Source organism: Budorcas taxicolor, chromosome 16 (assembly GCF_023091745.1).
Source record: "Budorcas taxicolor isolate Tak-1 chromosome 16, Takin1.1, whole genome shotgun sequence".
Classification (NCBI taxonomy): Eukaryota; Metazoa; Chordata; class Mammalia; order Artiodactyla; family Bovidae; genus Budorcas; species Budorcas taxicolor.
In genome coordinates, this window is record NC_068925.1 from 80,655,272 (window position 1) to 80,899,064 (window position 243,793).

The 243,793-nt window shown below is 53.4% G+C and overlaps 8 protein-coding genes across 10 annotated transcripts; 7 read left to right on the forward strand and 1 right to left on the reverse strand.

Annotated features, from left to right (window-relative positions):
- The first annotated feature begins 23,228 nt into the window (after nucleotides 1-23,228).
- Nucleotides 23,229-26,074, forward strand: LOC128061682 (alpha-1,3-mannosyl-glycoprotein 4-beta-N-acetylglucosaminyltransferase-like protein MGAT4E). Its single transcript, XM_052654061.1, has 3 exons — nucleotides 23,229-23,360; nucleotides 24,099-24,255; nucleotides 24,927-26,074. Exons 1-3 carry the CDS (start codon nucleotides 23,289-23,291, stop codon nucleotides 26,072-26,074), a joined length of 1,377 nt encoding a protein of 458 aa, XP_052510021.1. The 5' UTR covers nucleotides 23,229-23,288.
- Nucleotides 26,075-32,091: 6,017 nt separating this feature from the next.
- On the forward strand, nucleotides 32,092-37,301 carry LOC128061404 (NADH-cytochrome b5 reductase 1). The gene is made up of 9 exons (XM_052653711.1): nucleotides 32,092-32,174; nucleotides 32,480-32,629; nucleotides 32,743-32,815; nucleotides 33,306-33,412; nucleotides 33,633-33,762; nucleotides 34,399-34,482; nucleotides 35,569-35,654; nucleotides 36,110-36,209; nucleotides 36,511-37,301. Exons 1-9 carry the CDS (start codon nucleotides 32,160-32,162, stop codon nucleotides 36,681-36,683), a joined length of 918 nt encoding a protein of 305 aa, XP_052509671.1. The 5' UTR covers nucleotides 32,092-32,159; the 3' UTR covers nucleotides 36,684-37,301.
- A 4,901-nt stretch (nucleotides 37,302-42,202) lies between these two features.
- On the forward strand, nucleotides 42,203-55,454 carry ADIPOR1 (adiponectin receptor 1). Its single transcript, XM_052653452.1, has 8 exons — nucleotides 42,203-42,359; nucleotides 49,233-49,466; nucleotides 50,480-50,596; nucleotides 51,221-51,392; nucleotides 51,779-51,965; nucleotides 52,943-53,130; nucleotides 54,137-54,330; nucleotides 54,631-55,454. Exons 2-8 carry the CDS (start codon nucleotides 49,326-49,328, stop codon nucleotides 54,757-54,759), a joined length of 1,128 nt encoding a protein of 375 aa, XP_052509412.1. The 5' UTR covers nucleotides 42,203-42,359; nucleotides 49,233-49,325; the 3' UTR covers nucleotides 54,760-55,454.
- Nucleotides 55,455-60,371: 4,917 nt separating this feature from the next.
- KLHL12 (kelch like family member 12) lies at nucleotides 60,372-87,800 on the forward strand. 3 transcript variants are annotated; one of them, XM_052653759.1, is made up of 12 exons: nucleotides 60,372-60,450; nucleotides 62,215-62,448; nucleotides 65,374-65,527; nucleotides 66,513-66,730; nucleotides 70,928-71,077; nucleotides 71,987-72,101; nucleotides 83,263-83,369; nucleotides 84,143-84,338; nucleotides 84,763-84,921; nucleotides 85,233-85,331; nucleotides 85,981-86,167; nucleotides 86,521-87,800. In XM_052653759.1, exons 2-12 carry the CDS (start codon nucleotides 62,254-62,256, stop codon nucleotides 86,645-86,647), a joined length of 1,707 nt encoding a protein of 568 aa, XP_052509719.1. In that variant the 5' UTR covers nucleotides 60,372-60,450; nucleotides 62,215-62,253; the 3' UTR covers nucleotides 86,648-87,800. The 3 variants fall into 3 exon arrangements, with proteins under 3 accessions (XP_052509719.1, XP_052509720.1, XP_052509721.1); XM_052653760.1 differs by lacking the exon at nucleotides 60,372-60,450 and adding an exon at nucleotides 60,790-60,904; XM_052653761.1 differs by lacking the exons at nucleotides 60,372-60,450; nucleotides 62,215-62,448 and adding an exon at nucleotides 64,592-64,659.
- A 1,546-nt stretch (nucleotides 87,801-89,346) lies between these two features.
- On the forward strand, nucleotides 89,347-97,571 carry RABIF (RAB interacting factor). The gene is made up of 2 exons (XM_052653676.1): nucleotides 89,347-89,475; nucleotides 95,246-97,571. Exons 1-2 carry the CDS (start codon nucleotides 89,350-89,352, stop codon nucleotides 95,489-95,491), a joined length of 372 nt encoding a protein of 123 aa, XP_052509636.1. The 5' UTR covers nucleotides 89,347-89,349; the 3' UTR covers nucleotides 95,492-97,571.
- A 17,855-nt stretch (nucleotides 97,572-115,426) lies between these two features.
- Nucleotides 115,427-117,513, reverse strand: LOC128061177 (alpha-1,3-mannosyl-glycoprotein 4-beta-N-acetylglucosaminyltransferase-like protein MGAT4E). Its single transcript, XM_052653439.1, has 2 exons — nucleotides 117,393-117,513; nucleotides 115,427-116,565 (listed from the first exon to the last, which is right to left on the reverse strand). Exons 1-2 carry the CDS (start codon nucleotides 117,511-117,513, stop codon nucleotides 115,427-115,429), a joined length of 1,260 nt encoding a protein of 419 aa, XP_052509399.1.
- A 10,352-nt stretch (nucleotides 117,514-127,865) lies between these two features.
- On the forward strand, nucleotides 127,866-196,214 carry KDM5B (lysine demethylase 5B). The gene is made up of 27 exons (XM_052653522.1): nucleotides 127,866-128,054; nucleotides 155,682-155,759; nucleotides 157,072-157,194; nucleotides 157,978-158,148; nucleotides 163,605-163,739; nucleotides 165,493-165,589; nucleotides 166,714-166,823; nucleotides 168,435-168,593; nucleotides 169,042-169,161; nucleotides 170,848-171,006; nucleotides 171,442-171,623; nucleotides 172,728-172,890; nucleotides 175,592-175,711; nucleotides 176,550-176,744; nucleotides 179,387-179,568; nucleotides 179,696-179,820; nucleotides 180,738-180,888; nucleotides 181,006-181,120; nucleotides 181,544-181,899; nucleotides 182,883-183,021; nucleotides 185,230-185,409; nucleotides 186,051-186,209; nucleotides 190,749-191,234; nucleotides 192,585-192,696; nucleotides 193,332-193,486; nucleotides 194,564-194,884; nucleotides 195,330-196,214. Exons 1-27 carry the CDS (start codon nucleotides 127,866-127,868, stop codon nucleotides 195,465-195,467), a joined length of 4,620 nt encoding a protein of 1,539 aa, XP_052509482.1. The 3' UTR covers nucleotides 195,468-196,214.
- A 7,822-nt stretch (nucleotides 196,215-204,036) lies between these two features.
- LOC128061319 (basic proline-rich protein-like) lies at nucleotides 204,037-235,272 on the forward strand. Its single transcript, XM_052653592.1, has 9 exons — nucleotides 204,037-204,041; nucleotides 207,725-207,827; nucleotides 208,215-208,266; nucleotides 208,470-209,837; nucleotides 210,323-210,494; nucleotides 214,605-214,833; nucleotides 215,132-215,217; nucleotides 234,747-234,959; nucleotides 235,125-235,272. The coding sequence occupies exons 1-9, from the start codon at nucleotides 204,037-204,039 to the stop codon at nucleotides 235,270-235,272; spliced, it is 2,376 nt and encodes a 791-aa protein (XP_052509552.1).
- Nucleotides 235,273-243,793: the final 8,521 nt, after the last annotated feature.

Genomic DNA, 243,793 nt, shown 5'->3' on the forward strand with positions numbered 1-243,793 from the left:
AGCAGAGAGAGGAAGAGAAGGTTGGGGTGACCTGAGCCCCAACCCCACCTTGTTTACCTGCAGGGAGCCAGTCTGAGCCACACTCAGTCGACCTGAGCCCAGGTAAGGGAAATTCTGGGGTCCCAGGCGGAGGCCCCCCTGGAGCACTTTAGCAGTGACCCACGGGTGTGGCCTGAGGACCCTTGGCCTCAGCTGACCCAGCCCCACGGGGCGGCCTCGCGGTGGAGTCAGCATGTCCAGCCTCCAGCAAATAGGAGAAGCTGGTGGGCAGCCTGCTGTTGAAAGGAGATTCAGGATTGGGCCCGAGCAGCCCTCATCGCTGTTCACAGAATCTGAGACGCCCCCCACCCCTGCCCCAGTCAGCCCGACCCGCTGACGCAGCTTCGCAGAAGGTCCATCTTGTAAGTTTGGAACCGCGAGAGCGACCTCGCTCACTAGGTCTCAGGCTGGAATGCGCTTGTGGTTAAATGTGACCCTGAGCGTCTGCATTCCCACCAGCCCCCAGGGGATGCTCCCACCGCCATGTGTGGGCCACACCGTGCTGAATCCCTTCCCAGTCCAGGAAGGCTTCCTGGAGTTAGCAGACCAGCAGGAGAGGGGAGACGGGAGGGAAGACTCTGCAGAAAGCAGAGCTGGGGCTGCAGAGTAAGAGGCATGTGGGAGAGTCTGACAGTGAGATCGTCGGGGGACCAGCCTTGGAGCGGGCCAGGGTGGGAGGCGCAGACAGGCCCACGAGGCAGACCGGAGCAGGGCAGCCGGGCAAGGCTGCCCCGCTCCCGGGCCCACGGGGATGGTGACAGTGATTCAGGCACAAGGCTGGAGACCACGCCCGGGTGAGCCCCAGTTCCTCGGAAGAGGGCGTGCCTCCACGGCTGGGGGCTGCAGGGGGCAGGTGGGCTGACTCACGCCAGGCCCCTCTTCCCATGACCAGAGGTGCCAGGCGTGCCTAGGACGGGGAGGGTGGGAGGGGCCGGAGGGGCCCTCCCTGTGCCCTGAGCTGCTGGAGGGGAGCCTAAGCCGGGGGCGTGGGCACCCCAGAAGGAGGAGGACGGCGGACACGGTATTTGAGATGCCGGCAAACACTGCCAGGCTCGCAGATCCAAACAAGCTCCTTCCATTCTCACAACCACCAGGGGACTGCTCATGGCACCCCACCTACAGGCAAAGAAGTGGAGACACAGGAAGGTCACCGAGCAAGTTGGTGACAGAACTGGGATTAACCCGGGGCGCCTGGCTTCAGAGGCTGCTCCCCTAACAACAGGATGTGGGGCACAGGTGGCCCCCACCCCACCCCAGGTAACGGCCCAGCAGGTGCAGGGCTGGGTCTGGAGGCAGAAGCAAGTCTCACTGTCGGCTGGCAAAGCGGCCATTCTCCTTCCGGGGAAAGCTGCTTTCCTCCTGGTCCCCCGGAATCATCCATTCAGGGCCTGCAGCCCGGGCCCCTCCACAAGCTGAAAACCGTGCCTTTCCAGGACAGACTCCGCAGGGCGCCAAATAGCCAACTGCCCTGCCCCAGGGCCCCCGAGTTTCCATTCCCTTTTCCAGCGGCAAGACTCTCTGCCCTTTCGACGGGCCCTGGGGGATGGGTGGCCCGTCCAGTACCCAGCCTCGACTCCCTGGGAATAAACGGTCATTCATGTATTCAACAAACGGCTACTGAGCATGCCAGCCACGCTGTATGCTACATGCCCGCCTGCATGCCAGCCACGCTCTTGACGCTGGGGATTCAGATGGGAATTCAGCAAAAAAAGACAAATCCAGAATCTCTTAGCACTTATAGTGAACGGAGAGAGACAGACAGAAAGACAAGACGAACGGCGAGAACCCGGTGCGGAGAAGACAGCGCGGCAGGGGAGGCAGCTTCCGCACCCACGACCCCCCTCCCCAGGAGGTGAGGCTTCCCCGCCAAAGGAGAGTCTCATTTTCATCTCAACAAGGGCTACTACTGCACCCAGGGAGCCCCTGCCCTGCGGGCAGCGGGTTCTGATCAAGGCCCCACTCGGCCACTTTGGTTCAGCACAGTTGCATCTTACAACAGTCACATCTTAGTTACGAAGACTGCATCCTAGTCCTCCTCACACACCGGCCTCCCTTTCAAGTCCAGCGTGTACCTGGGTGTGTGTGTGCATGTGAGCATGTACCTGAGTGTGTGTGTGCATGTGAGCGTGTACCTGGGGGGTGTGCATGTGAGCATGTACCTGGGTGTGTGCATGTGTGTACCTGGGTGTGTGTGTGCATGTGGGCATGTACCTGGGTGTGTGTGTGTGCATGTGAGCGTGTACCTGGGGGGTGTGTGGGCATGTGGGCATGTACCTGTACCTGGGTGTGTATATGCATGTGAGCATGTATCTGGGTGTGTGTGTGCATGTGAGTGTGTACCTGGGTGTGTGTGTGCATGTGAGCATGTGCCTGGGTGTGTGTGTGCATGTGGGCATGTACCTGGGGGGTGTGTGTGCATGTGGGCATGTACCTGTACCTGGGTGTGTGTGTGCATGTGAGCATGTACCTGGGTGTGTGTGTGCATGTGAGCATGTACCTGGGTGTGTGTGTGCACATGTGAGCGTGTACTTGGGGGTGTGTGTGCATGTGGGTATGTACCTGTACCTGGGTGTGTGTATGCATGTGAGTGTGTACCTGGGTGTGTGTATGTGTGTACCTGGGTGTGTGTGTGCATGTGGGCATGTACCTGTACCTGGGTGTGTGTATGCATGTGAGCATGTACCTGGGTGTGTGTGTGCATGTGGGCATGTACCTGGGGGGTGTGCATGTGAGCGTGTACCTGGGTGTGTGTGGTATGTACCTGGGTGTGTGTGCACATGTGGATGTGTACCTGTACCTGGGGGTGTGTGTGTGTGCGCATGTGAGCATGTACCTGGGGGTGTGTGTGCATGTGAGCATGTACCTGGGTGTGTGTGTATGTGTGCATGTGAGCGTGTACCTGGGTGTGTGTGTGTGTGTGCATGTACCTGGGTGTGTGTGTGCATGTGAGCGTGTACTTGGGGGTGTGTGTGCATGTGAGCATGTACCTGGGGGGTTGTGTGTGTGTGCATGTGAGCGTGTACCTGGGTGTGTGTGTGTACATGTGAGTGTGTACCTAGGTGTGTGCATGTGCGTACCTCTGTCTGCATAGTAGTGTCTGTCTGTCCACTGGTTCAGTGTCTGTCTATATTCTCTCTCCCTGGTCTAGGAAGACCTTGAATGAATGAGCCTCATGGCGTCAACACTGAGCAGGGCAGCCTGGTGCTCACACTGAGACCATGTGAGTGAGGCAGGACTCAGCCTTTCTAGAGCAAAGTTGTTCTGTTTCTAGTTTCCTTGTTCTGGTTGATTCAGCACCTTGGCAACTAGCCAAGATAACACAGCTCTAATGCGCCGCTGTGGCGGTATTTTCCCTCCCCGTCAGTAGCTGATATTCGAATGGTCAAATTCCACCCCAGAGCCGCTGCCCGAGAATGCTCTTCTCCTCCGGCCACTCGCCATGGAGGGACGCTGGCCACACAGATGACCAGGCCCAGCGTGGATGAGATGAGGAAAGCAGCCACACAGCCGAGGGGCGAGGCTGATACTAACGTGAGCAAGCACAGTGGAGACCCCGAGCTGGCCAGCCCCACCCCAGCTGAGCGCCCGGGAGCTGCGGAAGTTGGCAACAGATAGACCTGAATGCTAGTCCACACATTCTCCTCCCATCAGGACGGCTCACACACTCTTTGCTTCATAGAATCAGAAATTATTCAAACATTTGTTGGCTAAAATACGGAAGCAATTTCTTTAAAATACGCTTTCCTTGGTCTCTATAAGACACCCAATTTGGTAAAACGTGTACTGTGCAAATAATTTAAATTCATAATCAAAGCAGCCAACGTCCTGCCTTGCCCAGCCTTGATGAGTCACCCAGCCTCTGTGAGCCTCAGCTCCAAGGGTAAAGGGACTTCACCTGCAGGTCCTAACTCGGAGTGGAACTGTGAGGCGCAAGTGCCCGGCCACAGGAAGGGCCTCAGGTGGGCCTAACGTCGCCTCCGGCATTGCAGAGCTGGCTTGGACGTTATGCCCACTGCTCGCCACCACCCTGGACTGTAGGTAGGAGATGTGAGGCCGGAGGGGTGACTGTGTCACGTTTAGAGGGAAAACCTGCTTGTTCCTAACTACCCAGCAGGAAAGGGCAACCCACTCTAGCAGTCTTGCTTCGAACATGCCACGGACGGAGCTTGGCAGGATACAGTCCATGGGGTGGCAGAGTCGGACACGACTGAGCGACTTCAGTCTTTTTCAACCACCGAGCAGAAATGAAGTGACCTCTCTGTTCACTCTCAGCAGGCTGCACCTCGAGGGCGGCTCCTCTGGGGACCCGCAGGGGAGGGGAGGGGAGGGGAGGGGAGGGGAGGGGAGGGGAGGGGAGGGTGAGGGGAGGGGAGGGGGGGAGGGGAGGGGAGGGGGGGAGGGGAGGGGAGGGGAGGGGGGAGGGGAGGGGAGGGGGGAGGGGAGGGGAGGGGAGGGGGGGGAGGGGAGGGGAGGGGGGGGAGGGGGGGGAGGGGAGGGGAGGGGGGGGAGGGGAGGGGAGGGGAGGGGGGAGGGGAGGGGAGGGGGGGAGGGGAGGGGAGGGGGGAGGGGAGGGGAGGGGGGAGGGGAGGGGAGGGGAGGGGGGGGAGGGGAGGGGAGGGGAGGGGGGGAGGGGAGGGGAGGGGGGGAGGGGAGGGGAGGGGGGAGGGGAGGGGAGGGGGGAGGGGAGGGGAGGGGAGGGGGGAGGGGAGGGGAGGGGGGAGGGGAGGGGAGGGGGGAGGGGAGGGGAGGGGAGGGGAGGGGAGGGGAGGGCGAGGAGCGGGGCAGGGGGAGCGGAGGGGAGGGAGAGGCTCTGGCGGGGGGACTCCCAGAGGACCAGCACCGCAGGGCGCCCCCGCCCAGCCCCGTTGTGCCCCCGGGGAGCGGCGCCCAGGCCCGGCGCTGCGGGGCGGCGGCGCCGGGAAGTGCGGGGGTGGGGCGGGCGCTCCGCGGGGAGCCGGGACGCGGCTTTCCGAGCCTTCAGTCCGAGCAGTTCAATTCCTGCGGGTGGCGGGGCGCTGAGACCTGGGGGGAGCCGGCGGTGGGCCGGGGGGCGGCGTCGGGAGGGCGGGCCCGACGCGTCTCGGAATCACGCGCCCGGAGCGCGGGGCCCCAGCGCGGGGCGAGGCCCGCCGGGGCGGCGCGGTGGGCGGGAGTGGGGGCTGCCCTGGAGCGGGGAGCCGAGACGGGGGCGCTCGCTCCGTCTGGCCGGACCGTGACGCGGGGTCTGGGGACTGTGGGGTCTCCCCACCCGCATGGGGCCGGACCCTGTGCCCGAGGCCCCGCGTGTGCTCTCACCTCCGTGCGGCTCGCTCCCTCCTGGACCCCCGCCGCTGGGCCGAGGGCGCTGCCGTCCCTTGCTCTCCTGTGTGGTCGCACTCACGTGAGGCCCGGCCTCTGAGCTGTGCCGCTCCGTGTCCTGCTGAGCCACCACCTGGCTGATGTCTCATCAACGTCATAGCGTAGCTCAGATCGAACCCACACGGCGGGCTGTCTGGGTCCTTCCAACCCAGCTCGGGGGACCCCAACTGCCTTCCCTGAGAACCGCCCCCGGGGCCCTGGGAAGGAGCCCCGATGGCCCCAGAGGTGAGGACAGTGCTCGGGCCCCGCGTTTGTAAGAAACTGGAGTCGAAATGGAGTCTCAGCCGTCGGAGGGGACATCCCTTCAAGAGTCTATTTTCAGTGAAATAAAGCACACGTCCCATCCCATCCCCATGGTCACCAACTGAAGTGCTGGATCCTGAAGGATCAGATTTGCCCACCTTCTCGGCACCCTCACCACCAGCCCTAGAACTCTGCTTCTTGTGAAACCAAATGCCACAGGCACGGAAGTCTCACCCCACGCCTGCCCACTGCGCCCAGCACCAATGCCCACTTTGGCCCCTGAGTTGTCAGTGTTTGCCAGCGGGTCGTTTTGGGAAAGCTGATCTCTGTCTGAAATCTGCCTGTGTGCATCTGAAGACGCTTCTCTCAGGGACACGGTGCTCGAGGCAGGCGGTGCAGCTACAGACAGCCGGTCCCGCCCAGCTGCCCGTTGGGCCCCTGTCCACCCTCCGGGAGGGACCTCACCCCGACCCCTGTCCCCCTCCGGGGCTCATCCTCACCTGCCTCACCCGTCCCCCTGGCACCCAGGGGTGTTGTTGTCTGAGTGAGGCTCCTCTGATGCCTGCACTCTGCCCCCTTCTCCCCGATGTTGGGGAGGGGCTGCTGGCTTGTGGCCTCTGCTTGGGTGGCAGGAAGGACCCTGCAGAGTGTGTGCTGTGACCCCAAGAGCAGGGGGCCCACGCAGGACATGGGGGCCCTGACAGGTGCTCAGGCTGACGTGGAACGCGCCCAGTCCCGCTCAGGAGGGCGCAGGGGCCTGGGACCCCAGGGGCCTGTCCGTCCTGGAGCTTGGAGGGCCCGTCCCCGGGTCCCCTTCTCCCTCTGTCCTGTCTTTGAATGCTGGAGAACGGCCCTTCCTGATCAGGGTCCACACCGTAGGCCTGGTCCTGTCGATGTTAGGATTCTTCCATTTAGGCGTCCTGGGATAGATCTAGGCTCTTCTAAGCCTAACGAAGGAACGGCTCGTGAGCGGTGGACATTTTCAGATGAAACTAGTATTCAGTGGCTGCCTCTTTCCCGCTCGGTTGTTGATTTCCATGAGTCATAATTTTCCTGGTGTCAGACCTGTTGTGGGGATTATGGAAGAGGCAACATTTAAATCTTCGCCATCTCTGTATTTGTAGCTTCAGTATCATGAATGAGCCCCAGTTCTCATGATTTGGGAAGAGTTATTGATTTCATGTATCAGGTAAAGGATTTGCAATGATGATAGGCAGTTAGGATTACGATGACGGCCGTAAACCTGTGTTCTGCCGTACTTTACGTTTCCCTAGGGAGGATCTTCAAGCGTAGGACATGCTGAAGGGCATCATCCTGTGTAACAGTTCTAGGTTAGGGGCGCAGGTTCCGCTCCGGAGACGGCTGGTTTGAACGCAAATGCTTCTCAAGTGACACGGGTGCTTAGCATGACTGCTGTCCGGAGATGAATGAGCCCGAAGACTGGAACATTCCTGCTGTTTGTGTATCAGGGTGGGCGGAGTGATGGAGTGGCTCCCTGAGAGGCCGAGAGAGCGCTGTGGAATAAAGTCACATTCACTACGGCAAATACACTTGTGAGGTGAATTTTTACTCCTGTTGAGTTAAGGGCGCAGCCTGAGGAGGTGGAAATCAGTGTAGGAAGCCTCCTAGGACAGTGAAGACGGGTCCCACGACCTCCCCGGAAGAGTCAGACGCGCCTGAGCGACTGCACAGCCACAGCAAAGGAAGCGTGCCCATCCGCAGTGTGGACCGTGGATCAGGTGAGGCTGAGCCCCGGAGGGGGACAGGGAACGGGGTGAGGTCCCTCCAGAGGGTGGACAGGGGCCCAACAGGCAGCTGGGCGGGACCGGCTGTCTGAAGCTGCACCGCCTTCCTCAAGCACCGTGTCCCTGAGAGAAGCATCTTCAGATGCACACAGGCAGATTTCAGACAGAGATCAGCTCTCCCAAAATGACCCGCTGGCAAGACAGTTCCTGTCAGCCCCCTCCTGTATGAAGGGAAAGAAAGCCTAGAGCCCCCGATGCAGTGGGCGTGCACGTAACATGACCTCCACGAGGGGCTTCCCTGGCGGCACAGTGGACAAGACTCTTCCTGCCAGGGCAGGGGATGCGGGTTCAATCCCTGATCCAGGGAGACTCTGCGAGCTGTGGAACAGCTCACCAGTGCACTTACTGGGCCTGCACTCTGCGGCCCTCGGCCTGAAACAGGAGACACCACCGCGGTCAGATGCCCAAGGACCACAGCTAGAGGGCAGGGATACGCTGCTACCCCCGCACAGCTTGTTCCCTGGGTCAGTGTTTTAGAACAATGGGTGATAAACCATTTTGACTGGTTGATCTAAATTTTAATCACTCAGAGCTGCGTTTATTCTAAAGGATTACCCTAACCAAAACTGACTTTTTAACAAAAAAACATTTTATTTTATATTGGAGTATAGCCAACTAAGTAAAGTAATGCTCAAAATTCTCCAAGCCATGCTTCAGCAATACGTGAACCGTGAACTTCCTGATGTTCAAGCTGGTTTTAGAAAAAGCAGAGGAACCAGAGATCAAATTGCCAACATCCGCTGGATCATCGAAAAAGTAAGAGCGTTCCAGAAAAACATCTATTTCTGCTTTATTGACTATGCCAAAGCCTTTGACTGTGTGGATCACAATAAACTGTGAAAAATTCTGAAAGGGATGAGAATACCAGACCACCTGACCTGCCTCTTGAGAAACCTATATGCAGGTCAGGAAGCAACAGTTAGAACTGGACATGGAACAACAGACTGGTTCCAAATAGGAAAAGGAGTACCTCAAGGCTGTATATTGTCACCCTGCTTATTTAACTTCTGTGCAGAGTACATCATGAGAAATGCTGGACTGGAAGAAGCACAAACTGGAATCAAGATTGCTGGGAGAAATATCAATAACCTCAGATATGCAGATGACACCACCCTTATGGCAGAAAGTGAAGAGGAGCTAAAAAGCCTCTTGATGAAAGTGAAAGTGGAGAGTGAAAAAGTTGGCTTAAAGCTCAACATTCAGAAAACGAAAATCATGGCATCTGGTCCCATCACTTCATGGGAAATAGACGGGGAAACAGTGGAAACAGTGTCAGACTTTTTTTGGGGGGGTTCCAAAATCACTGCAGATGGTGACTGCAGCCATGAAATTAAAAGACGCTTACTCCTTGGAAGAAAAGTTATGACCAACCTAGATAGCATATTGAAAAGCAGAGACATTACTTTGCCAACAAACGTCCGTCTAGTCAAGGCTATGGTTTTTCCAGTGGTCATGTATGGATGTGAGAGTTGGACTGTGAAGAAAGCTGAGTGCCGAAGAATTGATGCTTTTGAACTGTGGTGTTGGAGAAGACTCTTGAGAGTCCCTTGGACTGCAAGGAGATCCAACCAGTCCATCCTAAAGGAGATCAGCCCTGAGTGTTCACTGGAAGGACTGATGCTGAGGCTGAAACTCCAGTACTCTGGCCACCTCATGTGAAGAGTTGACTCATTGGAAAAGACTCATGCTGGGAGGGATTGGGGGCAGGAGGAGAAGGGGACAACAGAGGATGAGATGGCTGGATGGCATCACCGACTCGATGGACATGAGTTTGGGTGAACTCCAGGAGATGGTGATGGACAGGGAGGCCTGGTGTGCTGTGATTCATGGGGTCGAAAACAGTTGGACACGACTGAGCGACTGAACTGAACTGAGAACCGACTAACAGTGTAGTGGTTGTTTCAGGTGGACAGCAAAGGGACTCCGCCATGCATGCACTTGTGTCCATTTTCCCCAAATTCCTCTCCCATCCGGGCTGACGCAGAACATGGAAAACAGTTCCCTGTGTTATGCAGTAGGTCCTTGTTGGGTATCCATTTTAAATACAGCAGTGTGAGTAAAATTTACCTCTTGAAATTGGCTTCTTGAATGTCTGCGATCTCTTGAATTCTTTTTCGATGACCTCCCCTAGGACATGTCTTGAGGGGAGGTGATTTAGAGCCCCGCAGGTCTTGTGACTATTAAGAGCCCACCAGCACAGGTTTTTAAGGAAATGGCAACCCACTCCAGTGTTCTTGCCTTGAGAATCCCAGGGATGGCGGAAGCTGGTGGGCTGCCATCTATGGGCTCGCACAGAGTCAGACACGACTGAAGCGCCTTAGCAGCAGCAGTACAGGTTTTAAAGTTGTTGTTACAGTACACGGCCACATGATGGCACCTTTTCCCACTTTTTAATTTCTTTTTTGTCTTGGAGTAGAGTTGGTCAGCGGAGAAGGCAATGGCACTCCACTCCAGTACTCTTGCCTGGAAAATCCCATGGATGGAGGTCCTTGGTAGGCTGCAGTCCATGGGGTCGCTAAGAGTCGGACACAACTGAGCGACTTCACTTTCACTTTTCACTTTCATGCATTGGAGAAGGAAATGGCAACCCACTCCAGTGTTCTTGCCTAGAGAATCCCAGGGACGGGGGAGCCTGGTGGGCTGCCGTCTATGGGGTCGCACAGAGTTGGACACGCCTGAAGTGACTTAGCGGCGGCAGCAGCAGCAGCAGCAGCAGCAGAGCTGGTCAGATCTTGTGTTTGTTCCAGGTGTACAAGAACTTGACTAATTTATGTTTCGACACATATCTTTCCCTTTTCGGGTTCCTCTTCCCATATAGGTTATTACAGTGTGATCAGCAGAATTCCCGGCACTATTCAGTAGGTCCTTTTTGGTTCTCTATTTATATGCGTTAGTGAGTATGTTTTCCCTGGGGATGGTCTTGATCCTTGTCTCCTGTATGTCACCAACCTCCGTCCATAGTTCATCAGGCACTCTGTCTATCAGATCTAGTCCCTTAAATCTATTTCTCACTCCACTGTATAGTCATAAGGGATTTGATTTAGGTCATACCTGAATGGACCAGTCACGCTGAAGAAGCTGAACGATTCTATGAAGACTTACAAGACCTTTTAGAACTAACACCCCAAAAATATGTCCTTTTCATTACAGAGGACTGGAATGCAAAAGTAGGAAGTCAAGAAACACTGGGAGTAACAGGCAAATTTGGCCTTGGAGTATGGAATGAAGCAGGGCAAAGGCTAACAGAGTTTTGCCAAGAGAACGCACTGGTCATTGCAAACACCCTCTTCCAACAACACAAGAGAAGACTCTACACGTGGACATCACCAGATGGTCAACACCGAAATCTGATTATATTCTTTGCAGCCAAAGATGGAGAAGCTCCATACAGTCAGTGAAAACAAGACCAGGAGCTGACTGTGGCTCAGATCATGAACTCCTTATTGCGAAATTCAGACTTAAATTGAAGAAAGTGGAGAACAGAGATCATTCTGTCATTTTGAGATTGCATCCAAGTAATGCATTTCGGACTCTTTTGTTGACCATGATGGCTACTCCATTTCTTCTGAGGGATTCCTGCCCGCAGTAGTAGATATAATGGTCATCTGAGTTAAATTCACCCATTTCAGTCCATCTTAAGTTCGCTGATTCCTAGAATGTCGACGTTCACTCTTGCCATCTCCTGTTTGACCACTTCCAATTTGCCTTGATTCATGGACCTAACATTCCAGGTTCCTATGCAATATTGCTCTTTACAGCATCGGATCTTGCTTCTATCACCAGTCACATCCACAGCTGGGTATTGTTTTTGCTTTGGCTCCATCCCTTCATTCTTTCTGGAGTTATTTCTCCACTGATCTCCAGTAGCATATTGGGCACCTACTGACCTGGGGAGTACCTCTTTCAGTATCCTATCATTTTGCTTTTTCCTACTGTTCATGGGGTTCTCAAGGCAAGAATACTGAAGTGGCTTGCCATTCCCTTCTCCAGTGGACCACATTCTGTCAGACCTCTCCACCATGACCCGCCCGTCTTGGGTGGCCCCACGTGGCATGGCTTAGTTTCATTGAGTTAGACAAGGCTATGGCCTGTGGGATCAGACTGGCTGGTTCCAAATAGAAAAAGGAGTACATCAAGGCTATATATTGTCACCCTGCTTATTTAACTTATGTGCAGAGTACATCATGAGAAACGCTGGGCTGGAAGAAGCACAAGCTGGAATCAAGATTGCCGGGAGAAATATCAATAACCTCAGATATGCAGATGACACCACCCTTATGGCAGAAAGTGAAGAGGAACTAAAAAGCCTCTTGATGAAAGCGAAAGAGGAGAGTGAAAAAGTTGGCTTAAAGCTCAACATTCAGAAAACGAAGATCATGGCACCTGGTCCCATCACTTCATGGGAAATAGATGGGGAAACAGTGGAAACAGTGTCAGACTTTATTTTTGGGGGCTCCGAAATCACTGCAGATGGTGACTGCAGCCATGAAATTAAAAGACGCTTACTTCTTGGAAGGAAATTTATGACCAACCTAGATAGCATATTCAAAAGCAGAGACAGTACTTTGCCAACAAACGTCCATCTAGTCAAGACTATGGTTTTTCCAGTGATCATGTATGGATGTGAGAGTTGGACCATGAAGAAAGCTGAGCGCCAAAGAATTGATGCTTTTGAACTGTGATGTTGGAGAAGACTCTTGAGAGTTCCTTGGTCTGCAAGGCGATCCCAGTCTATCCTAAGGGAGATCAGTCCTGGGTGTTCATTGGAAAGACTGATGCTGAAGCTGAAACTCCAGTACTCTGGCCACCTCATGTGAAGAGTTGACTCATTGGAAAAGACCCTGATTCTGGGTGGGATTGGGGGCAGGAGGAGAAGGGGATGACAGAGGATGAGAGGCTGGATGGCATCACTGACTCGATGGACGTGAGTTTGAGTGAACTCCGGGAGTTGGTGATGGACAGGGAGGCCTGGCGTGCTGCACTTCATGGGGTTGCATAGAGTTGGACACGACTGAGCGACTGAACTGAACTGAACTGTGTATGTTCTAACACCAAAGTCTTAATTTATCCCACCCCCCGCAACTGTGCAGAAGGACAGATGAGTGGATAAAGAGCATGGGCACATATACACAATGCAATATCACTCAGCCCTCAAACAGGAGGAGATGACGCCACTTCCAGCCACAGGGAAGAGACTGGAGATGATCATGTAAGTGAAGTAAGACAGAGAAAGACAAATATCCTTGATGTCACTTCTCAGTGGAGCCTCAGTTCAGTTCAGTCACTCTGTCGTATCCAACTCTGCAACCCCATGAACCGCAGCACGCCAGGCCTCCCTGTCCATCACCAACTCCTAGAGCCTACTCAAACTCATGTCCATCGAGTCAGTGATGCCACCCAACCATCTCATCCTCTGTCGTCTGCCGGGAACCACCATGGGAGATCCCCCCCATGACAAGGTCGTGTGGAGGAGAACTGTTAGGCAAGGCTTCAGGACTCAAGGGGCTCCCTAGGCTTTCTCGAGCATCTACCCCAAAAGCAGAATCTGTCTGTTCTACTATTTCATGACTTTCACCAACTCCTCTGACATTAACAGTGGGCTATCCCTGACCACCTTTCTCTGGAAAAAGTTAACTTAGAGTTCCAGTTTACAGTCTCCTGCATATAAAAGGAGTATCTCAGCTCAAACCCCCTCTGTTAGCATTCTAGCTTGCTTGGCAGGTTTCCCCAGACTTTTACAACTATGCATGTGATTGTTTACAGCCCCCAAGTGTGAGAGGCATGGGAAGCCTAAAACATAGAGCCTTTCAAAGAGTTAAAAGTTATTAGGGTAGTGCTAGTGCTGGTGTAGGATTTCATTATTGGGCCAATGCTTGTTGCTAAGTTCCCGTATCTCTTATCCACTGTGCACCTGGGAGTGCATTAGTTAACATAGTTGGAAAGTGAGAAAAACAACTGTAGCCTCGAATTTAACCACATCAGACCTTTGAGCTAATTGGTTCTTTCTTGCAACTCACTGCACCTTTGCTCTGTGAGAAATGTAACTCTGTTTAGCATTTTCTGAGGCTGACATAGATTAGAAATATAGAGAAAAAACACTTCAAGGGAAAATAAGTTTTCTGGTTGAGCAGCCTTTATCAAAAGAGGGTCATAAAATGTCCACAGGCCTCCAAGGCCAGAAGATAATGTACACAACATTGTCTATGGGAAAGGTTTGCAGAAAAATCCTGGTTTCGATAAAGGCAAAACAGATGTAATGTTTGGGCCGACTCTGTATGACTGCGTCTTTCATTTCCCTCTATGTACAAGTAAAGGTATAAAAGACCCTTATGAAAATAAAAACAATGGGCCTCGCTCACCAAAGCAGCTTGGTCACCCCGTGTTTCTTTTTTCTCTCTCTTACTCTCTTTCTCAGGCTGATCCCTTGGAGCATGGAGGCTCCCTGCGTTCACTTATCTGCTCGTGTTTCTAAGACCTGAACGGGAAAACCTTCTGCGTCTTCACTCCCTCGGGAGACCGGGAGGGCCCCTGTGGCCTTCGTGAACAGGGAAAGCTCCTTGTCTCGGAGTGTTATTGGCTTTCTATGTAAACCAAGGAATATCAGCCTCTTTCTCTCCTCTATTTTCTTATCTACAACATTCTTTCCTAATCTCTCTCTAAATCATCCGCCGACGCTGCTTTTCCTTCGGGTTCCCCTGGATCCTGTGGGGGCTGGACCTCGGCAGTCGTCCCCTTTTTCCAAGGAGCAAGCGTCTTCATTTCATGGCTGCAGTCACCATCTGCAGTGATTTTGGAGCCCAAGGTGGGGTCTAAACACGTATATGAATGAACTCTACAAACGAAAAAGAGCCTCATAGAGTTAGAAAAGAAACTTACGGCTACCACAAAAGAAAGGTGGGAAGCCAGGAAGAATTAGCTGGTTCAGACTAACATATACACACTATTGTTTATAAAATAATCAAGGGCCTGCTGTATAGCAGAAGGAACACCACTCGACACTGGAATAATCTATATGGAAAAGAGCCTGAAGAAAGGGAAGTTATGACCAACCTAGACAGCATATTGAAAAGCAGAGACAGTACTTTGCCAACTAAGGTCCATCTAGTCAAGGCTGTGGTTTTTCCTGTGGTCATGTATGGATGTGAGAGTTGGACTGTGAAGAAAGCTGAGCACCGAAGAATTGATGCTTTTGAACTGTGGTGTTGGAGAAGACTCTTGAGAGTCCCTTGGACTGCAAGGAGAGCCAATCAGTCCATCCTAAAGGAGATCAACCCTGGGATTTCTTTGGAAGGAATGATGCTAAAGCTGAAACTCCAGTACTCTGGCCACCTCATGTGAAGAGTTGACTCATTGGAAAAGACTTTGATGCTGGGAGGGATTGGGGACAGGAGGAGAAGGGGATGACAGAGGATGAGATGGCTGGATGGCATCACGGACTCGATAGACATGAATCTGAGTGAACTCCAGGAGTTGGTAATGGAGGCCTGGCGTGCTGCGATTCATGGGGTTGCAAAGAGTTGGACACGACTGAGCGACTGAACTGAACTGACATCTAAACAAATCAAGTTGCTGTAGATCAAAAAGAAAAAAAAATCAAACTAGGACGTTGTAAATCACCTATAGACTTCAATTCCAAATATACTGAAAAAAGAAGACCAGAACACTGACTCTGTTCCCACAGGCCTTGGTGGCCTGAGCTGGGGTCACAGCCCCAGAGCTTGAGCAAGCTTGGTTCCCAAGGCTGGGGGCGCTGGGAGGGTGTGCCCACCCACGAGTGCCTCTGATGGCCCTGGAGGGCCTGCTCCCCAGCTTGAGCCCACAGTGTCCAGATCGGGGCATGCCCTCCTGAAGTGAAGCCAAGCGGCTGCACCCACACGGGGCTGGGGCCTGGGGGAGGAGCTCTGAGAGCTCCCTGGGCTCCTGGTCTAGGGGATGGGCGTCCCACCTCCAGCCTCCTCAGTTAGGGTCTCCCCACCCGTGATGCCAGCACCGACCCCATGGTGCTGTTGCAGGAAGTGGGATGTTCTAGGGGATAAAGGGACAGGGGGAAGAAGTCTTGAGACACAAGCTTTGGGGTTTTCTTCTGGCACATTCTGCTGGAACTGACAAGCAAGGAACGGGACCTTCCCCCCAGGCCCTAGTCACCTGAGTAACCAGCGTTGCGCCTGAAGCAATGCTGCCACCCCGTGGCCGTTGTCCATAACAACAACTTTGACACCAGTCTGCGGGCTAAATTGCTTAATCCTGTCTGACTCTTTGCGACCCGGTGGACCATAGCCCGCCAGGCTCCTCTGTCCACGGGATCCTCCAGGCAAGAATACTGGAGTGGGTGCCATGCCCTCCTCCAGGGGAGCTTCCCGGCCCAGGGATCGGACCCGCACCGCTTACGTCTCCTACATCGGCAGGTGGGTTCTTTACCGCTAGGGTCACCTGGGGAGCTCTGACCCCCGTCTGATGGGCTCCGAGTATTCTTGAGGGCCGCCGAGCGGGAACGGACTCCTGCCATTCTATGCTCGGAAACGTCCTAGCATAGGTCACGGAGCTGGGCCTGGGAACTAAATGGACACAGGGCAGGTACACGGGAGAGGAGCATTCACACTCATTTCCCACGGGTTTTATGTGACCCAGGGTGCCCTCCTGAGGAAATCAAGACCCAGAGAAGCGGCAAAACCTAAATGCTTTCCTGTTGGGTTGAGTGAAGAGGGGCGAATGTGCAGAAGGAACCGCAGACGTGGGGACGTGATGGAAGATGAGAATGTTGCTGAACCAAGTCTGTGTCTGCAGACTTCTCTCGTCCACTCTCTGCCCCTGACAGCAACGTCGTCACGCTCCTTCCAGCAGACGGAGGACATCTTCCATGGGGGTCTGGTTGGGGAGAGGTGTCCTCTCCTGCTTCCTGGAAGAAAGAGGGGAAGGCTCCGCACACCTCTGGCACCTGCTGCGTTGAGGGTGGGCTGGGGGGTTGTTCCGTTTTGCTGGTGTTTTTTAAAGTAGCTCAGGGACTTCCTTGGCGGTCCAGTGGCTGACTTCTGATGCGGGGGATGTGGCTTCGATCCCTGGTTGGGGGACGAAGATCCCACAGGCCGCAGGGCAGCTAAGCCCGAGCACCGCAGCAAGGGAGCCCTGAGCGCCCCCACTGCTGACCCGGTGCCCACTAGAGCACGTGCCCCGCAACAGGAGACACAGCCCAGTGTGGCCAGAGAGGCAGCATTCGGTTTCTTTATACCCAGGTCCTCTCTGCCTGCCGTCTCGCTTCCGACAGGAGGAGGGCAGCTTATTCTGACCTAATGAGGCCAAGCGGGCAGGGAAGGCAAGACGGCGGGGGACAGGGATGGGCCTGTTCTCTTCTCGTGTGTTGGGAAGGTGATTCTGCTCTTGCCAGAAGGATCTGATCTCTCCGTGAGTCACCCAGCAAGGTGTCTGCTGAGAGGGGGAAGAGCAAAGTCCCGGAGAAGGTTGATGGTGGAAGCTGGGTCTCCTGAGCAGTGGTCTTGGGGGAGGCACACCCCTGGTCTCGGGACCGCCGTGTCTATGGCCGGTTTGGGGGCAGGTCACTTTGAATGCACGGTGCTGCCGCTGGGCCGCCTTGGGGCACCGTGTCCAGCACTCCTGAGTGGCGCTGCTGTGCCCACGTAAGGCGGGGGTCACCAGGGGTGGCACCGTGCCAGGAAAGGGCACAGCGCTGAGTCACGGAGCTGAGGCAGCTCCGAGAGCCCGGCTCTCTGAGCTGGATGGGGTTGGAGACTGGCTGCAGATCTGCTTCTTGTCTGCTGGGGGCGGGGTGGCGGAGCGCCATTCTCAGCACCGAGAACGTGGACGGGAGGCGAAGCCCACCCTCGCAATCTTACCGCTGACGGGGCTGCACGCACCCCGCAGGCAGCCCAGCACGTGGTCAGCTCCCGGAGGCGCCCCACATGCCTGTCAGAGGGTGGCGTGAGCCCCACCCCTTCTTCCTTTGCTGGGGGCGGGGTCTCCTGGTCTGGGGCTGTGCCCTGTGGCACCCATGCCAGTGGACTCAACCCTCAGAGAGCGGTGCTGCCTGGGTGCCTCAGGCAGGCGAGCAAACTCAGGTGTGGACAGAGTGCCTGTTCCCGAGAAGACAGTCCGCTTGTCAGCAGGGAGGCGTCTGGCTGGTCTCCTGGGGAAGGATGCTCTTGGGTGTCTCTGCACGCGGTCCTGAGCGCAGGCTGCGCGTCCAGGAACAACAGGAGCAGAGTCAGCCTTAACGAGTCCTCATCCAGGTGGGGCTCCCTGTGGCCACTCAGCTCACACGTGTGCCGTGCTGGCACCACGGGGGTCTCCATCGCCCGCCCTGCTCGTCCCCCAGCCTCTCCTCCAGGACGGGTGTTCCCTGGCGGATGTGAACCTGCCACCTCTGCACACGTCCCCGGTCACCCAGCCACGTTCCTCTAGCCTGGACGCTGTCCCCACACTTCCAGGCTCTTGACCAGCCCGCCAGGGAGTACACTGGTGTCATGGGTCAGCAAGGACGTAACCCCGACCCGCTTCTATGCCAGCTGATGGCCTGGCACGTCCCCCCGGCATGTTCCCTCACCACTGTCTTTTGGAGCCACTGGTGAGTGAGGTCCCGGAGACACTGCGTCTGCATTTTGGTGGGCACACCTACAAATTTAGCCAGCCCACCGTAAGCCATGGCTGCTAATAGATACTACATGTATACCTACGGGAAGGGTTGAATTTTTTAAACTGACAAGCAGGTATCGCTGAAGAGCAACTGGAACTCCCGTGCAATGCCGGTGGATGTTTACAATGAGGCACCACTTTAGAAAAAGTTTAGCAGTTTCTTGTAACGTGAACAATACATCGTATGACAGTAGTTGCACTCCTGGGTGTTTATCTGAGAGAAATAAAAACACATCACACAAAAGCCTGAAAGGGAACGTCTTTAGCAGCTTCATCTGTGATTGCCAAAGGCTGGAAGCAGCCCAAACATCCAGCAAACTGTGACTGCAGAGGTGCTGCGGACCACACGCGCAGTAGAGAGTCTCTCAGCGGGAAGAAGAAGGAGGCGCCAGGCTCCGCGAAACATGATTCTCAGCAGCGTGAATGGGGAAGAGGCAGGCTCGAGGAGACAGACGGCGCGGCTCCACTGCCAGGACGCTCTGGGGGCAGAGAGCAGGAGCGTGGTCACCGTGGGCTAGAAGTGAGGAAAAGGGCTGGCTCCAAAGGCGCCCGGGGAGCTCTGGAGGCGATGGTGTTGCGCCAGGCCGCGGCCTGATTACAATGGTGACTGCGCAGCTGGCTGTGTGCGGTGAAAAGTTAGGGAACGCTACAAGGAAGAAGGTGGGTTTTACTGTATGTAAATCGTCTTAATTTACAAAAGGGATAAAGCACAGTGAGACCCCAACCCAGCCCTGCTGGAATGGCTCAGACTGAAGGACTGAAGTAGCGAGTGCTGCCAAGCAGGCAGCTGATGGGGATGCACAGGGGTGCGGCCACTCTGGGGAACAGCCCGGCCGTTTCTTAAGAAGTTAAACCTGCACCTACCCCACAGACCACCCATCGCACTCTTATTTACCCAGAAACTTGCCCGTTGATTTCTAGAGCAGCTTTATTCACTGTATTCAAACGCTAAAACAACTGAAATGCTCCTCAGAAATCATAGAAAGATAAACATAGGTAAATTCTAGAAAAGGCAGACCACAGTGATGGAAAACATATCAGCGGTCCTCCAGACCTGGGGGTGGGCTGGGGCCGGGGAAGTGGACATTGGCTGTGAAGGGCGCAGAGCGCCTCTCCAGGGACTGCCCTCCATCTCGATGGCAATGCGGCTCCACAGCTGCACACCCTTGCTAAAGTGCCGTGAGCCGGACGGCAAAAATGGTCTGTAAGGCATCCGTCAACAAAGCTGACCTAGAACAGGGGCGCGCAGAAACCGCTGTGGTTTGTCACAGAGATGGCACTGCACGTGGACGCCTGCTCGTCCACGCGGGAGAGCCAGCGGCACTGGGGCCCACGCAGGCTCCTGAACTGAACACACAGGACACCGGCATTGTGACCTCGCGGAGGGGGCGGGGCACGGCGTGCTGTCACGCAGGCTGCAGCAAAGGCAGACCAGCAGGACGGCACGGGCGCGGCTGCAGGCGGCGCCCCTCCTGGATTTTGCCGAGATGCCAAGGTAACTCAGAAGGCGCGGGGACGCGTTTTCCAAAACCAGTGTGAACAACTGGGTGTCCGTGCAAAGAAACGAACCTCAACCCCTGACTCACACCACACGCAAACGTGAACTGGAGACGAACACAGACCTGAAGTTAAAAACGAGCACTGTGTTCTGCACAGTGAAGGAAGCCATGGACGGATGAGAAGACGGGACGGCAGCCCCTCAACAGAAGGCGTTTATTTGCGGGATATTTATCTGACAAGGGGTTAATGTGTAAAATACGTAAGGGAGTCATTCAAGTCCACAGCAAAAAAACAATAATAACAACTCAATTAAAAATGGGCAAAGGACCTTTAGAGACATTTCTCAAAAGCAGGCATTGCGAATGGCCAACAGGTACATGGAAAGACTCTCTCTCAACATCATTAGTCATCCAGGGGCTCCAGCATTGCAGGCAGAGTCTGAGCTACCAGGGAAGCCCTCGTTAGTCATCAGGGAGATTCAAACCAAAACCCCAATGAGATATCCCCTCACTTCTATTAGGATTGCTTTTACTAATGATAATAATGAGTTTTGGCTAGGAATTGAGGGAAAGTAAACACTTGTACAGTGTTGATGGGAGCGTAAATTGGTACAGCCATTATGGGAGTTCCTCAACAATTAAAGATAGAGCTAACTTATGATTCAGCAATACTGTTTCTTGGTACTCATATATCCAAAGGAACTGAAATCAGGACCTCAAAAAGGCACCTGCACGGCCATGTCCATTGCAGCATTATTCAAGAAAGGAAGCAGCCTAAATGTCTACAGATAGAGGAACAGACAAAGAAAATGTGCTGCGTGAACACCGAAGGAAGAATTACACAGCCTTTTAAAAGCTGGAAATTCTGCCTTTTGTGACAACACGGAGGAACTTTGAGGACTTCGTGCTAAGTGAAATAAGCCAGACACAGGGAGATAACTGCTGCCTGGTCGCGTTTATATGTGGAACCTACAATAGTGAAACTCACAGAAGCAAAGAATAGAAATGTCAGTTGCCAGAACCTGGAAGAGGGGAAGAGGCAGGAGGTCTTATCAAAAGAAGCAAAGATGAATAGGCTTTGGGAGCTAAGGTACAGCAATGTAGCCATAGTCACCAATGCTGCGTGTTATACATGAGATTTGCTGCAAGAGCAGAGGAGAGTAGCCAAAAGAAGAGAAGAGAGAAGAGAGAAGAGAGAAGAGAGAAGAGAGAAGAGAGAAGGGAGAAGAGAGAAGGAGGGAAGAGGCAGCCATGTGAGGCAACTGTGGCAATCACTTCACAGCGAAAATCTGCATCAAAGCATCAAGTTGTGCACTTAATACACATAATTTTTATTTGTCAGCCATAACTCAATAAAGCTGGAGGGGAAAACCAAAACTGTAGAGCTTCTAGAAAGATTCATAAGAGAATATCTTTGCAACTCTAGTATGCAGTATTTCTTAAACAGGGTTTAAAAAGCAGTGACCATAGAAGAAAAAAAGTACGTTGAACATCAGAGTAATCCATGACTATTTAAGTTTTTAAAGTATTTTTATTCATTTATTTTGCCCGAACCATGAGGCACGTGGGACCTTAGTTCCTGGACCAGGGGTCGAGCCTGTGCCCCTGCGGTGGACGCAGTCTTAAGCACTGGATCGCCAGGGAAGTCCCTATACATAACTTTTTAATGAAAGGAAAAAAATTTTTTCTAGAGATTCTTTATAACCATCCTAACTTCAGAACAAAGCTTTTAATGGCTTTTGTTTGCTTGCTTTTTTGTTTTTTGATTCCCAGAGGAGAAAAGGGGCGGGGGAGGGGGAAAGCTTGGAAGAAGATTCAAAGAGGGGAAGAGAAGAGGGGAGAAAAGTCTTTAGTTCAAAAGGTTCTGTCCGGTTAGAAGACTACAGTTCTTAGGTAGGGGGGCTAGTCAAAACCACACTATTATGGATAAAGAAAGCGTGGTGGGCACACAGAGACACACACAAAGGAATGCCGTGTGGCCACGAAAAGAAGGAAATCCTGCCGTTTGCGACCAGGACAGAACCTGAGAGCACTCTATTAAATGAAATGAGTCAGACAGAGAAAGACAAACTTTGTTCGATCTCAGTGGTCTGTGAAATCTATAAATAAACAGCAGCCACAGAAACGATCAGATCTGTGGCTTACCAGAGATGGGGTGGGAGGGGGCGCTAGAGGAAGGTCATCAAAAGGCTCAAGCTTACAGGCACCAGATAAGTGGGTCCTGGCAATGTGATGGACAGCAAGGTGGCCGCAGTGATCGCTACTGTGGAGTATATTTGATGGCTGCTGAGGAAGTAAATCTTAAAAATTCTCATCATAAGGACATTTTTTTCCTTTTTTTTTCTTTCTGGTATCTGTATGAGGTGATGAATGTTAATTTATGGTGGTAATCATTTTGCAGTTTATATAAGTAAAGTTATTATTCTGTTTACCTTAAGCTGGGGAGGGAGAGAAGAAAGAACTGAAATATATTCTTAATAAAGAAAAAGGCCAGAGAAAGAGAAGAGAGGGGAACTTCAGAGGCCTGGGCAGTCCTGGGCCCGGGGGAGAACTGGAGCTTTGGGACCAACTTGTGATGCCTTAGAGACCCAGCATGCAGCCTGGGATGGAGGGCAGGATGGGAGCTCTCCGGTTGGGGAAGGGGTTCTTCAATACCCACCCCTCATCTACTGACTCAAACTGACAGTTAACTTCCAGACTCCTGGGCTTGAGACAAAACCCTGGAAAGCTGGCTTGCAGACTTGACCCTGGCCTCACCCAGAAGCAGGTACCGGCCACGAGGCTGGGGTGCTGGGCAGCCCCCATTCAAGGTGAACAAGGGTTGTCAAGCAGGGTCCCCCGGGAGGGATGCCCAGGTTCGGCCACTTCAGAAGAGCCCTCTGGGCCCCCGTCCTGCAGCATTAAAGGGTTTTCTCCTTGATCTCAGGGAAATCTCTGCTCTCTGATAAAACCTCAAAGCACCTTTTCTGTGAGACAAAAATCTCCATGGACAGAACACTCTAAACCCGGTCAAGACGTCACGTGATTAGGAATTTCCAGCCACTTAAGGTTTCCACCCTCTGACCAGCCAGGGATGGGAGAGAGACATGAACTAATCAGCTTCCCTCGGCCCCTCTGACTTGACTCAGAACCTCGTAATCTGTCAACCATAATCCCGGGAAGGAGCAGGCTCAGAAGGCAGTGAGAGCTGACAGAGGAGCCCCTGTCACTGGCCAGTCACACCCGGGCGGAAATGCCAGTTGAGTCTGAGGCCTGGGGAAGGCCTAATTAACGCCGAGCCCTGCCTGTCCTCTTGGCAACGCGTCCTTCGGGCGGGGTTGCCGCTCCAAGAGCAGATACAGGACAGACGTTGCTCCGGTCTCAGCTGGAAGCCCCAACGGAAGAGAAGAAGGGGAGAGGGCTGGACGCAACCAGCCCCCTTGGCCTCGGTATCTCCGGAGGCCATCAGCCTTGGCCTCGGCCTCCCGGGGGCCATCAGCCTTGGCCTCAGTATCTCCGGAGGCCATCAGCCTTGGCCTCGGCCTCCCAGGGGCAATCAGCAGGGGCAGGTCAGCAGGGCAGGAAGGCTTCTGGAGACTCCAGGAGAGGCGGGGAGGAAGCGGAGCTGGAGTGCGCCAGGCCCACACCTGCCTGTCTCCGCAGAGCTGCTCCCGCTCCCCGAACCGTGCACGGCTGCCTCTGCAAGTGCCTCGTGGTCGTCATGCCCCTGGTCCTCCTGGGCTCCTTCCTCCAAGAGAGGCTTGAAGAGCAGCTGACGTACAGTTTACTGGTGGTGAGTCCCCGTGAGTCCCCTCGGACCACGCGCCGGTCCTTCAGCGGGGAGTCTTCCCGGTTACGCAGACGCCCTAGCCTCACCGAGTGCGCTCTAAGGAGAAATCTCTGGAAGGATCAGGAGAGGGTCAGAGACAGGATCAGTACTGAGCCACCCTTGATACAAAGTTGGGGTAAAGGCGAGGAGGAAGGGAGGGTGTTCACGTGCGCAGGGGCCACCTGGGGGCCACATCCCTGAGCCCCGAAGGAACTCCCCAGCAGCGGGCACTGCTGCACCTGGAGGAAACCAAGTCCCACCCGGGCCACGCCCTAGCCTAGAGCCCACGCTGTTCTGGAAGGCCTCAGACCAGCCCGAGCTTAGTGTAGGGTGGGTGAAGGAAGGTGCTTCAGAGATGTGTGTGCGGTCAGAACTGGCCAAAACAGAGCTGAGCACAGGACCAGACACCAGCCTTCAGCGTCTGTCGCAGAGCCCAGCACGGGCTGAGCCGAGTTAAGTGACCTTTGCCAGCTCGAGGGTGGAGTAGTCAGACACGGGCCAGGTAGGGCCAGGTGAGTCTCCATGCTGCCTAAGCCAGGCCCTTCCCGTCCGCCTTCTGCACAAGCTCGGGGACCCCTAACCCTTTCAGAGAGCCTTGTGTGTGTCCATGATGAGGGGGGTACTGGTTGGCCGCATCCCAGGCTTGCCTGGCCTGGCTCTCAGGGGAAAGCCCAGGGCTGACGCTCACCTTACTCTGAGCAGGAGGAAAAGAAGAAAATTCTGTGGCAACTCAGCCATCAGCAAATCAGCTCCGAAGTCGAGAACCGTCTGCAGGCCTTCCGGGACATGGAGAAAGCCTCCCCGGGGCTTCAATGCGCCAAGTACAAGCTCCTGGCCGGGGCCCCTCCCCACGAAAAGAGTGAGTAGGCGCAAGGTGGTGGCCAGACGGGGAGACGGCAGACCAGGGCCCAGACCGGCCAGCAGGAGGAGGGCGGAGACGGAGGGCGCTCCAAGCCTGGGCCCGCCGCGGAGCGCGGGGCAGCCGTCTTTGCTCCGTGCCTGCCCGCGCCCGCGTGAGCGACAGGCTAAGAAGCACAGAGCAGCCTCTCAAGGACTGTCCATCAGGGAAACTCCCTCAGGACAGGCCCCTCGGGTAGGGGGACAGGTGGGAGAGAGCCTGGCCAGACGGGGAGGGGCAGAGATAGGGGCCCTGGGCTCCGCACTGCCAGGGCCCACGGGTCTACACAGTTCCCCGAAGAGCCTCCAACCCAGGTCTGGCAGACACACAGCCACTAGGATAACTCTGAGGTCAAGGCCAGCAAACATCCCGCTGGACCTGGCAGCCTTCTCCACCGAAGGGAGAACTGTCCTTCAAAGGACACCCCCCACGCCCCCCGCCCCCTGCCCCGGCCAACAGCCTTTCAAAACAGAGAGGGAAGCAAGCCGCATCCCTCTCCTGCCCAGCAGTCAGCTCTCCCTGGGAATGGAAGTGGGCAGTTGTCTCGGGCACCGGCCCTTAGGGCGGTCGTGGGGGGAGGCCTGGGACCTGCCCACCCTCGGGAGGTGCTAACCGCTGCTCCCCGCTCCCAGAGCTGCTGACGGTGGGCGTCTCCTCGGCACTGCATCCCCACGAGAGCCGCCTCCTGGACACCCTGCGGTCCCTGTTCCAGGCGTCCTCAGGCCCCGAGCTGGGCTGTGTCGTGGTGCTGGTGTCCCTGTCGGACTCCGACCCTGAACGGCTCAGCCAGACGGTGGCCAGCATCTCTGACCTCTTCCGAACACACATCGAGGCCCGGCAGCTGCTGGTGCTCCGGGGCCAGCTCGGCGGGCCCCCTCCCCTGGGGACCCTGAGGCCCGAGGACCACCCTTCGCCCTGCGAGGCCCTGTACTCCTCGCAGAAGGCCGACCACGCCCTCCTCATGAACTTCGCTGCCAACCTCTCCGAATACTTCCTGATGCTGGACGACCGGGTTCGCTGCAAGCCCAAGTTTATTTCCACCATCTACTGGACGCTGTCTGCTTGGAAGGAGCTGCCTTGGGTGACCCTGGAGTTCTCTAGCCTGAGCTTCGCGGGGAAGGTGTTCCACTCCAGCGACCTCCCCCGCCTAGCCTCCTTCCTCCTCGTCTTCCCCAGGGACACCCCCATGCACGTGCTTCTCTCTGAGTTCCCTCTTCTCCTGGCCCAGAACACGCCGATCCGCTTCGGCTCCTCAGTCTTCCACCACGTGGGCAACCTTTCCGAGCTGGAGAGCTCCTGCTTCCCTGCAGACAAGGAGAAGGTCTTTGGTGAGCCCGACAACCCCACAGCCAGTGTGCGCACAGACATGGTGATGCTGTCCAACAACATCCCGCAGTACGCCTACACCCTGAACAAGGAGAGCTTCGCCACCCTCAACCCCGTCCGAGGCAATTACCTGACGGTGATCCTGGAGAAGCCCCAGAAGGTCACCCGCGTCGAGGTGCTGACGGGCTCCGACAAAGACAGGAAGCACCAGCTGCAGCGAGGGCAGGTGGAGCTGGGCTATGGGCCCCTGGAGGACCTCCAGGGCTGTGCTCGCTACACCCTGCTCGGCCCCGTGGTGGAGGGACGCCTGGACCAGGTGGTGTCTTATGAAGAAGACTCCCTGGAGGCGCTGGGCTGCATCCGGCTGCTGGTGCTGGAGGCCCAGGAGTCCTGGCTTCTGATCAGGCAGATCAGAGTCTGGACCACGGAGTATGACGAGGAAGAGGAAGTGTAGACCGCGCTGCGGGGAACCGGGAAGGGTGGGGCTTGGAGATGGAATCGGCTCAGCTGGCAAGAAATAAAGCTAGAAACTGGTCAAGGCCTGTTCACTCTTGAGCTGGGTGAGCACGCGATTTGCTCTCCTGCCTGGGACACTGTTGAGAGTGATAGTGGAAGGAAGCAGTAGTGAAAGTGTACAGGTCAGCAGACACCACCGGCCTGCCCCAGGCAAGCTGAGAGGCACTGTCACCCCAACTCTCGACTTCCGTAGGCTGCATCAGAGAGTAGGTGCAGACCGATGAGGGCCACCAATGAGACCACACCCTTCTGGCTTCTGGGGTCCAGAGAGAGGGAGGGAGGCACCAGGAACTGCCTTGATTCTCATCCACACACAATTATAACATCCCAAGATCTTTCCAGGAAGAACCTGTCACTTCTCCACAGCCGTGACAGCACCATGACCATGGAGGGGCTGACAGCGGCTCACGTCCACACGCCTGTCTTGGTCAGTTCAGGCCGTTATGTTCCAGGGTTATAAACAACAGAACTTTACTTCTCATGTCCTGGAGGCTGGGAGTCCAAGGTCAACATGCCAGAATGTTCAGTGTCTGGGGAGAGCCCACCTCCTGGTTCACAGACACTGTCTCTCTGCTGTGTCCTCACACGTGCACCAAGGGGGCAGGGGGCTCTCTGACTTCCTTTATGAGGGCACTAATCCTATTCGAAAGGACCCCTCTCTCAAGCCCCATTCGCCTCCCAAAGGCTCCACCTCCTATTGCCATCCCCTTGAGGTTTAGGATCTCAAGGTATGAGTTCTGGCGTCGGGAGGACACACACACACCACAGGAAGACCCAAGCCTCTAAGGTGTCAAGGTTAAGACCTTGCTGGAGGAAAGCCTGCTCAGCCTGCTCAGCTGGGACTCAGGAACGGACGCGCCAAGTATTCATGACTCTGCTAGAACTGTGTTTACACACGTGCATTTTCCTAAGGAGAGGGCAATTTACTTTCACCAGAGAACTGAAATGTCCGTTATCTGCCTCATAAAGTTATGAATAGCTGAACCAGCAGCTATAACCTTCTAGAGGAAAGAAACAATATGTAACTTGGAAATCTTTCTATGCCCATCGAAAAATAAGGAGTCAGAATCACACATTCCTGCCTGTATCTATTTAGGAAATATTTGGGTACAGACTCAAGGTTAGTAGTATTAATATGAACCAAACTTGAGTGACACCGACAAAGAACTTAACGCAAACACCAATAATTAAAATTAAATGCAACATAGGTACCAGTTCTCTTTCATTTGATGAACAAAATTGATGAAGCCCAATAAAAACATAAATGAAAGGGTTTTGTAGGGTTTTGAGGGGGTTTTGAAATTTTTCCTGAAGTTAACTTTTTAAAAAATAGTGTTTGAATATAGCTAGTTGCCTCTCCCTGGGATATATTCAGCCACTTCACTAGAAACAGGATAACACCACGGAAGACCACGCATGCACATACGCTCAGTCGCTCAGTCGTGTCCGACTCTTTGCAACTGTGGACGGCAGCCCGCCAGGCTCTTCTGTCCATGGGACTCTCCAGGGAAGAATACTGGAATGGGTTGCCATTTCCTCTCCAGGGGATCTTCCCCACCCAAGGATCAAACCTGCATCTCCTGCATTGGCAGGCGGACTCTTTACCAGTGAGCTATACATCTAAAAAAGATTTTAAAAATACCGTGTTCCTTGTAATACGTGCTAACCAGTAAAATGAATTCAAAGTCTTTGGGTGAATTTCCATTTCAATTTTGATACGGCTTTTTTCAGCTGACAGAAACCCTTTTTGCATTAGCCTGGTAATTCTTCCTTACCTTGAAATCTTGCTGTCGCTTTCAATCAGATGCTGTATGTATTTGGTTCAGCTTTTCTAGTTTGTCTGAAATAAAAAGTTTCAAATTACCTGATTGCTATTATAAAAAAAAAAAACTTTTAAGTACGACTTGAAAAGAGCTTCAAGATACAACCATTAAATGAAAATACTCAGGCTTCATGACAATATTTTCAATACAGAATTTATTAATTTATGCAAAATATCTACACGTTTCTATTCAGTATAATCACAAATAAACTACCGAAGATTTTGCTACTGGCAGTTTGACTATGAACCCTTCCATTGAACAGGGCTTCCCTGGTGATCCAGTGGTTAGAAATCAGGGGACACAGGTTTGATCCGTGGTCCGGGAAGATCTCACATGCCTAGGAGCCACGAAGCCCGCGCAGCCTGGAGCCTGTGCCCCACATGGGGAGAGCACCACCACTAGCGGAGTCCTGCCCACTGCAACCAGAGGAAGCCTGAGCGCAGGCAGAGACCCAGCGCAGCCGGAAAGGAACAGATGCAGAAACTCTTCCAACAAAATGAAACAACTCAATATACGAGATGTAACACTTAAAAGCTGCTGTCATGTGTATTCAGTCCAGTTCACTCACTCAGTCGCGTCTGACTCTGTGACCCCACGGACCGCAGCACACCAGGCTTTCCTGTCCATCACCAACTCCCGGAGCTTGCTCAAACTCATGTCCATTGAGTTGGTGATTACTGGGATGAAAACAATACCTGAAATTCTCAGAGACCAAGTAATTAAACAAAAATGGGACTCCAGATAGGTAAACAACGACTTCAGCTGGTTTCGCCCTGAGGGAATCCAGTGTCTGTGATAGTAGGCGGAGTGGGGTGCAGGCAACGAGCAAAGGACAGGATCTCAAGGTGCGGGGGGCAATCAGCTAAGCCTCAGCACCAGGAGCCCATGTTCAACACGAAAAGCTGGAAACGCGCCGGAAAACTGACCAGGTGGCCGCTCAGCAAGTCCCAGACGACTGCAGAGACACTCCAAGGCCTCTGGCAGCACAGTTAGCTTCTAACCCACCTGGTTTCCAAATTAATGACAAAAAGAAAGATTTTTAAACCCATACTTTAAAAATAAACACATATTTCTAAATGATTCATACGCTAAAGGAAAATCATTATGGAAGCTAGAATACATTTACAGCTGAATCATAATGGAATTACTAATAGGAAAACTTGGGTCACGCAGTTAATCCTGTTCCAGAAGGAAACTGACAGTCTTACAGGAAGACAAGGGAGACTAATAAGTAAAATAAACGAGACTAAAAATTAAAGAGGTAAGCATCCATCATAAGAATTTAGTAAGAATAGAAGGAAAAAACAATGAAAATATAAGGCAGGATGTCTTCAATATGGGCCAAATTTAGCACCATATGAAGAAGCACCATGAAGAGAAAGAAAAGGCAAGCCACACAGTGGGAGTATTGTCAACATGTAACAGACAAAGAAGATCCACCCAGAAGTATATAAAGAACAAGTAGAGATCAGTGAGAAACAGACAGGCAACCCCATGGGCCGAAAACCTCAACAAGGAACCGTGCAAATGAGGAAGTGTTTCACAAGGAGGTCCTCTCACTTTTCCTCGAAGAACTGCAAATAAACATCAGAACGTCTGAGTTAAGAAGTACCGCACGTTGGAAAGAATGTACGAGGGTTGGTAAACTGCAGCCAACCTTTTGTTTGTGGACCAAACACAGCCCACGGACTGCTTCACCAACACAGCTGTATCGGAGCACGGCCATAATCACTTTTCTACACGCTGCCCGGGACTGCGGTCATGCTGCAAGGCCAGAGTTGGATAGCAGTGACGGATACTCTATAGTTCACAAAATCTAGAGCATTTACTGTCTGGCTCTTTAGACAAAGTGTTTGTCAGCCTCCAATGTAGAGAAGCAAGAATTCTCCTCTCTGCTAGTGGAAGGGCAAACCACCACAACTGCTTTAGAAGACTGTTTGCAGAATCCACTGCCTCTAACACCGAGCACCTAACGATGGGGCAATTCCGTTCCTGGGCACACACTCAACGGAGACCCAAGCGCCTGTGCCCCAGAAGACATGGAGGACAGTGCATATAGCAGCATCATTTGTGACGGCCCCAAATTGGAGGCCACCCAAATGGGCATCAGTAGTAGAACAGGTAGGTATTGATAAATTTGATCCAATCATACAACGGAACACTAATCAGCAATGAAAATGAATAAACTATGATCACAACAATACAGATAAATCTCACAAACACCACAGTGCAAAAAAGAAGTTAGATACAAAAGACCACATACTGTATGATCCCATTAATACAAATTCCTAAAGGGCCGCGAAACCAGCAGTCCCCCTGCCACGTCATTTGAGGCTGATAGCCAAGTCTTACCAACTACGGAAGCTTCTCCCACCAGTCACTTTGCTCAAAGGAGAAGCCCAGCAGAGTCACCTAAGAGGAAAATCAATGGGACACAGAGACAATCAGTGTCCTTCAGAGTCGCTGAAGGTATGAGGGCTTTCATGGAGAAGGGAGGTCGTATCAGGAGGAGGGAGTTAGGGAGCTCTTCTGAGCCTGGAGCTTCACCACCCATTGTCCAGTCTAGTGAAGGCGGTTCTGAGGGGCTGGATGGCGGGGGATGGGCGGGAATCGGGTGACTTATTTTGTGGGGAGCCTGGTGGTCAGTGCTCATCACCTGAGCTGGTGTCCTTTGGGTCACTTGGGAGTGTGTCTCTGTGTCTAGCTCCAGACTGGAGCGTCTGGCCGCCACTCCGCCCCCCTCCACCAGAACAGGTCTCTGAGTGCTTTTCTGTGGGGTCTGGAAGGGGTTGAGTACCAGTTTATCTGAGGGGTTCTGGTAATGCTGGATGAGGACCGACCATCTGTTTTTGTGAATAAAATTTCAGTAGAAAGCAGTTACTTTTATTCATTTGTGTATCATCTGTGGCTGCTTTCATGCTACAGCAGCAAAGTAGAAAAGTTGCTACACAGACTCTATGCCACCGAAATATTTACTGTCTGACCAAGCAGAAAAAGGGTGCCGACTCAGACCCACACAGAGGGAAGAGCATGTGAAGATACGGTGAGGAGACGGGCATCTGCAAGCAAGGGATCAAGCCTCGGGAGAAATCCAGGGCAAACGCCACTCCAGTTGGGAACTGCGCATTAGAGAGAATGGCCATCCTGGCCAACGTATGCTCCAGGCTGTCAGCATCTGTGTCTGACTCCTCCTGTCCCAGGCTACTCCTGCCAGCAGAGCTCAGCTGTAATCCCGAACCGAGCATCAGTACTGTCTGCTGAGTCACTGCAGCAACTGACGCCTGTTGAGAGCTTTGCTCTGTGACAGGCCACACGCTAAGTACATTACATGTCTCACTTGGGTCTCACATCAGCCTATGAACTAGACAGACAATAACACACATCCATCTGTAGACAGGAATCACAGAGAGGCTGAGTAAGCTGTCCAGGTTCTGATTCAGTTTCGTCTACCCCCAAAGCCAGGTCTTCGGCCCTGGAGGCAGGAGAACCCAGATCCCGGTAAGAAGCTTGTGCTCAGTTCTGTCCGACTCTTTTGTGGCCCCATGGACTGCAGTCCACCAGGTTCCTCTGTCCATGGAATCTTCCAGGCAAAAATACTGGAGTGGGTTGCCCTTTCCTCCTCCCAGGCATCCTCCTGGCCCAGGGATGGAACCCGCATCTCCTGCATTGGCAGGCGATTTTTGACCACTGAGCCACCTAGCAAGCTGGAGAATCTTGACCTGGACCCAAAGTGAGCTCCTGAATGAGCCTGATGGCCGGGTGCGAGCGAGCAAAACCAGTCACAGAAGCAGACGACGAAGTTGCCCCTGTCATTCCTGAGGAGACTCGGCCAGGCTGTGGATCCTCCGGTTGAAATTCTGCCTCTTGAGAAACCAAGGTGACTACACAACCCTTAGTTACTGGCAGGCCCTCCCGCTCTTCTTTGAGCCTGACTCTCGCTTTGAGCCTGTCTCTCGCTGAGCATCTGCACGCTTGAGATTCCCAGCTCCCGCAGGGTATGTGTCTACGTTTGACAGACACAGACCGACCGAAGGCTGGGGAGGAGGGGCTGGAGCGGCTCCTGGGTCTGGGGGAAAGGGGTGGAGCGCCGGTGGCCCCGCCCATCTGCCCCGCCCACCCCGCCCACCCCGCCCCCTCCCTCCTCGCGGCGCATTGTGGGATCCGGCGGCCGGCTGCGCAGCGAGCCCCGCGGTTCTCGTCATGGGGCTGCAGCCGGTAAGACCCTCGCTCTGTACCCCGCGCCGGGGGACTCCGTCCCCTTTGGGACCTGGCACTCAGGTCCGGACCAGGGGCTGTCGCCGCTGGCCCCGCCCAGCAGGGCTTCACGTCCTCCCCGGATGCCAGGGTCCCGGGGCCGCACGCTCGGGCTGGGGGCCCCACCCAGGCTGCCCCCGGGCCTCGGCTGGCCCCTGGGCCGGAGTCCGGGCTAGCCCTCCTGGGGCGCAGGTCGCCGGGGCCCGTCCCCGCCCGCGCCCTGGGCTCTTCCCCAGCGCGGCTGTCACTGCCCTCTCTGCCTGCAGAGCCCGGTCCTGCTGGCCTCCCTGGGCGTGGGGCTGCTGACGCTGGTCGGCGTGGCTCTGGGCGCCTACCTGGTGCGGAGGTCCCGCCGGCCGCCAGTCACGCTCCTGGACCCCAATGAGAAGTACCGGCTGCGACTGCTAGACAAGACTGTGAGTTATGGAGTAGGGGCGGGGCCGGAGCTCTGCTAGACCGTGGCTGGGGTGTCCGGGAGCCTTGGCCGCACCAGACCTGCCTGGTGAGACGCTTGTCATCTGTCCTCCAGACCGTGAACCACAACACCAAGAGGTTCCGCTTTGCCCTGCCCACGGCTCACCACGTTCTGGGGCTGCCTGTGGGTAAGAAGGGTGCCGTGGGCTCCTGTCCCTGGTGCCCTGACAGGGTGGCTCCCCTCCTGGGGTCTCCTGCACCGCATTCCTCCCTTCCACTGCCTTTGCGCTCTGTCCCCCTTTCCCCTCCAGGCTGCGTGGTGCCCTGGGCCACTCTGGGCGTGGCTTCGGTGCCCCCAGACATCTTCAGCACTCAACACTCCCCCTCCTTCCTGCAGGATTTGAGCAAATACTGCTCCTGAGCAAACTCTGCCCTTCTCCCCATTGCCCAGACCCTCAGCTCTCCAGTCAAGTCCTGGCAGTCGCTGATAAGAGTTTCTGCAGAGGGCAGCTTTTGAAGGGTCCAGCTAGGGCCTCAAAGGGTTGAATCCTCCCTGCCTGGTAGCTCACGGGGACCCCGGTAGGGAGCAAGATGCTTTCCTCCTCTCAGACCTCCCAGAGTGTTCTGAAAGGCAGCCGGATGCAGCCGGTCCACATGTAGCTCTCACGTGGTCCCCAGGCAAACATGTCTACCTCTCTGCCCGGATCGACGGCAGCCTGGCCATCAGGCCGTACACTCCCGTCACCAGCGATGAGGGCCAGGGCCACGTGGATCTTGTCATCAAGGTAAGAGGGTCAGAAGGAGCCCCCGGAGCCCTTATCCTCCTCCCTCTGAGCTTTGTAGAGACTTCCAAGACGTGTGGGGTAGGAGGCGGTGCATGTTCTTTGGTGGACGTGAGGACACAGCCCTGGTGTCATCCCTGCCCAGCTTCAGGAAGGTTCTGTCACCGGGGGACTCAGAAGCCAGGGACGTTCAAATAAAGTTCTTTCCGTTCTGTCTTATCAGGTCTATCTGAAGGGCGTGCACCCCAAATTTCCTGAGGGAGGGAAGATGTCTCAGTACCTGGATAGCCTGAAGATTGGGGACGTGGTGGAGTTTCGGGGGCCAAGTGGGCTGCTCACTTACGCGGGAAAAGGTAACGGCCCACCCCCGCACCTCTGGTGCCCGCGGACCTCTCTGTGGAGTGTGGCTCTGTGTGTGCGTGCACGGGGGTGAGGCCTGCTTGCCCCGCCTGTGGACACAGCCCCGGTGTTAGACACAGGCGTCTTCCGCAGCCCCATGTGCCCGAGGCCAGTCCCGCATCCGCACAGCTCAGCAGCCATGACAGCTGTGGGGATGGCCGACAAAGGCGCGCTGCTCCTGCTCCGCCTCAGAGACTCACTCTCAGGCCAAGCTGCAGAGAGCCAGGGCTGACGATGGCGTCTGCCCTTCCCATGGGAACAGCGGGTACATTAGGCATCCTGGGCGCTGCTCTGGGCCCCTGGGGAGGTAGCGTCCCACCTGGCCCCATGCCTGTCGCCCTCTCCAGGGAGCGACCCTCTGCGGGAACCAGCTAATGACTCTCTGTTGCTCATCACGTGGGACAGACAGTCCTGGCCTGATTGTCCCGCAAATGTCTCGTTGTCAGGGCTGGCCCAACACTGCCGCCCCAGGATCGGATTCCACAGCAGCTGCTGAGCTGGCCTGGGCCGTGTTTCCAACTCTGCATTTGTTTTCTTGCTTCGCTGAACTGACTTTGTTCTTTCTCCCATCTCTCCGCTTAACCTCTCAGGGAAGTTTAACATCCAGCCCAACAAAAAGGCTCCACCAGAAGCCCGCGTGGCCAGGAACCTGGGAATGATTGCCGGAGGCACAGGTGCATGGCCCCAGGGCTGCCCTCTCCCTCCCTCCATTGTGACCGTGTCCGTGACAGCTCCGGGTGCCCCTCAGAAGGTTTGGTAATCATGGCCAAACTGGGGGGTCCCCAGCAGTGCCTAGAGCCCCCTGGGTGCTGCAAAGCAAAATCGTAATCAGGTAGAAGCCCTCCCAGAATTTATTTTCAACTGACAGTATGAGGTGGGCTCTCCCAAGACCTCAAATTGAATGAATCTAATAAATCTGGGGTGAGAACAGAGAAGCCGCTAGGAATAGGACAGTGGAGAAGAAAGAAAACTCGCGTTGGACGTTTGCCTGCGGCAGACACTGTGCTCGTCTCTCTGTATGTGTCTGTGACGTAGGTATGAGCCTTCCCTTTTTAGGGATGAGAAAACGGAGGTTCGGAGAGGTTGAATGCTTTCCGCACATGGCTGGAGGCAGGGTCAGTGTGCAGCTCTGCCCAGTTCCAAAGCTCAGGCACTTAACCTGCAAGTCCAGGATTCTAGGACCCTCATCACGGAGTAGGTGCTTACAGTCATTTGGGATATCAAGCCCTACCCTCCAGCGGACTTCAGGAGAGTCCTGGATTGGTTCTTTAGAAGGATTTCAACATGAGGGCTTCCCTTATGGCTCAGCTGGTAAAGAATCTGCCTGCAATGTGGGAGACCTGGGTTCAATCCCTGGGTTGGGAAGATCCCCCTGGAGAAGGGAAAGGCTACCCACTCCAGTATTCTGGCCTGGAGAATTCTGTGGACTATATAGCCCATGGGGTTGAAAAGAGTTGGACATGACTGAGCGACTTTCACTTTGAGTTTTTTTTTTTTTCAACAACATGAACTTATGTGAACACTGAGCACCTGATCCCAAGTCACCTACCAGATAGGAAATTTAGTGAGTCTGGGATAAAGGGCACATCCATCCAGAAATGTTGGTGTTGTGAAGTCACAGGAGAAGCACAGAGAATTAGAACATGAAGGAAAGCAGAGTGAAGGGCTGAGTGAGTAGAATTAAGCTGATCGGGTAGGGCAGCTCACAGGCAGGGATGGGAAGTGGGCCTTGTGTCTCACCGTGGGGTGTCTGTGCGCAGGAATCACTCCAATGCTGCAGCTGATCCGGGCCATCCTGAAAGACCCAGAAGATCCTACCCAGTGCTCTCTGCTGTTTGCCAATCAGGTTGCTTCGCTTTTCTCAGTCCTGGGATTTCATAGTTACTGTGTGGGGAGGGTGGTCCTAGTGGGTACACTGGCCCAGCCTCTGCCCAGGGCCCCACTGGGGTAGAGGGTCCTTCCCACGGTAAGCAGGACAGAGCATTGAGCCAGATTCCTTCCCTGGCTCCCTCCCTCCCTCCCTTTCCTCCTGAGGAAAGAGAAAGAGAAAACATTTACAGAGTGTAGAGACTGGCTCCTTGAGTTTCCTGTTACACAGTCCATTTTCATTCCTTTTATTGTGTCAATAAAGGCTCCTTCCCTCTCCTTCCTTTCATCCTAACTCCCTCAAAGCCTTGCTTATACCCTTGAACTTCTGCTTGCTTTTTCTTTCCTGGCTGGAGAGTTGTTATAGCAGAGAACTTTTTATGTTTCAGAATCTGAGAAGGTTCCTAAAGACTTTGCTTCTCCGCTTCATTTCAGACTGAAAAGGACATAATCTTACGAGAGGACTTGGAGGAGCTGCAGGCCCGACACCCCAACCGCTTTAAGCTCTGGTTCACTCTGGATCACCCCCCAGAAGGTGCCGTCCCCATTGCTGGACGTCGCAGATCAGGGTTCCCCCTCCCGTGGGTTCTGGTCTCAGTGAAGCCCGCTGATGCTGCCAGCCTCCGGGTGCATGGACTCAGTGCTCCCCTGGACCCTTCCCTGCGGTTCCTGTTGACCGGGGGTGGCAGGGCTGGCTGTCCCACTGACCACTGGTGCTGCTGCACCTGGAGGCCTTCTGAGGAGCCAGTCCAGAGGGTGGAGAGCACCCGCCCCTGCCCACACTGCCCCCGCGGCCAGCGCAGCTCTGGAAGGTGGCGCTCTCCTCTCCCATGCAGGTTGGGCCTACAGCAAGGGCTTCGTCTCTGCGGACATGATCCGGGAGCGCCTGCCCGCCCCCGGGGAGGACACGCTGCTGCTGCTCTGTGGACCACCCCCGATGGTGCAGCAGGCCTGCCACCCTAGCCTGGACAAACTGGGCTACTCGCCGAAGATGCGCTTCACCTACTGAGCCTCCCGCACTCCCCTGCCCTGTGGCTGCCCCCTACCCCCAGCCAGCACCCAAAGGCCATAAGCCCTGGATGCCCTTCCTGACAGTATCAGCCTATTTGCCTTACTCAGAGCTCAGGTCTGGATGGTCCCTACAGGAACAACATCCTTATAGCCATGGAAGACGGCCCAGGCCGAGTCTTCCCCTGGAAGGCCCCCAGTCTCCCTGTGATGACATGCAAGTCAGGCTCCTGGAGCAGACTCTCCCATGAGTCGGAGAGAAGGAAGCGGGCACAGCTGTTCCCAGACTGGCTGGTTCCTCGATGGCATCGCAGTCTCTGTGGTGAAAGAACCCTGTGTAATGGGTTTCATTTAATATTTGGCGCTTAACCCATAGCAGACTGTGTATGGGGGTGGGGGTGCAGACTTACAGACCTTGTCTTTTAGAGACAAGGGAGGGGAGGAAATGGTCTCCTCAGCCTCAGAGAGAGGAATCTGAACTGCGTCTGGTGTCTGTCTCGCTCTGGACCTGCCGAGGCTGGAGGGAGGGGGCTGCCCCTGGTCTGACTGAGACTGCTACTGCGGCAGAAACCTCTGGCTTATGCAAATAAATGGGGCACAGGCCCTGGGGTTCACCTAAGAGGCTGTTGTGTCTGGGGTCCTTGTTTCCGAGGCTTTTCATGCTCAGAATGTGAGGAGGAACTGTTTCCCAGCATAGAATTTTCTTCAGGTCTTCCACTGAACCTCGGAGTGGTTGTGCCCTGGCTGAAACGTGAGCTGTCCCCAAAGTCCACACTCCTCTCAGCAGCTGTCCCAGCAAAGCCAGAAGTGCAGGGTTTCCCTGGAGATGCCTCAGGAGGATGAAGGAGAATATAAGTGAGAGGGAAGCTTTTGGAGCCCAGGTGCCCTCACAGTGGTCCTGGGTTTGGCCGCTCCTGCTCTCTTGCCTTCTCTTGGCCCTTCACTGCGTTTATTCTTCAGGGTGCCTGGCAAATAAGTCAAAGTATTGTCTTTCTATTTGGAAGAGAAGCCTTGGTCCTTTAAAAAGTAACCTGACCTCACCAGCCCTGGCCAGACTGGCTGGTGCCTGGACAGAGTTCCCTGGACCCATCTGTCCTGACTGCCCTTTTCCTGTTCCAGCAACTGGGCCCAGTCCACTCCCTCTCGGCATCACAGCAGGGTCCCTCCCTCTTCAGATCCTCTGTTAGTCACACTGGCACAGAACAATGCATCAGGACAGGAGGAAGGTTGGCATTGTTTTTCTGCATGGAACTGTGCATGACTTCTCCTGGGGCCCCAGAAAGAATGGCTGTGCCCCCCCCCCCCCCCCCACCTCCCAGGGTAGAGCCAGTACTGAATTGCTCCTGGGGTCCCTTCAGGCATGTCTGATCAGTTGCCATGTGTATGTACCGGGCTCTGTGAGCACTTGGACACCTAACCACCAAAGAGGAAAATCTTGCTTAGGATTGTTGGGCTCAGAGAGTGAAGCACCCCAGCAGAGAGAATTCCTTACACAGAAGCTCATTCCTTGTCTCGCACGGGTTTCTGTCTTATCCACTCAGTATACAAACATTAAGGACTTCCATGCCCCAAGCCCTGTGCTAGGTCCTGAGGGTTCACTGTTCTTAGACCCCAAACAACTCAGTCTAGAGGAAGACAATGATAAATAACTGCAACACGGTGAGCACTATGGAACAGATAGAAGGTGCAGATGGTAAGAGTTTGGAAAAGATTCTGAGAGGAAGAGAAGGACGCTTTTTAGTTAACAGCCATACTGCAGGCATTGTGCTAAATGTTCAGTCTCAGTTGTGTCTGACTCTGTGACCCCATGGACTACAGCACACCAGGCCTCCCTGTCCATCACCAATTCCCAGAGTTTACTCAAACTTATGTCCATCGAGGCAGTGATGCCATCAACCATCTCATCCTCTGTTGTCCCCTTCTCCCGCTTCAATCTTTCCCAGCATCAGGGTCTTTGCAAATGAGTCAGTTCTTCGCATGAGGTGGCCAAACTATTAGAGTTTCAGCTTCAGCATTAGTCCGTCCAGTGAAATTCAGGACTGATTTCCTTTAGGATGGACTGGTTTGATCTTGTAGTCCAAGGGACTCTCAAGAGTCTTCTCCAACACCACAGTTCAAAAGCATCAATTCTTCAGCGCTGAGCTTTCTTTATAGTCCAACTCTCACATTGATACATGACTAATGGAAAAACCATAGCCTTGACTAGATGGGCCTTTGTTGACAAAGTAATGTCTCTGCTTTTTAATATGCTGTCTAGGTTGGTCATAACTTTTCTTCCAAGGGGCAAGTGCCTTTTAATTTCAAGGCTGCAGTCACCATCTGCAGTGATTTTGGAGCCCAAAATAAAGTCTGTCACTTTCCCCATCTATTTGCCATGAAGTGATGGGACCAGATGCCATGATCTTAGTTTTCTGATGAGCTTTAAACCAACTTTTTCACTCTCCTTTTTCACTTTCATCAAGAGGCTCTTTAGTTCTTCAGTTTCTGCCATAAGGATGGTATCATCTGCATATCAGAGATTATTGATATTTCTCCTGGCAATCTTGATTCTAGCTTGTGCTTCATCCAATCCTGCATTTCTCATGATGTACTCTGCATATAAGTTAAATAAGCAGGGTGACAATATACAGCCTTGACGTACTCCTTTTCCTATTTGGAACCAGTTCCATGTCCGGTTCTAACTGTTGCTTCTTGACATGCATGCAGATTTCTCAGGAGGCAGGTCAGGTGTTCTGGTATTCCCATCTCTTGAAGAATTTTCCACAGTTTGTTGTGATCCACACAGTCGAAGGCTTTGGCATAATCAATAAAACAGAAATAGATGTTTTTCTGGAACCCTCTTGCTTTTTTGATGATCCAATGGATGTTGACAATTTGATCTCCGGTTCCTCTGCCTTTTCTAAATCCAGCCTGAACATCTGGAAGTTCACGGTTCACATACTGATGAAGCCTGGCTTGGAGAATTTTGAGCATCACTTTGCTAGCATGTGAGATGAATGCAATTGTGCAGTAGTTTGAGCAGTCTTTGGCATTGCCTTTCTTTGGAATTGGAATGAAAACTGACCTTTTCCAGTCCCGTGGCCACTGCTGAGTTTTCCAAATTTGCTGCCATATGGAGTATAGGACTTTCACAGCATCATCTTTCAGGATTTGAAATAGCTCAGCTAAAATTCCATCACGTCCACTAGCTTTGTTTGTAGTGATGCTTCCAAAGGCCCACTTGACTTCACATTCCAGGATGTCTGGCTCTAGGTGAGTGATCACACCATAGTAATTATCTGGGTCTTGAAGATCTTTTTTGTATAGTTCTTCTGTGTATTCTTGCCACCTCTTCTTAATATCTTCTGCTTCTGTTAGGTCCATACCATTTCTGTCCTTTATCGAGCCCATCTTTGCATGAAATGTTCCCTTGGTATCTCTAATTTTCTTGAAGAGATCTCTAGTCTTTCCCATTCTATTGTTTTCCTCCATTTCTTTGCACTGATCACTGAGGAAGGCTTTTTTTCATCTCTCCTTTGGAACTCTGCATTCAAATGGAGATATCTTTCCTTTTCTCTTTTGCTTTCACTTCTCTTCTTTTCTCTGCTATTTGTAAGGCCTCCTCAGACAACCATTTTGCCTTTTTGCATTTCTTTTTTCTTGGGGATTGTCTTGATCACTACCTCCTGTACAATGTCACTAACCTCTGTCCATAGTTTTTCAGGCACTCTATCAGATCTAATCCCTTGAATCTATTTGTCATTTCCACTGTATAATTGTACGGGATTTGATCATGATCATGGTGTAACTGAATCCTTATGATAATCCTGAGTCTGGGAGCCAGGACATGTAGGAAGTCACGTAGCTGGTCAGTGGCTGGCAGAGCCTGAGTATGAACCTAGGATTGTCTTGGTCCAAAGCAAACCAGAACTGGGCATCGTAAGTTGCTTGGATCTTTTGGCAGAGAAGGACAGGGTGGGTGTTCCAACAGAAGGATCGGCGTGTACAAAAGCCTGAAGGACAGAAGAGAAGTTCATGTTGGAGAACTCGGCAAGTTCACTGAAGCCCAAATGCCAGAGGGCAAGTGGAGGCAGGTGAGGCCTGAGAGTGGGTGAGAGCCTTTAATGCCAAGCTGAGAGCAAACTTCTGTGGACAGCAGCCATTTCTGAGGGTTTTACACAGTGGACAGCACATGATAGCTAAGATTTGTGAAGCATTTATGATTTGCCAAGCATCAAGCCAAAAACCTGCATAAATTGTCTCAATCCTGACAAAGAGCCCATGAAACAGCACTGTTTCATTCCTATTTTTCAGACGAGGTACTTATCATGGAGAGTTCAAAACCATGCTCAAGGTCAGAGGCTAGCTAGTGATGGAAGCCTGGGTCTATGTGATTTCAGAGCCTACAGTTTTAACCAGCACCTGGAGAATTATTCCCATTGCCCTGAAGCATCCGCTCAGTTCAGTTCAGTCGCTCAGTCATGTCCAACTCTTTGCTATCCCATGGACTGAAGCACGCCAGGCTTCCCTGTCCATCATCAACTCCCACAGCTTGCTCAAACTCACGTCCACTGAGTCGGCTCTTCTCATTGGAAAAGACCCTGAAACATCAGGATTATAATAAACCACCGTGTCTCTGCATCTTGAATAGACTTGTCTCTTACCAGCCTTGTGACAAATGAGGTGTCATGCCCCCAGATGGCGGCGGCGGCGGCACCCTGCGGTCCCCATCCAGCCTCAGCCGGAGCCCGGGCCAGAGCAGGGAGTCCGCGAGAAAGGCCAGCCAATGCCTCGCCGCTATTCCTGACCAGGAACCTGCTGGCCTCGTGCCTCACACGTGTGGGGCGCTCAGTAAATATCTGCAGAAAGGAGGGGCCATGAGGTTGAAGAAGAAGGATTAAGAAGTGTCCAGCCTAGAGGACAGGTGCGGGACAGGAAATTCAGCATTGCTGGCAATCCACTCCAGTAGTCTTGCCTGGAAAATTCCATGGACAGAGGAGCCTGGTAGGATATAGTCCATGGGGTCGCGAAAAGTCGGACGCGACTGAGCGACTTCACTTCACTCGCAGGTCGCAGTCTAATTCCCAGAAATTCCTTCCTCGACCGGAGCACAGGTTAGCAACTTGGAGGGTGTGGTTCCCGCGAGGCTTTGCGAGGGAAGGCTTACGATTGGAGCAGAGCGAGGGGGCGGGGCCCGTGAGCGGGAGGCGGGGCCGAGGGGAACGGACCTGCGATTGGGACTTGAGGCGCTGTCGTACGGCGGGGGCGGGGCCGCCGGGAGGGGCGGGGCCACAGGGGAGGCGGGGCCGAGGGGGCGGGCCTGTGGTCCGGACTGCGGAAAGATTGCCGGACAGAGGAGTCTAGGGGTGCTGCCGGCCATGGGGTCGCAGGGTGAGACACGATTTAGCGGCTGAACAACAACGAAGATCACCGGGCTAGAGCGGGCGGGGTCAGGTGGAGGGGCGGGGCCGTCCTGGGGGCGGGTCCAAGGGGCCGGCCTGTGATTGGGCTTCGCGAGAGCCGGGAGCCGAGCGTCTGAGAGGACGTGACGCTCTCGCGGAGGTGACGCCCTGCGGTTGCGCGCCCCTTCCGGCCCCGGGAGGGCGCAGACGATCCGGGCCGCTCGGCCGCAGGCCGCCTCCAGCGACGCGGGATGTAGCGCCGGTGCCGCGGCCCCCAGCACAGCCCTCCGCCCGCCGTAAGTTCCCCTGGGTTCGGTGGCGAGCAGGCCGGAGGGCGGGGATCGGCCGGAGGGCGGGCTCCCCATGGGAGTCTCGGCGCGGGCCGGAGGCAGCTGCCGTAGGGCTGGACCGCCCGGGCGTCCCCAGGGCCCCCGGACCCCCGCTCGGGGCCGGCCGCTCCTCCAGCCTCAACGCGTCAGCTGTCCGCCTTCCCGGCCCCTCCCGTGCGAGTCGCGTCCCCCGCTGTTAACAGCCGCGGTGGCGGCCGTACCCACCAGTCGCCAGGGTGAGACGTCGGGCTTCAGGCTCCGGCTCAGGGCCGCCAGGCCGGAGCTGAGCCTGGTCCCAAGACCGCGCGAGGCGAGCGCCGAGGGGCTGCGGGCCTGAGGCTCGGAGCGGCCGCCCGGCGGGGAGCCCCGCGGTTACTAGACCGTGACAGTGCCCCCACCTTGGCGGCGGGGAAGGGGAGGCTGGTGGACAGTTGGCCTGTGTGTAAGGTGGCCCTGAATGCTGCAATGTGAGCGAAATCTAAAGTCCTTTGGGGAAAAAGGAAATTTTATTCCCTCAGAAATCTCTCATAGGTGCCATCCTGTTTGAGTTTTTGGTCAAGCCTTCAGTTTTTAATGGAATAGATGTTTCCTCTCGGTTTCAGGCGCTACGCAGGCGAGTGGGAAACGGACAAGGCGAATTTCATTTAGGGAGCTTCAGGTGTCGGAGGAGCAACAGGAGGCCTGCAGAGTGCTTTGCTAGGTTAATCTGGCGTTTCCCCCACGGAGGGAGGAGACACAGCAGGGAAAGGGTGTATAGGCTCCCCGCTTCAATCAAGCGAGCACTGGACTGCCTGGCTCTCTCTGAAGCGAAGGGGCTCTGGGGTCTGTTTACGGCTGTTTACTAAGACCTAGGCTTGCATCGCCTCTTGTGGCGCAGCTGCTGCTGCTGCTGTTTGGTAGTGTCCACGCAGTGCTGGGATTCAGGCGGGGCGCTGACACACGGATTGCCGCCCTGGAATTTCTTCACCCCAGGAGTAACTTCCGTGTACTTGGGGCATCAGTCTTAAGGACTGGTGTGTTGCCTGTAAGCAGCCATCTTAGGGCAGGTCTCCCCGAAATTGTACCTAATTGTTGAGTAGAATCTGAAAGCATTCTGTTCTCAGGGGCCAAGAAACTATCTGGTGCCCAGGGGATAAACAGACATTTTAAGCAACTATTTTGCCTGCAGGTTGAAAGTTCAGACAGGGCACACCCTTCCCAGTGGGCCCCCGGTTGCTAATGGATAAAGTGCACTGCGGATTTCAGCTTTTAGACTGTCTTCAGCTTCTTCTTAAGTCTGGCCTCACATTGCCTTTCCAAGATTTCCTTGTGGAAAGTGGATTATTCCCTGCCCTGGGGTCTCTGTTCTTTTGAGCCTGCCCAGGTTCACAGCACTACCCTCAGGAATGCTTTGATCCTATCTTTACCTATCAAAATCCTTTCTTAAAATCTTCCACAAAACCTTTCCTGATGTTCCAGCTCAAACTGAGCTTCCTCCTGAATTCCTCCAGCGCTTATGGCGTTTAGCCTTGTAGCGGTGCTAGGAGACAGATGAGTTGCTGCCTCCTCTTAACATTGAGGCCAGGCTCCTCGCTGCCTTGTCTCTGCAGCCACAACGCCACGCTTCTTTGTGGACAGTAAAGAATTTTCCCTTCTTTCTAGGCCAATAAGTCTGTTGTTTATTTCCCTAAGAAATCTCCTTGGCTTCTTTAATATAAAGCCAGAAAGGAACTGTTTGACACACTTGGAACACAACCCCACCTACTGGTGATCATACTGGTGAACTAAGTGAAGTTAGTGAAAGTCGCTCAGTCGTGTGTGACTCTTTGCGACCCTATGGAGTACAAGTCCAGGGAATTCTCTAGGCCAGAATACTGGAGTGGTAGCCTTTCCCTTCTCCAGGAGATCTTCCCAACCCAGGGACTGAACCCAGGTCTCCCACATTGCAGGCGGATTCTTTACCGCCTGAGCCACCAGGGAAAACCGAAGCCATCTCTACATGCAGACGTTCCATCAGTACTGGTGCGGTGTTTTCTGGTGCTGGTACCCATCAGAGTTGTTAGGTTTTGCCGTTAATGTCCATTCGTCCCTCATGTGCCCACTGGACTGTGTTCCTTTCACTATTTTCAAGGTGAATTGCCTTTTCCTGCTCAGAAATGTTGGGGGCATGGTTACTGCGTATGAAGTTCTAGCTGTCTTAGATTGAATAGATCCTGGAAAGTGCCCTCGAGGCAAACTGGTTCCGAGTGATTCGCTTTTAGACATGTACCTCGTTTACTTGTTTCATCTGGGCTCTCACAGTATACAGTGACCATATGATGTGTTAATGTACTTAAAAGCCAGGTATTAAAATCAAAGGCTGGCATGAAACGCGTTCCCATTCCTGTTTACTTTACCTTGTGTTACGGCATTTGGAAAGCTTACCTGTCTGTTTGGGATTCAAAAAAGACCTGTTTCTGTTGAGATAGCTTTACCTGGAGAAGAGCTACAAAGAAAGTCAGATTCTGGGTTTTCATTGCAGACTCTTAAGTTGGTGGCACTTGTACTTAAATAGGAAAGCTGAGGCTCCACTGTTGCAATTCAGTAGTTTTCAAACGTAAGCCTTTGCCTTGACTCGTTTCCCCCAGCAGCGCTACGCAGCCACCTTCCCTGACAGAGCGGCAGAGACGACTGTGTTCTCTGTCCTTACCGCTTGGACTCGTCTTGTTTTGGGCTCCCTGGTGGCTCAGTGGTAAAGAATCTTCCTTGGAGAAGGAAATGGCAGCCCGCTCCAGTACTCTTGCCTGGAGAATCCCAGGGACAGCAGAGCCTGGTGGGCTGCCGTCTATGGGGTCGCACAGAGTCGGACACGACTGAAGCGACGCAGCAGCAGCATAGAAATCACGGTTGCTTGGCTCAATCTTTCTGCTGATGAGGACAAGCCCACCGACTGTGAATGGACACTGGGGTCGTGGAGTTTTCTGCCTGTTGCTGGGACTGCATCTGTGCAGCGATCTAACAGCAAACTGGTCCTTGATGTGTGTGCTTTACAAAAAAAACTCTGCCTACATCGTTCAAAAGGAAAGAAAAAAGGAATCCTCCTGCAGTGCAGATGTGGATTTGATCCCTGGATCAGGAAGATCCGCTGGAGGAGGGAATGGCCACCCACTCCAGTGTTCTTGCCTGGAGAATCCCATGGACAGAGGAGCCTGGAGGGCTCCAGTCCATGAGGTTGCAAAGAGTCAGACACAACAGAACAAGTCTTGCTTTACTGTGAGAGTCAGGTAGGTGTAAGAAGCAGCTTAACTTGTGGAACCTCCAAGGGCTCAGGGACCCTAGATTAAAAATTTCTAGAAGTTCTGTGCCTTTGACTCCTGAGAAGGAGTGTACTATAATGTGAAAAACTTGGGAACTGGTTCACAAAATAAACGTCTCCAAAAGTGTGAGGGAAATAAACTCACCAACGAAGGCTGGCAACTAAGAGTCAGTGCTTCCCCAAGTTTGGCGCCAGATAATCTTGTTCATAGGAGCACAGGCAGCCCCCGCCCCCACAGCCCTGCCCTCCAATGTCACAGGGCTATCCAGCGGGAGAGCTTAGTGGCAAAGATGTATTAACTTGAAGTAAAGAAATCCCATCAAAAATGCACTCAGTGGAGTTTGGCCCAATTATAACTGCTTCATTGGATGTGGCGATTTTGAGGAGAAAGGTGTCTCCTCTAGAACATATAAGGACAGGAAGGTTTGTGAGGGCCTCCCTGGCAACTCAGTGGTAAAGAATCCACCTGCCAACGTGGGAGACACAGGTTCAAGAAGACCCCTCATGCCAGGGAGCAGCGAAGTCCGGGCGCCACGACTATTGAGCCTGCGCCCGAGCTGGGAGCTGCGACCACTGCAGCTGCAGCCAGCAGCTACTGAACCCGCATGGCCTAGAGTCTGCATCCGCAGCCCGAGGGGAGCCCCTGCTCGTCGCAACTGGAGAAAGCCGGCGCAGCAAGAGACCCAGCACAGCCGTAAATAAAATTAATCTTTAAAAAATTTTAAGAAGCCCATGAAATATTAAAAAACCAGAAGCAAAGCTCGTGGGACAGTGAAGGCCATCTGGCTCTGAGTGCCCAGAGTCCATCCTCGCGCCCCAGGGGCTGGCGCCGGCGCGGCACAGCGGGCGCCGGAAGGCTCGCCTGTCCCAGTCGTCGGCCGTCTGTGAGAGGCCCACCCTGCCAAGGAGACTTTCAGGTTCTAGCGTTACTTGCTTTTCTTTCTTACCAGACCTCCGCCCCCTTTCTCTCCCTTCCTGTCCCTGTGTTGGTAGTTTAGAAGACCCCGCTGGACGGTGGACTCTGCTCACTATGGTGACATGACCTCCGCTGAGCGTCGTCGTCTGTTCTTTGATGCGTGGCGATGTGTCTTGTGTGATGAGCTGTAACGTGCCTGGCTTGTGAGTTACCGGGTGCCTGTCAGAGTTAGTGACTCTGGGTCTAGAGATAATGCTGGGGGTGGGGTGTGGGAGCCAAAGGGGCTCAGAAGCAACAGAAGGTGGTTTCGACTGAACGAGGAAAGCCTTTGAAGACTGCCACAAGACCGAGGTCCTCCTAGGAGGACGCTGGGCTTGAGGGCGTGAGAGCATCAGACCCAGTGAGGAAGTTAGGAAGTGCGCCAGGCTGGAGTCCGCGCCTGCTCTCTGGCCCTGACTGCCCAGCGTATAATGTGTATCATTCTCACCCCCACTGGTGAGTCAGGCCCACAGCACTCACCTGCACCGGGTGTGCACCATCCTAGCCCAGGGCTCTCCTGCGCTCTCCTGCTGGAGCAGTGGCGCTGCCCCTGGTTCTGCACGTGCCGCGGGCGGCCTCATGCCACCGGGCTACAGGCTCCTTCAGGACAGCGACTTGCGTGACTTGGGGTTTTGCACAGTGCCTTAAAGCACCTCGGGGCACTGGCACTAAGTGCACTTGTTAAGTATTCCGGGGGGGTGTTGGCTGCTCTGGGGATGGGGACAGAGAGCAGCCCAGAGGCACAAGCGCGTAACGCCTTAGCTAGCGGGTCACATGCTTGCTGGTGGGAATGCTGCCTCCGTCATTCTTCCACCTATTCTGAAATACAGGTTCTGACCACAATCAGGGACATGCATAAATTAGTGATCTGTGTGGCACTGCATCCCAGAACCTGAGAAAATGTCTATTTCTGACCCCAGCGGCCGCCTCTCGAGTACTGGACTCTAGCTGAGTATATTCCCCTTCTCATCCTTGTCTGGGGTGCCCAGAGCTATCTGTGTTTTCACTGCAGTGTAAATTGTTTCTTCTTAAAGCTGTTTGTCCGGGAGTACTTCAGTTTGAGGAAATGTGTCTTTGTGGTCAGCCTATTGAAAGAGATTGCCCAGTGTTTCTGCTCACGTGGGCCGCCTGTCTCCTGAGGGTTTCGTGGGCCTCTGGCTTCCTGCTCTCCAGGGGCTCAGTCGTTGGCTGCGGCTGTGGGCTGGCATCTTTCCTGGCAGAGTCCTGCGTGTGTGGAGGAGGAGCCAGTGCCTGTGTGTCGGCACCAGAGCGGGGTCTGTGGACGGAGTCACGGTCATTTGTTCTCCTGAACCAGCTCTCAGCTGTGCTGATGGCTGAGCCTGGCATGACTGTTTTGAAACTTGCGGGCTGCCCTCACCTGACCACACAGATCCGGTCTTAATCTCTGAGAAGGAATCGAGGTCACTCTTGGGTAGAAGAGCAGCTACACATGTCAAAGGTGGATGCGCAGTGACCATTGTGGAGACAGAACTGCCCCCTCGGGAGCGAGGCTGCGCTGACCGCCCTGATGAAGGAGGTGGCCCCCGAGCTCTGCTTCCTCCCCGGAGTTCAGCTTGCTCCGTGCAGGTGTTACCTGGCCATCTTTGCATTGCCTGGTGGCTCCCAGGGCTCAGGTGACCAATGCAGGAACATGTTACTATTCTGGCTGCTGTTGCTGTGAGCAGTAAATTCCTTTGTTGGGAGCAGGGGGTCGGAAGTCTTGGGGCACTTTTCCCCTCCTCTTAACGTTCATCTTATCTTCCTGAGGCCTGATTAAAGACTGCCTCCTACAGGGTCTGTGTCTCAGCTCCAAAGCTCTTTGGAGTGGGGCCTAGGTTATGACCTGTGGTCGCTGGGACAGGCCTGTGCTGAGCTGGTTTGGTGGCAGGGCAAGGGGGGGCTGCCTCGTGTCTTCAGCCTCCCACGGCCAGGTGAGTTACTGCTGCTGCAAGACAGGGCTGTGAGCAAAGTGTGCTCTCCTCACAGAGCCGGGCGGTGATCCTCCAACAGAAGCAGTAGGCCTTGCAGAGAAGTTAACGCCTGGACCGCCAGCCCACCCTCGGCCCACTTTTGTAGGCGGCGCACATGTTTCAGGGCGACCCCTGGACCGCCAGCCCACCCTCGGCCCACTTTTGTAGGCAGCGCACACGTTTCAGGGCGTTTGTAGGTAAAGCCCGCTGAGCTCAGTTGGCAGTTGGTTCGTTTCTCAGCCTGGGTGGCCTGTGGTGATTACAGCCAGGCTTCGGCTTCCTCTTTTTGCTGCTCAGTCTCGGAGCCAGGCTTTTCCTGGGCCAGCACTGGGAACCAGGATAAACTCGGCTCACTGAACGGGCTCCGTGTTTGTGGGAGGGATGTGGGGTGGGTAGCTGTTTTCCTGGGGTGACAGTTTGGTGCAAAACACACAAATCTTTTGAAGCAACTAGGTTTTCAGATTTTAAGGTTAGGGAAGCCTCAGTAAAGGCTGATGGTACAGAGGAGGAGAGGTGCAGTTAACTGGCCTCTGGGACTAGAGGGGGTATGAGGGGGGGCTGTCTCTTTCTCAGTATTGACTTCAGAAATGAGACGTCAGAAGGATAAACTGTCAACACCCTGTGTCTGTGTTTGCTTCCAGTGTCCCCATCACAGGGAGCTCTCTGGCCCCTGGGGCCAAGAGACCCCACGCTCTCCCCAGGCTGAAGCCGGAGGGCCCCGAGGTACCATCCTGATGTCGTCTCACAAGGGACCCGCGGTGGCCCAGGGCAACGGGGCTCCCGCCAGCAACAGGGTGGCCGACACAGTGGAGCTGGCCGAGCTGGGACCCCTGCTCGAAGAGAAGGGCAAGCGGGCGGTCACCAGCCCAACCAAAGTAAGTCATCTCCCTGGTCAGCCTCTCCTGAGACCTGTTGGTCTCCCCAGAGCCACAGCGCCCTGGACTGTCTGTCCTGACGAAGGCAGGAAGCAGTCAGGCCAGGCTCCATATACCATCGAAAATCCCTGCCGATCTGGCCAGCTGGAAGGCTCGTGGGAGGAGCAGGTGCTGCCCCAGGCTGCTGTGGAGGCCGCACCTGGCCGCTTTATCTCTTTCTTCAGAGTCCCCGAGGGGCGGAGGGGGGAGATAAGGCCCTGTCCCTGGAGGGGCCTGGCAGGGCCTCTTGTACAGCCAAGTGGGCTTTTCGTTGTGCCTGAGCAAAACCCCAGTAGCATCCCCACTCTGAGGGAGACCAGGGACTCTGTGCCTAGACGGACAGAGGATGAATTTGGTGGGGGTGGGGGGTGTTCCTCCATCACAAGATCTAAGAGGAAGCATCGCAGGAGGAAAACCCGCCCCACGGAGGAACTGCCCTCCCCGCCTCGGCTCTGGAGGTCTCCCCGGAGGCGAGCCCTCTCAGGCCCTCCTGTGCTGCTCCTGTGGAGCCGGCTCTGAGGCCTGGCTTCTCCCGGAGCAGGTGGACACTGTCTGGGCCCCAGGGCCAGTGCACAGGGCACCGATCAGATTGAGAGTCTTAGCGGATCTCTGAGCCTCTGTCTTATTCCTCCTCGTTCAGCGGTCTAAATGAGAAGTGTTTGGGAAACTGGGGGAAGCTGAGGGCCACCGTCTTGGAGACAGAGGTGGGCTGCCAGGGCCTGGGTGCAGGCCTGGGCTGCTGACCCTGCGCCTCGGGCGCTGGCTCCCTTGGCCTCTCCCCTGGGCGCTGTGGCGCGCTCTCCCCCAGCGCTTGTGACGTTGCAAACTCAGGCAGCATCCTGCTTCCGGAGAGCAGACCTGAGGCCTGTGTGCAGGAGAGGCCGGGCAGAGGGCGGCGTGGCCTGCTTCTTGGGCGCCGGACGCGTGCGCCCCCAGGCCCTCCACGGCTGCAGCCGCTCTCCCCTTCCCCACAGGCCGAGGAGGAGCAGGCCTGCCCAGGGCCGCAGGAGGAGGAGGAGGAGGTGCGAGTGCTCACGCTGCCCCTGCAGGCCCACCACGCCATGGAGAAGATGGAGGAGTTCGTGTACAAGGTCCCGTCCCGCGGGGAGGGAGCGGGCTCACCCGCCCGGGGCTGAGGCGGGAGCACTGCACCTTTATCAACACGCTGAACACGCACTCCGGACGAGCTGTGTTATCAGAGCTTGTCATTTCTGAGTGGTGATGAGTAGAAACCGGTAACTGCAAAACTGACATGAAAATGCCTATGATTTCCACGGGGGCAGCGTCATGAGTTCCGAGACTAGCCTTGCTCACCGGCTCTCTGGACACTGTCCGCTGTCTTTACATCCTAGGTTAAGAACTCCTGCTCTGAAAAGTCTCAACACAGTGAGAACTTAGGGGGCACGGTGACAGACAGCCGCCAGAGTGTGGGGGGGGCGGTAAACGTGTATTTCTCAGGTAGCTGAGAGGAGGTCCTGCCATATTCTGACCTGCTCAGATAAGCACATCCAGATAAGCTTCCTGACACAAAAACAAAGACACTCTAAGCGGGGGTCCAGGGGCAGCCTCGCTCCTGCTATCCTGGTGTCTGCAGCCCCGGGCTGGCCCCCACGGCTCCCCAGGACCCTCTGGAACCCGGCGGATGCTCTCCTGCACGCCGCGTCCTTGGGGAGGCTCGTGGCTCCCAGCCCCGCTTAGAGCGCATGTGGTTGCAGGTCTGGGAGGGCCGCTGGAGGGTCATCCCGTACGACGTGCTCCCAGACTGGCTGAAGGACAATGACTACCTGCTGCACGGCCACCGGCCGCCCATGCCCTCCTTCCGCGCCTGCTTCAAGAGCATCTTCCGCATCCACACGGAGACCGGCAACATCTGGACGCACCTGCTTGGTGAGGCCCCGGGGGACATCGGGCTCGTCTGCTTCCTGCCCGGGAGCTGTGTGGCCTTTGTCCACGGGAAGGAGAAACGCCGTTGTCGCGACTATGAGGGAGCTGGCGGTGTCTTTACACTGCCGGGGAGCTCGCAGGTCCCTTCGTCACTGGTGTGCGAGTGGGGCAGGCGTCGGGACGGATGTCCTCTGTGGTCAGAACCGTCCCGGGGCTGGCGGCTCCATCCCGCCAGAGACCCACCGTCTAGAAAGGACACGCCAGCGCTCAGCAGATGCTCTTTTTGGTCTGGGCCTCTGGGTTCCCGCAGCTCAGCCTGTGGCGCCAGGGTTGGTTTAAAGCGCCGCCTGTCGCCTTTCTCCTCAGACTCCTCTCTCCCCCTGCTGCAGGCTTTGTGCTGTTTCTCTTCCTGGGGATCCTGACCATGCTGAGGCCGAACATGTACTTCATGGCCCCGCTCCAGGAGAAGGTGGTGTTCGGGATGTTCTTCCTGGGAGCGGTGCTCTGCCTCAGCTTCTCCTGGCTCTTCCACACTGTCTACTGTCATTCAGAGAAAGTCTCCCGGACTTTCTCCAAGTGAGTCACAGGGATGGTGGGGAAGAACCACGTGCTGTCCTCACGCCCGTGATCCGGGTGCTGGGGGGTCCTGGCAACTGCAGGGGCTCCTCAAGATTCCCTGATGTTTTGTGGGTGGAAGAGGGTCAGGAAGCTTTTCTCTTAAGTCCGACTTGAAAATTCTCACTGCAGCCTCCTCCAGACAGAGCCCGCTGTGGGTAGACGTCATCCCAGCGCAGCGCTGTCCAGAGGCTGGCGGTGCCGCCGCGCTCTCCCGCACCAAGCGCCCGGCCGCGCCCCCTTCCCGTCAGGGCGCCGCTGCCCGCAGGCACGCCTGCCCACCCGCCGGGAGAGCTTATCAGGAGCCCCAGACGCCCGTCCTCCCCAGCGCTGAGCCTGGGCTTCTGTTTGCTCGTTTCTGTTGTTGTTATTTTTGGTTCTGGAAGTGTTGCTGAGTTGTTCTGTTTTTCTCAGTAACACCAGCAACAAGTAATACGTTTTTATCATTAAAGTCAACTGAAGGAGACTACTACCGCCTTAGTGACGCTCCCACGATAAGGGTTTTGGCTTTAGAACTGTCAGAACTGGGGAATACTCAGAGTCCTTGCTGCATGGAAGTTGGGGCCTGGCTGGATTGTAATGGATGCAGCTCCTGGCTGAGTGTCTGTGAAGGGGTGTGGCTGTTGACAGCCTGGGCAAAGGGGTGCCCTTCAGACGTGCCCCCAAACAGTGCCTGACCGTGTGGGGGTTTGAGTCAGGACACAGGCCGGACCGCGTGGGGAGTGGGGGCTCCGGTCGGGCCCGAGGGCAGTAGAGCCCGCCCCCCCACTGGCCGCCCCGCCCCTTCCCCTGGCCGCCCCGCCCCCTCACTGGCCGCCCCGCCCCTTCCCCTGGCCGCCCCGCCCCCTCACTGGCCGCCCCGCCCCTTCCCCTGGCCGCCCCGCCCCCCCCGGCCGCCCCGCCCCCTCACTGGCCGCCCCGCCCCCTGGCTCTTTCAGGCTGGACTACTCAGGGATCGCGCTGCTGATCATGGGGAGCTTCGTGCCCTGGCTCTACTACTCCTTCTACTGCTCCCCGCAGCCGCGGCTCATCTACCTCTCCATCGTCTGCGTGCTGGGCATCTCCGCCATCATCGTGGCGCAGTGGGACCGGTTCGCCACGCCCAAGCACCGGCAGACGCGAGCAGGTGGGCCGCAAGGCAGGGCGCCCGCGGGCGTCTAGGCCTTGAGCCTGAGGGGCCAGCCCTGGGCCCCCACCCGGACCCTGACCTGTGTTCAGAACTTTCAAAACAGCATGAATTCTCAAAGCTCAGTTCCCCTGCAAGTTTCATACTGTTTCAGCGAAATGGCAATAGGACAGTAATTAAAGTGCAGAAAAGACTCCTCTTATATCTGGTTTGAGGAAGGTAAGAAACGTACAAAGCACAGTCTCTAGCTCACCGGGAGTTCTTTTCCTAAGGGAATGAAAGGCGTGGCTTGGTAGGGAAAGCGCCTTGAGCCCGAGCCGCGTTGAGGGACGGTCGCTGTGAGCAGGAGCCCCTTCCTGGTGTCTTGTCCAGACTCCAGCTTTACTGCAGCCACACGTCAATTACCACTGTCTCCAGTCCCTTGAGACTTAACATCGCTGTGGTTTAACCCTCACTTAAGAGAGTTAACTATTCATCGAGCACCAGCCAATGGTGCCTCACCCAGGGCGTCTGCAGAGGTGAAGCGGAGCCCTGCCCGGCGGCCATGGGCAGGGGCCTGGTGTGGAGGGGCGCCATCTGCTCTTTATCTGATGGCTTCTCACTGGGGTCTGTCTCCTCAGGAGGTCAGACTCCTATTCCTTAAGTCTTCTGTGCTCTTAATGGCACGCCCATCCTGCTCGTCTCTGGTTGGCAAACCACCCGAGGGCTCACCATCTCGGCTTTGTAGCCGAGGCAGCCATCAGAGTTCTGACGCACATGATCGCCTAGGTTGCTCAACAGATAATAAAGAACACACGATGTTTGTTCTTGGCGCTCCATAGGAGGGAACGGCTGTGTCAGCACTTACCCAGCCTCCTTCCCACTCTGGACGTTGAAGCAGCATCTGATGATGGCTCTCCATCTTGTGCAAAATTTCCTGAACACGTGCTGTTCACCAGAAAGTAACTTGTATCAGCAGGGCAGCAGGGCCGTCCCTGTGCCTGACACGCTCCATCCGTCTGCTCAGGGGTGTTCCTGGGGCTTGGCTTGAGCGGCGTCGTGCCTACCATGCACTTCACGATCGCGGAGGGCTTCGTCAAGGCCACCACGGTGGGCCAGATGGGCTGGTTCTTCCTCATGGCTGTGATGTACATCACTGGAGCTGGCCTCTATGCCGCACGCATTCCTGAGCGCTTCTTCCCTGGAAAATTTGACATATGGGTAAGAAACGACTCTTCGCAGGGCTGTGGTGGTGGGTCTGCCGGAAGGTGGAGGTTGGGGTCAGAGGCAGAGAGAGACGTGGGCAGGTGGTGTCTGGGGTGACGCGTGTCCCTGCTCATGCTGGTGCATGTGGGTGAGTGAATCCCTGACAGGACTTACACGTTTTTTTTCTCCTACAACAAATGTATCGGTTTTATGGTGCAGGAAATTTTGCGGAGGAACTAGGAGAGGCGAGTGCCTCCTCTCGCTTCCCTCAGGTCTCCCTGCCATTGCCCTGAAGCTTCTCTCTTGTCCCTGCAGTTCCAGTCTCATCAGATCTTCCATGTCCTGGTGGTGGCGGCTGCCTTCGTCCATTTCTACGGGGTCTCCAACCTGCAGGAGTTCCGATACGGCCTGGAAGGGGGCTGTACTGACGACTCCCTCCTCTGAGCCGCCCCCAGGGGCGCAGGAGGAACTTCCCAAGTGCTTTTAAAATAACTTCTTTGCTGAAGTGAGAGGAAGAGTCTGAGTTGTCTGTTTCTAGAAGAAACCTCTTAGAGAATTCAGTACCAACCAAGCTTCAGCCCACTTCACACTCACTGGGCAATAAACTCCATTCCCTCGCTGAGAAAGGTGGGGGAGGGCAGGTGTGGCCACCCTGCCCCCAGCCGCCCCCTCCCAGAGATGGGGCTGGGAAGCTCACGGTGAGATCTGACCCCTCCTCGCTCCATTCTGGGGAAAAGCGATGGACTGGGACTCCTCAGAGATTCCGTTTCTGGAAGAAACTGTCCCTCCCTCACCCCTGTCCTGACTTTGTAACCTGGCTTATAACAGGCCGTCCGTTTTTGTAGCACACTTTTCAAAAACAATTACAGCCTGGTCCCATCTTTCTAGGGCCTGGGCCCGCTCACACGGCAGGAAGAACAAGCCACCGACTTCTACGCAGCCCGGCTAATCGTGGGAGTGTGTCCAGGCTTCAGATAACTTGAGTTTTAATTTTTTCTTGGCAGAGTAATGTAAAAAGTGGGGAAAGATATTTAATATTTAATACTAAGCTTTAAAAAGAAACCTGCTATCATTGCTATGTATCTTGATGCAAAGACTATGATGATAATAAAGTACAGAAGACACTTGGCATTCTGTAACCTGTGTGGTCTCCGCTCTTCGCATGTAACTCCAGAAGACTGAAGCCAGCAGAGTCGGTCCAGATTCTGCTGAGGCTCCAGTCTGAATCCCAGGTGCTTGGCTGGCGTGGGCGGGCCGGTGCGCGAGCCTAGCTGACCCCAGGCCTGCTCCTCCAGGCCGCTTTGCCCGTCTCTCCTGGGGACACAGACGCGCCCTGGCACCGTCAGTGTGCTGCAGCAGCCTCCCGTGACCAGAAGATGCCTGCGTGACAGGCGGCCTGCCGCAGAATGCTGTAGACTCTGGAAGCCGCTGTGATTAAGGCTGTCTCACCGAGAGGTCACTCCACACCTCTCTCTGCCTCTGCATAATGTCCTGACCAAGCTCTGTCCACTGGATACGAAAGGGCTACAAGTGGGCCTCGTGAGCTAGTATAGGTACCGCATGGGGGTCTTCGCAAGTTACAGAGTTGGATTCCTTCAGCAGTCAAATTTGAACAACCAGGTGAATAAATGATCCTTTTAAAAACTTGAACGAGGCCAACAGATCTCTGCCTCCAGCGCTAATCAGGGAAACGAAAAGCCAAACTGACGCCTACCAGATTGGCACAAATTGGAAATCGTAAGGTGGTGGGCTTTCCTGGTGGTCTAGTGGCTAAGCGTTCACCCGCCAAGGCAGGGGACATGGGCTCAATCCCTGGCCTGGGAAGATCCCATACACCTTTGGGCAACTAAGCCTGTGTGCCCTGGCGCCTGTGCTCGGCAACAAGAGAAACCACCGCAATGGAGACCTGCGCGCCACTCGCTGCAACTAGAGAAAACCCCTGCCCAGCAACGACCCAGAGCAGCCAGAAAGTAAAACTGAGAATTCTAAGACTGCGTGTTGGTACAGATGTGGATCTGACCAGACGCTGCTGGGGCATCATCCATGGGACCACTCTGGGTGTGTGGAGTATACACAGGTTACAACAGTCAGACATTACATGAAATAACACTCCAGTGTGAGCAGCATCGGGCACCTGTCCTAAGTTACTGCATTTAAAAAATGCTGGGAGACTTCCCTGGCAGTCAGTGGTGAAGCGGCTCCAGTGCTTCCAGCACAGGGGATGCTTAAAAAAATTTTTTTAATGCTGGTTCTGACTCACTAAGTTGTTTCATAACTCATCAGTGGGTCACAACTCACATTTTAAAAAAGTTACCCTTGAGAAACTTAGCTTGTACTAAAAACTTTCACTGTAGCTGTACATAGCAACATACTACAGCCAAGCCAAATGTCCAGAACTGCTGAGTGGGAAAATAAATCCTGGTTTATTCTTATGAAACAGTTCAGCAATGAGAACTAGTTACAGGAAGGACAATGTGGCTGAATCTCAAGATTAGGAGAAGGGGGTAGGGCTACTTAGAGACACTGTATCTGGTGTGACCGCACTGAGGTGCTGATCAAAAATGCACAGAATAACAGTGCAGAAGTCTTGAACTGCTGACCTGTGGGCTGCACAGTGGAAGCAGCCCACCTCAGCCCAATAGCAGCCGTATCTTTACAGAGGGCTGCCTCTCAGGCTCACCCTCAGCCCTCCCCAGCAGTGCAGCGCTTGTCTGGCCCTCGGAGGCGTCCACTAGTACAGAAAGGACCACATCTGGTCTAGCTCCACCCGTATTGTACTTGAGGAAATAGACCCTCAGCTATTGGTGAGGCCCCGTGTGTATGTTTCCTCATTGCTGGTGGACAGGACCAGGGAAAGGGTCTAAGCAAGGACATCTACTGAGCATCTTTTTCTTTGGCTGTGCTGGGTCTTCGTTGCCATGTGCAGGCTTTCTCTTGCTGCAGCAAGGGCTACTCTTCATTGCATGGGCTTCTGGTTTGGGGGGCTTCTCCCAAACCAGAAGAGTACAGAGGACAGAGCTGCAGAGTACAAGCTCTGGGCACACATGCTCAGCAGCTGCGACTCCCGGGCTCTCGAGCGCAGGCTCAGCAGCTGCGACTCCCGGGCTCTCGAGCGCAGGCTCAGCAGCTGCGACTCCCGGGCTCTCGAGCGCAGGCTCAGCAGCTGCGGCTCCCGGGCTCTCGAGCGCAGGCTCAGCAGCTGCGGCTCCCGGGCTCTCGAGCGCAGGCTCAGCAGCTGCGGCTCCCGGGCTCTCGAGCGCAGGCTCAGCAGCTGCGGCTCCCGGGCTCTCGAGCGCAGGCTCAGCAGCTGCGGCTCCCGGGCTCTCGAGCGCAGGCTCAGCAGCTGCGGCTCCCGGGCTCTCGAGCGCAGGCTCAGCAGTTGCGGTGCAGGGGCTTAGCTGCTCTGTACCGTGTGGGGTCTTCCCGGACCAGGCTTCGAACCTGTGTCTTCTGCATTGACAAGCGGACTCCTCTCCACTGGGTCCCCCGGGCAATCCTCTGCACTCTCCATATGTCATTTTACGCTTTTACTTTTAACCCTTAATAGCAGGCAGTAGTGTCCCATTCCACAGACGAAAAAAGCTGAGGCCCTAAAAGACCAGGACTTCTTCACAAGATGGCAGGATCAGAGTGTCTGAATCCAGGATCAGACCTGACTTAAAACCCCAGGTTCCAAAGCCTCGAATCATTTAAGAGTCCTGACTGACTATCCAGCCTCGCCTTCACCAACTCTGCTAGCTAGCAGCAGGTACTGCCTTCTTTCCCTAACTGCATGCTCTGGTTCGTTCATTCATTTCCTAACTATTTGTTGAGGGCACTATAGGAGAAAAGTGGTGAGAGAAACAGTGATGAGTTCTGATTAGAGAAAGGCCAAGAATAAAAGCTACGACTCTGACTCCACCCTCTTGCAATCAGGTAAACAATTAGGGAAGAGACTAATCAATCTCTAGGTGTAGAACGTCTATTGCCTTGCAACCTAAGAAAGGTTCAGCAAGGCCCTGTGTGGGGAGAAGTCCTTGACCCAAAATCTGCTGACAAAGGAGTCCCATCTCCCCAGAAAGTGTCTTCCTCAGTATCTGCCTTATCTTCAGTCAGGACCAGGAGCCAGCCCTTGGGGGCATGAGCTAGGACTGGGAGCAAATTCACGATGAATTTCAAAGCAGCAGCTGGGGCCCTGCTGTGATTACATTCCATAATTATGAGGCACATTCTCCTGTCTGCCACGCTCTGATGGCACAAAAATGCAGTGCCCTCTGCCTAACTGGTTTCGAGATTTGCCCCACATTCGATGTACTTGACGTAGACCACAACACATCCATGTTTCCCTTACTGAAACCCTTCAGTAGCTGTCAACACACAGAGTCTTCCCAGGAGTCCAAACACCAAGGCAGGGCAATGTGTGGAACCTGACTGATCCACTCACCTCATCTAGACACAGCCCTCCAGCAACGGACCTAAGAACTCAGAATCAGTTTGGGCTGCAGGGTACCGAGTCAGATATCCCAAGTTTAGAAATATTCTCACATGAGGACGGTGTCCCCGTGACTTGACTCAAAACATGTTAGGGCTGTACCCTTGAAGAAAACAGAAGAAGCCTGACTAGGCCCCTCGGTGTGTTGGCTTTCTTGCTGGCAGTGTCCTTGCTTGCAGCCAGGAATTAGGCAATATCATTAAAGCATCTAGATGCTATTCTGCAGCCAGAAGACAAGGGATTATTTTTATTTAAATTATACATACATTAAGTCCACATGATGTAAAATTCAAAAGGGACAAAAACGCGTAGAGGAGAAAATCTCTCCCACCCTGTCTCTCCCAAACAACCAGTTCCTCTCTCCAAAGAAATTTCTGTCGCTACTCTACTTTGTGTCTTTCCAACTGCAATTTCTATACATATACTGGCAAATATGACTATATCTTTCCCTTCTACACAACTAATGGCAAAGAATACTCACTGTTCACAACTTCGTGGTATTGAATTGTATGGATGTACCACACGTGACTGAAACAGTCCCCAATCCAATCTACAAACAACCTTGTACACACATCCTTTTTCATGTGTGTGAGAATATACAAAGGATACATATACCCAAAAAAATCGCTGTTAAAGGATATCTGCATTCATCATTCTGGTGAACTTTTACAAAATGCCCCAAGTAAAACCTGGATCAATCCTACACTCAGAAATGCGGAAATCAAGAGAATTTTAGATCAGAGATACTACATGAGAGATGGAAACACTACACAAAATTAGACTATAATACTGCCACCCGCTTGGCCATAGTTTTATTATCCCTGAAGAATCAAAGGCACCACGGTGGAAAACGGTACACTCAAGTACAACTGGTTTGAACCTTCACAGGAACAGTATCAAGGAACCTCATTCCCTTCCCAGGCGCTGAGATAAGTGCGCCAAAACCAATCAGAAGCAAAATGTCTAGCAGAACGCTCAGCACCCGGGAGCTGCGAAAGGCAGCAGAAGCGGACAGGGGGCCTGAGGACCCCCGGGACGTCTAAGGTCCTTCGCAGTCTCCCTGGCGGAGTCCCGCCTCCAGGGCCGCACGCCCCTTCCACGTAACTGTCTCCGAGGGCAAGCAGCAGAGAACCGCGCGGCGGTGGCCACAGACCCGACTGTGACGCAGAGAACGCCGAGGTCCGTGGTCGCGGGGCTCCGGGACTCTCATCACAGCGATGGTCGGCCCGAAAAGGCCACTGCGGACTACGGACGGGAGGAAACGGGGCGCCTCGGTGGGTTTCCTCGACGTGAGAGGGCGCCCGAACGCCTGTCAGGTGAAACGCGCCCCGCGGCCAGCTCCCTACCTTGGAAACCTCCGCACTCCTCTCGGGTCTCCGCGTCTTGAGGCCCCAGGGTCGGTGGTCGCAGGGAGTCTTGGCCGCGGGCCGCACCCGTGCCGGGGCCCGGTCCCCTTCGCGCCGCGTCCACCCGCTCCGCCCAGGCCCGCCCGCGGCGCCCGCGGTCACGTGACAGCGGCCTCGCACGTGACGCGGGCAGGCGCGACGTCATCACGGCGCGCGGCCGCGGGCGCGGCGCCGGAGCCTCCGGGTCCGGGCGGCGGCGCTTGGGCACCTCCCGGGCCGCCCGCTCGCCCCGCGCCCGCCCGGCGGGCCGGAGCGCAGGTGAGTGGCCCGGGGGCGGCAGCCGGTGCCCTCCCCCGCCGCCGTCCCCTCAGGGCGGGCGGGGGCCTCCAGGCGTCGAGCGCCGCGACCTCCGTCTGGAGGCTGTCGGGCAGGGGCGCGCCGCTGCTGTTGTCGCCCGCCGGGAGGCGGCCCCTCCAGCGGGGAGCTCGCGGGGGCCCCGGACCAGGTGCCCTGGGGCGGAGCGCGGCCGGGGACCCCGGGAGCGGGCAGCCGCACGCTGGGGCCGTGTCTGTCTGACAGGCAGAGCGGGCTGCGACCCGCCGCCCCAAGGTCCTCACCGTATAGCGGCGTCCGTGCGGGCCTTTCTCGGTCTCCAGAGTTGAAACGAAGTTGACTGCAGGAAGGCCTTTCTGGATATCATCTTACGCCTGGATGAGCCACCTCCTTTCCTGTAGAATGGATCCTGTGGAGTGGCTGGAGACCGTAAAGAATAGTACGCTACCTATAAACAGGAGTAGATGAGGATTTAGGGGCTCGTTTTCCCTTTTCGTATAAAACTATGGTTGTGAGTTGTGGATTTTTGAAAAGCATAGTTTGATTTAATTTTCTTGGATCCTTACAGAAAATTTTGGATTCCACATAAGACAGACTCTTAGTCACCTTCCAATTTCGTTCCCCAGAAATTGTCCTTGAAGCAAATAAACAAAAATAAAATAATAACTTAACTGAAGCTTGTCAAAAATCAAGAAATCACTTCTATTAATTTTTTAACGTGTAGCCTGTTACTGAGTTCATTTAATTTATGCATACAGTGAACTTTACAAGTAACTGGCTGTGGCCATAAAATTAGTAGTAGCGTTTTGATACGTTTTCTATCCCAGTAATTCTCTCATAGTATAGAAGAATTACTACAAATACTAATTTGTTAATATTGATGAATGTATACTAATAATTAGAGTAGGTGGACTTTCTATAGAACTTCACTAGCTTAAGCTTGCATGGTCTCCATTATTCAGTGTAAGTACTGCATCCCCTGGAGAAGGATAATGGCATCCCACTCCAGTATTCTTGCCTGGAGAATCCCCATGGACAGAGGATCATGGCGGGCTACAGTCCATAAGGTCACAAAGTGTCGGACATGACTGAAGTGACTTAGCATGCAGGCATGCATTGGGTCCTCATTTGAAGTTTCATTTTAAGAACACATCCAAATATAGTTGGAAGTCATCATAAATAATTAATTGGGTGCTTCTTTAGAAAAAGTTTATTTTCACTGATACTGGCCTTTTGCTCTAGGTTGAAGGTGCAGTTCCTTTCTTGCATTCTGTTACTGAACGTTTATTATACACTTGCTGGGAGAGAAAAAAAAGATATATATATATATATAACTGGGTCCCCACCCTCTATAAATATTCAGCTACTTAATTTCCTTTAGGGTATTAAAAATAGTGACATCACACCTTTAAGAAATGGTATCTTCTGATTTTTACCATGAGAGAGAGCAGCCTTGTGAAGATAGGTGAGAGAGGAATAGTTTCTTTCTCCTTGCAGCAGAGTGTTGATGACAGTTATGTCAGGTGGTCTGGGCACCCCATGGCAAGGGGAGCTCAGAGGGAGGAGGGATCCGACTTACTCAGGGGGATTAGTGGCTGGGTCATGTTGGTAATGCCAGGAAGAGGGGCGCGCTCCGCCTGTGGATGTTTGAGTCTGATGGAGCCGCCTCCGTTGGTAAAGCTGCCTGGATATATGTAGGGTCCCCAGGCTTTCATACATGCTCCCTGGTTTTGTTTCTTGTACTTACAGAATTCAAGGACCCCTTTCACTCGCTCTCCACGTTGCTTGATGAGAGGCATCATGGCTCCCAAGGACATGATGACAAACACTCACGCTAAATCCATCCTCAACTCCATGAACTCCCTCAGGAAGAGCAACACCCTCTGTGATGTGACACTGAGGGTGGAGCAGAAGGACTTCCCCGCCCACCGGATCGTGCTGGCTGCCTGCAGCGATTACTTCTGCGCCATGTTCACCAGTGAGGTACGTGGTGGACCGTCTCCTCACAGGTGGAGCCCACACACGTCACCTCATGGGCATCTCATCCCACTGAATGACATAGTGGAAGTTCTGTATGATTGTGAATCGCTATAGCCTGGTGTTCAACGGCAGACTCTGGATAACATCTGCCATTTGACTGTGCGTTAGTTTTCTCATCTCAGAATGAGGAATGATAGTAGTACCCCATTTCATATGGTTGTGACAGTTACCTGAGGAAACTTACATGTGACCTGCTTAGAACAGCGTCCAGCATGTAGCAAACACAGATGTCAGCCATCGGATTTTACTTACCAGTGTTTTAATTTGTTTTCCTATTTTTTTTCTTCTAAAGTGTAACATTGTAAAGAAGACCAGGGAAGAGGGAGGAGGGAAGGAAAGAGGAGCGAGAGTCGGTCCTCACCCCACTCCCTCCTGCAGTGTGTGAGGAAAAGCAGCCTTCCTCCTCCTCCTTCTCCCAGGGGAGTGTTAGTGCGGTCTCAGGTGGGTGGCAGAGGACTGGTGCCTGGCTGTGTGGGCACACGAAACATCGCCAGAAAGGTGCCAACTTGGGAGCACAAGCCCTTAACCAGGGAATTGGGGACACGCTGGCCTGGCAAAAAAAACATGGTGCTCGCAGAGTGTTAGGGAAAAGACTTCCGTAGTGATTGCCTGGCAAGACACGCAGCGTGTGGAGGAGCTGCTGAGTCATGAGGGACTCGGAAAGCTGAGCAGAGGAGAGTGCTCTCAGCTTCCAGGATTGCAAGTCTGATTTTTTTTATTTTAAATAAATTGTCTCGATTATGTTGTTTATCTGTACTTGTACATAAACCTGACATACGTCGTCATGGTAATCATTTTATAATGAAGGTCACCAGCCTGTGGGCCAGATGCTGTGTTAGACGATTGCCTGTCCCACTCACCCCAGGGATGGTTGTTACCATCTCATTTTACAAGTGAAGAAATAAGGTCTCAGATACGAAATGCCATATAGCTTGTAAATGGTAGAGAGGATTTAATCCTAAATTAACTTAACTTGGTTTGCCATTCCCTGCTCCAGGAACTTAACTTGACGCTAATTGTGATGTTTCCATCATGAAGCCAGAGCCCTGTGAGACGCCTAGCCAGTGCTCAGCCACAGGGCTGGCGGGGAGAATGTGGAAGCCTGGCCATTTGCAGGTCCTCCCAGGCTGCTGCGAGTGACATTGTTCTTCACTGCCTTTCTATGACTGAGCAATATTCCACTCGTGTGTGTGTGTGTGTGTCCCCCACGCATACGCCACATCTGTATTCATCCGCTGATGGGCGTGGAGGTTGCTTCCGTGCCTTGGCTGTTCTAAGTAGTGCTGCTGTGAACACTGGAGGCACGAGTGTTTTCAAATTAAAGGTTTCACCTTTTTTGGAAATATGCTCAGGAGCAGTATTTCTGAATCACGTGGGACTCTTATTTGTAGTCTTTTAAGAATCTCCAGACTGGTCTCTATACCGTTGAATTTGTTTTTAACACTAAATGATTTAAACAGGAGGGTCCAGAGACCTGGATTTTAGGTTCAGTTCTCTTAGAAATTCTGTGTGAACCCTAACGACCATCTAACCTCACTAGGTTGTCTGTAGAACAGAACGATTAAGCTTGCTGGTGTCTTCCTTCTCTCCCAGCTCTAGATTTCCTCATAAATGCGGCGCCACTGAAATAGCACAGGATGGGGCAGGAGGCCTGGCTTCAGTCTGTCTCTTATTATTAATAGTGAAGACCTAGGTTAAGTCACGTTGTTTCTCTGAAGCTCAGACCCTTCGTGTGTTAAATGGCAGTGACATCAGACCTAATTGCCTTACCAGGCTGCTGTGACCATCAGATGAACTGATAGTAAATGAGAGGCACTCTGAAAAATTGTAAAGCGAGTATTAATGTGAAATAGTGCAGTTGCTGTAAGTTCTTAGATAGTAAACTCATTTATATATTTAAGCTATTAGGCTAATGGGAATATAGGTTACTGACTAAGAAACTCCTGACATGAATGTACTTATATATTTCTGTTCGTAAAGACTTACAGTTAGTAAAATGTTTTTCCAAAATAATGTACTGATGACATTTTCTGGTTTCTGGGATTGATTTTATTTTTGGCTTTGTTAGAGAATACTTTTTGATGATTCTGGACTGATGAAGGAATCAAAGTTGATCAAGATGTTTAGTTTCTAACAGACACACACTGGAGTTTTGTAAGTAATTAAAATTTCTAAACTAAGATCTAGTAAAACATTCATAAGGTGACCAGTTTTCAGATGGTTACTGTGCTGTGAAGCTGAGGATTTCCACCCTTAGACAGACCGTTTTCTACGCGTGTCTGGCCTCACCTATGCTCATGACCCCAAGGATATAGTCTAGACTAAATGTACCACCAGTAATTCAGTAATCCCGAAAGAGGACCGACCCAGTATTTGAGGAAGTATCAGACAATCCAGTTGTCTTCAGTGGTACAGGGGGACACCCTGAAGGTGGCCAGTGCAGCCTCACGACAGGTGGGACAGTGCTGGCTCATTCTGGAGGGTCTGCGGCCGGAACTCAGCGAAATTCATGTTTCCTCTGAAAAGCCCATGGACGCTAGTGGCATGCTCATGGAACTTTTGGTTCTATTCCGTGTCTGCATTTGTTTTAATAAGAGAGCAGCATATTAAATTATTCACAAGTAAAATTGATATTCTCAGAAGGTGTCACCTCTGTGTGCTCTTGGGTTGCACGTAGCTCCCCCCATTTGAAAAGCTGCAAATATATGCTGTATTTGCTTTGCATAGATCAAAAGAGACGACCTTTTTTTGTTAAAGACGTGTATGCAGTTAATATTGTTAACATCTCTACAAGGACTCGGATACGAGCCTCTGCCTTAACCTTGTGGAATTGCAACCACCGTGATCTCATGCCCTTTTCACTTTCAGCTCTCAGAGAAGGGGAAACCGTATGTAGATATTCAGGGTTTAACTGCCTCCACCATGGAAATCCTGCTGGACTTTGTGTACACGGAGACTGTGCACGTGACTGTGGAGAACGTCCAGGAGCTGCTGCCCGCGGCCTGCCTGCTCCAGCTGAAAGGTACAGCTGCGGAGGCGTGCACCCACAGTGGCCCACAGACACGCCAGGTCGCGGGAGTGAGGGGCACAGTGGGCCTCAGGGTTAATGTCCATGGCTGAGAAGCTGAGGCTTCAGTCGCAGAGTAGAAGACCCTCCAGGTGTGCTCTCTGGCTCTTTAGTAAAGAGGGCACGTGCTTTCTGTTTGTGAAAATATGCAGGAGGGGCCAGTAGAGGCCTTTCCTTCCATCTGTGTGCACAGCCGTCCTGTAGGGGGTCATGAGACACAGTTACAAGTCATTGTCTCCATGGAAGGGAGCTCCCGCAGGTGCCCGGGTGGGTAAGGGGGCTGGGGGCCACTCACACGGGCCCTTTAACCTTCTGAACCATAGAAATTGTCTATTGAACATGTAGGTTGACCCACAAGAGTGAAAGTGTAAGGTTTCCACAGCACTGGAGACGGTTCCCCTTCTAGGTGCCGATCTGTGCTAACCTCCAGATCTGTTTCTGATAGTTTTTAGAACATGACTGGAGGAGTGTGAGGCCTTTGCATTAGTGCCAGCTCTAAACGAACGTTACACTGAGAGCTTTTCAGTTGGACAAATAGGAGAGTGTTTCCAGCCCCTCCTGTTTGTCCTTCTTTGGCATCTTTCAGTAAGTCCTCGTGTGGAGTAGGGATTAGGTGGATTGTGCTCAGTGACAGTTGGTTCTGTAGCGTGACGCCCAGGAGTTTTACAGGCATGTCTGTGTGATTGTGGCAGTGTCCATAAACACAGTCTGTCCTGCTGCACTTGTTTCAAGGCTGCAGCACACATTTGTAAAGGCTTTGCTGAAGGCTGCATAGCACGTAAGACGGAAATAGGATTTGGATTCCCAAAGAATGAAATTTCTAAACTGATTCTTAGGCATTGAGCCAGGGTCCCTCTGATCCCACTCGGAGAGGTTGTGACCCAGGGACTGAGGCCTGTCCTGCCAAGTGTCCTCAGGACCCCTGTCTGTGTCTGTCTAGGCGTGAAGCAAGCCTGCTGCGAGTTCTTGGAAAGCCAGCTGGACCCTTCCAACTGCCTGGGCATCCGGGACTTCGCTGAGACTCACAACTGTGTTGACCTGATGCAAGCAGCTGAGGTTTTTAGCCAGAAGCATTTTCCTGAAGTGGTGCAGCATGAAGAGTTCATTCTTCTCAGCCAAGGAGAGGTGGAAAAGCTCATCAAGTGCGATGAGATTCAGGTACCTACCTGCTTGGCATCACCTTTCTTCAGGACTGAGCCAAAGACCAAAAAGAAAGATGGAGCTGCTGTGCTTCTGTAGCAGGGCTTTCAGTCGGGTGTCCACATTAGCTGAAAGGTTTGAGCACGTGTCCCTGAAATTATATGCCAAATGGATTTGCATGTTTATGGGAGGGAGTTCACTTCTTCCTCAATGAAATCTGTGATCCCAGTGGTTAAGAGTCACTATTAAACAGCGTGGAATAAGCAGAAATGGGAAGTTGAGTGGATTTGTGTAGAATACGTCTCGTTACCCATTCACTTCTTTTGAAACATGTACTGACCGCGTCTCCCACGCAGCAGCCACGGTCTGGGTGCTGGGGAGCTGAGAGTGAGTAAGGCCCAGTCCTGCTTGCAGGGGATTCACAGTGTCGTAGTGGAGGCAGGCGAAAAGACGCAGGTGCTAACGGTGTCGGGAGACTCGCGAGCCTGTTCAGAGTGAGGAAGGAGAAAGAAGAGTCAGCCTCTGGGTCTAGATGAGACGGTAGAGGAAGTGGGTCAGGAGGACGGAACAGAAGGCTCAGACTGCAAGCAGGAGCGCGGAGGTCGGCACCTCTGGGCGTGGCGGGCTCTGCTGGCTGAGCTGGGCAGCAGTGGCATCCCGCCGGCCTGCGCCCCACGTCCAGGGATGCCGCCCCGCAGGGAGGAGCCTGGGGGCTCGTGTAGGCCTGTAGCTAAGCGGGACCCCAAGTGTGCGCGGTGGGGCCGTCATGTCGCTGAGGCCAGCAGCCATCTTGGCGGCCCAGCTCTCCCGTTGGCTTCTGGAAGCTCCGAGCAGAGGCTCATTCTTGGGGAGGAGTCCCTCTGGGGGCTTTGCTTCCCCAGCTGAGGAGACGGTGACCCTCAGGGAGGATCCATGAGGCTGAGCGTTCCCCCCTCTCTCTCTCACTGTCCTCAGATAACAATGAAAATGACTGCAGATGACTGGGCCCCAGACGTTCAGGGCACCTCAGTATAAACGAGAGGTGTCAGCACATTGGAAGGAAAGTTTGACTGATCCTCTAAGTGCTAGAAAAGGATGTGTTGCTTAAAGACAGTCTAATGTATTTAGTAAGCATATTCAGTAAGCTGATTTATTTTGTTAAAACTAGGATTTTCATGCAGTAGCAAGTCTTCAGTGTATCTCTTAGCAGCGTTCACCCGGCTTTGTGTTGGCACCTCTGCCAGGTGGCTTTTCTGAGGGAACTGGATCGGGGCATGCCCACACCCTTGTTTCTGACTAGGCTCACGTGTGGTTCACGTCTGCCCGAGACGCTGCTCCTGCAAGGGCTTCGGGGCCGAGTGTCTGTGACCTGTTCTCGCCCGTGGGGCGCGGGGGGAGCTGGGTCCTCGCATGGGACGCCAAACCGGTGGTAGAGGGGGCCCCACAGACGTAAGCTTCACTGCGAACCCTCATAAAGTAACCAACTCCTGGCTCATTTATCAAGTATTTATTGAGTTCTTCCTGTGTGCCCAGAGCAGTTCTGGGCTGGGGATCTGGTTATGGACAGAATGGACCAAAAGCCTTGTACCCTGGAGTTTCCATTCTCACGATACCATTCTTGGCATTTTAAAATGTGATTTAATTTTCAGAACCGTCTCTAGTTTTCCGAGATGAGTCATCACCCACACACGGCTCGAGGGGCAGGACTCGGCCACCCTCGCCTCCAGACCGTTCTTGCAACCACGAGGCCGGGAGCCGGCCTCTTAGTTTGTCTCTGCTTGACCGAATCAGGGAGCCTTCGTTTAAGAGCAGTGGAGACTGTGAATAAAGCTGGCTGGAGCAGGGAGGGCAGTGAGCTAACCTCTTCAGAAACCAGGACTAACTCTTCCGTACCATCTTCCTCAAGTATCTGGCGAGAATGGCCTTTGCTTTTTTCAGAAAATGACATTTTTTCCTCTTTTATATGCCAGCCAGAAGCACTAGCCAGATGTCTGACCCTGTTGCTAACTAACGCTTCCTCTGGACCTTATGAAACAATACCACTCGAAACAACGGAGGCGGTATGTCATGTTGTGTAAAACAACATGGGCTTCAGAGCCAGGCTGGAGTTTGGTTTTGGTGGTGGGGCATGTGTTCCTAACCACTCATCTTCAGATTCCTCTCCCATAAAATGCAGAAAATAGTTGTACTTAGTACGTAGGGCTGTTCTCATGTCAGCTGATACATAAAAGAATTCTCTGTGAAAATTTATTGCAGAGAAATTTTCTCTGTAGTGAAGCATTAATGTTGGGGGCTTCTCCTCTCAGTTTAGCTGTTTCTCTGCAATCCTTGTTTATTCCGTCTTTAGTAAGATCAAAGATCTCTGCTTATGATGGAAAAACCCCACTTTCAATGGATGTATCTCATTGAAACCTAGAGTGTGTCAGAGTCCAGCACTCAGCTGTTCAGAACTCTGAGCCTGTCGTCCTTGCCAAAGCCAAAGTTCATTTAAAAATCACGGCCACTCTTCTGCACCCTCCCTTGCGTCTGGTCCATCGGCAGACTGGGCTCGCTTGACCCCCTGTGAGCTCAGTGTGTGAAGCCTGTCAGCACTGCCATCGTCTCAACCTCGCCGCCCTCTGCCTGTTGGGCCCAGGGTAGCCCCTGTCTGGGCTCCCAGCACGCAGCCCTTCTAAACCATCCTCTGTGGTCGCCAGAGTAACTTTACGAAACATCGGTGTGGTCCCGTCACTTACCTGCTTGGCGCCTCTTCACGGTTTGGAGCAAAGTCCAGTCTTGTGCAGGGTTTGCTCCTCCAGCTTGACCTTTTCCGTCGCCTCCCTCGCTCATCCCGCCACACCGGGCTCAGTCGTTTCCCAGGCTGTCCAGCAGAAGGTTCTGTGAAGGTGGAGGGGCCCTGTGTCCGTGCTGGCCAATTCACTGACCCCAAGCACGGGTGACCTGGAGCACTTGTGAAGTGCAGCCAGTGGGACTGAGAAGCTGAGTCTGTTTCCCAGCTGCGCTGCGCGGCTTGCAGGATCCCAGTTCCCAGACCAGGGATCGAACCAGACTCCCAGCAGCTGAAGCGCCATCCTAACCATTGGACCGCCAAGGAATTCCTGAAGCGGGATGTTTAGTTTTAGCTTCACTTGAATTAATGTAGATGTCAGCAGCACGTGGGGCTCGTGGCTGCTGTTTTGGACAGTGTGGTTGTAGGGCTTCTCCAGGCGCTTGCTGTCTGCCGAGGCTAACTGCTGCCCCTCCGCCAGGTGGAAACCTACAGCTCCTACAGGAAGGCCTTCCCTGTCCCATCACTCTGCATAAAGAAATCTCAAGTTCAAGTCAGTCTGTCTCCAGCCCCCGGACTTTTCCCATTTGATACATAATAACAAAGTGAGATTGTTTGTTTTTCTGACTTAACAGTTATCTCCCCACTTTAAGAGGAAGGTTCATGTCTGATTTGTCCCTCCAGAGTAGTTCCTGGCACTTAGTAGGTGTTTGGTAAATCCATCAAATGAATGAACGTTCGGAAGCATTTTCTGTCCGTTCAGTTCTTTGGAGAAGCCCCCAGAACGGCTTCTCTCTCTGGGCGCTGTCGCACTCTGAGAGGATCTCAGGACAGGCAGACGCCGGGGCCAGGTCCTCGGTGTCAGTCTTGTGAGTCCTGGTGCTTACTGTACCGAGTGCTCCTCCAGGGAAAAGGCTTCATATCCTGCCTGTCACACGTAGCTCAAACCTCAGTTCCCCAGAAGACTAATTACATGCATCGTCTCAAATTGCATGGCGCCTAGCACAGCATAGTCACGCAAGTGCTCATTGATGATGCTTTGAAGACTCCGTGCTCCTTGCAATGTTTTAGGGGAGGTTCCTGCTCACGGGCCCGACTGAGGAGGTGGAGAGCGAGGCTGGACCTGCTTAAACAGCAGCTGTGAATAAATGTGTCCTGAGAGCCAGTTTTGAATAGGGCGGCAGGTTCCCCTTTTGCCTACTAACATTTCAGAAATGACCAGAAAAAATTCAGGAATGGAGAAAATTCTGAATTAAAACCTGATTTGTGACTGATGGTCTGTTAGGTACCCTCTCTCTTTGATGTTTTTCACCCATTCTGGCTATAACTCCTCTCATGATCTTAGCAAGTTGTGTCTGAAACGATTGTTTCCCCAAGAGCCTGGCTGTTTCTGGGAGATGGGAGTTACTCAGGGGAAGGGAATGGAAGATGGCTCCAGAGCGCCCCAATAGCGTGTCCCGTGCCTACAGGTGGATTCTGAAGAGCCGGTCTTCGAGGCTGTGATCAACTGGGTGAAGCACGCCAAGAAGGAGCGGGAGGGGTCCTTGCCGGACCTGCTGCAGTACGTCCGGATGCCCCTGCTGACCCCCCGCTACATCACAGACGTCATAGACACTGAGGTGAGTCGCCGGGACAGGGGCATCTCTGCAGCTTCACGTCCTGCACCCAGAACTGGTCCCCCTAGAGGCACAAGCACCCCGGAGCCTGTCCCGGTGCCCGGGACATACACAGTGCAGGGTCTGCCGGCGGTCGCCAGGCAAGTCGGGCTCCCAGCAGAAACGAGAGTCTGAGGCTTCATTTAACTTTGCTCTTTGTTGTCTTTTGTTTTGCAAGCCCCTCATTATTTTGCATAGCAGTATTGGATGATAAATTTTGTCCCTTTCTCCGTTTAAAAAAATTATTCCAAAAAAAATTCGTCCATGAGAGGGGGCATAGGTAAGCCTATGACTGATTCATGTAAAGCAATTATCCTTCAATTAAAAATAAATTTTTAAAAATGCAAGGCAAAAAAGAGCAAAAAAAAAAGTTTGTTTCAAATTGCCTTGGAAAAGACACTTTCCTTATCAAGTCTCTTCATTTTTGACCTCTGGGAAGGTCAGCTTGAAAGGAGTTTGATGTGTTTCACATCAACTTGGGTCGTGTCTTGTTTGTTACAAGCTTTTCTTCAGCCTCAGGTCCCTGTGGGGCGTTTCCTGACTTTCTCCACAAGCTATCGGGACCACCCTGGAGACACCAGTCTGTAAAGTGTGGGCGAGACTGGCCCAGCCCGTCTCTGAAAGTTCATCACAGACACGCCTTTCCGGTCGTTGGCATTCGGGGGTTGCCAGCTGCTTAGTGTCATCTCTCAAACTCCGTCTCATTTGTGTGACTCCTTCCTGTGGTCCATTCATGTACCCTCACCTACCTTTGAACCGTGTGATGTCTGTTCAGAACAAACCTCTTTGAAATTAGTCCCGGAAGCCCACGGCCTAACCCCTTCTGGCAGCCCTCCTGAAGGCCCGTGGCTCACTCTCCTCCTGCTCTTCCAGCCTTTCATCCGCTGCAGCCTGCAGTGCAGGGACCTCGTTGACGAAGCCAAGAAGTTCCACCTGAGACCCGAGCTGCGCACCCAGATGCAGGGGCCCCGGACGAGGGCGCGGCTCGGTAAGCTGGCGGCTCGTGTTCGCTGTGTCGTCGTGAGCAAGGCCCGCTACCTCCCTGACCTTGCGCTCCTAGAAACCAAGTTCATGTGACTGTTTGGAGGGTAAGATGAGATACAGCGAGGAAAGCACTTTATAAATGTCAAGTGTTAGGCAGTGTAAGTTCCAGGTATATTTCAGCGTTTTGGGGCCTGTGGATTAGAGCTCTGTCAGATGCCGTGTAGTCAGCGAATGGCCTGCTGCCCTGCGCCTCCCTCCTCCATGCGGAGAGGAGGCAAGGAGGAAGCCTTGCGGGTTAGGCAAGGGTCTGGGAAGTCGGAGGCGGTGCCGTGCAGCGGGCGAGGGCCTGGAGCCAAGCCAGACGGGCGGTGCTCACCCCCGATTACCACTCACCGCGGGTGTGAGCTTTGGCAGGAAACTTAACCCCTCTGGGTCCATCACCGCATCTGTGAAATGGGTCATCACAGCTCCAACCTTGCAAGTTACTGTGAAAGGGAGTGCGTGCCGCCTCTGGAGGCTGTCACTTCAGTGGACAGGCCTGGGCTCAGGTCCTGGCAGCCGCTGGCCGGCCTGTGGGCCTAGGCAGGGCGTCCGCTGGCCTAAGCTGATGCCTCTGCCTCTGAAATGAGGATGCCAGGGTCTTCTCACGCTGGTTGCTACGGGGGCCGGATGAGATCGTGCGTGTACGACGCCTGCGCTCCACCTGGCGCGGGGTCTGTGCTCACATGTGCGCTCGCTGTCCCGGGAGCCCAAGCGTTTGGCAGCTTATAATTACTCTGTGCACACGAGGCAGTGTTTTGTTATTATTTCCTGATTTTACTCTGACCTGACTGTGGCCTCATGCGTGCTGAGGTGTTAATTGATAATTAAGCCTTTCATTCATAGATATAAGTAGAGTGATGATTTATCTCATTCTAGTGGCAGAATTAATAGGTCTGTAGAAATTTTAGAAATAAAGAGAAGGAAAAAAGTAAACGAGTCATCTGTAATTCCACCACGCAGAGATACTGCTTTTTGTTGCTTTGTCTCTAAAGGGATGCCACTCCGTTAATCCCGGGAGATGACAAAATGCGACTTGTGTCTCATGATATATACAGAGATTTATAATCAGCACGAGACACGTGGAGAAAATATAAAAAGAAAATTTTGGAAAAAGATTGAAGGACTGGGTGTGAAAAATCATGAAAATATTAGAAGAAATTATAGGAAAATATTTGTATAACTTCTGGGTGGCCTTTTTTTCTATTTTTATGATAAATACAAATGACATAAAATTTATCGTCTTACCACTTTGTATACATTTCAGTTGTTAAATACCGTCACACAGCTCCCATGTCCAGAACCGCTTTTATCTTACAGAACTAAAGTTCTGTATCCATGAGACAGCAACCTCCCTTCCCTCTGTCCCTTTTTAACTAAAACAGGAAAACTTAGAGCCCTTCATGGTCACTTGACTGCATCAGGTTGATTTTTTGGGGGTTTTTTTTAATGATGGCAAAAGGCAAAGACACGGACTGGTGGACTGGGAGAAAATACACTCAATACATCTGACAGCAGGTTAGCATTTCTACTATAAAAAGAACCTGTGCGTAGCGACAAGAAAAAGAGCCGTGACCTCGTACAGCAGGGCATGGGAAGCAAATAGGTAGTGCCCAGAGCACCTTGTGAGAGGGAGGCTGGGCGCCCGAAAGACGCTGCACCCGCAGGTCTGGACAAGGTGCACACCCTGTGTGTCCCACCTCGGGAGCCTGTCCTGTGGAGCCAGTGTGCAGTATAGACGTAAGCACCAAAGAGTCCAGACACAGGCATAAGAATGTTCACCACAAATTGCTAATATCGAGAAAAAAAATGAGTATAACCTGCACGCCAAGTAAAGGGGAATGGCTGGTTGAATTATAGCACAGCTGGAATGTCAGGAAACTTAAAAGGCGTTGAGTCAGGTTCACTGACTTAATTGTGTACTCTGAGTGAGGGGAAAGAAAGACTCTTCTGGGTGTGTATGTTTACCTGAGCACAGGAAAGGGTGTGTATGCAGGATAAACACTAACCCTTTAATAAAGTGAGATTGCAGGGGGATATTAACCACTAAGGCTTTGTTTACATGCCTCTTTGTTACTGCCATACGCTTGTGGTTACACAAAACAACAAGGAGTGTTCTCTGAATACCAGCTGAGCAGTGAGGTGCTGCAAGGAACCTGGCGCTTGGAGACAGGACATTCCACTCGGTTTGGTTCCTGCTCCCAGTTCCGCCACTTGCTCTAGTAACTCGCTGTCTGAACCCGGACGCATCCTTCAGCACCTCTGGATTACCACCAGCTGCACAGCCGAGGAGTTAAGTCAGTCACTAGAGTTCTTTCCAACACAGAAGATGTGTTTCTTTTTTGTAGAGCCAAAAGGGCCCCAGCCAGTTCATAATTGTTAAGTGGAGCTACAGTGACACTGTGTGAACCAGCAGCCCAGAGGTGCTTTAGAGTTCGATTCCTGCCTTTGTTTGAACAGGCAGCAGAAAAGCTCTGTGGCTCAAAGAACTGGCTTGTGGTTCTGCCCTGGAGGCTTAAGAATGTGATCCTGCACGCCCGCATGGTGCTGAGGTCCTTTTTGCAGAAGTCCTCAGTTCAGTCACTCAGTCGTGTCCGACTCTTTGTGACCCCGTGAATCGCAGCACGCCAGGCTCCCTATCCATCACCAACTCCCGGAGTTCACTCAGACTCGCGTCCATCAATTCAGTGATGCCATGCAGCCATCTCATCCTCGGTCGTCCCCTTCTCCTCCCACTCCCAATCCCTCCCAACATCAGAGTCTTTTCCAATGAGTCAACTCTTTGCATGAGGTGGCCAAAGTACTGGAGTTTCAGCTTTAGCGTCATTCCTTCCAAAGAAATCCCAGGGCTGATCTCCTTCAGAATGGACTGGTTGGATCTCCTTGCAGTCCAAGGGACTCTCAAGAGTCTTCTCCAACACCACAGTTCAAAAGCATCAATTCTTCAGCACTCAGCCTTCTTCACAGTCCAACTCTCACATCCATACATGACCACAGGAAAAACCACAGCCTTGACTAGACGGACCTTAGTTGGCAAAGTAATGTCTCTGCTTTTCAATATGCTGTCTAGGTTGGTCATAACTTTTCTTTCAAGAAGTAAGCGTCTTTTAATTTCATGGCTGCAGTCACCATCTGCGGTGATTTTGGAGCTCAGAAAAATAAAGTCTGACACTGTTTCCACTGTTTCCCCGTCTATTTCCCATGGAGTGATGGGACCGGATGCCATGATCTTCGTTTTCTGAATGTTGAGCTTTAAGCCAACTTTTTCGCTCTCCTCTTTCACTTTCATCAAGTGGCTCTTTAGCTCCTCTTCACTTTCTGCCATAAGGGTGGTGTCATCTGCATATCTGAGGTTATTGATATTTCTCCCGGCAATCTTGATTCCAGCTTCTTTTTCTTCCAGTCCAGCGTTTCTCATGATGTACTCTGCATATAAGTTAAATAAGCAGGGTGACAATATACAGCCTTGATGTACTCCTTTTCCTATTTAGAACCAGTCTGTGGTTCCATGTCCAGTTCTAACTGTTGCTTCCTGACCTGCATACAGATTTCTCAAGAGGCAGGTTAGGTGGGCTGGTATTCCCATCTCTTTCAGAATTTTCCACAGTTTATTGTGATCCAGACAGTCAAAGGCTTTGGCATAGTCAATAAAGCAGAAATAGATGTTTTTCTGGAACTCTCTTGCTTTTTCGATGATCCAGCAGATGTTGGCAATTTGATCTCTGGTTCCTCTGCCTTTTCTAAAACCAGCTTGAACATCAGGAAGTTCATGGTTCACGTATTGCTGAAGCCTGGCTTGCAGAATTTTGAGCATTACTTTACTAGCGTGTGAGATGAGTGCAATTGTGTGGTAGTTTGAGCATTCTTTGGCATTGCCTTTCTTTGGGATTGGAATCAAAACTGACCTTTTCCAGTCCTGTGGCCACTGCTGAGTTTTCCAAATGTGCTGGCATATTGAGCACAGCACTTTCACAGCATCATCTTTCAGGATTTGAAACAGCTCCACTGGAATGCCATCACCTCCACTAGCTTTGTTCGTAGTGATGCTTCCTAAGGCCCACTTGACTTCACATTCCAGGATGTCTGGCTCTAGATGAGTGATCACACCATCGTGATTATCCGTGAAGGTTGTGAAGGTCGTGAAGATCCTTTTTGTACAGTTCTTCCGTGTATTCTTGCCATCTCTTCTTAATATCTTCTGCTTCTGTTAGGTCCATACCATTTCTGTCCTTTGTCGGGCCCATCTTTGCATGAAATGTTCCTTTGGTTTCTGTAATTTTCTTGACGAGATCTCTAGTCTTTCCCATTCTGTTGTTTTCCTCTGTTTCTTTGCATTGATCACTGAAGAAGGCTTTCTTATCTCTTCTTGCTATTCTTTGGAACTCTGCATTCAGATGCTTATATCTTTCCTTTTCTCCTTTGCTTTTCGCTTCTCTTCTTTTCACAGCTATTTGTAAGGCCTCCCCAGACAGCCATTTTTTGCATTTCTTTTCCCTGGGGATGGTCTTGATTGCTGTCTCCTGTACAGTGTCACGAACCTTATTCCATAGTTCATCAGGCACTCTATCTATCAGATCTAGGCCCTGAAATCTATTTCTCATTTCCACTGTATAATCATAAGGGATTTGATTTAGGTCATACCTGAAAGGTCTAGCGCTTTTCCCTTCTTTCTTCAATTTAAGTCTGAATTTGGTAATAAGGAGTTCATGATCTGAGCCACAGTCAGCTCCTGGTCTTGTTTTTGTTGACTGAATAGAGCTTCTCCATCTTTTGCTGCAGAGATTATAATCAATCTGATTTTGGTGTTGACCATCTGGTGATGTCCATGTGTAGAGTCTTCTCTTGTGTTGTTGGGAGAAGGTGTTTGCTGTGACCAGTGCATTTGCTTGGCAAAACTCTATTAGTCTTTGCCCTGCTTCATTCCGTATTCCAAGGCCAAATTTGCCTGTTACTCCAGGTGTTTCTTGACTTCCTGCTTTTGCATTCCAGTCCCCTATAATGAAAAGGACATCTTTTTTGGGGTGTTAGTTCTAAAAGGTCTTGTAGGTCTTCATAGAATCATTCAACTTCAGCTTCTTCAGCGTTACTGGTTGGGGCACAGACTTGGATTGCTGTGATATTGAATGGTTTGCCTTGGAAACGAACAGAGATCATTCTGTCGTTTGTGAGATTGCATCCAAGTACCGCATTTTGCACTCTTCTGTTGACCATGATGGCTACTCCATTTCTTCTAAGGGATTCCTCCCCACTGTAGTAGATATAATGGTCATCTGAGGTAAATTCACCTATTCCAGTCCATTTTAGTTCGCTGATTCCTAGAATGTCAACGTTCACTCTTGCCGTCTCCTGTTTGACCACTTCCAATTTGCCTTGATTCCTGGACCTGACATTCCAGGTTCCTATGCAATATTGCTCTTTACAGCATCAGACCTTGCTTCTATCACCAGTCACATCCACAGCTGCGTATTGTTTTCGCTTTGGCTCCATCCCTTCATTCTTTCTGGAGTTATTTCTCCACTGATCCCCAGTAGCATATTGGGCACCTACTGACCTGGGGAGTTCCTCTTTCAGTATCCTACCATTTTGCCTTTTCATACTGTTCATGGGGTTCTCCAGGCAAGAATACTGAAGTGGTTTGCCATTCCCTTCTCCGGTGGGCCACATTCTGTCAGACCTCTCCACCATGACCCTCCCATCTTGGGTTGCCCCACAGGCATGGCTTGGTTTCGTTGAGTTAGACAAGGCTGTGGTCCTAGTGTGATTAGATTGACTAGATTTCTGTGAGTATGGTTTCAGTGTGTCTGCCCTCTGATGCCCTCTTGCAACACTTACCCTCTTACTTGGGTTTCTCTTACCTTGGGCGTGGGGTATCTCTTCATGGCTGCTCCAGCGAAGCACAGCCACTGCTCCTTACCTTGGACGAGGGGTGTCTCCTCACCGCCGCCCTTCCTGACCTTCACCATGGGATGGCTCCTCTAGGCCCTCCTGGGCCCCAAGTAGGCTCGTAATTCGGCATCTCTGTGTTTCCGCTTTAGAATAAGCCGTGCTGGCCCCCCTGTGCTCTGCCGTCCCCTTCAGGGAGGAGGCTGAGCCAGTTGCCGGGACGGTGGCTCTTCTGCACACAGCTCAGGACAGTGCAATGCACAGGAGTGAGCCTAGCGTGCCAGACCCTACACGTGGGGCTTCTGTCTTCCTTACTAACCTTGCCCGCTGCTCTCACCAAAGATGGAATGGAAACTGCAGCCCCTGCCTGCTCACTGGCTCCTTTCCTGTCCAGGTGCAAATGCAGGGCCCGAACGCATTCCTGGCGGTCCTGCCGCCCGTCTGCTCTTTCCTCCAGCAACATACCCCAGGGCAGGGACGCTCCCCGGGAAAGAGCGGTGACCAGGCCCTGCCAGGAGGCCTCGGTGTCAGCAGTGTGCCTGCACACACAGTTGTCGTCAGGTCTTTTAGACACGTTTTCCTCCTCGTAAACATGGAAGTCCAGCTTGACAGGCCCCCATTGATTGGCAGAGAACTAACAGGCTTCCTTCTGCTTAGCCGTTTCCCTGATTCTTCTTCACAGTAGGCAGACTGCTGGAATAGTGGTCCCAGCTCAGGGTCCAAAGATAGTGAGACCCTTGGAATTGTTCTGAGGAAGGAAGACTTCCAGGCACAAAGCAATAGAAGAAATTTAAAAGTCAATGTTTTTGATCAAATAAAAATCAGGTACAACGTTGTAAGGTCAGTTAGGAAAATAAATTCACTACAGCCACAGCAAAGGGTTAAAGTTCTTTGTAAAGAACTAAACAAAAAAATGCGCAGAAGACAAAAACACTAGAGACTTGAGTGTATGGTTCACAGCCAGGGAGTCCTGGTAAATATAAGGGGACAGGTTCAGCCTGCTGCTGCTGCAAAGTCACTTCAGTCATGTCCAACTCTGTGTGACCCCATAGATGGCAGCCCACCAGGGCCCCCGTCCCTGGGATTCTCCAGGCAAGAACACTGGAGTGGGTTGCCATTTCCTTCTCCAAATAAAGTCTTAATAGTGATAAATAATACAAATAAATACAATTTCTTGCCTACCAAAGTATCAGAGAAAAAACGTGCAGTGCTACAGAAAGTAGAAGGGGCGGCGCCTTTGCAGTGTTGGTGGGAGTGTAATTTGCTTCACCCTCAGTATCTTATAGATCAGAAGAGTCTTTAAGGTTCATGTTCTTCGCTAGACACTGCTCTCATTTCCGTGTTAAAGAAACAGGGAAACGTCCCATAGTCACGGATGTTTATCACAGGATTATATGTGATTATTTATAATCCAATTACCAGCTCCTGAAATGCCTAAAATATTAGAATCATAAAGGATTTTGTTAATATCTTGAGAAAATGAAATGAAAACAGGATGAACTATGATATGGTCCCACTTCTGCTGTATAGATATTTAGAAACAGAACTGGAAGGAGATAATCTTATGTTTTTGTGTCTTTGTGGAATTACAGATAGAGTTTTTCATAATGCTTTTATTTTCAAGCTTTTTAACAGTGAAAATGTATTTTACATATTATATGTTTTATAATCACACAACGTAAAATTTTTATATCTTTTTAACCAAAGGGAGGGTTATATGCAAGTAAGGATGACAGTCATACCTGCTCTTGAGTTGTTTTTTAAACTTTTTAAAAGGAAATCATCTTTGTAATAGAAAAAGCTACACAGGCTAAACAGACATCAGTATTGCCTAAAATTATGTTTTCAATGTTAAAACACTGGCCACCTTATCCTTAGCAAAAGCTCTGTTGGCACTGACATGAACTCTACTGCAATGGGAAGTGAATCACTTCACTCACTTGGCAGACAGGCTTCAGCACGGAGGCTCTTTCAGGGACGGTAATGGGTAATACATGAACCGTGAACTTCCAGATGTTCAAGCTGGTTTTAGAAAAGGCAGAGGAACCAGAGATCAAATTGCCAACATCCGCTGGATCATCGAAAAAGCAAGAGAGTTCCAGAAAAACATCTATTTCTGCTTTATTGACTATGCCAAAGCCTTTGACTGTGTGGATCACAATAAACTGTGGAAAATTCTGAAAGAGATGAGAATACCAGACCACCTGACATGCCTCTTAAGAAGTCTGTATGCAGGTCAGGAAGCAACAGTTAGAACTGGACATGGAACAACAGACTGGTTCCAAATAGGAAAAGGAGTACATCAAGGCTGTATGTTGTCACCCTGCTTATTTAACTTATACGCAGAGAATATCATGAGAAAGGCTGGGCTGGAAGAAGCACAAGCTAGAATCAAGATTGCCGGGAGAAATATCAATAATCTCAGATATGCAGATGACACCACCCTTATGGCAGAAAGTGAAGAGGAGCTAAAAAGCCTCTTGATGAAAGTGAAAGTGGAGAGTGAAAAAGTTGGCTTAAAGCTCAACATTCAGAAAACGAAGATCATGGCATCCGGTCCCATCACTCCATGGGAAATAGATGGGGAAACAGTGGAAACAGTGTCAAACTTTATTTTTGGGGGCTCCAAAATCACTGCAGATGGTGATTGCAGCCATGAAATTAAAAGACGCTTACTCCTTGGAAGAAAAGTTATGACCAACCTAGACAGCATATTGAAAAGCAGAGACATTACTTTGCCAACTAAGGTCCGTCTAGTCAAGGCTATGGTTTTTCCAGTGGTCATGTATGGATGTGAGAGTTGGACTGTGAAGAAGGCTGAGTGCTGAAGAATTGATGCTTTTGAACTGTGGTGTTGGAGAAGACTCTTGAGAGTCCCTTGGACTGCAAGGAGATCCAACCAGTCCATTCCAAAGAACGAGATCAGCCCTGGGATTTCTTTGGAGGGAATGATGCTAAAGCTGAAACTCCAGTACTTTGGCCACCTCATGCAAAGAGTTGACTCATTGGAAAAGACTCTGATGCTGGGAGGGATTGGGGGCAGGAGGAGAAGGGGACGACCGAGGATGAGATGACTGGACAGCATCACCAACTCGATGGACGTGAGTTTGAGTGAACCCCGGGAGAAGGTGAGGGACAGGGAGGCCTGGCGTGCTGCGATTCATGGGGTCACAAAGAGTCAAACACGACTGAGCCACTGAACTGAACTGAATGGGCAGAGGGGCTCGGGGGCCGGTGGGCTTGGCACCTGGGCGCTCAGAGCCCTGAGCTGCTGAGCAACCCCCACGCTCGCCCTGTCTGCACTCCTCTGTGACCCGGGGCCGGCCGGAGCCTGCACTGAAGCCTTCCTGCCAGCCGGCTGGCCCTCTGGGTGTGCTTGGCTCAGTGGAGTTTGCTTTACTGTGCGAAGCATAGGAAACCCCCTCAGTTGTGAGTGTTTTCGCTCAGTTACCCCTCCGGGGTCATCATGGCCTCCCCATCCGTGCGCACGTCAGAGGGAGAGAAGAGCTGGGGGAAGAAGTGGGTAAATGGGAGAAAGGGCTGCCAAGGAAGACCCTGGCTCCCCAGCTCGGAGGAGCTTAAACATTAGTGTCTTGCGAAAGGACCCTGTGTTCAAATGGTTTGTTTGCAAAAAGGAAGTGACTGCTCACCTTGAAGTAGGGCCCACCTACTTTACTTGGCAAGTACACAGAGAGGTGCCCTCTCATAAGAGGAGGGTAAACTCCGTGGCTTTTGTGTGGGTTATTAAGGAAAATAGCAAACATATATAAAAGCAGAGTAATCAAAGGATTCCCCCATACCTGTCACCCAGTTTCAACAATTACTGACTCGTAGCCTATCTATTTTGAAGCAAATCCCAGACAGGATAAAATTCCATCCATATTATGCTTTTGTGTGTGTCTCTGAAAGATGAAACATACAACCAATTATTTACTTTCATCAGATGTAAGTACACGTTCACATTTCCGCAGTTTTCCCATAATTTATTTTTCTTTGTTTTTGAATGCTTCAGCTGCTCCAGCCGGCATCCAGACAAGGCTCACGTGTTGCGCTGGCCTCATAGCTCTCCTCACTCTCTGTAAAATCCACAGGCTTTTCACTCCTGCTTTGGTTTTCCTCTGCAGTTTATCTGTTGAATCTCCCACGAGCTAGATTTTATTGACTACATCTCAGTAGTCTCATTTAACACGTTTTCTGTCCCCCGTGTCGCCTGTAAACTGGTGGTTAAACTAGATTTGATCAGTCTTGATAAAATTTAAGATTCAGCTTCAGTTTTGTGGCACAGGCTCTCCACAGGCGATGGTGGCATGCTTCGTGCTGAGCGGTTTTTGCTGTTCCCCTGCCGGTCGTGGCAGCCGTCACTGGGGGCTTGTCTGTATTTCCTGTCAGTTTAGAGGTACTCCATTTGGTCTTCCCAGTCCAGGTCAGCTAAATGCCCTCCTGAATGTCCTGAAATGCCCCAGCTAACTTCTCTACAGTAGAGCAGCTACACAGGGGATTTTCTCAAAAGAAATATCATCGGAATATCATCCAGAGAAGTCCCTAGGGAAAAGGGGAAGACACAAAAGCTATCAAAATGCCTCGTTTGGTAAGATAGTAGAGAAAAAGACTCGCTTTAAAAGTCTAGCCTTATGGTCGGTTACCTGGCAGTTTTGATGAATTAACAGGACCACATGGTCGTGGAGTTGGCTAATTTGGAAAAAAAAGTCATGGAAAAGATTTTTAAATTTATTATTTGGTTCCTAAGCCACATCTCAAATTTTGGGAGCCAAGGTTAGGAGAAAATTCTTTGCCATCACAAAAAACTCCCGTTTTTAGTTTTACAGGGTGAGAAAGGCAGGGAGCTCCTCCAGCCTACCCTTAGAGCCTGTTGTGAACTCAGCTGGAATCGTATAGATGGGCTGATGTGGTGTAGGGTGTGTTCAAGCTTCTCCCATGGACAGAGGAGCCTCACGGGCTGCAGTCACGGGGTCACAAAGAATCCAACACAAGCGAGCACACACGGGGCGTGTTCAGGCGTGCCCTCCGGAGTTTTAATGGTGTGTAGAAATTCACGTTTCAGAGATTCAGGCTCTCAGGGAGGAGCAGTTTGCTGCTGGGCAGCCTCGTGGAGGACCTCCCGTCTCGGGTGGCTCCTCCGGGCCACACGGGACAAGGCGCCCGGGTGCTGTCTGCGCTGCTCCGTCCCCGAGGCAGTCAGCCAGCAGCCGGGGACAACGACCCCTCTCCTCGCTTGTCCTCAGGGGCCAACGAGGTGCTTCTGGTGGTCGGGGGCTTCGGGAGCCAGCAGTCTCCCATCGACGCTGTGGAGAAGTTCGACCCCAAGACGCAGGAGTGGAGCTTTTTGCCAGTAAGTTGTGGTGGAACCAGGCCCGGGGAAAGAGCTTAAATGTCCGCAGTCCCTGACTCCGGGTGGTAACTTACCCAGCCCTCAGAGTGGAAAGGCCTGGTCACAGCAGCAGTGTTCCTGACAATAGTCAGTTACAGTAGTTGGTTGTTGACTAACTCGGCTTCAGGAGGACTCACGGCCCTGTGTGCAGTTACACTCAGCTGGCCGCCACCATTCCCACGCCTTCCGGCCACCCGAGCGGTTCACAGGGTGCCCGCTCCTGCCCTGTTAGCCTGAGCACGGTGCTCAGCTGTGCTGGACTGAGCTGGTGTCCGTGGGACCCAGGGTCTGTGTCTCCTTGGGGGTTTCTGCTTCCGTGCAGTAACTGTGAGAACCATGGGGATCTTTGGGTCATTTCTCATGGCCTTTCAGGTCATCGGGTCCTGGCCCTTAGAGAGCAGTGCACTAGTCTCTTCCTGCTTCACGGAAGGATGTTGGTCTTTAGCGCAGTGCTTATGGAATGGGAAGGAATCAGATACTGGATAAGGGAAGGATGGTAGATCCTCTGGAATCCTTAGAGACAGACGCACAGAAGGCGCTCATCGGTAAGAGCATCACTGAGCAAGAGGCTTTTGTCCAGTGGACAGGCAGCAGATAAACCTCTGCTCAGAGGGCTTCACAGCCACAGGCGAAGCAACAAGGTGCGGAGGGAAACCCAGGAAGGACCACAAAGGTGAGGCCCGAGACTTGCCTGGCTAAAGTGGCAAAGGCGCCTCTTCTCCCCTGAATCCCAGAGCATTACTCGGAAGAGACGCTATGTGGCCTCGGTGTCCCTTCACGACCGGATCTACGTGATTGGTGGCTATGACGGCCGCTCCCGCCTCAGCTCCGTGGAGTGTCTGGACTACACGGCAGACGAGGACGGGGTCTGGTATTCTGTGGCTCCGATGAACGTCCGGCGGGGCCTGGCTGGAGCCACCACCCTGGGAGGTAGGCTGCTGCACAGGGCGGCGCGTGCATCTCGGGGTGGCTGGATCGGGGTTCACACCTCCCTGAAATGCGGAGGCAGCCGGCGGGGTCAGTCACACCTTTCTGCTTTCGGAAACACTCCCAGGCATCTCAGTGCTGACACTGGAGTTGGTAACTCAGGCTCCAGTGTGCTGAGGGGGCAGCTGGCGCTAGTGGTAGTTTTGCAAACTTCCATCTAGGGAATGTTCCTGAAGATTCCATCTTACCCTGTTCTTCTCACTTGTCTTGACTGTGCTGTCCTCTTTAAGAAAGACAATTTATCCCTTAAAAAAAACGAACAGTTGTTTTTGGCTCCAGGCGTTTGGAAGAGTGGTGGGAGATCTGTAGAGGAGTCGTCACAAACCTCTCAGTCTCTAACGGTCTGTGACTCCTTCATTCTGAGCAGATATGATCTATGTGTCTGGGGGCTTCGATGGGAGCAGGCGCCACACCAGTATGGAGCGCTATGACCCGAACATTGACCAGTGGAGCATGCTGGGCGACATGCAGACGGCCCGGGAAGGTGCCGGCCTCGTGGTGGCCAGCGGGGTGATCTACTGTCTAGGTGTGCGGGGTCTGGGACGGGGTGGGGGTGGGACGACTTAAGGGCAGCGGCCTCGGCGCAGGATCCCTTTCACTGGAATTGGTTTATAGACTTCCTCCCCCTAAAACCCTGGTCTGTCCCAGTATAGTTTCCACTCACTGGGATTCTCCTTTTCGTGAGAGCAGAAGATAGGTTGCTCTCAGATTTCTCTCTGGAGCCCTTGAGGAGAGCTGGGACTAAGAGCATCAGTCGGGGCACTTGAGGAAGGCAGGCCAGGAGCAGGCATCCGCACTGAGCATTCTTTCTGGAATGGTTCCCGCTCTGTCTTTCAGGAGGATATGATGGCTTGAATATCTTAAACTCAGTTGAGAAGTATGACCCCCATACAGGACACTGGACTAATGTCACACCGATGGCCACCAAGCGCTCTGGTAAGACCGGGCAGGCCCCGGGGGCCGGAGGCAGAGCTGTCAGAGTTGCCTGGGCAGTGGGGCTGCAGGCCTGTCGTCACTGGTGACCTGGGAAACGTGGGCCAGGGCCGTTGTCCTCAGTGTCTGTGCTCCCTACATACAGCGGCATTGGAGACAGCCCAGACTCTCCCTGGGTTAGGGTGAGAACAGAGCCTCCTTGCCTTGTCTTTTTGTACCTGAGTCCCTCCCTCCATCCTGGCCTCCAGCCCAGCTCTGTGCAGTGGCGCGGGCTGCCTGAGGGAGCACGTGCAGGAGTCGGGCGGGGAGGGGTCTTTCTGAGCCCTCAGGCTGGCGTGGAGGAACACAGAGCCCTGCCTCCCGGTACCAGATGCTCCAGACCCATCACGACCCCTCTCCTCTCTTTCCCTCTTTTTCCCACTCCCTTCTCTCATGACAAGGGTTGGGCTCCGAGTTAATGAAAGCGAGATGACAGCCAGGCAAAGAGGGCTGCAGGTGCGTGGCCTGTGCTGGACTAGATCCTCCGGGCTGTCTGGCCCTGGCCCATCCCTCGGCCACTCTGGGGCTCACCCAGCCGTCTGTCAGTGTTTTGTTTCTAGGGTTCAGATCCTCAGCCCAGCAGCCGTCTTCTGTTGTGCCCTTTCCTCCCCAGGTGCAGGGGTAGCGCTGCTGAATGACCATATTTATGTGGTGGGGGGATTCGATGGTACAGCCCACCTTTCTTCTGTGGAAGCCTACAACATTCGCACCGACTCCTGGACAACGGTCACGAGCATGACCACCCCGCGGTGCTACGTCGGGGCCACCGTGCTTCGGGGGAGACTTTATGCAATTGCAGGGTGAGGGGTAAATCCGGGATCCAGGGCCCTGTGAGCTGATCCACGTGTGTGGTGGAGACAGGGTTTGGTTCCGCAGAGAGGGCTGCGTGGCAATCTTAATGTGGGGCCGTGGGGGGGGGGCGGCGCGTGGGCGTGGGGGGGGGGCCGTGGGTGGGGGCGGGGCCTTGTGGGGAGAGGTGGGGCGGAGCCTATTGAGACAGGCCCTGGGCGGGGCCTTGTGGGGAGGGGCGGGGCGGAGCCTATTGAGACAGGCCCTGGGCGGGGCCGGGGAGGGGCAGGGCTGGGGGCGAGGCCGGTGGGCGGGGCCGGTGGAGGTGCGCCTTTCTCTATCACTGCTGGCCCTTCTCCCTCAGCTACGACGGGAACTCCCTGCTGAGCAGCATTGAGTGCTACGACCCCATCATTGACAGCTGGGAGGTCGTGACCTCCATGGGAACTCAGCGCTGCGACGCCGGCGTGTGTGTTCTCCGAGAGAAATGACTGGGCGAAGAGACAGTTTGCAGAGAACCAAGGGTCCTTTCCAGAATGTCTGTTCTCAGTGTGGGGAGGGGATGACAGGCTCAGGGCCGCGGCTCTCACTGCGCTTATTTGACACGCCCTGGCGTTGGGGGCGTCCCCGAGGAGGGCAGAGGCCGCAGGCACTCGAGGGCGGGGGCCGCACCCTGCATGGGTGTGATCGGCCAGACCCCTCTCCTGCTGGCCGCGGGGGCACTTGGTCCTCGCCTTTAACCTCGTGTGCCCTCCAGAGAATATACCTTGTGCCTCGTGTGCTGTGGAGAATTAAGGTGAACATGAAGTCCAGGGTGTGGGCAGGGTTGGAAGGGTACCAACTCTCTTGGTTTTCCAAGAATAAATCTCTTTCCTAGTCTACAGGTAACAGGGGCAACACAGTTCTGTTTTGGAGGAAAACGAGGGAAGAGCCCTGGCAAAACCTCGGGGGCCTCGGGAGTGGGGAACTGGGTGTCCAGTGCAGGATGGGACCTGGATGCGGTGGGGTGTGAGGGAGCCTGCAACACGTGGAAGGCTGAGGGGGCGTGTTACTTGAGGGTCTTTGCTGGGCCCTAGACACAGAGCAGCAGTGCAGGAAACGTGTCCCAGACCGAAGTTCCTGTGACTTCACCATTGCCCACCCCCACCCCCGCCCCGGCTGCCGCGCCTGTATCCCAGGAAGGCTTTCCTCTGTGGAATCAAGGACTGCTTTCTCCACTGTTGCCGTCGGGACTGTTTATAGGGGGAGGGGAGGAGTGGGGGTGGCAGCCGCCTGATGACTCCCCTGGTTCTTGTAAGAGCATACTTCTGCCAAGGAGTCGTTTTTACTGCTGTGTTTTGTACATGGTGTCCTTTCTTATTGAAACACCCCTTCCCTGTCTTTAGACTGGATCTCACTCATCCCAGGACGGAATAATCGATGACAACCGCGATCCGCGTGTTAGCTCAGTGCCTCCCGGCCTTCTGAACTTCCAAGGCTCCCCTGTGTCGCGCAGTGACATTCCTGCTCGGAGAATTGGGAGTGTGGGGACAACATGGCCACCTAGACAAGGAGGCACTTTCCCTTTGTTCTGAAATTCCTTTTTTTCCTCTTTCCCTGAGTTATATTGACCTAAAGTTCGTTTTGTTTGTATTTTTTTAAGAAAATTTAAAAAAAAAAAAAAAGTGGTCTCAAATGCCTGTAAGTTTGTGGCAAACCAGCACCATCTTCCAGACATTTCGGGGGACAAGGCATAGAGATCTGCTGTAGGTCCTGTCTCTTCAACCCGTTCTCTTGTGTGTTTGCCACTAACTGCTCTGTCTCTGTTAGACAGCTGAGAGGTCTCCGGAGACTCATCAGCATGAGGTTATCCGAATGGCATATTCACGGCCTCCCCTCACACTTGGACCTGACTCGGAAACCACAGGGAACAAAGCGGAGGCAATCTTGGGCTGGTTTTGTACCCGCTTGAATTTCAGGGTTTTAGTCGCACCAGTCCTTTGACTGTTTACCTCGGTTTTGTGCCACGTGACACAAATAGCTACGCAGAACGCTTGCAAAACTGCAAAATCCTGATATTTCCAGAGCAGAGGGAAGGGGGAGCCAAAGAGGTTCAGGAAAGAGGCCTGCCAGCCTTTCCCTAGCAGATGGATTGTGCCTGCTGATTAAACCAAGTGGTGACACTTGTGACTCATTCTCTCAGGGACGAAGAGGGGAGGCAGAAGAGTGGGGATGAAGAGAGGATGGCCCCAGGCTGTCTTCACCGCTGACTTATTTCCCATTTCCCAAATAGTTCTAAGAAGAGTGTTACCTCGGTAAAGCTTTTTCTGACTCCCCAGATGGAATTACTCCTTATCGGTGCTTCCAGTTTACTTTGTTCTGCGGATTGTCTTTATCGTATGTCCTTGTGTTTGTGTCTGTCTTCCTGTTTCGACTGTGTTTTCAGTACAGAGTGCCGATCATCATAGTATGCTCACATTCTACAATTGTAGAATATTGTAGTATATTCTATTAATTGCTCAGCAAAGGTTGACTTAATGAAGGACAAAGAGAAGAAAAACATGCCGACCGGGGTGGTTGGGTAGACGAGACATTCCTCACAAGACTTGGCTCCCCTTCCTATTCCGCTTCCCTTGCCACCTCGGGAAGACCGCGCCCGCCACACTACAGCCAGTAAGCTAGACGTCTTAAGACTAACCGGGGAGAATGAGAAACTGGAACGACCCAGAGCAGGGGCTGCAGGCCATGCCTGGATCCCGAGCCCCGGAAGGCAGCCCTTCCGACCGTACCCCCATAGGGAAGCGCTTGAACACCGAGTCTTGCCCCGCAGTGAGTGGTCAGTGCGACCCGAGCAGAAAGCAGCGTCTGCAGCTTCCAGGCCCCGGTCTCCGCCCCAGAGAGCAGGTGTCGCGCGGACGCTACTGCGGCTGAGATTTGCTCTGAGATCCGGACGTCCCCGCCGCTCCCGAGACGAAGCGCACACCCGGACTGGCCCCGCTTCCATCCGGTGTGAGGGAGGCCCAGCGCCCAGATGAGCCCGAGCAGCGCCCCGTCACGCCCCAGGACACACCTGTCACAAAGCCCCGCCGACCCCGGCCGCCCGGCCCGGAAGGCCCGCGCCTGCGCAGTGGCGTCCGGCGCCGCGGCCGCGCCTGCGCGGTGCGAAGAGGCGGCTCCGAGCTGCGCGTCTCCGCCGAGCGCCCGGGTGGCGGCCATGGAGGCCCCGGCGCCGCCGAGCGAGCTGGTATCCGAGGAGGGCCGGAACCGGAAGGCGGTGCTGTGCCGGCGCTGCGGCTCCCGCGTGCTGCAGCCGGGCACGGCGCTCTTCTCCCGCCGGCAGGTGAGGGCGCGGGGGACGGGCCTCGACCCCGTCCCGTCCCGCCGGGGCCGCACACAGCGCGGGGCCCCCACGCCGGGCCGCGCAGACCGAGCTCCGCGGGGCCTGGGCCGTAGTTCCTCAGACCCAGATGTCGGTGTCCGTGGCCCTGCAGTCGCGACCTCCTGCCTCTTTTCCCGCGCGCCGCCGCGCTCCGCGGGGACCCGGGGAAGAGGACGTGGGCGCGGGGACCCGCGGGGAGTGGGCGCGGGGACCCGGGGGAGTGGGCGCGGGGACCCGGGGGGAGTGGGCGCGGGGACCCGGGGGAGTGGGCGCGGGGACCCGCGGGGAGTGGGCGCGGGGACCCGGGGGAGTGGGCGCGGGGACCCGGGGGGAGTGGGCGCGGGGACCCGGGGGAGTGGGCGCGGGGACCCGGGGGGAGTGGGCGCGGGGACCCGGGGGAGTGGGCGCGGGGACCCGCGGGGAGTGGGCGCGGGGACCCGGGGGGAGTGGGCGCGGGGACCCGGGGGGAGCGGGCGCCGGGACCCGGGGGGAGCGGGCGCCGGGATCCGCGGGGAGTGGGCGCCGGGACCCGGGGGGAGCGGGCGCCGGGATCCGCGGGGAGCGGGCGCCGGGATCCGCGGGGAGTGGGCGCCGGGACCCGGGGGGAGCGGGCGCCGGGACCCGGGGGGAGCGGGCGCCGGGATCCGCGGGGAGCGGGCGCCGGGATCCGCGGGGAGCGGGCGCCGGGACCCGGGGGGAGCGGGCGCCGGGATCCGCGGGGAGTGGGCGCCGGGACCCGGGGGGAGTGGGCGCCGGGACCCGGGGGAGTGGGCGCGGGGACCCGGGGGGAGTGGGCGCGGGGACCCGGGTGAAGTATGCGGGGACCCGGGGGGAGTGGGCGCGGGGACCCGGGTGAAGTATGCGGGGACCCGGGGGAGTGGGCGCCGGGACCCGGGGGGAGTGGGCGCCGGGACCCGGGGGAGTGGGCGCCGGGACCCGGGGGGAGTGGGCGCGGGGACCCGGGGGAGTGGGCGCGGGGACCCGGGGGGAGTGGGCGCGGGGACCCGGGTGAAGTATGCGGGGACCCGGGGGGAGTGGGCGCGGGGACCCGGGTGAAGTATGCGGGGACCCGGGGGAGTGGGCGCGGGGACCCGGGGGGAGCGGGCGCCGGGACCCGGGGGAGTGGGCGCGGGGACCCGGGTGAAGTATGCGGGGACCCGGGGGAGTGGGCGCCGGGACCCGGGGGGAGTGGGCGCCGGGACCCGGGGGAGTGGGCGCGGGGACCCGGGGGGAGTGGGCGCGGGGACCCGGGTGAAGTATGCGGGGACCCGGGGGGAGTGGGCGCGGGGACCCGGGTGAAGTATGCGGGGACCCGGGGGAGTGGGCGCCGGGACCCGGGGGGAGTGGGCGCGGGGACCCGGGGGAGTGGGCGCGGGGACCCGGGGGGAGTGGGCGCGGGGACCCGGGTGAAGTATGCGGGGACCCGGGGGGAGTGGGCGCGGGGACCCGGGTGAAGTATGCGGGGACCCGGGGGGAGTGGGCGCGGGGACCCGGGTGAAGTATGCGGGGACCCGGGGGAGTGGGCGCCGGGACCCGGGGGGAGTGGGCGCCGGGACCCGGGGGAGTGGGCGCCGGGACCCGGGGGGAGTGGGCGCCGGGACCCGGGGGGAGTGGGCGCCGGGACCCGGGTGAAGTATGCGGGGACCCGGGGGGAGTGGGCGCGGGGACCCGGGTGAAGTATGCGGGGACCCGGGGGAGTGGGCGCCGGGACCCGGGGGGGAGTGGGCGCCGGGACCCGGGGGAGTGGGCGCCGGGACCCGGGGGGAGTGGGCGCGGGGACCCGGGGGAGTGGGCGCGGGGACCCGGGGGGAGTGGGCGCGGGGACCCGGGTGAAGTATGCGGGGACCCGGGGGGAGTGGGCGCGGGGACCCGGGTGAAGTATGCGGGGACCCGGGTGAAGTATGCGGGGACCCGGGGGAGTGGGCGCGGGGACCCGGGGGGAGCGGGCGCCGGGACCCGCGGGGAGTGGGCGCCGGGACCCGGGGGGAGTGGGCGCGGGGACCCGGGTGAAGTATGCGGGGACCCGGGGGAGTGGGCGCCGGGACCCGGGGGGAGTGGGCGCCGGGACCCGGGGGAGTGGGCGCCGGGACCCGGGGGGAGTGGGCGCGGGGACCCGGGGGAGTGGGCGCGGGGACCCGGGGGAGTGGGCGCGGGGACCCGGGTGAAGTATGCGGGGACCCGGGGGAGTGGGCGCGGGGACCCGGGGGGAGTGGGCGCGGGGACCCGGGTGAAGTATGCGGGGACCCGGGGGGAGTGGGCGCGGGGACCCGGGTGAAGTATGCGGGGACCCGGGGGAGTGGGCGCCGGGACCCGGGGGGAGTGGGCGCGGGGACCCGGGGGAGTGGGCGCGGGGACCCGGGTGAAGTATGCGGGGACCCGGGGGGAGTGGGCGCGGGGACCCGGGTGAAGTATGCGGGGACCCGGGGGAGTGGGCGCCGGGACCCGGGTGAAGTATGCGGGGACCCGGGGGAGTGGGCGCCGGGACCCGGGGGGAGTGGGCGCCAGGACCCGGGGGAGTGGGCGCGGGGACCCGGGTGAAGTATGCGGGGACCCGGGGGGAGTGGGCGCCGGGACCCGGGGGAGTGGACGCCGGGACTGGGTGAAGTGGGCGCGGGGACCCGGGGGAGTGGGCGCCGGGACCCGGGGGAGTGGGCGCGGGGACCCGGGGGGAGTGGGCGCCGGGACCCGGGGGAGTGGACGCCGGGACTGGGTGAAGTGGGCGCGGGGACCCGGGGGAGTGGGCGCCGGGACCCGGGGGAGTGGGCGCGGGGACCCGGGGGGAGTGGGCGCGGGGACCCGGGTGAAGTATGCGGGGACCCGGGGGAGTGGGCGCGGGGACCCGGGGGAGTGGGCGCGGGGACCCGGGGGAGTGGACGCCGGGACCCGGGGGAGTGGGCGCGGGAGGAAGGGACGGCAGGCGGGGGACGTCCTGAGGGCGCGGCCCGAACACGCGGAGCGCTGGCTCCGGGTCGGTGAGCCCCGCCCACGTCGTGTGGGTCGCCCGCTGCCCAGAGAGCGGTGGAGGGTGGACACAGACCCTGGGGTTTAAGTGAGGGAGTGAGGCGCTCGGCCCTCGCGACTAAGTCCCACGGTCCGTGTTGTTTTTAAGTACGATGAGCAGTTTCCCTATAAAATGTTCTCGGTCCTTTGGTAAAACTCAGGCTTCAGAGAGGAAATTGCAGTCACAGAGAAAAGAAACACTGAGGGAAGGGCTTGAGACCGCAAAGGGTAGTAAGTTAGGGAACGGAGTCGCCTCTTCCTTACGCTTTTTGAGGGGATGGGTGGTCGGGGCAGGAGAGCCAGAGGAGGTGGGCTGCGGGGAGAGAAGGGGAGAGCCCGTGTGGGTGGCAGTGGGCTGTTCTCCAGCTAAGCGGGCACCTCACAGGGCCCAGCAGGCGTTCTCCCCGCCTCCGTCCCCGGGGGGGGGGGGCCGGGGGGGGGGGGGGGATGAGAACGTGTTGGCACCAGAGTTCAGTGCACCTTGGTTCCTGAGAGCCGAGACCCAGCAACAGCCCAGGGCCTCCCAGGGGTGACTGAGGAGCTGCGGGACAGCCACACCCTGGGCACCACAACGTGGGTGACTCTCCAGGGAGCTCTGCTGAGTGAAGAAAGCTGGTCCTAGAAGATTACTACTGTATCATTCCGTTTGTGAGACGTTTTTGAATTTTAGAAATGGAGAACCAACGAGTGATTGCCAGGAGGTAGGAAGGGGAGGGTGGGTGTCAGGGGTGTTGGTGAGTGTGGTTATAGATGGATAGGTGGATGGTGGTGAGGGCGGCACCGTGCTGTGAATGTCCTTAATGGCACGTTGTGTGTCGTTTATCACAGTAAGAGATGAGGAATCAAAGTGGAACACGCTGCTGCTCTCTAGGCGGCCTCGCCCTGGTTATTGTTGCAGAACAGAATTGCTCTAGACCGTGACTTGAAACCATTTTGCTCACGAGTTTGGGGATTGGCCAGGCCCAGCTACATCTTGGCTCTTCCACTGGGGGTCTTTGATGGAACAGCAGTCAGAGGGGCTGTCTCAGAAGCCTGCTCATGCCTGTGTCCACCTGTGGACCGGGAGGATCCCAGCGTCTGGAACAGGCTGCGGTGAGGTGCTCCTCCGTTTCTGCCAGCGGTCTCAAGGAAGCCGCAGTTCCCACTCGGGCTCCAAGAAAAACCCGCAAAAGAGGCCCGGCCTTCCCTCACCTTGCCTGTCCCCTCTCCTCAGCCCACCAGGCTCAAGCGGGGAGGCAAGGTGTCCAAAGATTGGGAGGACTGTCAGAGAATGTATGGACATGCTTTAAAAGCACCACAGGTACTTACTGAAGGGACAGTTGCAAAAAAGGTTAACAGATGGTTGATGACATCACCAACTCTATGGACATGAATTTGAATAAGCTCGGGGAGTTGGTGATGGACAGGGAAGCCTGGCGTGCTGCAGTCTGTGGGGTCACAGAGCCTGACACCACTGAGCGACTGTGCTAAACAGAAGTACACTCTGTTTTGTAACAGTTTTTATCCTCAACTACAGTATAGCGTGGGCTTTCCAGGTGGGGCTGGAGGCAAAGAGCCCGCCTGCCAGTGCAGGAGATGCGAGAGACTGGGGTCCAATCCCTGGGTTGGGGAGATCCCCTGGAGGAGGGCATGGCAGTTCACTCCAGTGTTCTTGCCTGGAGAATCCCAGGGACAGAGGAGCCTGGAGGGCTACAGTCCAGAGGTCACAAAGAGTTGGACATGACTGACCGACTTACCACGCGCACACACACACACACACACACACAGTGTAGCATGCTTGCCAAGTTTTCTATGATGAGAATGTATTTTTATAAAGAGAAAGAATATTTTATATTTAAAAGGGTACTGTGGATAATTAATGAAAAAAGCACAAGAGGTTTCCCTGAGACATCAGCAGAATCCCAGAGTCCAGTGCAGCTCAGCAGCCTGTCCAGGACCAAGGTGCTAGCTAGGGTCCACCACGTGGGAGGAATCACAGGGACTGCATGTGTATATGCATGCGTGCATACACCAGAGGCTCTCTTCGTGGGTGGGAGGTGCAGAATCCTGGAGATAATAGTCCAAATTCTAGGAGGCTTCCTGTTCCTTTTCTAAATGCAGCATATTCGTAACAGTGATGGAACACAGTGAAGCCAGATAGCCGGTGTTTACCCTGTTAGTAAACGCGTGAGCTCTGCTCTGGATGCCGTGCTGTGGCAGGCACTGGGGATGTGCTCGTGAGCGGGCAGATTGACCTGGTGGAGGAAGACCCCGATAAACAGCTGAGCCAGTGAACAGATAAGATGGTCTCAGAGAACAATAAGCTAGGAGCAGTGTGAGCAAACGGGGGGCGATGGATACTTGTCATCTTGCTGGTGTGGCCAAGGCTCACCGCTGAGCAGTGTGCTGTGTGTCCGGTTGTCCACTTCAGTTGTGCGTGTGTGGCAGTTGCGCCTCAGTCAAGCCGCTTTGAAAAATGCAGGCATGGGAAGGTAGTCCAGGTTGTCTGGTTGGAGGAGACCCGAGGATGTCACATGTGAGCCAAGGGTTAGGGAGCCCTTAGGAGCTGGCAGGAAGGCGGGTGCGTTGGGCCGGAGGGTGGGAGCAGAGGAGGGCGGGCCCTGTGCGCCTGGGGAGGCCCCGGTTCCCCCGCACCCAGGGCGCACTCTCCCCGCTTTCCTGAGAACCCCTGGGCGGGGAGCTCTGGGCCGCGGGGAGTAAGCCGGCCCTGGCCTGTGTTCTCCCCCTGCAGCTCTTCCTCCCTTCCATGAGGAAGAAGCCGGCGCTGGCCAGCGGCAGCGGTCCGGAGGGCGACCTCCTGCAGGAGCACTGGCTGGTGGAGGACATGTTCACTTTCGAGAACGTGGGCTTCACCAAGGACGTGGGCAACATCAAGTTCCTGGTCTGTGCAGACTGTGAGGTGGGCCCCATCGGCTGGCACTGCCTGGATGACAAGGACAGTTTCTACGTGGCTTTGGACCGGGTTTCCCATGAGTGACGGGGGGCGCAGCTCCCCCTGCTATTAAAGCTTTCCCCGGGGACCGCCCTGTCGCCTGCTCTGCGCTGACGTCCATCGTGAGCGCCACCCGCCCGTCCAGCCCAGGCCCACGTGCCTCCTTGTGGCCTCTGCGCAGGCGCTCGCTTAGGTCCTCTCCCCCTCCACTCTCCCGGCTCCAGGACACGGTACTCCCGCAGATCTTCCCTCCCGCGCCGGCCTCCCTGTCTCCCACTCAGGAGTTAGCCGCTGTCCGCCCTGAGGACACGTGACCCGGAGCACTCACGACTGTGCTGACCACTGAAGCGTGCCTCTGGGTCTCCTTCAGGAAAGCACGCGAGCACCTCAGAGCGACTCGTGTGGCTGACTTTGTCTACAGTAATTTATTCTCTGAGAGTAAATCATTTCCAGACTGCAGGATTCCAGCCACCCCTCAGAAGTACCTTACTTTGGACACACATCTGAGACCACCTCGGGGGCCTCTCCTGGGGCTGATGGAGACTTCATTGTGCAGGCGGACGTGGCCCCCTTCCCTTCACACCCTGCTGTGGTTTCTCTCTGGGTCAGCTCGTCACTGCTGTCAGTAAGCTGCAAATCCGGTGTGCGCTTCTGTCTGTCGGCCACGCCAAGGAGACCCCGGCCCTGGCTGTGCACCCGGCATCTCCCAGGACAAGTGGAGAGGGTGGAGTGCTGGGGGCGGCCTTTGCCGTATCTCGCACAGCTTTCTGTGTGGTTTTCCTGGACTCGTAAGCCTTCCGGGGCACCCACGGGAGGCGACACAGTCGGCACAGAGCTGGCTCAGCAGGGCTCTCCAGGGGCCAGACCTCCATCCAGTGCCTCTTGTCGTGGTGGGGCTGCTCTGACAGTTCCACGTTCAGCACCCTTCTCGGTTCTGCCGTCTCTCTGAGATGCCTCACCGGCTCAGGAGTCCATGAGGCCAGGTTCTCGGCCTCCTCCCACATTCCCTGCCTCCGAGGCTCAGGAGGCTAGAACGGGAGCGAGGACGCAATGGAGACCTTACAGACATTCCTTTCCCCATTTTCCAGCTGCTTTCTCCGTCCTCCCCCCAGAACTTACTCTAAGGGTCCCCCACTAAAGTGCGGGCCTTGGACACAGTTTTGCAACCAGCCTCTCACCTGGGCAGGTGGCTTCAGTCCCGGCTGTAGACTCACAGGCTCTGGAAGAAAACCGATTTGCAGGAGGGCGGTCAGGCGTCCGTGATTGCATTTTGGAGAAAAACTGAGCATATCCCCTCAGGTCAGAAGGGACAAACCACGTAGATGCCTCTGGGGACATACAGCCCCTCAAATTATGAGCCAAAACCTGGGCAGTGTTTTTTAAATTAGACTTTTCCTTTCCTTTCCTTAATCACAGAAACGGTATACAGTCATTGCAGATAAATACAGACGTGTGCATGAAGTTGTTTCTAATCACTCATACTTGCGCCATCCGGAGACTGCTGACGGTGACGTGTGTACATTCCTGTCAGTGGTTTCCTGCGTGTACTCATGTAGGATTTTCAAAAACAAATATGAGGTCATATTTTTTCTCATAACTTAACTTTTTCCATCTAACAAAGTACAGGCTTCCCACGCAGGAAACATGCACCTCTGCCCACCATCGTGGTGAGCAGCCACTTGTACTTCTGTGCTGTGACTTGTTTAAACGATCCACTGTTAGACTGCCTCCGGTTTCTCGTAAATCATCTGATGCCAGTTGACTGTCCACGCTTTCCTATCACTTCCTCGCGCTCGTGAGCTGTGGGCTCGTGGGGTGGGCGGTGTCCCTGGGCTCCGCTTCCTGACGCAGCGCCTTGGAGTGGCGGAGCCCCTCAGCCTCCTGCCGGGCAGCTCCTCACGTGGTATTTATCATCTTAAATGAACATGCTGCTACTGTGATGGGAGGAATGATAGTGTCTTGTTTTCATTTGTGCTCATTGCTAATGAGTATTTGACATACTTGCCATTTGTGTTTCTTTTTTTGAGAATTGCCAAACATTGTTCCTCCAGTAGCCAAAAATATAGTTGTTTCTCTGCCTTTTCAGCTTGATTTGAAAGAAATAAATGCATTTAAGCAGTGGCAATTAGACTTCTGCACATCCTTGGGCCGAATATAGAAGTTGAGACAGAGAGGAGGGCTGAAACCTGCGCCTCAGGACTATCCTGGGGTCTCTCCACTGAATAACCAGCCCCTGGGTGTCTGCCGTGAAACGGGTCATCCTCCACCACACACACCCCCACGCACACACCCACGCACACCCACACACACCCAGCGTGGGTGCCTTGACTTAGGGAGCCCAGGACTGAGCTCTTGCGCTGGAGCCGTGGGCTTTTCCAAGGCCTTCCTGTGTTGACCCAGAACCGTACGTGTACTGACGTGTACTGCCGTTACCCCACTGCACAAGCTCCTCAAGTAACTCCACCCTGTGGCTGTGGCGAGGCCTTCTGCCCAGGTACCGGTTTACTCACCACCCCAGTGAGGTCAGTTCAGAAGGTGGCACACAGTATTGTAAAAGTCCTGCAGCAGCAGGGTACTCACAGGAGTTTGGAGAATTATTGGACCAGAATCGCTGAGAAGACGGAGGCCCTGGGTGGTGGGCTCACTGTGGTGGGCGCTCCCCTCCCAGGGGCGTTTCCCGTCTTCAAGGAGGCTGACGGGCGGTTCTGATGACTTGCGTAGTCAGGAGTAGGGCCTGCCAACGGGTGTGCCCCTGGCGGCCACCCCTCACTTTGGGGTGAGGGCCCCCAGTCCTCTGGCCCAGGAGCAGGTGAGACAGTGGGGAGCAGAAGGCTCTGAGGGGTTGCAGCTCAGCCTCGAACTCGCGGCCTTAGCATTGGACTCCAGTGATCCCAGTGTTGGCAGCAGCCAATAAAAGCCTCTAGAGGAAAACGCCATCAGCCTAAGCCTTTGAGTCCTTTCTACAAGCAGTGTCGCTAATTACTAATTTATTGCATCCTGAACACAATGAGCTGTAACCAAGTGTATGAGACAAGATGATAACACCAATAAAACGAAGACTATGGAACAGGCCCCTTAGGCTGGGGAATATAGGAGCTTTCAGACCAAGCCTGTAAAATAACTGCTTACTCTGAAGGAGATACCAGACATGGGGGGCCGGGGAGTGAATTCTAGAATCTTAAAATCCAAAACCAAAGTAAGAATTCACGGGAAGCTTATAATAGTGGATTAGATACAGCTGGAGAGAACTAGGAAACGAAATTGACAGTAAGTCTGCGAGCCCACAACACAGAACGAGCAAGTGAGCTCATGGGCCAGAGAGCCACGCCCACAGGCCGGACCCACTCCAAGTCACATCTGATTTACTGAGATTCAAGAGCCTTCAAGTTAAGAATGGTTTTGCCTTTGTAAATGGGCATGTAAATATCTACATAAAATTCTCAGTTTTGCCTCAGCCCACAAAGTCTATTTATCTAGTCCTTAAAGAAAAAAGTTTGTCAGCTCCTAACTGTAACAATGAGAAAGCTGGACCATAAAGAAGGCTGAGCACCAAAGAATTGATGCCTTTGAACTATGGTGCTGGAGAAGACTCTTGAGAGTCCCTTGGACTGCAAGGAGATCAAACCAGTCAATCCTAAAAGAAATCAACCCTGAAAATTCACTGGAAGGACTGATGCTGAAGCTCCAACACTTTGGCCACCTGATATGAAGAGTCCTTTCATTGGAAAAGACCCTGATGCTGGGAAAGATTGAAGGCAGGAGGAGAAGGGGACGACAGAGGATGAGATGGTTGGATGTCATCACTGACTTAACAGACATGAGTTTGAGCAAGCTCCGGGAGACAGTGAAGGACAGCGAAGTCTGGTGTGCTGCCGTCCGTGCAGTCTCAGACACAACTGAGCAACTGAACAAAAAGAGTTGTGACAGTGTCAACTCATTCCTCAAACTGATGTATGTGAACTTAATAAAAGCCCCATCAAAAAACCCAATAGGTTTTTTTTTGTGTGTGAAATTCAACAACTGATTCTCAAAGTTGTATGTGAATACAGAGGACTAAGAGTAGCCGAGACAGTCAGGGAGGAAAGCCAGATGGGAGGGTTTCTCTTTGCGAGAGACATGGTAGTTTGTCTCAAGGGTAGAACAAAATCTCTTAGAAACAGCCCCATGTGTATGGATACTTGACTTTCGACAAAAGCAGGGGCCATGGTCTGGAAGGGCAAGGTCAGGAAGACTTCAGCAAGGCTGGGAATGTTCTTCTTTTAAAAGATCGGCATAGTGGTTATATCATAAATTAAGCTGTACATCTTTTGTGCTCTTTTCTAGTAGGTTTTTAAAAGAAAGCAACAGGACTTCGCTGGTGGTCCCTTGGCTAAGATTCTGCACTCCCAGTACAGAGGGCTCTGGTTTGATCCCTGGTCAGGGAACTAGTGACAGATTTTATTTTGGGAGGCTCCAGAAAGAGGACAGTGAAAAAGTTGGCTTAAAGCTCAACATTCAGAAAACTAAGATCATGGCATCTGGTCCCATCACTTCATGGGAAATAGATGGGGAAACAGTGGGAGACTTTATTTTGGGGGCTCCAAAATCACTGCAGATGGTGACTGCAGCCATGAAATTAAAGGGCGCTCACTCCTTGGAAGGAAAGTTATGACAGGCCTAGACAGCATGTTGAAAAGAGACATTGCTGGCAAAGGTCCGTCTAGTCAAAGCCATGGTTTTTCCTGCGGTCATGTATGGGTATGACAGCTGGGCCATAAAGAAGGCTGAGTCCCGAAGAACTGATACTTTTGAACTGCGGTGCTAGAGAATTGAGGATCCCTTGGACTGCAAGGATATCAAACCAGTCAATCCTGAAAGAAATCAGCCCTGAATATTCATTAGAAGGGCTGATGCTGAAGCTCCAACACTTTGGCCACCTGATGCGAAGAGATGACTCAATGGAAAAGACCCTGAAGCTGGGAAAGAGAAGGGCAAGAGGAGAAGGGGATGCCAGAGGACGAGATGGTTGGATGGCATCATTGACTCAATGGACACGAGTTTGAGCAAGCTCCAGGAGATAGTGAAGGACAGGAAGGGAAGCTTGGCACAGCTTGGCGGCAGTCTAGGGTGTTACAAAGGATCAGACGTGACTTGGCGCGTAAATGACGAGCAACAGGGAACTGAGGGTCTGCACGCCACAAGTTAGAGCCAGCGCAGCCGAATACGTACAGTGACCAGCGGTCCTGTGCAAAGCCTGCTTGTGTAAGCAGCTCGGGAACCACCTGCACAGCCTCGCACTGGCTCAAGAATGACTGCTCCAGGGATGGCCCTACTGTCTGTCTGGCACCTCGATTCTTTGCCCCTCCATCAGGACAATCTCGTGCCCACAAAGCCCGTCCACCTTCCCTGGCCCCTCCACTGCCCAGGCTCACGTGTAATTGCTCTGAAGTGGGGGAGCATGGGGGAGAGAATGTAGGCCCGTCAGGATTCTTCAGAAGGCTTGGACACTAGAGGTGACCCCGGGCCTTCCCCTCCAATCGCAGGTGTATTTTAAATTCCCGAAGCAGGTATGAGTGGGGGGTGTGAAAATATGCAACCTCATCTTACCTGGAGTGCGGTCAGAAGGGGCACTTTCAGGCCCCGTTTGCAACACCAGCAGGAAGAGGGAGACGGGGTAGGGCTGTTTTCCCCCGGCACAAGGCAGGACACTTTTCACACAGGCAGTTTTTCTCCTCCTAAGCTCAGTGAAAGCACGTCCCTCTCTGCTCTCCTGACGTGCCTGTGACTCACCACAGCTTGCCTGTCCCAAGTCGCAATTCTCTGCTATTCCTGAATAAACCTGTTTTGCTGGTAAAAATAACTGCCTTTTATTTTTGAGGTTGACGAGAGAGAGCGAAAAAAGAGATGGAAAAGTCAGAAATAAAAATCTAAACTTGGAAATAGATAATAGAAGTAAATCCAGATACCATGTAAAAGGACTAATTTTAATTGGTGTGATGTAAAGAAGCATACTGTCAAGGTATGGAGGTGGGTAATCCCACAAGTAACAGAAGGATGTTACTGTTTCAAATGCATTTATAACTCCTGGGTCAGTGGAGGATGGAAAGAGGTTCTTAACAGGCTGAGTCTCCCAGCAGGTGGGGTGCAGGCCAAAGAGGCAAAGGCAGATGATGGTGTTGAGTTCAGGGCCAGGCAGCTTCACACTGACCCTTGACGGGCCCACCTTCCGCAGAGCAGGACTCCCCACGCAAGTTGTTCACGGCAGTGATGCCCAATGGCTTATGCGTCTGAGCTTTGTACACATGAAGTTTCAGAGCACTCGCTTGAATTTCCACCCACTCTCCCCTTATCCCTTGACCAGAACATCCACTCCACGTGGAGCTGGCAGCCTCAGAAACCACCACGGTTGAGACCAGAGAACACGCTTCATAGTTCCAAGTTCACCTGGGTGCCCTGGGCTTGAGCCACTGAGCCACCAGGCATTTCATCTTTAAATAGTTCAGGGCGCTTTCAGATGGCATGGCTAGGGTGTTGTGGGTAAACAGATGCAGGAAGCCAGGGGCACTGGTGGGCGACCCTGACTGTCTCCCTGAGCTCTACCAGGGGGAAGTCATCGCCCCTGCAGGGTTTCCAGGGCAAGAACCCAAGCCCAACCCACACACACTGCTGCACACTGGCAAGGGACTGCAGGAGGGGACTGGACAGGAGTCCTCTAACTGCGAAGGACACAGCAGTGAGGTATCCCTGCGGGGGCCCAATCACCCTGTAAAACCAAAGTCCAGCCATTCCTCCCACACGAGGAAACGGACCCGCGTGTTGGACTCGGGTGTTCAGAATTACAACCGCACCTCAGAGGTCCCTCAGCTGGTCACTTGAGGAGAGGCGAAATGTGTGCAGGCCCGTCTTCACGGAAACGCCGGAAAGCAGCCCGGGGGGCGCACAGCCGTGTCCCGCGGGGGACGCCGCGCCCGCTGCAGGCCGACGCCGCGGCTCGGGCCGCAGGTCCGCTGGGCTGCCGGGCGGCCTGGCCCGCTCTCGGGGCTGCCCTCCCTGGACTGCAGCACGGCCCTCGGCCGCACCCGGCGGCCGCCCTCTGTGCCCCCCGTCCGCGTTCTCCTCGGGCGGCTCTCGCCCTCCGCCGCTTGCGAAGCGAGCCTCAAGCGGGCGCCCGCGCCCGGCGGCGCACCTCCCCGCCGGGCCCGCGGGGGCGCCCCTTCCCAGGGCTTCGGCGGAGGGCGGGCTGGCGGACAGGGCGCGGCCCGGGGCGAGCGGGGCGGCTCCGGGGGCGCGCGCGTGCTCCCCGGCCGCCCAGGGCGCGGTGGGGCCCGCGGGCGCCGGGCCTGTCCGGCGCGGGGCCGGCCCCTCTGCGCTGCGGCCCCGCGGCCAGGGGCGCCCCTGCCCCCGCCGTCGGCGCCCGGGGCGCGAAGCCCCTGCGGCCGGCGCGGCGCCCCCGGGCCGCGCCGTGGCCCCGCCGCCCTCACCCGGACCGGCTCGTCGGCGCTGCGGGGCCGCCCGCCCGCAGGCGCCGCTGTGGGCGAGCTTTCACAGCCGCCCGGCTCCGGGGCTCGAAGCGCCCGGGCCGGCGCGGGGCCCCTCTGCGAGGGCCGCGCCCGCGTCGCCCCGCCGCCCCACCTGCAGGCCGGGCCGGACGGGGCGGGCTTCTTGGTCTTGTCGCGCCCCGGCCCCCGGGGACTCGGAGCCCCGAGGGCCTCAGAGCGGGGGCCGGGGGGCCCGGAAGCGGGGCGCCGCCTCCCGGGACCGAGGCCCGCTGACACCCTGCGAGGCCCGGCCCGCGTCCCCCCCGCGCCGGGGCCAGGCGGGCCCTGCCCGCCCGAGGGCACCGCACCCGGCGATGGCGGCCTGGGGACGCGGGAGGAGGACCGCAGCGCCTTCCGTGAGGCCGGCGCGGCAGCGCGGAGCTGCGGCTGGCCCGGGGCCTGCAGCCCTCGGCCCTGGGACAGCGGGTGCTTGGGGTCCCCCCGCCCAGAGTCAGGGGAGCTCTGCTTGCGGGAGGCGCTCCTGGAACTGGGTGGGGGCGGCGGGACACCGAGCCTCTGCGAGCCTGCTCAGGAGGGCCCTGGCAAAGCGTTTCCTGAGTCGGGGTCACACTCAGAACGGAGGCTGCGGGGGACAGCGGATGTACAGCTGGGCCTGGACTTCCTCGCCTGCCCCTCGGGCTCCTGAGGGTGCTCGCGGGCCCCTGCTCGGCCGGACCTGAGGCGGCCCGGGGTCCCCCCTCCCGGTCCCCTGCTCCTGACAACCCCTTCCCGGCTTTCTGAAGATGTGTTGTAGGCTTTTTGCACCAGCGTGTGTTCTTATCCCTATGGAAAGTCAGTGAGGCGCCCCTAAAGCAGGACCAGGTGTCTGTGAGCAGAGGGAGGGGCCTATCAGGGCCCCTGAGTGCCCCTCACTGGCCAGGCCGCAGGCAGGACTGCTTAGACGTGGGCCTCAGATCCCTCACGCCCTGCCTTGGGCTCCGCCTGGGTCCTGTGGGGCGGGAAATGAGGCCTGGTCTCCCGCCCAGATGGGGTAAGAACTGGCTCCGTGAGGCACCCAGCCTGAGCCGCTGCATGCGGCGAGGAAGACGCAGCCAGCCCCTCTACCCAGCCACTGCACGGGGGAAGGGGATGCCGCAGCCAGCACTGGATCCACCGGACGCTAGTGAGCGGACACACGCCCACAGCACCTGCAGGACAGCCGCATGTCCGCAGCCTGCTCTCTGGCCCGGGAGGCTGGACACGTGTGGAAGCACGGGAAGCCCAGGTTGGGCTGTGGCTGGTGCTGGCGGCACCCACCGCTTTCCCTGGGGCTGCTGTGTAGTCCCAGTATGGATCTGGGGGTAGAAGCCTGAGCCGCCGGCCCTGCCACGCTGGCGCCTCACATTGCCACCTGACGTCTTTTGCAGCCTCCTCTGACTCTGATCTGTGTTTAGCCCAGCAGGTGGGGGGAATCAGCCTTGATGCTCTGCTTGTTCTTCGATGCCTGAGCACGGCTTTCCAGCTGGGAGGGGCTCCCGCTGGCCTCCTGCCCCTTCTCCAGTTCCGCCCGGACCTGCCCAAGGCCTAGAGAGCTGGGGGCAGTGGCTGGGAGCTGGCAGCTCGTGCTGCCCCTTCAGAGGGACTGTCCCGATGCTGTCTCCGTGTCACCTGTGGGCCTGAAGCATCCCCAGGCTGAGGTCTTTCTTAAACGGAGCATTTTCTGTTTGTCATCAATTTGAATAACAGCTGCTTTTCTTTCTTTTTTGCTTTTCTTTTTTAAAATTTATTTTTGCTGATACACAGAACACAACATAGCAGTCTCGGGGCACAGCACAATGATCTGGTACGAGTGTGTATTGCCAGTAAGTGGGGTTCTGCTGGGTGGAGGCTGTCTCAATCTTCCAGCGTCCTTGCCTCCTTCCAAGGTAAAGCAGAGGCGCCTCCACCCGCAGGGGGCCAGGATTGCCCCCCCCCACCGGTCCCGGGGGGGCCAACGCCCCTACGAGTGTTCCGGGCCCTGGATCGGCCCGAAGGAGAGGCGAGCCACGCCACCTTGGGGCTCTGACTGCAGCTGCTGGGAGTGTGTTCCCCCTCCCGCTGGCACCAGAGGGCAGTGGAGGCCGGGGCTGTGCCCTCCAGGCCGGTGGTGAGCCTTACCAGGGCTCCACCCAGCACCTTACAACCACGCAGGGTCCCAGAGCCAGGATCCCAAACAGTGGACACCTGAAATCATTATAAAGTGCCTGTGAGCCTCTTAGGCAAGAAGGCCCATAGCTTTTTATCCTCAAAGGGATCCCCACAGAGAGAGAAACTGTTAGGGCAAGCACGCTGACTGACACCACCCACCCTGGCCGGCACCATAGCAACTATTTGCATGAGTTGTTTTAAGACAGGAGGTCCTGGTAAGGAACCTGGAACTAATAAGCCTCCATCAACTGGAAGAGTTTGGGAAAGGTCAAAAGGAGACCACCTCCCAGAATCCTCTCTGGCATTCATCTTGGCTGAACAAGCTGTGCACCACCAGGAAGGACTCTGAGTCAGAATGATTGGCTAAGGACAACCTGGAAACTAATCCCATCACCATAAAACCCGAGACTGCGAGCCGTGTGGCTGAGCGGTTCTCCTGGGTCCCCTTGCCCTACTGCTCTCCACCCAGGTGCCCTTTCCCGGTAAAATCTCTTGCTTTGTCAGCACATGTGTCTCCTTGGACAATTCATTTCTGAGTGTTAGACAAGAGCCCAGTTTCAGGCCCTGGAAGGGGTCCCCTTTCCTGCAACAGAACCACTGATTGAGGGTCCAGCTGCCTGCGGTCTGAGAGATCAGTGTGTTCTCAGCAAAAAGGCCCAACAGGAACCACAGGCTGGACCGGACTTCCTTCTGGCACAGCCCAGGGTCCAGGTGGTTTGAGAGGCTCTTGCAGCGAGACAGGAGTGGGCCCAAGGTGGGGTCTGTGATGTGGGCCTGAGTCTTCATGCTCTGATTTCCGGACACACTTCTAGACTCAATGTGTGTGTGCCCGCCACTGAGCGTCTGTGAGCCCAGCTTGATTCAGCCCTGGGAGGGGTGTGCTGAGAGGATGGCGCCCAGCCGCCCTCTGACCCCTGTGGTCCCCCTACGGGAGCTGTCATCTGGCAGTGGGTCTGGCCCCCAGCCTCCCGTGTCCCTGCTGGTCCGAGGGCAGAGGCCCGCTGGCCCCAGCTTGACATGGCCCTTGGCTGTACTGGTTTGTCAGTCTTAGGCCAGCTCCGGCCCGGGCCTGGGTCTTCCTTACCTGCACCCCTTTCCATTTTAGGGAACAGTTTCCCTGCTAGAGCTGTTCACTTTCTACTTGAGAACCTTTAAACTTCCTGGCTCCCCTAGGACTCCAGGGGCTCGGGGTAGAGGGGCAGTTAAGGTCCGAGAGGAAGTGGGGCGGTCACAGAAAGCTGCCCGGCACCTCCTCAGGGATCTGGGTCTGTGTCGGGTGGGTCTGCCCAGCCTGCTCTGCTGGGACCTCATTGGACACAGGAGCAGGCACTCTGCTCTCTTTCTGCCTCTGCTTTTCCCCTGCTGGGTGCATGAATTCACACCTATTAGCAGTTCTGTTCGTTCGGAGCATCAGGGAGAGACCAGCCCTCACCACACAGGAGCCCAGGCAGCCGGAAGGAACCTGAGCCGAGCCCTCCTGTGCTTTGGTGTCAGACAGTGAGTCAGTCAGTGGTGGACAGAGCAAGCTGTGAGGTTCATCTGCACCAACTCACAGCCACCACTTCCTCCCCTCGTGATCCCAGAGTGGAATAGAGTGAGCTGGGCTCTGTTCCTACCCCCCATCATTTTTGTGTTTTTTAAATAATCAGGGAGAATCTGTTAAGTCTGTGCTGGACCCCACCTCCAAACCCCACATGGGCCAAGTCCTTTCCCAGGGAGAGCCTTGCACAGGTTCCATTCTTTTATTCATGTTAAGTCACGTAGCTGCGCCAGGTCTTAGTTGCAGATCACTCCGATCTTTGGCGTGGCAGCTGGCGTCTTTGCGGCATGTGGGATCTAGCTCCCTGACCAGGGATCGCACCCAGGGCCCTGCGCGTTGGGGGCTCAGAGTCTCAGCCACTGGACCACCAGCGAAGTCCCCCGGGCTCCTTTCCAACTATGGAGCCCTTGGTGGGGTGAGGACGGAAAGAGAAAGCATTGCCTTTGGAGTTGTGTCCTGAACCAGGGACACCTGCAGCCCGCAGATGCTCTGCCCAGGGCATGATGTGAGCCCTCCTCGGCGGGTGGGGTCCTCGAAGCTGCTGCCGTGGGGCTGGGGCCCTGGGACTGCTGTCCTGGCTGCAGCAGAGTCCGAACTCAGGGGACTTTCCCCCGTATCCCCTTACTCTTTGTGCCTGACCCTGCCCTGGGAGCCGTGGGAAGTCGGCTCCCTGCAGGCCTGCCCGTGATCCAGGACAGGAGACAGAGGACATTAGTCCCAGTGATGGGACGATGGGAAGGTGAGGGGCCCTGTGCTCGGAGGGCTGTGGCAGGGTGGGAGGCGGCACCTGGCTTCAGACTCTCTCTGCCTGGGGTGGCTGAGAACTGTTCCCCTGTGACCCTTTCAACAGTCTTCCTCCTCTCACGCGTGCCCCCATCCTCCCTGGAGAGAGGCTGCGACAGGTCAGCGCTGTGCCCGGGGCCTCCTGCCTACAGAGGGGCTCTCCCTGTTCCCTTCTTCCCTCCTTAAAGCCCCCTGGAGCTGGGGTGAGAAAGGGGCAGATGTGGGTGGGGGGCACAGGGGGCCCCACCCAGCCGAGGGCAGGCTTCCGGGAGCCAGACGCTGGCAGTGGCGGGGTGCTTGAGGCCGAGCCGGGGGTAGGCAAAGGTGTGGGCAACACGGGCACGTTTATGCTCAGATGGTGCTGAGTCCAGTCGTTTGCAGCTGAAACTGGAAGAGAGGGAGCTGGACGACCTTGACTTGGCACTTTTCTTTCAAATACTCCTCCTGCATTTCTGCGTGCCTCGGTTTATTCTAGACGCTACAGGGAACCAGTGGGGAAAAAAAGGGTTGCACTTCCTCCTGCATGAAGCCTTCAGGTGCCTGCGCTTGGGGAGAGCCTGTCCTCCGAGCAGCGGCTGTCAGCCTGCAGTGGTGCGGTGGGGCCTCCCGGGTTGCCATGCTGGTGGGCAGAGACCACGGTGCTGCTCTGCGCCCTACCAAACGCAGGGTGCCTGTCTGTGCAGAGGAGGGCAGTGACCCTCTGAGACCTCGAGTCTAGGGATTAAGGTTCAAGGGGAGGTCATAAAAGGCGATCACCCTGTGTTCCTGACAGCTCACCCCCCTCCAGCGTGGTCGGCTCGTCACCCCCGGGAGACAGAGCTGGTGACTTAACGCCTGCTCAGAAGGGCCTGGCGGGGCCCCCCAAAGAGCAGCATTCCCCCCATGCTCTCTCCCCGCCACCCTCGGGAAGAAAGCCGGGTGACTGGGGCCCCTGGGAGGGGATGCTCTCCTCCGGCCCCTCCTGGTCTGTGAGCTGAGGGCGTGGGCTAGATCCCAGACGTCCCCGTGTCTCTCTGGAGGAAGACATGGGGTCCAGGCTACGAGGACACAGCCGAAGGCAGGCTGAATGAGGTTCTTCCTGGCAAGCCGGGGCGGCCTCTCCCGGGAGAGGCATGCGGGATTCCATGCAGCAGCCCCTGCCGGGAGGCGGCTAACCCCAACCCACTCGGTCGTCTCCTCTAGAGAGGAACCCATTGGGGTCAGCGGTTAAGGCCCTGCAGAGGCGTGAGGGGCCATGTGGAAGTCCAGCTGTGTTATTCAGGGTTGAGAGTGCAGACTCTGAAGCCAGACTGGCCACACGTGGGCCCCGGACTTGCTGCTTCAGCACTGAGTGGCCCTATCGAGTCGCTGGGCCTGTTTCCTATCTGTAAACTGAGAGGCAGGGCTTCCTTGGTCCAGCGGTTAAGACCTCTCCTTCCAGGGCAGGGGCTGCGGGTTTGATTCCTGGTCAGGGAGCTGGGATCCCACGCGCCCTGCAGTCAAGAACCCAAAAGCATAAAACAGGAGCAATACTGTAACAAATTCAATTAAGACTTAAAAATGGTCCACATCAAAAACTTAATTAACAAATTAAAAAACAGATGGAAACAGTGGACCCATGACCACGGGCTGAGATGAGGATTAAGTGCCTGGACTGGGTCCTGGGTGCAGCAAGGCTGGCCCATCAGCAGCGGCCACGGGGCCTGGTCCGAGCGTCCTTCCACCACCTCCCTGTGTCCAACGAGCCTCCGTGCCAACTCGGAGGAGTCCTTACTGTGCTTCCCCCAGGCACTTCCTTTCCTCCAAATCTAGCTCTTTTGAAGACACTTGTTCTTGATAGTTCATGATCCCAACTTCCCCCGCCCAGACCTCTTGCCACTCTTCTCGGGGTCTGGAGCCTCACGACTGTCCCTGAGAGTCCAGGCTTGGGCTGCACACCCCCACCCACCCACCCACCCACCCACACACACACAAAGCGCCCCTCAGGGCCTCCTGGCCAGACCCTCATCCCGCCTGAGCCCCCAGCAGCTTGGAGGTCCATCAGAGGGGACCCTTCCTCAGCTGCAGGCAGAGAGCTCTGTCCTCATTCCCAGCCACGCAGCTGGAGTGAGACCCAAATGTTTTACTGGAGTGACGGGTGGGGCTGGATCCTGGCAGCAGGACCTCCGACCAGAGGAGCGAAGTGTCAGTGACGGGCCCGTGGCCCTTGTCTCCTGATGAGTGACAACACCCCAGGGTCTGGTGCTGGCAACCACCCCACGGGTTGCCTCATGGTCCCCCAGGTTGGGTGTGCTAGGGCTGCCCAGGCTGGCCGTACTCGCCCCTGCCTTCCAGAAGGTGGCTGGACAACCCCGCCTCTGCCCAGGGCCCTCTCTACAGCACTGGGAACCTTCATTTGTAGAGGACCACTTCCAGAGGGTGAACAGAAGCCAGGGGACTGGAGGCGCCCAGGCTTAAGGCCTGGATGTATTAGGTTGGACCCCAACCCCGGGGTTATGGACCTACCAGCCCTACAGCTCCCCGTGTCCTCCTCCGAAGGCTCTGGGCCTGCCTCAGGTCCCACCGTCCCTATCGCAACCCACAAGCTGAGAAGGAGCGGGGCTTACTCCTGAAAGTCAAGAAGAGGGTCCCTGCCTTGGACAGAGCCTCGCGAGAGCCCTGCATGGGCGCCGTGCCCCCTTGCTGCCGCAGCGCCTCGTGGAACTCAGATCCGAGGTCCTGGTACCACCCCTGATCTGATAGGCCAGCATGTGGGTGGAAAGGAGGCGGACAGGCCCACTCTGAGCTCTAGGGACCCCGATGAGGCCCCCGACGGGCTGGAAGGTAAACAGATCTATCGTGCTGACCTCCTACTGAAATGTGTGGCAGCCTGACACTCAGGCAGTGAGTCCCCTGCTGTCTCGGCTCTTTGGGGAGGTGACATTTGTGTTTTGCATATGAGGAAACTGATATCCAGCCTGGACAGTCCCTGCTCCCGGTTTAGGGGGAGGGCTGGGAGAGCCGGGAGGTTGGCCGACAGGTTACCCCGACCATGCCTAGAAGAGCCCAAACCTGAAGGCAAGGTGAGAGGGCGATATCCCACGGTCTTCTGGGGTCACGAGGGCAAGGAGCAGACATGGCGGGCAGGGGAAGGGGAGAGGGAGGGCGGCAGGACAGCCCGGTGTCTGCTCAGGGGTGGTGCGGGGACAGGCGTGGGGCGGACGGTGCAGTGGGGACTTCAGGCTCAGGGAGGAGGGCCTGCCGGGCACCCTGCGAGGCCTGGGGGACAAGGGTGCAGGGAACAGCCAGACAGTTCCGGGGCAGGAAGCGCGCTCCAGGGCCCTGGCAGCAGGGCTGCACGAGGAGAGGGTCCCAGACGCAGAGCCGGCCAGGGCGGAGGTCGTGGGGAAGCGCAGGCCAGCGGAGCCCCAGCCCCTGGGAAGAGCCCTGGGGCGGCAGCTCCAGAGGGAGAGGCTGCAGGCGGGACAGCCCCGGGACCCGCCCAGCAGCAGGAGCCAGCGGGAGGGGCTCCTGAGAGTCCCGGGGCCTCACACACACAGACCCCACGCGCGTTCTCAGCAGCCCTGAGTGTCTGCATCCTACAGGCGAGACCATCTGGGACCCCAGAGGTCGGACCCCCCCTCCGCCCCTAGTTCTCCTGCCCGCCGCGCGGAGGCCGCAGGGAGCCAGCTGCCCCCTGAGTGAGCTCGGCCTCGGGGTGGCGACACTGCGTCCCGGAAATCCAGCAGGTCCCAGAGCAGCCGGCCAGCGAGGGGAGCAGGCGCCCCCTCCCCGCCTTCCGGCTCCTTCCCGCTCTGACCGGTCTCTCCCCGGGACAGCCCTGCTGATAGCCCCGGACCACGCGGACGCTGTCGCGCCGGGAGGCCCCGGGGGCTCGCACGCTTCCCCCCGCTGTCGGCCGCCACCCCCGGGCAGCCTCCCCGCCTCCCTCGCCCCGTCCCGAGGCTCCTCAGCGCCTCTCGGGGGTGGACAGGGGCCGCCCGCCGCCTGCCGCCCAGCGGCCGGTCTGGAGAGGCTGACCCGGGCCGGGCGGCGGCCTGGGCGAGGGCGGGCAAGCCGAGTCCCGCTGCTGGAGCGCGCGGACGGGAGGGCGCCGGGCTGGGCGAAACCACTTTCAGTAAGCACTTCCAGGGGACCCTGCTGTAAGCAGCGTACGGACCACTGTTCAAAGCCCCGTTTAGGTCTGTGAGTTTACGTCGATAAGGAAACCATCGCCAGAAATGGACAAGGCTGCAGAATTTGCTGTCGGCCGCGCCGGGCTGACAGGCCCAGCCAGGGGCCGCCGAGGCTCGGCTGGAGGCCCCCGGGGATGGCGTGGACCGGGGCGCTGCCCGAACGTCCCCTCAGGTGAGGCTCTGACCCTGCCTGAAGGCGGGAGGGAGAGGTGGCAGGAAGGCCCGGAACGTTCCCACGTTCAGGGCTGGGTGGAGAAGCAGCGGCCGTGACCGAGACCGTGAGTAGTCAGAGAGGCATGTGGGCAACGCTTCCTTTATGACCGACTGCGGAGCAGGCGGGGGACGGGGCGGGGCGCCCGGCCGCGCGGAGGCCCCTCGCGTCTTGTGGGTTTTCCTGGGTGTCTCCTTGGGCGCATTGATCGGTTTTGCTGGGCCGGGTCTTCGTTGCGGCGCGTGGGGCCCCTTTTTGTGTGTTTTAGTAACAGCATGTGAACTCTGCTGTGGCACGTGGGATCTAGCTCGATCCCTGCGCAGGGATCGAACCCAGGCCCCCTGCCCTGGGAGTGCGGAGGCTTAGCCACCCGACGTCCAGGGAAGCCCCCATCTTGTTAGTTCTCATGGGGTTCCCCGGCCTGACCCCCTCCAGCTACCTCACCGGGGTGCCTGGGGTGACCTCCCCAAAGCACCCACAGCCGCTTCCTCTCCTGCTCAGGACCGCTGTGACCCTCTGTTGCCGCCAGGGTATTCTAAACCCTTTCACTGGCTCCTACAGCTTTAAACAAGTAACTGCTTTGTTGAGACATAATTCACATACCCCAAAATTCACTCTTAAAGTATACAATTCAGTGGTTCTCAGTATGTTCAGAGTGCAACCATTACCACAGTCAGCTTTTCCTCGCCCGCAGATACGAGTCCCTTTGGACTTGCTGATTGCAGGCGTCTCATACAAGTGGGGCCGTTAGCGCTCTGGCCTTCGTGACTGGTTTCCTTGACGCCGCACAGTGTTTCAAAGGTTCCTGCGTGCTGCAATGAACCTGTGTGTTCCAGCCCTTCTCCTGGCTGAGCAGTTCTCTCATCTTAGGACACACACCATGTTTCACTAACCCGTTCCTCAGGGATGGACTTGTGGATTGTCTCCACATTCGGGCTATTACCATGTTGCTATGACCATTCTGGTGAAAGCCCTCGTGTGGATAAACGTTTTATTTTCTAAAGTACATACAGACCTAGGAGTGACGGTGCTGGATCGTGTGGTAACTCTAACATTTTGAGAATTGTTAAACATTTTCCAAAGCGGCTGCCCCATTTTACAGCTCTGCTAAGCATGCATGTGCTATGGTGTTGGAGAAGACTCTTGAGAGTCGCTTGGATACAAGGAGATCAGCCTGTTAGTCCTGAAGGAGATCAGCCCTGAATACTCCCTGGGAGGATTGATGCTGAAGCTGGAGCTCCAATACTTTGGTCACCGGACGTGAAGAGCCGACTCACTGGAAAAGACCCTGATGTTGGGAAAGATTGAGGGTGGAAGGAGAAGGGGACGACAGAGGATGAGATGGTTGGACGGCATCACCGACTCAATGGACATGAGTGTGGGTGAACTCCGGGAGTTGGTGATGGACAGGGAGGCCTGGCGTGCTGCAGTCCATGGGGTCGCAGAGTCAGACAGCTTAGTGACTGAACACAACAGTAGCACATATGAGGCTCCAGTTTCTCCACACCTCACCAGCACTTACTTCCTGTTTTTTAAATAGCCATCCTCGTGGGCGTGAAGTGGTGTTTCAGTGTGGTTTTGATTCGCGTTTCCCCAATGACTAACCGTGAGTGCCTTTTCACTCGCTTGTTGGCCATTTGTGTATCTTTTTCAGAGAAATGTCTATTCAAACCCTTTGCCCATTTACAGTTGTATTCTTTGTCTCTTTATTATTCTGTGTGAGCTTTCTTTATATATTCTGGATATCCATCTCTCATCGGACATGACTTGCAGATGGTTTTCTTCCCTTCTGTGGGTTCTCTCATCACTCTCTTGACAGTGTCCTGTGAACCATAAGCCCAACTTATCTGGGGCGTCCCTGGTGGCTCACTGGTAAAGAATCCACCCGCAAGGCAGGAGATGTGGGGTCGATCCCTGCGCTGGGAAGATCCCCTGGAAAAGGAAATGGCAACCCACCCCAGTGTTCTTGCCTGGGAAATCCCACGGAGAGAGGAGCCTGGCGGGCTACAGTCCATGGGGTCCCAAGAGTCGAACACGACTCAACAACTAAACCACCAGCCACGACCAGCAACTTATTTATGCTTCAGTGACTTGTGCTTTTGGTGTCATGTCTGAGAATCTGCCGCCTAACCAAGGTCGCAACAATTTACACTTCTGTTTTCTTCTAAGAAGTTTTTAGCTCCTCCGTCTGGGTGTAGATCCATTCTGGGTTCATCTTTAATGTGAGGTAGGAGCCGCACTTCACTCCCTGGCACGTGGACAGGCAGCTGTCCCAGCACCGCTTGTTGCAAAGGTCATCCTTTCCCCCACTGAGCTGCCCACGGTCTTTTGTAAACCGGTTTGTAGTCCTGCGGCTGCATCCTCCGCCTCCTACTCCAGCTCGCCCTCCACTCCCAGCCCCATTACATGAGTGGTCTTCCCCAATGAGTCAAGCTCCTTCTCACTTCTGGCCCACTTCCCTACATGCTGCTATTTTACTGGAAAATCTTCCTGAACCTTCCTCCTCACCTGGCTTTCTTCTCCGAAAATCTGGTGGGTCAGGTTTAGATGTCGTGACTTCCAGAAAGCCTTTCCTAAGCTCCCAGTGAAGTTTTAACACAGGGCCATACTCCCCAGGGGTCCTGTACTTCTTCACCCCAAGAGGAGCTCCTTTGGTCCCTGGAACATGGTTGTGTGAGCCTGCTAAGTCCCTTCAGGCGTGTCTGACTCTGTGCGGCCCCGTGGACTGTAGCCTAGAATACTGGGGCGCCCTCAGAAATACTTGCCACGCCCTCCTCCAGGGGATCTTCCTGACCCAGGGATTGAACCTACACGAGCCTCCTGCATGGGCAGGTGAGCTCTTTACCATTAGCGCCACCTGGGAAGCCCGGGACATAGTAGGGATTCAGTGATTCTGACGAGTGGACGAATCCCAGGAGTCGAGAAGACTGATGTGCACTGTGTGTTGCTGCGGAGAGTAAGGAGAGTGAGACCTGGCAACCCCTCCAGGTGTGACTGCTTTTCTCGCTACAGACGGGGAGAAGCCTCAGCAGCGCTGGGGTTCAGGAGCCGGCACGGGGGTGAGGAGCGGGCACCAAGGAGAAGGCGATGCTTTGGTGGGAAACCGCTCACTCTGCAGTCGTCTGAGGGAAGGCGGGAGCTGGGCTGGCGCCACAGAACAGCTCAGAAAGACAGGGTCAAGGGCTCCATTTCACTTCTGCGCATGTGTCTGTGAACTCCAGAGCCTCGGGGAGTTTGACTTCTCAGGGGAGACCCTTTCTTAGCTTCTTCTGTGTGAATTCCAGGGCCTGGCCATGATTTCCCCTCCGGTTACCCCTCCCCTCCCGGTGGGAGAACACACACCATCACCCTGTCCTTGAGCTGACCTCAGCACCCCAGGAATAGAAAGGTTCTGGGAGCGACCAGGGCCTTGTCCCAGATTGGTCTAAGCTACATCTGGCCCAGGAAAAGACAGCCTGTAAGAGTCCCTTGTTTGGGCAGAAAAAGGAAAGAGCAGGTGGAGCATCTTGTTGGCACCACACTGTCCTCCCTCTCTGCCCCTCATTCCCTGGCACGACCACCCCCTCCCCGCCGCCCCCAGATCACTCAGACAGGCTAGAATGATGTGGCTGCAAGATTTTAATTTTTCGGTGTCTTCCTCGTCTGTCTTCATCCCGAGCGGCCCGCGTCTCTGGCATGCTCCTCCCAGAGGTAAATGTGCCTGACGATGAGCCCGCCCGCCTGGTTGGCGTTTGCCAGCAGCCTCACACAGCTCACCTGGTGCCCCACGGACCTGGGCACCACCTCCTGATCCAGCTGCCCCTCTAGGAGGCGGCCCAGCAGGACGAAGCTAGAGCAGCGCTGCGGCATGCCCTCGGGCCCGTAGCCCAGCTCCACCTGCCCCCTCTCCAGGGCGTACTTGCCCTCCACGATGGTGCCCGTCAGCACCTGCACCCTCCTCAGGTCGGCCGGCTGGTTCAGGATGACGGTCAGGTGGTTGCCGGCACTCACATTGTGGGTCCAGAAGAAGGACTCATCCAGAGTGTAGGCCGCCCAGGGGGAGTGGGCCTCGAATACCTTCATGTCGGTGAAGGCGGCTCCCGGCGGGTTGTCAGGGGCGTAGGAGCTCTTTCTGTGCGCGCCCGAGGCCTTCTGCCTGTCGTTCAGGGGGTAGTAGGGGCCCCTGTGGTAGAAGAGGAAGGGCGTGCACAGGATGGGGTCCTTCTGGGCCAGGAGGACGCGGAAGTGGGCGAGCAGCCTGTCGAGGGGCTTCTCCCGGTAGAAGAGGAGCAGGAAGTGGGCCAGCGTCGGCAGGTCGCGGCTGCGGAAGAGCTTGCCCAGGACGCCCAGGTTGGCGAACTCCAGGAAGGCCCAGGGCTGAGACCGCAGCGCGTCCACCTTCCACTGCAAGTGGCTGATGAAGTTGGGGGCGCAGAAGGCGTTGTCCTCCAGCAGCAGGAAGTACTCCGAGAGCTTCGAGGCGGAGCTCACGAGGAAGGCGTGATCCACGTTCTGCTCGGAGTAGAGCTCCCGCCCGGCGGCCCCGGCGCCCGCGGGCGGGTAGGCGTCTGGGGGGGCGTGGATCAGCAGCAGCTGCCCCGCCAAGATCTGCGGGCTGAAGAGGCTGGAAACGTGCAGGACGGTCTCCCCGAGCCAGGCGGGGTCGGCGCCCGCCAGGTGGACCAGCACCGTGAGGCGCTTCTGCTCCACCTTCGAGGTGGCGCGGAACACCGACAGGAGCGTGTACAGCAGGCCGCTGGGGTCGGGCCCCGGCCGGGGCCGCGAGGAGACGCCCACCGTCAGCCACGCTGGGGAGGCAAGCGGCGGCGTCAGGGGGCGGGCGCCGGCTCTCTCCCGCCCGCCCCCCTGGAGTGGGCTGCAGACCCTTGCTGTGGGGAGTGCGGCCCCACCGGGACTCTGCGCCTGGACGCCGTCAGCAGGTGCCTGGTGTGCGCGGAAGCCTGAGGAGCCCTGAGCCAGGGTGCTGAGCCTCGCGGCCGCCAGGCTTCCTGGAGCCACGGTTCTGCCGCCCGCGGTTTAAGTGATCAGCACACACATGAGCTGCTTTTACATTCACTGTCATTCCTTCTGATATTACCTAGCTGGTCTTCACAAAGCTCTCCTTTAAAGATCTCCTGGAAGGAGCCCTCTCCTGGAAGTCAGGAGCCCGAGCCCGCCTCAGCTCTGCGGGGCCCGCGTGGCTCCTGGAGTCCCGGCACCCCTGAGCTGCGATCTGGGCAAGTCGGGCTGTGCGCCCTGAAGGCCCCCCTCTCCCAGGTACTTTCAGGCCCTCTTCCGGGGGCAGCCACTTTATCTTCCCCCTCCTTGCTCCTCATCCCTGAGACCAGATGCCCTGATGGGGAGAGGACTGTCTGCCCGGCCCACGGACTCCCAGGCACCCTGCCCTCTCTCCCTGCCTCGTCTCTCCAAGTCCCCACCTTCTTCTTCTTCTTTCCCTCTATTTCTGCCCACACCACGTGGCATTCAGGATCTTGGTGCCCTGGGCAGGGACCGAGCCCACGCCCCTTGCAGTGGACGCGCAGAGTCCTCACCGCTGGACACCAGGGAGCCCCCCGCCCTTCCTCCTCTTGACCCGCTTGATCCCAGGGGACCCACTGCCCTCCTTGGAACTCACTCTTCTTTCTCTGCTGGAGTCTTTCCAGGTATTTGGAGGTGAGGTTCTGCCAGTCTTCTGGCGGTCCCAGGTCCTTCCTTCTCCTGTGGCTGTCCTCCTGGGGCACTGGCAGAGGCAACATCTGGTCCTTCTGCCATAGAAAGCACAGGCTTTGTCGCTAGTGGTCTCTCCAGAGCTCCTCCGGGGAAAGAGTGGCTCACTGCCCCCAGAGTGAGCCCAGAGCGGTATCAGGACGTCTGGCCGCGGACCAGAGTATCCAGGGCTCACACAGTACTTGCTGTGTTCCTTACCTTAACAAATATGGGGGGAGGGACAGGGAATCAGCTTCTCTGTGGACCAGTGGGTCCAGCCAGGTCCACACCCACCCCTTGGAGCCTCCTGCTCTCCCGTGAGAGGGATGGGTGCTGTTCACACCCCCCACCCACCCTGAACCCACACAGTGAGGGCTAGGCCGCTACTTGGACCTTGACAGCCATCCTGTCCTGGTTGTCTTCAACTTCCCTGGGCACTTCCAGCGTGAACAGGAGCCACAGGACCCCGAGGCCCACTGAGACAACGCAGCAGCGCCGGAGGGGACAGTGCATGGCGGCTCCTGGGCGAGAGGGGGACAGGCCGGCATGGCTCCCCCGTCCACACCTCACCCCCTGTCTCCTGGAGGCCCACCCCTCCCAGCCGTCCTCTGTCCACTGCGCACTCAGTCCCCACGCCTGCCCTCTGTCTGAGCCGGGACCAAGCCCGCTTCCTGGCCGGCAGGGGGGAGGCTGCCTGCCCCGGGCACTCTGCTGCCCTCTCTGTGCAGGTCTAGAGATTTCAGTTCTCCAAGTTTTCCCTGCTCCAATGATCACGGTCTGCTGGGCCTTCATTGGTGAAGCCCGTTTATCTTAGAAAACAGATGGTTACCACCCACTCCTACTTTTTTAAACAAAAGTCAAACTATTTATTAAAATAGCTGAACTTGAAGTGTAGCTAAGTGCTAAGCAGTTTGATGCCTTTCCTACTTTTTGTAAAGGTCGTCCTTAATTTATTCCAACCCTTAATCTTATTCACAGACCTTGATTAGAACATAATTCTGTTAACTCAGAGCAAAAGAAAAATCCTTTCGGGACTGATGGGCTGCAGGAATTCAGACTGGCTCAGCCTCCAGAGCACTCGTATGCTGCTTTTTCCCTGTCTGTGTCTTTCCTCCAGGGAGAATGTGTTTTTCTGATTGTTTCTAAATGATCAGAAGAAAGGCTTTAATATACCTTGTCTCCCACGCGTGATCCTTTCTCTGCAGTCAGTACACAAAAGAAAAGAAATTGTCATCAGTAATTATGATGCTCCCAGGACTACGATATTCTCTAATTTCCCCCATTTTCATGGCTCCCTGCCACTTTACTATTTTGGTAGAGGTTACCATGCTTTTCTGCCTTAGCCATTGAGCTTTCTGATAAGAGTTATAAAAGCAGTACTTATTCAGCAGGAAGACCTAGACTTCTCTTACCTGGCTTTCTTAAGCCAGGACTTTTAGCCTGATGGGTAATTCAGATACAAATCAGTACATGTGACGGAAATAGGCTTGTTTTTTGTAGACCATAAATACATAGATACATATATTGAATAAAAGGCTTTACAACGACAGCCGGAGGCATTCACCCTCAAGTACACAGCCCTGCTCCCTCTGCTCCTGGCGTGCGGGTTACCTGTCACTCACTGGCGGCCCCGGTGGGGGGTGGGGGGGTGCACTGCCCTGTTGCAGCCCTGAGCCGGTCAGGCTCCTGGACGAGCAGGAGAGGAGCTGGGGTTCCGGAGGACCGGGCACTGCAAACTAGGCCCCCTCCCCGGGGCGCCGGCCTTGAGCTAGGCTCCCTCTGCGATGCTGCTCCGTGTCCCAGCCCGCTGCCCCGTCGTCAGGGGGACCCCTGGCCAGGACGCACCCGTGGGCTGGGCTTGTCTGGGAGGCCCGGACTGGGTCCCTCCTGCCCGGGTGGCTGGCTCCCTGCTCTCGCCCCGTGAGGATGCTCTTTCCTCCTGCCATCTGCCCACGCTTCTTGCCCTACTGGGCCATTCCCGTCACTGTCAAAAGGACACCAACCGTCTCCCAGTGGGTAAAGCAGCACCCCCCCCCACCCCACCGAAGAAATGTCCTTTCCAAGTCCTGCCCCCTGCCTCCGCAGCCGCGCTAGAATCTCTGTCGCCCTGAATCAGCCCACTTCATCTCACACTCCCTCCTCGTCTTCCTCAGCCGCCTCCTGCTCCAGACACTTTGCCCGGCTCGGCTCTTGCCGCTGACTCTCCCCTCCCAGGCTCTTTCCTTTGCCTCTCCTCTTCCTCGCCAGCCCCGTCGGGTGCCCCAGGGCTCTGACCCAGCCCCGTGACTTTACTGTGTACACTACTCGTGAACACGTGTGCGCCCATGTGCGTGTATACATACACGTACGCAGTTGTGTATATATCCACCATTTCATATATACTCCTAAGGCTGGTCTGATCTCCAGCCCCAGCTTCTTTCCTGAGCTCTGAAGGACCTGATGATTCACCATCTCCACTTGGATAAGAGGTGTCTTCATTCTAACGGAGCTGAAGCAGAGCTAGAGTCTTCCTACTTGCCAAATCTCTCCTCCCCAAGTTCTCCCCATCTCAGTAAATAGCACCACCATTTTCCCAGCTCCTCATGGGAAAAATCCTTGCTACGTCTCTCCCCTTAACACTCCATGCTCCACCTACCTAGTTCTGTTGTCTCGTCCTCCCCAAAGCATCTGGAATGCGACCCTCTCGCCGTGTCTGCCGCTACATCATCTCCTGCCCGGGCCACCGCCACCCCGACACAGGGGCCTTTTACCCCGGAGATCAAACTCCAGACCACGGCCTCCAAGGTCCTGCCTGACCTGGCCCTCTGCCTGCCTCGTGGACTCCATCTCCCACCCCCTACGCCGCCCCTCCTCCCCAAGCTGTTTGGGGGAGTGAGCATCCTTTGGACAAATCAAGCTGTTTCTTGAGTGCTGGCATTTGGTCTTCTTAGAACTTTCCTTCAGAGACTTTCCTTGAGCCGACTCCTCCCAACACGCAGGGTCTTTATGCGGCCTCAGGTCATCATGGTTAAAACAGCTCTCACCCTCTCCCATCCTCCCATCGGCTACCATGCATTCTCTTCTCTGCATTCACTTCTACCAGAAGCTATCTTACTTGTGTGTGTTGCTGTCCCCAGTCACTAAGCTGAGGGCCAGGCCTTCGCTTCACTCCATGCCGCATCCAGAGCGCTGCACAGTGCTGGCCCAGAGTGCTGGCTCGGCAAATATGTGTTGAGTCACAAGCTACTGGGACTCTGTGATGCGACAAGTGGTCACCTATCTCTTCAACAAACACATGCTGGGCTCCAGGGACGCTGCAGTGCTAGGAGAACTGGGCAGCTCACCGGAGAAGGGCACTACCTGGGCGACGGATAAGAGCTCAGAGCCTGGACTCACTCAGACTTGTTCTGCTAAACTTACTGGCCATGTGATCTTGGCCAAATGACTCAGTCTCTCTGAAGCCCAGTTCCTCATCTAGAAACTAAAAGATAACGATGCTTACTCAGTGAAATCCTTACGAGGGTGAAAAGAAATCATCCACAGAAAAATGTCTGCTTATAGCCAGCACTCAATAAATGCAGGCACTTTCGTGATAAGGGACGATGACCATTTTTCAACCATGGAGACCAGCACTGCCTTCCTTTCCGTCATATCTGAAAGGTCCCTCTTCCTTTATTCCTAATCCCCACCCAGATTTTACTTTTAGACTCTTAAACAGATGCACAGCATTTTGAGAACATTTCCGCGTCTTGACATCTAATTCCTGCTTCTCTAAGTGCTTTAGAGGAGACAAACAGTAGAGAAAGAGGGGGAAAGACACATTTTTAAGTTGAAGTGTAGTAGACTTAAAGTGAAAATAAACGTTAAGCCCTGGCAGGCTCCTCCGCAGCGTGCAGAGAGGGGTGACCACCTGGGATGCTGTGTCTGTTGCCGCAGCGGGTCCTGGGTGCAGGCTCTGGACTTTGCTGGAAGTCAGAGCTGTCCTTCCAGCACAGAAGCATCATCTCGACCCCCGGCTGGGAGAGGGGAAAGGGTCTGGAGGGCACCTCTGTGCCCCCAGCATCCCTGGCTGGGCGTCCCCACTGGGGCTCCCTGGGCAACCATTGTTCTTCCTGAAGGTCAGCAGACTGACCACCCCACCCCCAGCCTCTCCAGGGAGGTGGCTCCACCCAGAACACACTTGGACCACAGGCTTGTCTGGCTGGCCCACACACTGTCTTTTTGAAATTAGATTGAACATTTTAAAATTAGGAGAGACTGTATAAACACTTAAGACATTTGCCTTTTCTTGAAAAATTGCACCTTGCTGTCACCCTGGCCTGAGCAGTGATGGGAAGTGCATTCTCTTCTTCAGAATTTTTTTTCTGTCCCCTGTTAGTCATTTGAGTCTTTGGCCTCTGCTTTAGGTCTTGGGAGAGTCGGAGACTATGCTAGGTCCTGGCTTTATACTGGGGGCCTGTATGGGATAAGATGGGAAAAGACGGGGCAGGAAGTGATCCCTCTAGTTGAAGGGCTGTGGGCAGAGGTAGGAGAAGATGAATAGAGGATGGCAGACGAGTGAGGAATAAACCAAAGTAAACAGCAAACCAAAGAGATAAACAATGCAAACAGGCTGATGTGAGCTGGGCAGCCTGGGCTGGATGGAGAGGCGAGTCGGGGAGGAGCAGCGGCCAAGCCTGGAGGTGGGTGTGAACAGCTCCTTCATCTACCTCTTCTTGAAAGCTGCCAAACAGGAAAAGCTAACCCGCTAGCACCATGTTTCCAGTCAAGGGTCAGAATCCGTAATGGTTACGAAGCCTACTTCATGGGTCTCAACCAGCTCTGTGTAAGGGTGAGCACTGTTGTGTGAAACCATCAGAATGTAAGCAAAGGGGCTATGGATGGCAGTCCAGAGCGCAGGAGAGCATCGGCGCTTAGCGGGGGAGAATGGACACGTGTTGGCAGCTGAAGGGCCAGCTGGTGGTCAGATCTGGGATGGGGTTTCCATGTCCTCACGCCCCACCTTGGTGTTTAGGGAAGAGCACAGGGTCACCATTCCAGCCTGAGTTCTGTCACCGCCTGTGTGACTTTGCTGATCAGTTTTTCTGAGTCTCAGTTTCTTCACCTGAGAAATGGCTTTTTACTGTTTATTAATATTCAGTTCAGTTCATTCAGTTCAGTCGCTCAATCGTGTCCGACTCTTTGCGACCCCATGAATCACAGCACGCCAGGCCTCCCTGTCCATCACCAACTCTCAGAGTTCACTCAAACTCATGTCCATCGAGTCGGTGATACCATCCAGCCATCTCATCCTCGGTCGTCCCCTTCTCCTCCTGCCCCCAATCCCTCCCAGCATCAGAGTCTTTTCCAATGAATCAGCTCTTCACATGAGGTGGCCAAGGACTGGAGTTTCAGCTTCAGCATCAGTCCTTCCAGTGAACGCCCAGGACTATCTCCTTTAGGATGGACTGGTTGGATCTCCTTGCAGTCCAAGGGACTCTCAAGAGTCTTCTCCAACACCACAGTTCAAAAGCATCAGTTCTTCAGCGCTCAGCTTTCTTCACAGTCCAACTCTCACATCCATACATGACCACTGGGAAAACCATAGCCTTGACTAGACGGACCTTTATTGGCGAAGTAATGTCTCTGCTTTTTAATATGCTGTCTAGGTTGGTCATAACTTTCCTTCCAAGGAGTAAGCGTCTTTTAATTTCATGGCTGCAGTCACCATCTGCAGTGATTTTGGAGCCCCCCAAAATAAAGTCTGACACTGTTTCCACTGTTTTCCCGTCTAATTCCTACACAGTGATGGGACCAGATGCCATGATCTTCGTTTTCTGAATGTTGAGCTTTAAGCCAACTTTTTCACTCTCCACTTTCACTTTCATCAAGAGGCTTTTTAGCTCCTCTTCACTTTCTGCCATAAGGGTGGTGTCATCTGCATATCTGAGGTTATTGATATTTCTCCCAGCAATCTTGATTCCAGCTTGTGCTTCTTCCAGCCCAGCGTTTCTCATGATGTATTCTTCATATAAGTTAAATAAGCAGGGTGACAATATACAGCCTTGACGTACTCCTTTTTCTATTTGGAACCAGTCTGTTGTTCCATGTCCAGTTCTAACTGTTGCTTCCTGACCTGCATATAGGTTTCTCAAGAGGCAGGTCAGGTGGTCTGGTATTCCCATCTCTTGAAGAATTTTCCACAGTTTATTTATTAATATTACCCATCTATTATACTTCGCTTTCCTGGTGGCTCACTGGTAAAGAATTCACCTGCCAAGCAGGAGACCCAGGTTTGATCCCTGGGTTGAAAGGATCCTCTGGAGAAGGAAATGGCAACCCATTCCAGTATTCTTGCCTGGGAAATCCCAAGGACAGAGGAGCCTGGCGGGCTATAGTCCATGGGGTTGCAAAACAGCCTTATAGGACTTGGCAACTAAACAACAACCCATCTACTTTCACAGGCCAGGGTGTCCAACAGACTATGGATCACTCCAGCCACGGGCAGATCTGGTTCCCTGTGTCTCCAGGTGCCCCCTGTCAGGGGAGGGGAGAAAGGGAGCTGGTGTCAGGGTGGTCAGACCCTGTGCTGGACATGTGACAGGATTCCGTTGAGCGCCGAATTTCAAATGAGTGTGGTGGATTTGGGAGTGCTTCGGGAAGCTCTGAAGTAAAGTTTTATTCCTGTTCCAAGACTCCCCCCGCCCCGCCCCCCACCCCTCATTCAGAGAATTCCAAACACTCCGACCACCTGAGGGCCCCCAGGCCCTTTCTTAGGGTGATGGCAGCAGCCGCGGGGTGAACAGAGGCGTGTGCTTTTCTCTCTGCCTCTTCAGCTTTTCCCAGCATAGCCCAGAACCTCCAAAGTGGCCCAGCCTGAATGGGAGGAAACACCCTTGGGGTGAGGACGGCGCCCGCCCTGCCCCACGCCTCAGCCAGGTGACTCCAAGTCCTGACCCCAGGTCCCTCCGGGCTGAAGGGTTCCCAGGACCGGACAGGAAGAGGGAATGGGCAGGAGGGAAAGGTAGTTAGTTATCAGGCGCCTTCCTAGGACCCAGACCCAGCTGCCCAGGGCCAGTAGCCCAGGGCTGAGCCCCCGCCCCGTCACGGTGGGAGTGGACCTGCAAGGACGGGCCCATGGCGGGGGGTGGGGCAGAACCGGGAGCAGACGAGTCCCACCGAAGAGACTTCCGGCGGCACCGAGCAGGGCAGCGGAGAAGCGGGGATGACCAGGGCTCAGCCCAGTAGGTGGGCCCCGTGGTGCGATCTCTTCCTGCCTCCCCTGGGAGCCAGGTTCCTCTCCTTGTCCGGTCCAAAACTCCATCCCCGGCCAGACGGAGCCACGGACCACCATAAAGGCCATGTTCTCCTCCCCTTCTGCTCGGGGCTGGAGGCCTTGGCTCCCTCCCTTCCAGCGGTTTACAATCCCCAGGGTGAGAGGGCAGGGACCGGGGAGGGAAAAAGACAAACACCAAGTTAAAGGTGCAGGAACAGAGACACGTCGTGGGAGCGCACAAAAAAAAGTAAACCACGGAGGCCGCCGAGGCGGCAGCTCAGCCTGAGGTCTCGGGGTCTGCGGGTTTGTCTCCACGGGGGACATCCGACACCAGACATTCCAGGGCCCCCAGAGGGGTGGGGGATGACGACAGAGAACCAGAGGGAGGAACCGAGCTGGACTGTGAGCAGGCCGGGAAGAGGCCTGTGCGTCGGGGAAAGCAGAGGAAAGGAGGGCAGAGAGGAGGCCCACCAGGGCTGGGGAAAGACGGGTGGAGTGGAAGGGACGCCGCGCCGAGGGTAGGCGCACCGCGCGCCCCGGAAGCCGGGGGAGGCGGCGGCGGGCGCGAGCGGCCCTCCACGTGCGCTACGTGCCGCGCTGGCCGCCCTCGCTGGGGAGCCGGTCTCTCCGCTCCTGGAACCCAGTCGGGGGTGGGCGCGGGACCACGTCGTGCCCTGGGTTGCGAGTGTGCAGCGCGGCTTCCGGAAGGAACGCGGTGCGCCCCGACACCGGGCGGCCGGCCCGGGGCGCGGGCTGCGGGGCCGGGGTAGGCTTGGGGGAGGCCCGCAGGCTGAGCGGGGCGGGGAAGGGAGGACAGACACCCCAAGGCCGTGTGCTCGGCTCCAGGGAGGCACAGATGCTGCGCCCAGAGAGTGAGCCCCGCGGGGCGGGGTGTCGTGCCGGGTGAGGAGGGGTTACTGGAGACGTGGCACCCGGATGGGGCTCGGCTCCGCTCCGGCCGCCGGCGCTACCCCTCGCCGGCCCCGGCCCGACCCCTCGCAGGCCCCGGCACGGGACGTGACGCCGGCCCGGCCCCGCCTCGCTGCCCTCCGCCCCGAGAGCCGGGCCTCCGGCCGTGAGCGAGCACGACCTCCGGGACGCCCGGCGGCCGCGGGGCAGACAATGCGGCGCGCGCCCCGCCCCCGAGCGCCGCGCCGGCCGGCCAGTCAGCGCCCGCGCCGGCCGGCCAATCAGCGCCCGCGGCCGGGCTCTTTAAAAAAAGAAGGGCCGGCGCGGCGCGGCTGTCAGCTGGGAGGATCCCTCCGCGCATGTAAACACGCATCATAAAGGACCGAGAGCGCCTCCGCGTCCCCGCGGGCGAAGCGGCCCCTCCCAGCTCCCTTCGAGGCCCCGTCGCCGACCGTCCCTCAGCTGCAAGGCGCGTCTGTGGCGAGGGGCAGCTGCTGCCCTGTTTGCGGGCCACCGAATCCCGTGGGCTCTGGGCTCTACCGGAAGTGGCGGACGCGGGGCGGGGAAGCTGCGGTGCGGGGGTGGCCCGGGGGTAGCTGGGGACGGGCGCGCTGTCCTGCTTCTCGGCCGGAATCCGTACGTGTCTGGAGTTCGTCTCGGAGTTTTTTGCCTACCTGGCTCGGAGGATGCCAGTGTTCAGTGTGATAATCGTCTTAATGCTGCTCCCGGGAGAGAGCACAGGACAGGAAATCCACCCCAGCAAGACCTAGAGCCCAAGGCAAAGAGTAACAACGAGGACTTTTCTCCCCAACATTTTATTGGGAAAAATTTTCAAAATATTCAGCCAGGTTAAAACTTTGTGCAACAGATTTCTCTACACCCCCAGCTAGATTCTGTGAACACATGAGCACATTCTAACCTTCAATCTCACATCCTCTGTACACTAACGACTTAATAGGGTGCCAGCTGCCCTTGGTTTCAGCCTTCGTCGCCCTGGCTTAGCAAGATCCTAAAGCCCTAGACAGCAAGGGAGGGATCTGCCTTCTCCAAGGACCTTTGGGTTTATTTCAGAGCTTTCTGAAGAGGAGGCTTCTCCCCTCCGCGGCCTTTTGGCGGAAGGATCCTCAAGGATAAGACTTTCCTTCAGGTGAATACAACATCAGGGTGTGGACTCGGTTGACACCTACCTACCAAGGAGGCCCTGGCGAACAGTCCTTCGTGGGTTTGGCTCCTTTCTAGAGGAAAGAGCTCTTTTTAGGGTTGAAGTTCTACTTTTTGAATTCCCTCTCTTCCCTTTTCTGGGGCAGGACATTATCCTCCCCACACCGCCCCAGATGTGTCAAAAGTGTTATCATCTCTTAGTGAACTTTGTGCCCTTATTGTCTGCTCTGCAAAATGGGGACAATAGCAGGGACTCCCGCTAGGGATGAAGCGCAGATGCAAGCAGCTAACATACCACTGTCCACACCCGCCGTCTTGTTGCTCAAGGAACACTCTTCCCTGCAACACCCTACCTTCCGGTTAGGTGGTGTCTCCACCACTTGTTGGCCTATATGCAACTTGGGCAAATCAACTTGCGCCTCGCTGGGTTTCTGTGTAAATGGAAACGAGTACCTGCCTCGTAGGGTTGTTGTGTATATGAAAAATTCATCATGCGAGCACGTGCACAGGCCTAGTACAGAGTGCTAGTTTCTCAGCCTTCTGTTGTTTTCTCACCCCTGGGCTGCTGTCACGTTCGAGCTGACCCCTCTACCTGGAAAAGCCGCCTCCGGCCCCGACACCCCACGGCCCCAGGGGTCTGACCAAATGTCTGCGGACTTCCACCAGGGCGCCTCCCCCGAGGCGGGGCGGGACAGAGGGTCCACCCGTGAGCCCAGCCTCTCCCCCAGACCCGTAACTTCCTGAGGGAGGGAGGGGACTCTGGCACGCAGTCAACGGTCAGTGGAGGCCAGCTGGGCTGAACCCTGAGGCCGCGATCCGTTCCCGGGGGCCGCCCCACCCGGCCCGGGGGCGGGCGCTCGGCGCGGGCTGGGTGGGGATGGGGGTGGGGTGGGACTCCTTTTCCTCGCCGTGGCGGCGGAGGCGCACGGCGTGGCTGGGGCGGCGCGGCGCCGTCGGTCGGTGTCGGAGTCAGAGTCGGAGTCGGAGTCTGAGCAGCCGGATCTGAGTCTGAGGAGGAGGAGAAGGAGGAGGAAGGCCGAGGCGTCGGAGGAGGCCGAGGCCGGCCAGCCAGCCAGCCGCGTCCGCGGCGCCGCGAGGATGGAGGCCCCCGGCCCGCGCCCCGTGCCGGCCCTCGGCGGCCCCGGCCCACTGGGGGAGTTCCTGCCGCCGCCCGAGTGCCCGGTCTTCGAGCCCAGCTGGGAGGAGTTCGCCGATCCCTTCGCCTTCATCCACAAGATACGGCCCATAGCCGAGCAGACCGGGATCTGCAAGGTGCGGCCGCCGCCGGTGAGTCTCGAGCGGGGCGCGCGGCCGGCGGGGGTCCGGGCGGCCGGGCCTCGGCGCGGGGCGCGGGGCGCGGGGGCGGCGGACGGAGCGCGGCCGGGCCGGGGTGCGGATCCGGACGGAGAGGCGGGGGCGCCGGCACCGGGGTCGCGGCCGTGCGCCGGGGCCGCGCGCGGGCCGAGGGCGGCCGGGCGGCGGGCGGGCGCGGGGGCCGCGGGCGCGGGGCGCCGGGGGTGCGGGGCGCGCGCCCCGCGAGTTGTCGCGAGGAGGAAAGTTTTCAATATGGCGGCGGAGCCCCTGGTCCTTTGTGTGGAGGCGGCGGCGGTCCGGGCGGCCTCACCTGGCGCCCCACCCTCCGGCCCCGGCCCGCCGCCCCGCTCCGGACCCCCGGCAGGTCCTCGGGGCCGGGGGCGAGCCGGGGCGGCGGCGCCGTGCGGGGGCACCGCGGGCCGCGCCGAGGGGGCGTGAGCGTGGGCCTCGGGGGGCGGCCGCCCCGAGGCTCTGCGCGACCCCCGCCCCGCCGGGCCCCCGGCCCGGGAGCCGTCCGCGGCGCGCGGTGTCGCCCCGGAGGCCGAGGCCGGCCCGCGCGCAGCCCCCGGCCCGGGTGGGCGTGCGGGGGGGGGTGTTCCCGAGCCCGGCCCCAACGGCCGCAGCGGCCGCCGCCGCGCCCCGCCCCCGCCGCGCCCACCTCGGCGGCCCGCCGGCGGTTGGACGCCCGCGGCCGTTGGCCCGAGCCGGAACTGCCGCCGGAGGGTCTGCGGGGCCGGGCGGCCGCTCCGCCCCCGCCCCCCGGGAGGCAGCCCCCCGCCCCCGCCCCGCGCGCGGCCTTTGTGGTGACGTTGGAGCGGCGGGGCTCGCGCGGAGCCGCGGCGCCCGGCCGCCCCCGCCGCCGCCGCCGCCCGCGGGTCGGCGCGCGGCCTGGGACCCTGCAGTGTGTCTCGGAGTAGTTGGAAACGGAGGTGAAATTCCCACCTCCGAAAACAGCTGGTCCGCTGGTGCGGGGGCGCTGTTTGGAAATCGGGGCCTCTCGCTGCAGAAGTGGACACGGTCGCTCGCCGTTGCTGAGGGGAAGTGCGCGTCGGCTGGGGCCGGAGGCCTGCAGAAGTTGTGCGGGATCGGGGCCCGGGCTTGGTTCGGGAAGAGGAGGGCGGGCGCGGACAGGTGGCCGTGGAGCTTGGTGTCGTGCGTTAGGGACGCAGACTGTGGAGAGTGCTTTGCCTCAGTGGGGTCTCTTCTGAAACTAGGCAACCTGAGGAAGTTCGCGTGCGGTCGCCTCCTGGGAGTGAGGTGTCCTCCATGTTGGTATTGTGGCGCAAACCCTTTATCCACTCTCTCATCCCGTGCCTTTTGGGAGGCTCTTTTCCTAAAAAGGTAGTGTTGCTCTGCTTAGGTTTGGCTACTCATTTCCTCATCTTGGCCAGAATACCAATTGTAAGCCCTGCAAGACGTGTGCTCTGTCGGCCTTTCCCCATTCTCAATGTCTGACAGACATGATGGCCACCATTTTGTATTGAGAGAGGTGCATCCCACAGCCCGAGAAAGGGTGTGAAGCAGGCACAAATAAGGGCTCCACAAACGTGACCAGTGCTGTGCTTTGGAGACCTCCTTTGTGTGGAGGAGGCTTGCTTCCTCCTTTGTTTAAGAAACTCCTGTGCCAACTGGAAAGAGTTTCAAAGTATTCATTGTTGATACAACCACAAAAAGAGAAACCTTTCCAGAAGTTGTAGCTCTTGAAGAAGGGTCTTGTTGGAACAAAGGCTTCTTAAGAGAAGAGGATATAAGCAATGGTTGTTTTAGAAACCGTTTTCCGTGAAAAAGTGGTTTCATATAGTTGAAATAAACCAACAACAAACCAAGAGATAGGAAATGTTTTCCACGGCGGCAGCTATATATGCCATAATGCTTGTTTCTAGATGATGGTGGCCACTAGGTTTCTGGAATATAAGTGACTGTGAGAATGAGGATTGGGTTTATTGGTATTTTACTTTTCAAAGTAAGGGGAAGAATTACGAAGTATTTCTATTTCTTTTTGTCCTTAACCTTTGCATCTTTAATTAATGGTACGTAAGGTAGCTTCCGTTTATAGCTGCTTCTCAGTGATGGTCCTAAACTACTTGGCTATTGAAAACTTGAGGTTCACAGAAATTTGTTTGAAATATAGTAAGATAAATGTGATAAAAGGTAATAAATCAAAAAGACATTACTCAAATCCTGAGTTATGAGTTTAAAGATGGAAGTAAACCGTTTTTCAAATTACATCAAGTGTCTGGCTTTCTGGATTTCTTTCTTCAGTTTACAAGTAATCTGACTTTTGGTCTTCTTATCCTTATAATGCAAATTTTCATTTCCTCCTTGATGTACTTAGATTTCTTTTTAAGGACAAATTGTATTTTCCATGTCATTTTGTGGTATTTGGAAGTGATTAATTTTAGGGAGGTAATTATTAGGCAAAATCTAATAGGCTGGTCAGTGAATTTCTGAGTCTCCTGAGCTTGATTGGAATATCTTTGATGGCTTCAGTAAGCTACTCTGTTCTCAAACATATATCATTTGGCCATAGCTAGGCAGATTCCCCAAATTTCTTCTCTGGTGGTATCCAGAAGTGAGAGATTTAAGTCAAACCCCAGATGGCACAGTAGACACATTTTTCCACTTTACCTTCTTGTGGTCGTTAGTTAGTTTGACCCCTTTGACTTCATAGCCAGAGTGTAAACCTTTCGCGTGTTCAGTCCAGTCAGCATCTTGCAGCGCGCTGGCTCCGCCCTGAGGAGCGCGGAGGAACTCAAGTGCGCCTCTGTGTGTGCGGAGGCTTGAGCGGCAGGAGCGCGTCTGCTGTCGTCTCCCTGATGTTGGGCTTGCCTGACTTTGGCCTCATCCCCTTTATTGCTTTCCCAGTTTCTTTGGTGACCTGAAATTTTTCTCTCTGATTCTTTGCCGCCTTAAACCTTTTAACATTTTGGGGAAAAGCTTATCAATAGAAATACCCTTGAGCAAAGGAAGAATTTACAATAAAAAAACACAGTTTTGTTTCTATATATATACGCACACACACTATACAGTTCTTCAGTTTAAACTGCAGTTCAGTAGTTTTTAGTATTTTCATGGAGTTCTTATAACCATCATTCGTTGTTAGAGCTTGTCCCTCACTGCCCCTCCATGCCCCACCCCAGAAGAAAGCCTGAACCAGATTGTAACCACTTTTTAAGACAGGTTTAGAACTATACCTCTCAAAAGAACTTTTTTTTCTCACTTGATAGGAGGCTGGGTTAAGTAAGTCCTACAGTTCTAGTTTGTGAATGTATCTGCCTTAAAGTAAAAGCAAACTTCATTTGTTGTAGTCTTTGGATGGGTGCTTAGCTAAATTTGACTTTGCCAGTGGTAAATTGATCACACCCAGATCCTCAGATATCCATCTAACTCACTCTTAGTTAACCAAATCAACAAATTAATAGACTCAAAGAATGGAATGTGAGTGATATTACAAACATATGAGGCAGCTAAAGATTTATGTCCCTACCCCCAGTGGAAAAGTTTCCCTTCCTGTGGTTGGTTATAGGATTTGTTTTTAAACATGCAGTCTAAACCTTTTTTAAAGAGCAGAATGAGGAGAGAATTGCCTTTGAAGAGTGTTAATTGTTGCAACTTAAAACTGGAGGATTGAGTTCATTATTGAGAGACAGCTATAAGGAAAATTAGAGAAAATGATCAGCCATCAATTTCACTTTTTGTCTCTAAGATACTTAATTTTCTTTATTTCTGGTTGATCAGTAGTCAACTCATTTACTTGTTTAGTTTGGGAGACAGTAACAAAGTCCAGGATATTTAGGATACTTTAATATAGGCATACAGTAATCTGCCAATGAGAGTTTTCTTTTAGAAAGGCAAAAATACCATTGTGAACTAGTCAAAAAAAAAAGGAATCTGGTTTATGTGCTGTAAAATAGGAGCTTTCTGTAGGCTTTTGTAATCTCTCATTTTTGTTCTAATTGGACCACATTAAAGTTTGCCTGTAGAAAAGGATAGAGGGACAGCTCATGCCCCAAAATGAAAGTGCTATTTAGGTTTCTGGATTTAGGTTCCATGAAGTCCACTTGTATATCTCTTGGCAGAGGCCATCTTTGGGTTTAAAAACCAGTAACCAACCGGGAAAGACCTTGCTTTCCCCATTGTACAGCCCCTTGCATTGAGCTGGTAGTCTGATTTTTCCTTTCCAAGAGAATTATATATTCTTTGGGGATTATGCTAATATACCTGTTTTATGAGTTAGAAGACCATTGCAGCCTCATTTTTTTTTTTTTTTCAATTATGTGGAATACGTGTTGAGAACTAAAGAACTGACTGTACTTTGAGAAATGTCTAAGTTTGGGCCCCTTGAAGAGGAGTCATCAGAAGCACACTGATAAGTTCCTTTGGAGTGGATCCTGCCGTATCATTGGGCCACTCATTTACTTTAGATTACCTAAGAGTTTGAGACACTAGTAACTGGATTTTAAAATCTGAGTTGCAAGAAACTTGTTTAAGACATGAGAATTGTATGCAGCTTAACAAGGATTTCCTAAGTACTTATTAACTGCTGTGTCCTAGCATGGGATTAACAAAGAGAAAAATGAGATAACACCTTTGTACACTGCAGAAAATTCTTCTAAAAATGCTCCTTTTTCTGTTATTAACTATTAGATGAGTTCAATGATGACTTTGCTTTTTCGACCTCCAAGTTTATGAAGATGAATGGGGTAAAGCCATCTCTGGGGCGCTAGGACTCTTAAGTTCCGTAATCGTAAGATGGGAGAATTTGACTAAACACGTTTGTCCTACAGCATCATTGCCATGCACCTTTGGCTGTGGCCTAGAGTCATCCCATGCGGTCATCGGTTACGTTGTGCTTAATCATTTAAGTTGTCTTTCTGGATTCAGGACTAGACACTTTGCTCTGCCAGAGCCTTCATTTCCAGAGCATAGGTGACATTTTATAAGTTATGAAAACAGGCGCGCGCTACATGGTCCCTTTATGTGTTTTCCTGGGTGTAAGAGAGCAGAAGGCGGGGTAGCAACATTGGGATTGAGAGCGAGCTAGTAGCCTCAGGTGGAGAGAACACCTGGTTTAGCTCTTGTCTTACTCAGGGTGAGTGAGATTTGGGCAGTTAGGAATGAGGTTCTGGTCGGGAGAGATGGCCTCTCTGCCTAATCAGGATGGGGACTGGACTTCTCAGTCCCTCTAGTGGTCTGTTGCCTTGTGATATGTTTGTGACGTGTCTGTGGGAGCGCCTGGTCACAGAGGCAGGTGGTGGGAGGTGGTGCCCCTTGTTCCCTTGCCACTCTGGGTCCATCTTCCTGTCCGACAGACGTCATCTTGACAGAGTGCAGCTGGGAGTCGGGAGTGACTGAGAAGCAGAACGGAGCCCCTTCTGGAAAATGAGTGTGAAGGAGGCGAGCGGCGAGGCTCTGAGGAGTTGCTGGGCAGGATGCCGCCAGGTGTGCTTGCCTGTGAAGATGGTTACTGACTTCCAGGTTCCGTGGTGCAGCTACTGTTTCAGCAGAATTGCTGATGAGCATTTAGGTGGCCTCAAATAATAAAAAGAGCCATTTAAAAGTCAGGCCATTGACAACTGTTTTCTATCCCCCTTAAAGTCTACGTGCCCACCGTCCCCCACCCCCCATCATAACTTTGTTTTTCAGGCATTAAAACAAAGTGCCTAAACTAAACATCCCTAGGCAGAAGACATAATGAGTGACTTTTTTTTTTTTTTTAAAGAAACTTGTTGATTCCATTTCACTTGGAGATCTGTTATTTTACAACAGATGTAGAATTTAAGAAATACTTTGCAGGGATAAAAATCAACTTTTATCAAGGAGAGTGTGTGTGGGGGTTTTTTTTATGTTATATAAAAGGAGTCAGTGTTTCTAGATTTTGTAAAATGAGTGAGTAGAATCTTGACTCTAATGCCATCGTGACCTTGGACAAAGTCATTTTTTCCCAATGTGTGCCTTCTTACCTGCTATAAGAAGACCTAACACTGACCTAGGGCCGCTGTCCAGACTAATTAATTGATGGTTTGCAAGGAGCTTAAATTCCAAAGCTTATGTTTGCTAACCGCTAAGAGTCTGGGGACAGATTTACAGAGACAAGGGTTAGTGCCAAATGCATATCCTTCATTTTCCCTTAGAACGAAGGGATTTTAAAAAGTGAAAAAGTCAAAAGCCCAGCATCAAAACTAGAATATACAGACTGTAATTCTTGTGTTGGTTTAGGTAAAACTTTTCTGTACCTTAAGTGTTCTTTAAAATTGAAGTAAAAAAAAAATTTTTTTTTCCAGGTAAAGCTGTTAGAAATTATTTCAGAAAATTCGCAGTGCCACGTGTGTTATACAGAGAGGAGTTTGTATTTGGAAAGCTTCATGTTGGGATGGCTCTGAAGCTGTGGGAGCCCTGCAGATGGAGAGTATCCTGTTTTATCCAACACAATTTAGATATATCCCAGTGCTTTCCTGACAGGACGGTTAGTAGAACTGAGTCTCGCTAGTGAAATGGGGAGAAAGGTAGAACAGACGGGAGGGAAGGCTTATTTTGGTCCTCAGGACAGAGCCTGGGTATGTTATGTTCTATTACTGACAAGTAGCAAACTTTTAAAAAATAAAGCTCATTAGAATTGCTATATAATCATACAAATCTGGATTTCTCACTTTTGTTGTTAAAACATATTATCAGTGCTGTTTTCTAAATGTGTTAAGACACAGTCCACTGGTGTACATACCAAGTTTTACAACCTTTGAATGTTGAGTATTTTAATTAAGAACTTGTAGCTAGGCTGAGCTCTGTCTTCCCAGCTGTGTTCCTCTGGCCCTAGGCAGACTTTTGTGCATTCCTACGTTAATTCTTGCCACCTCACAGCTTGATCAAATTGTTGCATTAGAGAACGAGGTTCAAACCTGAGTGTGTTTTCAGCCCCTGGCTGGGGCTTCCGTGAGGAGCGTGTTCCCGTGAGGTGAACGTGGCCGTCCACTCCACTCCTGCAGCTCCAGAGACAAAGAACAAATCCCATCAAAGCCACGTAATTACAAGGTCTTTAAGGCCAGTGCCTCCCAGTTTTCTGTGTGGTTGTACCAGCTCATCATTTGGTGATATTTAAACCAGATGGGAACAGCTCATCCCTGCCAGGATTTAACTTGGACAAGGAGAGCAAGGCTGTCTTAGGATTTGTACTCTGATATCTTTTTATTTGCAGGAAGGGAGGTGCGAGCATGGAGATGAGCAAGGTCTGTAAAGAGAGTTTTTGGAGTATAACCCCCTTTTGTAAAATTCCAGATATTCCAAGCTTTTTTCTTCTCCCAGAGAGGCTCTTATCCAATATTATGATGCATTTTGAACAAATTGAGAACAGCTACCAGATTTTCCAGTGGAAGGCTGGCTTCAGGGTTTTGTGTATGGTATGGGTTTGGGGTTTTTAAAAGTTACAGTAGAAGGCAGCCCATTCTTCTGGGTTCCTCTCTATAACTGTTTTTTTTTTTTTTTTTTTAGTAACTACTTTTTTCTCTGATAACCTTGTGACTTTTCCTGTATTCCATATGTAAAATATATCTTTGACTTATATAATAGATAATTAGTTCAGTTCAGTTGTGTCCAACTCTTTGCGACCCCATGGACGGCAGCACACCAGGCTTCCCTGTCCATCACCAAGTCCTGGAGCTTACTCCAACTCATGTCCACCAAGTCTGTGATGCCATCCAACCATCTCATCCTCTGTCGTCCCCTTTTCCTGCCTTCAATCTTTCCCAGCATCAGGGTCTTTTCCAGTGAGTCAGTTCTTTGTATCATGTGGCCAAAGGATTGGAGTTTCAGCTTCAGCATCAATCCTTCCGATGAATATTTAGGATAATTGCTCATCAAATTTTTTTTAGGGGAACAGGGTTTAAAATTTGGTTTAGGATCCAGGGTAATTTGTTTTTGAAGGTTGGTATTAGATAGGAAGTGAAAACTTGGCAGAGAATAGAGATTTCATGAAAAGATTGTGGAGCAGGAATCCAAACGTTAGACTTCTGGTATGTTTTCCATTATCTAGTTATTATCCTTGAGCTTCATGCCTTGAGGGTCATGACTGTTTTCAAGGTTTTATTTCATTAAGTAAGTAAAGTCGCTCAGTCATGTCCAATTCTTTTTGCGACCCCATGGACTGTAGCCTATCAGGCTTCTCCGTCCATGGGATTTTCCAGGCAAGAGTGCTGGAGTGGACTGCCATTTCCTTCTCCAGGGGATCTTCCCGACCTAGGAATTGAACCCGGGTCTCCCGTATTGCAGGCAGACGCTTTACCGTCTGAGCCACCAGGGAAGCTATTTTATTCCATTAACCTGACTTTAAAATGGGGATAATTCTGGCCTTAGTTTACATGAAGAGGCATAAAGAGGGTAAGTAAACTTCTCAAGGTCACCTGGCTACCAAGTAGAGAAACCTAATGTGAGCACACACAGTATTCTTAATATTTATATTGCCTGTACCCTCGTAAAATTAGGGTTACATAGGATGGTGGACAGAAAATTACGAATCTTTTTTTAAAATTGAAGTACAGTTGATATAAACTAACAGTTTTGGGCTTCCCTGGTGGCTCAGACGGTAAAGAATCTGCCTGCAGTGCGGGAGACCTGGGTTCGATTGCTGGGTCAGGAAGATCCCTGGAGAAGGGAATGGCAGCCCACTCCAGCGTTCTGGCCTGGGCGGGTAGTGTTAGTTTCACAGTGGAGTGGTTCAGTGATATGTATTCTTTCGGATAATTTTCTACTGTAGGTTATTGTGCGATGCTGCATATTGTTTCCCGTGTTATCCAGCATACGTGTTTCACGTGTGGTGGTTTGTATCTGTTGATCCCATACTCCTAATGTATCTCTTCCTGGCCCTCCCTTTTCCCCTTGGTAACCAAAAGTGTTCTATGTCTGCGCATCTTGCTTCTGTTGTATACATAGATTCATTGCATTATCTTTTAGATTCCACATATAAGCAATATCATATGATACTTGTCTTTCTCTGTCTGATTTACTTCACTCAGTACAATAATCTTTAGGTCCATCCAGATTGATGCAGATAGCATCATTTCATTACTCTTTATAGCCGAATAATATTCTGCGTATTCCGGTATCTAGGCACCACATCTTCTGTATCCGTCCGTGTGGGCCATCTAGGCTGCTTCGTTTCCTGGCTGCTGCAAATGCTGCTGCTGCGGGGCGCGTGCATCTGTCTGGAGCCTCTTCCCCAGACATCTGCCCAGGCGCGGGGCCGCTGGGTCCCTGGTGGCTCTGGTTTCAGCTTAAAGAGCCTCCTCCGCATTGTTCTCCAAAGCGAATCGCTTCAGCAATGCAGTCCCACCAGCAATAGACAAGGCTTCCCTTTTCCAATAGGTCCAGTAGAAAAACATTTCTGTTAACTTAGTTCTTGCTGCTAAGGTAGGACTTTTTTTTTTTTTTCCCCTTCCCATTCCGTGCAATTTGTGGGATCTTAGGTTCCCAACCAGGGATTGAGCCCAGGCCCACAGCATTGAAAGCACACCACAGGACTGCCAGGGGATTCGAGAACAGTTAAAGGAAGATGTACTGAGAGAAGTTAAGTGACTTGTCTAAGGTGACACAGCTTTTAAAGGACTGATTGGGGAATTCCAAACTGGCTTTTTACTTCTGAGTTCAGTGTTCTTCTAATACGCAGTGACCAGTGGCTCCTTTCATGGATCCCAGAAGTCAGCTGGGCTTTTTGGGAGGAGAGTGTGGTCTTCCTTTAGTTCCCTTTGGCTGTCCTGACACACTGCAGGAAAACCATAACAGAAAGCTGTACTTACACGATGCCAAAGTGCAGTACCGTGGTGTTTTGTCTGCTTTCTGTTGTTGTCCAACTCTTAGTCACCCCATGGACTGCAGCACGCCAGGCTTCCCTGTCCTTCAGTATCTCCCGGAACTTGCTCAGACTCATGTCCATCAAGTTGGTGATGCCATCCAACCATCTCATCCTCTGTCGCCCCCTTCTCCTCCTGCCGTAAATCTTTCCCAGCATCAAGGTCTTTTCCAATGAGTCAGCTCTTCGCATCAGGTGGCCAAAGTATTGAGAGTTTCAGTTTCGGCATCAGTCCTTCCAGTGAATAGTCAGGGTTGATTTCCTTTAGGATTGACTGGTTGGATCTCCTTGCAGTCCAAGGGACTATCGAGTCTTCTCCAACACCACAGTTCAAAAGCATCAATTCTTTGGCACTCAGCCTTCTTTATAGTCCAACTGTCATATCCATACGTGACTACTGGAAAAACCGTAGCCTTGACCAGACGGAGCTTTGTTGGCAAAGTAATGTCTCTGCTTTTTAATATGCTGTCTAGGTTGGTCATCACTTTCCTTCCAAGAAGCAAGCGTTTTTTTTTCATGGCTGCAGTCATCATCCGCAGTGGTTTTGAAGTCCAGAAAAATAAAGTCAGCCACTGTTTCCACTGTTTCCCCATCTATTTGCCATGAAGTGATGGGACTGAATGATGATGTTTAAGCAATGTTAATATAAGGGCTTTTCTTACCTGTTGACTTTGAATTAATAAGAATTCTCAGCTTTGCTATAGGAAACTGAGAAATCCTTTTTTGTCCGCTCTGGTGAATGAAGAAATGGATTGGGTTCTTGGGGTTGGCTCTCGGTTCCATTCAGTAGGCTTATTGATACGTCAGTAAGTGCCAGGAATTGTTAAGGTTCTGTAGTGTACAACTTTGACTTAAGGAAACTTGTAATCTACTGGTGAGAAAGATCAGCAACTAGATTATAATAGTAGGATGTGTGCGAGTGATGGAGATTGTGTATGGAATGCTTGAAGGTATTAGGGTTGGGCAGAGAATGGAGGTGGAAAGAGAGTATGGGGAGAGGGGGCTGCCTGGGGTATCTGGGAAGACTGGGTTAGGGCAGAGTTAGGGAGGGGTAGGGGTGTAGAATGAGAGTGAGAGTCATCCAAACCTCCAGAAACATCAACAGACAAGGAGCGAAGAGGACCTAGACGGAGGCTGCAGGCAGTGTGCTGGGAAGCCAAGGAGAGAAAAAAGCTGGTTTGTTGAGTCTGTATTTCAGACTTACAGGACTTCTTGGCGAAGATTTTCTCGAGTCTCAACTCCAGAGACAGCTGTAAAACTCTCTTATTTAAAATCTGGGAGAGTAGATAATAGAGGAGTTTTATAGTGCGTGTCCCACTGATACCAGGCATCCCTTCACATGAGGACCAGTTTTATCAGGCTGGAATTTCCTCATATTTTGGGGTCGGGTGCGTCATAATCATGTAATAAATCGATGAAATTTATTATTATGCCCATGCTGCTCGGCTTGCTGGATCTTAGTTTCCTCACCAGGGGTTGAACCTGGCAGTGGTGGCAGCACCTAGCCCTAACCACTGAGCCTCCAGGGGTTCCCAAATCCCTGGATGTGGCGGTGCTTGGGGAAGGAGCACGGTAGCGCTGTCTGTGCAGCAGTGACAGGAGACAGCCGTAGGGCACATTTAAGGCTTTTGGACGTAGGACCTGTATCTGCTCTCCTAAATAGGGCTTGCCTGTGGAAGACTACACCCTTGGTCTTTCATACAGAACATCTAGCCTTGAGGCACGGTCAGAATTAGAGGATATTGAATAGATGGTCTGGTTATGTTTGTGTGAATGTTAGGTGATTGGCCGTGGGGTGGGGGTGGACAGAGCAGCTTCCTAGCAATACCAGCTCAGGTTCAAGCTTAGTCTTTTCCTTTGAATATGGCTGTTAGGGATCATACATATTCTAAAATTATTTCCACTTTTGTTATTAGATTTATAGTTAATATATCTTAATTGCAGCAGGACCGAAAGCTGTTAAATATTTGCTTTAATTAAATGTACGGCTTACTATTTATGTTTCTTTTTTGTACAATTGCAAATGTGTCTTGAGATAGATGGGAAGAGCTGACTCATTGCAAAAGACCCTGATGCTGGGAGGGATTGGGGGCAGGAGGAGAAGGGGACGACAGAGGATGAGATGGCTGGATGGCATCACCGACTCGATGGACATGGGTTTGGGTGGACTCCGGGAGTTGGTGACGGACAGGGGGGCCTGGTGTGCTGCCGTTCATGGGGTGGCAACGAGTTGGACCCGGCTGGGCGACTGAAGGGAACTGAACTTGAGGTAGAACATCAGAACAAAGACCACCCCTTAGTGTCTTCTCCGAGGCTCAGGCTGATGTTCATTGCCACTGCTGTCCCTGTCCTGACCTTGATGTTTGAATCTCCCAAGAGAGCCCAGTTTGTCAAGTAGGGAAAGTGTAGTGTAGAGCAGGTGTTCCCAGATCTCATAAGCCTTTAAAGATAGGGTGTGGGCTGTTTAACTTTCCCTGCCCTTGGTGCCCAGGTTGGTTTGGGTGTTACCAAGTGCAGGTTGAGGGGGCAGAGTACAACCTCATTCCTAAAGTCCTTTCCCTGGCAGATCATTTTTGTAATCTTTCTGAAGTATGTAATCTTTTCTTAACTTTAAATCAAAACTACTTATTAAATAATTTCAAAAACCGTGGTATTGCTATAGGATCATAATGTGGCTTGGTTATAGGCATACCGAAGTAATATTTTTGCCAGTTATAATCGCTACAGGGGAGAAGGATCTGAAATTTCTTGCAGACTCATTCAGTGACCATAAGATGTCTATGAATGACCTGAAATGAATAGTGCTTTCCTGTTAAATTTTCATGATTGACCATCGTATTGTCAGCCTGTTTAAGGGGAAGATAATTTGTTTTAGAGATTTAGCTTTCTTAGGATCTTTCAGCGCCCCCACGAGAGACTGACCCAGACTTGCCAGTGAGTGTCCAGGAGTCTCTGGCAGAGGCGTGGGCTGGTGTTGGCCAGCTGCAGGGTTGGGGCTCTGAGTTCGGCAGTGCACAGGACCTTTTGAAGGAGGTCACCATCATCTTCTGGAGAAGGCAATGGCACCCCACTCCAGTACTCTTGCCTGGAAAATCCCATGGACAGAGGAGCCTGGTGGGCTGCAGTCCCTGGGGTCGCGAAGAGTCGGACACAACTGAGCGACTTCACTTTCACTTTTCACTTTCATGCATTGGAGAAGGAAATGGCAACCCACTCCAGTGTTCTTGCCTGGAGAATCCCAGGGACGGGGGAGCCTGGTGGGCCACCGTCTCTGGGGTCTCACAGAGTCGGACTGAGGTGACTCGGCGGCGGCGGCGGCAGCAGCAGCAGCAGCAGCAGCAGCGCCATGACCTTCATCAGCCCTACCGTAGTTTGGTCTCAGGTCAAACAACAGGGAGGGAACACAGCCCCGCCCATCAACAGAAAATTGGATTAAATATTTACTGAGCATGGCCCCGCCCATCAGAACGAGACCCAGTTTTCCCCACAATCTGTCCCATCAGGAAGCTTCCATAAGCTTCTTATCCTTAATGACAGAATGAAAAACCACAATCACAGAAAGCTAATGCAACTAATCACGTGGACCACAGCCTTGTCTAACTCAATGAAACTACGAGCCATGCCCCTTAGGACCACCCAAAACGGATGGGTCATGGTGGAGTTCTGACAAAACGTGGTCCACTGGAGAAGGGAATGGCAAACCACGTCAGTATTCTTGCCTTGGGAACCCCACGAACAGTATGAAGAGGCAAAAAGATAGGACACTGAAAGATGCACTGCCCAACTTGGTAGGTCCCTAATATACTGCTGGAGATCAGTGGAGAAATAACTCCAGAAAGAATGAAGAGACGGAACCAAAGCAAAAACAACACCCAGTTGTGGATGTGACTGGTTATGGAAGTTAAAGTCTGATGTTGTAAAGAGCAATATTGCATAGGAACCTGGAATGTTAGGTCCATGAATCAAGGTAAATTAGACGTGGTCAAACAGGAGATGGCAAGAGTGAACATTGACATTCTAGGAATCAGTGAACTAAGATGGGATGGAATGGGTGAATTTAACTCAGATGACCATTATATCTACTACTGCGGGCAGGAATCCCTTAGAAGAAATGGAGTAGCCACCATAGTCAACAAAAGAGTCCGAAATGCAGTACTTGGATGCAATCTCAAAAACGACAGAATGATCTCTGTTCGTCTCCAAGGCAAACCATTCAGTATCACAGTAATCCAAGTCTATGCCCCAACCAGTAATGCTGAAGAAGCTGAGGTTGATGGTTCTATGAAGGACCTACAAGACCTTCTAGAACTAGCACCCAAAGAAGATGTCCTTTTCATCACAGGGGACTGGAATGCATAAGTAGGAAGCTGGAGGAGTAACAGCCAAGTTTGGCCTTAGAGTACAAAATGAGGCAGGGCAAAGGCTAATGGAGTTTTGCCAAGAGAATGCACTGGTCATAGCAGATGCCCTCTTTGAACAACACAAGAGATGACTTTGCACATGGACATCACCAGATGGTCAACACCGAAGTCAGATTGGTTATATTCTTTGCGGCCAAAGATGGAGAAACTCGATACAGACAGCAAAAACAAGACCAGGAGCAGGCCATGGCTCACATCATTAACTCCTTATTGCCAAATTCAGACTTAAATTGAAGAAGGTAGGGAAACCACTAGACCGTTCAGGTATGATCTAATCAAATCCCTTATGATTGTACAGTGGAAGTGACAAATAGATTCAAGGGATGAGATCTGATAGAGTGCCTGAAGAACTATGGACGGAGGTTCTTGTCATTGTACAGGAGGCAGGGATCAAGACCATCCCCAAGAAAACTGCAAAAAGGCAAAATGCTTGTCTGAGGAGGCCTTACAAATAGCTGAGAGAAGAAGAGAAGCTACACCGTTCCAGAGAATAGCAAGTAAAGATTAGAAAGCTTTCCTCAGTGATCAATGCAAAGAAATAGAGGAAAACAATAGAATGGGAGAGATTAGAGATCTCTTCAAGAAAATCAGAGATACCAAGGGAGCATTTCATGCAAAGATGGGCACAATAAAGGACAGAAATAGTATGGACCTAACAGAAGCTGAAGATATTAAGAGGTGGCAAGAAAACACAGAAGAACTATACAAAAAAGATCTTCATGACCCAGATAATCACTATGGTGTGATCACTCACCTAGAGCCAGACATCCTGGAATGTGAAGTCAAGTGGGCCTTTGGAAGCATCACTACAAACAAAGCTAGTGGAAGTGATGGAATTTCAGCTGAGCTATTTCAAATCCTGAAAGATGATGCTATGAAAGTGTTTCACTCCATATGCCAGCAAATGTGGAAAACTCAGCAGTGGCCACGGAACTGGAAAAGGTCAGCTTTCATTCCAATCCCAAAGAAAGGCAATGCCAAAGAATGCTCAAACTACTGCACAATTGCACTCATCTCACACTCTAGCAAAGTAATGCTCAACATTCTCCCAGCCAGGCTTCAACAGTACTTGAACCATGAACTTCTGGATGTTCAGGCTGGATTTAGAAAAGGCAGAGGAACCAGAGATCAAATTGCCAACATCCTTTGGATCATCAAAAAAGCAAGAGAGTTCTAGAAAAACATTTACTTCTGCTTTATTGACTACGCTAAAGCCTTTGACTATGTGGATCACAACAAACTGTGGAAAATTCTTCAAGAGATGAGAATACCAGACCACCTTATCTGCCTGCTGAGAAATCTGTATGCAAGTCATGAAGAAAAAGAACCAGACATGGAACAATAGACTGGTTCCAAATCGGGAAAGGTGTGTGTCACGGCTGTATATTGTCACCTTGCTTATTTAATTTATATGCAGAGTACGTCATGCAAAATGCCGGGCTGGATGTATCACAAGCTGCAATCTAGATTGCCAAGAGAAATATCAATAACCTCAGATACACAGATAACACCATGCTTAATGGCAGAAAGTGAAGAAGGACTAAAGAAGCTCTTGATGAAAGTGAAAGAGGAGAGTGGAAAAGTTGGCTTAAAACTCAACATTCAAGAAACTAAGATCATGGCACCCGGTCCTATCACTTCATGGCGAATAGATAGGGAAAGAATGGAAACAGTGAGAGGCTTTATTTTGGGGGGCTCCAAAATCACTGCAGATGGTGACTGCAGCCATGAAATTAAAAGATGCTTGCTCCTTGGAAGAAAAGCTATGACAAACCTAAACAGCATATTAAAAAGCAGAGACATTACTTTGCTGACAAAGGTCCATCTAGTCAAAGCTATGGTTTTTCCAGTAGTCATGTATGGATGGGAGAGTTGAACTGCTGAGCACTGAAGAATTGATGCTTTTGAACTGTGGTGTTGGAGAAGACTCTTGAGAGTCCCTTGGACTGCAAGGACATCCAACCAGTCCATCCTAAAGGAAATCAGTCCTGAATATTCATTGGAAGGACTGATGCTGAAGCCAAAACTCCAATACTTTGGCCACCTGATGCTAGGAACTCACTCTTGGAAAATACCCTGATGCTGGGAAAGGGGACGAGAAGGCAGAAGGGGACGAGAGGATGAGATGGTTGGATGGCATCACTGACTCAATGGACATGTGTTCCGAGTAAGCTCATGGAGTTGGTGATGGACAGGGAAGCCTGGCGTGCTGCAGTCCATGGGGTCATAGAGTAGACGTTGCAACTGAGCGACTGAACTGAGCTGAGGATCTTTCTTAGTGAATTTTAAAAGGATCCTTCCATTATAGGCTTTATGAGACTTTTGGGACATGCCAAAAATCTGTATGAATTGCTCCAGATAACTTGGTAGTTATCTATCAAGGGCGTTTTTGTACTTAGCTTGTTCCTACAGAGGGATTTGGGAGGAAACTGTCTTTGAAGTCTGAAAACCAGTATTAATGGGAGGATTGTTTTATATTTTCATATGGCAAACAATAGATTTTCTCATGAAACCGGTAAAGTGGGCCTGTTTCGTCTCATTTTGTCATTTTGTAAGTTTAAAAGTCTTATATTAATGATATGATTGTGTTTTGGTTTTTGACAGTTCTCTTGTGGAGTCAGAAGTTTGAAATATAAGATAAAAATTGATCCAAATTATTTTTTAATTGAATATTTAAACTATTGTAAGTTTACAGAAAAATTGAGAAGATAGGTCGTTTGAGAACCTCCTCATCTAGTTTCTCCCCCCTTTATTAACATGCATCAATGAACTGTTAGTATGACACATTTGTTGTATAAATCCGTGAATGAACACAGGTGCACTTCGGTTTTATCTGATGTCTTCTGTTCCAGAATTTTATCTGGGACATCGCGACACATTTACTTGTCAGGTCTTTTTGGGCTCCTGTTAGCTGTGGTAGTTTTTCAGATTTCTTGGTTTTGATGACCTTGACAATTTTGAGGAGGACTGACTGGACATATCAGCAACTTTTTTTTTCTTTTCAGGAGCCATTTATTCTTGCAGCCTTTCCTGTTGGCTGTGGGAATATTTAAACATTAAAGCTGTGGGAGTTGTTCTTACCTTAACTAAAGTAAGCCCTCTGCTACAATACGCACCTCCCTTGACACAGTTGCCCATGTCTAAATTAGGAACATGATGTATTTTACTAAAATATTGTTTTCAAATACTTGTCACCAAGTTTTCTTTATTGACAAGTTTTTAGCAGTGAGAGGTTTTTTTATTTTATATTTTTAATCTTATCTTTATAGAGACAATCTTTATAGAGACATTTAAAACTCACTTTCCTAATTAGACTTTGCTTGTCAGGAGCATTTATTGGACATCCATAGCACTGTTCTGGGAAGGTAATTTCCATTGTAAAGTCTCCCTTATTCTATACTTCCGGTACGGAGCTCACTGTCCTTCATAGAAGGGGGTCTCAGGCGGGCACCTGTGGCTCCTGTAATCACATCGATTCATTTTTTTCCTGTGCTTGACCGGCTGTAAAACGTGACCCTTGAGTGAAGCTGAAAGAAGCTTCTTAGAAAGTATAAATGTTTTGTTTATGATAATTAACATTGAAAAGTAAAGGAAATAACCTCAATGTCCAATAATAAGAAATTATTAAAGTGCCAATACAATGAAATATTTATGTTGACTGTATAGTAATAAGTAAAATGCAATGTAATTTTTTAGGGGAGGGTTTGAAATTATGAAGATAAGCATCTTAGAAAAAACACTGGAGGGATGTATACCAAAATGTAGCAGGTTTTTCTCTACAATTATAGGGCTGATTTTTTTCTTTATATTTTTTTCAGTAATAAGTCTGATTACTTTTGTATTAGGGGAAAAAAGTATATTTTAAACCTATTGTATTCCTTAGCCTTTGTCCCAGAAGAAAATAGGCAGTCAGGAAATTTTACATAGTGGGCGTACAGAAAACGGCTTTGTCAGCATAAGATACTGATGTCACGCGTGAAACCATGGGTAGACTTGCCCGCGAGTGTCATTTTTTGTGTTACAGAAGTTGAATTCCATTGCCACCCTAGCACCTCCTCTCTAGACAGTTTTGTTAACTGCCTCTATGCCTGAAACAGTCTGATGGCATCACCGACTCGATGGATGTGAGTCTGAGTGAACTCCGGGAGATGGTGATGGACAGGGAGGCCTGGCGTGCTGCGATTCATGGGGTCGCAAAGAGTCGGACACGACTGAGGAACTGAGCTAAAACAGTCTGATAAGAATCTCTGTGGTGTTTTTTTTTTGGTCACGTCTCACAATATGTGGGATCTTAGTTCCCTGACGAGGTATTGAACCTGGGCGCAGAGTTGATTCCTGGACCGCCTGGGAATTCCCTAGGAAGCTCTTTCAGCATGAAAATCCTGCTTCAAAAAAGCAGGATGCGTGTATCTAATGCTGGAAAAAGAATACAGAAAAAAGATTAATGGACCTCGAGTAGTATATATTAATGAATTCCATTTTATACAAATTCATAATGAAGATTAGAGAATCACAGCCATTGTTTTAAACATAACCAATCAAAAAAAAAGAGAAATGATTGCATTAGGCTTCCTGGAAACGACAAAGCTTTGCAACATGAACATTTCATGCTCGGGAACGTGCTTTTTCCTGTCATTCACTGTGTGCATGCCAGGTGCCTCTCTAAAGGCCTCGCCCACATTATTTCGCTTAAGCTTCCTGATTCCCTCTCTCTGCGTGTGCACAAGGCACAAGGAGCTAGCCTAGTTCAGAGTCACAGTGGAGCCAGGCTTTGAGTCTGGGCATTGCGGCTGCGGGCCTCCTCCCTGACATCCCCTCTGCGATGTCGGGGAGGCATAAGCCCCACTGTGCCTGAGGAGGCAGCATCGAGCAGGTGACAGGCGGGGGATGTACAGCCCTTGCTTGTTACAGTCAATTTTCAGTTCATTTCGGTCGCTCAGTCGTGTCCCAACTCTTTGCAACCCCATGGACTGCAGCACACCAGGCTTCCCTGTCCACCAGCTCCCAGAGCTTGCTCAAACTCGTGTACATTAAGTCAGTGATGCCATTTAATTTTATTTAAGTTTATTGTTTATTCTGACTTTATTGAGTTAAATGTATAAAATAGTAAAGTATATACAGAGAGGTTTAATAATTAGTTGTGTATATAGATATATAAAATTTAGTCAGGATGCAAGTTAAAACACGTTCTTTTCTATCCCAAATACATTGTTACTTCTTTTTTTAATCGTTTTTATTTCTTAAGTTATGAAGATATGATAACACATTACAGGAAATTTGGAAAATATAGAACAGAGTTACATATATTTCCACTTACATATTGCTGTTTTTTTCCTAAGTAGGTAAATTAAGATTTTTAGTTGGGATTTCAGTATCAAACTGAAAAATTAATAGAAATGAATATACAGAGAAGTAGAAGGATATAGTAGGCTTGGAAAAAGCCCCGTGAACCAGTTTAGCATAATTAAGATTTGTACAATTTTCACACAATACCAAAAGATATTTGAAAATAACCCACATAATTTCAAGTTCAGTGTGACATTTACCGAGAGAGATCTTTGAGTTAGACATTGAAAGCCTCAGTAAGGTTAGAAAACTGGAAAACCACAGAGGGTGATCACAGAGAAGACGGCATTCAAGTGAGAGATTAACATCAACGATGCTTTTAAAACCCCATGTGTTTGGAAGTTAAATGTCCACTTTTAAGTGATGGCTGTATCTAAGAAGCCAAAACAAGGAAAATTAGAAAATATTTGTAACAGAATAAAAATGAAAAGAGAATTTTCCAGAATTGGTTGCATGCAGCTGAATTTGAAGTTGCTCAATGGAACTAAATACAATGTGGAATCTTGAATAAAGAATTAAAAAGATAGTGTACCCTAGCATAAAATTTTGTGAAGTTTGAACAAAATCTGTACTTTAGTTAATAATACTGTATCACATTAATTTCCTATGTTTTTTTTTAAACGACCTAGTATTTCCTTATATTCTCAGAAATGGATTAGAAGTTTCAAGCTTCATTCAACTTAAGAAAAAAAAAATCCCTAAAATAATTGTCTTTTTAGACTTTTAGCATGAATACTAAATGCCAGAATACATGGAACTATATCTAAGTTTTTTACTGAGTCAAACAGGTAGACTCAAAATGTCATAATTTTTTAGGCTAGGCAAAAACTCGTAAGTTTTCTAAACTCGTAAGTTTTCTGAATATTTTACATACTATTTGTATATGTGATATGTATAGGAAAAGCTTTTCTACTGTGCTTGATGAAGGCTTAAGAAAGAACAACCAAAAAAAGGGAAATGAGAGGACACAAACTGAATGAGATGGGGGCCCTCGCCATCTTCCGGGACCCCTATAATGCGCATGTTGGTGTGCTCAGTGTCCCAGAGGTCTCTTAGAGACTGTCCTCTTGTTTTCTCCCTTCCCATTTGTCTGTATTCTATTCTACGGCAGTGATTTCCACCGTTTTGTCTTCCAGGTCACTTACCTGTTCCACTGCCTCAGTTTTTCTGCTGTTGATTGCTTCCACTGTGTTGCTCATCTCTGTTCTTTAGTTCTTCTGTGTGTTAGCTCAGTTGTGTCCAACTCTTTGTGACCCCATGGACTGTAGACTCCCGGGCTCCTCTGTCCATGGGGTCCTCTAAGGCAAGAATGCTGGAGTGGCTTGCCTGCCCTCCCCAGGGCATCTCTCTCCTGCGTCGGGGGCTCCTGGTGGTGGTGGTGGTGGTGCTTTAGTTGCTTAGCCGTGTCCAGCTGCTGCGACCCCATGGACTGTAGGCGGCCGGGCTCCTCTGTCCATGGGGTTCTCCAGGCAAGAATGCTGGAGTGGGTTGCCATTTCTTTCTGCAGGGGATCTTCCCGACCCAGGAATTGAACCTGGGTCTCCTGCCTTTCAGGCAGATTCTTTACCTACTGAGCTTTGAGGGAAGATCCTTCCTTTTGGTAAAGTTTCTTATAAAGCTTTAATCCAGCTATCTACTGTGGGTGGCAGTTACACTTCCTCCCTGTTAGTTGTTTGGCCTGAGGCGACCCGCCTTGAGATCTATAGGCTCTGAAAGTGAAAGTGTTACTCCGTCAGTCTTTGCAAGACTCTTCAAGTCCATGGGCTGCAGCCAAGGCTCCTCTGTCCATGGAATTCTCCAGGCAAGCACGCTGGCGTAGGTGTTCATTTCCTTCTCCAGGGAATCTGCATTGACCCTATCATATGCTATAGGCTCTATGGTAGGGTTAATGGCGACCTCCAAGAAGACCTAATGCCAAGGAGCATCTTCCAGGGCTGCTGCTGCCAGTGTCCCCGTCCCTGTGGAGAGCCCTGCTGACCCACCTCCACAGCAGACCCTCCACTGCTAGCAGGGAGGTCTGGTTCTGTATCCTGTGGGGTCAGCTGCTCCTGTCCCCCGGGTCCTGGTGCACGCAAGATGGCTCAGTTGGGAAAGACTCCTCCTGCAGTGTGGAGACACAGGTTCAGTCCCTGGGTGGGGAAGATCCCCTGGTGGAGGAAATGGCTCGTCACTCCAGCATTCTTGTCTGGAAAATGCCATGGACAGAGGAGCCTGGGGAGCTACATACAGTCTATCTGTGGGGTCACAAAGAGTCGGACACGAGTTGGCAACTAAACCACGCCCTTCAGGAGTGGAGTCTATTTCCCCCAGTCCTGTGGAAGTCTTGTAACCAAATCCCACTGGCCTTCGAGGTCAGATTCCCTGGGGATTCCCGGTCCCTTTGCTGGACCCTCAGGCTGGGAAGCCTGACTTGGGGCTCAGAACCTCCACAACGGTGGGAGAACTTCTGCGGTTCAGTTGTTTTTGAGCTTGTGTGTTGCCCACCTGGCGGGTGTGGAAGTTGAATTTACTGTGATTGCTCCCCTCCTCCTGTCTGGCTGTGGCTTCTCCTTTGTTTCTGGACGTGGGGTATATTTTTTGGTGGGTTCCAGCATTGCCCCGTCCGTGGTTATCCAGCAGCTAGCTGGGATTTTGGTTTCTCTCAGGAGGAGGTGAGTGCATGTCCTTGTACTCTGCCGTCTTAAACCAATCTTCACTGTTACTTCTTTTTTTTTAAATGTTGCTCTCTTCTTTTTTAAAGGTTGTACTCTGTTTCTAGTTACTATAAAATATTTGCTTTATTTAAGGGAACTCTATTAACTTGTGTTGAAATTGCTATGATGAAAAGTACTGGTTGGCAACTAGGTGCCAACTAGAGTTAGGCTGAAAGGATGGGGCCCTTAAAGTTCTAAGCTCATATGCTCCTTGAAAGTTGAGGTTGCATTGACTTTTTGCTAGAGGAAAGTTAGATTTCGGCGGTCAGAACTCAATGTGATGTAATGCTTGTTATTTTTGCTTTACAGTGAGCAACACTTACATTTGTAATTTCTATTCTCACCATAGTCCTGAAGGTAGCTATTTTTCATACTTTTCTGCAGAGAGAAGTTGAGATTGCCCAAGTGGTGAAGAATGAAATGCAGACTCTAGTCTTCTGACTTTCAGTACATTACTCTTTTTCTGTCCTATAGTAATGCTGATGTTCTGAGGAACAAGTGTCTTTATCTATTATTATTATGTTTGGTTAAGTAAAAGGAGAAAGTATTGAAAGAAAGTGGGTTGGGGTAGTGAGATAAGAACTTGAAAGCGCAAAATTTTTAAAGGAAAGCCAGATGTACTCCCAGTACGTTTGTTTGGTTACAGACCCATTTGAGACCCTGGTGAAAGCTGTGAGCCTGCCCAGAAAAAACCACATACACTTAAAGTGCCTCATATTTAAGATATAAAAGTGTTCCATAGTCTAAAAAGAAAATCCTCAAAGTGTTTTTACTAGTGGCTCACTAAGGCCAGGCGATCTTAAACATACTTGAACAAATTGGTGGCTAATTAAAGTGCTTGGGGCCAGGTCTGCCCTGAGGGGAGTAAGAAGCAAAGGAGAAGCAGCGCCAGCGTGTGTTTGCTTTGAGAAGACTCTGAATGAAGCCTTTGTCACAAAACTTTCCTGCTAGACACCTATCAATGTCATCGTGAGTGGCAGTGGATGTCTGAGGGGCTCGTGAGCAAGAAGTCTGTTCCCACAGTTCACGGGGAGTGTGCTTTTGTGCAGATGTCTTAAGGCTATCTTACAAACTGATGGGTGAGAAAGTGTCTTTAATTGTATTTCATAATATGTTACCGAAATCTTCATTAAGGCTGATAAATCTTACAACCTCAGCTCAACAGAAAGTTTTTTTAACTTCCCTTAACATTCTAAGATAAATTCTTTGTTCGGATCCTTAAAATTTGCACTGAGGTTCTGTGGTAATGTTGATAACATAAAAACTGTGAGAATCTGCCCTTTAGAACACTGAGTTTTAGCTCTGCTGGCATTGAACTCAAATCCCGTGAGTGTGTTTTTTCAGTGATGAGTGGGATTGATAGAGTATATGCAATTAGAAAAAAGCTTTGGTTCTATTCATGTTATTCTTTGTAAACTAATGTGCTTTTGATGCTGATTTTTACTTGGTTTTGTCTGTAGGGAATCGGAGAACTAACTTGTAATCTCTGTATACTGTCCCGTTTTGGTGATTGTTAGGTTTCAAATGATGTCAGTCTCTAGAAACATTAAAACAGCTTCTATCTAGTATATTGAGTATGTGGGTGTTAATAGTGGATATCTACGAAGTGAATTTTCATGTTGTTTTTGAAAAATCTTTAACATTCTGTGGAAGTTATTTTCATACTGTCCATCATTTCAGGCATTTTCTGAATGAAATGTGCTGTAAGTTACTGTTGCTAGGTCAGTGCTGGGACTAAGGAAAGTGTTTACGTGGTGTTTCTCAGGCCTCTCTCAGGATTTGGAAGCTTCAGTGTCCTACTTAACTGCCTTCCCAAGGAATATATTTTTTAATGCTCAGGAAAATAATTGAGCTTTTAAATATTATAACTGTACTTTTATATCGAATAACATTTTAAAGTTTTTAAAGGAAATTAAAATGAATTTCGACAGGGAATTTATATGGAACTCCTTGCAATCTATAGCTAGTTCATGTAGAAATTGCTTTTCTAATGTTAAAAAAAAAGCATGGTTTTATGAATCATTTTATTGGTAGAGGGCAAGGTTTTGGTTAGATTACATGATATCCCTTTTATTTTTATTTATTTATTTTTTTTGCATTTTATTTTTTTATTTTTTTTGCAATTTTATTTTATTTATTATTTATTTTTATTTATTTTTTTCATTTTATTTTTTATTTATTTTTTTCAAGATACATATTTTTTTTTTTTAATTTTAAAATCTTTAATTCTTACATGTGTTCCCAAACATGAACCCCCCTCCCACCTCCCTCCCCATAACATCTCTGTGGGTCATCCCCATGCACCAGCCCCAAGCATGCTGTACATGATATCCCTTTTAGATACCTCACTGTCCAACCAGAAATTATCACCATGTTTCTAGATGGAAATTTTCGTTGTTTGACATTTGAACATTAGATTCCTGTTTGAAAATTTTCACTCCTTAGAAGCTTTATTATGGTCTCTTTCCTTCTCTGATGGCTGGTATTAGTTAATTCACAGTGTATCTCTGATGGCTTCTTTCGACACGTAAAGGTCATGGCTCAGTGAGGCTAGACTTTGCCAAGGATTTCTTTGTTCTAATATGACAGTGAGCATCGCACAGAAAATGCGCTTCTTTTATTGGAGCAGAGCTTTGCCCCTGACAGTGGAAGACTCAAAACTGAATGACATTTATCCTATTTTATCTCATTTTTTGTAACCAGAGGAGGAGACAAAAGTTTGTAGTGATCTGAATTTAGTGAAGGAATAATCTACTGAAATAGTTTTGGTTTTAAACATGTTATATGCACTGTGTGAACTTCCTGAGGACAAACAGGTATTGTTTTCCCTTTGTGTGATTTTTAGGATTCATTTTACTCAAAAAATGTTGCAAGCTAAAACCAAGTGTAAATTAAATAAGCTACATACATACAAAGACACTGCATATCTTAATTTAGAAAACTTTAATATGTAGACTTACAATGAAGTTAATTTCTGTATCATTGTGTTTTGGAAATAGAAGGCATATTTGATTCATTGGAGTGTATCATACATTACCCATAAATCTTAATCTCTAAAAATTGCAGATCATTTGGGCATTATGTTAATCATTTACTTACATATTTGACACATTATATTTTTGGTCTAACCTTCAACTCGTATCAATTCAATTCAGAAAGCCTACAGCTTTCATGAAGTAGTAGAGAGCAAAGCTCTGAGCAACATCCAGTCTTCCATTATGCTGCTGCAGAATATTAAGAATCAATGTAATTTTCTTCTGCTACATTTTATTCATATAATTAAACACATTGCTTTCCTTATTTTTAGTTAACAAGGTAAACAAAAATCATTTTAATCTTTCTGACCCAGGATGAAATAGGTAGTATTTTTGTAAGTCTGTTAGCAATATAGTATGTTTAACTAGCATTTAAACATTAGCTGTGGTGTTTGCTGAAGAGGCTGTATGATAGCATTAGACACTTCAAGACCTGATCTGTAATTGACTTGTTAAACAGGACTGTCATTTTTTCCTTTCTCCTTCCTATTCTTTTTGGGATTGTAGTAAATAGCTTTGTACCAATGTGTAATCTACTTATTTCCTTTTTAAAAAAATTGTAATATTTAATCTACTTTTTAACGTAATGTTTAATCAGGCATTGCTGGTGAGCATTTTCACTTGTGTGTCTATCACAAAAGCAAAGTCTTGTTTTAATTTTAAACTAAAAGCGGTCGATAGTGATAAATTCCAACAATATAAATTTGAAATTAAAATAACCTCTTTCCCCCTGTCTTTTATGATAGTCTTTAAAATTTACAAATGTTAACACAAATTTGCAAGTTTTAGTTTTTCACTCATTCACTGTTGGCTGTTTTTCCATGTTTAGAGTATCTAGATACTCTTCATTACAGCTGCAGAGTATTTTATTGTTATTTACAGATGTAACCAGCATTTGTATTAACTTGTTCTCTTAATCTAAAATTATTATTATTATTAGGTATTACATAATGTATTTAATATATTTCAGATTGTACTTAAAATGGGTAATGAAGCAAAAGAAAAATCACCCGTTATCCTACCAAAGACAAACCACTGTTACCCTTGTTGCTCTTTCCCTGTTTTATTTTCCTATTATATAGCCTATTTTTCTTTCTTCCAAAAAACATGTGTAAGGAAAAATTTCAGTGTCAATAAATAGAGCTATGTGTGTGTTTGTGACCCCAGGGACTGCAGCCCACCAGGCTCCTCTGTCCATGGGATTTCCCAGGCAAGAGTACTGGAGTGGGGTGCCATTTCCTCCTCCAGGGGTTCTTCCTGACTCTGGGATGGTACCTGGGTCTTCCGCATTGCAGGCAGGTTCTTTGCCGTCTGAGCTACCAGGGAAGCCACTATTAGAACTCTTCAACAGTTTAATTTTTGTCTTAAAATTATGTTGAAACACTAAAATAGTACATAATATAAAGTAAACCATCGTTAGGGTGCAGTTTGGTAACGTTAAGTACATTGACAATGTTCCATAACCGTCACCACTGTCCGTCTCCAGAACCTTGTTGTCGTTCCAGACTGATTCTGTGCCTGTTGGTTAACTCAGGGTGCTTCTTAACACCTTTTAACTATTCTCTTACTGTGAACAGTTTTTTCCACTTGGAAACAGTTCATATACACTCTCTTTCTTGTCTGTGTTCTTCTAATAGTTCTTCCAAGAACCCGGATCAATAGGTATGTTAAGGATGACTTTTTTTTTTTTTTTTTTAAGGATGATTCTTAAAGTTGGTTTTAGATGTCAGCCCTCCTTCCCCCAGGGAAGAGTTTATCCTCAATTTTATAATAAAGGTTAATGTTACTAGGTTACAGATACTAAAATACAGTTTGTATATAATTTGACATTAATATAGCTGTTTGGCAACCCACTCCAGTACTCTTGCCTGAAAAATTCCATGGACTGAGGAGCCTGGTAGGCTACAGTCCATGGGGTCGCAAAGGGGTGGACACGAGTAAGCGACTTCACTTCATGGCCGTTTGGTAAAGTGAGAGGTCCTTACGGAAGAGAGGAGTGGGAGCCTCTTTTGCTTGAGCTGGCGACCTTTCGGCGGCGTCTTTGGACCCTGGTTGGAGGGGTGTGTGCAGGACGTGTCAGTTATTTGGAGAAGGGGGATTGTACATATTTCGCTGTTCTGGTGGAAAAAGGTTGAAAAACTACTGCTCTGTGTTTTGTTTGACTCATTAGAAATGACATGTACTGTACTTAACCAGAGATTTAACTTCAAGACTCTAAGTGTGAGAATTATAAAGTTTTCTAATGAAAGCCGTTGCTTCTCTTCTAGGATTGGCAGCCACCATTTGCATGTGATGTTGACAAACTGCATTTTACCCCGCGCATCCAGAGGCTGAATGAACTGGAGGTGACGTCTTAACCACTATTCTGGTTGCCTGTATTCTAGTATTCTGAAAGGGCTCTTCTGAACTAGGCTTTGTCGCAAATCTAGTGGCTTCAGGGAAACTAAAGTATAGCTAGTAATTGTTAATATAGTAAAACAAATGGCAATAAGCCTTTGAAGCAAACCCCAAAACACTGATTTTTGTCAGTAATTGCCAGCCTGTTAATAAATGCATTTAAATCCTTGTAAATCTAAGGGACAACGAATAGAATTTAGATTTTGGAAGGCATTTGCTTTCAGAACTGTTTCATGGAGAAGATCTTCCAGCTCTGAGGTTCTTCCATTCTTCCGCATGTCTTCACTTAGATTTAAGAACACACTCTCCTTCCCCAAGGAGGAATGAATAGCCTGGGACTCTCTACAGAAGGGGAGTGTCTCTTCTTTAGTCCTGGGTGACTTGAGCCCTAGAGTGCTGGGCGAGTAAGAGCTTCTCGCATGAAGGCACATCGTTCATATGAATGTTTTGCTAATCTAATTTTCATACCGAGCCGTGTTTTATTTTTTATACCAAACCAAACATTCTTAAATGAAAACTGTGTCCACTGGAACTCTGCTGCATTGGCAGTGGTGACATCTGGTGTATATGTTTTCAGGCATTTCACTGTGTTTTCACATTAAGCTTGAAAGATAGGAAGATGGGTATTAACTTTGACGTAGGTGGGAATATCTGAATATTGATCTCAATTTTGGTCTTATGCAAGATAAAACTCGTAGAACTGTCTGAATTTCACAATGAGGGGAAAGAAAAATGAGATAATTTTTTAAAAAATGACTTGTAGGCTACAGTTAGTAATCTGTTAAAGGAGTAACATTTGAGAGTTTTTTTGCTAAGATATCCAGACTATTAAAATTGATGCAGAACTGCTGCTGAACATGTGCTTTTAGATTTGCATTTGAGCAAATAAGAAAATTTGTACTTGGAGAAAATAGAACTTTAAAATACTGAAATTGTAAAAAGACCAAAGGGGCATATAGAAGCTTACCTATGATACTCCTTAAATGAAGAACTTTTCAGATTGCCTGTTTATGTTACGCGAGGACTTCCTGAGTGTGTAACTGCTACTAACCTGGTACATGGTAGGGACTGAATTAAATTTTTGATTGTTTATGTGTAATTATTTAATCAGTTTTATTTTGTCTATTTTGGGACAGTTTCTCTCTTGAATTCATAAGTGCTATTGCAGTTAAATATTCTAAGAATGAAAATATCACATGTGCAGGAAAGGAGCTTTATAATAAGCTAGGTAAGAGTAAAGCTCAGTTCTTTGTCATTTAGGCTCAAACACGTGTAAAATTAAATTTCCTGGACCAGATTGCAAAGTACTGGGAATTACAGGGAAGTACTCTGAAAATTCCACACGTGGAGAGGAAGATCTTGGACTTGTTTCAGCTTAATAAGGTAAAAAAGCCTAATGACCATCTTTCTCAGTGAATAGTTTTTCTGACAGCATGAATTTGCTCTTCATTGCCTTAAACTAAGAAACTTACTGCTGCTTGAAATATGTAAGGTAAAATTCATCATTCAGTTTTGTGATTAATTGGTCTCTGCTTTTCAGGTTTGAAAGCCTTATCTTGTGAAGTATATTGCTACCACCTGGTTTTGGTCATACTTAAACTTCATAATGGTCCTCTTCGATATTCCTGTCTCTTTTATTACAGATAAGACAACAGTGGCTTTCAGTGTCCAAAGTGACCAGTTTGAAAAGGCTGAGTTATAATTCTCTACCTTAAAGTTCGTTTCAGTCCAAAGCCTGCGTTATTTCCACCTGGCATGCTGCTGTTCTTCCTACTCATCAGTTTATGGAGATTTGAAAGGGTCACTGGGTTTGACCAATGGCTTGAACTCTGTCTTTATCAGAGATTTCATTGCTAATTTAGTTCTTTCTCATGGAAAATCGTGACTACTTTGGGGAACTGAGAAGTAGCTTTTGGAGGAGTACAAAAAGTTAATGGACTATGCTGTCAAAAGCAGTGTTTTTAATTTCTAGTTTAAAATTAATAGTGTATATATATGTGTGCATGTATATATATGTGTGTATTTTTTTACTTTGAAAATGTAATTGTTAAAAAAGATGATCACAGCCAAGAACATTTTATTTTCGGTGCCATACCTAGGCTTGAGGGATTTAGAACTGATTTCCCTATAAATGTTTCTAATTTCTTCCGCTGTTTTATTTAACAGTTAGTTGCAGAGGAAGGTGGATTTGCAGTTGTTTGCAAGGATAGAAAATGGACCAAAATTGCCACCAAGATGGGCTTTGCTCCTGGCAAAGCTGTGGGCTCTCATATCAGAGGACACTATGAGCGAATACTGAACCCCTACAACTTATTTCTGTCTGGAGACAGTTTGAGGGTGAGTGGGGCTAGCCTTAACCTGTTTTATTTCGCTGCTTATTGGTACATGGTCTTTGTGAGGAATGAAAAGGCCTTGATTATGTATGGAATACTTCCTTAAAAGACTTGGTTTATCAATTTTTCCTCTGATGTTTTTGTTCTGTTTCGAGAGTGAACATACTAAAAAGGTTGTTTTTGGAATGAATAAGGTTATGGAGGAAATAGTCTTTTGATGAAACTGAAACCTCTATTATATGCTCCTTTCCTACAATGAGCAGTTGGTTATCACCTACTTGTTACAACTCATGCTTTTGCGTTCACTTCCTGTTTAAAGTATATTCCTGGACTTCCCTGGTGGTCCACCAGTAAAGCATCTACCTGCCAATGCAGGGGACATGGGTTTGATCCCTGGTTCTGGGAAGGTCTCACATGCTGTGCGGCAACTAAGCCCACGTGCCCAGAGCCCCTGCTCGGCAGCAAGAGAAGCCGTTACAGTGAGAAGCCTGCACCGCAACTGGAGAGGAGCCGCACCCGCCGCAGCTGGAGAAGGCCTGCAGGCAGCAACGGGGACCCAGCACAGCCGAAAACAAATGATAGCGAATAAGTTAAAAAAGTATGAGGCTTTAAAAAAATGGAATTCTCGCTGTCACATGAAAGTATAGCATGTGAAATATCTTGCTTGTGTGCTCTCTTGCCAGCTGAGATCTCCAAGGAGATTTTCAAATAGAATGTTGATTTTGGTAAAGAGTTAGGGAACTTGGTAGGTCTTCCCAGGTGGTGCCAGTGGTGAAGAACCTGCCTGCCGATTGAGGAGATCTAAGAGACGCAGGTTTGATCCCTGGGTCAGAAAGATCCCCTGGAGGAGGCATGGCAACCTGCTCCAGTACTCTTGCCTGAAGAATCCCATGGACAGAGGAACCTCCTGGGCTACAGTCCATGGGGTTGCAGAGAGTTGGACATGACTGAAGAAACTTACCATTCACGCAGGGGACTTAGCAGTGCTGGACAGCAAAAGGATCCCTTTTCTGATAGTTCTGTGTAACCATGTTTGTTTCCTTACAAATTACTCAGATGAAAACTTCCTTCTAATTAAAAGCAAAACAGTGTTATAAAAATTTCCCACTTTATTTTAGGCCCTGGTAGGAAGAAGAATATCATAATTACCCTTTGAGATATTGTACACTAGAGCAGGGGCCCCTGTAGTTTTAGAAACTGTTAGGTGGAGAAGTAGGAAGGTATCACTGTTTCAGAGGGTGAACCACTAATCAGAACTGTGTCCTGAGGCAGATACACCATCCATGATGCTTGCACCCTGTAAATTCTCATAGCGTTTTTTTCTCTCTCGTGATTCCAGGAAGGCATTCTTTTTACCCTCGAAGAATGTGACTATTCTAATATTCAGAAAGTTGTTTAAAGATAGATGGATTGTGTGAGTGTTGAGTGAACCCATGGATGAAATAGTTAAGAATACTGTGTGTGGAACCTTTATGTCTCTGTTTTATAATCAGATCTACATATTTTTGCCCACAGTAGATTTTTTCCTTTTAGCCTTCTTGGTGCAGAAGTTAGAAGAATACAGAGAAAGAGTCTCTCTGCTTTATGGGTTGCAACATTTTAGAAATAGCTCAATCTATGTACTTCGAGTCTCAGAGTCTTTTCCAGTGAGTCAACTCTTTGCATGAGGTGGCCAAAGTACCGGAGTTTCAGCTTTAGCATCATTCCTTCCAAAGACATCCCAGGGCTGATCTCCTTCAGAATGGACTGGTTGGATCTCCTTGCAGTCCAAGGCTGGGAGGGATTGGGGGCAGGAGGAGAAGGGGACGATGGAGGATGAGATGGCTGGATGGCATCACTGACTCGATGGACTTGAGTCTGAGTGAACTCCGGGAGTTGGTGATGAACAGGGAGGCCTGGCGTGCTGCGATTCATGGGGTCGCAAAGAGTCGGACACGACTGAGTGACTGAACTGAACTGAACTGATGTACTTAGAGGCCCTGTAGTTTCATAGTTGAAAAGTATGTAAGCATTTATACAATTATAGTCTGAAAGGAGTGGATATTTAAAGAACCTTTTACAAGCATTGCATCTACAACACATAAATATTTGTTGAGGGGTCTACTGATATGTTCATTGTGGAAAAAGTCTAAAAGGGAAATAGGATGAAAATAAATCCCACCTAATCCTCTCATCTCATGTATTATTTTTATACACATACATACAAATGGAGGTATATTCTTTATGTACAGAATTGATCTTTTTTCCTGCTTAACATGTCAGTGTATATCTTTGAAGATACACGTTTTTAAGGAATCTGTGGCATTCCCTTTTTTATACCCAGACCTCTTTTTTTTTTAGGTTGCTTCTTTCCGGTTGTGCTGGGTCTCGTTGCTGCGGGTGGGCTCTCCTCTCGGTTGTGCTGGGTCTCGCTGCTGCGGGTGGGCTCTTCTCTCACGGTGCTGAGCGGGGTTGCTCTCTGGCTGCGGTGTCTGGGCTTGTTGGAGCGGTGTCTTGTTGAGCATGAGCTCTAGCGCAGCAGGCTCATTAGTTGCGGGCTTTGGGCTTAGCTGCCCCGTGGCATGTGGGATCTCCCTGCACTGGGGGTCAAGCGTGTGGCCACTGCGCTGACGGGGATTTTAAACCACTGGATCACCAGGGAAGCCCCAGTGCAGACCTTGCTTTGATTTCTCGCGTCGCATTCTTTGTGTGTGAATTTTGTGCCCATTTCTGATTTTTGAAAATAATCCTTAGAGGAAAGGAGAATCAAAATGCATATATTTTTAATGGAAAACAACAAGAGGCCACTGTGCATCAGTAGAGTGACCGGATCCAGAGCACGATCGCCCCGGTGCTGGTGGGGTGTGGAGCAGCAGGAGCTTCTTTCCACTGCTGGTGGGGACACAGAACGGCGCCGCCGCCCTGGAGGGGTGCGCACGACTGCCTAGAGAACGGAACGTGCTGATTGCCACACACGGCCCGGCAGGCACATGCCTTGGTATTTACCCAAAGAGTTGCAGCTTTATTGCCAAAATTGGAAGCAACCAAGATGTCCTTTAGTAGGCGAATGGATAAACAAATTGTGAGGCACCCAGACGATGGAGTATTACTCGGCCCTAAACAGTGAGCTGTCAAGCCCTGAGAAGACAAGGAGGAAGCTTGCGTGCGTTTCTTTACGTGAAAGAAGCCGACGGGAGGACTGCGCCCACTGCATGATTGCACCTCAGTGGCACCCTAGAGAGGACAAGACCATGGGGACCATGCAAAGACCAGTGATCTCAAGGGGCGGGGGCAGCGGAGGGAAGCGGAGCAGGCAGAGCCCAGCAGACTGAGGGCAACGAAAGCGCTCTGAGTGATGCCCCACCTTCGTCCAGACCCAGAGCAGGCACGTCACCGAGAGGGAGTCCTGCGGCGCGAGCGGTGGGCTCCGGGGGCTGTGTCGGTGTCGGCCTGCCAGCTGGAGCCAGTGTCCTAACACTGGTGAGGATGTTGACGATGGGAGAGGCCGTGCATGTGTTGGGGGCAAGGGTTGTATGGTTAATCTAGGTACCTTCCTCTCAACTAGACTGTAAACCTAAAAATTCTCTTGAAAGATAAACCCTTAGTAAGGGCTGGGGGAGACGGGTGCTCTGTGAAGGAACTGTTGAAGCCTGAAGTAAGTTTCGGGAAACTCGAGAGACGGGCGCCGTGCTCGCGCGGGACAGAGCTTCAGTCTCGCACCCCGTGGGCTCTAGTGTCTCACGGGATTGCATGATGTGATTGCATGTGATGATTCCAGTTACCTCGAAGGCCCAATTTCTCACACCTTTGTTTGAGAGTTGGTATGTGGTAGCATTAAATATATAACAAACATATCAGGTGTGTTTTGAACTGACTGAGCAACTAACACCTTCACTTGAAACAAATTAATCTCTTCATATACATTCTTAAAAGTTTCTGAGCTTGATTTTATCTTGATTCTTCAAAGCCCTTATACAGCCAAGCAGACCATGTGTTACGGAGCTATTTACAGCGGTGGAGACTAAGAACCACACGCGCAATATTCTGATTTCCGACCCTCCACTTCATAAAATGTCTATGAACCAGCCTAGTTCCTGTGTCCACAATCATACATACGTTCAGGTTTCAATAGAAAGTTTATATAATACATGAAAGTGAGTAATTTAGGTGGTAGACAGGTTTTATTCCCATCTACGTGTTTTCACTGAACATGCTCTTAACTACTTAATTACACAATGCCAGTGATATTCTCTTCTAATTGAATTGGTATTTCTAGATCCAATCTCTGAGAATAAGAATCTTTAATGTTTATAGGTTGTGCTGCCAGTGGCAGATTGGTTACTTGTTCATAGCATCGAGCAATCTGTGATAGTTTTCGTTACTAGTCCCTGACACTGTGTTGGAAGCAGACTGTGTCAGGTGGTTGCTCTGTGGTGTCTCGGTGTTTCTGCTCCCCCTTTCTCTTGGTTCTTTTTGCAGATGTCATGAGGAAGGACCGGTCACGTTAGTGAGGCTATGGTTGTGATGGTGCTCGCAGAGCGGAAGCTGTAGAAGGTTATCACTTCAGTGTATCTTACTCTGAGTGTGGATGACATACCAGCCTTCAGTGCTTACGTTGTGGAAACGGCTCTTAAAAATGCTACCTGTGATGTTTGTAGGTCCTCTTACAAAGGAGTAGTATTTTCTTGAAATTTATATTCGATTCAGTGGTAAAATTTTGTTCTCCCTGTTTTGTCGCATTTGGCGTTGAGTCACCCTTTTACAGTGGGCTTCGAATCAAACCAAAGAGACAAATCAGAGCAAAAAGACACTGCTGTATGACCAGAACCAAAGGCACTCCTGAGGGCTGCCCGTTAACCTTTGCCTTGTGAGTGAGACTTCGTAGGGATATGTTGAAAGAAAGGAAAGCCTTAATATGGGAGAACAGTCAGGTAATCTGTTTTCTCAATGCAAATGATATTTTTTTGATAACAGAAGGTGGCTAGTTATGTTTAAACCTACAGGATAGCATAACATAATTTAGAAAACTTGCTGAATTCCACATTTCATTGCTGTAAATTTTTTTTTTAAATGAGATATTCCAATTATGGAAAGCTATTTTGGGAACATATAGGGGCCTTTCTAGCAAATTGGACCTTCAGTTAATTGACAAGTTGGAAGCAGGGATAATTGCCACTGGCTCATGGGAGCTGCTTTGAGCCTGCTGTGGCCTGTTGTAACCTGATGAGATGACATCAGCATTACATGAGTTGAAGCAGCACTGTTCACCTCCTGGAAAAAAGTTCAAGGTGTTATAACTATATGTGTGTGTATATGGTTGATAACTGCAGACTTGTCTTTGCATTTATTTATTTAGATTTTAAAAATTGCACACCTGTATTTCCATCAGTAATTGTAACATATACCCTGCAAAAATCCATTGAAATTCTCTTAAGATTAAAACGGGAGAAATTCATCAGTACAATTGTGTTTTATTTCCAGTGTCTGCAGAAGCCAAACCTGACCACAGACACAAAGGACAAGGAGTACAAACCCCATGATATTCCCCAGAGGCAGTCTGTGCAGCCCTCGGAAACCTGTCCCCCAGCCCGACGAGCAAAACGCATGAGAGCGGAGGTGAGAGCCTCGTGAGGCTGGTCAGGCCTGGAGCCCAGTGCTGGAGTCTCTGACCCTGGACTCCGTCGCGCATGCGCTCTCCACAGGCTGAACTTTTCCTGACCTCGCAGAGGCATGCTGCGTGTACGCTGGCTTTTGCACTTGGAGGAATCGCACTGTTAGAGGGGCGAGGAATTGAGGAACTCCTTCTAGGTTCATGCTGCCAGGACAGTCTGCTGCTGAATGGTTAACAGTCAGAGACTTGGGAAGAATAGGCATTCATTGTGACCCTGATGATGTTGGGCAGAGTTTATTGGGGGTTAACGCTAGTAGGTGTGAAGTTGAAGGTTTTTCGCTGAGAAGAACTTTGTTTTTTTAACAAAGCATTTAGGAAGCAGGTAGTGACAGTTGTTTCTGTCAGACTTGAAGAGGAATATGTCTGTGGCAAACGTTCGTGCTGCAACGGCAAGGGGCAGGGAATTGAACACAGGTGAAATGAAAGAGAAGCAGGAGGGAAGATCAGGAGTGAACGGCTAACAAAAACAGCTTGCTTTCAGATACTCCTGCTCTGAGAGGTTTCTCCTAGAAAGGGAGCAAAGTGTCTTCCCAGTTAGCTTTTTCCCACACAGAGGCGGGAAAGTTTGGGGTTCTTCCCTGGCTTTATGGACATGTATGAAGAATCAGTGATTAACATATTAAGAACAATTTAGAACTGGGAAGCCTCTTGGCATTAGTTGGGTTTCTGAATCAGTAGTTGGGTTATTTAGTAATTATTGGAGAGGATGAAAAAATCAGCCATTTTGGTTTCTGAGAAAATGGATAAATAAGAGAATTATTTTTTATTTAGGTGGGTTGGAATAGGGAAAAGATTGGTGACTCCATTTTTCTGAAGTGAGAGTGCCTCCGAATAGGAATAAATGGTTATTTGAAGCCCACAGGCAGGCTTCAGGTGTATTCGTCTTAAAGGGAGTTCTTGTTTGAGTACATCTTGATCTTGAAATGTGTAAGACATCCAAGTGCTGTGAACGTCCAGGTCTGTCTTGATGACACGTCACGGTGATGGTAGCAGTGGACGTCCTAATTCTGTGTGAGTGAACGTGGGGCACAGTTTGACAACCTCACTTGTGTCCCAGAGCAGACAGGGCTTTGCTTGTCAACCAGTGTGAGCACGTTAGTGAGTACTAGGGACCGTGATTGGCTTGCATGCTCTTGCTGATGGGAGCCCATGACTCAGTGCTGTTAGGGGAGCGGTTATAGTGATAGTCCACTACAGGAATTAATAGGAAATCGCTGTGGAAGCTGAATTTTCCTTGAATGCAGCCAAACTTTGGAAGAGCCAGCAGAAATTACAGGCTGATGAAATTATGGTATTTCTGTAACTGTTTAGGCTGTGGCTTAACGATGACTGAATAGAGTGTAAGTTGTGAGCAGAGGAGAAGTGAGGAGCTTCTAGGAGGAAACTCGCGCTGTTCCCAGTAGGGGTAGTAATGCTTCCTCCCATCAGTCACTCCTGATCCCTTGCCTTTTCCTGATTGTTTTTGTCCTATTAAAAGGGGAGAAGACTCGTAACTTACAAGTTTCCTCATTCATTCCTTAAGTAATTATAATGATAAAGGTGGGGTCTCTCCTTTAAGGGGAAAGGGAGCTATGTTTTGAATGTCCTATTGATAGAGATAATTTTTAAGATTATGGGGATTTTGTGATTCCAACTGGATTTTAGGGTATTTCTTTCTTTTTAAAGAAGATACTCACGTATATGACAAATTTTTTTAAGGCCATGAATATTAAAATAGAACCCGAAGAGACGACAGAAGCCAGAACTCATAACCTGAGGCGTCGAATGGGATGTCCAGCTCCAAAGTGTGAGAATGGTGAGAATGTCCACCCATGGGTAGGGAGGAAGAGCAGATAAGTGAAAACAGCCATTCGTCTGTTAGTTAGCACAGTGGAGCAGCTTTCCATGCTAGTGAGTCACTGCGCTGCACCCTGAGAAATGCAATCTTATTATATTTGTTCACATATGAAGTGACCAGAAGGTGAAACGGTCTCAGCTCTCCCTAGTTGCTACTTTGAATTTTGATTTGGCAACATTAATTGTAAAGCAGTGATTTGTGAGACGCATGGGCACCTTTGACTGAAGAGCTGAGAGGTTTGCTTTCAGGTACGCTTGCTTAGTCTGGGTTCTAGTTGCCTGCCTGGCCATTGCTCGATGTCAGTCACAGAAAGGCAGGTTTGGCGCTCTCTTGAGAGAAGTTCTAGACAGGGAGGCACTTAGTAATGAAGACGTTATTAAAGTTGACTTTTCTTAGTGGTTGGTGTGTTAGTGTAAAGGCAGCACAAGGTAATAGAAAATAGATGGGATTGTAAAAACGTAGATCTGAGTCTGATCCTGGCTCAACCACTAACTGGTTGTATGGCCTTAGAGATGTTTCTTATCTTCCGAGAATGCCAGTTTTCTTGTCTTTGAAACAAATTTGATGCAAAGCATTATGTGATAGATACAGTAGTGCTTTAGTACAGTACCTGCCACAGGATAGCCCATTAGCTAATAGCTAGTGTTTCTAAAAAGTCTGCATCTTTGAAACGAGAAAGTTAGGTTAGCAACCTCAGACCATGGAGGGCAGTCTGCAGTGTGGAGGGAGGCTCTGGTGGTGAGCTGTCAGTCCCACAGGCAAGAGCAAGAGGAGCTCACTGTCTGCATATGTGGTGTCTTAGTCTTAAGACCGTATCTTCACCTCCCACATTAGAAGCATACAGGCTTGAGCAGCATCTCCAGAAGTGCTCGTATCTTAGAGTTTGAGTGATGGGAGAGTTTGCACTTGACCCTAAAGCGATGAGCACAGAGCCCTTGAGCATGGTCGCTCGGGGTGCCCCTGCTGCTGTGGTGAGAGCAGCGGGACACCCATTCAGGGTGTGCTTCGGGAGGAGGTGGTGAGGAGGGAGAAAGCTGAAGAAGCAGAGCAGAGAAAGTGCTAACCTGGACTGCCTCTTACAGACAAAGACGTGAAAAGCAGCATCAAGCAAGAACCTGTTGAAAAGAAAGAGTATGTTACAGAAAGTGAGAAGGAAAAACCCAAGAGTCGAGCTAAAAAAACTACCAATGCTGTGAGTTGACATGTTTAAACTCTTCCATGGCCCAGTTTATAAATATTTAATGCCTTGCCTGGGACTGCTGGTTCAGGGTCTCTAACAGTGAAGAGACCTGCGGAGGTGGTTTGTATCGTCAGCTTGTAAACGGGGAACACGGACGCATCGTGAAGATGGCAGTCACTCCTGGGGACAAGGACGGCCGTGTCTCTGGAGGCCATGCCGTTTAGCCCTGAATAATGGTGAGCTCAGGCCTGTGCCGTCGTTGCTAAGTGACTCACCTGCCTCCAGGTAAGCTGCAGGTGGATCAGAAAATCACGATGGTGTTCTCCAGCCAGGAAGGAAAGGGGAAGGAGTGTGGGGCCCCGGGCAGCCAGGGCCTGGCAGGGCTGTTCACTCAGGGGGACAGAAAAAGCCAGGCTTCTCCCTCAGCCCCCTGAGTGCCTGGGAGCAGCAGCTTAACAACAGTACTTTTGATCTTGGAATTTGACGTTACTCAGTTAAATGTTCTCTTCATAAATATCTGTCCCTGCCCCACCACGAAAACACAGCCATCAGAAAATGGTTCTGTGAGCCAGTCCGGGTCTCTCTTGGCTACAGCGAAGATGCCTGCTTGGGCTGCCTTGATGAAGTATCACAGACCGAGCGGCTTCAGCAGCAGAACCCGATTTCCCCCAGCGGTGGAGGCTGCAGGTCTGAGGTCACGGTGTCTGCAGGCCTGGTTTGTGCCAGAGGCCTCTGTCCTGGGCTCTGTGTGTCTGTGTGCGAGTCTCCCCTTGTTATCAGGACACCAGTCAGATTGGATTAAGGCCCATTCATAGGGCCTTTTGGGGCTTCCCTGCTGGCTCAGTGGTAAATAATCCACCTACAATGCTAGAGACTCGGGTTTGATCCCTAGGTTGGGAAGATCCCTTGGAGAAGGAAATAGCAACCTGCTCCAGTGTTCTTGCTTGGGAAATCCCATGAACAGAGGAGCCTGGCAGGCACGGGATTGCAAAAGAGTGGCACACGCCTGTGCAACTAAACAAAAACAAATACGACCTCTTTAACAGCCAGCATTCTGAGGTGCTGGGAGTCAAGACTCAACGTGTGAATTTGGGGGAAACGGTATTCAACTTATAGTAGGTGATTTCTGAGTAGTTTTGTCCTTGTGTATTTGGAAGAGCTTCTTAACTATCACTCTTGAATTAGGATGTAAAGGGGTAATTTGATATGCTTAATTAACTTAAAACAGTTTCCTTGTAACATGCTAAAATTAAACTTTTCCTTTGTAAGTTCTGTTTTTGGTTAGATGAATAATTTATTGCCTAACATATTATTCTTCTTGAAGACTTAATCTTTCTGTAAGTTACTACAAGCTGGATATTTGACAAGTAACTTTAATTAAAACACATAATTGAGAAATCTTGAAAATTACTCTGTACAGTTGGGAGTGCATGGGTATTGTGAAATATCTCTTACAGAAGGTGAAGCATTTTTATTTAAAATGTTCCTTACAGAGGATGAAACATTTTCATTTGCAGCAGATTGAAGAGACTAGATTATGCTGCAGACTCATCACATTCTTAGAATTTCTCAAGAGCCTTCCTGTGGCTCATGCCTGGGTTCGTGCCTGTTCTCACGCTGCAGGTTGACCTGTACGTCTGCCTCTTGTGTGGCAGTGGCAGCGACGAGGACCGGCTTCTCCTGTGCGACGGGTGTGATGACAGCTACCACACCTTCTGCCTGATCCCGCCGCTCCATGACGTTCCCAAGGGAGACTGGAGGTGTCCTAAGTGCTTGGCTCAGGTCAGAAGTGATAGCAGAGGCGGCCGTAAAGCGTTTCCTTCAAATGTGTTTTCTTTGCCTTTGTGTTTTATATTGGGCAGTTGATAATAATGAGGCTCATGATAAAAACTGGGGTGGGCCTGAATGGAAAGGAGGTCTTGGAAGTGACTGCACAGCTATGCAGTCAGCTAAGAGGCAGAAAAATGCTTTAATAACTATGCTTTAAAACTTCTCATTTAAAAAAAGCATTGTATGCTCTTTGCAAAAATTCTTAGGAACTGAACAACCTAAAATATAGATAACTTCACAATAGATAACCACTGTTAATATTTTCCAGACAAGTAGAATTACACTGCACAAGTAATTTTAATAAACATGTAATTGTGATTTCTCATATATACATATATGTGAACTGTAAGTAAATATGAATATACTTAAATATTTTTCCTTTCTCTTTGTTTTTTGACAGGAATGCAGTAAGCCACAAGAAGCATTCGGCTTTGAGCAGGCGGCCAGGGACTATACTCTCCGTACTTTCGGTGAAATGGCAGATGCATTCAAATCTGATTACTTCAACATGCCAGTCCATGTATGTACATACATGCTGCTCTGATTTAGGATTCTAATAACTTTGAGGGAAGGTGTGTTGAGGATATTTGAGTTGGTTCTTAACTCTGGTAGTCAGTTCATGCACAATAAAACCTTAAATTTGTTCAGTAGTATTAAAATTCTACAATACTTTTAAAATGCACTGTTAAGATTTCATTTGATTTCTCTAAGGATAGGCTTTTTGAGACAAATGATATAGCAGCAGGGACAGAACGCCGATTAAAGGCCAACACTGGCAGTCCTTTCAATTCAACAAACATAGTTTGAAGAAAACATCACGTTTACTGAATGACTTCTGTGTGCCAGTCAGTGTGCTGTGCTCTGGGGGCCTGTTTACGTATTCTTATGTTGTCATAAATGAGCGCTGTGAGCTTTACACTTTTAAATCCTCCTTTATTCACTTAGAAGCGTAAGCGTGCTTCATTCAGTGAATGAGTGCACCAGGACGAAAGGGCACCTACCATAGCACCAGGACGAAAGGGCACCTACCATAATTTTGGAGACTTAAGCTGTGTTTTTTTTCTCACTAGTAATAAAGTGCTGTAGCAAACATTGTATGCATCTCTTTAGTTGGATTATTTTCTTAATATTTATCCATCTTCTCCCCATCTGATACACCAAGCTATACCATTTATGCGATCCCAGCAATGTATGGGTGAACCTGCTTCTCCTAATATCACTAATGTTAACTGTTACTTAAAATAGCCCCTTATTTAACAGGCTTATAAATAAATTCAAGTTATAGTCCCTTTAAATTTTCAGTTCTTTTGACCCCTCCTGTATTACATATTATTTCTCCATATGTTTGCTAAAACAGTTCTGGTGCCTCTTCTATCTGTGGTTGGCTTTTTATTTCACTGAAACGAGGAGTTAGAGACTGGCCTCTGGCCTCATTATCAGATGAACAGCAGACCTTAAGCATTCTTTTACGTTCCTGGTGGCTCTTTACATGTGAGCTTGCAGCTGCAAAATCACGGCAGCCTATCTTTACCTTGAGGTTGCCCGCATCACTCTCTGCCAGGTCAGGTGCAGAGAGTGAGAACGTGGATTCAGGTGATGTGGTCAGACGCATCTCAAAAGATAAAGCATCATTCAAACACAGCTAACCGTTGTTACTAAACAGTAGTCAACCAGGTTGTGTTTTGGATTTCTGAAAACAGAAGAACACCTCCAATTCTTGAATCTCCGCATCTTGCCTTCCTTGACCCCTTTACGGTAGTGGCCGGGCTGTTGATAGAGGAGCGTGGGTTTTTAGTTCATACTCTGGTTATAAGAGTGTTTTTAAGAAGATAATGTTCACATCTGTGCTGCAGATGGGCCAGTTGTGGCGCATTTGGGACATGGCATGTGTGCCAAGTCTTGTCCAACTCTTGCAACCCCATGGACTGTAGCCCCCCGAGGCTTCTCTGTCCACGGGATTCTCCAGGCAAGAGTACTAGAGTGGGTCGCCATTTCCTCTACCAGGGGATCTTCCTGACCCAGGGATCGAACCTGTGTCTCCTGCATCGGCATTCACATTCTTTACCATTGGCCCCCCTGGGGAGCCCTTTGGGGTGTTAGGGACTGTTTTTCCTCAGCCTACTACCCTGTGATACTTAGGTTGCTCACAGGCCATGAGCAGCTGCGGAAAGCCACTTTCTTCTGTTCCTCACTGTTTTGTTTATAGATGGTTCCCACGGAACTGGTAGAGAAGGAATTTTGGCGACTAGTGAGCACTATTGAAGAGGATGTCACCGTGGAATATGGAGCCGATATTGCCTCAAAGGAGTTCGGCAGTGGCTTCCCTGTCCGAGATGGGAAAGTCAAGCTCTCGCCTGAGGAGGAGGTGAGCTGAGCTGCGAGCGCCGAGACTTGGAGGAGGAGGCAGATGCCCTTAGAGCTGGTCGGTTTCAATTAATGAAGAAAGAATTCACAGAAAAATAAGAATCCTAGATGATATGGGAGAATCACTTACCTCCCTTTGCCTTCAGATTCTATAATTTTAGTTTCTCCTTCTGAAGAAAACATGAGGCATTGGGATCAGACGTGTGTGTGTGTGTGTGTACCCACTTACATAAGGCGCAAAGCTGGGCAGAAGTAATCGATGGGCATCCAGGAAGTAGGCACAGTGGCCGCTCCGCTCCCCCCCACATTACCCCCCCACCCCCATTCTCCTAATTTTGAAGACTATTTACAGCCAGCCTTTTGAAACCAGTGGAGTTCCAAATTGTTAGCATGTTAGAGCTAAACCTTTATCCTTTTTTTATCTCCGTATTTTTAGGAGTATCTTGATAGTGGCTGGAATCTGAACAACATGCCCGTGATGGAGCAGTCTGTGCTTGCTCACATCACCGCTGACATATGCGGCATGAAGCTCCCTTGGCTCTACGTGGGAATGTGCTTCTCTTCCTTCTGCTGGCACATTGAAGACCACTGGAGCTACTCGATTAACTACCTGCACTGGTGAGGAGGCCAGAGAGCCTGTGAAAAGCACGCCAGCTGGGCTGGAATACGTACCCACCTCTTAACTGTGACACACCCTTTAACTCTGTCTGAAGAGTAATGAATTTTTTATTCCTCAAGATTTTTGTTGACTGCTGTTGGAACAAGCAGCCTGACATGCTGAGACAAAGGCTCTTAAGAATCCATATGAAGTCCACGGAGCCCTGAGCTTGCTCATGGGTTTTGGTGGGAAAATAGGCAGTTCTTCTCTAACCCTCAGAGAAGTCTTTACTCACAAGAAGTCTAGAGAGCACTGTTCCCGTTGGGTGGCAGTGGCAGCCTCGGCAGCCCCCTTGGATGAGGGACAGGGCTCAGGGCCCGCGGTTGCTCTAGGTTCTCGGAGCCACCCGCTTCTGAGGGCTGGCCGAGGACCGACTTCTGTGTCAGGTGGAGTGGGCCGCCTCCTCGCGTGCCTGTGGTAGGAGGAGGCGGGAGGGGATATAACTCCTCACACAAGGACTTGGAGTTGGCACTATATGGGCAGAGCACCAGTCCTGCTCCCCAAGCAGGCACTTCAAGCTGTGAAGTGGCGGTGTTCACCACACCTCATAGGCTGTTACAGATTGATTGGCTGATAGGTCGCTGTGCTCTGGAAGAATGAGAGCTCTGTGGAAGTGCTGGCTGCCTCCCTGGAGTTGGGTTTGACTCCTCCAGCAGCGCAGGCAAGGGAAGGGAAGACGCAGGCTGCTGCTGTCCCTCGTTAGCCGCTGTGGGCAGCTGTGGCCGCCACCTTACCTCTACTCACATGATGCCTAATGTTCTCAGGATGTGCGATCCCTGTGTTTTCTGAAGGGTCAGGTAGAGTGGGAGGAAAGAGGGGCCTCAGGTGGAATTCCCATATTCAGACTTTACACTTGAAGAGGCAAAGCGCCTCACTGTGTTCAGGTCATACTTCCGGTGACACTTGGGGATATTGCTTCAGTTTGAACATTGCCTTACAAAGCAAGATCTTAAAAGTAGAAACTGGTGAACCATTTTGTTTGCATGGATATTTGCTGGTTGATTTGTAAGAAGCTGCTGAAATATCATGTGTTTTTTGAGATTGTTCTGCTTTTACTGCTTTAGGGGTGAGCCAAAGACCTGGTACGGAGTGCCAGGGTATGCCGCCGAGCAGCTGGAGACTGTGATGAAGAAGCTGGCCCCAGAGCTCTTCATCTCCCAGCCCGACCTTCTCCACCAGCTTGTCACCATCATGAACCCCAACACCCTGATGACTCACGAAGTGCCTGTATGTTTGTGTCGATCCTCCTGCCACCCAGACTTAACTCCCCACTTCTTTTTCTCCCTATTGCCTGAGACTTTATGCAGTTGATTTGGTTGTGTAGAAATAACTTTGTGGTATAATTTCGTACAAAGTTGCATTAAGCCAGTGGGACTGGATCCTCAAAACACCGTGAAAAAAGCTGTTCTGGTACAACTGCTGACTAGCTTGCTGAGCAGCCTCGTTTTGTCATAGTGAGTGCGGGGCCGCCTCCTCCCTCCTCTCCAGTGTTCAGTCCATAGTATGTTCCTAGGCTGCGGCCAGTGCCATTCCTGCTTTCTGAACTGTCACTTAGTTTGTAACTTTAGCTCTTCAAAGCAGCAAAACAAAAACCTTAGAAAATGAGTCTTGTTAGTATAAGTTAGTTACTGTGTTACTACTCACTTCAGTGTTCTTGGGCTTCCCTTGTGGCTCAGCTGGTAAAGAATCTGCCTGCAGTGCGGGAGACCTGGGTTCGATCCCTGGGTTGGGAGGATCCCCTGGAGAAGGGAAAGGCTACCCCCTCCAGTATTCTGGCCTAGAGAACTCCATGGACTGTCCATGGGGTCACAAAGAGTCAGACATGACTGAGCGACTTTCACTTTCACTATGGAAATGGCTAGGTTCTGTTATAAATTAGATCTAAACTTGTGTGTGTGAATCCTTCATACGCCATTCCTACTTTAGAAAGTATCAAATATGCCTGACCCTGGTTTTGAATGGTGAACTGAAACGGTGACTTCCTGGTGGATCTTAAACAGTACCCCACCCCCCACCCCCACCTCCAGTTAAGCTTAGTTTAAGAGAAAATTCAAAGAACAACAACAACAAAAATAGAAAATTCATTTCCAGGTCTTGAGCTTGGATTTCAGGGCTCCCACTGTAGACTGAAAGGTGCTGTATGCTTTTTCCTATGAGGTTTCTGTACAAAGTGACACTTTTGTTTACTGACTTCCTTTCAGTGGAAACTCGGAAGACATTTTGGCAGGCCAGATTGAAATGTATAAAGTTGGAGAATCCAACTTAGTTAGCTCAAGCGAGTGTAAATGATACATTTACAGTGTTAAGAGGAATTCTTGATCTCATGATCTCCATTTCATGCTTTTGGGTTCACAAGCTAGTAAGTGGGGCAAATGGAGAGGACTTTTCTTTAAAGGATCTTCGAATATTCATGGGCCAAAGCTTAGAAAATAAGGACCAGTAGCCATCAAAACACCACCATCACCTCATTGTTGGCATTTTCCGTATTGATTTCCCACCCCACATTGATGGACCTTTCTGATTTGCTTTGCAAAAAAAAAAAAGCAAAAGTTAGTCACTCAGTCATGTCTGACTCTTTGTGACCCCATGGACTAGAGCCCACCAGGCTCCTCTGTCCGTGGAATTCTCCAGGCAAGAATACTGGAGTGGGTTGTCGTTTCCTTCTCCAGGGGATCTTCCCAACCCAGGGATCGAACCCAGGTCTCGTGCACTGCAGGCAGACTTGACTGTGAAGGAATTTTAAGCACTGGGATGAGCTGGTAGCTGGCTTTAGAAGAGACCTCCAGCCCAGTCCTTTAATAGCTGAGTAACCCATATGGGGCTAGACTCTGGATCTAGAGAGGCAGATGAATGACACACTGCATTTTAGGGCCCACAGTCTAAGAGATAAGACATAGTGTTTACACAGACAATGGAAGGGTGGTGTGGTTTGACAACGGTGTCAACTCTGGAGAACTGGAAAGGGCTCATGAGGGCGTTGAAGCCCAGGTGTGGGGCCCTGAAGAAGTGTGGTGTGTGTGGCACCGAGTTGGGGGGGGAGGAGGCAGTCCTGGTGACAGGGCTGTGTGGTGGTTAGTGGTCTTCACACTTCGCCTGTCGGAGCCCTGAGAGCGTGTCGCAGCACGGGGCTGGGCCTCAGCCAGGAACTGCTTGTCCTCGTGGCCTGCCTGGCGCTGGAGGACTTGCGTTCCAACAGGTGGCCAGTTGATGTTGCTCTTGGTCTGGGAAGTGCATTTTGGAGAACTGCTGGTGAAGGCGCGTGTGTGCAGGCACAGTCATGTCCATCTCTGCGACCCCGTGGACTGCAGCCCACCAGGCTCCTCTGTCTATGGGATTTCCCAGGCAGGTTACTGGAGTGGGTTGCCATTTCCTACTCCAGGGGATCTTCCCCACCCAGAGATCGAACGCATCTCTCTCCTGTGTCTCCTGCATTGGCAGGCAGATTTTTTTTTACCACTGTGCCACCTGGGAATCCCTTGATGTTGTTATTACATAATAATTGGTTCAGCATGAGGATTTTGTGCCTAGAACAGTGTGGGTGTTTTTTGGGTGAGAACAGTTGGAAAAGAGGAATTGGCGGGGGTTAAGTTTGAGGCCCAAATCAGGAAGAGTTCTGTATGGAAGGAGATCCTTGAAATAGAGTGGAATTTCTTTAATGGGTGGTAGGAGATCCTCTTTCATTTATGATACTATTTAGAAGGGTGTGTCCTGATCCTGGATGTAGCCAGGTTGTTGTGTAAGCTGTTTTCTCTTGAGATACTTACACACCTGGAAGTCTGAGTAACCACTCCATCTTGTGGCAGAAACAAGTATCTCTAGGCAATACCCACCACACTTGTTTGCCCGCCCTTTCTGGATCTGATACTCTGTGTCCAGAGTGTCTTTCATGAGAAATGTCACTGAAAATCTCCAATTTTTGTCTCCTTAGGTTTACCGAACTAATCAGTGTGCTGGGGAGTTTGTGATCACATTTCCAAGAGCCTACCACAGCGGTTTCAATCAAGGTTTCAATTTTGCTGAGGCCGTTAACTTCTGCACTGTTGATTGGGTGTGTAATTATGACCTAGTGAGCCTTTTGACATGTACTGGTTTTCCTGCAGAAGTGGTATAGACTTTCTAGTTGCTTAAACCAGTTGCTGCTGAGACGGCAGGTCCGCCAGTCGGGCACCTTCCAGCAGGAAAAGGCACTAGCCCGCAGTGTGAACCCAGGACCTGGTGAAGAGTCTGTTGAGTTATGTTTTGCTTGAAGCTCATATCTCATTACAAACTAACAACAAACATTTCCAGTCTGAAGACTGTACATTGGCTTAAATTTTCCAAACACAGTAATTTTTAATGATACTTGATTTTAGATGGTTGTAAATTGCATTTTTATATTAGTATTAATACTTTTCATTTACTTAAAAAGAGCTGTCTAGTTTTAAGTGGGTGTGGTGTTAAAGCTAATAAATTGTAACCTTGTTTCAGTGCTTTTTAATAAAAACAGTACTACTTCCTACACCTCTAATTATTTTCTGTACAGTAATAATAGTTTTTAGAGCATTTTTGTTCCCTGAAGTAGGTTAACCACACCAATTTCACACAGTTGCTTCAGGAAATGTGAAGATTCATATTTCTGATTAAATTCTACATTGTTGTAGACAGTAATGCCTCAGTAATATTTTGGGTTTTAAAACCCTGTTACAATTAAGGTCCCTAATAGCCAGATCTTTGAGATGCAAAGATTTTAAAAGGTCCGAGGCTTCTTTGAGTCTAGTTGCAGGGTTGATGTATAATACGGGTGATAACCCGAGATGTGATATTTGTTCGTTTGGTAGTACAGGGGTCTTTGGAAACAGGCAGGTGTCCCCTTCTGCACGTCACGTGTCTTCCCTCTTTTGGCGCAGCTGCCCTTAGGCCGACAGTGCGTGGAGCATTACCGTCTGCTCCACCGCTACTGCGTGTTCTCCCACGACGAGATGATCTGCAAGATGGCTTCCAAGGCGGATGTCCTAGACGTCGTAGTGGCCTCAACTGTTCAGAAAGACATGGCCATCATGATTGAGGATGAGAAGGTGCTCAGGGAAACTGTTCGCAAGTTGGTAAGGTTTCTGAAACTCCCATCTGAATGTCACTGGGTGTCACTCAGTACAGTCTTCACACTCAGGGCCGTTCTGACGGGCGCGTAGCACTGCTCCACCGTGCTCTCATCTCCGTCTCTCCAGCGGCCGATGGTGCAGGCGCTGTGTCACGCTCGCTGCCCGTGCGTGTGTCCCTTCGGTGCAGCGTCTGCTCACTCTGTCTTGCTGCGCCCCTTTTTACAGGCTTGTTGAGACACTCCTCTTTATTCTGACCAGCTAAGTGTCCACAAGTATTTCCTTGCAGTTACTGGTTTGTCTTCCCACTTTCTTAGCGGGGTCTTCCAGAGAGCAGAAGCTTTTCCTTTTGATGAAATTCAGTTTCCCATATTTTGTTGTTGTTGTTTGATTTTAATGAGTCTTTTTTGCTGTGTCCTTCCTAAGAAATTCTCCCCTAACCTGAGTCACAAGCGTTTCCTAGTGTGTAGACATCTAGAATTGCTAGTTTTAGGTTTTACATTTGAGTCTTTAATCCTCTTAAGTAGTTTTTGTTTACGACAAGTTGTGGTTGAGGTCATTGTTTTTGCATATGACTGTCTAAGTGTTCTGGCACCATTTCTTGAAGATGCCCGACTCTTTTCCCATCAGCTGTCCTGGCACCTTGGTTGAGAATCGATGCGTGTGAGCTGCTCCTGTACTCTGTTCTGGTCTATTCGCCTGTGCCTTTATCCTCTTGCTGATGCCTTAAGGTCTTGATTACTGTAATTTTCTAAGAAGTCTTGAAGTAATTTGAATCCTCCAACTTTTGCTCCTTTTAAAAATTATTTTGCCTGTTTCCGCCCTTTTGCTTTGCCATATAAAGTGTAGAGAATCAGCCTACTGATTCTACCAAAATGCCTGTTGGCATTTAGATTGGATCTGCATTAAATTCATGGATAGTTTGGGGGAGAATTGATCTTGTAACAACACTGAGTCTTCTAATCCGTGGACATAGTATATCCCCTCGTTTATTTAGGTCTCCTTTTCTTGGCTATGCTAGAAAGGCTGGGCATTTGGGATCGTATTTCCCTGACCAGGAATCATCCCTGTGCCCCTTGCAGTGAAAGTGGGGAGTCTTGTCCACTGGGCCACCAGGGAAGGTCCCCACTGAGGTCTTCTTGGTTTCTTTCATTCCATGTTTTGTGGATTACTGCACAGGGGTGTTACACACATTTTCTTGGGTCTGTAATTAGGTACTTCTTGTTTTTGGCACTATTATAAATAATACTTCAGAGTTTTTCCCAGTTTTTTATTGCTGGTATTTTAAAATACAAATTGACTTTCAAATGCTCTATCCTGACTGCTTCCCGAACTTAATAGTTCTTACAGCTTTTTTGTAGATTCTTTGGAGACAGTCGTCTCCTCAAATAGTCATATGGATTTATTTTTCAGTGTGCCTCTTTAGCATGTTGGCTCCCTGGAGCCCACTGTGAATCAACAACCGCTTGCTCACCTTCCCCTGATACTGTACCATTCTGGAAACAGTGCCCAGAGGGTTTAAGTGTCTTACCAAGGTCTTCCATCAATAGTGGTAGCTTGTTTTTGCAACTTGGAGAACTCATAATTTTTTTTCCAGATGTGGAAAATTTACAAATTAAAACTGAGTGGACTAATATGATTTATTCTCAACCAAAATTCATAGAGTTGATCCTTAATCTTAACTTTAAAAAAAAATTTTAAGACATCTCCTTAACAAAGTCCTTTTTAAGAATCAATTTCAGGTTAGAACCAAAATTCATTTATTAGGTTTTCCCTAACTTCTGATGAGCAGGATGTGAAATAGTCCAGAGGTTGAAATACAGAATGAAAGAGTAAAACAAAGGAGCTGGCTGGTTTATAAACATGAGTTGGCCAGACTCTGCGTTCTCAGGCTTAGGCTGGAGACAGTTCCAGGTGAGGAGAAAAAGTGGTACAGGTTCAGTCTTTCCAGAACAAAAGATACATCCTAGACGGGCTTGTCGTCCGGTGGTGCACGTCACAGTAGGGACGCACTGCTAGACGGGCTTGTCGTCTGGTGGTGCACGTCACAGTAGGGACACACTGGCCCGAGAGCTCATCTTTCTTGACGCTTGGTCACGAGATGCTTGGTTCTGCCTTCAGTCTCTGCGTCTCAGGTTGGCGAGCCTTTTCCAGGAGCCAAGCAGGCCGCTCAGTAGCTTCCCATCCCCACTTCTGCATGGTAGTCTTCTCTGCTTGCCCCGTTTTCTTTCCTTTTATTTATATTTGTTATTTTAATGGATTCTCTGAAGTCCTGTATAGCATTTCCTCTGCAGTAGAATGTGTTTACATTTCTTTGCTCTTATATATACCCCAAATTTGGGCAAGGCCAATTTTGAGTAGAAGCAGCAGCTAATCTCAGTAGTTTTATAAGCCTGTGAATAGCTGTTCTCATATTCAGATCAATATAGCCAAACATAAGGGCCTGCCTTGTCCAGAAGAGATTGTTCCAGACGAGTGAAACAGGTTCACTTGCCCACATTTACTGGGTCCACACATTTTTAATCATGCAGTCTCTGTTTTGGTAAGGTTCTCTCTGTTTTTTTCAAAGCTCAACTATTGCGTGTTTTTCTTGGGAGCTAGTGGGTGGTGGTATCCTTTGGCGATCTCTAAAGTATTCTTTATTTTAGGGAGTAATTGATTCAGAAAGAATGGATTTTGAACTGTTGCCAGATGATGAGCGTCAGTGTGTGAAATGCAAAACCACATGCTTCATGTCTGCCATCTCCTGCTGCTGTAGACCTGGCCTGCTTGTTTGCCTGCATCACGTAAAGGAATTATGTTCCTGTCCTCCTTATAAATATAAACTGAGGTGAGTAGGAAGAATGACTTTTCTCCCTGTGGAAAGCACTGGATGTTTAGTCTAGGCTTTGTGATGTTGGCATCTCATTACCTTCAGGCCCACGTATCTCAAAGCCAACCTGCTCTTCTGTTTCCAGGTACAGATACACTCTGGATGACCTCTACCCCATGATGAACGCGCTGAAGCTTCGCGCAGAATCTTACAATGAGTGGGCCTTGAATGTGAATGAAGCTTTGGAGGCCAAGATTAATAAGAAGAAAAGTATGTGGTATATAGAAAGTGTGATTTGGTGATTGACAGATTGGGGCTGATTGAATACAGTCAGCAAACAGTTATCGGCAAACATTACTTGAAGCAGCCTGGTTGAGCTCATCTGTCCAGCCAGGCTTAGAGCTTTAGTACAGGTTTTAAGCCAAGAGTGAATGAGGCAAATGTCCAAACATCAAAGGGAAGTCTTAGTGTAAGAGTTCTGAAAGATTGCATTCTTAACAGAGGCAGCATTATTACAGACCACAGTAGCTCGTACACGCCTCTGTCTCAGAAACAAAAGTATTTCACATTTTATGTGGACCCTTAGAAAAAGTTTTTGTTTGTTTTGCTTTTTTTTTTTAACTAGCGTTCATGACCCAAACAGTATATCCTAAAGAGTCAGTGAAGAGTTTATTGCTTTTTAGCTCTAGTCAGAGTCTCTGTCCTCATCATTACCTCTGAAAGTCACTGCTTCCCTTCACATCTCTTCTCAAAGTGGTTTCATTTGCTTTCCTTTCTGGAGCTCAGCAGGGGACTCTGCCCTCTCCTGTTCCAGGGCACGTGCAAGATCAGTCTGTAAGCCACTGGTTCCCTGCCAGCTGCCGTTAGATAGATGCAGGAGGAAAGTGTGGCTCCAGCCACAGGAGGATCTGCATGTGCGCTATCCTGACAAGTCAGGTGTTCGTTGTTTCATAAACTTGTCCATATTAAAGGGCAGTTCCAGGCACTTCATAAAGCCCTCCACTCTCAGGGCACCACCCACCGGCCCCCCCAACCCCGCCAAAAAAAAAAAAATCAACAAATTTACTAGAGGGAGAGCATTGCAAATATCCATAGATAAGAGCTGATAAAATCAAACCTCATCTTCTGTATTTCATACCAGAAGTTCATATATATTGATCACAGAAAAGGTGATCTTTTGTTTCTAGGCCTTGTCAACTTTAAGGCTTTGATTGAAGAATCTGAGATGAAGAAATTTCCAGACAATGATCTTCTACGTCACCTCCGCTTAGTCACGCAGGACGCGGAGAAATGCGCCTCTGTCGCCCAGCAGCTACTTAATGGCAAGAGGCAGACGAGGTAGGCTCTGTGCACACCCGCTTTGGGTGTGGACTCTTGGGGAGTCTGCTGTGGCTGGAGTCTGGGGTGCTGGTACACGTGTCCTCATGCAGCCTTCTTGGGCCTTTGTCTCTCTAGATACCGGTCTGGTGGAGGGAAATCCCACAATCAGCTGACCGTGAATGAGCTCCGGCAGTTTGTGACCCAGCTGCATGCTCTCCCCTGTGTCCTCAGTCAGACACCGCTGCTGAAGGTGCCCGGATGGGGGCTGCCCCCCTCCTATATGTGGTCATCCTGTATTTTGTAAATAAGCTCAGTTGACATGATGAAGTCCTGTTCTTGAGTGGTTACTTTGTACATGTATTTGCAAATGTGTTTAACAGCAGCTTGAGTGGTACATGTTCATAAAGAGGTGGTAACAGGCCTGCAGTGGAGAGACAGTTGGAAATTCTCACCTTGACAGGGACCGCCGGCTGCTCACCGCCGCTGCCGTGCGTCTGCCTAGAGCCCCTTGTTGAACCGCCGTTTGGCCGATGCGCTGTCATGTTGATGTGTGTTGTTGCTGGGGTCGAGTGAGATGCAGAGGGCCATGTGGAATGCGCCTTGAAGACTGTACGTCTGCAAGAAGCCTGTTGCTGAAATTAGTGTTCTGATGCAGCAACCTGTGTTTTTTTAGGATCTCTTGAATCGTGTAGAAGATTTCCAACAGCATAGCCAGAAACTGCTCTCTGAGGAGATGCCCAGCGCTGCTGAGCTGCAGGACTTGCTGGATGTCAGCTTTGACTTTGACGTTGAGCTTCCCCAGCTTGCTGAGATGCGTGTCCGGCTGGAGCAGGCCCATTGGCTGGAGGAGGTGCAGCAGGCTTGCCAGGACCCTAGCTCCCTCACCTTAGATGATATGAGACGTCTCATAGACCTGGGGGTGGGCCTGGCCCCGTATTCAGCCGTGGAGAAGGCTATGGCGCGGCTTCAGGAACTGCTCACAGTGTCAGAGCACTGGGATGACAAAGCCAGGAGTCTCCTCAAGGCCAGGTAACTGAGCGCGACCACGCCTCCCCTGGGGAGGGCTCGTGCTTGGTCCACGCTGGGCAGGGCACAGGCTTAGAATGAGACCCAGGCGCAGCAGCTGAGCTGTGCGTGTAGAAGTTTAGCTGAGATGTTTGCAACTGCTTTGGAACTCGGTCAAAAGAAGATTAATGTTTTTTTTCTTGATTTACTGATTGTGAAATGAATGGTTCAAATGGACACTCATTTTCTAAAAGTGGTTTAATGAAATTTGCCTGGATTTCAATGGGAACATCTTTGAGGGAAGAAAGCATTTACAAATAAGTGGAACTGTTTAAACCCAGAATTAATGAAAGAGATCCCAAGGAGTCGTAAAGAGAAGCATCTGAGCCCCGCGCTGCGCAGGGCCTTTAAAGCGGTGGCCGCGCTGTAGTTCCCAGCATTCATGCTGTTGCCCCATGACCTTGTCTGTCCTTGAGGACGTGTTGGGCTTGGGCTGACCATCTGAGGGGAGAAGATGGTTCCTCCTCGTCTTGCTTTCTGTCTAACAGATCTTTACTGTTGCAGCTGACAGCGTAAAGTACAAGGGATAGCTATTTTCTGGACGTTACTGTTCAATCCTGAAATAGTGGTCATCGATCAGAGGACACAGAAGTTTCGGGCTTTGTGCTTCAGTGTGGTGATCTCCTGAAGAGTCTTACTTACCTTAGTGGAGCTGTATGAGTCTTGATAGCGTTTCTAGTTTAACATGGAGGAAATTACCCCTAAGCTACCTTTTGCAAACAGAAGTTTATGGTTATTCCATTGTCAAATCAGAACTAAGTAGAACTGAGTTATTTGCCTTAGTCTTATGTAGATAATTTGATATCCTGTAGTTACTTGCCATTTCAAAAAGTTTATTTGCAACTATGAATTTCCTTTGAAGTGGTTTCTCTAACTTCTCTGATAAGTAAGCCACGAGACGTGCGAGCGGTCGCGCGGAGGCTGACTACAGTCTTTCTGCTCTCTAGGCCTCGGCATTCACTGAGCAGCCTCGCCGCCGTGGTGAAGGAGATCGAGGAGATCCCCGCACACCTGCCCAACGGCGCGGCGCTGAAAGACTCTGTGCAGAGAGCCAGAGACTGGCTTCAGGAAGCGGAGGCCCTACAGGTAGGTTTCCAGAGTCCCGCGTATGCCAGCGCCTCTCTGAAGAGCAGGGATGGAAGGCTGGTGGAGGGATGTGCGCTGGGCTTCGCGGCGCGGGGCCTGTGTTTGGGCCGGCCACGCGATTGATTCTCTTCTACCCCGTGTAGATGCCCTTGCCCACCCCACCTGTTGTGCTCACCAGTTGGCTTAATATGGAAGACTTAGATAATTTCACTAACCTCTTCTGGGAGCTTGGGAGCCTCCCATAACAACAGTCTTAAGCACTTGATTGGGGTTGAAGAGAAAGGGCTAAGAATGAAGTTGTGGGAGAAATGCAGTTACTAATCTTTGACCGTTATGGCTGTCTCTCGCTGGCTTGCCGATTGCTTGGAGTTTAGATAATGAAGAGTACGCGATTGAGTGAGTAGTGATATGTGATTCCATGGCCAAACTGGGCAGTGAGGTCCTGGACTTTTACCGCACAGGTAGTGACTTAAAAGTGCAGAGGAAGTGAGGCGTAGCATATTCTGGAGTAACTCTCCAGAGAATCAGCACAAAGTATCTGTGGCTCTGTGCTAGATGGTGTACTTACTGAGCCTTTACCTGTAAGTTAAAATAGAAAATTAAATGCGTGTGTAGCATTATTAAGGTATAGACAGAATATACCTTCACAATGTCCCTTAACCTGGTGTGCTGCAGTCCATGGCGTCACAGAGAGTCAGACAGGACTGGGGGGCTGAGCAACGACGATAAAGATGAGACACACTCTCTGTTTTCCTCTGTTTCCAGTTGGGGGACTTCATGTGGAAAGGGGTTGCTGGGGATGTTTTCCTTTTTCTCTCTTATCATGATAAAACAGCATGTCTTATGGTCCTATTGAGAAAAAAAGATCTTTGAATTACTTAATGGGCTAGGTTTAAAAATTTTTTATTTATATTGTTCTTGAGTCTCAAGTTCTGTTTTGTTGAAGCCATCAGACTCTAGGAACAAAATATCTGGTTTTCTAAATATCTGCATAATTTAAGTTCTGCCAGTAGACCAGTTGTTAATGAGAAGTGCCAAATAGGACAGCTTAGCCAGGTGTTTTCAATGAAACATCTGGACATCTATTCTGATTAACAGGGAAGAGAAGATACATTGTTTGATAAATAGTACATAAGGAGTGACTCCAGACAGTCAGAGAAAAAAGTATGGGAAGTGTTTGCTGTGCACACAAACTTCCCCAGCGAGATCACTGATGCATACTCTTGTCTGTCACTGCTGGAACCATCGTGATTGTAGCCTTGGTCCTTGCTTCCACTCATGGTTGCTAGCCGCCAGAAAGTGAGGTGGTGGCAGTGGTCAGGAGAGGTGAGCATATGAAATCAGAGGAGAGGACACGTTTCTAGGTGGGTTTGGTTCCCTTCACATGTTTTCATGTATGTGCTTCTTAGTTCTGTGTCTGCAACAAAGTCCGTCGATAAGGACAAAAAGCAAGTTTTGCTCCATTCCTGAAACAATAGCTTGGCCTTGAATCATGTATGTAAGGACTAGCAGAGAAATGTGACCAACGACAGGGCGACCCCTTGTGTTCGGTGGACTCCTCGTTCTACAGTGCCGCCCAGCTGTCTGTTTACACGCAGGGAGTGCTCTGCATGCTTGAGTGTGGTCCCAGTACAGCCCCAGCAGCCCCTGGGAAGTTTTAGGAATACAAATTCACATGGACCCTTCCCTAATGAACTGAATCAGAAATCTGGGGGTGGGGCCCAGGAAGGTTTATAAAACAGGCTTCCCAGATGGTTCTTAATAATAAACTTTGAGAGCCAGTGTTCCTTCTCAGCTCATTTTAGTTTTCCTGGATAATCTATTAGCTCACTGTCGGTGGGTGGAGTGAAAGCCTGTTTTTCCGCTTTGTTCTCTCAGTCAGTGTGGAAGTCCTCTGAGTTGTTACAGGTTTGCATTTCTGTTGGATTTTCTTCAAACCCACCAAAATGGCAGATGCCCTGAGAAAGGGCGTAAGCGTCTGAGCGAAGGGATGGCAGCGCATGCCAGTCCTCAGTTGTGTCTGTGGCTCCAGCACGAGCCAGGCTCTTGCCTGGTGACCAAGTGGGATCCCCCAGGGGCCTTACCGTCACCACCACCAGCTAGCCGGCAGGTTCAGTCGGCATCACTCGTGAGTTTAGTATGTTGAGATCATGGGGGGGTACTTTGTGCACGTCCACAGAAGTGTTCTTTTTCCTTTGACTTAACTAGGCTGGAGGACGTGTGCCAGTGTTGGACGCGCTGGTGGAGCTTGTCACTCGAGGCCGGTGTATCCCTGTGCATCTACCCTCGCTGCCGAGACTGGAGTCCCTAGTAGCTGAGGTTCACGTTTGGAAAGAATGTGCTGCTAATACATTCCTGACGAAGAACTCGTCCTATTCTCTCCTTGAGGTAAGTTTGCGCTCAGACCACCTTGGGGCCTTGCAGCCCCTCACCTGGTAAACACACAGCCCCTTCGTTATGGAGGGGGCAACACTGACTGATGTATGCTCTAGGAGTTATTTTCTGAGGGGAGCCAGGGAGAGTCTCCTGAATTTCGCTGGAAACTTAGGAGAATCTTTGAATGTTTTCTGCATATGTTTGGGGATAGCATTCACTAAGGAAGAAATATTCCTCTTTGAAGTTCCTTGGTCTGTTAGAATTGAACATTTAACCTTGGCTATGCTTCACCACTTGGATTTGCCAAGCTTGATAAAAGATCCCCACCTCTCAACATGCTTATAGTTAACACTTGTAGTTTCCTTAAGCTGATTCTGGTCACACGTTATGACTGGAATCATTGCATTTTACTTTTCTTCTTTTTACTTACTGTTTGATTGAATCTGAATCAAAAGTCTGTCTTTTTGTGAGATTTCCTTCATCCTTGCTTCCTTCCTTTGTAGAGTAGGATTTCTGGGATCAGGGTTGGATGTTATGCAGAAAATATAAAGAAATCCATGTCCTCCCCGCTGCTTCGGCTTTTACTTGGGAACTTGGTGATGCTCTGTGGTGAACCAGACAAACCACAGCGGCTGTGCTTTGTTCCACATCAGGTGCTGTGTCCTCGATGTGACGTTGGCCTTTTGGGATTAAAGAGGAAGCAGAGAAAGTTAAAGGATCCCTTGCCGAGTGGCAAGAAGAAGAGTCCCCGCGTAGAGAGTCTGAGCGACCTGGAGAGAACGCTGATGGAAAGCGGAGAGACTGCTTCAGCTGTGCGTGCTGGCGCTCCTCCTCTTCTCGGGGGGAGGGCCGTTTCTAGCTCTTCCTTCCTTACTGGGTGTATTGGGAAGGCAAGTAGGAGAATAACTTCCAGAGTACTCTGTTTTACCAAAGCAGCTTTAGGAAAACTGTCATTTGTGAAAGTTTTTAATGGAAGGTGCCTGCGAGGCCTCCCAGACTCAGAAACACTTCCCAAGCCTGTAGCTTGGTCCAGGGCTAACAGGTGACCTGCAGTGCCAGCTTACTGTTAAGTTTACAACAGGCCATACACTGGAAAGGGTACTGGGTACTCCTGAGTCTGATCTCCTCTTAGCGTGAGCACTGTGGATCCAAAGACAGTGTCGTCTTGAAGAAGATGGAGCAGTATCGGGCCAGTGTTTGGTGAGCACAGTATTGGATGGAAAGAAGAGAGCTATGGACCTGGGTGCTTTAGAAACTTGCCAGGCGGGTGTGACTGGCCTGCAGCGTTAGTCTCAGGTGTGCCTGGAGTGACCCAGGATATGTGTATTACCCAGTGGTCCCTGTATGAGTCTAGTCAGTAGCCATCACCACACAGGTTTGTTTTTTTTCTCTTGTGATGAGAACTTTTAACATCTACTCTCTTAGCAACTTTCAAAACTATAACATAGTATTAATGACTATCTGGAGTAGGGAATGGCAACGCGCTGCAGTATTGCGGAAAATTCCATGGGTAGAGGAGCCTGGCCAGCTGTAATCCATGGCGTTGCAAAGATCTGGACACAATTGACATATTCCCCAGAGAAGAGGGCACAGTTCCTTTTTGTATCAGTGACTACAGTCACCGTGCTGTATGCCGCAGCCCCAGGATTTGTTTTTGCCTTTTGATCCCCTGCACCCATCTCCCGGACCACGTACCTCTGGGAGCTGCCCATCAGCACTCTGTGTCTGTCAGTCCAGGTCAGTCTCTCAGTCGTGTCCCACTCTTCGCAACCCCATGGACTGTAGCACACCAGGCTTCCCTGTCCATTACCAAATCCCAGAGCTTACTCAAACTCATGTCCGTTGAGTTGTGTCCATCCAACCATCTCATCCTCTGTTGTCCCTTTCTCCTCCCACCTTCATTCTTTCCCAGCATCAGGGTCTTTTCCAGTGAGTCAGTTCTTCACATCAGGTGGCCAAAGTATTGGAGTTTTAGCTTCAGCATCAGTCCTTCCAATGACTATCTAGGACTGATTTCCTTCAGAATGGACTGGTTGGATCTCTTTGCTATCCGAGGGACTCTCAAGAGTCTTCTTCAACACCACAGTCAAAAGCATCAGTTTTTCCATGCTCAGCTTTCTTTATAGTCCAATTCAGATCCGTACATTACTACTGGAAAAACCATAGCTTTATCTAGATGGACCTTTGTTGGCAGAGTAATGTCTCTCCTTTTTTAATATGCTGTCTAGGTTGGTCATAGGTTTTCTTCCAAGAAGCAAGCGTCTTAATTTCGTGGCTGCAGTTACCATGTGCAGTGATTTTGGAGCCAAAGAAAATAAAGTCTCTCACTGTTTCCATTGTTTCCTCATCTGTTTGCCGTGAAGTGATAGGACCAGATGCCATGATCTTACTTGAATTTTAATCTTCTGAATGTTGAGTTTTAAGCCAACTTTTTCACTCTCTTCTTTCACTTTCATCAAGAGGCTCTTTAGTTCTTCTTCACTTTCTGCCATAGGGTGGTGTCATCTGCATATCTGAGGTTATTGATATTTCTCCCGGCAGTCTTCATTCCAGCTTGTGCTTCATCCAGCCCGGTATTTTGCATGATGTACTCTGCATATAAGTTAAATAAGCTGACCATATACAGCCTTGACGTACTCCTTTGCCAATTTGGAACCAGTCTGTTGTTCCGTGTCCAATTCTAACTGTTGCTTCTTGACCTGCATCCAGATTTCTCAGGAGGCGGGTCAGGTGGTCTGGGATTCCCTTCTCTCTAAGAATTTTCCACAGTTTGTTATGATCCACATAGTCTTCTGTGGGGTGTTTTTTTTTTTCTTTTTTTAGATTTCAAATGTAAGTGAGATCATATAGTCCTTGTCTTTCTCTGGCTTATTGCACTTGGTGTAATGCTTTGAGTTCATCTGTGTTGTTTCAGATGGCAGAATCCTTTTCCCTGTCTGTGGTTGGTAACACCCCATTGTACATACACAGCCACGCTTCCTTTCATCCACCAGTGGGTGCACTGAGGTGGTTTCCGTATCTTGGCTGTTGGGAATGAGGCCGCCTTGGACATGGGAGTACAGATAATCTTTTCAAGTTAGTATTTTTGTTTCCTTTAGACGTGTACTCAGAAATGGAATTGCTGGGTCCTGTGGTAGTTCTGTTTTTACTTTTTTGGGGACCCTTCACACTGTTTTTCCACGGCGGCTGCAGCAACTCACAGCCCCACTGTTATAGTGTAGGAGCGGGTTCCCTTTTCTCCACGTCCTCACTGACACCTGTTAATTCTGGTCTTTTCGACAATAGTCATTTTAAAATAGGTGTGAGGCGATGTCTCAATGTGGTTTTGATCTGCGTTTCCCTGATGGTCAGTGGTGCTAGGCGTCTTTTCATGTACCTGTTGGCCATCTGTTCGTCGTCTTTGGAGAAACGTCTACTGGGCCTCCTGCCCATTTTCATCGGGTTTTGTTTTTGCTGGGGTGACAGTGCTTGTGCTGTTGGAGTATGTGGGTTCTTCACAGATTTGGGGTCTTAATCCCCTGGATCAGGTTACAAGCTGCCAATACTTCTCCCATTCTGTAAGTTGTCTTTTCATCTTGTTGATGATTTCTTTCCATGTGCAGAAGTTTTCTAGGCTGATGAAGCCCCTTTTAGGGTGGTTTTGAAGGCACGAAGCCTTGCCCTTCCCGGAGCAGGAGCCCACCTGCTGCTGGGGCAGAGCTAAGCGGACTCGCCCTTGGGCCAGGACGCCTCTCTAGTCTGAGCCCTCAGTGCTGCCTGGCTGCCCTCGGGATTGACGTGGGGTTACCCTGAAGTGTCTGTGTATTTTGACACGGACTGTCTTTGGCATATTCGTCCCTTCCTTCGGATTGTAGTCAGCTGTGGCTGCCTGAGCATCATTCTGGTGCTTCCGAGCTGCTGCTTCTGCTGTTACACGGCGGGTTTTGCCCGAGCTCTGCTCGGCTCTGCACATTGCCTGCTGGCCGCTTTGTCACCGCATCACACCGTGTGCACTGCCTGCACGCTGCTTCGTCTGTAGAAGTAAGAGATTTTCCAAATTGAGCAAGGGTTTGTTAGGTGGTTTATCTTAGATCTTTTGGTTTCTTACCTCAACCCTCATTGATACATTTTCTCCTCTAATCCAGAAACAGTGGCGCGTCAGTCTGGCCTCACGACTCAGGTTCCTCGTCTGGTGACCGGGGGTGGATCTGATCTCGGGAATGGTTTAGCTGTGACACATTAATATTTTAAGGACTCAGAAATAGGGTTGGGAAAGAAACGGTTCTGTAAGCCTTTAGTTTTTGCTTCTGGTGGGGAATGCTGGTTCTAAACATCTGTGCTTCCTCTGTGTTTCTCTTCAGTGAAGTATCAGGACTTGGCTCGTCCAGCCGTTTGCTATTAAGGAGGTAGTGACTTGCTCTTACATAGCTAGTGATCTGAATTGGTCCCCCTTAAAGCAGTTCTACTTCATGGTGAGCAGTGAATAAATCTGTAAAGCCTGGACTGCCTCACATAGAGGTCGCACGTGGACAGTTTGTGCATATTGGTCGGGGACATGTTCGGTGTCACTTCAGCTTTTTACTCTGAAACTAATTATGCTTGTGTTTTCAAGTTGCTTGTACAGATTACCTGATCTCGGAAGTGAAACGTGGCTCTTGTTTTAATAGAGAAAAGACTATAGCAGGTACACGTGCCACTTCCTGCAGAAAAGCAGCTTGCTTTTGTCTGTGCCTGGTGGCCTCACAGTGTGCGTGTGTGTGCGGGGCGCTTGGTGAGGTGCTCCTGCAACCCCTTCACGAGGGACCCGCTCTCACCACGTGCGGTTCATGCGCCCAGTGCACCTGTGACCTGTGAGGCCTGATGTTAGAGGCAGTGAGAAACACAGGCTACTGTGGCATCTGAGAGACTTTCTCATCTAAATTGCCTTCCTAGAAGATCACAGAAGTTACTGGAGCTGAAGACAAACCTCAGAAACTTGTACATAGACAGTGGAAAACCTGGATCTTAGAAGGGAGGTACATCTTTTAAGAGATACACGTGCAGAGAAGTTGGCTTGGAAGAGCAGCGTGTGTTAGGTAACTGCGGACAGTGTGGTTCGCCGTGAGGCAGCCAGAGCGGCTGGTCACATGGCTGTGGGGTCGTCCCAGCAGCCCTGGAGGCGGGCACTGTTCCCGACTCCAGTTTACGCCTGTGGGCGTCCCACCACAGTGAGCAGAATGTTGTTGTCCAAGGCGCCCCCACGGCTTAGTGAGGCAGAACCGGCGTTACACCCAGAGCCTGCTCTGGAGCCCTCCTCACCGCCACGCCCCGTGAGTTTGAGAAGACGGCCGAGGTCTCTGTGCCATCATCCTTTATCGCCCTCTCCTTTCTAGATGGCAGCACTCGGGGAAGCTCGCGCACGAGAAATGGAAGCCTTGCAGTCTCTCCGACAAGCCAATGAGGGGAGACTGCTGTCGCCCGTGCACCATGTGGAGATGAGAGTCTGCGTGTGTCAGAAGGCCCCCGCGGCCCCCATGATCCAGTGTGAACTCTGCAGGGATGCTTTCCACACCAGCTGTGTGGCGGCTCCCAGCATTCCACAGGGCCCCCGAATCTGGCTGTGTCCCAACTGTCGGAGGTCGGAGAAGCCTCCACTCGAGAAGATTCTGCCCCTGCTGGCCTCCCTGCAGCGCATCCGCGTCCGTCTGCCTGAGGGAGACGCGCTGCGGTACATGATCGAGAGGACCGTGAGCTGGCAGCACAGAGCCCGGCAGCTGCTCTCATCAGGGCACCTCGCGGCCCTGCAGGACCCAGTGGGCTCGGGACTGTTGTGTGGCAGGTGGCAGGCCGCGGCAGGACAGGTGCCAGAGACCAGCAAGGTGAGCCTGGGCCCTCTCTGCTGGTCTGCAGACAGCTCGCCGCCATGCCCCTGTGGCTCTGGGCGCTGCTGCTGCCGGCGCCCGCTGTCCTTGCAGGGCTCCGTGCTCCTGCCACGGTGTCTGCTTCCTCTGCTCCCGGTGGTCAGTCTGTGGAGCAGATTTCACCTGCTCATATACACATATGGTTTCCCCATGTGTGTGTATGAACCTAGGTATTTTTGATAGATATACTTAATTTTTTTTTTTTTTTTTGCTTAGCTATTTTTTTTCCTGCTTCCTATCATGTGAGTCACTGAGCAGAAAGGGAGTGTGCCTCCTTCTGTGTCTTGTTGCTTTTTGAGGAAAAATTAAGTTTTGAAGCATCTTATGTACCATGTTGCTTCAGAGGGGAGGCAGTGGGTTTCACACTATCTGTGGTCTTGCTGCCAAAAGCCTGATTCTTAATAACCATGACTTTGGTGGCGGGGGTGGGGTCCTGTCTTCTTCCGCAGAAGATAAGAAAGCGCAGTCAGGAGTGCAGGGTTCAGTCCTCTTATAAGGCCCACCTGATGCCTCCCGGATGCTGCGGACTCTCCAGCAGAGTCACTGCTCCTCCCTGGTGCTGCACCAGCGGAGGCCTGTGGTCTGCAAGGGCTGCGCGAGGTGCAGGCTAGACATAGCAGACAGAGGGTTGGCTCTGCTTGTGTTTGTTACCTTTCTTCCCCGCGCCACCCCCCCCTCCCCCCCAGCCCATTTATTTCCAGCTTCTGAAATACAGTGCCTGGCACTGAGCAGATGATGTGTTTAAGTTTTTGCCTCATAGTTGAGTTATGGCTATTCGGACAACCTAGCCTCCATTGGAGATAGTTGTGTTCTTTACACATGACGTGCTGGGAGTTTCCTTGTGTTAATAAAGAGGAAAGACACAACTGCTATTTTCTCATTTGTGGTCAAAGGACTGTTGTTCTAGCCCCTCTGATAAGCTCTGAAGAAGGTGGGGACATGAATGGGAGTGCTGTCTGGCAGCTCCTCAGTTGGTTTACCCAAAGGGCTGCATGTCTGTGTCAGGCAGGTGAAAATCTCCCCCAGGAATCCAAGAGGCTTGTGTGATCTGTTTCCATGCAGAGAAAACTGACTTACTGCCCAGTAGTGCTCTTCACCTCTGAAGTCAGTCCAGGCACAGCCAGGAAGGCCAGAGGCTTGGTGAACAGGAGTTGGCTTGGCCAGATCTGAGATGCCAAAGGCGTGTTTCAGTTTGGGAAAATCAAGTCCTCTGCTATATGCTGCCTGATAACCCAAGCTACTTCTATTAGGCTGGTGGGAGTCTTAGTCCTGGAAGAGCCTTACTGTGAGATGTTTTCCTTCCGTCAGATATCCCCGCCTCCTGGCCCCACGTCCTTCTCCTTGCCTGACGACTGGGACAGCAGAACCTCCTATTTACACTCTCCCTTCTCCACTGGTCGGAGCTGTGTCCCCCTCCATGGTCTGTATTGATCACCATCATCATGATCATTGTTGTTATTCTGAGGGCTTGAATAGTAACAAGTGATACTGCAGCAGTTTTCTGTTGTAGATAATCTGGAACCATTGAAAAATGACTTTGCTCTTGTATGTGGGATATGTGTTACTGTGTACTTGAAAGGTGGGAGGAGAACCCTGTTTAAAGGCTTGTAAGTGCAAAAGAAATAGAAAGGAAAGCTTTATATCCACTGCTTTCAGGGAGGAGTGGGCTCATCCCATGTCAGCTGATAGTTAAACAGCAAGTGATACGGTCAGATGCTCAGTCACGGGTTCACTTGTTGCTTCATTACTCAGGAGACTTGAGGGGGCTGTTCGAGACCCTGCTTCTCTTCTGTCCCTCCTGAGGGTGACTGTCCCCCGGGAACTCTGCCTGGAGCCCCAGCCCGTGAAGAGTGCCCGGCCCTGAGACGGCTGTCCAGGCAGAGGCGTCTCTCCTGCGTCAGCGCTAGACTCAGTCTCATTTGGGCCTGTTGGGCTGTGGCTCTGGGCACAGAAAGTGGCTCCACTTGACGTGGGGAGGGTGGCAGTTGGCTGGGTGGTCCTCCTCTGCTCATGTCACAAGGAGTGTCCCCGTGATCTGCTCTGGTCTTGACACAGGTATCAGCCCAGAAGTGAATGAGCTGCTGATGGAGGCCCAGCTGCTCCAGGTGTCCCTTCCTGAAATTCAGGAGCTCTACCAGACATTACTCGCAAAGCCGAGCCCTGCACAGCAGGCTGACCACAGCTCTCCAGTGAGACCCGGCAGTGAGAAGGTGGGCACTGGGGTTCGCCGTCACCCCCTCTCGATAGCACAGGGACGAGACGCTGTCTCTGATCCAGGAAAAGATGCCGACGGCGGCTGGGCTCGCAGCCTGGGTTCTGGAACTGGTTCTTAGACCACTGTGTGAAAAGCGTTTCTTTTTCATAAGGCGCTTCTCATCACTTCCATGTGATAATAGCTAGAAACAGGATTATTCTTGTGTAAGAGAAATCCTGTTAGATGAAAATGTAACTACAGCTGGAAAGGCTTTCATTCTCGAGTCGGCGTGTAACAGATGCTGTAACTCTGCTAAACGGAACCTGACAGCTGTTGGTAGGGCCAGGTGACTAGACCAAGAGGGCCCGTTTTTGTTGTGCTTTGTTGTTTTTGGCTGCACCACAGGATCTTAATACCTTGGCCAGGATCAAGCCTGTGCCCCTTGAAGTAGAAGTAGGGAGTCCTAACCTCGGGAGCTCCCAGGAGGCCCCGGGGGCCTGTTCCCAGCGCTCTCTCCCTGAAGTGCGAAGGCCCCGTTTCTCAGCAGCGTGAGGTGCTGCTGCTGCTGCATCCTGCTAACGGAATCGCTGACCCCTGAGGATATAGTCAAAGCAGGAAGACAGCATAAGGGTAGACCCTGGCGTTTAGGATTGATTTTATTGTTTCAGTACCAAATAGGGTAGCACATTACCAACTGTGTTCAGTTAAAAGCACCTTTTTTCTCTAAGGGGCGGAGATGTCCTTTACAAAGGACGGTATCGGCCTGGTTTCTTAGGCATCTGAGGGTCAGTGTCTCCCAAGAAGCTCTGTGGACGTCAGGCATTTGCTCGTGTCTCTGGCCTCTCCGGCCTCCCGGCACTGCTGGGCTGGTGTGAGGCAGTTCACGTTGGTGACACGTTTGTCCTCCCGTGTTTGATGGGCTGAACGGCGAAGTTAGGTGGTCCTGTGGGGTGGGGTGGGCGAGGCCGGGAGCGGGGGCAGCCTGTCTTGGTTTCGTGGGGCGCACCTGTTGCTCATGCCTGCGGGTGTTGACATGGCAGCTTTAGTGAGAGGCAAGCCGTGCCCTAAACTGGGCTTGCCGTCTTCCTCCCAGAGTGACGGCTGCCGAGGGAAGCGAGACGGAGCCAGCGGCCTCGAGAGCAAGCTGAAGAGACGCCTGGAAAGAGAAGGCCTCTCCAGTGAGCGGTGGGATCGAATCACCAAAATGCGGGCCCCCAAAAAGAAGAGAATCAAACTGAGCCACCCCAAGGACACGGACAGTCTCAAGTTAGAGAGAGAGTGTAGCTATGAGTTGGTCCCCTCTGCCGACACGCAGTCCCTGCCCTCAGACTCGTCCTCCTCGGAGCAGGAGGACTCTGAGGACGAGGACGCCATCTGCCCGGCCGTGAGCTGCCTGCAGCCAGAAGGAGACGAGGTCAGTGAGGTTTGGGCCGTGGAGGACATGTGTTCCCTTAGCTCAGAACCCCGTGAGCACCAGCTCGCCCGGCCGGGTCTCTCTCCTGCTTAGCTGCCTTGAGCCCGTCTGAGTGGATTGCTCACCCTCCCCCACTGGTGTCTCCGCTCTCACAGCACTCCTGGGTCTCCTCCCTTTTCTCGAAGAAACTCTTCCTCTGCCCTTCCCTTTCCTGCTCCTCCGGCTCTCGCCGCCCGGCGCTCAGAAGGTGGGGGGTGCCGCTGTCGCCCCTTTGCTTGCTTGTCGCGGGGCGACCTGTCCTCGCCCCGCGCAGCCACCGCGTGGAGAACAGCTCAGCGTGCTCGCCTGGGTTGCCGTGCCGGAGGTCCCGTGAGGGGCAGTGGCTGCCCCGGCTGCCGGGCCTCTTCTCCCCTGAAAACCCCATCTCCCTGCTCTCTGTAACCAGGTGGACTGGGTCCAGTGTGATGGCAGCTGCAGTCGGTGGTTCCATCAGGTCTGTGTTGGTGTCTCTCCCGAGACGGCCGAGGAGGAGGACTACGTGTGCGTGCGCTGTGCGGAGACGGACGCGCCGGGCCGGAGATAAAACCCGCAGAGCCCTTCTCAGTCAGGGCTTGGCCCGGGGACTCCCAGTTTCTCAGCAAAGCTGCAGGACTGGCGTTCAAACCAGCCTGTGAACGGTGCTATTTCTATTCCTTACGGGATCATTTTTCCAGAACTCTTTGAAAAAAAGAAAAAAAAAACAAAACAAAAATTTTTTGACACTTTTTGTATTTTTTTCCTTAAGAGCTGTTTGTGGTTGTTGAGGCTGACTGTTTTTGCAGGGGTTCCCACCAGTTTGGAAGGATTGGCGCTTGCACCTTCTCATGTACAGCATTAAAATCTCACCTCTTCCTGGGGTTTACCGGCTGAGTCCAACTCGGTTTCAGTGCCCAGAAGGGCCCAGTAAATCCTCATTTGAGGAATTTCTCTCTCGTTTACTCTGTTACCATATTGGGGAGCTTAAGTTTTCCACTTTTGAGGTTTTTGTTTGTTTTCTTTATCCACTTTTGTTTTCCTGGTAGACTAGGTTTATTTATCTAAGCAATAACTTCCATGTTGGTTTCAGTGGCTGGAATTAAAACCAAACAAACTTCCAAACAGTGTGGTGCTTTAGCATCTGGCGGATGTCCGAACACAGACGTCTGGCTTCTGGTGTCACTGGGGAACTGGTGACAGAGAGGAGGCTGCTCCCTAAGCACCTGTCACCGCTGTTCCGGCTCTCCGCACCCCACCCCCCGCCTGCTCATTTGGAAGCTTGTATCAAGTGTTGCGGTTTATATTGTGGAATAAATCCTTGGTCCTAATGTAACACTACCTGCTGGTTATTCAGAGCCATCAGCCTACAGCTGCTTCTGCCCCTGCCTGTGGGCCGTGAAGAACCCGAGGGGGGCTTGCTTTTGCCTCTGCCCACCCAGGCGACAGCAGCAGCTGGTGGTAGCCTGCAGATACTAGGGAATTCTTGTGTGTCCTGCTCTGTCTGGTGGGCCACATGCCTCCAGTCCCCGCTAACAAAGACCCCCTTTCCTCCCGTCTTCACGCACCAGAACCTTCTAGAAAGCCATGCTGTTTTTAAATACGCTTTCTCAGAATGCTGGCGGATCATTCTGTCCCTGGGTCAGTTCCCGGCCTCAGATGAGCTCTCCTTGGGGGGATGATGTCTTTATTCTATTTGAATCGACGGGACGTTTGGTTTCGGGTTAGGACCTCAGAAGGCATCCTCACGGAGGCCTAGGAGAAGGGGGCTCCAGGGAGCACTCGAGAGCAGCCAGGCTCCCCTCCCACCGGCCTTCCTCTCTGACTCGCTGCTGTTCCCGATCGTAGGTGGGTCCCAACCTTTGCACACCTTTTCTTCTCAGAGGACCCTGTTCCGCAGTGGAGAAGACGTTCTGGTGAACACTCTGACTTGCTTTTCCTGTCCTGTTGCTAATGCCCACTTTGCCTACATTCTGGAGCCATAGACTGGAAGATGGGTAGAAACAGTGGTCTTTAATAGAGCAACAGGAGCGGCGGCGGCGGCCTGTGATGCAGAGAGAGTGACGTGTGTGCTGCTCCCTTCCATGCAGTTCAGTTAATTAAGTTTCTGTGAGAGTGACTCTGAAGCGCCTCCAGTTTTCCCAGAGCTGTCCTCATATTTCTCCTCATCTTACGGGTTTGTGGGGCCAGTGGAGGAGACTGTCCAGAGTGCGGCCTGGCGTTAGAGCAGTTTGATTTACAGTGTTGCGCCAGTCTGCTGGTCTTGGCCTTTTTAAGTGTCCAGATCCTTAGAGCCCCTGGCGTCGGGGCAGGGTGCTGACTGTCCCAGTTCCACAGAGAGAGGAAGCGTAAGGCCACCCTGCTGCTGGAACAGAGCCTTGCCTGTGGAGAGCTGCTCTGCCCATCTGGGCTGCCCCTCTCCTGCCCTGCCAGCTTTGCCGCTTCACCTGGAGGGGTGTACATGATCCTTGACAGAAGCACCCTTGGTGCTAGAGATTCTCTGCCCCTCGGGGATGGGGGAGGCAGGAGTGTGTGGGAGCTGCCCCTCCCCGGGTGAGACCACTGGCCCTTCATACACGATGGTGCTGCAGTTGCGGGCGCATTGGGTGCCAGCTGTCAGCTGCTGGTACAGACCCCGGCCTGCTGTGTCTTCAGCCCTGCCTGTGTGGCCGTGCGGTGTGAAGACGCACACCTCCCGGTCACCCTTCTGAGGGACGCACCACGACACTGGCGGTCGTGTGTGAGCTCTGAGGCTGCAGAGACCGTCACACAAGCGAACTGACCCCTTCCTGTCTGGTCTACAGCCGCGTGAGGAGGAGGAGGGCCGAGTGAGCCTGGCGTCTCAGCCAGGAGGACCTGTGGACGGAGGGCCTAGAGCGCTGCTGCCTGGTGGTGGCCATTCATGTGTTCCCTGGCAGGTGAGGCCGGGGCTGCTCGCTGAGCACGGTGGACCCCGCCTGTGTGTAGACTGTCCTGGAGGAAGACTGGGCTGTGGGCGGTCTGTGAGCAAGGTCTGCCTCTCTGCACTTCATTCCAGCACCCTGGGAGTAGGGACTTGTTCACCCTCAGAGTGAACCTGAAGCCAGAGATGCCGCCTGTGCTTGGGGTTGGTGGGAGCCTGCTTCTTCGTGCCTGTGAGCTCTGGTGACGGGGCAGAGGCGTTGATGAGATTTGGGGTGCTGTCCAGACGTGTGGCGTGTGACCCACTTGCTTTGCTAGCACACCCACCATAAAAAGGAACACGACCTTGGGGTGCCTGGACGGGGGTAAGCTTGTGCACAGTGTGGGTGCCTCCTGGAGGGCGTGAAGCCGGGCTTCTCTCCACCTCTGGTTGAACTCTCGTCGCAGGCCTCTGCCTCTCCTTTGTCTCGCTGTGATCCTGACGGATAGCCTGGCATTCTACTTGCACCCTCTTCCGGCTGGAGTCCGCCTTGGTTGGAGTTCACTGCCCGTGGGTGGTCCGGGCTGAGTCCTCTCTGGGCTTCCCAGCTTGTGACAGACTGGAATGGCTCACAGATAACCGTGTCCTGTAACAGGAGGCAGGTGCACAGCAAGGGTTTTCAGTTCGTGCCCGTCGCCGTTCAGTCACTGAGCCAGTCTGCGCTGGGCATCGGCCTCTGTTGGAATGGCCTTGCCTCGGTGTAAAGATGCAGACAGCACAGTCCCTTCCACTGGACTTGACCTGTTGGGGAGGGCACTGCGGGGCGGTGAGGAGCCCGGTGGCCCGCCCTGAGCAGCCAGGGGGACGGCTCCCGCCCTCCACCCTCCCGTCCAGCCCGTGGCTCCTGAGAGCCCCCCTGCTCCTCAGGGCAGTCCCTGAGAAGCTGCCTGGACAAGACCGCGTGTGAAGTCACACCACCATAAATCCAGTTCCAAAACACAGAGTCCATGTGTAATGTGTACATTTCACTTCCAAATTGATGTGTACCTTGCCGTGTTCGGAGACTGCTCGCGCAGGTGCTGCCCCTTCCTGCCAGCGGGGACGGGGCCTGCAGATGGTGGCCCAGCCCCCTCTTCTGTCTTCAGCTACTTGCACTAGGAGGAGGGGCAGCGCGGCGCTCTTATTCTCAGGACTCGCTGAGTTGGATGGAGGAATGGGATTGCGAGGTCGTGGGCCTGGTTCAGGTGAGTAGAGGCCAGAGGACTATTCTGTTTTCCTTGAACTGGAACACAGGGAAAAGTTAATGGCTTTTCTCAGGGAACATGGTTATTTGCTCTATGGAAAATAAACGCCCAAGACACCATCTCCCTGGAAGCAAATGTAGCTCCTACAAGCTGGATGCTGGGGACGCGGCGGGGGCTCAACCAGTGGCTCCTTTCTGCCCGTGACCCCAGCAGGAACACACACGGGAGGCCCCTCCTGCGCAGGCCGAGGACTGGGGGTCGGATAGTTTATCAGAAAGTCAGCGGGTGAAAAGGGACGCTTCCTGTTCCCTGAGTCCTGTGTTCATCCACTTAAGAGGCTAAAACTGAGGAGATGGCAGCCTGGGGGCGAGGGCTTTTCTCCACAGCGATCGCCACGCATCATCCATGATGCCCAGTGTGGGCTTCCAGTAAAACGGATGAAGAATTTAGCCATTATAGGAAGGAGTTTGGCTTTCAGAATTCAGACTCTTTTCCTGCAATCTTTTGTAAGTTTCGCCCATACTTATAAGCAGTTCTGTCTAGTTTTTATAAAAGCAACTCTTCACACTCAGTGGTTTATATTATCATAATGACGGACTTTCCTGGTGGTACAGTGGGTAAGAACCTGCCTGCCAGTGAGGGCACATGAGTTCAATCCCGGGTCTGGGAAGATTCCAGATGCCTCAGAGCAACTAAGGCTGTGCACCCAGAGCTGTGCACATGGCAAGAGCAGCGGCTGCGACGAGAGCCCCACGCGCCATAGCGAAGAGTAGCCCCCGCTGACTACAAGTAGGCAAAGTTGGAGTGCAGTAACCAGGGCCCAGCACGGCCAAAAATTCAAATTGTCTAAAAGTCATGACTACAGCTAGGAATAGGCGAGACCACAGAGGGCCAGCTGCAGTCCCAGAGAGTCCGGGCTGGGCGAGCCTGCGTGGCGAGCTGCGTGTCCTGCCCTGGTCCAGCCCTGGTGAGGCTGCAGGATCCCGGGACACTGCTTGGTGCCCTCTGGCTGGGGCCCACTGAGGCTTCTGTTCTCAGAGCGGGTGGTGAGCACCCGTCTCGAGTCAGAGAGCCAGCAGGTGGCAGCCCCAGGAACCCAGGGTGGGGTGAGCCTCCTGGGCCTGTGCCTGCTCTAAAAGTGAGAGCTCTGAGCACATGCCTAGGGCTGGGAGCCCACTGCGTCCCTCTGCCCCTGCCCCGACGCAGCAGCTGGGGTCGAGCAAGACGACCTCGCTCCCAGTATCGATGGGACATGAGCCCTGTGGCCCTGGTGATGCGGGGCTCCCGGTTCGCCACGAAGCCCCCTTCTCCCTGTGGATAGCAAGGACAGAAGCAGCAGCGTGTCTGTGACTGCTGGACTTAACCACACGCCTCTGTGGGTGCCGGCGAGGCCAGGGTCTGCTGGGCACAGACCTCCCAGCCTTGTCACGCTCGAGACGGTCCAGTTGAGCTTTCAGTGGACATGGCTGCCTGGCCTGTTTCCTGAGCTCTAAATTTCCACCCCCCCCCCACCCCCACCTTCCAAGAAACTTGAAGGAGCAGGAATGAGCAACACTGAGGGTTTTGCTGCATCAAGGCGGAGCAGGGTCCAGAGAGCAAAGCGGAGGCCGCTGAGCAGGAACGAGAAGGCGTTTCTGGGGACCGAGTGCACGGCCAGCAAGGCCCTGGCTGCTGCCCGAAGTGCCCAACCCCGCACCGCCTGCTCCTGGTGCTGGCGGAGGTTTCCCTGGTTGGATTGGCCGGGAGAGAGAGAAATAGGGACTTAGTCAGTCTTTGGGATTCTTTGATGTTACCGAGGCTCCCACACATGCTTCCCCAGCTTCAGTCTCTGGAAGATGGGAAGAGTGGGATTAGGGACCAAGGCCTTCAGTGCAAGGAGCACCATTTACCCGGCAGAGGTCTGCAATGTGCTGACGGTGACCCTCCCCGCAGCTTCCTTCCCACGGAGCCCCCCTAGACTGTCCCCTGGAAGTAGCATCGGGGTGTTCCCTGCTCGGCAGCCAGACCCAAGCCCGTGTCCTGGAGACAGCCAGACCGTCCCGCTGTGCTGGGGCCTGCACGGCACTGAGAGCTCCACAGCCCCCGGGTGCCGTTCCTAGGGCTCCTCTGACCCAAGGAGCTGTTTCTCTGTGGGTGTGGGGCCTTCACCCTTAGCTTCAGAGCCTGAAACTGGAAGCAGGTGGGTATTAGTCAAGGGGGATCCTCCAGGTTCCTGTGAAGGCTGTGCCCCCAGCCTGGCTTTGTCCCGGGTGACAGCAGCTGAAGTCGCTGAAGACACCCTCAGGAGGAGCCTGCAGGGCTGTTGGGGGGCGGCAGGGGGCTGGCGCTGGGCCACGTTCCTGCCAGGTCCCTGAGCGCCTGCAGCCTGGGGCCCCTTAGGGATTCCGCTCTGTTCAGGGGAGACTCAGACGTGGACTTGAGATGGGGCCCTCAGGCCTTCTGCCCGAGCTGCCGGTGGCCCTGGTTCTGGGCTCCACGCAAGGTTAGTAGATTTGGGGTGTACAGAACTTGGACGCAGTCCCCAAGAAGCTGAGTCCAGGGCAGAGGGGCCTGTGGAAACAGGTCTCTGGGACTTTTTGGTCTTGGCTTCACAACTGGTGGAGTCAGGAGAGCCGCCCTTGGGTTCTGTCACCCCACACTGACTGTGACTGTGCTGAGGGGGAGGCTGGGCCCACTCACCTCCCCCAGTCCCACCCAGCCCCCACCTCAGAGCCCTGACTGCAAGCTGTTCTGGGGCAGGCTCCTCTAGCAGGGACAGGCCTTGCCTCCGAGGGGGACCCTTGGGTACAGACTCTGCGGTGAGTGGAGGAGACATCTTCAAGGACCCCCAGTGTGACCAGGAGATGTATGTGTGTGGTGGGGGCAAGCAATGATAAGAAACAAGCCAACGCAGTCCTTAATACGTGGTGGGTGCTCTCTGAAAGCTGAGCCTGAATTCACCCCCTCTCCACAGCCTCCTGCGCAGCCAGCACCCCCGTCGTCTCCCAGATGACACGCAGCCGCTAGGACTGCAGGCTCTCCAGCCAGTGCCAGGGGGCCAGACAGGGCTCACGCCCACAGTCTGGGCCCTACACTCAAGGCGACAGGCCTCTGTGTGCCCTTGAGCCTCGCCTTCGCGGGCTGTGGCTCCCCAAGGCAACGAAGAACTCCTGAACCCTCCCCGACCAACTCCTGAAGCCCTCAGAGGCTGTGGGTTTTCTCCCACCACCAGCGCAGTGCAGCTTACGGAAGCCTTAGGAACTGGCGGGACGCTGTTTTTCTCCTGAACTGGTTTGCTTAGTGCAGGCAGGCGGGAAATGCACTTCAGCTGTCTTATTAAGCTCCGGTATCTGCGGCTTCAGGGTGCAGGGACCCTGCTGATGGGGGCCACCTCCCCCGTGGCACTCTGCCCTCACCCTGCACCTCCTCCCATGGTTGGCAAAGGCACGTCACTTGGCACAGGCCAGGCATATCCATTGAGATCCTGGCAAGTGACCAGGAGAAAACAAGACCTTTAGTGACGGGAGGGCGGCACGTCCAGGTGACAGGCCCGGGCTGAAGCAAGGCTCTGTGGTGGTCGTCTTCTCTGGACAGAAGCCCCATCGATGCCCACAACCCAGAAGAAAAGACCCAGTTTGCCATGCCACTCACAGACCTAGCTGCACACACACAGCAATATTTCGGACCAGAGGCAAAGCAGACACGCCAAGCCCTGCTCCAGAGACGAGGCTTAGGCTCAGGTCCTCTCCTTCCTGAATCTTGCTGTGGGTGGGCCACAGGCTGAGTGAGGAAGCTTCCAGGCTCACTGTGTGTCCTTGGGAACATCTGTCTGCCTCTCTGGGGCATATGAGGACAGCCGTCATGAAACTTGCTGGCCAGAGGTAGCAGTGACAAGCCCCGGCTCCAGCGCAGCCCTCTGCGGGTGCCCCCCCACCCCCCGCACAGTCCCATGAAGTGAGCTCACCGCTTAGTACCCAAGCCTGTGGGCGGTGAGCTGAGCCCAGGCTGAGATTGAACCCAGGCAGCTGGGCACCAGAAGCCACAAGGGCCAGTTCCACCTGCAGGCCCCCTTGGGCAGTCAGCAGGGGAGGGGGCCAGTGTGGGCCTCCAACCACCTGACGTGAGTGGGTTGACCGGGCTCCTGTGTGTAGACGCCCTCAGCGGCCTCTGCTCACTGGTGAAGAGAACCTGAATGACCTGTCTGAGCCCACCTACCTTGGCCGAGCCCTTGCCCCTGACCTTGCGTGACTCCCCCACCCCGGCACAGTGGCCCCCGCGCAGGGATCTTCCTGTTGCTGAAGCCTCGTGGCCGCCTGTTGTCAAGACCCTTCCCAGGGTTCCCGCAGCCCCCGCCCCAAGCCGCAGCGCCTCAGCAGGTGCTGAGGTCTCCGTTCGACGGAGACACGACACCCTGCTGCCACCCTGACCTGCTGCTGCCATCTGGAGGCTCCAGGAGGCCACCTGGGTCAGTCACTGCAGGACTGCTGCCACCCCACCCCCCCCGGGGAGTCAGGGGTCTCAGGTGCCACAAGCCGCGGGGGGTGTGCCAGTGCCAGCCTTGGCGCTCCCAGCCCCCGGCAGGTGCCAGACAGCATCTCCACTGGGGGACGGGGTGAGGGCACGCGGGTGAGGCTGCAGTCAAGGGTGTCTGGCTTGCTGCAGACGTGCAGAGGCCCAGGGAAGGGCGGCGGGGCAGCCTGGGACACCCCGGCCGGCCGAGCGTCTGTCGAGGCCTCTTCCCCCGCAATGGCCTCTGCACTGCGGGGCCGCTCTGAGACTCAGCCTCGACACACGGACACTTCATGGACTTGGAGATGTAAAGGGCCTCAGTGGTTTGCTTCTCACCCCCCTCGATGGTGGGTGTCCTGCGTCCTGAGAGCTGTGCTTGCCCTTGGGAAAGAAGAGTTCGCCTGGTGGGGCTCCCAGCTCGGAGCACTCAGCAGCACACAGCCCCTTCCGTGCATTTCTGGATTCAGGGAAGACGGGGGCTGTCTGGGGAAGGAGCGGGGTAGCTCAGGAGAAGCTGCTCCTCGACCATGGCGTAGGGGCCTCCGCTCAGAGGCATGCATTTACCTGGGACACCAGACTGGCGGGTACTTTGCTGACGAAGGAGGAATATAAAGATAAAACAGCGTGTTTATTACTATTATTCCCTTTGAAAAGAAAAATCATGTTTGCTTCCAGAAAAGTCAGATCAAAGAATGTAAAAAGAGGAAGTCCCCATGATATTCACGAGGTCCTGTGATCTGATCAAATCTGAGATCATCTTTGGGATTTGTTTCACTTCCTCTCTATGCCAGGTATGGTCCTGAGAATCTTAAGATGTGACTTTTCTAGCAGTATAAAATTAGAGAGAAGTCCTTCTCAACCCTCCCTGTTTTGTGGTATTTGAGTTTTATTGGACTCAGTTGTTAAAACTTAATTGTTTTCGTTCATTGCATGGGGAATAAATAGTCCAGTCACTCAGTCGTCTCTGACTGTTTTGCGACCCCATGGACTGCAGCACGCCAGGCCTCCCTGTCCATCACCAACTCCTGGAGCTTGCTCAAACTCATGTCCATCGAGTCGGTGATGCCATGCAACCATCTCATCCTCTGTCGTCCTCTTCTCCTCCTGCCTTCAATCTTTCCCAGCATCAAGGTCTTTTCCAATCAGTCAGTTCTTCGCAACCAGGGGGCCAAAGTATTGGAGTTTCAGCTTCAGCATCAGTCCTTCCAATGAGTATTCAGGGTTGATTTCCTTTAGGATGGACTGGTTGGATCTCCTTGCAGTCCAATGGACTCTCAAGAGTCTTCTCCAACACCATTCTTTGGCATTGCTTTTCTTTGGGATTGGAATGAAAAGTGACCTTTTCCAATCCTGTGGCCACTGCTGAGTTTTCCATATTTGCTGGAATATTGAGTGCAGCACTTTAACAGCATCATCTTTTAGGATTTGAAAGAGCTCTGCTGGAATTCCATCACCTCCAATAGGTTTGTTCCTAGTGATACTTCCTAAGGCCCACTTAACTTCACAGTAAAGGATTTCTAGCTCTAGGTAAGTGATCACACCATAGTGGTTATCTGGGTCATGAAGATCTTTTTTTATATATTCTTCTGTGTATTCTTGCCACCCCCTCTTAATATCTTCTGCTTCTGTTAAGTCCATACCGTTTCTGTCCTTTATTGTGCCCATCTTTGCATGAAATGTTCCCTTGGTATCTCTAATTTTTTTGAAGAGATCTCTAGTCTTTCCCATTCTATTGTTTTCCTCTATTTCTTTGCACTGATCACTGAGGAAGGCTTTCTTATCTCTCCTTGCTATTCTTTGGAACTCTGCATTCAGATGGGTATATCATTCCTTTTCTCCTTTGCCTTTTGCTTTCTTCTCAGCTATTTGTAAGGCTTCCTCAGACAAGCATTTTACCTTTTTGCATTTCTTCTTGTGGGGGATGGTTTTGATTACCACCTCCTGTATAATGTTACAAACCTCTGTCCATGGTTCTTCAGGCACTCTATCTATCAGATCTAACCCCTTTAATCTATTTCTCACTTCCACTGCATAATCATAAGGGATTTGATTTAGGTCAAGCCTGAATGGTCTAGTGGTTTTCCCTACTTATTTCAATTTAAGTCTGAATTTGGCAATAAGGAGTTCATGATCTGAGCCACAGTCAGCTCCTGGTCTTGTTTTCGCTGACTGTATAGACCTTTTCCATCTTCAGCTGCAAAGAATATAATCAATCTGATTTGGTATTGACCATCTGGTGATGTCCATGTGTAGAGTCATCTCTTGTGTTTGTTCATCACACGTGGAATAAATAATTATAGTTCACTTAGCTAGCTTCCTGGAGGAGTTGGCCTTCACTGACTGTTTAGAGACCTTTTTTTTAAAATTAAAATTTAAGATATTATGCGAATTGTGTGATACTTAACTTTATCCATGTTTCATTTTTTGGTTCCATCTAATGAGTTAATGTCTTTGGTATTAAAAGCATTTTTATGCAATAGCTAAGAAATTAAGTGGAGTTGAGTATGAAATATATTAGTGTAAGTAAAATTAAAATACCTCTAAACTTGGTGTGTCTACAAATCAAGTCAGATAAAGGTCACTAAGACCTGAGTGGCAGGAATTGCACAGAAGTTTTAAAACCCTTTGCTCTCTTACAAACAGGGAGGCAGGTGCCTCAGTGGAAGCTTCACCAAGGTTTGTTGAATTGTCAGAAGTGATGCAAACTGCTCCAGAGACTGACAGGGTGTATGGGGCGTGGGGGGTGCAGCTTTGGGGGCATGTTTGTGTTGGGAGGGGTGTGAGGAGAAAGCAGGAGCTGGGAGCTGCTGAGGCCTGCGAAATGATGGCTGGCTCGCCCCGCTGGCTCTGCTCTGTCTGCTCGAACGACAACAGCAGAGCTTTGGAAGATTCTTGAGGCAGAGACATCCCCAGAACACAGTGGGGGTGCAATCCAAGTGCCAGCAGACCTGTGAGAGATGGAGATGGGCACAAGCAGGATTATTTAAGCAGCTGAGTTGGCCAGTAGGTGGGTGAGGGTGCAGGGGGTCTGGGTCCCCAGGGAGAGCAGTGATGGGGGAGATGCCACCTCCCTCTGGCCTGCCTCCGGCTTGAGACAACTGGAAATGAAACAGTAGGAAGCTCTGTTCAGCAGAAAGTGGTGAAGCCGGGTCACCAGGGGATTGTAGGCTCGTTCTCCCTGGAGAACCCTCCAAATTAGGCAGCCCTCTCCTACCTTCATGGGCTCAAATGGTATTGCACAGAGACAGAGCGAAAGCCTTGATGGCCTAGTTGAGCAGCAGTTCAGCGTCTAGGGTTGACCACAGGCTCTTCCTTCAAAGGACGAATAGCTGGAAAGCAAAGTAGTAACGCGGGTGGGTGGTGGGCGTCCCTCCCACCCTTCTCTCAGCTCCAGAGCCTGGGGAATGGGTGCCAGGGGTGCTGAGCTCCCAATCAGGCTTGTAGCTGACACTATTGGTCCTGATGGATTAATGTGGAGGCCGTGGCCAGGAACATCGCATTTTTCATTAAACCAAACTGACTACAGCTTAGCCTCTACATAGTCTAGGAGGCAGGCCAGCCCCCTCTGCCTCTGGGCTCTGGGCTCTGGGCTCATTCAGGAGGAGCCCTGACTGCAGCTGGCACAGGTTTTGACTGGAGTGGCAGGCAGGGAGGCAGCCCAGCCGGCTTGGCTGGGTTCTGTGCCAGGAGACTGCAGCCCTCTCTCCCGCCTGCATCCTGCCGATGCGTCACCAGCTGGGGACCAGGAAGGACAACTCAGGCCCTCCAGCGAGGCAGCAGGTCCTAGGATGCTGGCCAGGGTGGGCAGCCTGAAGGTGTCAGCTCAGATGCCTCTCGTGGTCTGGATTCAGATTCCACTGCCCCTTGCCCTGTGCGTGGGGGTGACCTCCAGGCCTCGGGCAGGCACAGCTTCAGTCTCATCAAGGACCCCGCAGGCCTTCCATGCCCTTGAGGCAAGCTGGCTGCGACGGCCTCCATGAGTGATAGGGAAAAGCCCAGCTCCTCTCCCTGCCCTCCTCCCTCAAAACTTACTTTCATTTTCTCCCGCCCCCGCCGCCCCTCCCCGCCGCCACCTCCCCCCCGCGCCCCCCCTCCCCCTCCCCCCGCCCCCGGGCCGCTCGGTATTCGCCTTCACTCAGGAAGTGTTACTGAGAACTGAGGTCAGGTCAGGCGCATTCTGGCGGGAACCTCTCGGGGCATCTCTGGGAGAGGCAGATACTGCCCTCTGGTGATCAGGTTGACTCCAGGAGACCTCGTGAAGATTGAGAAGCTCCAGACGCTGCAGGAGTTCCAGATGCGGAAGGGAGAGCAGCACCTGGTGCTTACCCCCCGGCCCCTTCCATGAATGTCTGCAGCTACTTAGCCATAGGACCATTTCGGGGCTGTTTGCTCCCTGCAAACCACTCCAAACCCACCTCCGCTCTGAGGCCAGCCCGTGTGGAAAGCCCTGTCCTGTGATAACTGGTCCTCCTCTGCTCTCTTCTCCCCCACCCACGCTGTTCTCTGAGCCGCTCCAGGCACCTTTAACACCTCCCAAGGGTCCTTCTCTTCCTCACCAAACCTCGAGGCTCAGAAACCCCTCCCTCCAGGTGACAACTGCAGGTAGAGGTGACCTTCCAAGGAGGAGGACGGCGAGGAGAGGGGCTCAGAGACCCCAAACGGCTACCAGGGCTCCTGCGGCCCGTGATGGCGCCTCGAACTGCAGTGGATTTGGGACATTGAGGGGGAGCTGGCACGAGAGAGACAGCCCCTCTCGGGTGAGGACCGCGAGGCCCGGCTCCCGGTCCGACCCTTCCTGACCTTGAGCAGGAGTCCGGGGTGGGCTCTGAGAGCCCAGAGATGCTGCGCGTAGGGCACCCGGGTCTGCCCCGCCCCGCCCCGCCCCGCCCCGCCCCGCCCCGCCCCGCCCCTCCTTCCGCCCCGCCCCTCCCCCTTCCCGGACTCCGCCCCCTTCTGGCAGGTTCCCACCTCCAGCCGGTCTCCGCCCCCCGTGGGCCCCGCCCCCACTTCCTCCCGCCCCTCCGGGCCCCGCCCCCTCCCCGGACTCCGCCCCTTCTTGACAGGTTGCCACCTCCTGCCAGGCTCTGCCCTTCCCCGACCCTCCGGGCCCCGCCCTCTTGGCTCCGCCCCTCCTTCGGGCCCCGCTCCCGCCCCGCCCCCGCCCCGCCTCCACCGCCTCCTGGCACTGCAGCGCGGGTCGTGCGCCTCCCTGCCTCCTGCCGGTCTCCTCCCGGCCCCGCCCTCATTCGGGCCCCACCCACGGCTCCTCCTCCGGCCCCGCCCAGGGCTCGCCCCTACCCGCTCCCCGCACTGCAGCGCGCCCCGCGGATGGGAACGTCCCTCGCCTCCTGCCGGTCTCCGCCCGGCCCCGCCCTCCTCCGGGCCCCGCCCTCCTCCGGGCCTCGCCCCAACCCCCGGCCCCGCCTCGCGCCCCCATCTGGGCCCCGCCCTCGGCCCCGCCCCTCCTCCGGGCTCCTCCCCCTTCCTCCCGCCCTTCCACCGGGCCCCGCCCCCGTCCCCACACCCTCCCGCACTGCAGCTCGCTTGGTGGCTCGCGCGTCTCCTGCCTCCTGCGGGTCTCCGCCCCGGCTCCGCCCCATTTCCTCCGGGCCCCGCCCCGGCCCCGCCCCCATCACCTCCCTGCACTGCAGCGCGCTCCACGGGTCGCGCGCCTCCCTCGCCGCGGCGCAGGCTGCAAGCTCAGCAAGTCTTGCGGCAAAGACACTCCGGCCGAGTTGGGGCCGGGGCTCCGCGGGACTCCGGGCCGAGCGGACGCCCTCTCGGCCGTCGCCGGCAGCCCGCCGGCCCTCACTTCGGGGACGCGGGTCCCTGCTGGCTGGCTACCTCGGTGAGTCGTACCGCCGCGGTGAGGGGCGCCGACCGCCTCCTCAGAAGTTTCTACTCCTCACCGAGGGGCCGCGGGTGGGGTCCGCTCCCGGGGGCGGGCGGTCGCGGAGCTTTGAGCCCGAGGGGCCCGGGCGCCCGCACCGTCCTTTGGGGGAGTTTGCGCGCGTCCAGATGAGGCGTCTGGGGAGCCGGACCCGAGCGGCGCGGAGCCGCTGCTCTGCGGATTTGGGGCGGGAAGAGGGGGCAGTTTCCACCCTGGCTCCCCCGGGACGAGCTGCGGAGCAGAGGGCCGGGCCCACTCCGCTGCGCCCCCGGGCTCTGAGCCCCCGACCCTCTTTCCCGCGCCTCGGAGACGTCCCCACTCCCGTCTCGCTCCAGCCGAGGTTCTCCTTGTCCACACCTCAAGCTTCGGGGACCCCCGGCCCCGCCGTCGTGGGGGGAAGCAGGGAGGATCCTGAGCTCCAGGAGGTAGAGACCCTCGGTCGGGGAGCCGGCGCGGATGCAAACCACAGGGGTGGTCTGCGATCGAGGGTCCGGAGGAGCTGGGGCAGGGATGCAGGGGATGCAGGCACCCCTCACCTGTTCCAAATCTCATGACTCAGCAGACCTAGGACGTCCCGTCGCGCTGCAGCCCTCCCCCGCGCTGGGCAGCACTCCTGCCACCAGGCAGCTCTCCCCAACTGGACAGCCCAGCCCTCCTCCCAGCTGGGTACCCAGGCCCAGGAAGCACAGACAGCCCCTCCCTCTCTCTGGACCCCTATCGTTTACCCCCACCTCCGCCTCTGTTCCTGCCCCAAATCTGGGCACAGAGTGGTTATTTTTTAACTCCAGACACATGGCTTATCCCTTCTCCTTCCCTGTTTTCATCCCCACACTCCACAGGTGCAGCCAGGACACCCCCGGCCCATGGTGTGGGGTCACCAAAGCCTGGTCTCTCCCTCTGCAGCATGCCCCCTCCCCCGTCAGGGAGAGGAGAGTGGCTTTCCCCGGTGGTGGCAGAGAGACAGGAGCGCAAGGGCAAGGAGGCGCTGACCCAGGGCGGGGGCACTGCAATGAGGAGAGAGGGCTCCCCGCCTGGAGTGGGCTGGGCTGGGGGACAGGAGGACCTTAGGATCCGGGGACACCCAGAGAGAGGAAGGTGAGCTAGGGTCTGACAGGGAGCTGGAGGGCGCCCTCCCCGGCCCCACTGGCCCCCTGAGGGGAGGCTCCATGTGTAACAGCGTGTCCTCAGTCCATGGAGCCGGCCCCCGGGAACCTGGGTACTTCATCAGAGGGTGTGACCGTTAAGAGCAGGGCCCCTTTAACCCTCCCAAGTCATCTCCCCCTGCTTAGGGCCGCGTCCAACCTCCAGGCTGCGTCTCTGTTACCCCTAGAAAAGCCAGAGGGAAGAGCCATGCCCAGGGCCCCTAAGGGCCAGCCCGGGGGCCAGTGGGAGAGGCAGGGCAGCTCTGATGCAGTGGGACGTGCCTGGTGCCCTGGTGAGCCGCGGCCTGGCAGGCCCTGCAAGCTGCAGCATGGGTCTGGGCTCCCAGGTGAGTCAGCACCAGGGGTCCTGGCCAGGCACGCTGCAGCCACCCAGGGAGCTCGGCCCGGGCCCCTGCTTTCCACGACCCTGGGGCGTGACCAGAGCTGCGGGGTCCTCTCCCTGGGCTTCTCTCCTCCGGGGACCAGTCTCTGCCAGGTTGGCTCTCAGGCAGATGCCCCAGAGGGCTTAGCTTTTTCTGGACACCTCTTGGGCTTAAGGTTCACAAGCTCCCCTTTTCCAAGGAGCTGGGAGCTTCTGGAAAACTGAAGCAGGGGAAAGAGATAAGTGTTCCGTGTCTAGCCTCACATGGACCTACCTGGTCCCCATCCCCAGGAGGAGGAGCCTGACTACTCTGCCGAGAGTTTCGTCCAGCAGTCCAGGGCTTTTTTTAAGGCAACAGCTTTTAGGTTGGGTGGGGGGGGGGCGGATTATGCAAATGCAACTTTCAGTGTTTCAGCTTCAGGGCCTGCTGCCCACACACAGATCAAGACCAGGGAGGAGAAAGGTGCTGGTGTTTCCCCACAGAAGCGCTTGTGGCTGGCTCCATCTCCTGACTGCTGCTGGGTTTATCCCCGGGCACAGCGCATACCTCGTTGCACACCTGCAGGGGCAGGGAGACCCTTTCTGGAGCTGGGGCCAGACTCTCTGACCTTACACTGTGGCCTTCCGCCCTCGGGCGGCTTCAGGCAGATGCCACAGGGCTGTCCCTGGTGTGGCACAGACCTGCAGAAGCCCCTTCCCTGCCCTCTCCAAGCCGGTACTCCCCACCCCAGGCCAGTCTGGCCTCTCGTGTCCCTTCAGTCTCTCCCCAGGCTCTGACGTCTCTCAGCTGGGACCCCTCAGAGAGCAGGTGGAGGGAGGTGGGGGGGATGGTTAGGATGGTGGGAAGGAGGCTGGGGCTCTGGGGCTGGGAGAGTGGCTTGTTGACGCCTCCCTGAGCAGAATGTCCTCATGGGTGGTCGAAGGCTGTGGGAGAGGAGGAGCCGTTTCCCCTGGCGCTGCAGCTGGGTCGTTGGACTTGGTTTGTTGAACGGTCCCGACGTTGGGTTCAGCTGCAGCTGGGCTTGCTTTTCATGAGCCGGACAACTCTGGGGTCAGGGTGATGTGGATATGCTTTCCAAACTGAATCAGCAGCCACAGGGAACAGTCGTGGGTGTCTGCTCGGTACAGGGGGGTGTTAACGTAAGCAGTAGGCATGCATGCATGCAAGTCACTACAGTCGTATTTGACTCTTTGCGACCCTCTGGACTTGCAGCCTGCCAGGCTCCCCTGTGCATGGGATTCTCCAGACAAGAATACTGGGGAAGGTTGCCACGTCCTCCTCCAGGGGATCTTCTTGATCCAGGGATTGAACTCTACTCTCTTATGTGTCCTGCATTGTCAGGCATGTTCTTTACCATTAGCGCCACCTGGGAAGCACAGAGGCTGGGAGCCCTACAGGCCTGGGTTCAAACCTCCAGGCCACGAATTACAGAGCATGACTATTAATTCAGCCAGTGCTTATTGGCGAGGCCTGCACTGTGCCCGGCTCTGCTCCACTCACTGTGGACACTGGTGTGAACACAGCACACAGTCCCGGCCAGTTTGGACTTTGTGTTCCAGGGGCCAAGGCACGTTACTCAGCCTCTCCACGCAGCAGTTTCTATGTCATTCCGCCTTTAGTTTTTGAGTCTGTTGTGTGCTTGGTGCTGGCAGCGAAACACACCGGGTCGCTGCCTTCACGGCACTTACAGTCCAGTGAGTGACTCAGTTAGACAGATAAGTTCATAGATGATGAACCACAACCACGACAGGTGTTAGGCGAGCACGCAGGTTGCTTGGAGAGCATATAATGGGGTGACCCGACCCACTCTGGTGGGTCTCATCTGTAAAACAGAGCTAATGACACTTGGCTGCACGGTAAGTAAGCTCTCAGCAAGTGGTGATGGTTAACAAGTCCCACCGGACAGGTAGAATTCTGAATTCCCTACATGAACCGTCATCGTGCAGTCCGGGGAGCTGGGGTCTGGCCCGCATCCCCCAAGCTCCTTGGGGAAGAGTCTCGTCGCAGATATCGGTCTGAGGCACTCAGGCCGACCGTGGGCGACTCAGTCAAACTTTGCTCAGTCTCCCTGTCTGCTGAATGGAGATAAAGCTCACGTGGGTGACACCGGCTCGGGGAGGATTGAACGAGCTCATTCCTGTTGTGTGTTTGGAACAGTGCAGAGCGTGGCGGATGCCAGCTCAGCGCCTTGGCATTACCAGGATGCTTCTGCACACGGACCAGACTCTTTCTGGGTTCTCCAACTGAGGGGAGCCCTTCCCCCACCCTCACCCCCAGCTGTTTTTCTTTTTCAAAACTCAAGAGAAGGACTGGCGGCTGTCACTTCCTCAGAGGCCACTCCAGTGTCTCACCTCTCCGGCTTTCAGCCTTCCCAGCCGTGTCTCACCAGAACTTAATTTCTGGGAAGGGTTTGTCCCAGAATCCTTGATTTTCACCCCTGCAGTGATGGTTCAGGGAGTGGCCAGAGTGATGGGTAAACTTGGATCCTTGGCCAGTGACTGAGAATCTGGACAGCCGGGGGAGCCCCTGGCCGCCGACCCATCCTCTGAAGACGTCTGAGCTTCAGCCAGGTGTCCAAAGTTACCCACCAAGAAGGACCCCCAAGTACAAGGGCCACAGAGTGGTCCCGAAGCTCCCTCCTTGGAGCACCTCCAGTGTTGGCCACCTGTCTGGCCCGGAGACCATCTGACCAGACACCAGGCAGGGGCCAGCCCTGGCTGCTTAGGGAAGTGGGGCATCAGTTGCTCGGGTCAGTATAATGGCCACTGAACCTCAGGGGTTTTGTGTCACCAGGCAGCCCCAGACTGGGGGTTCAGCTGCAGTTGTAAAGTCAGGACAGGTCGTCTCTGGCTGCTGGCCGGGCCTTGGAGCTCAGCGTTCCCTGCGGGGGACACGGAGCCGGGTCCCCCCCCCCCCCCCCCGCTGCTTCAGGTTCCCCCTCCCTGAGCGCGCCCCCACGATGAACAGCCTGCAGCTCCATCCCTGCGACCCTCAGGGCAGCCTTCGCAGCCTTTGCTGCCCCGTTTCACAGTGAGAGGACACAGACTCCCAGACAAGTTCCGTGACTCACTCTGGATCTCAGAGCACCTGCTTGGGGCAGGGGGCAGCTCTGGACCCTCCCGGCCGCGGCAGCTGATCGCTCAGAACGTTCCTCCCATCAGCTGCCCCTCCCCACCTTCCCGCCACTCCACCTGCCCGGGCCCTCAGGGAGAAGGGAATGGGCATCAGAGGCCTGATGGAACTGCTGTGGTTGAGTCAGCCTCCTCCCCTGCTACGGGGTTTCGTGGGACTGGCTGTGGGGCTTTGGCGGCCTCAGGAGCACCTGAGCTGAAGGGATGGTGGGGGGAGCCGCGGTGGGTGCATCAGAAGGGTACTGGGGGCCCGGCCTCAGCAGCCTTGCCTGACAGCCTTGGCACCAAAAGCCTTCACAAGGTCGTGATTCGGTAATTACAGGCTTCCTCTGACAGCCGGGACATAGGTCTGCGCACACGTGTGTGCATGCATGCCTGGCGCTCGTGCATACTGGGGGCTCTGGGGACCGAGAGGGAGCTGGGGTCTGGTTGGTGTCTGACTGCCCCTCCGTCCAGGTCTGAGAAGCGGGGATGCTTGTGGGACTCACAGCCCCGCTCCCAGGCTGGACCCTCCACCAGTCCCACTGTGCCCCTTCCTTCTGCTCGCAGTGTGGACAGACAGAAAGGGCCCAACGGTGCTGGGAGGCTGGGCCTCACCACGCCCGCTCCAGCAGCCTGGGGCGCCCCCAGGGTTGGGGTGGTGGTGCTGGGCCCCAAGACATTCCCTGCCCAGGACAGCTGCCCACCAGAACCAGGTTTCCTCAGGGTGGGCAGCCCTCCATTCCCTCCGCAAGAAGCCAGGAAGCCTGAGACCCTCACCCGGCCCTCTGGGACCAGGGTAGGACTGTGGCCGAGTAGGGGGCAGCTCCCCTCAGGCTTCTGTGGGGAGGGCACCTCTGCGTGGGACGGGGCACCCTCAGGCCACGGAGAGCCTAGCGGGGCTTCCAGAACTGGGCTCCTGCCGCGGCCCCGGGGAGTCAGCAGTCAGGGGATGTAGTGTGTAATTCCTGCACTCCATGCATCTGTATGGAGTGTAGTGGTCGCAGCTGTGAGTCTGGCCTTAGGGAGATGGGAACCCAGAAATGAATGGGGCGGGGGTGGGGCAGGGAGGCACGCAGCCCTCCCGCTCCCCGCAGGCTGTGCGCAAGGCCCAGCAGCCCGCAGCTCTCCTAGGCGTCCTGCTCACCTTGGTGCAGGTGGGCACGGGGCAGGCTGCCCAGCGGTCAGCTTCAGAGGGAGGGCAGAGTCATAGCCGATGGGTGCAGGGAGGGAAGGCATGAGCAGGCAGCCCCTCCCGACGACTCTGCTCTGAAGTGATGGCCATGGGCCGGGCGCCTCCTCCCTTTGGAAGCTGACCGAGGGAGCCACTTCCCTGCTGCTGCAGAGAGGAAGCCCTCGGTGGGCTTTGGGACCCCCTGGGTGAGCAGGAGAGCCGGCGCACGGTCCTCCGTCTCCTCAGGCTGCCCGGCTCCCCTCAGCGTCAGCCGTGGCCCCCGACCTGCCCATCTCAGGCCAGGCCAGGCCCCTGGGTTCCCTCTTCCCACCTGGAGGGGCGGGTCCTGCCTGAGGGGTGAGGGGCTGGGGGCTGACACCCAGCCTCCCCCCGGGAGCCCGGGAAGGTGGAGGCACACGCCTGCTCTCCCAGTTTGATTCTCCCCCAGGGAGGAAAGGCACCACTTTAATGAGGCTGCCCCGGATCTGAATCAGGCCTGGCCTTGCAGGAGATGGGTGGAGGCGCAGTGGGAAGCTGGGTTCGCTCGCTGATGCTGGGCACTGGGCTGCTGGGGGCAGGGGGGCAGGGCAGCTGCCCAGGTGTGAGCTTACAGGGAGGCCCCGCCCGGGGAGCACAGGCGGTGAGAGCGGCCACAGTCCTCACTCCTGCCAAGCCCGAGAGGCGCCCGGCTTCCCCTGGGGTGTGGACGGTGAGCGTAGGGAGGGGCAAGAAGGGCCCCCCAGTCTGTGCCCCACGGTTGCGTGTCCTGCGGGTGAGATCTCGTGTGCGGCTGGAGTGGACGGCCCGCGTGGGGACCAGGCTCTCATTGCAAAGTGGAGACTGGCAGGGGGGGCATGGCCTGGGACCCCAGCCCATGAGCTCCTGGGACAGCAGTCCTCAGCGTGGGGCACCGCCCCGGGGTGCGCCGGGGCTGACATGCAGAGTCGGTGCCCCAGCCCCGGCGGTGATGGAGCCTGGCCCGGCCCTCCTGCGAGGCTGAGGGCCCACTTCCGCTCGCATCATGAGCCAGGTGCGGGCGGGCCTGTGATGGGCCCTGTGTCTGCACAGCTGCAGCTGCGACTCAGAGCCCTGGGCTCCAAGGTGGGGAGGATGGGAAGTCTTGCCTTCTGTTCTGTGGCTTTGGCAGCTCTGGCTCTGAGAGGCTGCGGTCAGATCACCCCAGGAGGGTGAGTGGAGCGTGGGGCCAGGAGGCCTGGAGCCGCTGGAAGGGCGGCCTCTGAGTGAGAGTGAGCGCTGGACCAGAGGCGCCACATCCTGCTCCTCGTGGTCACGCACGGTGAGGGACCACCCTGGCACGTGGCTGCTTCCTGGTCAGCTATCCTGGGCTGCCCACCAGAGTCCGGGAGTAGGGGGAGACTGAGACAGGAAAAGACAACTCCCATGAGAGGGGTCAGCGGAGCAGTATGTCCCTTGCTGGGGATGGGTGTTCAGAGCTGGACGTGCTCCACAGGGTTTTCCAGCTGCAGTGGAAATTCTTTGCTCTCCCAGCTCTGCCCCCTGTTCAGCTCATCCTGCCCGTGCCCCCGAGGTGACTGGAGGTGGCCCTGGGCTGGACTCGTGGGCAGAGGACTCAGCAGTGGTTGGAGCCCCTCTAGGGCCCCTGGGGACCCCCAGGGCTCAAGTTCTGTGGGCCTGAGCTCTGGCCTTAAAAAGATCTGCAGTGCCCCTCTCAGCCCCCGCGGCCTGGCTCCCCTTTCAGAGAGCAGCTCCCTCTTGTCTGGGTTTGGGGCACCTCCAGGCATGTGGCTCAGAGTGGGGAAGACTCACAATGCCACAGACAGAACGTCACTCCTGCCGCAGTGTGGGCCGCTTGCCTGCGGGCCCTGGTCCCTCTCGCTCTCCTTCCTTGGAAATCAAGGATGAATTTGACCCTGAGGCTGTACCTTCAGGCTGCAGCTCTTCCTGAAGTTGATCCAGGGCTGCGGGGCTGAGAGGCAGGGGCTGGTGGGAGGCAGTGAGACGGTGCATCCGGGTCAGGACCTGGGCCCTGCCCTGGTGACATGTGCTTGGGGAAGGACCAGGGGAAAGGCACGTATGAAAGCCTGTGGACTCGTTCAGTCCTTTCAGCGGCAGGCTGGGCTCGCCCGGAGCAGGGACCTCGCAAAGCAGCGCTCAGCCTCGAGAATCCCTTCTGTGTCCCAGGCCTCCGGGGAGGGAGCGTCCTGAAGCTGCCGTTCTCTGTCCTCATTGTCAGAGGAGAGGCAGGCCCTGGCCTGCAGTCCCGCACCCGCGTGGCCCTGGCCCGCCCCCAGGCCTGCGCTCACTCACTCATGCCCAGGCACCCTGCCCTCAGGGCCCTTACGGCCTCAGGGAACTGGGCAGTAAACAAAAGAGGGTCACTTCACCGCAATTATGGTAACTGGTGTGGAGTAAAAGCTGCCCAGTGTCCCAAGGGTTTACGATGGGGGCGCCCAGCACGTGGGGGTCGTGGGGCCCCACCCTCACTCATGGGCTGTGGAGGGGCCTTCTCCCCAGACGGGGGTCCCGCGGGCGCCTGTGTGGTGGGCTCCGCGTGTGCAGCAGCGTGCGGCCTGCAGGGCGGGGGTGGGGTCTGCGCTGGGGGTGGCCTCTGGTGCTGGAGGGACTGGGTGTCACCTCTGCCCACGGTTCCCAGGTGGCCTCCGGCGCTCACTTTCCCTCTTCGTCACTGCTCCCTCCTCTGTGAAATGAGGAGGTTGGGCGAGGAAATCCCGCTGGCCCTCCTCAGAGCCCCAGGAACGTGTCCGTGGTTTGCAGAGGCCAGACTGCCTTTCGTCCCCTGAGGCTGGGACAGGGATTTGGGACCAGGACAACTCTGCTCTCCGGCAGGGGATGGAGGCCAGGCCGAGTGCCCGGGTCTCCCAGGTGGCTGGCATCAGAGGTGGAGACGGATGGGGCAGCCCGCAGGACTCAGGGTGGACACCAGGCAGCCATCAGGCAGCTGACCAGACGGGGGAGGTGAGGGCGTCGGACAGACGCTCCGGAAAAGCACAGAGCCTTGCCGGGAGAGTGTTTGTGCAGAGGCGGCGTGGTGGGTGACCTTCCAAGGTCTCCCCTCAGACAAGTCTGTGGCTCCCTCCTCGCCTTCCCACTGATGTCAGCGCCGTCTGGGTGTCTCTTGGAAATGAGTTTTGGGGCATAAACTGTCCCCAGTTCACGTCCCTGATGACACATGTGGCTAGCTGTGAGCTGTCACACTCCATCACATCGAGCCCAATTACACCTTTGCTCTCTTGTCCTGCTGTAATAGAAATATGGCTTCTGAGAAGTGTATTAGTTGCTGGTGGTGTGATTGCTGGGGAGGCTGGGCTTGGGGGTGAAGGGAGGCCAGGATGTTTCATGCTTCAGACCCAGAAACGAGGGCGGGAGACAGACTCTTCAGGGAACCTGGGACAGTGCTGTCCCTGGAAACGGGGGCAATCAAACGCCCTCTCCAGGGGCCTTTGTGTCCTTGGGCTTTTTTGTTGTCATTACCCGCGGCCACAGGTTCTCCGTGTGTATGTGGGTGGGGGGCTGTCCGGTGAACCCCCACCCCACTTCCATGAGGGAGACTCTCCATGTCTTTAAAAGTTATTCACAAGGTCAGAGAGGCCATAGGATTAACCTGACATGTGAAGTATTTCACGTGGATGCGGAGGGCGTTTCTGAAGAGAAATGTGGTTGGACATTGTGCCAGAAGACCAAGCAGGCGGTGAGACCGCCTTCCAAGAGGAGGGGCTGGGCTGGGCTGGGCCTGGGAAGGGCAGGCTGACCAGTGGGACTGCCGTGGACCCAGAGTCTCTGCGGGTGTGGGGGGAGCTGAGGTCAGGTGGGTCACTGCGCTCAGTGAGGGGGAGGACGGCGTGGGGCGGAGGGGCTTAGCAGGGCGATCAGCGCCAGATGTGGTCACGTGGTCTCAGGGTAAGGGGGTGTGTGTGACAGTCAGGGCTGCGGAAGGACATGCAAGTGCCCCCTCCACCCGTTCTGCTCGTTTAAACCCAGGAGGCTGTCGTCTCCTGCTGAAGTAGCTCTCTTTTTGGTTGTGGTCCATTCACAATTGCAGAATGTTTGGCCTGCAAAAGCCACCACCACTCCACCCTAGGGTTGAAGGGAGTCGAGAGCCAGGTCCCCGAGGAATATGGCTTCTCGGTCTTTCAGCAGGGACTCCAGTCTGGGGCTCAGGATAGACTCAGCCCCCTCTTTTCAACACAACCTTGATATTTTTCCAAATGTTCCCAGTGAATTTCAGGGTTTATGCTAGAAACGCGTAAACCTAATCTGAAGCTACTTTGCCACTAACAGAGGTCAGATGCTCAGTGCTATAATGCTTTGACCCCCTTCTCCGCTAGACTTCAAGGACCCACAGGAGGGTCATAATCTTTGGACCCTCAGTTCTGGACTTTGGACGTATGACCTTGAAAGATCCTGACACCTGACCTCTAGCCTCTTGACAGGACCCTTCCGAATCCCCCCACATCCTTGACATGTCCTCCTGTTATCCACATAGCCTCCACATTTCCCTTGCGAATTCCTCCCCGCTGAGGCTCACCGGGTCAGTCCTGTTTTCTCGCTTTTAGCTGTTCTGAAAGGATCTCAGCCTCTCAGATCAGGTGGTCATGCCCAGTTTAGGTGATGAGCAGGTTGGGAGGGTGCACTTCCCCGTCTCTATGCTCCAGAACATCTTCCTGTTTATTTGTTGTTGTTTTAAATTTATTAATTTTAAATTGGAGGATAATTGCTTTACCAATATTGTGTTGGTTTTTGCTGTGTATCAATGTGAATCACCCATAGATATACGTATGTCCCCTCCCTCGTGAACCTCCCTCCCTTTTTAAAAACATTATTTATTTTTAATTGGAGAATAATGATAGAAGGATGGAACACCCCAAGGCACCTCCTGAAATGCCGAAGCCTCGGGGTGCTGAGATCATGGGCCGTGTTGTGCGGCGGTTCAGCACCATGGACAGAGCCCGGCGCTGCGCCCTGGAAGGAGGGTCCGGCTGGCTGCGTCCTAACCTTCCGGGGAGACAGACGCGGGGGCTGACGGGAAACCTGGTGCTGTGGGCACTGTTCCCGCCCTTTGAGACGCGGCCACGCCCCCTTCTTCCCCTGGGTCCACTGTTTCCGATAGAACGGGCGATGGACTCCCGAGCGCCGCACAGTGAGCCCTGGTGTCTGCCTTGCCTTCGCCACGAGGCCTTTAACAGCAGCGAGGCAGGCGTGGCCCGGGTTGGCGGGCCCTTGGCTTGCGGGTGTTGGGAATACACGACCTCAGGTCCTGCAGCCTGACTGTGGTCTCCCAGCGTCAGTGACTTGCTGATTGTCTTTGTTCCGATACCTTATCACCCGCTCCTCTCGTGCAGCATCCAGACTGGGGTGGTGGGCGCCAGCTTTTGTGGTGAATGCTGTCCTGTGGGGCTTACTTGGGGCCCCTGCCCCAAAGTGAGGCTGGAGTAGGGAGGGGGCTGCATAGGGATTCGGGATCGGTGGGTGGGAGCAGGTGATGGAGCTACAGGGTGGAGGCAGCTGTAGCTGGGAGGAGGTGTGGGGTGGGCAGGATGCGATGGGACCCCGTGCCGGGGAAGGCGGGCAGGGACTGGCATTGCTCAGGACTCAGAGGGCCCTGGAGCAGGGCGGCACTGCTTTCCGGCCTCTTGATCCCCCTGGACAGGGTCCTTCCTCTGCTTCCGGAGCTCAGGACACCCTTCGGTGGAGGAAACCTCTCCTGCCTCTGTCCCTTCCCCTCCACCCTTCCACCCACAGTGCCTCCGGGACCACTGTATGCCCTCTGAAACTGATCCTCCACACCCTCCCGGCTTCCTGTCCAGGGCACATGGCTGGGCCAAAGGTCTAACGTTCATCCCTCGAGTTATGAGAGACAGCTCAGCTGCCACCCTCCTCATGGGGCCACTAGGACCCTCCAGGATTTACCTAGCAAAAGCAAAAACCCAGGCCGCACTCAGGCCACTTTCTGTCTCCCCTTGGGTGCCTCTCCCCTCATGTTGCACTCAGACGCCCGGGTGGGGCCCCTGCTACCCAGGCCTCCCCTCCTTGTCCCCTCCTCCAGGCTGTACGTTGGGCAGAGCTTCCCCGTGCCCTGGCCCTCCCACAGGCTGTACCTTGGGCAGAGCTTTCCCGTGCCCTGGCCCTCCCCCAGGCTGTGCGCCGGGCAGAGCTTCCCTGTGCCCTGTGCCCTGGCCCTCCCCCAGGCTGTGCGCCGGGCAGAGCTTCCCTGTGCCCTGTGCCCTGGCCCTCCCCCAGGCTGTGCGCCGGGCAGAGCTTCCCCGTGCCCTGGCTGGCCCTCCCCCAGGCTGTGCATCAGGCAGGGCTTCCCATGCCGTTGGTACCGCCAGGTGGTCGCTGCCTTCCCCCCGATGGGCGGAAACAGATCCACCAGAGGGGCAGGCACGTCCTGGCAGACAAGCCCGGTGTCCATGTGTGGGCACAGAGTTCTTGGGCAGGAAAGGAGACCTGGGGCTTCCCTCTGGCACCAGGAGAGCTTGTTGCCCAGGTTCAGTCTGGAAAGCCAGTGCCAAACAGGGAGGTGGTTCTGGGGAATGGGGCCAGGCTGGGGGAGCAAGCTGGGGCCCCTGCCTCACTGCGGGAGCTCCAGGCACCGTCCTAAATCTGTTCCCTGTCTCATCCCCTCCTGGGCCCCGTGAACAACAGCTGATCCATGAAGCCTGACTGCGACCCACTCTCAGAAAGAGGTCGGCAAGGACTTGGGCTTGTTGGGTTGTAAACCAGCGTCCTGTTTGGCACTGGTCCCTGGAAGATGCTGAATGACTGTTGACCGGATGCATGCTGGGGTAGGGGCCTGTCTGTGGGCACTCAGTGGTGTGCTGTTAGAGGGGCCTGCCATCCAGCAGGCTTGGTCCTAAAGGCCTGTCCTCTTTGTCTGTGAGAGTCCAGGGTTCTGTGACCTCTCCTTGGGGAAGGCACCTTCAGGAAGAGGCCGGGGCTGCACTGGCAAGGGCATCTTTCTGGGGACACGGAGCTTGGGACCTTCTGCCCAGACACGTCTGCCACCAGACATGCCTGTCGACCTTGAGAGAGAGCAGGTCTGTGTGCTTCTCGATTCTTGGAAATCCTTGTTGGGAGGCTCCCGAGTGTCGGCCTCAGCGTGGCTGGTGCCTTGCTGGCCATCTGTTCAGCAGGGTGACAGCCATCTGGATACTGTGTCACTTTGCAGAGGTGGGCGTCCGTGGGACCCCAGGTGGGCAGGGGGTGGGGGAGACACTGGCTGCTGTTAGGGGGAAGGAGGTGGGGTGGGTTCGGTCCTGGCTCCAGCTGCTCCATGCTGTGTGTCTGGCTCTGGCCCTGACGGGGATGAATAATTGATGGTGACTAATGGATCGTTGCTCTTGCATGAGAGACTCCGCGGGGACCAAGCAGGCTTGTGCAATCGGGTGCTCCGCTGCCCTCCCGGTGGGTGTGGGTCTCCCGGCTTCCCTTGACTCTCAGAACCCTGGGGTGGTGGGTGCTTCCCAGAGCGAAGGGGGCATCTTTCTCAGGGTGAACTTTCTGGGAGGGGCAGGGCCCTCAGTCCTCAGTTCTGGGGACTGGGCTTGCCTGCTTTGCGGGGTGTCTCTACTGCCCGACATTTGGAATGCTGGTGAACTTCCAGGGGAGGCAGCAGGCAGCCCCGAGGTGTCCGAGAGGCAGTGGGATAGTGATGGTGGACAGGGGGACACACGCCGGCCCCCCGGTTCTTAGAACAGACCCGGAGCGTGAACTCATCTCACCGACGAGGAAGGAGTCTCGGAGGAGTGAGGTGATGTGCCTGAGGTCATGTGTCTGGTGGGTGGTAAATGATGTCACCGGGACCCCAGGATAGAATTACAGCCACAGCAGCAGTGTGCTGAGAAGGCTGGCTGGCCCCCGTGGGGGACGGGAGGATGGGAGTGTGTGTGTGTGTGTGTGTGTCGGAGAGTGTCTGCCAGCTCGTCCCTGGTGTGTGACGAGGGGTCTGAACCAGTCTTTCCCTCCATCACCTGCCCCGGCCCCCCGATCTCTGCACGGTGGGCGTGCAGCAGAGCCTGTGTTCAGGGGGGACACAGGGACGGGACTCACCTGGGGGGCTGGCTCCTAGGTGGGGATGGAGGGGTAGCTGCCCCCGCCACCCCCGGCTAGGGTGGCGCCTGCTCCCTTGGAGCCACTCCCTGCACTGTTTATCCGTCCACGGACTTGCCGGCTACAACCAGAGCCTGCACATCCTGAGTCCCTTGTGATCTTTCCTCTGCCACTCTGCCCGGGGCTCCGTCACCTCCAGAGGTGGGCGAGGGGCTGCCTGAGGCCCTGCTTCCTGCGCAGGCCATTGGCCCGCACTCACAAGCTCTGCAAGACCCTGGGAGATGGGTCGGTTCCTCCGACTGTTTCCACGTCCTACAAGCTCCTTCTGGGGTCGGGAAGCTGTCCAAGCCCCAGGTCCCTTGCCACAGCTGCCCAGTCGGTCTGCACTTCTTCCCGCAATACTCCTGTAACGTCGGGGTGGGGGCACCACGCATGCTTGCTCAGCAAGTGGGGAATGGGATGCGGGATTTGGGTGCGGTGCCAGGTGCCTTGGTAGCTCTCTCCACGAGGAAGCAGAAGGCCCCCCAGGAGTGTCCCCTGCTCATGCGTCAGTCCTCTGTGAGTGTGTTCTCTGTGAGGAGTGTCCTCTGTGAGTGTGTCCTCTGTGAGGAATGTCCTCTGTGAGTGTGTCTTCTGTGAGACTGTCCTCTGTGAGAGTGTCCTCTGTGAGAGTGTCCTCTGTGAGTGTGTCTTCTGTGAGTGTCCTCTGTGAGACTGTCCTCTGTGAGTGTGGACTCTGTGAGTGTGTCCTCTGTGAGAGTGTTCTCTGTGAGATTGTTTTTTGTGAGTGTGTCCTGTTTAAGTATGTCTTTTGTGAGTGTGTCCTCTGTGAGTGTCCTCTGTGAGACTGTCCTCTGTGAGTGTCCTCTGAGAGTGTGGACTCTGTGAGGAGTGTGTCCTCTGTGAGATTGTTTTCTGTGAGTGTGTTTTCTGTGTGTCCTGTTTGAGTGTGTCTTTTGTGAGTGTGTCCTCTATGTGAGTGTCCTCTGTGAGTGTGTCCTTTGTGAGACTGTCCTCTGTGAGTGTGTCCTCTGTGAGTGTGTCCTCTGTGAGTGTGTCCTCTATGTGAGTGTCCTCTGTGACAGTGTCCTCTGTGAGAGTGTCCTCTGTGAGTGTGTCCTCTGTGAGTGTGTCCTCTGTGACAGTGTCCTCTGTGAGAGTGTCCTCTCTGAGTGTGTCCTCTGTGACAGTGTCCTCTGTGAGTGTGTCCTCTGTGAGAGTGTTCTCTGTGAGATTGTTTTCTGTGAGTGTGTCCTGTTTGAGTGTGTCTTTTGTGAGTGTGTCCTCTGTGAGACTGTCCTCTGTGTGCCCTCTGTGAGTGTGTCCTCTGTGAGACTGTCCTCTGTGAGTGTGTCCTCTGTGAGTGTGTCCTCTATGTGAGTGTCCTCTGTGTGAGTGTCCTCTGTGAGTGTGTCCTCTGTGAGAGTGTCCTCTGTGAGTGTGTCCTCTGTGAGTGTGTCCTCTGTGACAGTGTCCTCTGTGAGTGTGTCCTCTGTGACAGTGTCCTCTGTGAGAGTGTCCTCTGTGAGTGTGTCCTCTGTGAGAGTGTTCTCTGTGAGATTGTTTTCTGTGAGTGTGTCCTGTTTGAGTGTGTCTTTTGTGAGTGTGTCCTCTGTGAGACTGTCCTCTGTGTGTCCTCTGTGTGTCCTCTATGTGAGTGTCCTCTGTGTGAGTGTCCTCTGTGAGTGTGTCCTCTGTGAGTGTGTTCTCTGTGAGTGTGTCCTCTGTGAGTGTGTCCTCTGTGACAGTGTCCTCTGTGAGAGTGTCCTCTCTGAGTGTGTCCTCTGTGAGAGTGTTCTCTGTGAGATTGTTTTCTGTGAGTGTGTCCTGTTTGAGTGTGTCTTTTGTGAGTGTGTCCTCTGTGAGACTGTCCTCTGTGTGTCCTCTGTGAGTGTCCTCTGTGTGAGTGTCCTCTGTGAGTGTGTCCTCTGTGAGTGTGTTCTCTGTGAGTGTGTCCTCTGTGAGTGTGTCCTCTGTGACAGTGTCCTCTGTGAGAGTGTCCTCTCTGAGTGTGTCCTCTGTGAGAGTGTCCTCTCTGAGTGTGTCCTCTGTGAGAGTGTTCTCTGTGAGATTGTTTTCTGTGAGTGTGGCCTGTTTGAGTGTGTCTTTTGTGAGTGTGTCCTCTGCGAGGAGTGGCCTCTGCGTTATATTAACAGGACCATCCCCGCTGGTACCAAGGCCAGAGGAGGAAGGTGCACGCACTGCAGGGGCCCACTTTACAGATGGGGAGACCGAGGTCACGGCAGCATGCCCAAGTTCACACTGCAGGCAGCGGAGGGTGTGGGCACGCACCCTGGTGTCCACCCCGAGTCCAGCGCCCGGGTCTGGGGGCCGTGGTCAGGAGCTCTGCCCACGACAGTGCCTCTGTCTGCCAGCCTCCGCTGCAGAGGAGGGGCACTGCCCCTCCATGAACGTGCCTTCAGCCTTCTTCCAATTTCAGCTTCAGTTCCGGGTTCGCTGCAGGGGACTCGCCATATAGGCGGGCACAGGCTGGGAGATGGGGAAGAAATGACCCCAAAAGGAAACACTAATCACGTGGAAAAGGATCTGTTCTTTAAAAACAGCCCTTCCTGTCTGAGCAGCCGGGCTGGGGTGTCACACCCTCCACTTGCCTCAGCATCCAGTGGGGCAGCCCCTGCGGTCCCTTCGCTGCCCAGCAGTCCCTCAGCCCGCAGCCCGGCTGAAGGTCCCCAGGGGCCCAGGCTCTGGGCTCCTCTCTCTGGCGGGAGGCGGGAGGGCTCAGCGCCCCCGAAGGGGCGGCTGCGGGGCCTTGCGAGCCTCACTCCCTCCCTCTCCAGCTGCCGTGCTGTGGGCCGCCCCGCGCTCCACCAGCTCACGGAGGGCGTGCTGGGGCAGACGCGAGGCTTCTCCGGATGGACAGAGGGACCAGGGAGCCACGGGTGAAGACTCAGGTCCCGGGGGGCTGTGGGGAGCAGAGGGGCAGAGGTGTGAGCGGCCGTGTGCAGGTGGGGAGCTGGCCCCAGGCCCCAGCTCCCCCTGCGGGGTGTGGAGAGTGGCGGGGGGTGGGGGCAGAGAGCTCTGGCTGGCAGAGAGGGGCGGCGGCCCTTGAGGTGATGGGGGGCCTCTGTCTGCCCCCCAGTAGAGTGTTCGAAGTGGGTTTCAGGACAGCTTGCCCTCGGCTCCCTGGGGGACCTGGGTGTGGGGAGCCCCTGCCCCAGACCGCCATCCCGTTCTCTCGGGCTGTCGGAGACCCAGGCAGCAAGCCTTCACCCTCAAGGAGAGAGAAGGTGTCTGTTTCCCGAGACCCTGTCTGTTGGAGGTTAGGACGGGAGGTGGGGGTCACAAGGAGGAGCTCCGAGTCTGGACTGCTGAGCTGCCAGGGGGTCCCTGCCACCCGCTCTCCTTAACTTACGTGTTTCAGCCCTGACGCTGGCCCCGGCCTCTCTTCTCGGTCGGATTTTCCTCTTAGTATGTGTTCCCTTGTTCGGCTCCGCCAGGTCCTGTTGCAGCACGTGGACCTCTTGGTTTGGATCCTTGGCCCGCGGGGTCTCTAGGTGCGGTGTGAACTCAGAGTTGTGACAGCGGGGTCTAGTTCCGCGAGCAGGGACCCCCCGGGCCCCGGTGTGGGAGCGCCGAGCCTGGCCCCTGGACCACCAGGGCGGTCCTGTCGCCGTCGACTTCTAACCGGGACTGAGCGGCCCCTTGCCCTTCCCAGAGGTTTGTGAGAATGCTCAGGGACCCAGGCCGTCCGCCTGCCCCAGGAGGACCCTCGCGTGTGGTGCCTTTGTTTCCGGCTCCAGGTTCTCTTTTTCCTCTTGACTCCACCCACCCTACCGGGGGCCCAGGCCAGCCGCACCCGGGCGTCCGGAGGCCCTGCTGCTCTCCGACTCTGACTCTGCGTCTGACTGCCCGGTCTCCATCCGTCTCGCTTTCTGCAGTTTCTCTCTGCTACGTCTAGACGCACATTCACTTTTTCTGCTTGGAGTTTGCTGGGTTCTTGAACCTGTGGGTTGGTGTCTTTTCTCAGCCCTGAGTATCCTTTGCCGTCTTTCTGTCCGTTTTTCCTCGCTGGGACTCCAGCTCAGGCCTCGTCGTCTTCCTGTGTTCTGCCCTTTCTTCTGCGCGTGTGAGTGTTCGGCTGGGCCCCCTCCCTGCTCTGTCTCCCGGTTCCTTCCTTGCCTCCTCGGCTGCATCAAACCCACAGTGGGGCCTGTCCACCGGGCTCACTGTATTCATCAGCGGCAGGCTTCATGTTCACGTCAGCCCTGCGCCCCTGTGGGTCTCCTGCCCCCTGCTCTTCCTGACCACGCACACTCACGGCATCCCCGAGCTTTAGTTTCATGCCGAGCGTCATGTGTGACGCACCCTGGGCTCTCTCCCCCCAGAGACGGTTTGCATTTGCTCCGGCAGGCGCTGGGGGCATTCCTCGAGCGGGAGGCTTCACTGAAGTTCAAGGCTTCGGTTTCCATCACCAGAGGTGAAAGGTCGGACCAGAAGGCCATCCAGCCCGTGCTGAGATGCACCTCCGTGCTGGGAATAGGGCTTAGAAAGACAGGTAGTTTTTATCAAAGTCTCTCCCGCGTGGGCCCCACCCCAGGGGGCGCTCAGCTGTCCCTCCTGCGGTGTGGACGCCCTCAGGACAAAGGCGCCTACCCTGGACTCCTGCTGCCAGGCTGCAGCCTGGCGTCTCCTTGCTGGGCTTCAGACGCTTTCAGGTGACCATTGGGTGGCATGGAGCTTTCCCCACCGTCTCCTAGGGGGCTGGTCGGAGCCGCCTGGTTTCCCTTTTCTGAGAGGGGGGTCTCCCTGTCTCATCCGTGCACATGTGGCTGCCTCAGCCCGATGCCTGCCCGGGCCCTGGTTGAGGGCTCAGACGGACGGCTTGGGGATGGGGCACGTGGGGAATGGAGAGCGAGGCCCCGGGCTGGGCTGCTCTGACTGCTCCTCCAGACCAGTCCGTGGCCGTGGACGTGACTGGTCACTGGCCCTGACTGGACTCGCCCGGGCCAGCACTGCCCGTGTGGCAGCCTTGGGTGGTCTGCGTGGGCCCAGGCGGGGGTGGGGAAGAGCGTGACTGAGCCAGCCTCCACACCCCCACATTGCACTGTGGCCGTGTGAGCTGTCGAGGGCCTGTGCTGACCGGAGATGTGGGCGCTGGACAGCTGGGATGAACGTCAATACAGATCTGGGACTCGGGCCGCCAGCGTGCCCCTTTCGCCTGCTTCCCAGCACTGCTCCAGGAGGGAGCAGGGAGGGGTAAAGGCACCTGGCACCTTCCCCCGCCCCCGTGTCGTTCAAGCTGGACGTGGCCGTTTGGATGTTGGGAGTGCTTTGGTCTGGGAGCGCGGTAATTAGTCCCGGCAGGAACTTCATTAATCTTGATTTAGTGGCATGTGTAGGCACGCCCCCTCCTACATGGAAGCGACTCTGGAAGCACGTCCTTCTCGGTGATGGCTGCGGGGGCTGAGGGGCTTGGGTTCTCCCCTGCAGGGTGTCAGGAGCCTCCGCCGCCAGATGCCACCAGAGGCTCCCTGGTGTCAGCGGAATTGGGCCCAAGAGCATCTCTGTCCCCTGCGACCTGCCCGTCTGGGTCCAGGGGTATTGGCACCCTGGACCCCTCCATCTGCCCCAGAGTCATGAGGCGGGGTCGCTCGCGCAGGGGCCTGTCGACTGGCAGGGGCTGCGTCCTAAGTCCTCGCTGTGGCCCTGGCTCCCTCTGCCGGCGCGGAGCCCTCACTGATGATTGAGGGCGGCCAGGGGCTTGAGGAGGACAGGGGTGACCGCTGACCAGTCTTCCTTTTGGACGAAGACTGTTCTGAAGTTAGCTGGCAGTGCTGGCTGCCCTCCTCTGTCCTGGGGCCGCACAGGGTGAGCGGTGCGGTCCTTCCGCCTTCTCAGGGTCAGGGCACCTCTGCACCCTGTGACCCTCAGAGACCCCAGGCCGCCCCTACTCCCACCCAGGGAGCTTAGACCAGAGAGATTCGCTTACGCCCTGGGCACCATCTCTGCACCTGTGTGGCACACACCCTAAATTCATCAACCACTTCCACAGACGCTATCAGCCTGCTTGCCCCCACACCATACCCGCGAGTTTTAGATCACATTAAGAAAAAGATTCAAAGCCCACCTCAGGAGTTTCAGCCACACTCTGTGTTGTGCATTAGAGTGTGCAGTGCACGTGTGTCAGGAGGAGTGTGTACAGGTGTTTGCTTACACGTGTCTGTGAATACGTGTGCACTGTTGCTGTACCCTCAGGACCCCGGACCCCCTCGCCCCGGGGACCCTGGACCCCAGCCTCTGTTCTGCTCTTGCCAAGTGGTCTGCCTGTCCATGGTGGCAGGACCCTGGCAGCGTGTACTCAGGGCACCACCCCGAGGGGCTTCTTGAGAAAGTGTAAGCTAAAGTGTCGGCGCCTGTCTCTGGCTAGACTTGTGTTCACACACACACGTGCTCACCATGCCAGTCGCCTGGCACTCTCCGACCCTTTCCACACCTGCCCTCTGCTTGGCTGCACAGGCTGAGAACTCCATCTATCGGCTCCTTTACCAGCTGGGATCTGGGCAGGTTCCGCCCCAAGGCGGGCACTGGCGAGGCTGGAGGCCTCTCCCCCTTTGCCCAGGAGGCTGCTTTGGCAGCCCCGTGTGTCTTCTGTAGCTCTGGCTGCTAACAGACGGCTCAGACTCTGGTCCTCGGGGGCCCCCACCCGTCTGCCAGCCCAGGGAGCTGTGGGCTCCTGCTAGCACCCCACACACACACACCGGGAGCCCTCCCCCGTTTGGCCCCTGCCCTCACACGGTCCCTCCTCCTGGTATTAAGTGTGAGACATAAGGAAGGTGCAGGCGCCAGGGAGGCCTGGGCCATCGGCTTGCTCCGCGGGCCTGTCTGCCCTAGTTTCCTCGGTGGGAAAGTTTCTGGTGGAGAGAATTTTACCATTTCCCCAGCAGATTGGACTAGATTCTGCTGAAACGGGCAGTCAAGCTGTCAGACCACTGGGGAGACTCAAGTTAAATGAGCTGTTTGGCATCCTGAGGATGAGGGATCATGTAACCTTTTTTCCTATTGAGAGCTGCTGACTAAATGACTTATTTTAGTGAGCTCTTTAAAGAAACAAACTGTGCCCCATTTATCTGCTTCTTAATTTAGGAATTGTGATCAAAAAAGTCGATTGAGTAAGCACAATAAATAATAAAAATATAAACTTGGACTAATGACCAGTTAATGTGGAAAGACAGGACAAGGGATGGGGTGAAGGGCGTGAAGACGACGGGAAGGGAAACGGGAGCAGGGGATGTCTGGGGGCTCAGAGGGTCTGGCTGGACTGTTTCTCTCACCCTCGCAGAAGGTGGGCTTTCCCTGGCCTGCGGGTTTCTGCTGCTGCTGGGTACTGACCATCTACCCAGCACCCAACCCGAGAATGTTTCTGTGGCCAGTCACTGCCCTGCCACCCTGTGAGCCAGGGCTGCTACTGGGTGAGTCACGTCAGCTCTGTAAGTGCTGGTTAAATACTTGTTCTGTGCCAGGCCCTGGGTTACGAAGAGGGCTAGAGTCAGCTGCGGCTCAGGGGCTTCCAGCCTGGGTGGGGTGGGGGCTACATATGAGGGCAGAGGGAAGTGAGGAGCCTGGAGGTGTGAGCTGTGATGGGGGGCTGAGCACAGCAGGAGACGCAGCAACCCAGGTGAGGCTTTCTAAGCCGAATCCTGAAAGTGCATCCCACCTGGGAGAGCAGGGGAAGGGTTCTGGGCAAAGGAGCAGCAGGTGTAAAGGCCCAGAGGTGAGAGAGCGAGCCTGTGTCTGAAGCTTTATAACTTGTTGAAGCGGCAGTGCAGAGGGGACACAGCTGGGCTGGGCTGGGCTGGTGGTGCTGGGAAGGAGAGTTGGGGTGAACAGCAGACGAGCGGGTCACAGTGGAAATCAAAACTGTGTCCAGTGAAGCCTCAAGATTCAGCCGCCAGTTGATAAGAACTACACAACAAAGCTACAGTAATCAAAACAGTGTGGTAGAGGCATTAAAACAGACACACAGATCAATGGCACAGAACAGAGAGTGAGCCCAGGTAGAAATCCACACATCTTTGGTCAATTAACGTATGACAAAGGAGCCAAGAATATACAAAGGGGAAAGGGTAGTCTCTTCAATAAATGGTGTTAGGAAAACTGGACGCTAACCTTGCACCATATACTGAAGTCAATTCAAAACAGATTCGAACATAAGACCTGAATCCTAGACAAAATATGAGAGAATACAAGGGCAAAGCTGGAGATAAAGAGGGGAGTTTGAATGTGGGTTCAGTTCAGTCACTCAGTCGTGTCTGACTCTTTGTGGCCCCACGAATCACAGCACGCCAGGCCTCCCTGTCCCTCACCAACTCCCAGAGTTCACTCAGACTCATGTCCATCGAGTCGGTGATGTCATCCAGCCATCTCATCCTCGGTCATCCCCTTCTCCTCCTGCCCCCAATCCCTCCCAGCATCAAAGTCTTTTCCAGTGAGTCAACTCTTCGCATGAGGTGGCCAAAGTACTGGAGTTTCAGCTTTAGCATCATTCCTTCCAAAGAAATCCCAGGACTGATCTCATTTAGGATAGACTGGTTGGATCTCCTTGCAGTCCAAGGGACCCTCAAGAGTCTTCTCCAACACCACAGTTCAAAAGCATCAGTTCTTCGGTGCTCAGCCGTCTTCACGTGGATTGGGTGTTGTATAATATTAGGTAATATTACTGTACCTGGTGTGATATGGCCAGCTAGTCATAAAGAGACATACATATAATTTTTAAATATTTGTTTTATATTGGAATATAGCTGATTAACAATATTGTGTTTCAGGTGTATAGTAAAATGATTCAGTTATACATATACATGTAACTATTCTTTTTCAAATTCTTTTCCCATTTGGTTATTACAGAATATTGACTAGAGTTCCCTGTACTAAACAGTAGGTCCTTGTTCATTATCTGTGTTATATACAGTAGTGTGTACATGTCCATTCCAAACTCCCAATCTATCCCTCCCCCCACACTTTCCCCCTGCTAACCATAAGTTCATTGATATATATATAAGGGATTTTAGTTAGAGGCCTTCACTTATACTGAAGTATTTATGGGAAAAGTAACATGATATCTGGACTCACTTCAAAATGCTCCCCCTCCCAAACAAAGGAGGCCATGAAGGATCTAGGCAAGGGAGATTGCAAACTGTTCATAAATGTTGGGGCCAGGGGCCAAGCATAGGAGGCCCTTCTTTCTGCTTTTCTGTGGGTTTGGTAATACCCACAGCGAAACGTGTTTGTAAGAAGCTGACCCTAAGTTTTGAAGTGGAGCCCATAGAAGCCCACAGTGCCGTGAACAGGCTCCGGGAGTCCCACAGGAAGGGTCTGTTTGGAGGCAAAGCTGGGGCACTCACTGGGGAAAATTGCTCTTTCTGCCAAGGGTGATGCCCCTCGTCTTGGGGCAGAAGGCTGCCTGAGCTCTGTCTCTCGGTGACCGTGTGAATGAGCTGAGGATGACCGTCCGTATCTCCAGATAGCTCCTTCTCCTGGCCAGCTGGGGCAGCCTTGGTGACCCCTTCCTGCTGCCTCCTGGAAGGGGTGGGTGGAGGCCGCCAAGCTGAGCCTGCCCTTGGGGTTTGCAGCTGAGGGTTCCCAAGGGCTTGTGGCCCCTATAGGGCCCTCACTTCCTTGGCCTTTTTCTGACAAGGGGGGCTTTGCACGTGTCAACCTTGGCACCTAGCACTTTGCCTGGTAGAGAGGAGGCTTGTAGAAGTACCGAATAAGTGAGTGAGTGAATGAACAAGTGAGTGGAATGAAAGGGTTAATGGATGAGTGGGTAAACAAGTGAGTGGGTGACTGAGGGAGGGAGGGAGTGAGGGAGGGAGGGAATGAATGAGGGAGGGAGGGAATGAATGAATGAGGGAGGGCATGAGTGAGGGAGGGAATGAATGAGGGAGGGAGGGAGTGAATGAGGGAGGGAGGGAATGAATGAGGGAGGGAGGGCATGAGTGAGGGAGGGAATGAGGGAGGGAGGGAGGGAGGGAATGAATGAGGGAGGGAGGGAGTGAATGAGGGAGGGAGGGAATGAATGAGGGAGGGAGGGAATGAATGAGGGAGGGAGGGCATGAGTGAGGGAGGGAGGGAGTGAGGGAGGGAGGGAATGAATGAGGGAGGGAGGGAATGAATGAATGAGGGAGGGAGGGCATGAGTGAGGGAGGGAATGAATGAGGGAGGGAGGGAATGAGTGAGTGAGGGAGGGAATGAATGAATGAGGGAGGGAATGAATGAGGGAGGGAGGGCATGAGTGAGGGAGGGAGGGAGTGAGGGAGGGAGGGCATGAGTGAGGGAGGGATTGAATGAATGAGGGAGGGAATGAAAAGTGATGAGTGAATGAATGAGTGAGTGAATAAGTGAATGAGTGAGCAAATGAATGAGGGAGGGAATGAATGAATGAGGGAGCAAATGAATGAATGAGGGAGGGCATGAATGAGGGAGGGAGGGAATGAATGAATGAGGGAGGGCATGAATGAGGGAGGGAGGGAATGAATGAATGAGGGAGGGCATGAATGAGGGAGGGAGGGAATGAATGAATGAATGAGGGAGGGAATGAGTGAGGGAGGGAATGAGTGAGGGAGGGAGGGAATGAATGAATGAGGGAGGGAATGAGTGAGTGAGGGAATGAATGAATGAGGGAGGGCATGAATGAGGGAGGGGGTGAACGAGTCAGTGAATGAGTGAGTCAGCTGATGAGGCAGTTGATAGAGGATTACATGGTCCCCAGGGTGAGGGTTTTGTTTGGCCCATCACCTGACGGCGCCCCCAGAAGGTGTCTGGGGCCAAGTGGGGGCTCGTGACCTGAGAACCCAGGGTGGGAAGCGGTGAGCCGCGGCGGGAAGTCCTGCTCCGGAATGCTTGTGGCAGAGAGGGGTGAGGCTGCGGCGGGGCCGGGCGCCGAGCACGCTGCAGCCCGCGGGTGCAGGGCCCCCTCTGTTTCTCGGGACGCGGTGAGCCCCCGGTGCCTGAACTGAACCTGCCGACCCAGAGTCTCTGGGGCTGGGCCTGGGGCCCTGCACTGTACGTTGCTTCCAGGAGAGACTTCATGCACTTAGAATCCAGAGGCGTTTGCCCGAGGCTGCGGGGTGGGGCTCCTGGCAGCTGCGGTGGACAGACTCTAGGCCGGTACCCCTCGCTGCAGCCTGTGAGCTGTGGCCTATGCCCTCCTGTTCCTGGTGAGGAGACAGGCCCCAGGGTCAGTGCAGTCACCCTGGGACTCCAGGCGGAAGTCGGCAGAGTTGGGACCACGGCCTGGACTCAGCATTACCCTGCCTGCGGGGTTCTCTCCGCCTCCCGGTGGGTGTCCCCCTGACGGCTGACCTGACCCACTTCCTGCCCTGAGCTCAGGGGCGGAGAGCTGTCCCTGCGTCCACAGCCTGTGCCCCGGTGGAAACGCCATGTGCAGGGTGGTATCTCCCAGGCTGAGGACTGGCTTGTTTTCATCTAAAGACCTCCTGCCCCTTGGGCCTGGGGGCCCCTCCTGCCAGGCCTGAGTCTGGTGGCAGCGGGGAGGGGCCCCGACCTCCTAGCTCCGAGCGCCGTGTCGCTGGCTATCACCCGCACAGATGGCAGGCTGGCAGTCCTCCAGGCCGGGCCAGCTTGGCCCCCCGCTCTATCCTGGCTGCCCCCGAGCTAGAGCCACCTGTGCCGGAGAGACTGGCCACAGAGCGGGGAGCGGGCGGGGCCCTGCCGCCCTCCCAGTGAGGGGAGGGGCCTGGGGGCACCAAGGGTCACCTGCCACCCGGGACCTTTTCTCTGCTGGCCTCCAGCGCGCGTCGGTCCCTGGGAGAGGGCGGGGTCTCCAGCAGCCTGAGTCAGGCTTTGTTTCCTTAGCTGATTGAGCCCATCCCTTTCCAATTGGAAAGGCAGAGCTGCAGTGAAAAGTTCCCTGGAAATGAGACCCAGGAACAGAAGAAGGGCACCAAGGCAGAGCGTGTGGAATTAGTGTGTCGCCCAGTGGGCAAGCGGAGGGGCCCCTCCCCCCGGAGGCCCCTGCAGCAGACTGGCATCTGATCCAGCAAACGGGGGGCGCAGTCATCTACTCCCCCCAAAGAAGCTCCTTCAGAGAGGGCAGGGTAGGGTGAGGTTGAGCCCCTTGGGTCTGAAGGCGTCTCTTCTCAGTGATGGAGACTCAGCCAGAGGCTTGGGGTCGGGGTTGGTGCTGAGTGGTGCTCCGGCCACAGATGCTGAGGTGCCTGCCCCACCAGGCTGCACCCCAGGACCAGAGCCGAGGGCAGGGCTGCTCAGGGGCGGGACGAGGGCCAGCCGCCAGGTCCCGGAATCAGTAGGGCGGACATCCCAGGCCGCCTGGCCGCCCCTTTTTAGAAGCATTTGGCTGCGCTTTTCCCTGGGATATGAGGAATTTTAGGGGGAAAAAAAAAACAACTAACAAAAAACCCCAGCACTGCATTGCAGAGCCGCTGCGCTGGGCAGGCTCTCCTGTAGTCAGGGCCCGTAGTCACGTCTGCCCTGGGGCCGGAGCTGGAGCCAGGGAGCGGGGGCCCAGCCCAACGACGCCAAGGGATGGCGCCAGGGCCGGGGAAGGACCCGAGGGGCGGGGGCCTCTCCTCCGCCTCCACTTCCCGCCCAGGTGTCTCCATCCTCAAGGGCACGTTTACCTGAAACCTGTCCCTTTACCTGAATCTCCATCCTCATCATTTCTCCCCCTCCTCCCTCAAAAGGGACCGGCATCCTCGACTGTTCACCCACTGCCAGCCCCCCAGGCCCCCAGGGCAACTGGAGGTGAAGGAGCCACTTGGTCACCCAGACCCCACTTATGGGACCAACAGGGCCCCCAGGCCCCCGGCAGAGACTTGACCCACCCAGCCAGTCCCAGAGGGGCGCCGGCTGCTCTGGGGCGGAGCCCGGCTGGGCTAGCTGCTCCAGGTGGCTGCGGGGAGGGGTAGCCAGACCCCAGCACCACATGTGGGGTCAGCCCGACCGCCCCCTCCCTAGCTTTCTCGGAGCCCTGTGCCCCCCACCCTGCAGAGGGGAAGCCCTCCCCCAGCCACTGGCCGGCCCAGAGCCCAGACTGTGTGAGGGCTGTCCTCGGCTCCTCGCCTGGGGCAGCATCAGAGAAGGGGCCGGGGGCGCCTCCCCTGCCCTGGGAGCTGGCACTGGGCAGCCCCGAGTGGGGTGGGCCCTCCAGGGTTCCTGCATCCCAGCATCGCCTGCCTGCTCCCCCCTGGTCCCTCCCAGGGGCCCGTGGTCACCTGGCCCAGAGCGGGAGGGCAGCCCTGGGAAGCGGGCTCCAGGCTGGCGCTTGTCCTCAGGGAGGGAGAGGGCTGGGCTCCTGGAGGCTGGACGCTCACTGCCGGACGAAGCCTCAGGGAGACGGAGCCCAATTAGTACAGGAACCCGCTCTGACCGCTCTTAACAGGGTGTGGACACTGAGGAGCCGGCGGCGCGCTGCCATGGCGTGAGCAGAGGCGGGTCCATCAGGGACACAAGTCGGGGCCCTGTGTGGAGGTGGCGGCCAGGTCTCACCTCCTCCCTCCGAGCACGGGCCCCAGACATGAGAAGGGACCTGGGCATGGCGTCCGGCTCTGGAGACAGGGGCGGGAAGGTCTGCCTCCCAAGGGCTGAGAGGGTCGTGGAAAGAGCGCTCAGCAGGCGGGAGCCCCCTCGGGCCTCAGCTGCCGGCAATGTTCCCTGTCACCGTTGGCTCGTGGGCACTTGACCAGCTGTTGATTTAGTAACAGATAAAGGAAACAGGGGCCTGCGTGAGTCTCAGATGGAGGAGCTGACCAGGACGGCCTCAGGAGGCGGGGTGCATGCCCATCTAGGAGAGCTCTTCCTGCCCGCTCGCCAGCCCTCAGCCTCAGCCCATCCTGAGAGGACGCCGTGCATGCCATCAGCCTGGGCTTCTCCGAGGCCGCCCGCGCCCCCTGCACGTCTCCTCGATGCCCCGCAGGTGACTCGACACCCAGCTTTTGCTCACACCCACCTGCCCACGCCTGGGCTGGCTCTAGGGCTCCCTGCCCCCCGCCAGCGGCCCCCCTCAGCCCCACACCCACCCTCCACGCGCCTCTGTCCTCCCAGAGCCCGCCAGCCTTGGTTGACTCTTTGCAGGGCCCTGAGCCCCCAGATCGTGCAGGAGCTGCTCACTCGGCCTGCTGCTTTCTGTGTGGCTTCAAGCCTCCACTCAGGCGCTGCTTCCTCCAGGAAGCCGCCCTTGATCTTCCTGCTGAGTCCCTCTGGTGGGCTATAGCACCCTCCCTCCCCACTTCACAGTTCCAGGTGTAGCACACATCATGTGTGTGTGTGTGTGTGTGTGTGGTTGTACAGCGTCGGGTGTGTGTGTGTGTGGTTGTACAGTGTCGGGTGTGTGTGTGTGTTTGTACAGTGTCGGATGTGTGTGTGTGTGTGTGTTTGTACAGTGTTGGGTGTGTGTGTGTGTGGTTGTACAGTGTCGGGTGTGTGTGTGTGTGTGTTTGTACAGCGTCGGGTGTGTGTGTGTGTATTTGTACAGTGTCGGATGTGTGTGTGTGTGTTTGTACAGTGTTGGGTGTGTGTGTGTGTGGTTGTACAGTGTCGGGTGTGTGTGTGTGTGTGTGTTTGTACAGTGTTGGGGTGTGTGTGTGTTTGTACAGTGTCGGATGTGTGTGTGTGTGTTTGTACAGTGTTGGGTGTGTGTGTGTGTGTGTACAGTGTTGGGTGTGTGTGTGTGTGTACAGTGTTGGGTGTGTGTGTGTTTGTACAGTGTCGGGTGTGTGTGTGTGTATTTGTACAGCGTCGGGTGTGTGTGTATTTGTACAGTGTCGGGTGTGTGTGTGTGTTTGTACAGTGTCGGGTGTGTGTGTGTGTGTATGTGTGTTTGTACAGCGTCGGGTGTGTGTGTGTGTATTTGTACAGCGTCGGGTGTGTGTGTATTTGTACAGTGTCGGGTGTGTGTGTGTGTTTGTACAGTGTTGGGGTGTGTGTGTGTTTGTACAGTGTCGGATGTGTGTGTGTGTGTGTTTGTACAGTGTTGGGTGTGTGTGTGTGTGTGTACAGTGTTGGGTGTGTGTGTGTGTGTACAGTGTCGGGTGTGTGTGTGTGTGTGTTTGTACAGCGTCGGGTGTGTGTGTGTGGTTGTACAGCGTCGGGTGTGTGTGTGTTTGTACAGTGTCGGATGTGTGTGTGTGTGTTTGTACAGTGTTCGGGGTGTGTGTGCGTGGTTGTACAGTGTCAGGTGCGTGTCTGTGTGTGTTTGTGTGTTTGTACAGTGTCGGATGTGTGTGTGTGTATTTGTACAGCGTCGGTGTGTGTGTATTTGTACAGTGTTGGGTGTGTGTGTGTGTTTGTACAGTGTCGGGTGTGTGTGTGTGTGGTTGTACAGTGTCAGGGGTGTGTGTGTGTGTGTACAGCGTCGGGTGTGTGTGTGTGTGGTTGTACAGTGTCGGGTGTGTGTTTGTGTTTGTACAGTGTCGGATGTGTGTGTGTGTGTGTTTGTATAGTGTTGGGTGTGTGTGTGTGTGTGTGTTTTTACAGTGTTGGGTGTGTGTGTGTTTGTACAGTGTTGGGTGTGTGTGTATTTGTAGTGTCGGGTGTGTGTGTGTGTTTGTACAGTGTCAGATGTGTGTGTGTGTATTTGTACAGCGTCGGGTGTGTGTGTATTTGTACAGTGTCGGGTGTGCGTGTGTGTTTGTACAGCGTCGGGTGTGTGTGTGTGTTTGTACAGTGTCGAATGTGTGTGTGTGTGTGTTTGTACAGTGTCGGATGTGTGTGTGTGTTTGTACAGTGTTGGGTGTGTGTGTGTGTGTACAGCGTCGGGTGTGTGTGTGTGTTTGTACAGTGTCGGGTGTGTGTGTGTGTGTGTGTGTGTGGTTGTACAGCATCGGGTGTGTGTGTGTTTGTACAGTGTCGGATGTGTGTGTGTGTGTTTGTACAGTGTTCGGTGTGTGTGTGTGTGGTTGTACAGTGTCAGGTGCGTGTCTGTGTGTGTGTGTTTGTGTGTTTGTACAGTGTCGGATGTGTGTGTGTGTGTGGTTGTACAGTGTCGGGTGCGTGTCTGTGTGTGTGTTTGTGTGGTTGTACAGTGTTGGGTTTGTCTGTGTGTGTGTGTGTCATTGTACAGTGCTGGGTGTGTGTGTGTGTGGTTGTACAGTGTCGGGTGTGTGTGTGTGTGTGTGTGTGTGTGTGTGTGTGTGGTTGTACGCTGGCAGGTCCCTACGTGGACTGGCTCAGGACACAGCCTTATCTGCTCTCACTCAGCAGGGACCCCCGCCATCGCCAAGCTCGGAGGCTGGCGAGGGTGAAGTAGGCCGCCCACAGAGGTTGTGGGGGGGTGTGAACAGGCAGGGGCGAGGCGGGTTTACGTGAGGAAAGGCTGGAGGAAGACGCCCTGGCCCCTCTGAGATCGAGGCTTGGGCTCAGTGCAGGTCACGCAGGTGCGGGCGACTGTCAGGCTTGGCAGAAAGCTGGCCCATCGGGGGGCACGGCCGGCCGGCGCAGGGCCTCGTGGGGAGAGTGCGCCTTCAGGGTCCCGTGCCTGCCGCTGCCGGGCCTGGAGTGATTAGTTACGTTAATTGGCTCATCCATTTGAGCAGCGGCTAAGGCAGCAGGCCTGAAGACTGGGGAGAGACATTCAATTATTTGCACCGCATCACCCTAATTTCCTCAAGAAGCTCGGCTGAGGAGGAGGTTTGAAAGCCCAATTAATCCGCCTGGGTGAGAGCAGGCAGAGAGTGGGCCCTCGGGGTCTTGAGCCTTGGCACCACTGGAAGACGATGCAGTGATTAGCCCCCTGCCCCTCCATTAAGGACGTGGGTTTGGGAGGCTCTGAGGTGCCACCCCAGAGAGAGTAACTCGGCCGACATCCCGCAGGTCAGCTCTGGGGCGGCCCGCCTCTGTCCTCCCAGCGCCCAGCCCAGCCACTGTTGCCTCTTTCCCGGGTCGTGCAGAAGCTGCTCACTCTGCCTGCTTGGTTTCTGTGCAGGCCAGGCGGAGGGCACGGGCGGGTGGCGGGGCGGGAGCGCCCTCCCCACAGGCAACCCTGCATCAGCATCAGCTGTGCCTGCTCAGCTGAGGGGACTGCCCTCCTGGCTGATGGTCGGTGGGAGTGGGCATCACTTCTGGCTCCACAGTCAGCTTGTGTGGCTTAGGAAAGCTATGCCTCAACTTGCCAATTCTGCAAAATGGGTAGATCATATGTGGCCAGAAACTCACACCTCAGACCTTTAGGAAAGAGAAAGAAAGTGTGGGAGCATTTTGCGACTGCTCAGACCCGAGGCAGGAGCTGTGGGGGGAGCGCGCTGAGGTGGCGAGGAGGGTGAGCCTGGGCCCATGTCTGGGAGCAAAGCCGGTCGCGGCCGCTTGTCAGGTGGTTGACGTCTCCAGAGCAAGCGCTTCCTTGCCGTCTATGAATCACTGTCTTCTGGAGGCACGTCCCTGTCCAAACCTCTCTCTGAGCTCCAGGCCATGTTTCCAGGTGTGTTCTGGACATTTCCCCTGATTCTGGTGCAGGCCCCCAGTGGACTCCCCAGCTCACAACTCCCTGGACCCTCACCCCGACCCGGGCCCGTGCTCCTGCTTGTAAAGGGGAAGCTCATCCCGCTTCCGTCACCAGCCCGGCCCAGGAGCCGTCTGACCCCGTGTCCCCAGCTCGGGGTCTTCCTCCTAGAGTGCACACGCACGCCACCCTCACCCTCAGCCCGGCCAGGCTCACCTCCTCTGACCCAGCAGCCCCGCTGCCCCCGTGTGGGGCCACAGGAGCTGTTCTGTCCCCCAGCGCCCGTGGTTCTCTTTACACCATCCTGTGTGGTGGCAGTGTGTCTGAAATCACAGCGCGCGTGCCTTAATTTAAAATGCCTTGTTTGTAAAGACGCTAACCTGGGTTGGCACCCTCAGCCAGTCCTTGTGGTGACATCAGAGGTCACTGTCCACAGACCATCACAGAACACTAGCGAAGACGCTGAACTGTTGGGAGAATTACCAAACGCCACAGAGACACGGAGTGAGTGAAGGGTGCTGGAGAGACGGCGCCGGGGGCTTGCTCGATGTGGGGCTGCCCCCAACCTCCTGCTAGTGCAGACACAGTGCCTGCCAAGAGCAGCCTGAGGCCTGTGTTTAGGGCGTGAGCCGCCTGCTGGGCAGGAGTGCAGCTGAGGTGCAGGGTGTGTGTCCTCAAGGGAGGCTGGCCTCGGGGTGAGACGCTGGGTTTGCAGCCGCTGGGGCCCTGGGCATGGGGCGGGGGCCCTGGCCCGGGCCCCTCGCTGCCGAGTGAACTCGGGCAAGTCATTTGCATTGTGGAGCCTCAGTTTTCTCCACCGTGAGCTGGGGACAAACGCCCATTTCATAGCGTAACTGTGAGGACTGGGTGGCACCCAGCGGTCCACACCTGTCCAGCTTACAGGGAGGAACATGGGCCTGGCCTTGATCGGTGAGGTAGGGGCACAGGGGGCGGCGCAGGGCCCAGAAGAGACCCTGCACCTTCCGGCCCCGCTGTGAGCGTGAGCAGGCCACTGCACCCTCTCTGCCCTGAAACGGGCTCAGGAGCAGCCCTCTCGCGGGGTTTTGTTTGTGTGGGGTGAGTAGAGTCTGGTCCATGAAGGCTGCTGTCCTCACCATCAGCATCTCAGACCCTGACCCCCACCTGCTCCTGCAGGAACCCCCCAAGCCAGCCTCACCTTCCCCCACCCGCCCCCCCAAGCCAGCCTCACCTTCCCCCACCCGCCCCCCCAAGCCAGCCTCACCTTCCCCCACCCGCCCCCCCAAGCCAGCATCATCCCTGCCACCTGCAGGAGACCCCCTCAAGCCAGCATCATCCCCCCAACCCGCAGGAGACCTGCCCCCCTCAAGCTGGCCTCCCGAGCCGACCTCACCTTCCCCCACCTGTCCCCCCAAGCTGGCCTCTCCCGCCACCCGCCCCCTCAAGAGGCCTCTCCCCTCCACCCGCCCCCCAAGCCGGCCTCCCCCCCCACCCGCCCCCCAAGCCAGCTTCACCTTCCCCCACCTGCTCCTGCAGGGAACCCGCCCCCACAAGCCGGCCTCACCAGCCTGGGTACCTCCACAGCTGCCCTGCGAGGTGCCTCCTGGCTGCATGCCCACTTGTGGCTGGCCTGTCTCAGTGCCCACTGAGAGAATGAGAACCCCCAAGGGTGAAGTGCCCATTTGGGGGGTTTCCCGGCAGGTGGTGGGGGCCCTGACCTGCTGCCCAGGTCCCTGGGTCAGAGGAGGTCAGGTGCCGGTCACCCTCCCGCACCCGGAGGGTCCCTCCCTCTGGCTCTCAAGCTCTGCTGTGCCGTCTGGCTCGCCTGTCAGCTGCATTCTTTGTTTTCGACAATTTCTTTACCAAAATCCCCAGTCTAACGGCTGCCAGGCCTGTGCCCACCCGAACGGCTGTGGATGCGGCGCGTCCCCAGGTGCGGCTCTCCAGCAGCCCCGCGTGGAGCGTGGAGGCAAACGCTTGCTGGGACGGGGGACGGGGGGCGTCTGCCGTGGCTGCAGGCCTCGCACGTGGCACACGAGCCGCTGCTCCGGGTGAGGCCCGGGGTGAGCAGGCGCTGGTTCCCGCATCGGCGCCTGCCGAGAGCGGGCACAGAGCGGACGCTCTCTGGGCCCCCATCATAGCCCAGACGCCCTTCCAAGTTTCTGCCTGTCTTACTTATACACTCTTCACAGTGATTGGGTGAGGTGCAAACTGTTTGTGCCCCCATTTGACAGAAGAGGCACAGGGGGCAGAGCCACTATCCTCTCCCTGGTGTCTGGTTTCAGAGCCTGTGTCTCAACCCCAGAGTCTGCCGGCCGTGAGGGTCCCATCCTTCCAAGTCTGTGGCCCGAGTGCTGCTCAGGTTGTCCGGTGAAGCCCAGGGGGGCGGGGGAGAGGGTAGGGGAAGGGGAGGAGAGAATGGGGGTGGGGGATGCGGGAGGGGAGAGGAAGGGGTGGGCCGCCAGTGGCACCAGCGGTGGTCACGGAGCTACTGAGGGGTTTCGATGCTCTTTGGGCGGAAGCCCAGTTGCTGCGTCCCTGGAAGAAGAGCTGAGAGTCACTGCTCTGTCTGCACAACTCTGACGTGGGGTGGGGACCTGGCCTGGTGGAAGAGCCAGAGCAGCCTCTGGAAGGGGCTCCCCTCCCTCCCCCTCCCTGGGCAGCCACTGGACCAACCTGGGGAGCTGGCCAGGCTGCCTCCAGGGCCAGCTGGGGCGCGTCAGGTGGAGGGCTGGGGCCGGGCTGCCCATTTCCTGGCAGCGGCCTTTGAAGGCCCAGGTCAGACCGAAAGGAGGGCGTGGGACAGCGGCAGGGAGCCTACCCAGAGAGACCAGTGAGCCCCCCGGGCCCTTCTTGACGGCTGCCCTCCCCCCCGCTGAGCCCTCAGCAGTGGCTTCAGCTCAGGTCGGGGGCAGCTCGGGGGTCTCCGTGGAGGAAGCACAGGGGACCCCCTCCTGGGCCGTGGGCGTGGACTAAGCCAGACGTGGCTCTTGGGGAGATGCTCTGCTGGCATCTGAGGCTGATGTGGGGTAGAGCCGGGAGCCGGAGGGGCCAGGCCTCGGCAGGGAGGGAAGGGGGCTGCAGCCGCTGTCTGTCCATCCTGGAAGCCGGGGACAGACGTTA

Coding starts and splice junctions, on each gene's coding strand:
- LOC128061682 (XM_052654061.1), top strand. CDS start 23,289: ATGCCCCTGGTCCTCCTGGGCTCCTTCCTCCAAGAGAGGCTTGAAGAG. Junction 23,361..24,098: donor TGACGTACAGTTTACTGGTG/GTGAGTCCCCGT, acceptor TACTCTGAGCAG/GAGGAAAAGAAGAAAATTCT. Junction 24,256..24,926: donor GGCCCCTCCCCACGAAAAGA/GTGAGTAGGCGC, acceptor CCCCGCTCCCAG/AGCTGCTGACGGTGGGCGTC.
- LOC128061404 (XM_052653711.1), top strand. Junction 33,763..34,398: donor GCTCACTTACGCGGGAAAAG/GTAACGGCCCAC, acceptor TTAACCTCTCAG/GGAAGTTTAACATCCAGCCC. Junction 34,483..35,568: donor AATGATTGCCGGAGGCACAG/GTGCATGGCCCC, acceptor GTCTGTGCGCAG/GAATCACTCCAATGCTGCAG.
- ADIPOR1 (XM_052653452.1), top strand. CDS start 49,326: ATGTCGTCTCACAAGGGACCCGCGGTGGCCCAGGGCAACGGGGCTCCC. Junction 53,131..54,136: donor GCACCGGCAGACGCGAGCAG/GTGGGCCGCAAG, acceptor CCGTCTGCTCAG/GGGTGTTCCTGGGGCTTGGC. Junction 54,331..54,630: donor CTGGAAAATTTGACATATGG/GTAAGAAACGAC, acceptor TTGTCCCTGCAG/TTCCAGTCTCATCAGATCTT.
- KLHL12 (XM_052653759.1), top strand. CDS start 62,254: ATGAGAGGCATCATGGCTCCCAAGGACATGATGACAAACACTCACGCT. Junction 66,731..70,927: donor TCAAGTGCGATGAGATTCAG/GTACCTACCTGC, acceptor CCGTGCCTACAG/GTGGATTCTGAAGAGCCGGT. Junction 85,332..85,980: donor GATGGCCACCAAGCGCTCTG/GTAAGACCGGGC, acceptor TTTCCTCCCCAG/GTGCAGGGGTAGCGCTGCTG.
- RABIF (XM_052653676.1), top strand. CDS start 89,350: ATGGAGGCCCCGGCGCCGCCGAGCGAGCTGGTATCCGAGGAGGGCCGG. Junction 89,476..95,245: donor CGCTCTTCTCCCGCCGGCAG/GTGAGGGCGCGG, acceptor CTCCCCCTGCAG/CTCTTCCTCCCTTCCATGAG.
- LOC128061177 (XM_052653439.1), bottom strand. CDS start 117,513: ATGTTGCCTCTGCCAGTGCCCCAGGAGGACAGCCACAGGAGAAGGAAG. Junction 116,566..117,392: donor ACTCCAGCAGAGAAAGAAGA/GTGAGTTCCAAG, acceptor TTGCCTCCCCAG/CGTGGCTGACGGTGGGCGTC.
- KDM5B (XM_052653522.1), top strand. CDS start 127,866: ATGGAGGCCCCCGGCCCGCGCCCCGTGCCGGCCCTCGGCGGCCCCGGC. Junction 163,740..165,492: donor CAAAACGCATGAGAGCGGAG/GTGAGAGCCTCG, acceptor AATTTTTTTAAG/GCCATGAATATTAAAATAGA. Junction 181,900..182,882: donor AGGAGTCTCCTCAAGGCCAG/GTAACTGAGCGC, acceptor TCTGCTCTCTAG/GCCTCGGCATTCACTGAGCA.
- LOC128061319 (XM_052653592.1), top strand. Junction 209,838..210,322: donor CCAGGAGGTAGAGACCCTCG/GTCGGGGAGCCG, acceptor CTCCCCCGTCAG/GGAGAGGAGAGTGGCTTTCC. Junction 215,218..234,746: donor ACGGGGCAGGCTGCCCAGCG/GTCAGCTTCAGA, acceptor CCCTCCTGCCAG/GCCTGAGTCTGGTGGCAGCG.